This window comes from Desmodus rotundus, chromosome 12 (assembly GCF_022682495.2).
Source record: "Desmodus rotundus isolate HL8 chromosome 12, HLdesRot8A.1, whole genome shotgun sequence".
Classification (NCBI taxonomy): Eukaryota; Metazoa; Chordata; class Mammalia; order Chiroptera; family Phyllostomidae; genus Desmodus; species Desmodus rotundus.
In genome coordinates, this window is record NC_071398.1 from 66,036,809 (window position 1) to 66,276,169 (window position 239,361).

The following is a 239,361-nucleotide window of genomic DNA, read 5'->3' on the forward strand; positions in this document are numbered from 1 at the left end:
CCTGCTTATTGAGGTGTTTCTTTCTGAGACAAGGGATAGAGGGTCTTAGGAGAGGCAGACCACATGGCGGGTAAGAGGTTCAGGCACTGACTCCCCTGCCTGCCAGCTCTATGACCTTGGGCCAGTTACTCACGCTCTTTTAACACAGCTTCCTTATCTGTGAAATGGGGATTATACTGGTATCCGCTTTATAGGTTTTATACGATGGTTAAATGTGATAAAACACGTAAAGAATTTTATATGGTACCTGCAACTAGGTAAGCAATCAAAAATCACTAGCTATTACCATTACTGGTTCAGCTGGGGCCTTGAAAACCTTGTAAGGTGGTTTCAAGGAATAAATGATATAAATGCCAATCATTTAGCATCTTGTCTGCCACATAGTAGGTATGCAACAGAAGTTATCATTGTTATTACCATTAAGGCCATGTAGGTGGGCTGGGGAAAAATGATAGCTCTGATGTGGAGGAGGATTTCATTCATTCATTCATGCAACAAACATGTACTGAGTGTTTGTGCTGTGCTGGTCACTGGGCCAAATGTGAAGAACGCAGAGCAATGAACAAGGCCAACGGGTGCTGACCTCATGGAGCAAACGTTCTAGTAAGGCTTTTAGAGGAGGCCTCTTGTTCTGTCCAGGAAACACAATAGGTGCCCACCGTGCCTACCAAATGTCAGACCCCTGCCTTCCCCGTCACTAACCAGTCCTGCAGATTTCCTGTCTTCTGCCTTTTCTTAAAACACTGTCACTGCCACCACCGTATCTTTTTATCTCTTTGTAAAAGGATGCCTTCTTCTAGTCTTTTTTTAAAAAAGATTTTATTTATTTATTTTTAGAGAGAGGGGAAGGGAAGGAGGGAGGGAGAGAAACATCATTGTGTGGTTGCCTCTCGAGCGCCCCCTACTGGGCATGTGGCCCGCAACCCAGGCATGTGCAGCCTGGCGCTCAATCCACTGAGCCACACCAGCCAGGGCCCTTTTTCTATTCTTGATAAATGATAATCACTGTCATTTTTCTACATAGGTGTGTGTTACATGTACAAATTGTATTAAATGTATAAATTCTTTTGGCATTTTATATATTTTTAAGATGGTAAATTTTATGTTATGTAAATTTTGTCACCATTAAAAATCATCACGCAGAATCTCAGGCCCCACCCCAACACACTGCATTTCAGCATCAGCACTTTAACAAGGTGCCAGGTGATTTGTTTAAATTTTGAGAAACCCCATATGTTGATATATACTCTTAAGATATGAATTCCCATCATTCGTCACTATTCCTAATTGAGACATATATTTTATTTTTCTCCCTCTTTATCTTTTTTCCTCTTGGAATCCTTCATTTGTAGGAAGAAGGGCGAAATCACAGTGGCAGCTGGCAGGCTCCGAGGACAGTATGATGCCATGGCAACCACTTCCATCAGTAACTTAATTTCATCTCTGCTTTTCCATCTTTCTCTCCTTAATCCTGACGTTGGGAATTTCTAAAAAATTACATTTTATTGATTACGCTATTACAATTGTCCTGGTTTTCCCCCCATAGCCCCCCTCCACCGAGCACCCCCACTCCCTCAGGCAATCCACCCTCAATTGTTCATGTCCACCGGTCCTTTGTGTCAGTTCTTTGGCTCCTCCATTTCCTATGCTGGACTTTATATCCCATGGCTATTTGTAACTACCTATTTGTACTTCTGAATCCCCTCACCTCTTCACCCATTTCCCCACATCCCCTCCCATCTGGCAGCCATCAAAATGCTCTCTGTACCCATGAGACTGTCTCTGTTCTTGTTTGCTTAGGGTTTTTTTTTTAGATTCAATTTTTGATGTATTTGTAATTTTTGGCATTTTATTGTTCATAGTTTTGATTTTCTTTTTTTAAAATAAGTCCCTTTAACATTTCATATAAAATGGTTTGGTGATGATAAACTCCTTTCATTTTTTTTCTTGTCTGGGAAACTCTTTATCTGCCCTTCCATTCTAAATGATAGCTTCACTGGGTAGAGCAGTCTTGGCTGTAGGTCCCTGCTTTTCATGACTTTGAATATTTCCTGTTAATCCCTTCTAGCCTGCAAAGTTTCTTTTGAGAAATCAGCTGACAGTCTTATGGGACCTCCTTTGTAGGTAACTTCTTTTCTCTTGCTGGTTTTAAGATTCTCTCTTTATCTTAACCTTTGGCAATTTAATTATGATGTGTCTTGGAGTGGGCCTCTTTGCATCCATCTTGTTTGGGCTTCTCTGTGCTTTCTGGACTTGCACGTCTATTTCCTTCACCAAATGAGGGAAGTTTTCTTTCATCATTTTTTTTTCCCACATAGATTTCCAATTTCTTGCTCTTTCTCTTCTTCTGGCACCCCTACGATGTGAATGTTGGACCTCTTGAAGTTGTCCCACAGGCTGTTTATACTATCCTCATTTTTTTGGATTCTGTTTTCTTCTTGTTGTTCTGATTGGTTGTTTTTTGCTTCCTTATGTTCCATATTATTCATTTGATTTTCAGCTTCATTCACTCTACTATTGTTTCCCTGTAAATTGTTCTTTATTTCAATTAGTGTATCCTTCGTTTCTGACTGGGTCTTTTTTATGTTGTTGAGGTCCTCACTAAGTTTTTTGAGCATCCTTGTAACCAGTGCTTTGACCTCTGCATCTGAAAGATTGCTTATCTCCATTTCATTTAGCTTTCTGGAGTTTTCATCTGTTCTTTCATTTGGGCCATGTTTCTTTGCTTATTTTTGGCAGCCTCTCAGTGTTTGTTTCTATGTATTAGGTAGAGCTGCTTTGACTCTGTGTCTTGGTAGTGTGGCCTAATGTAGTAGGGGCCCTGTGGGGTCTAGTGGCACAGCCTCCCCTATCACCCAAGCTGGGTACTCAAGGCGTCCTTTGTGTGGGCTGAGTACACCATCCTCTTATAGTTGAGACTTGGTTGCTGTTGGCAGATCAATGGGAGAGATTTACCCAGGCCAGTCAGCTGCAAGGACTGGCTGTAACCACTTAACACCAACCTCCGCCCTCTGTGGAAGATCAGCGGTGCAGGGGCAGGGTGGTGGTGCTCCTGTGTGGTCTGTAGCTGTCCACTGGGTGCACTGACCTTGGGGTTTCCCAGGTGGTGCATGCCAAGGTGAGTCCCCACCTGTGTTCTGCCCAGGGTCACCCTACATGAGCTATAAAGCAATCTGAGATGGCCACTACTTGTATGGGCTTGGAGATTCCCAGGCACAGCTAAGCCGTGAATCTAGACTGGCTGTTGCTAGTGCCGGGCCTGGCGGTCACTGAGGCCAGCTGTTGCTTGTTTAATAGGATTTAGGAAGTTGTGAAGCAGGAGCCAAGACCAGCCATTCATATGGAAGAACAGCTTGGGTGGGTCCTCAAACTGGGTGGGGCGGAGTCTCCAAGGCAGGATCAAACAGTGTTAGCCACGTTGATGGAGTCTCAGGTATGGCACAGCTTGTCAGCTCTGTGGGGGGAGGGCTCAGCAAAGGGATAATGGCCTTTGCTCACCTTGATGCCAGACACTTCAGTTTCTCTCTGTATACTACTGGTGCCTTTCCTGCTGCTACCCCGATGCTGGAGTTCAGAGGGAGTGAGTCTGAGTGAGTTTGTGTGTGGGTTCTTTAAGAGGAACTGCTTGGGGCTCCAGAAATTTCTTCCCTTGATCAATCCTCATTGGTTTTTGCAGCCAGAAATTGTGGGGCCTTATCTTCCTGGCAATAGAACCCTGGGCTGAGGGGGGCCTGGTGTGGGGCAGGGATTCCTTGCTCCCAAGTTATCCCTCCCAAATTTTTATCCTACACACGTGGGTGAGGGACCAGCCCATTCCGTGTCTGCACCCCTCCTACCAGTCTGGATAGATGTGGTTTCTTTGATTCTGTACTTGTCAGATTTCCATTCAACTTGACTTTTGACAGTTCTGAGTGATGGTCGTTCTACATTTTGGTTGCAATTTTGAGGTGGTTGTGTGAAGAGGCAAGCCTATGCTACCATCTTGACTGGCAGTCTCTCTTTTGGTATTTTAAGGAACTATAGAAATGATCCCTGAAAGTATAGTCTTTCTTTTGGTATTTTAAAGACCTGGTAGATCACTGCTTTGTCTAGGTATTTGGTAGACTTGTCACCTTGATTAATTTCAAATCTAGGGCATATAGAACCAAGGATGTAGAAGCTCAACTTCATCAAAAATAGAAGAATCCTTTAAAAATTGATCAATAAAATCTTACAGTGCACTATGTACAGAAATCATTTCCAGGTGATCAAATGGGAAAAGCAAGTCAATAAAGCTTCTAGCAGACAATGCAGGAAACTAGCTTTACGAATTCTGCACCAGGGAAGATTTCTCAAACAAGATACCAAAGCACTTGCCATTAAAAAAAGTTTGAAAAAGGTGACTCTCTCCAAATCTGGGACATATTTTCATTAAAGTTTACCACTAAAAGAGAGAAAAGACAAGATTCAAAGTGGGAACAACATTTCACAATGAGTCTAAACAACAAGGGATATATAAGAAGACTACATAAAGAAGTCCCAGAAACCTATAAATCAAAAAGAAAACAAAAACAAACAACACAATAAAAAATGGAGAGCAATTTTGGACAGGCATCTCATGAAAAGGGAACCCAAGTAGACAACAAGCACAGAAACGTGCTCAGCCTCAGTAGTTAGCAGGGAAATGTACACGAAAATCACACCGATAAACACTCGCCAGAGAGCCAACACGAGCATTGCAAGGATATTGAATACCAAGGACTCTGATACTCCGCTGGAGGGAGTGTAAATTGGCACAATTACCCTGGAAAGCAGATTGACATCATGGAGTAAACTACAAAAAGTATATAATTTATGACCCAGCAATTCCCCTTCAAGGTAAATGTACCCATAAAACATACGCTCATGGGCACCAAGATACATATTTAAGAGTGTTCCTGGCAGGATTGAATAATAGCTGCAAACCAGAAACAGCCTCAGTGCCTGTCAAGAGTGGTGTAAGTAACAAATGATGGCATTTGCAGACTGAGACGCTGTACTGTGAGAAAGAGGCGGGAAAGGCACAGCTCCATGCAGAGAGAAGATGAAGCTCAAAGACATCATATCGAGTGAAAAGAGAGCCAAACAGAACAGTATACATTACTATATGATGTAATTTACACTAACATCTTTTAAAGGCAAAATTAAACAATTTTTAGGGCTTAAACGGTAAAGAAAAGTAAGAAAGTCAACACTATAAAAATCAAGAGTATTAACCTGTAGGGGAGGGAAGACTTATAAATCGGAAAGCGTTTTCAGGGTGTTAGTAAAGTTCTCTGTCTTTACACAGGTAGGTTACACATGGGTTTGTTTTACAAATTGTTAAATCATATCTTTATTTTAAAAACCTTTCAGTATGTTTGCTATATTCTACACACAGCACTGATTATACTGCATGCCTACTGGATAGAGATAGAAATTGATACAATGGGATAAAGAATAGCGTTCAAGTTCAAAGTCGCAGCTCTCTAAGAGGGTGCTGAAGGTCACCCGTTTAAGGATGATCACCAGAGCAAGCACTGATGCGATTTGCTGCTAAATGGGTCAAGTGGTGCCTTGCTCAACCACGGTGTACATTCCATTAGAATAACTTGTAGGAAGAGGTTGTTGTAGAGAAAACACACAGTAAACATTAAATCCACACGTTACGACTCATCAAGGCTAAACGTCTCCCAGAACCCCTGTCTCGGAGTGAACGTGCAGCTCCACAGATTTACACTTGGTAGGGCAGAAACTCACAGGATGGTTGGAGAGTGCCAGCTGTCAGAGCTTGTGCTGCTGGGACACCCTCTATTCCTAGCACGCCCCCAGTTTACTGGTCCCTGAGCACCTGACTTGCTCCTCAGCTGCAACAGATGCACCAGCAGGAGCCACAATCATTTCCGCCCTGCACCACCTTCCACACCCCGTGATGCTGCCATTTTGCATCCTCCCTGTCTTCCCCACAACTCTCTTACTTAGATTCTTTGTTACTTTCTAAAGCCAAAGCAGATTATCTCTGTTGGGAGAGACTAAGGTGTGTTCTGTTGACTTAGGAACATATCAACTACATGGCTACTTCTTCAGATGCTGTCCCGGACTCACAGGAGAGTTGAGAGGACACCTGACTGGCCAGGGCCTGATTCTCGACTTGCATTGTGTGCCCATGACCATCAGAGGTCCTGGGTCCATGACTAGGACTTCATGGGTGGGTGTACAGAAGGACTGAGCATCAGTGTTCTAGTTCTGGCTTCGGTTTCATCCTCCACCTTCTGAGCAAGAGAAAGAGAACCACAAACCACCTTCCCACTTTCTCTTTTACTCGGTTACCTCACTCTCTTTTCCATTCATTCTTCTGGGGATCGTTCCAGCAGGTGGCACCAGCTAGAGTGAGAATTCAGTGAGTCAGAGCCTGGGGGAAGCCTGGGAAAGTTTCTAACTTGCAGCACGTGCTGGGTTTCCTCCTCCCAAAGTGGAACATCTGGTATGAGGCCCGTCTAATGACTTCACACAGGCTTATCTTTCGGATTTCTCGGGCTCACTTCAACAGAGTTTGATTCAATTAAAGAAGCACTTATAAAGCACCCATTGTGTGTCCACAACAGCATGGGACACATACAGAAGAAGCATGTGTACAAGGCTGAATAATGTCCCCCAAAGATAGCAGGTCCTAATCCCTAGAACCTGTAATATTACCTTGTTTGGAAACAGCATCTTTGCAGACGGGGGTAAATAGAGGTTCTTGAAAGGAAGAGAGTATCTTGGATTAGCTGGGCGGGCCATAAGTGCAATCTCACGCATCCTTATACATGGACATCCTTATACAGGCAGGATGAGGAAACATAGACACACATACACAGAGGAGAAGGCGTGTGAAGACAGCACAGAGAGATCCAAAGGTGCTGGCTGTGAAAACGGAAGAGGTGCAGCCACAAGCCAAGGAATGCTGGAAGCCACCCAAAGCTGGAGGAGGTAAGGGACAGATTCTTCCCTAGAGCCTCCAAAGAGAGTGTAGCCCCACTAATTCCTTGATACCGGCCCAGTGGTACTGCTTTCAGACTTCTGGCTCCAGAGCTGTAGGAGAACAAACTGCTGTTGCTTTAAGTCACCCAGTTTGTAGTGACTTGTTACAGTAGCTCCAGAAAACTAATTCAATCTGTAACAGTTTGGAAACAGCCTCACTCCCTGGTAAGGGGACGAGGACAGGGTTGTGCTTCCTTATACACACACACACCCCCAAAATAAAACAAACAACACAGGGCGACAGGGTGAAATTTAGCGTTGAAGTGCATGCCGTCCAGCAGCAGCATCGTATCGTGTGAATGGCCTAGTTCAGGTAGAGTGTTTGGTGCTCATTTGACGCCTCTCACTCAGCACTTGCTTACGGGCTCGCCTCACACATGCCACCACTTGTAGTGACCAGGCCTGGCACAAGGACCAAGCAGAACCTTAAGCTCAGCAAAGACAAGAGTTGTGTTGGAGCTCTGGGCAGGAAGTCACTCTCAGAAAGATTGTTGGGGCTGGAGACCTTGCTGGGAGTGAGTAGAAAAGGAATAGAACCAACTTCTCATTTGAGAAGCCCAGCTGGACAATGTGCAGGTCCTGCGTCCAGGATCTGATTGACAGGCTGGCCTTGGAAGGAGCCAGAGCTGACATGGCAGTGGAGAGGCAAGTGGGCTCCCCAGGACTCCCCTGGAGACAGAGGGGTCCTGGGGAATGCTGACAGGCTGCAGACTCTGGGACAGTTACCATCAGAGCCCCGAGGAGAGAGATGATTTATTTCACTCCTAAGTGGTCAGTGTTATTTCCCCTCAGAAAGGAAAGACCTCATTTAATTTTGGTGGCGCTATCAATACGCGTGAGAAATGCTACACTCGGTCGTGAGAATGGATGAGCCCTCTCAGCATCATCTGACTGTGGTGGCCAGTAGGGGAACGGGAGGGGCTCTGCGGGCGGACCCTCTCCAAAGGCTACAAATGCGTATGTGCCCCCCAAACACCTCTAACTCCCCTCAAGTGTAACCATTAACACCATCATAGCCATCAGTCTCCTGGTCCTTTGATTTGAGGAGTTAGAGAGGGACCCTGGCCATTGTACCTTCTGCTCAGATGTTGGAAAAGGCAAGACTTGGATTCATAATCGAGAGTGGGCAGTGGTACCTTCAGGAAGTCCTTACCAAGCAGTCCCGGGTCAAGGTCCCTGTCAGCACAAGCTTTCCCCAGGTGACAGCTCACCCCCTGTTGCCTCTGCGGCTGCGAACAGTGTGTGTGCTCGCCAGTGAGCAGCATGTTGTGCGGCTGCCGACTGTAGCGGTGCAGCCTGATTTCACCTCCCTGTGGTTCAGAAGCTGGCGGGCCTGAGCTTCATCATAGATAGGATTTCCACGCTCCTCTGCTCCGCTGGGCGCAGGGATGCACTCGGAGTGCTGTTGTCATTACTATGCAGATTGCTTCCCTATCATTTGATTGAACACTTAGGAAGAAGAGGTTATTAATGTGCCTTCTTCCTCCATTTCTTAGTGTGGGAAACCTGGCCGCAGAGCCAGGCACCATCTGGACCCCGCGCCACTCTGCACAGAAAGTGGCAGAGGTTCCGAAATAGGTGGTAGCCACAGAGTCAGAGGAACTCTCAGAATAAGCTCGCCAAGTGGAGCTGGGTCCACTGCGGCCCCTCAAGGTCTGCATTCGTCACGTGCTGCCGCTCTGGCAGCCTTGCCTGCTCTGGCGTCCATCCAGTGCTGTAAAGGAGAGGAAGGGCTGTCTCTGCCCCATGGCTGGTGTGAGGGTGGGCACTGCAGGGGGAGCTCAGGAGTCACCCTGTGGGGCTCTTTAGAAAAGGACCTGCCTGCGGTTTGAGGCAGACCCACGAGAAACAAGATACGTGTTTCCAACGCATTGCCCATTAGTCTGTCCTCACAGCCTGCCGAGCGATTAGCATCAGCCACTACCCGCAAGTCAAGTTTGTGGAAGGCAGGGGATTTGTCAGGCCAGCTTCCCCACCGTGGCTTTAGGTCACAGTGCCCTGAAGTGGACATAGCACCGTGATTCCATTTCATTCTCTTTGCCCAATCAATATACCAAGAGAGATAGAAAAGACACTTTCTGGAGTACCAAAATAGTGAGAGATTAGAATCTAAATACACAGTAATAACAGACTGGTCAGACAAACTGGGAGTTAATCTATGTAATGGGATACCCTGTAGCCAGGAAAGACGAAGGGAGCTGGTTAACATACATATGAAATTAGTTTAAAATATATTAAATGAAAAAAAGTGCAGAAAATATGTATATTAGGACACTGTAAATTCAAAATATGTGAATATATGTATGTCTATTGGTACATGCATAAATTTTTTCTAGAATGTTCAAGAAAGTATTAAAAGTGGTTTCTTTGGGGGTAGAGGTTGTTATTTTCTTTCTCTATATATTTAATATGACATGTGTATTGCTGTTAATTTTATTTTTATAATGTTTTCCCAAAGTTTCCAAGGCCATCCCTCGGAGGGCCTTTCCAAGCCCTTCCTCCTGACTCCAGAGCGACTTTCTCTGGCTGTGCAGGTTGTACCCTGAACACAAGCACGCAGCTCGGGGGCCGGGTGGGGCTGAAGTCCAGGCTGCCGTGTGCGGGCCTAGCTGTGAACCGGACACAGGTTGCTTACACTCAGAGGCACATCTTTTTCTAATTCCCAACATGCCACCGTATGGGCTGGTGGCAGTGTCGCACCGGCCTTCCTTTTACCTGTCGCCGCTGGCAGTCCTTTATTTCCAGCACGCTTTGATTGGGCTCTCGCTCCTTAGCCTCCCCCCACCCCCACCCAACCTACCTCTTCAGACCGTCCTTCCCACCCTGGCCCCCACCCCTAGTCTAGGACCCAGTCAAACTGCAGACCCACGCACCACCACAGCCAGCCCAGGTCTGCACGCACGCGCCCGCCTGCCTGCCCGGCAGTGAAGTCAGGCGGACGTGTATGTGTCCCCGGCTTCTGCACACGTGCGTGCCAATATTTGCCAGGCGCAGTTTGCAGACAGTCAGTGCATGTTGGCACCTGTCATTTAAAGTAGCAGATGATCACAACGGAGGGCTTTGGATGGTTGTCCTTGGAATGTAATCCATAGTTAAAAGTACTGATTTTTTTCCACCACAGATTTGCTTGAATTAAGGTAACTTGTGTTCTTCATCTACTCAAAGTAGGAGACTGAAGGAAGGCAGAGCAAATCCACCAGAGACTAAAGAGCCAGAGATGAAAGATTTGCTCTGGATGGTCTGCACAGAGGGGCCGAGGTCACTGGCGTTAGGACTGTGCGTTGGTTTCTCCTGCTGTGACATGGCGACCCTTCTGCAAAACTACAAACTAATGCCAGACTGGCCTTTCTTCACAGTGTTTTCTTGTCTTTAGTAACATTAGTGTGTGTGTGTGTGTGTGTGTGTGTGTGTGGCATTAGTGAATTTCTTTTTACAAAGCATCCAGAATCCTCTCATTTTAGTAGTAACCACTTGAATCTTAAAGGCAGCCTCAACCCACTTTCTCTGGCCTCATCTTCAGAGGGAAGCATCTTTAGCCTATGAATGTCTAGCGTTGGGCACTGCCTGCCCTTTAGAAAGGCTTGCTGCATTGTTGTTGCTACAAACACAGTGGAATTTCACATTTTGACTGTTGATGTTCATGATTAGGGTACCAGGAAAATGGTGTGTGTGTGTGTGTGTGTGTGCGTTCACTCATCTTCTGTGACGGTTGGACCTGACCTAGCCGTGGGCAATTTCATCAGAGGGACATATAAGCACAGAGCAGCCCCGCTCCTCACGTGACAGAATCAGGCTCACAAATTCGTGAATGGGCCATCCATATGACCCTCTGAGAAGAGTCAAGCGGAGAGATCGGTGTTTCCTACTGCTGGAGCGTGAGAAGCAGCGTGTTTTCCTTCTGTCTCCTTTTCTCCTCACTGTCCCACACCTGGCGGTCTGCGTACAAGTGGCCCCAGAGACTTTCTCTGAGGAAGGGGCAGGAGGAAGTGCCCTAGCTCACCAGACAGGTTTGTCAGGGTAGGAACGTCTATCAATTTGAGCAGACGTGTTTTCTGTTTTTATGATACAATTTAGGAAGACAATGGCTGTCCTAGTGTAGGAGAGTCAGCGAGAGGTTTAAATTCAGTAGGGAAGGAACCAGGAGGTACACACATAGGCAAGGAATGAGAAAGGCATTTCATAATTTTGCAAGAAACTGATGCTGCCCCTCGTCCTTTACAGCGAAGATTTTGGAAAAGCACTCACGGTAGCTGGACGTGCTGACAGCGACACCAGGCAGAGGCCGCCAGAGTGGTTCTGTGATTAGCAGAGCCCAGCAGGTCCCTGGCTTACTGCCTCACCCTCCAGAGCAGGAGAGGCCGAGGCAGGTTTGGCGGGTTTGGCGCCAGGCTCTGCCTCTTCCCGACTGTGTGACCTTGGACAAGAGGCCCACTTCCTTACCTGTGAAATGGGGCTGGTGACAGTGCCTCTAGCAAGGTGACTAAGAGGATTATGACCAATAATACCCGAGAAGGGTTTGGCACAGGGCCTGGCACAGAGTAAGTGCTCGATAAAAATTTCCTTATCATTATGCTCATGTATTTGAAAACAGTACGTCCCTCTTAAGGAGGCTAATAATCCACCTTGACTGTTTTTCAACAAATGCTTTCTTCATAGACTATATGCAAGTAAATTGCAATCACGCCCAGGTGAAATGATCATGAATTCCAAATTGGTGGCGGCTTACATAAACGCACTGTCGCTGTTTCTGCTACCCGTGTTAATACTCCCCTCCACTTGTGCAGATAACTAAGAGCTGAAGGAAGTCAAAATAAAATGTGAGAGCTGTAATGCCCAAGTGGAACTTATTTAAGGAGTGATTATGGCTAGAAAATGGCCCATAAAAATAGCTCTCATCCTTACATCACCTCACTTGTTCCCAGCGGTGCTTTCAAGACTTCCTGAAAACAGGCCTGCCCCCTGCAGACCCGGGACTCTGTTCTGCCTCACACATCCCCAGCACACTGCCAGCTGAGTTCTAATTGCAGAAGCTTCATTACCAGGGATGATTGAAACTATAAAAAGAGCCCAGCTGAATTTTTCACATCGTGCTGGGTGAGCACAAGGACCGGCTCCTGTTTCTGTCCCCTCCACCCCTTAGCAATTATACAAAAAATTATACCTGCGTGGTCCGGCTTCTGCAGGAAGCTCCAAGCAGCTGATAGGTGTTACCTCCCTTCTCCTCTGCACCCCCCTCCACCGCCCATGAGGGATAGGCCTGGCCTTCCTTGACAGCTGCTGAGACAAGAGCTTCATTTCTTAATGCCCCCAACTAAGTATCTGCCCAAAGTTGCCCAAAAATGTGTGACTGCAGAGAGGGAACAGACGTTTCTTCTGGCCCCACAGGCCTTTGTGACAACCTGTTGGTAACTATGTCTGCAAAGTGGCCTGTTTCAGTTGCACCCGTGGTATTTCAGGCCATCCACAGCACCTGCTAAGTGCTCGGTCTGCGTTCATTGCCTGGAGGGAGATATCCAGAAGCAAGAGGCCACCAAGGAATTTAAAGTCAAATTGGAAGGCAAACTAGACAGGACCGCTCCTGCTTCGATAGCTAATAACTTCAAGGACCAAGGGAGTGATTTATGCAAATTTTTAATAATATGTATGCAAAACCTTTTTACCTTTTTCTATGACAGAGAGAGCGAGCGGGAGAAAGGGAACATGTATTTGCATATCTAAAAAGAGAGAGAAATGTCTGGAAGGATGTTCACCAAAATAGTTGACGGTTGCCATCTCTTGGACCCATGTAGCCAAATGATTGAGAATGTAGTCTGAAGATACAACGTAGACTTAAATCCCAATTCTGCCACTGTGTTACCTTGTCTTTGTTATATTTAGCCTCTCCAAGTTTCACTTTTCTTAAAATGGGATAGTAATTGTAGGATCTCATAGGGCTCTTAGCAGGAAAACTAGGATAATGTATGTAGAGCATTTTGCTGGGCCTGGCATTTAAATATAAGTGCTCAATAAATGTAACTGTTTGCAGCAATGAGATATGGAAAGCAGAGAGGATGGGAGGGGAAGTCTTGGTAAAGGCAGGACTTGAATTGGTCCCTGGAGAATGGTGAAGATTTGGAAAGCTAGAGGGGAGGGCTGGGATGGGCTAGGGAAGTATTCTGAGCAGAGATGGAAGCAGGAAGGAGCCTCATCTCTTCTGCAAGCTAGAGAAGGCTGTGAGTGAAGTGAGAAACGAGGCTGCGTAAGCAGGGGCCCCAAACTGGTGAGGGGTCTCAGGGGTTTTGGTTGTGGTCCAGTGGGGAAAAGAAAGCTCTGGATTGTATTTGAGTGAGAAAGAATCTCATCAGGTGAGTGTGTTAGAAAATTGCTGTGTAGATAAGTTGTTTTTTTTTTTAATGGAGCTCCAAGGAGAATAGAGGCAAGATGGTGGCTATGATTGTGTGGGTTTTCGTCTCCCTGATGCCCCAACAAAAACAGAGACAATAACTAACAGAGCAAAACCAGCCGATGAAAAGAAATCCACCAGACTAGAGGGCTATGGAGGGAGGACCGAGGACATATGACAGTCCTGAGAGCCAGAGAACTCAATTACTAACAAGTATTTCCCTCAAAAGGAGGGCATCTCACAGAGGTGTAGAAGCTGAGCGTGTCAGGGGTCTGCTCAAGCTCCGGATGGTTTATGGTGGCATCCGGCCTCCCCGCCCTGAGAGGGAGAGTCAAAGGTGAAGGAAACTTTTTAAAAGATTTAAAAAGAAAAATGCTCTGGATGGGTCATCGCCTGCCCCAACATTGTTGAGAGATGGGGAGGTAGAACCCAGGCCAGCAGGGGGTTGGTGTGCTCATATTGTGGAGTCTAGAAGCCTGTTGTGAGCAGGGCTAAATGGGTAGCCGCAAAGGCAAAGGTTAGAGTGTCTCTTCTCTCTGCTTCTTGTCAAGGGAGTAAAAACCCTAACAAAATTAAAAAAAAAAACAAAAAACAGTGCTGGGGACGGAAGAGGGGATGACTAGGCTTCTCTCTCCATGAGGGCTTTCATCCTCAAGAAGCTGGACTAGGTTTCCTTATGTGGTCACCAAAGTGTGCCCCCGTGTTTAAGTCTCTGCTTGCTTCAAATTCAAATTTACTGGTGTAACATAAGCCAAAATGAGTCACATGCTCACAGGTGCCTCCCCCACCCACCCAAGGCACTTGAGCTGAATCCATCTCTGACGTGCCATTGGTCAAAGCAAGGCTCGTGATCCAGCCCAGCGCCCGTGTGCTCAGGGACTGACTACACGTTGTGAGAGGTGTGTGCTGGGGGTGGGCGGGGGTCGCAGCCCACACAGTCCTCCTGGGACTGCTGTGTACAGATGTTGACATTCCTATGTCTGGCTTTCACTGCTTTTACCTTTTCCCATACCTTTTTCTCCCTTTATTTCTTCCTGATGCCTTGTGAGATAGTCCTCAACCTAATCTTTTGTTCGTCAATGCAAATTTGTATGTATCTATTCTGTGATCTCTTCAATTGAGTTCCTTAATTAAACTGTTATATTTTTCCTAGCAGGTACTTTTACTTGATGTTTTTAAAAATTATTTTATTCACTTCAGTTTACAGTATCCTCTGGTATCCCACACAGTATGGGTAATTGAGTTTATTACCGTTCTGTTATTATCAGTGGCATTCCTCAGCCTTCTGGGTACTTTTATCTCTGATTTTTTTCTTTTTGCCTTATAGGTGTCCATTATTTGTTTATGTGCCTTTACTGGGGAAAAGTCAAAGGTCAGCCTCTCATCTGTGTCATTCCTGCCACTTTAAAGGGACATGGGGGTCACCCCAGGGAAGGGGACCAAAATCTCGGAATCTGGGTGTGACCATCCCTGGTTGCTGCCTTCTCATAAGGCGATCTTGTTCCCATAGCCCAAGTAATTAGAAGTGTAGGTCTGGAACTTAAGAGAGAGGTTAGGGCGGAGGACGTAGACTCACCAGTTTGGGGAAGTGACCAAAGCCATGGGTATGTCTAAGGTTTCACAGACAATGAGTATAGAAGGTCAATGTCAGGCGGTCAAGTTCCGCGGGGGTCTGTGGTCCAAAGGGAGAATCCGGTTCTGCCTTTGAGAAGTGCAGGGAATGCTAGAAAAAGTGAGAGCCACGTTTCGGTGCCTGTCAGACCACATCTGTTTTCTGTGCTGTGGCTTCTTCCCTGACTGACAACCAAATGCATAAATATATGTGACACATCAGACAGACAAATCCGCTCGGTACAGATCTGCCTAAATATTTAGACACAACCCAACGGTGACAGAAATTATGGAGAAATTGGAATTCCAATCACTAAAGGTGATCCTTCAAAGAGACGGCTCTCGTTGCACCCTGGCTGTCTCGTCATTGTCTAAACTGGGGCGGATCGTATCTTCTGGAATGGGGGGAGGGCAGCTCAGCAACTGTGGAGGGTGCCCTCTCTAGTTAACTGCCTGTGTCCCTTATCCCTGACTTGTCCTTTGGGGAATCTTCTTCTCATGGCCTCCCACCGTGACAGGGCAGCCTGGGGACACGAGCAAAGGGCACGGTTTACACAGAGTTGAAAGGGTTTTCTATGTAGCATCAGAAAATCGAGTTCAAGTCCCGGCCCCACTGGTTACGCCTGTGTGACACAGCCTCCCTGAACCTGCCCTCATCTGTAAGGGAAATTGTAGATCCCCGACCCCTCGACCCCGTGGAGCACGTGAGAGTCAAGCTCACGGATGTCAGTGGTTTTCGAATTGTGTTCTTCGGGCTCCAGACTTTCACAGTGGTTCCTGGGGAGCCACAGCTACAAGGAGGAAGGAGGGTAGGAGCACCCCAGGGGCTCTGCTCCCTCCACACTGCACCGGGGAAGCTCTTTTATCTGTGTCATGTACTGAGGTTCCAAAGGACACTTTGAAACTATGTGTCTGCTGTTGAAAACCACTGATGTGTGTGAACGGGCCCTGCATAAACATCACTGAGGGACAATGGACAAATTTAGCATTTTACCGGTTTCAGGTGTGTGGCATGGTGATTTGGCATTTGTATACACTGTGAAAGAGTCGCCACAATAGGTCTAGTTCCCACCCGTCACCATACATAGTTACCAAAATTTTTGTCCTTGTGATAACAAGCAAGAATTAGTATTACCACCAAAGAATAAGTTCACTGCCCTGGGTAAATGTTGGATAGAAAAGAATATACATCTGAAATGAGCTTTTTGGATTATCTGTGCTCTGCTATTTCTGGTGTCCTCTCTTGAACTTCATTATCAGCTAATTAAGAATTCATTGTATGCGAATTTCTATGATGATAATTATAATTATAACTCGGCTCCAAGTACTGCGCTGAATTATAATCTCCTCCTGTAAGGCCACAGACCTACTTGAGGACACCCATGGACTGGGGGCTGAGCAGCCCATGACCAGTCCACTTTTTAAGCATGATTCCCCACCCTGGGCCCAGGGGAGCTGTTGGGCAGTGATGGGGCCCAGGGGAGCTGTTGGGCAGTGATGGGGCCCAGGCAGTCCCCACTGCAGAGACTCCATCAGGGGAGTGAAGAGCCCCTCAGCCCAGAGAGCCTGTGGGAGAGCTCACCTTCCTTCCCAGCTTCTGCACATGGTTTCACCATTAGACGAGGCCCTATCACCAAGGAGCATCCTGGGGCTGAGAGGCGGGACTTAGAATTCTGCTGGCAGGTCATTAACGACCTGGCTCTGGTCTTAACAGGATTCCCAGGAGCTAGGGATTTGAATGGGCTTTAGCGCTAATCTTCCAAGTAAAGGGAAATGGGTGAACAAAGGAAGCATTTCAGACCTGCTCCAGTTTTAAAAAGAGGGGGATAAATCCTATCGGGTGTAGTAACCATGGAAGCTGGAGGTAGTTAATTATCATTCATGTAGAAGAATACCATGTGTTAGCCATCATAAGTTCCTCCTTTTCAGCAATAGCACCCAAGAAATGCCAGTCAGAAATAAAGGGAACATTTAATTGAACAAAGCTCTTGAATTCTTAATTATCTTTGCCTCTCACAATCGCAGGCCTTTCAATCAGCATCTCTCCAGGCAGCGGCTTCTGGAGTCAACTGGCTTTTTCTGAAGTCTGCTTCCACCTTCTCTGTGACACACAGCCACCTGTCTCTCTTCAAACATTGTTTTCTCTAATGCCACCTGGCCACCCACCCAGGACATTGGGAGGAACACATTGCTGATTTTTTTTCACTTCGACTCAATCAGAGAAAAGGAAGGATTGGAATGGTGTTTCTTAAAGTCATGGTTAAGGCCTAGGTGACCTCTGTCATGGCAGGAAATGAGAAAAGTTTAGGGGTCCCTAAATGGAAAGCAGCAAGATCTTATGTAGGGGCTAAAGGAAAATGCCAGAACCCTTTATTTGTTCCAAGCAGAAGGAGCACAGAGCCCGTTGGCTCCAAGAGCCGTGGGGTCCAGGCTCCCATCAATTTACATCACAGACGTTTGGATGGAGGACACCATAAGCTAAAGGGTAGGGCCAAAGAACGTGGTTCATACTGTCGGCCCTCATTTTGGGAACTTTCAGAACCTCACCAGGAGCTCCTCATTGCTCCCACAGAGAGCTTAAGAACATAAGAATTGCCACGTGACCCCCAAACATGATCTGCCAAGCCCAGAAGTTGCGTTATCATGAAAATTCTGGAGCTTTGTTATGGGAGGGCATGCTGCCCCCCTACCCAAATGTTCTTAGCATCTGGAAGGAATACCTCTAACAGCAAAGTCTCCATAATTCAGGAGAGCACGTGAGCGGTATGGCTTTTATTGCTCTCCTGCTTTTCGTGACTCTGACATTCACAGGACAAAGACCAAACTCCTCGAGTGACTTTGAGGTCCTCTGTGGCCTGGTTCCACCAGCTTCTCCGGTCTCTTCATTGGCCACATTGATTCTAACATTAAAATCTATGCCTGCTATGCTCTCTTGCCACTCTCCAACCTGCCATGCTGTTTCACACCTTGGTACAGAGGGCTCCCTGGACCGTGATGCCTCTGCCGCCCACTCTGGACTGCCCTGGTGAAGACATCACTCTCCTTTATGTCCCAGCTCAGGACAGCACCTTCCCTGTGGAGCCTGCTCTGAGCCTCGCAGGCTTAGAAGCTCCGCACCCAGGGCAGTGCCCTGTAAACAGGTCCTGTAGAGCAGTGGTCCCCAACATTTTTGGCACCACTAACCGGTTCCGTGGAAGAGGGGGATGGGGGAGGTGGGTGGGGAAGTAACAGGAGGTGGAGCTCAGGCGAGCTTCACTTGAGGCCCAGTTCCTAATAGGCTGCAGACCATCACCAATCCAGGCCCGGGAGTTGAGGACCCTGCTTTAGAGCAATGAGGACTTAATATCAGAGTGGGCTTTGTAAGGGTGTGTGTGTAACCTCACCAGACTCAGCTTTCTCTGGACAGGGATCATGTCTCTTTGACCTCTTTATCCCTCAGGCTTAGCACACTGTGTTGCCCACAGGAGGGGCTCGATAAGAACTTGAATAACATCAATGAATTAACTGAATGAAATTTTTAAACACTTATTGAATGAAAGAAATGAATAAGTGAAATTTCAAAAAAGGTATCTGACTCAAGCTACACTAATAAAAGAATCTTGAATCATTGCTAGAATGTTAAGATTTCTGTTGTAAACATAAAAGGAACAGGAAAAGTAATTATAGAATAAACTTGATATGTAAAATTTGAATTTAAAACAGAAGGTAATGTTACTCATTTCAGTTTTCCAAAAGTACACACAGAACTGAGATACATTATATTTATATAATATTTCATAGTTTCCAAAGCATACTTATATACTCTATTTCATTTGAACTCAGCAGCAGCCCAGTAGGGTAAGGTAGAGGAGATATTTATTATTCCCATTATTCAGGTGAGGCAACTAAGGGTCATGGAGGTTAAAGAGCCACACCCAAAGTCACACAGAGGCAGAGGTGGACCATAACCCCAGCATCCTAAGGGTAAGTTCAGCATTCTTTCCGCTCCACCAAGTGACCTCCGGTAGGAGGTTTTGATTATTCCACTGACAGTGAGAAGCTACTCAACACTGCGATGTCCTAGTTTAACACTCTGCACAGACTTCCCAACTCCCTTTCTGACAATAGGCAACAGGCTCCCAGGCAGCTCCAGACCCAGGCATCTCAGTAGGGTTCCAGGCTCCCTAAGGCCTAAGGCAGGTAAACTTCAGAGTCAAACCTCCACTCCCTCAATCTTCCTGCCAACAGCTGACACTCTGATGGACGTGGCTGCTCCATTGTCTCAAGCTTCAGATTTGTTTTTCTGAAGACGGCAGCCAGAGCTGGTAGGTAGGGCAAGGACGAGGCAAGGGTGGGAGCAGAGAGTAAAGGAGGGAAGGAGGAAGAAGCAGACAAACGTCAAATCTAGTCCTGCCTACTTTTCCTTCTAGATAGCCAGTTGTTCCAGCACCATTTGTGGGAAACACTTCTCTTTCCCCATTGGATTGTCTTAGTGCCTTTGCGGAAAACCAGTTGCCTGCATGTGTAAACGGTCTACTCTTGAGCACTCTATTCAGTTTCGTGGAGTTATTATCTCTCCTAACACCATGCTGCCTTGATTGTGGAGCATCACAGGAAGTCTTGAAGCCAATTTAAGTCTTCCAACCCTGTTCTTTTTCAGCATTTCTTTGCGCAGTCTAGGTTCTTTGCACATAAATGTGAGATTCACCTTGAGAATTTCTACAAAAATCCTGGTGGGATTATGATTAGAATTGCTTTGAATCTATAGGTCGACGTGAGGAGAATTTACATCTTAAGAATATTGAGCCTTCCAATTTATAAACGAAGTTTATCTATCCATTTATTTAGGTCTTTTACATCTTCTGTCAGGAATGTTTTCCAGCGTCGAGGTCTTGCACATATTCTGTTAAATTTACCCCTGAGTATTGCATGTTTTGCGTTACTGAAAATGGAGTTAAAATTTCAAAACTTAATTTTATTTTCTAATTCTATTTACTAATAGCAAATGGAGTTGGCAAGTACTGAGCTTCAGAGTCCTCCTTTGCAAAGACCCTTTGCAAGACCTTTGGAGGCTCCCTAGCAGTTTTGTAATCATGATTTTATATTGTTTTTCTTGAACTGGGTTCCCTGAATTGTAAAAAACTCAGACCACACAAACTTTAGACCCGCCCATCTGGTAGCAATGTTTTTGATCTCTCTTAGAGCCTCAGTCTTCTTATTTGGAAACTTGGGATCCTGATACCTACCTCCTAGGATTATGTTTTTACTGTGATAAAATATACATGACAAAATTGACCATTTTCATCACTTTAAAGTGCACGATCCAGTGTGCTATTAGCACACAGTATTGTGTGACCCTCACCTCTGCCTAGTCCCAGGACTGCATTACTCCAAAAGGAGACTCTGCACCCAGTGAGCAATTACTCCTTCTTCTCCCCTCCCCCAGCCTCTGACAACCGCGAATCGGCTTTCTGTCTCGGCGGATTGGCCTGGTCTGGATACTTTACATAAATAGAATCCTGCAATCAATGGCCTTTTGTGCCTGTCTGGCTTCTTTCACTTGGCGCAATGCTTTCAAGAGTCACCCGTGTTGTGGCAGGTGCCCGTACTTCTTTCTCCTCACGGCTGAGTGAAATTACATTGTAATACACCACATTTTGCTTACCTGCTCATCTGTTAGTGTACCTTTGGGTTGTTTCCACATTTAGCTATTGCAGAGAGCGTTGCTATGAACGTCAACGTACAAGTTCTTGTTTCAACACCTTTTTTCAGGTCTTTTGGTCATGTACCTGGGATTAGAATGGCTGGGTTAGGTGGTAATTCCAAGTTTAACATACTGAGGAAATGCCTAACTGTTTTCTCTCTTCAGGTTATTTTCAGGATCAAATGAGCTGACACGTATAAAGGTTTTAATATAGCGCCCGGCACAAAAGACATAATACATCACTGCTAAAAGGTAAAATTTAAATTACTTACAAGGTACTGGCAATAGAGAACATCTATCATAAAATGTGTCATATATTGAAGGGAACAATTAGTCTCCACTCCTCATTGTTTTGTGTGGAGGGACCACCCTTAGAATAACATTCCGAGACCCTTTCCTTCCCACTTCCAGGAAAAGAGGAGTGACTTTCTACCTGAAATACCTGACTGGGTGTGCTTCTGTCAGCCCCTGTCACTCTTCCCTGGAGATCTGCATGCCTGCAGGCAGTGCACACTCAGTCTCCTCTCCTCTGCCCTGGTCAGGCCCCTAGTCAGTGGCCGGAGGCCGCTCAGCCCTGACTCAGACTGCCAGAGCAGGATGGCGGGTAAATGGTATCCGGGCCAGGCTGCCAGCAAGCACACTTGCCCATGGATCGAAACCACCTTCCCCAAACACCTTCCTCACAAGTACCAACGGTTGTATTTTTGCTTTACATCTGTCTGACCTCTGTGTGCCTTACGTAATTGGTTCTGTCCTTGGGAAGGACAAGGATATGATATACTGCTCACCCCCCATTCTCTGCCCCCTACAAAACCCTGAACAGATCCAGAAAATGTAAGAGGCCTGCTTTTAATCCCCAAGTTCTTCTACATCAACTATAGGTACGTTAAGTTGAAATCAAATATCATGAGTGACTATTTGTGTTTTTTAGAGAGTTTTTTTATTCTTTGCTCTTGGAAAACTTGGAATTAAAATAGAAAGGCTTTGGACTGTTCTGTGGTATTGTTATAGTAACCCTTGATACAGAAAACGCTTTGTAGCAATTCTCCATCGTGGAGAGAATTCATTGCAGCGTTGCCATGTTCTTCATTGCTGTTGTCGTTGACACTATTACAGATGTCCCCATATTCTTAAATTGCCATCCTAGAGGTGGCATTTGTTTTCATTTTTGTACTTAACAGAGCATGGCACCACATGCATGCTTCCCTCTCCTGGGATGCGGGTAGAATTGATAAGTAGGGAATGTTTCTTTTTAGTTTAATTCAATAAGCATTTATTGAGCATTTCCTATGTGCCAGGCACTCTGCCAGGCATTTTGAAGGAGACCGAGATGAGTAGCCTTCAGTTTCTTATAAAGGAACTTTTAGTTTGGTGGCAAATGAAGGAAGATATTACATAAGCACATATACAGCAAAATTTAGCTGATCTGGTTTCAAATGGGTTTCAGCCATTTGGTTTAGATAATTAAAATCTAATACATCTCACCAGAGGAAATTGGATTCAGAGTTTTTATTTCATTACTATTCCCATGTTGGTTATCCTCCCTTCTGTCAGGCTAAATTCCTCTTTCCCTGTGGAAAACAGCATGTCTCCTATAGTTGCCAACATATCATGGCCCATTCGATAAATAGTTTATTTTATCATTATGGACCAATCCTTTAAGTAACTTCCTTGTTTAGGGTCCCCCCCCCCCCCCACCTACTCCACTACTTCTTAAGCACATAGCAGGAAACATCAGGCTAAAGAATGAGCAAACTAATGAGTAAATAGAATCCTAGACTGAGACTCAGAAAACCTGAATTTTAGTTTTATCAGTAATTAGGGGTGTCTAAACTTTTGGTGTCTCTGGGCCACACTGGAAGAAGAGTCGTCTTGGATAGCACATTAAACACACAAACACTAATGAAAACTGATGAGCAAAAAAGAAATTTTGAGTAAATTTATGATTTTGTGTTGGGCCACATTCATAGCCATCCTGGGCCACATGTAGCCCACAGGCCACAGGTTGGACAACCCCCAAAGCCACTTTCCAGGGTTCCAGACCACACTATTTCACATGACAGGTAGGTAGATTCAGAGGGTTAGAAAACAATGACATCTGAGCATCTCTGTCCACCCAAACCTAGGTACAAACGTATGCTGAAGGACAGATATAGGTACACTCAAGGCCCAAATGACGGGCAGCTGTCACTAAATGATTTAGGATGGGACTTGGAAGTCAGTGTTCAGCTCTTTCCCCTATTAGCTGTGTGACCTTGAGCAAGTCACTTAACCTCTCTGGGCCTTAGTTTCAAATGTTCCATGGAGATACTAGTAGTTCCAACCTAGTAGGTACTATGAGGTCGGGGAGTACGTGTTTCAGTCAAGGGGTCTCAGGATGTCAGTTTGCATGGTAAAGCATTTTATAAACTTCAAAGGAAGCCACCACCATAAATACTAGGGATTTTTATCTGGCCTTTCAAGTTTATTTAGTGTTTTTCATAAATAGAGTGATATGGCCTGAACACTTTCTTTTTCTCCCCATCCAACTGGCTTTAAAACTAATTGAGAATCTCAGTCAGTGGAGAGATTTCAAAGCTTCTCTGTCTCCTCTCTGTGGGCTGACTTCCTAGCTAATTCTCTCCCTCTGGATAGCTGTAAAAGCAAGAACTACTGCCAGGACATCTCTTATCAAAATATTTTAGCACTTCCGCATCTGGTCCTGGCCATAAAATAGACGTGAAGAAACACTTATGTAAAGCTTTCAGAGCTGTGAAGGGAAAAGAGAGCTCTTATTTTATTGGCTCCCATTCATATATCTCCAGGACAGGAAGGGAAAAAAAAAAAAAAAACACTAAAAGATTTAAACCAAAAAGGCATTCCAGTGAAAGAAACTTCAAGATATGACATGAGTAATAGCAACTAAGGTAAACAAGAGAGGAAAAAGAAGTGGATGTTGTAGAGTGAATTATCTCTCCCCTGGGCTCTGTTTAGCCCTGTGTACCAAGTACACTAATGAGCCGAGCCAGTGGGAGAGCGCAATGATCCGTATGCTAACAGATCAGCTTTCCACGCAGTCCTCCCCACCCTTGCCCAACTGCTGCGCTGGCGGCCCACATCCTCACCAGCTGGTCTCCCCAGCCCCAAGCCCCTTCCTACCATTTTTTTTCTGTGCCCCACTTCTTTCTGTCCCAGCCCTCATGGTCAAATAGAAAGTGGGTAAGAAAGACAGCATTCGTTTAATATGTATTGGGCATTTACCAGGTTTCGGCAACTGAGCTAGGATCTGGGTGGGCAGATAGGACAAAAGCCCTGCCCTGGAGGAGTGCTGGGAAAGGTGGGCTGTAGAACGCACTTGGGGGATGCCCTGGGTTCACAGATGAGGGGGAGCCACTCCCTCTGAGGGCCACGGGAAAGACAAAAGCTTTAACTTGGCATTTCTTATATCCATGATATCTATTGATTCATATTGACTTCATGATATCCCTTAGGAGGCAGGTATTATTTTTAACACTTCATAGATTAGGAAACCAGGGCTCAACGTAATTAAGTAAATGACTCAAGGTCACATGTGACTGAATCTAAATCTGACTGCAGAGCCTCTATTTTTTCCAGTAACCTTGTGTTGTTGGCATTGGACAGGAAGATACGGCTGGTGAGACTCAGAGGAAAGGAGAAAGGGTCATAGGTTGGAAACCCTAGGTGGATTGTGAGTGGTACGTGGCAGAGAGACAGCCGTCGAGTGGCAGTGAGAGAAACGGGGAGGAGTGAGGAGAGAGATTGTATGGAGAAAGAGAGAGGGAAGAAATGGTGTGCTGAAGGCTGCCCTTACTAACTCCCAGATTTGGGAATTTTCTAGCTGGTTGTCAGACCGTTGGTAGCTCAACCTGCCATGGTGAAAGAATTTATAGAACAGAAATTGCTAAACGGTACAGACCAGCAACCCCCCTGCCCTCCCCGCCCAAAAGCCAGGTCACCAGCACACCACTGGAGGGGAGGCGTGGGAGAGTGTGGGTGGTCAGTGAAGCATTTACAAATAAGAAATTTCTCTGTGGTGGTTGTTGGGGGGGTGGGGTCTGACGTCTCAGCGGTGCACACCCCATCCATTCCCATCCCTCTATTTCTAGTGGTAAAGGGGAGTTGTGCGTGTGTCAGCATTAACTGACTTGTCTTTTCCCTCTTTTTCACATGCTGTCACAGTCAGACTTCTCTGGATTCCGGATGGGGAGTGACAGAAACCAAACTCAAACTCCCTTGAGCAAAAAGGGGCGTTTGTCTGATCAGGCACTCCAACCAGGAAGTTGTAGGAAGGAGTTGGCCTCAGGGATCCCTGAGAGTCAGAAAGTGCTGTCAGTTGCCAGCTCCAGATCTCTTTTCCCTCTTTATTTTTCAACTTGATTCTACAGGTTTGCTTATTCTTTGCAATTGCACAGCGGGTTTCTATGCAGAGGAGGTGGGAGTGGGCAAACCTACAGTGGGAAAGGGCGGAAATGGCCACAGATATTGTCAAGCTGTATCTTCGCGGCACCTCCAGAAGAAAGAGACAGCTTCTCCTTTCCGGTGTCCAACTCTGTCCCAGGGAACAACTGTGAGAGTTCTGGCTTTAGTCCTATGCCCATGTCTCGGCCAATCATTGTGGTCAGAAGAATGGGATATTCTGCCTTCCTAAATCTAGGTGATGAGCATACCCCTGGGCCAGGGAGAGCAAGGTTCTGTTTGGTTGACATATGTGGTTTGGAGTAGGACAAGTGGGTACCAGAAGAAATGGGAAAGGCAAGGTAAGTAAACCAAACCAAAAGATGCCCCTGTATCTGCAAATCTCATTTTCAGAAGCATTAACATCCTGGATCTTTAGATTATTTAAATGAGGCACTTAAGCTACCTGGGACAAGGACACAGTCATTTGACTTCAGGATTATTTCCCTACCACGTTGATTTTTCACTGCACTTAGAATAAAATCCAAAATCCTTGTAAGGCCCTATGAGATCTGGCCCCCTGCCTACATCTAATTCTCTAGTTTCTTTCTCTATCACTCCCTGGCTACCCAGTCTTCCCTTCATTCACTCCACTCCACTCACACTGGCTTCCTTTCTGTGTCTAGAGGAGGTCAAGTTCATTCCCATCTTCTGGCTCTCCAATTGCTGTTCTCTTCTGCCAGAAATGTTCACCCCTGGGTATTCCCATGGCTGACTCCTTCCCATAACTCACCTCATACATCACCTTTCAGAAGGACTCCCCTTAGCTACAACAAACTAGCTTTTCTCCCAGCTCCAAACAACTTCTATCTCATCATCAGCGTATTTCACTTGCATCTACCATCATCTCGTATTTGCTTTTTCCTTGACAATTTTTAAAAATTGTTACTATCCTGGCTGACCCTACAATGGACACATGGGTTAATTTCCCTTTTTCTCCTTTGCAGAAAGCAATGCACGCAAGTATCAATGCCCCCCTGCACAGGGCATTTTAATTTGGAAGTTTAAAAAAGTTTTGTAAGGACTTAACACAGTGCCACGCATGTTGTACGTAAGTGCTCGATAGTGCGTCTTAAATGAATGGGTGAATTTCTGAAAGTCCTCTCAAGTGTTCTCAGCTCATTTTTAACCTCTCTCCGCACGGCCACCCATCTCCCTTCCCCAACAGACACTGACCTGCTCTGGGCAAAGGACATTCACTCACATTCACCTTTTTATTCATTTATTTTTTTATTCCCATCCCCCTCCACCCCTCCTCTTTGGCAAACCATCAGCTTGTTCTCTATATCTATAGGTCTGTTTCCCTTTTGTTTGTTTATTCATTTCTTTTGTATCTGTAGATTCTGCTTGTAAGTGAAATAATACAGTATTTGTCTTTCTCTGTCCGACTGATTTCACTTAGCATAATGCCCTGTAGGTCCATGCGTGTTTTGCAAATGGCAAGATTTTCTTCTTTTTTATTGCTCAATAATAGTGCACTATCAACGATATGATATCACATCTTTTTTATCCATTCATCTGTTGACGGACGTCTGGGCTGCTCCCGTATCTTGGCTGTTACTAGTAATGCTGCAGTAAACACAGGGTGCATGTATCTTTTTGAAGTAGTGTTTTTGTTTTGTTTGACTAAACACCAGAAGTGGACTTGCTGAATTGTAGAGCAGCTCTACCTTTAATTTTTTGAGGAATCTTCATACTGTTTTTCACAGTGGCTGCACTAATTCACAGTCCCATCAATAGTGTGTGAAGTTTCTTTTCTATATTCCTTTCTTCAAGATTGTTGAATTTGTTGACATATATTTGTCACAGTATTCTTTAATGATTCCTTGTATTTCTGTGGCGTTTCATTATATCTTCTCTTTCATTTATGATTTTATTTTTGGGAGCTTTCTCTTTTTTTCTTGATGAGTCTGGCTAGTGTTTTAGCAATTTTGTTTGTCTTTTCAGAGAACCAGCTCTTAGTTTTATTGATCTTTCCAATTGATTTTTACATTTATATTTTGTTTTTCTTCTCTGATCTTACCTATTTCCTTCCTTCTGTTTACTTTGGGTTTTGTTTGTTCTTCTTTTTCTAGTTCCTTTAGGTGTAGAGTTAGATGGTTTATTTGGGATTTTTCTTGTTTCTTGAAGTAAGCCTGTCAAGCTGTCAACTTTCCTTCTTAGAATTCCATTTGCTGCATCCCTCAAATTTTGAAAAGTTGTATTTTCGTATTTATTTGTTTTAAGATGGTTTTTGATTTCTTGCTTGTTTTCCTCTTTGATCCATTGGTTGTTTGGTAATGGCTGTTTAGTTTCAGTGTATTTGTATTTTTTTTCAGTTTTCTTCCTGTGGATCTCAGGTTTTACGCCACTGTGGTCGGAAAAGATGCTGTATGTGATTTCAATCTTCTTACTTTACTGAGGCTTGTTTTGTGGCCTAATATGTGATCTCTCCTGGAGAATGTTCCATGTGCGCTTTAAAAAAAAAAGTGCATTTTGCAGTTTTGGGATGAAATGTCCTATAAATGTCTACTAAGTTGATCTGGTCTGATGTGACATTTAAGACCATTATTTCCTTATTAATTTTTTGCTGGATGATCTGTGCATTCATAGGAGTGGGATATTAAACTCCCCTACTGTTACTGTATTACTGTGGACTGCTCCCTTTGTTGGGTGTGCAGATATTTGCAATTGTTAGTTACATCCTCATCTTCAACTGACCCCTTTGTAATTATGCAATGTCCTCCTTTGTCTTTTTTTTTTTTTTACATTTTTTCATTTTAAAGTCTATTTTGACTGATGTGAGAATTGCTTCCCCACCTTTTTCCCTCTATCTGTATGGAATATCTTTTTTCTTCCACTCACTTTCAGTCTGTATGTGTCTTCCAATTTGAAGTGAGTCCCTCACAAGCAGTGTATAGATGGATCATGGTTTTAGTCTATTCTGCCACTCGGTGCCTTTTGATTGGAACTTTTAGTCCATTTACATGGAAAGACACTATGGAAAAGTTTGTGCTTCTTGCCGTTTTTGTTCATTGATTCTTGGCTGTTTTTATTGTTCTCTGTTCATTTCTTCTTGTCTTGATCTCTTTGCCTGTGGTTTGCTGTTTTTATTTAGTGCTTTAAGTTCCTTTCTCTTTGATTTTTGTATCTTTTGTAGGTTTTTGGTTTGTGATTACTGTGAGGTTTATATATCTCATTCTACGTCTATAGCAGTCTATTTTAAGCTAATCAGCCTTTGAGGTTAAATATATTCTACAAGGACTATATTTTTACTCTCCCCTCAATGCTTTATGTTATCGATGCCATATTTTAGATCTTTTTGTGTTGTACTTCTCCTAACTACTTATTGTAGTTTGAGTTGAGTTTGATACTTTTTTCTTTTGGCTTTCATAGGGGCCTTTTACGTGTCTGATTAGCTGTATTTATTAGATATTTGCCTTTACCTGTCAGAGTTTTTCTTTCTCATGTTTTCTTGTTTCTGGTTATGGGATTTCCTTTTCTGCTTAAAAAAAAAGACTTTAACATTTCTTGTAAAGCTAGTTTAATAGTGATGAATTCCTTTAGTTTTTGTTTGTCCAGGAAGCTCTTTCTCCTGCAATTTTGAATGGTAAACTTGCTGGGTAAATTATTCCAGGTTGTAGATTCCTTCCTTTCAGCACTTTAAAGATGTCCTGCCACTCCCTCTGGCCCATAAAGTTGCTGATAAGAGATCAGCTGATAGGCTTATGGGGGGGGTTTTGTGTGCAATTCATTGTTTTCCTCCTGCTTTCTTCAAAATTATCTCTTTAACTTGTGCCACTTTAATTACAATATGTCTTGGTGTGGGTTTCTTTGGGTTCATCTTGTCTGAATCCCTCTGTGCCTTCTGGACCTGGGTATCTGTTTCCTTTCCCAGGTCAGGAAAGTTTTCAGCCATTATTTCTTTAAATAAAGTTTCTGTCCCTTTCTCTCTTTCTTCTCCTTCCGGGATCTCTATAATGTGAATGTTCGAATACTTGCTGTTATTCCACAAGTACCTTAAGCTATCCTCATTTTTTAAAATTCTTTTTCCTTTTGCTGTTCTGATTGGTTCATTTCCACTAGTCTGTCTTCAGGTCACTGATTCATCCTTTTGTCTTAGCTAATCTGTTGTTGATTCCTTCTAATGTATTTCCATTTCAGTTAATGTATTTTTCTGGTCTGCTTGGTTCTTTATTATACTTTCTCTTTGTTAAAGTTCTCCCTAAGTTCCTCTATTACTCTCAAAAGTTTGGTGAGCATTCTTATGACCGTTTCTTTGAATTCTTTATAAGGCAAATTATTTATCTCTATTTCTTTAGGATTTTTTTCCTGGGAATTTTTCTTGTTCCTTCATTAGGGAGGTGTTTTTCTGTATTTTTATTTTGTTTGACTTTCTATGTTCGTTTACATGAATTAGACAAAATAGCTCTCTCTCCTAGTCTTGACAAAGCAGTCGTATGTAGGAGAGGCTCCGTGCAGCCTGTGTGCTGAGTGGCTTTTGTCAGCCAGTAGGAGTCGAGCAGTTGCCTAAGATACCCGGTGCATGGCCTCCCCACTTGGAATTGCTCCAGGTAGGGAGGCCAGGTGTGTGTCCTGTTGATCCTGTTTGCTCTCCTTGTTGAGAGCCAGGCTCAGGTGATGAATCTGGGAATGCACTGCCAAGACCTTACAGGTAAGCTGGAGTGTCTGAACAGAGCTCCCACCCACCATATGGAGGTGGAGGGGGATGTAAACAGTGTTGCTCACTGGCCCTACAGACCCCTGAGAATTCCCATTGCCCCCCGAGAGCTCCTGTGGCTCCTGGATTTCTCTATACAGTCTTTCTCTTGTTTGTTGTATAAAAAGTGGACTTGCATGGAAGCAACCTCTGAGTCAGCTTTATGTGCCAGGTAGTTTGGGGAAGCTAGTTGGAGCCAGGCAGGTGCTTGTGGCACCTGGGGCACTGGCTTGGCTGGAGTGACTCTGGCAGGGCAGTCAGGTGCAGGTGGTGACAGCCTGTTGTTCCTGCTCCCTTTGTTCAGAGACAAAAGGCTCAGGCAATGTGGCTGTGAATGCACTGCTGTGATCTTGCAGGTAGGCCACAGCACCGGAACAGAGCTCCTCCTGCCCTATTGAAATGGAGGGGGACGTAAACAATGGCAATCGCTGGCTTCTCTGGCCCAGAGTGTTCCCACAGCTCCCAGAGGGCTCCCTGGCTTCCCAGCCTTCTCTACTTAGTCTCTTTTTCTTTTTTGTTGTTCAGACACGGTTCGTTCAGCCCTCGGTAGTCTGGCAGGAGTAACTGCTCTCTATATACATGTATGTTTGAGTTTGCTCAAAGACAGGACAAGTTCAGCATCCTCCTATACCACCGTCATCTTGGACCTCCCAACGATTTGTTTTCTTGTTCACTGGCTGTGTCTTTGTACTAGAGTATGAGCGTGATCAAAGCTGGAACCATGTCTCTCACTCACTGCTGTGTTCCCCTGCCCGGCACAGTGCTCGTAATAAATACTACTAAATAAATGCCTGCGGAATGAGAAAATGCACACAATTGAATTTATTGTCCTACTCTAATCAGCAGAATAAACTTGGGGCAAAAGAGGAGGTTTGGGCTTCATGTGATGTTAACTTAATTCGTTGGTGCAATCCATCTGTCTTCTGTCCTCATTTCTGCTCCACTTAAACCGCTCAAAGGTAAATAACGTTCACTTTCTGGCCAAATCTAATAATGTCTCCTTGATTCACTTTATCTTGACCTTTCTGCTGCCTTTGGCTCTAGCACCCAACTACTCACTTGATTTTTCTCTTTCTAATTTCAAGTTCCACAGCTCTGTTACCTTTCTTCCCCTTTCTGCCTCTTCTTCCCTTCTCTTCTTTGCCAGCTCAAAGTTTTCCCATCAATCCTGATGTCCATCAAATCTCAGTTTGTTTTGTTTGCATATTTATGATCGTGTGAACATAGCTCAGCCAAAAAGAAACTTCTAGAAGCCATAAGATTTATGGAAACCAAAGCTAATTAACCAACCAGGAGTACAAGTCAGAATTCACCAGTGTTATTGGCATAGCTTATAAAGATTTTTTTCCAGGTACTTTAACATCTAACTAATTTATATACTGACTACAATAGAGGTTGGAGTATTTCTAAGGAAGTATCAATCTATTCACAAAATCTGATGTCAGAGAAATGACTTTAACACAAAGAAAAAGTCAGAGACAAGGGCAAGTACTTGTGTCTAAAGTTCTTTATCAGAGTTCTTTATTCATAGTAAGAAAGCACTTATGAGAAAGCCAGTGTTCAATAAAAGGAGAAGAAATAAATATACCTTCAAAAATCATGACTGTTGCCTTGGCCAGTGTGGGTCAGTTGGTTGGAGTGTCGTCCTGTGAGCCAAAAGCTTGCAGGTTCAATTCCCAGTCTGGGCACATGCCTGGGCTGTGGATTTGGTCCCCAGTCAGGGTGCGGAGGGAGATTGATGTTTCGCTCTCACGGTGATGTGTCTCGCACCCTCTCTCCCCCTCTCTTCCCATCTCTCTAAAATCAATAAGCATGTCCTTGCTGAGGGTAGAAAAATGAAAATAAAAATAATTATTCTTTAAAATAATTATGCTATATTATTGAGTGGATAATGAAGGACAAAAAATTTAAATATATAAATATCATATGTATAATATATATATATACACACACACACACACAGAACAACCTAGGGTAGGTTTACTTATGAATGATTGTCAGTTATGTTATTAGATGTTTTCATACTTTAAAAATATTTTCTAAACCATCTACAATGAGTACAATTTTATGATACCATTAATTTTTAAAAGAACATATACTTTGCTTTACTGTAAATACCTTATATACATTTTTGCATATATGATATATTTCACAATGTCATTTTTTGAAAACATGACTTTGGATTATTTGCAAAGACAGTTTTTTTGTAGCTTTTAAAAAGACAAAGTACGTATAAAGTTCTGCATAAAGGGGGTCAGGGGGTTGCCGGTGCCGACACAAACAGAGTGGAATAACTAGACGTGCAGTACGGTGTATCAGAGGCCCAGGGTGTAGGAGGCAGTGGCGGGGTGAACTATGGAGTCAGCTTTTTCCGTTTCTGCCAGTGAAGTTTGGCCTCGTTTAATTAAAGAAGGAGATGGTTTGTTGATAGTGGTTTCCTGACTTTTACAGGCAAGCCTCCCAATGGAAAAACAACTGAAATCAGACGTGATAGGATGAATATTTAATAGACAAGAAGGGCTAGTATGTCAAAAATGGGATACTGATTCATAATTTGAAATACGTAATTTAATTTATTAGCAGTAATCAGTAAATCTTTATATGCACTAATGGAATAAAGTACAAATTACATAGCCAGCACAATTCGGAGCATATCAGCTTTAAGGATAATGTAAAACAATAAAGAAAAACAGCTAAGTTAATTGACTATTTCCAGTTTTATTAATTGGAGGACTATATGGCCATCACTTAAATTAGAAAGAACTGTATTTTGTGGATGGTACATTGAGCCAGACCAGATATCTTTTTGGGTAACATAAATTTCCATCCTATTACGATATTATTTTTATTGTTGAGACCTCTAATATTAAAAGCCCAAACAGCACGAAACCCGTCTGGGCCTTCATCTCCTCACCTGTACGATAACCGTGTTGGAAGGCTGGCTCTACTGCCTCGGTTTCCGGCAGTGGGGCTGCAGGGTTTCACAAACGCTTTATCCCGGGTCGCGGAAGCTGATGTTGACGTGAGTGTGTGATTACCGTCCATATCCTTGGAGTTCAATTTGTCTTAATCAAACGGCCTTAGTCATCGTGTTGATAAGTTTTATAGCATGCAAATATTATACATTTGATCTCATAAAATAAATGTACTCGGATGTTTTACTCATTGGGTAGAGCTCCATTTAAGATCTTGTTGGGGGAGGGTGGACGCGATTTGACTGCTTAAACAACACAAGAAAGAGTTTGAGAACTGATGAGCTGAAGGAGCTTCCAGGTTGTGCTCGGGCTCAGACTGTGAGGTCACGGACGAGCAGCACTCCCAAGCTTCTCAGTCCCGGAACGATTAGCTCCGGGCCTGGCCCTAACCTAGCTCACCACCTTGAACTAATGCGCTCAAAGGACCAAGATCCGGTCCCCACACTACTTTTCACTCTTGAGAATTCGCTTGAAGGAGCTAATGGTCCCTTTGCACTTTTCAAACTGTCACACAAGGGAAGAAGTTCATGCTAAATTAATAAATTTTAAAAAACAGGCTCCAAAGAAATAGGAACACTTCCCACTTTATGAAAATTATAGCTGGGTCTAGACAGAGTAATGCTAGACATAGATAATATTACTTTTGCAGATCTTACTATGCGCCATCGCTCTTTGACAGAATTTGTATATATTAGCTCACATTTTGTCCCAATCACTCTATGAGGTAGATGTTATTATTATTATCTACATTTTACAGATGAGGAAGCTGATGCACAGCAATTAATTTCATAATTTACCCGAGGTTATACAAATGCATAGAAAGAAATTTCTGGCAGTATCTGTTTCAAAAGCTTTTGTTCTCAAAGACTATGGGGTGATGTTTGTTCTTTTGCCTTGTGTAATTTCTAAAAAAAAGATTTTTTTAAAACTTGGGTAACACAGGGAAAGGAGACACTTGTCAGAGTCTCCATGCTCATTTTTCCTGAAGACGGTCCCATTTGGAGTCTGAGTGGTGGAGACCCCAGGATTAGAGACCCTGCCCCGTTCTGGAATGGGGCAATGACCTACTAGGGTTCAGAGATGATTTTGTTGTGTAATGTGGGACAGTAGCAACTCAGCTGGAGGGAAGAAATGGTTACAATCAAATGTCCTTGGAAAGAACCCTCGCCCTCACAGGGTGCCTCCCTTCTACTAAGGGTGAATCTGCAACCTGTCCTACCAGGCTGTCAGCGCCCTGCCCCAGATAAGCCAGGATTGCAGAAATCACTCACCTGGCTCCACTGGAACCAAAGGTCTGGCACCAGCTCATGCCGGTATTGTGTTGAACTGTTTATTTTTGACTTGTGTTACTTCTCTGTTTTAAGTCTCTCTGTTTAATTATCCCAGTGAGACTGTAAACTCCTGGATGGCTTTGACACTCTGGGAAGTACTTTCTTACATTTCCCAGGGTGCACTAAGCACAGAAAGTGTTTGATGACGGGCAGCTGAATAGAATGGAGTCAAGTCTGTATGTAAAGGTAGACTTCAGCAATTTGGAGTACGTACTTTCTGTTTTAGACCAATGGGCAGCACATGGATGATTAAATCCATCTTGTCAAGGTGGTGTCCCACTGAAAAGGTCATTTAGATATATGTTCTAAAAAAATGACATCCAATGGCCCAGTTGGACTGCCTGGGTTATGCTAGGTCATATACTACAGTGAGAACCCACTCTACAAAGGTGGACCCCGCTGATGCACGCTAAAGAAACCAAGAACAGAGCGGTCTTCCCCTTCCCTTCCCTTCCCTTTCCTTCCTCTTTCCTTCTGCTTTCTGAACACTTCAGCCCTAAAGCCATTACATGGGTCAGAGCAAGGTACACCTCTACTCAGGAGGCAGGCTGGCACGGAGCGGGGCGTCGGAGCCCAAGTGGGAGGGGATGGCGATGGCCCTGTTCAGGGAAAGGGGCAGTGGCAATGCCAGGAGCGGGCTCCATGCAGGGGGGTTGGTCGAATAAATAAATGTGTTAAAAACAATGAGATCCAAGTTTCTCACTGTTGTATAAGAGAGTTAGAAACAAGGAAAGGGGGACGTGAGAATGAACGCTGTGATGTTAGGTTGCTATTGGAGGTACCAGTGTAAGCGTACAGGCATACATATGTGTGTGTGTATTTATGTTTGTGTACATCTATGTCTACATAGATATGTACATATATGCATGTGTGTGTACTTACACACACACATATTCCTTCCCTAAATATTTCTCTGACTTTCTAATATTTTCAATTCCACGTTTACCTCATCTGGCATTTACTTTTGTGTTCAGCATGAGAAGAGACACCACATTTTTTTTGGCCAAATAGCCAGCCAATTACCCCAACACTATTCATTGAATAATTTATCTCTCCCCATTGATCTGAGATGCTTCCATTTCCATATATTATGTTGACTGCGAACATCTTAGAAAAGCAACCTTGATTGTCTGACGGTCTCATTAATGACGGGGAAATGCTGACATATCTCTGCTGCTTCTCCTCTGACATCTTGCTGGGCATCGGTGGCCTATTTCCCACTATGTCCCATAGAGCGTCCTTAAGCTCAGCTCCTCCCAAACGGAACTGACCCTGTGTGTCCTCAGGTACTCCTGACCTCAGGGAGCATCAGCCCCAGCCTAACAGCCCTGCAACAGACTCACCTGTGCCCGCCCTCACTGTGAAGTCCCTCCTTCCCCTCCCTTTCCTCTGCCACTCCAGTCCAGACTGCCGTGACTTCTCCCCTGAGCTGTTACAACAGCTTTTTAACGCTCTCGCCTTCTAATTCATCCTTCGTGCTGATTTCTGAATAATGCATATACATAATAAATAATACATGATATTAATAATGATCTGAGCCTGTCCCTTTGACTGCAGTTCAAAAACTCTCCAGTTTGTGCAATGTCTTAAACACCGTAGCAGAACACTCAAGGCCACTGTGAGTGACCTTGCCGCTGCTCTTTTCCTACCTGTCCTCTTCCTCATACTCAGCTCCAGGCCTGCAATATGCCAAATACTCCCCAATTTTGTACTTTTTTTGTTTTTGTCCAGCCTGGAAAAATCTATCCTTTATTTTAAGAACATATATTCTTTTGAGGTTCAGCTTTAACACAGCCCCCTTCCATGAAATGTTTCCCTAATCCTCCAGTTAGGATGCATTGCTTCCCATTTGTCTCCAAAGCACTTTGTGCTTGTCTACATGTTTCATTGCGCCTTGTGTGTACGTGCGATACACCTGAGCTTTCAGGTCTGGATCTGACCCCTGAAGGCAGGACCACGTCTTGGTTGCTGCTGACCTCTGCCTGTGGCTAGCAGCTTTAGCCCACTTACTTTAGCAGCTCACTAAGTGCCTTCCTTCCTTCCTTCCCTCCTTCTTTCCTTCCTTCCTTCCTTCCTTCCTTTCTCCCTTCCTTTCCTTCCTCCCTCCCTTCCTTCCGTACTGATCTAATAAGCGGCAACTGTACACTGGGCACTATTCTAACACTGGGGACATTGTGATGAACAAGAGTGGTTTCTTGTCCTCATGGAGCTTGGATTCCTTGAGGAGTCTTATTTTATCTCATTGAGACTCTATGACATAGAGGCCATTCCTTTCTCCCTTTAAGTTATCCCTCAAGGGCAGCCATATATTTGATAAGTGGTGGCCCTGGAAATCAGATGCGTGTGATACCAGCAACACTGTGCCTTGAAGAAATAGTTGTGAAACTGAAAAGGAGAGAGAAAAACAATTACATGTCACTATTTAAAAAGCCATGCCCCACTTTGCCGTCTCTGTCTGCTCAGGAACTAATCAGAGTAACCGAGTCTTACATCCAAGTTGAATTTTTACTCTGGGGGCCCACGTTGCTTTATTATGGAAAATTGAACAGAAAGAAACTCACATTTATCAAGGTAGACAGATCTACATACTTTACTTTTTCAAATCTTCATAAGAAGACTGGGAGGAAAAAATTCAATGAAAATAAAGTAATAAAAAAATTAAAAAAATATGCAAAAAAAAAAAAGACCACTGGAAGGTAGATACTGTTGACTTTGTTTCTATAGGGGGAGAAACGGACTAGGGGGTGTTGTTTGAACGGCTGTCCGTGATCACATAGCTATTTCTCACATTATGTTTTAAATAGAACTTTTATCAACACATGTGTTGGACTTACATAAATTAAATTATATTAAAATGTACCTGTGGAAGTTGCTATTGAAAGGACTCCTATAAAAGGTAGATTACTTAATAAATGGTAATTGGATTTACCGATTCGCTATTGTACAGGAAAAAGACAAGTAAACTGGATTTAGATTTCACTTCTTATGCCAAAATAAGTTCCAGGTGCATCGAAGATTTGCATATAAAACATGAAATCACAGACATCCTTGAAGAATACATGCATGTATATTTTTATAATCTTAGAATGGGCAAGACTTAAAAAAATATATTTTTACCAGACAGGGACTGAGCCCAGAGCGGGTCTGCCTCGGGCTGGCCAGTAGTGTGTGGGTTGTCTTTTTTTTTTTTTTAAAGATTTTATTTAGTTTTAGAGAGAGTGAAAGGGAGGGAGAAAGAGGGGGAGAGAAACTTCGTTGTGTGAGACAAACATCGATTTTTGCCTCTCACATGCCCCCAAATGAGGACCTAGTCTGCAACTCAGGCATGTGCCCTGACTAGGAATTGAACCAGTGACATTTTGGTTCACAGGCTGGCACTCAGTCCACTGAGCCACACCATTCAGGGCAGTGTGTGGGTTCTTGACTTCATTCAGGAGTGGCTTCACAACCCAAGTGCAGGCAATTTTGAAAATATATTTACTAAATCTGGGGGCAGCGAAACAAAGGAAGGGCTTAAGGTAAAAGAAGTATCAGGAGACAGCCTAGGTGGGGCTGCTATGGCTCAGGGGAAACAGAGGTCATAGTGACAGAAGGGAGCCACGGCGGGGCTGCTCTTAGTTCACTGGAAAGTCAGAGACGAAGGGGGACTGGAGCCCTGGCTGGCATGGCTCAGTTGGTTGGGGTGCCATTCTGCGCATGGAAGGTTGTGGGATCGATTCCTAGTCAAGGCACCTTCCTGGGTTGCAGGTTCGGCCCCAGTGACCTCATGTGCCAGAGACAACCAATCAATATTTCTGTCTCACATCGATGTCTCTATCCCTCTATCTCTCCCTCCCTTCCCCCATCTCTAAAATCAATGAGCATGTCCTTGGGTGAGGAAAAAAATAAAAAATAAAAAGAGGACCTTGGAGACAGATTCAAGGAGGATGAGCTGCCTCTGCCCTCTGCTCCCTTGGTTGTCAGTCTCGTGGGAACCCTTGGAGTTTAGGAGAGAGGGAGCTGAGATACAAGGTGAGAGCTCACCACGGGTCCTTTGTCTCGAGGCTTTTTATCTTTCTTCGGCTGGTGAGGATCCTAGGGGAGGTCTCAGGGGAGGGCCTTAACAGAATATTCATTAGCTTTCCAGGTGTGTCCTTCAATATGTTGACTCATCAAACTGTGTGTATAGAGGGGTCAGGGTTCTTTTCTGGTTAGTTTTATTTTTAAAGAACATTATTGAAGAGGGACCAGGACCGAGGCTAGTCTCTCCCACGGCATCCTGGAATGTGTAAACCATTTGCTCCTAAGTGTCCTTGGTTAGCAAAAATAAAGCCTTGTGATTCATTAGCTGGCTGTAAATTGCTCGAATTGTTTGGCCTGGTTTAATTATTTTGTCTCAGCTTCCCTTATTCTACTTGTCAAGGAATTTCCCTAGCTTCTTACTATCCTGCTTCAATGTAACACAAAATCCAGAAGTCATAAAGGAAAAGATTGGTAAATTTGATTACATAAAATTTAGAAGTTTAGATGGCAAACTTCAATCTCTTAAAAATAAGATAGCCCTGACTGGTGTGGCTCAAGTGGGCTGAGAACCAGCCTGAGAACTGAAAGGTTGCTGGTTTGATTCCCAGTCAGGGCACATGCCTGGGTTATGGGCCAGGTCCCCAGTTTGGGGTGTGAGAGAGGCAACCGATCATTCTCTCTCACATTGATCTTTCTCTCCCTCTTTTTCTCCCTCCCTTCCCCCTCTCTAAAAAAATAAAAAATAAAGTATAAAAAAATAAAAATGGTAGACTTCACCAAATGACTGCCCTGGGGTTTGGAGTCGAATCCCTGCATGTAATGTGGGACCGCACGGCCTGCCTGCGGATTTTGCTGGACCACTGCGTGGTAGTAGACAGCCAATCAAAACCAGGATTAGGGCCTGTAAACTATATCCCGGACTATTTGTTTTCTCCGAGTCTCAAATTACAACTACAGTTGACCCTTGAACAGCATAGGTCTGAACTGCACGGGTCAATTGAAAAAGTCTGAATTACACTCAACTATAATTCACAAATCACTAGTTGGAGACCTTCCTGTAGGGAAGTATATGGCATGCTTTTTGAAGTTTCAGAATGGAAGGAATCGATGTGGAACTGAAATATGTGGTCTGTTTGACAGTCAGGGCTGATTTGATGGATCCGGGCGACCAGATCCCCAGAATCCCTGTTACTCCTTGAAGCTGGGTCTCAGACATAGAAGAATAAAGAAGAGCAAGCGTGAAGGCCCTGACCCATGTGGCTTAGTTGGTCAGGCATCCTTCTGCAACGCAAAAGGTCACTGGTTCAATTCCCAGTCAGGGCACTGCCTGGGTTGCAGGTTTGGTCCCCAGTTGGGGCACATGTGAGAGGCAACCAAGTGATGTTTCTTTCCCTCTCTTTCTCCTTCCCTTCCCCTCTCTCTAATAATAAATTCATAAAATCTAAAAAAATAAAAGAGTGAAAAGGCAGGTGAAATCTATTTGATTCCTGTTGGAACTGGATTTTCTGTGCAAGGTACTACTCTGCTATCTTTAAAAGAAATTTAGCCCTGACTGGTGTGGCTTAGTCGTCCCATAAAAGTTACGGGTTCAATTCCCAGTCAGGGCACATGCCTAGGTTACAGGTTCATCCCCAGTCCGGGTGTGTGCAACCCCTGGTCGGTCCAGACGTGTACGATCCCCGGTCCCAGCATAGGTCCCGGGTCTGGGTGCACAAATGCAACCAATCAATGTTTCTCTCACAATGATGTTCCTCTCCCTCCTCTTTCTCTAAAACAAACAAACAAACAATGAAAACAAACAAACAACAAACAGCTCAGTGCCGTGGGTATGAGCTCTAGGGTTCTTGTAAGAGAAAGAAATTTAGTTAAAGAGAAGCTGTGACTGATTTTATGTGACTTCCCTTAGAAAAATTATGAGATGTACTAATTTAGGAAACATGAGGAGCTGGGTTTGTGTTACATTTAAATTTGCTGAGTGCATACCTTCTATGTAGCTGTTTGTTGGACATGACCAACCTGAGCTTCTTGGGGATGAGTAACAGACTTTTTTTTCCTGTGTAGCTGTGTTTTTATTTTCCACAGTCATTTCAGTTATTTTCTAATGACTTTTTGAAAAATGCTGAAGCTTCACAATAGGAAGACAGGCATTTAGGAAGGTGACTGACCCTCCCAGGCTAGTCATTCTGCTTTGTAATGGAACCTCAGTGTTGCGGGCCAGGGGGTGGGGGTGTTTGTACAACAATTGAAGGAACAGCACAATCAAAGAGAATAGCCCTTCAGGGCCCACACAGCTTTGCTGTGACCCCGGAACGGTGGCTGAGGAAATCTCCTTCCTGGTTCAGAAAAGATTACTGGGCTGCCACAGAGCGTCCAGGGGCCCTGAGAGTGAGACAGGTGACAAGGAGGCGACAGTGCGATCAGGGTGGGGGAGACAGTCCCGAGGTGGGCAGTTCCGCAGAGCCAGCTTCATGAGCAACTGGGGAGTGTGTGCACTAACACGCGCAGGCGGTCGTGGCAACAGTTAAAGAGCGAACCCAGGGAAGGCTGGACTCCGTGGCCCATTGGTCAGTCAGGAGGGAGGGGCGAGGGCAGGGAGTGCGCTCAGAGACACTGCAGTTTGGGTATAAATGCCCGTGAGGCCTTCCTTGCAGGCTAGTGAAGTCTGAATGTGGTTACTTTTAGGGTTCCTTCCAAGATTTTTGTGAATCCTAGTCATACTCGTATGTAGCAAGGACTACTATTCCCAGAGCTAGAGTCAGTGGAATTTGGAAATGGCAGTGGCATTAGAGGAGGCCTAAAGCATTTACAAATGGGTGTGGATCCTCGTGTGTGGGTGAGTGCCAGCGAACAGTGAAGAGCCTGAAGTTAGAAATGCCCGATAGGCTTCTTTAAAGACCTGGAAAGGGATAATGTGTTTGGCAGGTTTTTCTGAAAGGAAGACAAAGCAAATGTCACCTCACTGGAACTTAATTACTTTGCATCCCCTGGCGAAATAAATGTCTGGAAAGGAGTTTTTCATCCCTGCCCCACCCCCTCAAACACTGAGTTTCTGTAGAGACTGAAGCCTCTTCCCAGATCAAGACAGGCAATGGCAGGCAGGACGGCGACCCGGGGTTCACACCCCCACAGGCCGCCTGCCGCGAGCACGCAAGCTCACGTTCTGGGACAGGGCGGTGGAAACCATGGGGGCTGGAGGCAAAAGCTGCTGTGTTCTCAAGAATAGGACCATAGCACTGGGGAAAACACACTGAAACTCGGGCTGAGGAAAACTGCTTTGACGCTGCAGAAATAGCAGGTACTGGAAGTAACGTAATAACAGCACCGCACACAACGATGACAGCAGCTCGCGTTTACTGATTGCTTGCTGGGAGTTGGGCGCCATGCAAAGCACTTGACAAACATCGTCTCATTTAGGAAGTTGAAGCAGATGAAGGGAGAGCCTTAGAGGCTTCGCATTGGAGGTCATCTATGCCCGACATCATGGGGTACTTCAGTGAGGGCAGCTAACTGAGGACTCTTGAGCAGGTATTTCGGAGTGTTATCAACCATAGCACATACAAGCAAGATTGCTAAATCATCAGCGGGCTGAAAAATAAATCAAGAAGCTTACTTATTAGAACTGCAGCCCCTAGGATGGTAGAGAAGAAAATATAGGTCAGGCTCGCTGAGAACAGGCTGCCTTCAGCAGAACACTTCAATTAAAACTCCAGCTGCCAGTCTAAGAACAGGCTCCTAATTCCTTCCAGCTGCTTAGACTGGGGCCAGGGCCCTGGAGTCACTCAAACCTCGGGGACAGCCACTGAACTGCTAGGGAGGCAAGGGCCTCACCTCCGATCCTGGGCTTCTGAGAAGACCTACAGGTGGCCTCTTTCCAGTCCCAAGGCTGTCTTCCAAGAAACAGCGTGCCGAGCAGTGCCCAGAAAACTGTGAAACAAAACTGCCCTTTAATGGGTTATCAAGGCTGCATGCAAAAAGATGGTGATGAGGAAGAAAATCCTTGCTTAGTATTCCCAAGGCACATCACAGAGAGTCAGGCATGGCCGAGTGGCTCAAGACATAAATTGGCTCTGTCCCTCACAAGAGCGGTCACGAGGCACGTGGAGATTTGAGAATCGGAGTGGCGCAGGGCAGTGGGTTACATGCAATTATTATTCCCAATCTCTCCATGACCTACCCCTGACCCACCGCCTCCTTTTACAAGGGCAGAGAGGCTTATGTTGTTTTAGCATAAAGACTTTACCCCTCCCCACTGTGGAACAGCAAGTGCAAGGCTGGAGTTTTTCTGAAGGAAAGGAAGAGGTGGAGGTGGATGGCCATGGCTGTGTGCTTGAACCAGAAAGGCAGGAACGCAGAGAAGCTGCATGGGTAAGAACCTGCTCTCGTTTATTCGAAGTGCTTGGTTCTTCATACAGTGGGTGGCAGGCTGGGACAGAGATCTGGAATTTTCCCACAGCCTCACCTTGTGCAGACTGAAGCCTAGAAGATAGATGTGGGAAGGAGCCAAAGGCTTCTTACTCCTGAGGAGGTTCCACCTGGATCTCCAAGAATAAACTGAACAATCTTAGAGAGTGCCAGGTGAAAAGAGAGGCTGAGGAGAACGTAATTCCTTAGGACCAAATTTCCCCTTTCCTGTGCATGGGACTGAGTAGTTTTCGGGGAGAACACCACAGAAGAGAGCTGCACGACCCTTTTCCCTTTAGGGGAAGTTTGCAAAGATCGCCTTGCTTGGGATTCATGAGATGACCTTGAAGAAGGCCTAAGTAATAAATGTCAAAATCTTGGGGTCCCATAGCTTATATGCTTCCTCATGGTGGAGGCAGGGAAAACGGGTTTAGCAGAAGGTGCAGGTTTTAGCTCTCTGAATAGATTGGTTACACCGGACCGCTGTCCACAATGCGTGCCCCACGCAGCCTGCCGGAACTTTCAGGACTTTCAGTGTCTGTCTGAGGTATCTGTGGAGAGCATTGTCGAAACACTGTGACAGAAAGGAAGAAAATGAGCCCGTGAAATAATCTGTGAAGTTTCGGAGGAATTTGGAAGCAGAATGACTTGTGTGTAGGCTTAGATGATATGAACAAATACCCTTTCCGAACTAACATATGATGTTATAAAGCAGTAAGAGAATAACCAAGGGAGGGGGGCTGTGCAGAGCCCTTGGGAGAATCTCGACTTCAGCCGCTCTGTCTCACAGAGAGGGACAAGTTGGGAGGGGTACCCACTCACCTCCCCTCCTCCTCCAAGTGTGCCAGCGCGCTGGGCGCCTTTTCCCAAGTTCAGGTGTCTAGTGGGCCCACTGCAAACTGTCCTTGCAGCCTGGGTGCCAGCGCAGAGTTCCAACTGTGTCGGCCAGAATGGTGGCAGGGCAGGCATTTAGAAAGTTTTTCCTCTCTTTGACCAAGTGTCAAGCTCAAAGCAGAGATGAGAAACTGTAACCACAGGAGGCATTGTGCTTCCAGAAAAATCTCAGGGAAAAGTATTGCAAGCAACAGTGTAGCTGTTGGATCCGGCCTCAAAGGAAAGGGTGGAAAGATTCGACCGGTTGGCATGGAAGTTGGAGATAAAGTGTTTCTCCTAGAATGTGGAGACACCAAAGTAGTTCTAGATGACAAGGATTCTGTCATATTTAGAGATGGGGACATTCTTGGGGAGTATGTAGACTGAAGTAAATCTCTATTGAAATGGCATCACGTGAAACTGCCCATTCCGCTGAAGTTCTGAAATCTTTCCTTATGTAAATAATTTCCATGCCTTTTTTATAACAAACTAATGATATCCGCCCCCCCCCCCCCCAAAAAGGAAAGAGACAAAAAGAGAAACAAGGAAAAGAAAATAACAAAGTTTGATGCTGTGAATCTAGGCTGGCATTTCCCTGACTTGTGTCACTGCCATTCCATCACCTTTGACATTTGGGCCCTTTCTTTGGGCGTAATGTTGTTCTTTACACTGATATGCACTTTGTACTTACACACACCCTTTGAAAGAAGAAAACTTTGTGCCACAACTCTAAAAATAAAAACCGTATTACTTGGCATTAACAGGAGGTAACAATAAAAACAAGTATTTGTGTAATAAAACCCAAAATAATGTTGTAAAACACTAGCTAGATACTATTACATGCCAAAGTCTTTCAGCCTGAGGCCAGCTCTCTCTTTTAAAAAAGGGGTTACAAGGGACAGACCTGAGAGGGAACTGGGAAGGGGACGGCTCTCGCTGCGTGACTCAGTGCCGTCTACAGTCAGGGTCTCGGCACCCGTGACAATAACCACCTCCACGGACTCTCCAGGCGCGGTTTGTACACTGTAGACTTTGGGGAAGCACAGTTTCTGACCCTCCTAAGGTGATGCCAACCCCATCCACCCTGCATGGAGTAGAAATGAGATGGGGAAAGGAGACATTCAAAAACATCTAAAAGGCAGACTGGAAAGATTATGGCTCAGAAACAAAGCAGGAGCAGAACATAAAAGGAGCTGAGAGGATGAGCGGATGTCTGAATGTGAACGAAGAGCACTAACAAAAGGCAGGAGCAAAGCTCTTTAAAGACTGAAGTGGCTACGAAGTGATGTCACTGCCAATGAGGATCGGCATGAGTGGAAATGTGGGAAGTTATCCAAATAAGCATGTGGGCAAACTGCAGGCCATGGCAACTGTTACGCAGAGAGGGGAAATGGAGGAGAGAGGTGGCCAAGAGAAGGCCGGCAGACACCTCTGGTGGCCCACTGCTAGGTCCTTGCGTGATCGAACCAGTTGGCTGAAGTCAACGGGACCTGTTGCTGAGTCAGGTATTTCAGCTACTTTAACACAGGCTCACTCTTCCTCCTTCTCCCTCCTTCCCCACCCACCCACCCAGGAGAAAACGGGAATTTGTCCAGCTGAGTTTTACTTCTCAGACAGCTGTTTTGCATATAGGATGTGAATTGCCCATCACTTAATTTGTTTTTCTAGAGGGAAATAGAAGGTGATTTATGTAGGTTCAGTGGCCAGTGAGAGTGATAAAATTCCCAACCGAAAGCATTGGTATTCAGTACCGTTAGCTGTTCTGCTATCTAATCTAGTTTATAGCAAAGCAAAGAGGGGTCACTTGGGGCTCCTATTGTTACCATTTATACCCCCAAAAATGATTGCTAATGATGGGGTCAGGGGAAATAACTAGCTCAAGGTAAAAGCTATGTGTGGGTCATGTCAGAAGCTACACATATGTTATCAAACATAAAACTGTGTTTTGTTGCTTTAAAAGTTGCACCATCTGCGTTATAACAGTGACTCAACACAATAAACATAAACACGTAATGTTATCCTTCATTGATACATAACATACAAATATGTAAATATATACGGGTCCGGCAGAAGTGACGCTTGCTTGCGTGTGGGTGGTAGGGTGATAATATGGGTGTAATAATTTATAGTTTTAATTTGAACATTTCCCCTAAAATGTCATATGGTGTGCTTGAGTGTGCTATTGTTATGTCACAGAATTATATGCTTATGATTTTATAATAAAAGATTTCGTTATTTGTGCAAGACCCTGTATATTTAAGCTTCAAAACTGTGTTTCTCAAAGTACTGTTTCAAATGTGATTTGTCTGAATTTTCAAAGACCCTTCCAATTTTGGCTTGTCTTCACATTGACAGAATGAAGCAGAATGATAAACTTCCCAGATTTTAATGTAAGGTTTGAAAAAATAATATATAGATTACACTTACATAGTGCATTGCAGTCTATGGAGTATTTCTGATACATAACTTATCCCACCAAACTTCAACATGACCCTGTGAAGCAGGTAAAGTTTACAGAGGAGCTAAGTAACTCAGCGAGATTAAATGACTTACCCAAGCCCGCACAACCAGGAAATGAAGCTGGTATCTTTAGGGAGCATGGGTGTCTTCAGGGGAGGAGAGGCTGGCTGTCTCCTTGGAGACCTCACAGTTGGCCTTACTCCATTGAGTCGCCAGGTTGTAAGATCTGTCCTTAGCTTGTAAATGTCCTAAATTTTGCTCTCAAAGTCAACTGAAGCACCCTAACCAAACCCATAAGGGACCAAAGCCTACACCAGAGGCTGGCTTCTTCCCAGTGAGACATATCACTACCACGTGGATCAGATAGAATGCAGTTGCTGGCACACCACCGCGCTCTCCTCTGAGGGCAGAATTACACGGGATGACAAGCTACAGTCGCCGTGAGAGGAGGGCATGAGGAGGCAGATGCTGTTATCATCATCTGGCCCATCCCAGAAAGGAGGAAGTTTAGACACTAGTCAACCTGCCGAAAGTCGCACAATGAGTATGGGAGACGGCCTTCAAAACCAGGTCTCTCTGCTTCCAAGGCTCTTGGCCCTTCTGGGAGGAAATGAGCGGTGATTTTATGGGATGGTGCTGAGGACGAGGGAGGGGGAAGAGGGAGGAGAGGAGAGGACAAGGAGGAACGAGGAAGGAGAGGTGAGGGAGGAAGGAGAAGGAGAAGTGGAGAAGTAGGACTAAGAGAAGGAAGAGAGAGAGGGAGGGGATCAATCTGGAAAGAAAGGGATAGGGGAGGGGAAGAGACAGAGAGGAAGGGGGGCAGGATGTAGCCTCTAATGGAAACAAATCTCCACACTTTCTAGGGTTCTTCACTCAAATGTGAGCAAAGGGCAGGGTGGGGTGGGGGCAGCACCAATCCACCCCGTCTGTGCTGCCCTGGGGGCAAGGCTATTTATTCTTCTGGGGGAGGAGGTGGGGTGAGGGGAGGGGAGACCCAGGCAGGCACTGCAGCCCAGCTAGTGCCTGTGTGCTGACCTTCTTCCCACTTGTGATGGGCTAATCTACCATGTGGGGATTTGTACAGCAACCTGTACAAATTAGGAAGCAAATTCTAGCCCATGCCACTCTGAAGTGACTATCCTGTATCACCAGACCACTAACTTGGGGTCCTGGCCCCACTGTTTCTTCTCTAACTTAAACATAGCGTCAGTTAAACTGAGCCTCAATTTCCCCACCTGCAAAATGGAACTAAAACTACTTGCTCTACTTCCCTTAAAATAGCTACTATTTTTGAAGCATTTACCAGGTGCCTGCACTAAGCGCAGCACTCTTTCTATAGGCACCGTTGTTTTTCTTGTTAATTTTTATTTACTTATATATTTGTAGAGAGAGGGGAAGGGAGGGAGAAAGAGAGGGAGAGAAACATCGATGTGCAAGAGATGCATTGATCAGTTGCCCCCAACTGGGGACCTGGCCCTCAACCCAGGCATGTGCCCTGACTGGGAATCGAACCAGTGACCTTTCAATTTGAAGGCCAGCCCTCAACCCACTGAGCCACCCCAGCCAGGGTGACACCATTGTTTTTAATACTTATAACAATCTTGTGATTCACAAAATAAATTATGATTATACTTATTTTATAAATGATTAAAATGAGGCTCAGCAGGACTGAGCATCTTGCCCAAGGTGACGGTCCACTTGGTCCTTTTGTTATTAAAAATCTCAAAGATTTAAAAAGTTTAAAAAACTGCCTTTTTAAAAAAGTTTTTTTGACTCAAAGAGTAACTTCTCTTTTTTTAAATTCTAGCCCTGGGACCAGTGGAGGCTCCCGAGGAGGAAACCATCTGTTTGATCTCATTTCTAGGCAGCGCCTCCTGAGAGGGCGTTCTCGCACTGGAGCCGGAAGTCCGCTGCTCTGAATTAGCGCAGCAAGGGGGGGGGGGGGGGCGGGGAGAGAACTTCTCCATGTAGGTCAGGGCGCCAGGCTGGAAGGAGCCGGTCTGTGCACGGATGCAAAGCCCCGTCAAGGGCCAGGTTGAGGGCCGTGGAGCCCCAGCCCCTGATGCTGGAGCACCGGCGGCATCAGCGAACGTACTTACAACAGCAGAGTGCTTCATACAGCGCTGAAGACATGTCAGTGCTTTCCCACGAAATGGCACGCTCTGCAGAGGTGCCTTTCCCGGTGGAGAGGCCTGCCAGACAGGCAGTGATGCAGGACTCGGACTGCAAGTTTTCAAAAAAACTTCTCGAAATTCTTTTTGTAAGAGTGACGTAAATACCTCGTTACTGACATATAATTCGATGAGCAGTAGTAGGGGGCCCTAATCCCCTCTCCTTTTCTAATTTTATAGCTTCCACGTGATGTTTTAGAGGTTTAAAGGTATCTCAGTTTAGGACCCTGTAGATTTTAATTACCGAAGCAGCTACATCAGTTATTACCAAACGCAGAGTGACCTTATTTTGTCACTGAAACAAAACTCGAAGCTCAGGCCCTGCGGCAGGCAGTTAATAGGTCCTTCCATAAAGATTTATGTATACTTTGTGGACAGGGAGGAATTTCAAATAGGGTAAGTCGAACTGTGAACTCACTTATCTTTAATCACTTTAGGCCAGTTAGGAGTTACTTCAGTTAGAGGCTACATCCTGACTAAATGGGGTTGGTGTTTATGAAGGTTCCAAAAAATGCGTCCCTTAAACAATTCTGAGAATAGTAAATACAGCAACTAATTTTAATCTTCCTGCAGGGGAAACAAACACAAGCACCAAGTTTTCTTTTGTTTCGGCACGAAGGTAGCTCCCCGGTGGGACCCGAGAAGCAGGCAGCGTTTCGTAATTGCCTGTATGCACCTGACATATGGAAATACTACACCAAAAATGAAAGCAAAAATCTGGGACAGAAATAGCTGCGTGTTGGAGGGAGGGGGGATGTGTGTAGGAGAGGGTGTGGGTCCCTCTTCTCTTGCCTCTTAGATTTAGTGACAGTATCAACCCAGCTTCTAGCCCACTTTGCTGCTGTGAAATTCTTGAGAAAAAAAAAATCTGCAATTAAAATTCTCAATCTCTACATCCCTAGTCCACACCCACTATCCTCCTCCCTCAAAAAAATCTGTTGCCGTGCCTTCCTTACGATTCTTTCTGGTGGGGGTTTTCTCTCTGGAATAACAGCAATGCCAGGAAAAGGTCTTGACCACAGCTCGCTGCATCCGGGACCACCGTGAGGCCGGCGGGGGGCCCACAGGCTCAGACCCCAGCCGAGGGCCGTGGAGGCAACTGCTTTGAGAAGCAGCTTCTCCGGCCATCGCTAACTTCATGCAGAAACATGAAAATGGGAAACGCAATGATATTTTATTCCATTTGCTGCTCCTCGTTCTAGAAAATAGAACCAAGGCAACATATGATTAGAACGAAACAAGGTTATTCTTAGCAAATAAACATTCCGCATGCAGAATCAGTACAAAATGTGGTTTGGAGAGTATTCCGAAAAAAACACTCAGTGGCCACTCTTCATCTTCCTATCAGTGAGGGCGGGCTGGGGTGGCGGGGTGTGGGTTAAAAAGGATTGCCGTTTAGAGAATAGGCCTCATTATTCTTGTTTTTGAGAATAGCCTTCAAATGCACGTAAGCTTCCCAAGTAAGTTTGTCATCACAGAGAGAAGTGTCCTTTCAGCATGCCTTGGATGAGATGGGAGCAAATGTGGCTGTGAGGCGGTACTGAGACATCTAAATGAAGGCTACTAGGGTTTTCTGCAATACAGGGTGTCCTTCGCCGGCAATATGAAGCCCAGAGCACCTTAGCTCTTAGGGAGGGAGATCAGGAGGGGCGGGCCTCAAAGTGAGGAAGACCCCAGGCACAATGGAATAGGAGCGACAATGTGCCACCACATGTGACTCATTTGTCTTGGCCCTGACACAGTGAATACACGTCTCTAATCACCTGCCTTATTCCCGGCTCTCTTTTCCCCCAAAGCTCTGCTGTCGGTTAATAGTCTCTTGCATCTGTCTAGCGGCTGTGTCCCCTCAGTGGGGGAGCTCGCTGGGGCTGGCAGGCCTAGAGGAGCAGAGAGGAGGCCCCTGGCGTGCTCCTGCCATTAAGTCAGATGGTTCTCTTCACTGTGGGAGAGGCAAGGGCCAGGCTCCCTACAGTTCAGACGTCCTGTGAACGAACACTACCACCCAGCTTCACCGCACTAAGCCAGATGCTGCTTAGCTCAGGGCCTGGAAGAGCTCAGCCTCAGAGGACCAGACTTCAGAATGAGACGGAAGTCAGGGCGGGCAACAGGCCCGCCCAGCCAGTGGGAGGGAGGCCGTCTGGCATCTTAGGAGGCAGCTCAGTGCCGTGGGTATGAGTCCAGGCTGTGGGGTCAGACAGTCTGGGTCCTACCAACCAATCAGACACATTTCTAAATCTCTACAGTTTCAAAGGCGGCATTGAGTTTCCTATTTTCAAAAATGGAAAAACCCTGTTCTGATCATTGCAAGAGATAATGTGCAAACTGCCTGGCATGCGGCAAGCACTCAACAAATGTTAGATTTTACCACCCAAACCAAAGCAGATTCACAATGTATGTAAGTCACACCGTTATGCTGTATACCTTCAACTTACACAGCGATGTATATCAATTTATCTCAATAAAACTGAAAACATTGAATAAAATGAATACGACACTAATAACAATACAGTAATTATTTTAAAAAGAGTGAACAGACACAGATCTTTCCAGTGGCATCTGACGTGCGACTGATGATCCTGTCCCACCGGGTTCTCCGATGGGCAAGTCGCGGGGCGCGAACTGGGCCTTTCACTTCAGTCCCACAGATGTTGATTTTGTGTGGGGCTGGTCTCCGTGCAGAGGAGCTGGCGTGAACGTAGGCTGAGCTCTCAGTTGGCCATTTTCCCTTTCTGCTCTACCTGGTCTCTACATGCCATCTAATGAATATTAATGAAGCAGTATTAATGAATGTCTACCTGAGAGAATTGCAGAGTGGTAACCTCTGACCTTTCATCCTGTCTTCCCTGTTTGCTGGGGTTTCGAGAGTGAAAATTACGCCTGTAACATCAATTTTTATTAAATAAGGGAAGAGATGAAATTATGAAAATGAAAGGCTTGGGTGCAGTTGGCTGTGGTGCTTTTTGAAAAATGTGCGTTAACTATTAACATTAACTTTGTTCCGGGCACCGCGCCAGCTGCTTTCCTTGTGCTCTGCCCTTCAGTCATTGCAAGACCCGCGTGGAAGTCGTTTTCACTCTGCTTTCCTGAGGATCAGAGAAGTCAAGTGACCTGCTCCGGGTTACACAGCTGCAGTGGTATAGTCCTAACCCATCGAGAGCTGCATCTAACTACCCATTCGCTCCTTACATATTTTTGGAGTGCCTGCTATGTGTTAGCCACTGTTCTAGGTGCGGGGGACGTAATGGGGAGCCAGAGAGGCCCAGTCTTGGTCCTCACGGCCTCCTGAGGACAGCGGACAAATAAAGAGGTGATTGTCATTTGCTACAACACAGAGCATGTGGGGTGGTAAAGGCATTCCAGGCAGGACAAACGGCCTCTGCCAAGGCCCAGGGGCCAAACGAAAGAGGCGCTTCGGGGGAACTGCGAGGAATCTGCTGAGGTGTTCAGTGTCATATAAACAAAGGCACAGGCTGTGGGCTCTCAGGGAAGGGGCCGCCGTCTCTGCTCGAGGAGAGGCAGGCTGGCTTTGAGCTTATCTGACAGACTGTGCTGTCTGACTCTGTGATGTTTCCCAAAGCAGTAATACGGTCTCCGAGGATGACCATTTCTCTGACCATCACTGTCCGAAAGATCGGGACACAGGGTTTCTCCAGGGTTGTTCTGGGCTCCTGCGCCTCTGCAGGGGTGGGGGCGGCCCTGACCAGGTCACAGCACCTCAGAGTCACCAGAGAAGTCACCAACAAAGGACACAGCATGCGCACGCAGGCCCCGTGCAAGGACCCCCTGTCTCAGAGGGGCAAAACATCGCTCCTCATAACATCACTTGACCTTGACCACCTAAGATCACGGTGTGCCAGGCTGTGTTCTCGCGACGCACAGGCACCAACTCATTAAGTCTTCATTGCAACCTTCTGAGGCGGAGCAATTACTCCTAATGCTTCAGATGGGAAACTGAGGCGCAGAGAGCTGAAATAAGTAAGACACCCATGCTTTCACACAAATAGGTGCCAGAACCAGTATTTAAGCCCAGGGCAGCATGTCAGAAGTATATTCAAATTGCTGAAGGTTCATGAAATCATCTATGTAAATGATGAGAGATGAGCCATAGTTCCATTCTCTGGCAGTACATGAATTAAAACCATTTATGGGCAATCTCGTGGATAAATCTACCACCTCCCACACTCACCCCAGTGCTTTTGACTCACCACCTCTACACCTTCGCCAAACAACCAGATGTTGTCAGCCTTGTTGCTTTTAGTGGAGCAGCGAGCAATGGCATCATGCGCACACCTCGGCTCCACGGAAGTGGAGTCACGCCTGTAGGTGGGTGTTTTTTCCGAACTCTGGCTCCTCCTCAGATTGTCCCAGAGAGGCTCAGCCAAGGGAGGTGGCAGGGACATGGTGGCAGTCTTTTGTTCCGGGAGAAGCACCTTAGGGTTCAGGACATGACCTCGTCCTACTCCAGGAGAGTCTGATTTAGTGGCTCCGGGAAGGGGCTGGGCTATGCAGATTAAAAAAAACAAAACTCCATGGGTCACTATGATACGCTGCTGAAACTAACTGAGAGCCGCCGGAACTGGTCAGTCAGAGAGGGTCATTAATATGTCTGGTTAAGAATGGCTGACATCAGTGACGATGATGATGATGAATGAAGTAATGCTTCCAGGAATCCTTGGGATTTTAATGCTCCCAGACTGGCTATTTCACTAGAAACAAACAGAGTTCCCTGCCTTTGCTGTGCCACAGTCTTGTCCAAAGACCCATCTCTTTTATGGAAAGCTACCACCTGGGACCTCTGTCTTCCTTTCTCATCATCAATGTGCAGCTCTGTGTCCCTTCGTCCGTCTTCCCTCCAGGGTTCACTCAGGTTGCTCCCCGGTGTTCCTCTTCCTGTGTTCGTGCAGTGGTTAGTTTGCGTGCTTACCTTGAGGTCCGAGGTCACTCCCCAGCTCTGCTTTTATCTGTACAGAAATCTCTGCTTCTCTTGTTACATTAGCCTGAGTGGACCTGATACTCAGGAGATGCTGTGACTGGCATTTTGCTCAAGGCCCATCAGAGTCACTGGTAGAGAAGGAAAGAAGTCCAGTTTAGATGCAGAGACCAGCTCTGCTCATTTTCCCCAACATTGTAAAAATAATATAGTCAACGTCTTGTGGGACACTTTTCTGAAAAATAACACAGCACTAAAGACCTTTCCAGGTTCCTTGTTCTTACATTATCATAATGATTAACACTGTTACTGTGGAGGTGATACAATTAACTTCTTTCCTGATGGATGCTGATTCTATCTCCAAATTGTGATGAATCTTTCTGTGCAGTGCGTATAAATCTTGAGCATTGTTCACATCTGCTGGTGTATCGGTTCCTTTCCTTCCTCCCTCCCTCCCTCCTTCTCTCCCTCCCTCCCTTCCTTCCTTCCTTTATATTTTCAAAAAGTGCAAAGATTTGAAGCAAAAAGTTACCACCAAACACAAAAAACCCTCAAGTTTAATATATATGTGGTTCAACTGGAAATATAAGGAACTATAATTTTATTGCCATGGCTTAATTTTACTCACGCTGTTTAAAACTAACAAATTATAATTTGGAAAAATATCAGAAAAGCAAAGTGCATCGGCTCTCTCGTCTTACATTATAGGGAGGAAGCCCCCTGCAACATCTCGATGGCACGGCCTGTGATTTGAGCATCTCTCCATTGACGCAGCCAGGTCTGTAGAGTATGGTGGCACCTGGATCAAGCATTAGGTGGAGTGACACAGCAGCTGGCCCGAAAGGAGAAGCCCACTCACTATTTTGCTTGCTTCTTTGAAGGCAAAGGGCTGCCATCAAAGAAGCAAGATGGTCTGAAGTGAAATTATACAATAATGGCCTGTTATAAACAACGGCCTCAAGGGGTGAAATTTAATGCAATATTAACTCTCAAATAAGTGTTAACTTTAAAAATCAGACAGAAAAAAATGGCTTTGTCTTCTCAAAACACAGCCTTGCCATCATTTAAGAGGCAATGCTAGAGTCGCACATCTCATTGTGATTCTTTTCCTGTGGGGAAACTTTCGGTCTGCAGACCCCCAGTCGGATTCCCTCTGAGGTTCCCAGTGGTTTCTCGGCTGTCAGGCCTGCTCTGGGTTCCAGGCTCGAACTCTCCTGGATGGGACAGAATGTGAGGCTGAAATTGCACAGCACGTCTGAACTTTAAAACTCAATCTCATCTGTGTTTTGGGATGGCTACAAAATAAATACGAAAACTAAGAATTCATAATTGGAAATCTGTAAGCCCTTTCCAACTTTTTCATGCTTGAAGCTACTAAATAAAGTGCTTTTGGAAAAATAGCTCCTTAATTTTCAGCACTTATAAGGGACCTCAGTTTGGCTGTACAATATATATATACACTGTCCCCGACTTCAGTCAATGCAAAAATCATTGTTTGTTGAAGGATAAACACATATTGGAAATTCAAACAATAGTTTAAGGTAATTAATCACAAGCAGGAAAAGAAAAGAAGTTATGTGCTAAGAAGTCCATGACCCTGTAAGTATTCACAGGCCATCATATTTGATCTACTTGTTCTTCATATGAGCTGTGCCCTAAGGAAAGCCGTGGCTACTGTATTGCTTCAGTAGGTAGGCTTATCGGCGTGTTTGAAAATGCATTATGTGTAGGAAAGTATAAAAATATGCCATAAAATATCAATAATCTTAAAGGACTCTTATTATTATTATTTTAAAGATTTTATTTTATTTTTTAAAGAGGGGAAGGGAGAGAGAGAAAGAGGGAGAGACACATCAATGTGTGATTGCCTCTCATGCGCCCGCTACTGGGGACCTGGCCTGCAACCCAGGCATGTGCCCTGACTGGGAATCAAACCGGCGACCCTTTGGTTCACAGGCTGGCGCTCAATCCACTGACCCACACCAGCCAGGGCAGGACTATTATTATTAAGTGGAAATGATTATTTACAATAGACAGATATTCTGGGGGTATTCTTAAAGTATAATATTCCCCCAGATTATTGAAACATCCCTTAAGCACCAAAAGTTTAAAATAGAATGTTTTAAAAAGATTTTATTATTTATTTTTAGAGAGAGAGGAAAGGAGGGAGAGAGGGAGAGAAACATGATGTGTGAGAGAAACAGCAATCGGTTGCCTCTCTCATGCCCCCAACTAGGGACCTGGCCTATGAACCAGGCATGTGCTCTGACTGGGAATCGAACTGGCGACCTTTCAGTCTATAGGCCAGTGCTCAATCCACTGAGCCACACTGGCCAGGGGTAAAATAGAATTTTTGAGTTTTCATTTTGTTGAACTTTGGGTAGACATCTTTTCAAATTGATTTATATTGTATATTGAATATAATTTAACTTTTTAATGAACCAGCTTGAATGTCAAAATGGAGGGGCTAAGAGAGAAATTAAATCAGAAACAAGGAAACAATATCATCTTTTTCCCCTAAGCCCGGCTCTTCCCCTTCATCACCATGCATCGAGTTTTCTAGGGCAGGAATATGGATACTATCTTCAATCCTCTCCCCTGCCACCCAATCAACGTTTCTATCTGAATGGCTCTTGAAATGCCTACTCTTCTTCTTCACCAGTGATATAGTTCAAGTCATTCGTATCTCTTGGCTAGACGGTAGAAAGAGTTTTTTAAACTGGTGTCCTGCCTTTGTGTAGTCTGACCACCCTGAAGTCCATTCTCCATTTTATAGCCAGAGTGATCCTTCTAAAAATGCACGTCTGATCTGATCATTACTCTGCTTGAAACCCTTTAACGGCTTCCTATTGCTCTCGGAATAAAACCCAACTCCTTAACGTGGCCTCCTTAGAGGCCCTTCATGATCTGATCTCTGTTAGCTCTGGTTTTTGTCTGCTTGATCTAGCTGTGTCTGATGGATTGTTAAATTCTCCCACTCGGATGGTGGGCTCGTCAATTTCTCTTTGTAATTCCGGTGGTTTTGCTTTCTCTAATGGAAAGCAATGTTATTAGGAACATTTAACTTCTCAGTAATGACCCTCTTAATTTCTACTAATAAACTTGTTTAAAAGACTTTTTTTGTTTGATAACAATGCTTCATCAGTTTTCTTTCTGATAATATTTTGATATTTTTTAATCTCTTGATGTCTACTATTTCCGTGGTTCAGTTGTGTGTCTTGTGCTAGCGTTATATAACTGAATATTATTTTATACCAACCTGATAATGTTTTATAAATAAATAATTTAAATCTGTTCAGTTTTGTGTTTGCTGGTATATTTGGACTTAATTCTGCTATTCTCTTGTGTGTGTCTTGTGTTTGACATGCTTTTGTTTTTTTTTTCTCCTTTTCTGCCTTCTATTGAATCATCAGTTTTTTATATCAAATCTTCCTAACTGTTGGCCACATTTTTCTCGCTTCAGTTTAGAAGCTCTAGATCAGCTTTTTATTAATGTAAAATTTCTTATAAAGTATTTAAACAAAGTCATTTTGCTTTAACTACCCATTATGCCTTTCCTTTCTTATTTTTTAGCTCCAAAATAGTTATTCTTAATTCTGCCATCATATTTTATTAATTTCTCCCCTCATCAGTATCTCTTGTATCCCATGCTTTCCCTCTGGGCTTGTTTTATTAGGGGAAGTACATTCTTCAGTAGTTCCCTTGGTGCTCGACTGTGAGTATTAAACTCTCCTAGTCTTTTATGATTGAAGTGTCTTTGTTTTGCCCTCTCCCTTAAATGACTGGTTTATCTGGAAATCAGATTCTTGGTTGAGAGTGTTCTTTCAATGCTTCCAAGATACTTAATTGTGTTGTTCCTGTTGTTGCTTTTTAGCCCTCTAGTCATAGTCCTGTTGCAGATAATCAGTGTTTTCCCCTTTGGTAACTTGAGATTTTATCTTTTTCCTCATTGCCCCATGGTTTCGCTATAATGTGACAAAAACCTCAGTTTACTCTTATTTATCTTGCTCATTACACACTGTCCTGATGCTTTGATTAGAAAACCTTCCTCATTTCTTCCTGTTTTAAAAGTGTCGCTTTTCCACTCTTCCCTTCAGTTTCCAGTTTTTCCTCCTGGAACTCCTGTGGGACATATGTTGGTGCCACTCAATGGAACCCCATGAATCTGAACTTTTTCCACATTTTTAAATCTCTTTATTCTTCTCTACTGTGTTCTGGGTGAATTCTTCAGTATATCTCTTTAATTCATTACTTTTTCTCTTCAACTTTGGTCAGCTCCCTAGTTAACTCCAGCTATTGACTTTTTCATTCCAATGATCATTTCTTATTTTTGAGATTTCTATTAGTTTTTTCATATTTATCTGTTCTCAGTTCAGCTTGTATCTGTTCCTTAATTTCCTGTCCTTTTAAAATGAGTGCTATGCCTTCATTTGTAACTTTGAGAATGTAAAAATATTTAAAAAATCTTTGTTAGCCCTGACTGGTGTGGCTCAGTTGGTTGAGTGTCATGCCGCAGAGTAAAAGGTTGCTGGTTCAATTCCCCGTGAGGGCACATACCTGGGTTGCAGGCCACACCCCCTGTTTTGGGGCATGTGTGTCAGAGGCAACCAATCAATGTTTCTCTGCCTTTTCCCTTCCCTTCCCCTATCTCTAAAAATAAATAACATCTTTTTTTAAAAAAAGATCTTTCTCAAAGATTCCAGTTAATTTTATCCAGAGTAAATTCATGTTCTGATTGTTCATTCTGTTGGTCCTCTTAGTATTAGATATTTCTATGTGTTTGGAACTTGGTGGTCACGCTCATATTGAATGAGAAGTTTTTATTTATTTTTTTCTATTTTGGTTGGTTTAGTGTTGTTCCTTTCCTCTTGCCCTCTCTGTGCTCAACCCTCCACGTTCAGAGATTTTTGCCTCCCCCTGCCTCCCTGGACCTCTGTTCTGGAATAGGATGTAATGTTGGCATTTTGATGCTCCTACCCCACAGCGATGTGAGGATGTTGCAGAACCAATCACATGGCCAGCTGCTTGGCTTGGTTCCTGACTCCAAGGCTGTGTCTTTGTCCTTCCGCTTCCCCAGGCAGTGGGTTGGCAACTGTTTATTTGCAGCCTCCTTTCATGAGCTCCTGACTTTAAGACCTAAGCGTGGCTCCTGTCCTCCAACTTGTTGGGAGAGCACCTTTATTTCCCGTCCCACTGCAGGAGACAAAATTCTTGGCTTTCAAAATAGACCCACTGGAGTCCTGCGGCTTCAGACTTGCCAAGCACTGTTTCAGTTCCATTTCTGATCTATAAAAAGGTTTGTTTTTGAGCCTGGCTATGTCTTTTTGGTTTTCTCTTTCTACATTTTAGCTATCACTATTATTTGTGTGCAGTAAAGGGAGTGGATCAAAACACGACCTTACTGGACCAACTCGAGCAGACATCTTTTGGTGTTTACCTCTCCAGCTTTATCTCTCGCCATCCCTTTGTCTACAATCAATGTTCTAACGATAGTTAAATTCTTCAGAAGACCAGTAAGTTCCATGTCCTTCCCCCCCTTCCTGCAAAAAGTTTGGATGAAGTAAGACAAAGAGGAGAGTCAAGATTTTAAAAATATCAGCTTTATTATAGATAAATTAATAAAGAACAAAGTTCCAGATGTGTAATCCAGTAGAGCTTGCTAACACTCTGCAACTCTCAACCATCGTAGAATGGAGCTTCAGAAGAGCCGACCGAAGCGGGAGGCTTTGGCCGCGGAGCAGACATGTTTACCCAAGATCATTATCTGCACCGGTCTGGGGAGGAAAGGGAACAAGAAAATGCATTCTCAGTAATTGGGGGGCTTTTTATTTTTAATACTATTGTAATTTTTTATGTGCCTCAATGGCTAAAAAAGTTGGCAATGGTGACAGTTTGGGGGGTTCTTTTTAATAGATTAGCTCCACCCAGTCAAAAACTATGAGCCAATTAATGTAATGATACTTACCAATCAAGTAACTCACTTCTGAATGTGAGGCATTTATTTACATAGTCATACGGTATGGGAGCCAGAAGTCATATTCTAATGGAATACCCTCCCAACACGCCCCCCACCCCTTCCCCGTGGAAAAATCGGGCCAGGGGAAAGGACGTCCCCTGCACACATGCCATGCTCTTTCCCCTTCATCCAAGTCTCTGTACAGGTTCTTCCCACCTCTTTCTCTGCCAACTCCTTACCCTGGTGGCTGTCATAAATATAATAGTTATTACTTACTGACTCACAGCTTCGGGGAAGCACTATCACATACGTTACCTCACCCAAGTCTCCTATCAACCCTATGAGGTCTGGGTTTTCATTCTAATCTGAGGAAACTCGGACACTGAGCATCAGGAAGGTTTCCAGTGTTGCCACCATCACACAGGTAAATGGCAGAGGTAGGATTAGGCCCAGGGTTCTCTAGTTTCAGAGCTTGTATTCTCTTCAGTGTATCTAGCTGCCTCCCATATTTTATTCATCTTTGGACAAGCTCAATAATATGTAATGAATGAATATGTAAATCCGTGGAACATATTCTCAAGCTCACTGCCTTGAGTGGATTAAAAATAACTTTCGTGTGAGGATGTATAAAGAATGCTGAACCTCCTTTGGCATCAGATTGCGCTTTATAAAGGTGGACACGAGTGTCCAGTTTTGAAGTTGTGTGTAAGGGCTGCCTCCTCCGTCACCTCTGCCCAGCCCTTTCAATTTTAGGTCTTCTCCTCCGGGCCGCCCAGGATGACAGTCGCTCTCTCTTTGTTCTCCCCACTTTGGTCCCTGGCCCAAGCCTGCAGGCCACCTTAAAGATGGCTTCCTCCGGTCTCTGGTCCTTTCCACTCCTACAACCACTGATGCTGCACATTCACATGCCACTGGCAGTCACAGCACCTGTGTGCGAAGACACGCTGAGTATTAGCCAGGCCTCTTTGTGCAGCGAACCACAGAAACTAATTTGCCAAAAAAGAGATTTATAGGTTCGTGCAAATGAGAAGTTCACAGGATGAAGTAGCCTTAAATATGGCTGGATTCAGAACAGAAATAGATTTACTGTGAGCCCAGTGGAGCCACCTTCTAGGGTCCTCATTGCTTGGCTGTTTTAGGCACCAGGAGAGGCCCTAGTAATATATCGACATAGTCTCCACAGTCGTGTGTTTTTCTAAAAGTTGTAAACTTCACTTCCCCAATCCAAGAGTGTTGGGGGATTAGGGCCGGGAAAGCTGTATACAGGAAGAGTAAAGCAGGGCAGGGTTCTGAATAAGTGGCAGGAAAAAGCAGCTCTGGGTGCCCACGGCTGTTCTGCTCCCTAGGCTGGAGCACGACCCTTCTCTCCTCCCGACGAATTAAAGACTCAGCTCAGGTGGCACTTGATCTAGGAACCTTCCCTGACGCACTCGCAACCTTCCTCCCCTCACTCCCTGCTCTTGCAGTGTTTCCAGGAGCCCCTGGGGCTTTACTGTAGCAGTAAGTGCTCTTCTCCCTGCCTGTGTCCCCACACCCCAGCGTGAGCTCCCTGAAACCGAAATGACTTGGTGTCCCAATCTCTAGCACCTAGTAGAGGGTCTGTCACACAGTAGTCCTTCAACAAAGAACTTTTATAAGCAAATAAGCAAAGAGCCTCAGACACTTTGGCTCAGAGAGACAGCTGAAGCTTTTTGGGCCTTGCTAACTTTCATGGAGCTCAACTGAGTGTTTAATAACATTGAACTTCAGCTTACTCCTGACCTCTGAGGGAAAAAGCGTCATAGAACAGTGATTTTCGAACTTTTTTTATAATCTCATGGCACACATCAACTTATTACTAAAATTCTTCATCACACCAAAAAATATATATTTTGTCTGAGAAAAAAATAGGTATGATTTTGATTCATTCACACTGGACGACTATCAGTGTTGGCCGTTGTCATTTTTTTAATTTGACAATGTAAGGGAAAAACGGTCAGTTCCCCTGACTAAATCGCCAGGGAGTGCATGCTTTAAGAATTCCTGCAGCGCACCGGTCGAACATTGCTGCACAGAGGAACGAAGAGTAGAAGGAGCTGGGCTAACACCTGGTCGTTTTTGTCCCTGTGTATTTTTTATATTCCTACATTTCTCTATCCATGGTCACGTCTGGTAATTTCTTCTCTAACATCTTTCTTGGATACTTTAGAAACTAGTTTAAAGTAAAAAGGAACAGGTTATATAAGTAAATAAAAAGCCTATTTTTGTATACCAATTGTATTTTTCCACCCTCTAGCATACGACTCCAGTTTCATTAACAGAGCTAGAAGTGTGTGTGTAATGGGTGTCAAAATGGTTTCAGTAATGGAAAAGTAAACATATGATTGAACAAACACAAGTAACTTTTATGTTGCAATACATAAATGGACCTCGGGAATGGTCCTATAAATCTGAAATATGGAAGGGTCAATTTTGTTGTCAGGAATTTAAGTTTTAATTTCCTAAAATATTATTTAATTTATATAGATTCATAAAAGGGAAATCACCACTTCGTGGCCACTTTGAAATCTTGTCTACACCTTTGATCAAAGCATAACTACTCCTGGAAGACAACATGTTTTCTTTAGACCCTCCAGAATGAGACCTTTCCCTGTTGCATATACAGGGTCAAGCACAAATAACGTCCCTTTTTGTTAAAAAATCATAAGCGTGTAATTCTGTAACATAGGTGAAATGTTCGAATTGAAACTATAAGTTATTACACCTGTATTACTACCCCACCAACCACAGTTGAGCAGGCGTTCCTCCTGCGGGCCCCTGTGTATCGATTTCTGTCGTGTAGACGCTGCTTCCTGTGGCTGACCCTCGGGTAGGCCCATTCGTGTGTTCAGCTTGGTAAAACTGAGCCCACCTATTTGAAATCTGACCCAAACTTTCTCAAGTATCAGTTTCTTTAAAATTACTTATTTAGTTATAAAAACAACATAAACAGAACCCATGGGAAAAATCATATGCAATCATCTTAACATAATAGTTACAATATTTTTTCAAATATTCCCTTCTGATCTTTTTATATGCACATTTTTATATACTTGTAAATCATAATTTATGAATAAGTTTGCAACTTCCTTAAAAAACACTACTGATTCTTTTAAAACATTTGAGACAGACTGAGTCTCTAGAAGACAACACCCCCTCCCCATTCTTTTTGATGCTGGTGTAGGATTATAGTAAAGTAACTGAGAGCATCACCAATGGCCTTATACTGTAGACTGCATTTGGACATCTTGCAGTAACCCCAAATTTAAAAAATGATGTTTTTACTCTCCTGAAGGGAAAATGAAATTTGCAAAACAGGCGAGGACGAGGAAGTGGAAGGGGCACATATACACCCTCTCCCGGCTAATAGGCTGAGCCAGGTGATAGCAGCTTTCACGTATCTCTGTGGTTAAGTGTTAACCTAGATAATATTTACTTTTCAAGACTCATATAACTTGCTGTTTCATTCAGAGGTCAATATTTATTTTCCAAAGTGTTTTCCTTTCAGAGAGGCTCAGCATTAGAAACCTACTGATAAAATTGACAGTTTATAAAGACACATTGGGAAGGCAGGGAGTGATTACCTGCACTCTCCACAGGTGCCAAGAGAAGTCTCACTTTGGATTGGGCACTCCACCGCCCGCCGAGTGCTGGCTCTGAACATTTGTGTGTCTTTGATTTGGTAAAGCAGGGCCCATGACAAGGACTTCTTTTGTCACATGTTAGGTCGTTAGATATGCAGAGCTTCTGGAAATAGTGCAGACTGGAATGTACTTTGGATTGGGCCGATCAACATGAGGATATTTTGCTTGTTTTTAACCTATGGCTGACCAACACCCCCTCCCCCTCCTCCCTGCCACTTAAGGACCCTCTCTCCAATTCTCCATTATCAGTAACTATATGTAGAGGGGATGACAATTTATGGTAATATCAAAACAAAACACGATCTGGAAGAAAAAAAATATATTACATAGAAAATTTTTTCCCACTAAATCGCAACATGGTTCTCAATACTATGGATAACAAAATCCGCCCAGACTACTTTTAAGCCTGATTTCAAACAATACTGTTGTGTTTTCGGGTTTCAGCTCCTCCTCATGAATACTTAATCTCTCTTTCATGGGAGGGGTGGTGGTGAGGGGTGTGAAGATGACAGGAAGACGTCTTCCAGACACAGCACCGGTGAAGGCTGCTGTCAGATGCCCCAAAAAGGAAATCTAATGAAAAGGGCAAGGTTGCCATTTTGTTTTTATTTATTTAAAAAATGTTATTTAGTTATTGATTTGAGAGAGAGAGGAAGGGGGGAGGGAGAGGGAGAGAGATATCAGATTTATTGTTCCACTTATTTACGCATTCATTAGGTACATGTGCCCTGACAGGGGATGGAACCTGCAACCTTGGCGGTGGGGACCCCGCTCCAACCCACCGAGCAACCCGGCCACGGCACCATTTTATTTTTAACCCAGAGCCTGGCTCGTGGTTGGGGCTAAATATTGATGGCTCGAGAGCTTCTGGTGCCCAACTATGTGCACATGGGCTGCGCGGAAGAAGTCTGAGACCTTGCCGTTGGGCCCTAAGGAACAATGGTCTATAATTAAGACAAGACTTCCACACAGCAAGATTAAAGGTAAACCTTAGCTGTCAGAACCCTTAATTCCAGTTACCCTTAATTGCAGGGGAAGCTCCGCCACCCGAGCCTCCACCCTCCAGCCCAAAGGCCGGGTCCATCCCCCCCCAGCTGGCGAGGGCAGAGCGCCTGGCACGGGCGAAGTTACCAGCGTCGCGCAGACGGGCGGCCGTCTCTCCCCGGAGAGCCCAGACGGCGGCGGCCAGGCGCTTCCGGGGGCGCGCGGGCGCTGGAGCTCACAGCGGCGCGAGGCCGGAGCGCGGCCCGGCGGGCGGGGGAGGGGCGGCAGCGGCGGCGGGGCCGGGAGCGTGCGCGCGCACCTCGCACTTCACCGCCCGGGGACGCCCACTCGCGAGTCCCGGCCGGCAGGCCAGCCCGCGCCCTGGCGCCCCCTCCCCCCGCCCGCAGGCTCCCTCTCCGGCGTGCGCCTAACGGGTGTCGGGGCCCGGCCGGGCGGCGCTGGTGCGGGCCTGAGGCTGCAGGGGCGAGGACCAGGTCGCAGCCCCGCACGGCGCGGCCGCACCGCCTCTCCCGCCGCTGCCGTCAGAGCGATCCGCCGCGAGGGGCCGGGGGCGGCTAGGAGGAGGGCCTGACGGCGGTCGGCGGCCCGGCCGACCTCTGCCCGCGGAGGCGCGGCTGCTCCCGCGCGCCCGGGGCCGCCTCCTCCCCGGAGCTGAGCGAGGAATGAGCAGGCGCCGGCCCCGGGCTTTAGGACCGAGGGGCCGCGGCTCGGCTGCTCCCCACGCTGCGGAGCCGCAGGGGCTCGGTCACCGCGACCGGGCGCGGCGCGGGCAGCGGCGGCCTCGCTCCGGGGGAAGGCACCGGGGTTAACTTCGCCGGCAGCGGGAGGAGGAGGAGGAGCCGGCGGGGGCGGCCCCGCGCTCCCTCCCCCTCGCACGCCGGGGCTTCTCAGTGGCCGCCGGAGGAGGAAGTTCCGCTCCCTGACAGAGCCGTGCGGTAGCAACGGCGGCAGCGGCGGCAGCGGCCGGGAGGGCGCTGGTACTCGGGACGCGGACGCCCTTCGCGCCCGCCGTCCACTAGGCAGCGTCGGAGCTCCGGCCGGAGCCGCGAGCCGGGGGGCCGCGTCGGGGACCTTCTGTCACTTCGCCCCGCGCCGCTGCTCGGGCTTCCTGGGGAGGTGGGAGACCGCCCTCCCTGTTGGCCGACTTCCGAGGAGACCCTGATTTTTCCATCACTGCGGGCGAGCGGTTGTGGAATCGAAGCAGCAGAGGAGGCGAAGTGGACCTTCTGCAACTCCTCGGATCTGGTCAGGCCCCCCGCGGGGGCGGGAGACCACGCTGGAGCATCCACTGGGGTGCAGGAATGGAAGAACCCACCTTGCATCTTCTCTGCGGTGTTGCTCGCCTGATCCACCCTTAGGAATGAGAAGGACACTTTTAAGAACCCCGATGAGGTCCTGAAAGCCAAATGGCAAAGAAGATACGACAGGACATAAACTAGTGATCGTTTGGGGGGCCACACGCGTTTCTGAATGTAATTGGACGAGCATGGGAGAGGTACCCTATTAAAAAGCACAACAGTCCTTTACAAGGAGAAAAATTGAATTTCCCCATTTTTGCCAAGATTTTGAAGACTGTTCAATGTATTGTACATTTGATGTAAGATGACAACTTTATAAAATATTCTGTGCTAGAGCGTAAACGATGACTACCCCAGCCCTGCTGCCCCTGTCTGGACGAAGGATACCACCCCTGAACTTGGGGCCGCCTTCCTTCCCACATCACAGAGCTACCCTGAGACTTTCTGAGAAGTTTATCCTCCTCCTTATTTTAAGTGCCTTCATCACCCTGTGTTTTGGGGCATTCTTCTTCCTTCCAGACTCTTCAAAACACAAACGCTTTGATCTGGGTTTGGAAGATGTGTTAATTCCTCATGTAGATGCCAACAAAGGGGCTAAAAACCCTGGAGCCTTCCTGATTCATGGACCCGATGAACATAGACACAGGTTTGTTTATTTCAGAAGTTCTGGTATTAACATTTGGCAGAGCAAGGTATGGTTTATTGCATCAGATAACCTCTTTTGTCCTCCCACCCCCACCCCGCACCCCCTGCAGTAAAATGTAATTTTCCGAGTCCTGAGACTTATTTCAAAACTGGTTGAGTAGAACCATAGACTGAAAGGGCCCCTAGAGCCCCATCTAAAGTCCAGCTCCTTCGTTTTATATAGGAGAAACATTTGTGTCCGGAGGTAACCTAAAAAAAAAGTGACATATGTGGTGCCTTCGTTTATTGAGAATGTGTTGCATTCAGTCGTTGTGCCGCCCAGTGAAATAGGTGTATTGAGTCCTGACAGCTTCTATGGGTCGGTCAAGTACCTATTTAATTTAGAAGATTATCTGGTAAAGGGTTCACATTCTTTCAAATCACCAAATCTGAAGTGCGCTAGCTCTAGGGAGAGTTTGGCCAAATTTGGATAAACTGGGAGCTCTAGTTACAGTATTTTAAAATCGTTTGTGTCATTTGTATCAAAAGAAGTTTGGGAAAGTAGTTTAGTTTTCTCAAACCTGCACTTTTTAAAAAATCTGCTAAATCTTTCCCCTCTTTTCTCTGTTTCTTAAAATAATTTTGAGTATGTGGTGAAAGTCATATGCTTGAATTCTTTTCAACTGACATTAGTTTTAACTTCTTATCAAGCAGGAGGTTTTGGAGAAAGCTTAGGTTCAAATGTGAGCCTAGGTTAAATCCTTGGGGAAACGCACTGTTGTAGCGAGAGCTTGTTTTTTCCTTTTTCCTCAATCTTGTTAATTTATTATTTCCTTGCCAGTTCTTTTACTTTTGGCTAAACCTTATGGAATAGTTCTAACATTGTCTCATGCCATTCTTTTGTAACTAAATTATTTTGGAATTTTTGCCATCATTTCCAACTCCTATACTCTTTTGTATTTGTTTCTTTTATTTTGCCTTCTGCTCTTTGCGACGTCAAGAAAAATCTGATGTGGTTTGTGAAATATGTTGCTGAAAATTAACACTGAAAGTACGTGTTTTCCTTGAAAATCTTATTTCCCGTGGTATTTGTATAAACTATGATAAGTAGTTGAAAAAAAATTTTTTGAGCTCTTTGATGGCCGTGCATTAACATTATTTAACTCTGTCTGCCCAATGTTAAGCAGTTTCCCTTATATTTTAAGTGTGGTCTAAAGGTTAAAAATATATATGGTTTATATATATTTAATCTTCTAGTTTAAAAAGTCACATAGAAAAATTCTCAGTTAAGTGGAAATAAGATTTAAAATTTGAATGAAAATCAGATATTTTTAAAATATCACATTTTTAAAATGCACATTTTTAAAAGCCTACTCAAATCTCTTAAATAAGAGTTCTGAAATTTATATAGCCTGTGCGTTGCTATCCAGAACTATTGGGTTCCTGAGTTTGCAGTGAGAGATTGATTATTGAATTCGGATAGCAAGGGGTAGTAGTAAGTGAGCCAAATCCTGAGTTTTGGGTAGTGAGAGTCTGAGTAGCAAGTGATACATATGAGAATTTATTCAAATCTCTCTGGTTCCTGAGTTCTGGAAAGCAAGAATTCAAGTAGAGTTCAGGTAGGGAGGGACCTCTGTGCATACATTTCTGGGCTTTATCAGTTAGTTTTTATATTTGCTTAGTATGTTATCAGTTGTTGCTTAGCCATATCTGAAAACACAGGCTATAGTGATAAGAATTCTTGTAATTGGAGCAATGAAGTACATTTCAAATTATAGATCATTCAAGCAGTAAGTTCAAACGTAAGACACAAAACATCAAATCAGTTAAACACCAATTTATTTAAAAATTATTCAGAAAATAGCATTTTAACAGAATTAGTTGGTATTAAGATCATACCTAATTTGGGTGTGGGTCAAAAAAAACTTTCTTAATTTGGAAAATATAAACTGATAATTTAATTTTGCATGTATGGAGAAAGGTGCAGGATAGAGGGATGAGGGTAAGTTAAATCATGGCCATTATTTTTAAAAAATATTTTATTTATTTATTTTTAGAGAGAGGAAGGGAGAGAGAAAAGGAGAGAGAGACAATGATATGTGAGAGAAACATTAATCGGTTGCCTCTCTCACGCCCCCAACCAAGGAGCTGGCCCACAACTCAGGGATGTGCCCCTACTGGTATTGAACCGGGGACCCTTTGGTTCACAGGCCGGCACTCAGTCACTGAGCCACACCAGCCAGGACCCATTATTTCTTATTCATGGTATTTAAGGGATACTTTTTGAATTGGCTTTTCTTTATTAATGAATTAGTTTATTATATTAGTTAAGTGCTTAAGCTCTGGAGTTAGGCTACATGGATTCACACCCTTCTTTGTTACTGATTAGAATTGTGCTCTTGAGCAAATTTTTAAACTTTATACCTAAGTTGCTTCCTTTGGATGACAGTGGCATCCATTGATACTTTACAGATTGTTATACTGAATGAGATCGTTCATGCAAACTTCTTAACATAGTTCCTAGCATTTAGTAAATGCCCAATAAATACTAGCTATTATTATTATCAATGATTATAGTTTTAATTGAATATTTTAATTCTGAGTCTTCTTACCTTTAAATACTGTATGTTTCTGAAAAGTTGGGTACAGATTAATATTTTAAAAGCACGTTAGAACCTTATTGTCTAAAGGAACATTTTATAACCAAACTAGTTAGCCACAAGTGTGTATTGTATGTCTACAGTGGTCAGACCCTGCTTTTATGGACCATCTGGGGGGTGTTGTGCAATAAATGAATACATTTACTTTTGAGGTGTGATGAGTGTGTTAGGGAGTTGTTCTCGGTGCTATCAGAGCACACATGGTGTGATTTAGCCCGCGGAGGCCCCAGTGTGGGGTGGAGGCCCCAGTGTGGGGGTGGAGTCCCCAGTGTGGGGTGGAGTCCCCAGTGTGGGGGTGGAGTCCCCGGGGGTGGCATTGGAATAGGGAAGACCCCCTTGAGGAAGCACTGGCTCCAACACCGGGAGCAAGTAGGAGATCTCTGAGTAAAGTAGAGATGTGGGGAAAAGGTCAAAGCAGAGGACAATGATGTGTGTGAGCCTTTAGGTAAAAAACTTGGCATCATTGGGGACTTGAGAAATACTCAGTATGGCTGATGTAGAGATGGCAGTGGGGGGGCTAGGTGAAGAGATTAGAAGGGAGATCAGATTCGGCCTCCTCATTGTTTGAAAAGTTTGAGTTAGCTGCCAGCATTCACATATCAGGAGATTGCATGTAAAAGTCTGGACTTCTGATTTCTCCTGTAAAACTAGAGGTAATGGTGACACCCACGTTTGTGTTTTCAGAGGGCAGCACTCGGCTGAATCTGGGTAGCAGCTACTGTCTCTGGAGGGACATGTGCTCCTCACTTTATGCCATTCAATTAAATTGCCAGAGAAGTAAGTCTAATAAATCAATATATTTTTAAAAGATTTTATTTATTTATTTTTAGGGAGAGGGGAAGGGAGGGAGAAAGAGTGCAAGAAGCCTGGATCAGTTGCCTCTCTCCAATGCCCCTGACCCTGGGCCCAACCAGCAACCCAGGCATGTGCCCTGACCAGGAATCCATGGGCAACCTTTCACTTTGCGGGATTGATGCCCAACCAACCGAGCCACGTTGGTCAGGGCTAGTGAATCGGTATTTACCCTGCGTGTTGTTGAGTTTGGAATCTCTAGGCAGTATCCTGGAGAGTTTGTAAAGTGTGTCTGTGGAAGTCATTGAAGGGTTTTCATTAAAACAAGGGAATGACTTAATTATTGAGAAATTAAAAGAAATGAATTACTTGGGTTGCAGTATAATCACGGATTGGAGAGGAGCAGGAGATGTAGTGAAATCAGTTAGGTGGTTCTAGGTCACAGGATATTACTGGCTTAGACCACAAGGAAGGAGAAAAATTAATGGAGGAAAGTGCTCGATTCAAGAGCTGTTCCACTGTTGTTTCACAGAATTGGTGGTTGATTGACTCTGGGGACTATGGTAGAAGGAGTCCAGGATAACTCCCAGTTTCTGGGTGTCATGGCTGTGGGTTACTAAGAAATACATAATATTTAATTCTATTTAGATTTATGTAATGGTGATTGCTAGGGGGAGGGGGTGTAAGGGGACTAAATGGTAATGGAAAAAATACACTAAAGATTAATGCAATTGATGTTAAATGAATTTAAGATAAAGTATTTTCATCAGAAAACCTGTATGTTACCTTCTATTTAGTGGTTCATAAATCATTCAGCTCATACCTTCCAGATGATAATCATGAAGTGTGTAGTTTGGTGTTGATGATAGTCATTTTTAGCATCTGTAATTATAAAGTAACCAAAACAAGTTGTGATGCACATGAATGTTGTTAAAAATATATACTGATACACATGAATTATTGTGTTCATAATTTCTTTATAATATGGACCTCATTAAAATTTTACTTACTGATTTCTTTCATTTTTAGAAACTAACACTTGTTTTAAGTAATGGCATTAATATAAATGGGCTTTGTGGTTTTGTTTTGTTTTTTAAATACTTATTTGAATTGTCAGCAAGTTTCATCCACCAGTCAGGATGTTGTTAGTGTGAATTGAATACTTGAGGGTTGGGCGTATGTTAATTTCTGATTATTTACTCAAACAGAAAGAACATAGGTTTAGGAGTTATTTACTCAAACAGAAAGAAGATAGGCTTAGGAGTTAGAACATTGCCCAAAGTTGCCCCTTGCTTCTAGTAAGTATCTGTGTGCCATTGAACTAGACAATCACTCTGAACCTGTGTTGGCCAATATGGTAGTCACTAGTGATATGTGACTATTAAAATTGAAATGTGGCTAGTTCAAACTGCAGCATGCTTTAGTGGGAGTTACTCAAGTTTTTCTTGTCATGATTTGTATTTTTTGCTTGATTCAGTCTTGCTTTTCCTTGCAAAATTAGAGATTTAAAACCTCACTGTTATGATTTAAATTTTCTTTCTTTTCTTATTTCATACCTCTTCCGTTCTTTTTTCACCTATTCTGTTCTTATACTTAGGGCTTTCTGCTCCTGTTTTGGGGAGGTTACATAATTTTATCCTGTAAGTCTGCTGAACTTTTCCTTGTTGTATATTTCCCCTCATTGGCTTATGGCTATTTTTTCTAGTTCTCTTTACTCAGATGTGACTAAGGTAGGTCTGTTTATACTTGATATTTATCAACAGTCTGTGATATAGATGCTTTTGTTGCATTTTTTTGTCTACTTATATATTGAGTGAATACCGTTTTCAACTGTGTACTTGGTCAGTTGATCTATGCAGCTCCCAGTCTGTGTTTTCTGTTCTACTATGATGGTGCAGTCTTTTGTCCTCTCAGTTGTTTTGGTGATGGAGTAGGTTTTATGTCATTCCCGAATTCAGAGTACAATTAATTGGCAGCGTGGGCAGCTACTGAGACTTTGTGTCTTGTCCCTTACCACCCAGAATGCGGTTTTTCGTTCCCATGCACTTCGTTTCCCCTGTGCTCCAGGAGCTGCTCTCACAAAAGCCTAGCTGGTTAGACAGTGAGTCAGGAACTGGGAAGAGTCTGTGGGGAAAGGCAGGTTGAACAGTGCTCTGCCTGCATGGAGCTCTCTGTCTTGTTTTCTCATCGCTAGAGACCCTTGGTCTCTGAGATAAGTTACCATTGGGGTAGGGTAGTAGTTTGGGGGCATTTTTTGTTTGGTGAGGTAAGGCTTGGTGTTCTGTATATTCTAGGTATGGTTACAAGTTAGGTAAACAGTTATTTCAGACTCTGACATGATGGCTCTTACTTCTTTGATAGTCTGAGTTTTTTATTATTTTCATCATCTTTCCAGAGTGTTAATAGTTATTTGGAAGAGGCTGTATTTTGGGGCTGCTCACCAGATGATGTTTTGTATACTCTCCTTTAATACCTACTTCTGATCCTAAGCAAAGTGACAATGGCTTTGCTTCTTTTTTTAGTTTAGCATTGTAAAATCACTGGTCATCAGAATGTTTTCCATTCTTCTCAGAAACGGATGAAGCATTAGTATGGTATGATCAAAATGCAGGGTGCCGAGGTAGAAGTCCTGATTTTTATGTCGATCAGTAAGTGCTGGAAGTTCTAGGAAATGACATACTACACAATGCCCCACAAGTTGAATGTTAATAGAGGAACAGTATTTATTGGATGAAGTAAAATGTTTTAAGGAAATAAAATTTATTCAAGCATTAATTTATTTGCCTTAAAAGCTCTATTAGCCTTTGCAGAATTTCTCTGGGATCCTATAAGAAGTGTTCTAGGGCGATGAAATGTTTATTTACTCTTATTTATTAATATTTCTTTTGGACTTTTCTTATTAAAGGATCAAACACACAATCTCAGAATATTCCTTCCAAACTATTAACATAGACTTATATTAATTACGTAAGTTCCTATAACATGTAGTTTAAAATTAGATGTTGTTTTTATAATTATTTATTGTAAAACCATGCTTGAAATTACTTTGAACGATATGCACTTAATTTTATTTCCTAATAGTATTCTTTGATCTACATTATTCTTGTTAATGTTAATTTATCTATTAACAGCTGAGATTGCCCAAATTCACATATATTCTTTTACCTCTCCTGCCTCTAGGTAGCCTTTTCCTGTGTACTTTTATCTTTCTCAAGTATTGTCTATGATTACAGCTTTATGGTCATTTGCATATTTACCTGTTTCTCCCAATAGAACATGAGCTCCTTGAGGACAAATGACTCTCTTATTTATTTTATATCTCCAATGCTTGAAATGTCCTTAGTAAAAGTGAATACCTATTGAATAAATGATGTCCATGGCGTGGTGACAATTTCCACGAGAGAAGGTATAAGCAGAATGAAGGAAGAATTGAGAGAAGAGTGCTAGAGTAGGAGGGATGATGTCTGAAAGTGAGAAGGATACAGTTTTAATAAAGGCCCTTTATAACAAATAATTTTAAAAATTAGGGAATAATTTGTTTTGACCCTAACTAGAGCATACTTATTCCTATAAATGTATCTAAGGTATTTTGCATACCCTCACATTGAGTTTCTCTGTGTTTAGGAAAAAAGGAAGGAAACAAAGAGCATGTGACGAGTGTTTTTCACATACTTAACCGTTAGTCTTCACATTAGATCAGAAAGTTTGGTATTACTAATCTCATTTTTACAATACGGGTACCTAAAACGTAGACCATACTAAAGTTGGAAAGTTGGCACCACAGAAGCCAAACATCTTATCCCCTAGTGCGTGGTAAACATTAATGTAATCAACTGGGTAAACGTTATGTGTGCAATTATTTGAAAATTATCAAAATGTTTGGGCTGACTCTACATATTTATTGGCTAGGACAATCATTTTGCTACTTTCATTTTCCATAATGTCATAATTCAGTCATAAAAGTTTATCTTGATTGCCATTGATTTTTTTACTGGAACTTTTTTCTTTTAGAACATGGCTGTCATGAAGAATGTGCTGGAGATTTATTTGAAGATTGGGTTTTAGAATTTATGATAAAGAAATCTCTTCAAAGGGCATTCATTCCAGTGATCTACCTTGGAATTTTATGTAGTCCAGAAGGAAAGCACCATTGTATGTTTAAAAGTACATTGGGCTCAGTGTTAAGAAATAGAGGCTCTAGTTTCAGCATTGTCCTTACTTGTTGGAGTCCATTTAGATAGGCTGTTAACCTCCCTGTGCCTTATTTATAAATCGAGGAAATTGAATGAATCTTGAAAGATTCCTTCTAGCTTATACATATGAACTGCGAGTAATTTTATGAAATTGGGAACTGAAGAATGCACAGTAATTTAGTTCAAGACATCACAAATACTGTGAAAATAAAATGTATTCTAAATAGAATTAGCAGTGACTTTTTAAAAAAAATCCCCATGCAAGGATGTGTTAATTGATTTTGAAGAGAGAGGGAGAAGAGAAGGGAGAGGGGGAGGAAAGGGAGGGAAGGAAGGAAAGAGGGAGAAGAGAAGGGAGGGGGGAGGAAAGGGAGGGAAGGGAGGAGAAAGGGAGGAAGGGAGAAAAGGGAGGGAAGGAAGAAGAGAGGGAGGAAGGGCAGGAGGGGCAGGAGGGGCAGGAGGGGTGGAAAGAGAAAGAGAAACACTGATCAGTTGGTTGCCTTCCCAGTAGGTGCCCCCACTGGGATCAAACCCACAGCCTAGTATGTGTCCTGACTGGGAATTGAACCTGTAACCTTTTGGTTATAGGCTGACACCAACCGAGCCACCCAGCCAGGGTTATTTTTATATATAAAAATTAAGATTTAAAAAATAATTTTATGAATGACTATAATTTATTTATATATTAGAGTAAACCCTTCCCCTCCTTGTCCATGGTTTTGCCATTTGTGGTTTTAGTTACTTGTGGACAACCATAGTCAAAAATATTAAATGGGAAACTTCAGAAATAAACAATTCATAAGTTTTAAATTGTTCTTTGTTCTGAGTGGTGTGATGAAATCCCACGCCATCCCACTCTGTCCCTTCTGGAAGTGACTCATGCTTTTGTCCAGCGTGTCCATGCTGTATGCACACTACCTGTACGTTAGTCACTAAGCCCTCACAGCTACTGGATTGTCCCGGTGTTGCGATGTTTGTGTTTAAATCACCCTTATTTCACATAATAATGGCCCCAGAGCGAAAGAGTGTGATGCTGACAACTCAGTTAGGCCAGATTGAAGCCACGCATGCTTTCTCTAAGTGAAAAGGTGTGTGTGTATAGGAAAAATCGTAACATATGTAGAGTTTGGTACCCTCCGCAGTTTCAGGCATCCACTGGGGGTCTTGGAATATGTCTCCTGTGGATAAGGGGAGACTACTGTATATGGTTATTTATATAATGAAATCTGTACCAACTTAAAAGTAAATGAATGAAATGCCGTCCTGTACATTTGTTTTTCATAAGTTTAAAAGTAAAATTTGTTGAACATTTTATATACTAGACTGAAGGTAATAGGTGTATTTTCAAAAGTATTTGCAAGTGTCATTTTTGTGCACTGTTAACAGTTATATCTCTCCACTTATATAAGACTTTAGGATAGAGTTTGTGGAAAATAAGAGTCCTTTAGTAATTCAGGCCTCAGACCTTGTGAAATTTTATTTCATTTAAGACTGTAATTTCCTAACCTTAATATTGAGAAATGCCTTTCAAAATGTCTCTTCTGTTTTCCATATCTTAACAAGCACTTTAGGGACAAGTTATATAGTTTTTAAAAAAGGGTATGAAGTAATCTGGAGACTATAAAGACCAATTTGTATTGTTTTCTTTTTATATTTTTGACATTTACATATTTATAAAATCAACCTCTGTTACTTACGCAGATATCTTGACAGCTCCTTAGTGATAACTGCTGTTACCATTTAAAAAATGTTGGTCACCTTTATTCGGCAAATTTTTTGAGTAGGTATTATATACTAAGCATTATAGTAGTATTGGGAATTATTGTAGAATAGTATAGATGATTAATTTTGACTCAGACACTACTGAAAATTTAAATCTTAGGTTCAAATCTTACCATTTTAAAGCATATATTATCCTTGGAGTCAGATTCTAGGGGTTCTTAAAGATATTTTTTCATCTGGGTGAGACTCTGGTGCATGCATTTAGGTTATTGGCATGTTTTGAGAGTTCAGATAAATTACTACTTTATCTTTCATCCTTTTTGGTTTTTTCTCTGTAGGCATTTATGTCATTGACTTATGCATTTCTGGCAAATGGACTAGGTTATCTGGATGTAAAGTGCAGTGCTCCTGCAGCTTTTTTCAGTAAGGAACTAGACCCTAGCATCTGAAAAAATATGCTAATCATTGCGTTAAATTGAGATCTGGCGTAATTGTGTATATTTGTGTCTCTAAAACGATTTCTGTATAACTATATGGTTATGTTTGGTTAGTTTATAAGGTTATATGTGCATACGTGACTCTTTCAATTGCTTGGCAGTAAGGTGGCATCTGATATGAAATTTATATCTCTTTGGTGTGTATCTGTTGTATGTATAATAGTGTGAATTATTTTTCTGTCAATCTGTGATGTCATTATAAAACATTTCCGTTCTTCAGGACCTAGATTTTTCCCTGTACTTAAAAAGATTGGTAATACTGAGGGTGTGGAGAGCACTGAGCAGCAGGTTCATCTTGTGCTAATACTGTCCGTGTGAGTCTAAATTAGTAAGAGTTTTTGTGAAGAACAATTTAGTAGTATCAGCTAATTGGAAGTATATATTCTTTGATCCAGCAATTCTTCTAAAAACTTATTCTTGGTAAATCTTCACATCAGTGCACAAAGTGATGTTCAAGAATGTCCCCTGAAGCCAAAACATGACATACCATAAATGATCCAAGTGTCTGTCAACAGGGGATTAGTTAAATAAATGACAGCATATCACTATATTATTCTTTTTTAACCCCTCTACGGATTTGTCTGGTTATTCTCAAAAGCATCATACTATGTAGTTTCATAGTGTTTTAGTAGTATGTTTTGATATCTGGGATATATTCTTTTTATCATTCTTACTTTTTAAGAAGTTATAAGCATATATAAAAGTCTTAACAGATAATATTAATGTCACTGTACCCATATTTCAAATCTTAACATTTTAGCTGAGTATTATCCTTCTTGAGGTAAGCCTCTGACCTTGACATTATCTGTCTCAGTACATGGTTTTATACTTCTACAACATATACATTGATACAGATTATATATTAATAAATGTAAATATATACTTTGCATGTTCTTAAACATATATCATTCTGCAAGTTTTTCTTTTTGCTCAACACTTTAAAAATGATTTATGTATGTTGATAAATTGGGCTTTGGTTCAGTTATTTTATCCACTTAGATATGATTAAACCAAATTATTTATACATCCTATTGATAGATTTTTTGGTTAATTCCATATTTTTGCTGCAAAAACATTCTTGCACATGTGTTCTTGGCCACCTGTGTTTTTCCTCCAAGGTAAAAGCTTAGTAATAGAACTACTAAGTTGTAAAGTATGTGTGTTATGGACTCTAAGTTTTGTTGCGTAATTAGCCTGTACAGTAGTTGTATGAATTTACACTCACACCGGCATCTTTGTGAAGCACGGTATTGTGTATTTAAAAAATCTTTACCAGTGTGATGCCAGTTTTAGTTTTTATTTCTCTCATTACTAGTGAGGTGGAATATTTTTAAAAACATATTTATTGGTTGTTTGGGTTTCCTAGTCTTTGAGTTACTCACTTTTTTTTTTTTTTTTTGCCAATTTTTCTTATGGAGTGTTCTCCTTTCTCTTACTCATTTGTTGCAATTATTTATACATCCTGATGAATTCTTAGGTAGATGCATTACATGTATCTTCTTGTAATGGATGTTTTATTTTTATACTTTGTTTATGGTGTCTTCAGTTTTACAGAAGTATTAAACTTTAATGTAATTGAAATTGTCAGTATTTTCCTTTATGGTATTGGTTTTTGGATTTTGCTTTTCTACCCTGGAGTTATAGTCTCCTTATATAGTCTCCTTATATTCAGTTTTGGTAGTTTTGAAGTTTTGTTTTTCACATCTAGGGATTTAATCAGCTTGGTTTTGAGTTTTGTCTATGATGAGTTTAGGATTGAGTTTTTATTTTTCCATATGGGTGTCCAGTTGTCCCCATGCTACTCATCGAAGAGTCTGTCCTTTCCCATTACTTTGTAATGCTGCTTCTGCTGTATAACAATTTTTCTTATTTTCATGGGTTTGGTTCTGGCTTCTTTGAGGCCTTTTGTATATTTCTGTTAGGCTTTGCTTAGCATGCTGTTTTAACAAGTGTAGTGGTAAGTACAGCTCTAGGTAATGCTGTGGACTGAATGTTTATGTCCTAGTGTGTGGAAATCCTGGTCCCCAATGTCATGATATTAAGATGTGGGGCCTTCGGGAGGTAATATTTCTACAATTAGGAATGGGATTAATGCGCTTATAAAAAGACATGAGAGAATTTGCTCTCTCTTTACTCTTCCCTCCACGTGAGAAGTTGAGTGTGCAACTCGGGAGAGGGTTCTCACCAGAACCTAACCATACTGGCACGGTGATCTCAGATATCCAGCCTCCAAAACTGTGGGAGATAAATTTTTATTGTTTATAAGCCACTCAGTCTGTATGATACTTTGTTAGAGCAGTACAAAGGGACTAAGACAGGTAGAATGGGTTCTTCTGCTTTGTTTTTAATATTGTGTTTGTCCTTCTTGATTCTAAGCTCTTCCATAAGTATTTTTTAAAATTGAGGTAAACTTTGTCTAACATAATATTAACCATTTTAAAGTGAGCAGTTCAGTGGCATTTAATACAATGTTGTGCAACCACCACATCTATCAAATAGTTGCATAACATCTTCATATCCCACAAGGAAACTCCATGCCCATTAAGCAGTACCACTCCCTGTTCCCTGCCAGCCCCTGGCAAACCACCAGCCTGCTTTTGGTGTCTAAGGATTTACATTTTCTGGTAAATATTATTAACTCCGTGGTAAATATTTCACATAAAGGGAATCGTGCTATGTAAGGCCTTTTGCCTGTGGCTCTTTCACTCAGCATAATGTTTTTGAGACTCATATGTACATCATTCTTTTTTATGGCTGAATAATATTGTTTGCATGTACACAATTTGTTCATGCATTCATCTGGTGATGGATATTTGGGTTGTTCCCATTTTTTGGCTATTGTTAACAGTGTAGCCTGAGCATGTGTGTGAATGTTTTTGTTTGAATACCTGTTATCAGTTCTCTTAGATAGCTAAATCATTTTGCATTTTTCATCAGCAGTGTCTAAAGGTTCCACTTTCTCTACATCCTTGCCAACAGTTTAAAAAAAATTATATCCATTCTAGTGTATGTGAAGTGTAGTATCTTATGATTTTGATTTGCATTTCCCTAATGACTAATGATGTTGAAATTTTTTCATGTGCTTATTGGCCATTTGTGTATCTGTTTTGGATAAATGGCCATCCAAGTCGTTTGTCCAATTTTTAAAATTGGGTGGTTGTATTTTTGTTGTTGAGTTGTAGTTCTTTATATCTTCTGAATACTACACCCTTATCAGATACACGGTTTGCAAATATTCTCTCCTTTTCTGTAGGTTATATTTCACTTTTTTGATAATGCCCTTTTATACAAAATGTTTACTTTTGATGAAGCCCAATTTATTTTCTTTTGTTGCTTATGCTTTTGATGTCATATTTAAGAATACATTGCCAAACCAAGATCATGAAGATTTACTCCTGTTTTTTTAAAGGCTTTTATGATTTTAACTTTATATTTACGTTGTAGAGCCATTTTGAGTTTTTGTGTATGGTGTGAGAAAGGAGTCTTAACTCCATTATTTTGTATGTGAGTCTCTGGCTGTCGCAGCACCATTTGTTGAGGAGACTATGTTTTCCCCATCGAATAATATTGACGTCTTTGTTGAAAATTTATTGACTGTACATGTATGAGTTTATTTCTGGATTCTTAGTTCTGTTTCATTCATTTGTATATGTTTATCTTTATGTCAGTACACATTGTTTTGATTACTGTAGCTTTGTAGCAAGTTTAGAAATTGGTAAGTGTGAGTTCTCCAACGTTGTTTTTCTTTTTCATTACTGTTTGGACTATCTGAGGCCACTTGCTACATCTTAGGAATTTGAGGATCAGCTTTTCAATTTATGCAAAAACAGCTGTTTAAGTTTTGATAGGGATGGCATTGAATCTGTAAATTACTTTAGGTAGTATTGTCATCTTAACAATAAGAAGTCATACAATCCATGACCACATGATCTTTCCATTATGTAAGCCTTCTGCAATTTATTTCAAAAATGTTTGTAGTTTTTAGTGTACAAGTGTTTCACTTCCTTGGTTAAAGTTATTCTTAGGAATTGTTTTCTTTTTTTTATTTTTCATTTTTTATTTATAGAAACACACATGATTTTTGCATGTTGATCTTGTGACCTCAACTTTACTGAATTCATTTATTCTAGTAGTCATTTTTGTGGATTGTTTGGGATTTTCTGTATATTTAGGATGATGTCATCTGTAGAGATACTTTCACTTTTCTCTTTTCAATTTGGATGCCTTTTATTTCTTTTTCATGCCTAATTACACTGGCTAGAACTCAACAGTGCAATGTTGAATAGCAGTGCTAAAAGTGGCATCTTTGCCTTATTCTTTTGTTTTGTAATACTCACCTGGGGATATGTGTACTGATTTTAGAGAGAAGGGGGCAAGAAAGAGAGAGAGAGAGAGAGAGAGAGAGACAGACAGACAGACAGACAGACAGACACTAATGTGCGAGAGAAACATTGATTGGTTGCTTCCTCAATGTGCCCTGACTGGGGATCGAATCTGCAGTCTAGGTATGTGCCCTGACTGGAATATGAACCCACACCTTTTGGGGCACAGGACAACGCTCCAACCAACTGAGCTACCCATTCAGGGCTGCCTTATTCTTGACCTTAGGGGGAATATTTTCAGTCTTTCACCTTTGAATATGATGTTAGCTCTGGGTTTTTCATAAATGCTCTTTATTATATTGAGGAAATTCCTTTCTATTCATAGTTTGCTGAAGTATGTTTATCATGAAAGGGTGTTGGATTTTGTCAAATGCTTTTTCTGCATTGGATGAAATGTTATGTATTTTATTCCCTTTGTTTTTTTAATGTGTATTACATCAATTGATTTTCTTACGTTGAACCACCTTGTGTATGGTGTATAATCATTTTAATAAAGCTATTGGAATCATTTTACTAGTATTTTGAGAATTTTTGCAGCTATATTTGTAAAGGATATTAATCTGTAGTTTTATTTTCTTGTGATGTTTGAGTCTGACTTTGATATGAGGGCAATATTGGCCTCTTAGAATGAGTTAAGAAATGTTATCTCCTCTTCTGTATTTTGGAAGCATTTGAGTAGGATTGGTGTTAATCCTTTAAATGTGGTAGAATTTATCTGGGAAACCATCAGGTCCTGGACTTTTCTTTTTTGGGAGGCTATTGATTCTTTATTTAAGTTCCTTACCTGTTACAGGTCTTTTCAGATTTCTATTTCTTCTTGATTCAGTTTTCATAGTTTGTTTCTAGGAATGTGTTGAATTTATCTAGGTTATCTAATGTGTTGTTATACAGTTACTCACAGTATAGTATTCACTTTTAATCTTTTTTTATTTCTGTAATGTCAGTGGTAATGTCCTCATTCTTATTTCTATTTTAGTTATCTGCATCATCTGTTACGTTTTTCATCATTTATCTAAAGGTTTGTCAAATTTGTTGGATTTTTTTTCAAAAATCTAATTTTTGGTTGTGTTGATTTTTCTCTATTGTTTTCTCAATTTTGTTTATCTCTAGTCTACTACTAGCCTTGGGGCTTTTTTCTCTTCTTTTTCTGGTTCCTTAAGGTTCAAAGTTACTTTAATTTGAGATCTTTTTAAAAGGTAGGCAATTGCTGCTATGAATTTGCCTCTGAGTGGTGCTTTTGTTGTATCCCATAACTTTTGATATATTGTATTTTTGTTCTTAATAGTCTTGTATTTTCTAATTTGCCATGTGATTTCTTTTTTTAAAATATATTTTATGGATTATGCTATTACAGTTGTCCCAATTTTTCCCCCTTTATCCCTCTCCACCCAGTACCTCACATTCCCTCTGGCAATTCCCCCACTTAGTTGATGTCCATGGCTCATGCATATATCATGCATATAAGTTCTTCGGCTACTCCATTTCTTACACTCTTCTGAACTTCCCCCTGTCTATTCTGTACCTACCAATTTGTACTTCTTACTCTCTGCACCTTTTTCCCCATCCTCCCCCTTCTCTCACCCAACTGATAACCCTCCAAATGATCTCCATATCTATGATTCTTTTTCGGTTGTGCTTGTTTGCTTAGTTTGTTTTTTAGAATCAATTGTTGATAGTTGTGAATTTATTGCCATTTTAATGTTCATAGTTTTGGTCTTCTTCTTTTTCTTAAATAAATCCCTTTAACATTTCATATAATAATGTCTTGGTAATGATGAACTCCTTTAGCTTTACCTTATCTGGGAAGCACTTTATCTGCCCTTCAATTCTAAATGATAGCTTTGCTGGGTAGAGTAATCTTAAAATTATAAGTCCTTGCTTTTCATCACTTTGAATACTTCCTGCCAGCCTCTTCTTGCTGCTAAGGTTTCTTTTGAGAAATCAGCTGATAGTTTACGGGAACTCCTTTGTAGGTAACTATCTGCTTTTCTCTTGCTACTTTTAAGATTCTCTTTATCTTTAACCTTTGGCATTTTAATTATTATGTGTCTTGGTGTGGTTCTCTTTGAGTCTGCTTTGTTTGGGACTCTCTGTGCCTCCTGAACTTGTTATTTCCTTCACAAAATTAGGAACGTTTTCTTTCATTATTTTTTCAAATAAGTTTTCAATTTCTTGCTCTTCCTCTTCCCCTTATGGTACCCCTATGACTCAGATGTTATGTTTGAAGTTGTTTCAGAGGCTTCTTCACCTATTCTTGTTTTTTTGGATTCTTTTTTCTTCTTGCTGTTCTTCTGATTGAATGTTTTTTTCTTCTTTATGTTCCAAATCATTGATTTGATTCTCAGCTTTATCCACTCCCCTGTTGTTTCTCTGTAAATTTTTCTTATCTCACTTAGTGTAATCTGCTGTCTGGGTCTTCTTTTATGCAGCTGAAGTACCCAATCAGTTCCCTCAGCATCCTAATTACCAATGTTTTGAACTGTGCATCTAAAGGTTGCTTGACTCCATTTCATTTAGTTCTTTTCTTGGAGTTTTGTTCTGTTCTTTAATTTGGTCCATATTTCTTTGTCTCCTCATTTTGGCAGCCTCCCTGTGTTTGTTTCTATGTATTAGTTAGAACTGCTTTGTCTCCCTGTCTTAGTAGCATGGCCTATTGTAAGAAAAGTGCACTGGTAAGTTGGATGGGGCAGAGCTTTAGGTCATCACCAGGGTGGGGCAACTTATGTGAACAAGGGTGATGGAGTCTCTGATGTGGTGTCACTGCTCTGTGGCTCTGTGTGGGGGAGGACTCAGAAAGGGGACAGTGCTGTGTTAGAGGAAGCTGTTCCCCAGCACTTACCCTTGCCAGACACTTCATTTTCTCCCTGTGTGCCACTGGTGCCCTTCCAGCTGCTGCCCTGGTGCTGGGGCCCAGATAGAGTGAGTCTGTGTAAATCCTAAGTCTGTTGCAGGCCCTTTAAGTGGAGACATGTGAGAACCCTGCAGTTTCTTCTGCTGCCCCAACCTCCACTGGGTTTTACAGCCAGAAGTTGTGGGGATTTATCTTCCTGGCAGTGGAACTCTGGGCTGGGAGGTCTGGTGTGGGGCTGGGATCCCTCGATCCACAGGTTTCCCTTGCTCCAGAGGTGTCCCTTCTCATTTTTATCTACCACACATGGGTGTGGGACCACCTGTTCTGCATCTCTGTGTCTCTGCCCCTCCCACCTGTCTGGATGAATGTGACTTCTTTAATTCCTTGGATGTTGGACTTCCATATAGCTCAACTGTCTGACAGTTCTGGGAGATAGTTGTTTTATAATTTAGTTGTAATTTTTGCTGTGGTTGTGTGAGGAGGTGAACTGTGTTTACCTATGCCTCCATCTTGACAGGAAGTATACCATGTGATTTCTTTTTTGATCTCTTGGTGCTTAAATGAATGTGTAGTTTAATACACACATATTTTTGAATTTTTATTTTTCTTTTGTTATTTTAAATTTTTTATTTATTTTATTTTCAGAGAGAGGGGAAAGGAGAGGAACATCAATGTGAGAGAGAAACATGGATCGGTTGTCTCCTTTACACACCCATATCGGTGACCTGCATCCCAGGCAAATGCTTTGACCTAGAATCTGTACAGCGACCTGTGGCTTTGCAGAATGATGCCCTACCAACTTAACCACACTGGTCAGGGCTCAGTTACTGATTTTTACCTTTATTTCATTGTGGTCAGTGAAGGTATTTTGTATGACTAATCTTTTTATATTCATTGAGGATTATTTTGTGACCTAACATGCTTTCTATTTTAGAGAATGTTCCATATGCACTTGAGAAGAATGTGGGTTCTGTTGTTGGGTAGAGTGCTCTGTATGTTTGTTAGGTTCCGTGGGTTTATAGTGTTGTTCTCCATACTGGTCTTTTGTCTAGACATTCTAGCCATTATTGAAGGGGGGGTATAGAAGTCTCCAACTACCATTGTGAAACTGTGTTTTGTCTTTCAGTCCTCTCAATGCTTGCTTACATATTTTGGGTTTTTTTGTTTGGCATATATATATTTATAATTGTTATTTCTTCTTGACAAATGGACTTTTCTAACTGCTTTAGAATTACGTTATCAAGATCCCATCCTTCTGCTTTCTAGACTCCTCTTAGTACTCCGTATTGGTTGAGCCTAATAGGAAACCAGCTACAAGAAAGACATGGAGGTAATTTGGAGAGTCTGAGCCCCACTGTCATGAAGTAGAGTATCTAAGAGTGGATTTGGAGTTGAGAATTTTGGTCTATTCAGTGGTGCTGTATGGCTTTCTTGTTTCTAGCGTATAGACTTTAATTAGGTCTAGATGAGCAGTGGGTAGGGCAGTCTCTGAGGGGCCTCTTTGTGGAATTGGAGTTGAATAGCTAACAGCTCACCTCAGGCAAAATGGATGTCTGTTGGGATGGGCCTTTTCTCTGGAGAGCCTTTAAGTGGTAGGTGATGGCTTCGAACTGGGTGGATGATAAGGAGGATCTCTTCCCAGGACGGACTGAGACAGGCCCTCTTAGCAGTTCTCAGCTTAGGCCTGTGCATAGCCTTACAGGAAAACTGTCTAGATAGGTTAGTGCCTTGGGAGGTCCCAGGTCCCTTTCTGGATTTCTGAAAGCACCTTCTTTATGAATAATAGTAAATAGTAATTATGGGCTGGTTGACTGCCTTTCTGTATTCCATCTTGTTCTCATTTATGCCATAGTCAGAATAACTTGGAGTTTTAAGCATGTAGGTGAGCCTTATTTTTCAGTGGTGTTTGTGGGTCTGAATTTTTCATTCTACATTAGCTGAACTGCCTTATTAAGAATTGAGAGGGAGTGAGTCAAGGCAAGTGCTTAGGTCATAGTCCTAGAATACCTCTTCCATTTGCGCTGAAAAGACTTGGAGAGGAATCTTGGATACAAGTGTTAGAAACCAACTATAATGCATGTAAAATAGCTATTTTTTGGAAGGATATTGGTTGGCTTTCAAAATTGATACTAGGTCTGTGGAACTAGGTTTAGAAGACAGGCATTTAAGAAAGACAGGTATGCAGAACCATACTGAGGGTTAAGAAGTAGTTAAAGCACCATTGCCAGTGCTGCTGGTCGCTGAGAGCTGGTTGTGACTGTGCTACCTCTGCCTCTGCTTTCTCAGTGATTTCTAAAGTTCAGTTTCTGTTTCTTTATGTCACTTATTCCAGATCTGTAGTTTCAGGCAGAGCATCCGATTGCCTAAGTGTTGGTCATAGGGCCTTGCCTTGCTGTTTTACAGTAGAAAGATAAAGTACCTAGAGCCATTTGGCTTCTATTGAAGGAGGAGGGATTCTGCTACCAATATGCTGGTGAATTTCTGAATTTGGATGGAGGATTACATATTAACATCTTAAGAAATATAAACTGAAAAGAACCCTAAGTTTTATTACAGTGACTTATATATAGTTAGGGATAAAGTTCTTACTTGTGCTGTGCTACTTAGAAATGTAGATATAAACAGTCTTCCTAGACTCTACCCTTCTAGAACTTTCTGTGCAGTGGTTTAAAATGGGCCAGTACTGTTCTCCTTGTAGAGAGGTCTTGAAAACATGGGGCATTTTTCCTTTGTTACAGTGAGGAGAAGAGTGACACCATTGGCATTTGGTAGGTGAGGGCCAGGAATGCTAACCAGTCCACCACAGTGCCCTGGTGTCCTGCACAACAGAGAAGTGAATTGTCCTGCCTAAAATGCCCAGAGTGTATCTGAGAAACACTAGGTTATAAGGATCATTTAAATGAAGGGCTAGAAATTATTACTGGCCTCCATCTTTCACTGTCTGCACTGTGTACCTTGGGCATTATTTCTCACTTTCTTGTTTTGCTTCTGGTCTCTTTCCTTAGTTCAAGAGACTTGGTTCCTTTTCAAGCCTTCTGCTCCAATTTAAAATCTGTCTCCAGGACCATTTATAAAAATTAACTCAAGTGGATCTTGTTTGGGCTGCCGTAACAAAACACCATAGACTGATGGCCTAAATCTCATAGTTTTAGAGGCTGGAAAGTCCAAGATCAGGGTCTAGCAGGGTCAGTTTCTGGTGAAGGCTCTCTTCCTGGCTTGTCCTGGCTTGTAGGTAGCTGCCGTCTTGCTGCATCCTTACGTGGCCTTTCATTTGTGCTTGGGGCCGGTCAGGAGGAGGGGGTGGGGTGGGGTGAGGGGAGAGTTATATAAAGAGAAGGATATATTTCTGTTTTTCTTTTCTTTTTAGTAGTTTAGCTTTTCTTTCTTTATTTTTTTAATCCTCACCCAAGGACATGCTTTTTGATTTTGGAGAGAGGAGAGGGGAAGGAGAGAGAGAGAGGGAGAGAAACATCAATAGATTGCCTCTTGTACATGCCAGGCCTGGGACTGAACCCAGGCCCATGCCCTGTTCGGGAATTGAGCCCACGACCTTTTGGTTTATGGGAGGTTGCTCCAGCCAGCTGAGCCACACTGGCAAGGGCTCTCCTGTCTTCTTATAAAACCACTAATCCCATCATGAGGGCCTCACCCTTATGACCTAATCTAACACTGGCTACTTTCCAAAAGCCTCATCTTCAAATACCATTATGTTTGGGGTTAACGTTTCAACATACGAATTTTTAGGGATACAAATATTCAGCCTCAGGGATAGTGTCTTAGGGAGAAACCAAACAAACCTAGGCAGCCACAGAAACAAATTATCAGTATTAGAAATTTGGATCCAGAGTACTTAGTAACCTGGTAAAGGCTGACCATACGTATTTTGTTGTAACAGTTGAGAAAATGCAGTTGGATGATGTTGAATAGGAAGAGTATATAAAATAAGAACAGAAGTGAGGATGGAATACAATATTTTGGGGGTGCACTGATAATAGAGCCAATGGTCAGCAACTTGTAAAGGCAGGCGTAAGGAAGAGGGACTTTCAAAGGAAGGATAAACTCAGGTATCAGGTTTTAACTGTGGTGGATATAAGACTGGTGTGAGGTTGAGGAAAGTGGAAACAGCAGGTGTAGTATTCAAGGGAGGAAGGGAACACCAATGAGGTAGAGGTAGAGGCAGTTTTTAAGGAAGTTTTTATCTATTTATGTATTTTGTAATAAATGGATGAGACTTTGTGTTTGCAGGTGAAGAGTACAGGTCTACTAGACAAGGAGAGGGTGAATAGAAAGGGAAAAAATACTTGTATCTTTGCCTGAATCTTTGCCAAACAAGATTTCAGTGTAATTTTTTGAATCCATATGTAATGGGGGATTGTATTTGTCCTTCACAATGTTTCCAAACATGATTTATTTAAATACACTAATTGGAGAAGGAAATCTATCACTTGGTTAGTATATTTCTGGCAAATCAACCCTCAGATACTAATGAGAGCCCTCGGGAAAGAGAACATCGAGGATGGAGTGTGGCTCACTTATGATTAGGTCATTTATCAGCATAAAAATCCCAAAATAATAGTGACTTACACAGGGTAGAAGTTCATTTCTGATCACATGAATTCTGTGGGAGCAGTTTCAATAAGGCTGAGAAATAGATTTTTTATTTAGCAGGATCATGTGCTTACCTAAAAATTGAGGGCTCTAGGACTAAGAAAGAAGGGAGAAAAGATATTGAGAGATAGGTGTTAGTATTTAAACAGTAAAAGACAAACTCTTAAATGACATTTATCCCTTATGTGAAAGGCATAGTGTTTAAGAAGTCCAAATGCATATGTTTGTAACTAGGTTCTCTACTTACTAGCTCTGTGACCCTAAACAACTTACTTAATTTTTCTCTTTGTGCCTTACTGTTTTATAATGAGGCGAGAACAGTGTTTAATAGAGGGTACTTCATAAATTGGTGTGAGAATTTAATAAGATAATCTATGTAACTCACTAAGCTAGTGCCTCATACATCTCAGCCACAACAGTGATTAGTTTTGTTGTTATTTGTCTAAGTTTTTCAAGGACTAAGGGGGTTTGCAAGGTGCCTCTGGTGACTGTTGAGTTAGATGTTTACCCTTGGAGTAGCCATCATTGTTGGCTGGTTCGGAAAATAGTACCTACCACGCCTGCATTCATTCACGTGCGTTGGGGTGGAGGTTGAGAGAAGATTGAACTCTTACAAAGTAGGTCCGGGGAGAAAACCCAGTGTCCACTACGGTGGTGGTTTCCAAACATTTGTGTACACCAGCATCATCAGGGGAGCTCTTAGCAATGTAGATTTATGGGTGTCACACAGACCTGCTGAATTGGAATGTGTGTTTTTAACAAGGACTCAAGAGAATTTTAAGTAGTCATACCCGCATCACTTGGGAACGATCGTGCTAGAAGCTCTATGGTATTTCCAAAATGCAAAAGTTTTGGAAGAGCATGATGTACTATTATAATAATGAAAAATTTCCCATCCTCTTATTTTTCTGCTTATCTCTTTCCTTGACACTATTTATATTTTTGTTCATCTTGATACTTAGTTATTAATTCCATTTTTGATTTTCTTTCTCCCACCTAGTTTTTCACTGGTGTGTCTCCCTTCCTTCCTTTCTCCCTCCTTGCCTGACTCCTTTTTTTTTCCTCTTTTTTTTTTTTTTAACGTGTCTACTGATAAGTTACAGATTGCTGTTTTCTCTATTTTCATTGGCCCTGAAATTGTAACTTTCTTTCTAGGTTCCCTCTTCCTCCATTGTGTAAAGTGTTAGCTTGTTAGCTCTTTGTTGTCACAGGGCTTATACCAAGTTATATTTCTTGTTCTTCAGGCAGATAGACTTGAGCCTCGCACAGGTCATTCCTACCTTTGAACGGCAGGAGCAGGAAACAGCTATCAGGGTTTGGTGGAGGAAACTTTTAAGTTTTACGTTTAAAGCTTGAAGTTCTTAGGGGTCATTCAAACCAGTCTTTTTCCCCCCTTTTCTTACAGGGAAGAAGAGGAACATTTGAGAAACAAAATTCGAGCTGATCATGAGAAGGCCTTGGAAGAAGCAAAAGAAAAATTAAAAAAGTCGAGAGAGGAAATCCGAGCAGAAATTCAGACAGAGAAAAATAAGGTAGTCCAAGAAATGAAGACAAAAGAGAAAAAGCCACTGCCACCAGTCCCTATACCAAACCTTTTAGGAATAAGTGGTGGAGACCCCGAAGATACTGACATAAAAAAGAAAAGGGAAAAAATTAAAGAGGTAATGATAAGCTGCTATTTAAAATACAGAGTGGTGTGGATACATATTCGACTGGAGAGACAGACACACGTACCATCTGTGTTGTCATGCTTTGGCCTTGTTTGTTGTGGGCCATAGTTGCAGTTCACTTCCTCAGTTGGCAGTAAGGGCTAGATCTCTCTCTTTCTTAATATGGGTTATAATTATTGAACACTTAAAATTTTGACATCATGTTTGGATGGTTACATCACTCTGTGTTCAGAGATCTTTTGATATTCAGCATTTTATAAATAATGTACAATAGATTTATAAATAATTTATCACTGAATAAGACATTTTTTAAGTGTTAAGAAGTTATAAAGGACTCTGCTAGATGCTATGCATATCTCCTCAGAAACATGCTTCTGAAGAGTTAGCATTAAATCTGCCACCTTTTAAGGAACATGTCATGAAAGCCCATAATTATACAGCAGATTAAGAACACCTATTTTTTCCAAAGCATCGCGGTGGATTGAGGAATGGGGAGGGATTGATCTGAGAGTTCTTTGTATTTGTTTACTCACAGAAGTCTTTCAGTCTGTTACTTTAGGAGTGACTTGGAGATAAAGAGACTACTGGGGCAGGGGTGGGAATCTGGTGACTATTTCAGGTGAACTTTGTTAATTAGAACTGCAGCTAATTCCAGGTGGAGTTGGCAGTTGTACTACCTCTGTAGAAGAAGATTCTGTCTGGGTGTAATAGTATCAATAATATTTCAAAGGCATTTTTTGACATAAGATAATACATTTAATTCAAACAGTCATATTTATATGGACATATTCTAGTGATGAATATGAAAGATTTAGTAGGTACTTTAAGCTTGGCCTTATGAATTATTACAAGACCTTGACCTTGATGGAATCAAAATAGAACTTTACTCTGATTTTACCTCACCCCTGGCATCTTGTTTTATGCACAGACTGCTTAAGGCACTTTCTTTGGACAGTGTTGGGGAGACATTGATTGTTTTGGGTTTTTTTCAGATTCCTGACCTGCCTTTTTTTTAGATGTCATTAGAATTTATTGAAATACTTTGTCATGTACATAAATTTAGGTAGATAACTGTGTGCTTAGGGAACCCTGAGACCACCCAAAGGTCATTGAGACCACTCAATGATTTGCGAGAAGTACTCACAGGAAGGACTCAGCAAAGCTGTTGTATTCGTGGTTTTAGTTTATTACAGCAAAATTAAGATTAGTAATAGGAAAGGCGCATAGGAGAGAGACCAGGAGAGACCAGGTGCAGGCCTCTAGTTGTCCTCTCCAAGTGGAGGGTCATGGGCAGTGCTGGGTTCTGCCAGCAGTGATGTGTGGCAGTGTGCATGAAGTGTTGCCTGTCAGGGAAGTTCCCCTGAGCCTTGGTGTCCAGGGTTTTTATTGGAGGCTCCTTATGTATGCTTGGCTGAGCTTAGTTCTGCAACTCCTCCAGAGTTAGGCTGATGATACCTTTACCGTAAGTCCCATTGTTAGCATAAACTGACACAGCGCAAGGCTTCAGATAGACAAAGATGCTCATAACATGCAGGATTATAAAGGGTTAGAGGTTATTTTTCAGGAGCCCAGTATAGCCCAACCTTTCTTTGGTATCTGCAGGGTTTGGACAACCTAGATCTGCTGAATTAATCCTTCAGAGCATGCCATATTATCCAGTCCTCTTACAAATCAGCATAATGACCCCTGTGTAGGTTCCTGTTAAACCTTATGGTACTGATTTAGCAAGCACAGGAAGTTGAAACCTAAGGGGAATGAGCTAACTAGAGGAAAGGTGATGTGAACTGCAGAATACCTGAAAGTGTCAAGAATTAGACACCATTTACTTAAGGCTGTATTAAAAAAATAGAGCTGGAAAAGGATTATTTGAAAGTTTTAAAAGGAGCTCTTAACCCCTAGATCCCTAATTCTGTAGCCTGTGCATCCCAGCCACTGCCCTCCGTTTCCCAACAGAAGACAAAAAGTTAACCTTTTGGAAGGATAAATTAGAGAATATCTAGATTTTGGGAACACCAAGTATGGCTGAGTGAAAGCACAGAGATCATTCTAAAAAATGAAGAGAGTGGTGGGGGTGCAGGGATTAGATAAAGAATACATTCTGAATGTTGAGATGTTCTCCTGCCCACGTCTCAGAAATCTGGAAGCCAGGTTTATATTCAACATGGTGGAGAATGGAGGACTTCTCTCTGGGGAGACTGGTCCAAGAGAAAGGACCTACACTGTTCCTCAAGCACCCCTGGGTTTCCCCTGATCTCTCTAAGATGAGGCTCAGGCAGCTGTAATCGTTTGCTCATTCACTGACAGCCTTTGTCTCCTAAGTGCCTCACTCATATGTGGAGAGCAAACCAAATGCCACCAGACATTTAAGGAAAGTTTCTCACATGAGAGAACAAAACAGATGGAACAAAGGAATTCAGAGGATACAGAAATGATACAGGGAACAGAAAAAAATATTAAAAAATTAACAGCGTTGGAGTGACAGAAAAAATGAATTCATGAAATGAGAGCAGTAAGTTATAAAAAGGAACATTTATAAAGTAACAAAGAGCTTTTGGAAATTAAAAATATGATAGAATTTAAAAATTCAAAATAAGAGTTTGAAGATAAAATTGAGCAAATCTCTCAGGACAAAAAAATGGAGCAAATAAAAAAGATTATAAGATCATTCTAGAACATCTGACAAGCGATTAGATAGATATGGTTGGAAGAGAGCAGGGATAATAGAGGGAAAGAAGTCAAAGAGACAATTCAAGAAAATTAGCCAATCTAAAGTGAGTGAGTTGCCAGATTGAAAGCACCTGTCAGGCATCCATCACAATGAGCAAAAAAAAAAAAAGACTTGAAATTTTAGAAAAGTAGCATAAAAAAGATCATAAAAGTTTACGGGGGGTGGGAAAGGTTCCACTAAAAAGATTGGGATTGTACATAATGGCTCATCAGATTCCTCAACAATACTATTGGAAACTAGAAAGAATTATGTCTAATCAAATTATGAATCAGATCTGCCGGTAAAGATATTTTTAGACATTTTCTCAGATTGCTACTGTAAAATATGCTTCAGCACAAAAATAGGAAGAGAAGGGATTTTGGAAACAGGGTATCTGTCGCCATAGAGAATAAAGAAGGGCATTCCTAGGATTGCGACTAAGGGAATCAGCAGCTGATGGCTGTGCTTCATGTGAGGAGAACAGAAGTCCAGAGTAGAGTAGGATAGAGAGCTTCAGGAAGGATATATTATAGGATAAAACAGAGCTGATAGTTTGTCTGATTTGGAAGTAAATTCATAATTGCTACATTACAAACTAAGGAAATAAACAAAAACCCCACTAAACCCTCAGACCAGTAGCTAGTAGCAGGGAAAACAAAGGTTGAACAAAGTAACGTAACAATTATAAGAAAAACGTGTTAACTATATTGGGAGTATGTGAGTCAGGGAAATACACGTATGTGGGGAAGTATATGCAGAGGTGAGTTGATAGAGGCATGAGAGAGCTAAGTTATCTTAACTATAGGAGAACATAGTAAATACCTGAAACTTTAAGGAATAGCATTATAACCTATATTTAGAAATATAGTGGTAAATAGAAAAAAACAGGTAAAAGTTTAAGTAATTGTCTCAGGAGAGGGGAAATTACAAGTGGGAAAGATATGATAGATTTATTAGATTAAAAAAGTTAACTTTATTGAAACAATTTACATACAACAAAATGTACCTGTTTTAAGAGTACTGCTTGATGGGTTTTGACATCTATGTAACAGCAATTACAGTCAAGATGTGACTATGTCCATAATCTAAAAATGGTTTTCTTGTGCCCCTCTCTGGTCAGTTCCCCTGGTTCCTTGGTCCCAGGCAACCACAGATCTGCTTTTAGACTTTATAGACTAGATTTATCTTTTCTAGAGTTTCAAATGGAATAGAGTAATAAAGCGTGTGACATTTTGTTGCTAGGCTTTTGCTCAGCATAATGCTTTTGAGATTTGTCTGTGTAGATGCACATACAGTTAACTTAGTAGTATTCTGTTTTATGGCTGTACCATGATTTGGTCTATTCATTTGCCTGTTGAACATCTGCTGGACATTTGCTCCAGTTTTTGGCTGTTAGGAATAAAGTTGCTATGAACATTTGTGTTCAAGTCTTTGGGCCCATGTTTTAGTTTCAGTTTTGACATTTCAGTCTGTGATCTATTGTGAGTCAGTTTTTTTAATTGTGAGAAGTAAAGGTCTTGCTTTATTTTTTTCTTACATAGGGCTTCCTAGTTGTTCAGTTGTTGAAAGAATTGTCTATTCCTGATTGAATTATCTTGGCAGTTTAGTACAGAATCAATTGACAAAATCAGTATGTGTTGAGTCTGTTTCTGGACTCATACCTATTCCGTTAATCTCCATGATTATCCTTAATGCCAGTATGACACTGTGTTGATTACTTTAACTTAAAGTAAGTTTTTAAATTAGGTAAGTCCTCCAATTTTGTTCTTTGTATAAATTGTTTTGGCCATTCTAGGTCCTTTACCTTTCTAGAATTAACTTTTCTACGAAAATAAACAGTTGCTGGATTTTGATGGAGATTTAACTGAATCTGTAGATGAATTTGGAAAAATTATCATCTGAAGAGTAGTCTTCCATTTCATGAGCATGTTACATCTTTCCCCTTTTGTAGGTTTTCTTTCATTTCAGTGGTATTTTGTCGTTCCCAGTATATAGTTCTTGCACATATTCTGTTATATTTTTCCTAAGTATGTCATCTTTCTCGGTGCTATTATAAATGAATTGTTTTAAAATTTTCATTTCTGTTTATTGCTAGCATATGGAAAAATATATGATTTTAGTTTATTAAACTTATATCCTGTTATTTTACTGAAGTCACTTACTAGTTCTAGTGACTTTTTTTTAGATTGCTTAGAATTTTTCTCGTACAGAATCATGCTCTCTGTGACCATAAATTTTTACCTTTTTCCTTTTTGATTTTTATGCCTTTAATTATTTTTCTTCTCTTATTGCACTCTCTAAGACTTCTAGTACACTGTTGAAAAGAAGTGATGAGAATGGACATACTTAATTTGTTCTCAATTGTAGGGGTTAAGCATTTAGTCTTATACCATTAAATGTGTAGTTAGAAGTAGATTTTTGAAGGGACTCTTTATTAGGTTGAGGATGTTAATTTGTAGTTCACTGACAGTTTTTATCATGAGTTGGGTGTTGAATTTTTGTCATGCTTTGTCTATATCTATAAAGATTATTGGACAATGTTTTTTCTTTTATTCTGTTAACACGATGAATTATATTGATTGGTTTTTTGAATGTTATATTAGTCTTGAATTCCTGGATTAAACTGCATTTGGTCATTGTAGCCTTCTTATCTACTGCTAATTTTTGTTCAGCAGTTTTGCATTTGTGTTTTTATTGGTTTTTAGTTTCCTTGTAATGTGTGTGCTTGGTTTTGGTATCTGAGTAAGGCTGGCTGCAAAAAAACAAATTGAAAAGTGTTTTAATGTGTATTGTTAAATGAATAGATTTTGCTACACTACAGTCTACTATTAAATAATTCAACTGATATATAATTAAATACTCTGCTATTGTGTTGCTTAGACTCCTTGGGTTATAAGAAACTCAGTACAAACCGACTGATATAAAAGTATTTATTAGCGTAATGGCTCTGAGGGCTTCAAGCTTGGCTGAATCCAAGTCTGTAGATGGTATTGTCAATAATATGTATCCTTCTCTTTCTTTATTATTTAGTTTCTTCATATTGGGAGAGAGTTACCCCCATCAATTCCAAGATTATATATTACTTAGACCTTCAGGTTGCAAAATGAGAAAGTCCCTCCGTCTCCTACTGCCTATATATGTAAAAGGATTTGATTGTCCCTACATGAATCACATGTATACAATCACTTTGTCCTGGGGTTGGCAAACTACAACCTGTGGGCCAAATTCTTACTTTAAAAAAAAATTATTACTCTTTTTGTAATCCTCACCTGAGGACATATTTATTGACTTTTTAGAGAGGGGGAAAGGGGGTGGGGAAGAGAGAGAAAAGAAAGAGAGAGAGAGAGAGAGAGAGAGAGAGAATAGAAGAAAGAGAGAGAGAGGGAGAGAGAGAGAGAAAAGAAAGAAAGAAAGAAACATCAGTGTGAGAAAAACATTCACTAGTTCACTCCCTTATGTGCCCCGACTGGGGATCAAACCCGCAACTTTTTGCTGTACGGGACGACACTCCAACCAACTGAGCAATCTGGCCAGGGCTCTGCCTTTAATTTTTAAAAATAAAGTTTAATTGGAATGGACATGACCATTTGTTTATGTATTGTCTAGGGCTGCTTTTAGGCTACAATAGCAGAATTAAGTAGTCGGTAAAGAAACTATCGACTACAAAGCCTAAAATATTTAAAGAAGGAGTTTGCTGATCTTTGGTCTGAGGTTAAGAGGTTCTCTAGCCAGGCTATGTTACTTGGTTATGCAGTCAGGGCATCTTGATTGACAGTTCAATCATAATCACAGGGGGGGGAAGGGGAACAGTTACCCAAAAGATAGGCAGTTCCTAAAAGAAAAGCATGCCAAACAGACACTTTCCTTCTTAATAAAAAGAACTTGTCTGTTACACTCAGTTTGTTTTCTTGTGTTGTGTAGACCCTGAGAATAAACATAATATGTGTTTCACACCGGTACAAATGTTAATAGGATAACATATTAATTAATATAGGAGATACAGGAGAACGTGTAAGGATTTTCTAAGATAATCTCTAAATTACACGGGATACAGAGATAACAGTGTGAATAATGTAACTGGGTGGATTATAATTTTTCTTTCCTCAGATGATGAAACATGCCTGGGATAATTATAGAATATATGGATGGGGACACAATGAACTCAGACCTATTGCAAAGAAAGGCCATTCCACTAATATATTTGGTAAGTTTACTTCTTATTCTATTTCCATTTTCTACATCCATTTTAAAAACAAGATTAATTTTTAAATTCTTTCTAAAACCTGAGTATTTCTATGGAATGGAATTATTATTTGAAGCAACATGTATTTTTTTCTCAAATTTTAGTCAAGATTGGTTATGGTTGCTTTGGAATACACAGATATGTGGGAGATTTTCAGTTTACATACAGACGCTTTTAGTCATTTGTCTGAGTATTTTGAACCTTTTTCTGCATTTTTAAAAAATCCTCACCCCAAGGATATGTTTATTGATTCTAGAGAGAGAGACAGACAGACAGACTGACAGACATAGACATCGATTGGTTGCCTCCCACACGCTCCAAATGGAGATCAAACCTGCAGCCTAGGTATGCGCCCTTTCTGGGAACCCACCCCGCAGCCTTTTGGAGTACTGATGATGCTCCAACAAACTGAGCCGCCTGGCCAGGGCTGCATTTTTTTTTTTTTTAATACTGAGAAATTAGGTACCGATTTGTAATTCTTTTTCTTCAACACAGTACCAGTTTTAATACTCACACATTATAGAGCTCTGGAGGGAAGGAAAGGGAATTCTGGCAGTGCTGTGCACATGCATAACTTGGAGATGTTGCAGGTTTGGTTCCAGACCGGCCATCACAATAAAGGGAATACTGCAATAAGGCAAGACACATGAACTTTCTGGTTTCCCAGTGCATGTAAAAGTTAAGTATACACTATTCTGTAGTCTTTTAAGTGTGCAATAGCATGTCTGAAAAACAATGTAATACCTTAATTAAAAAATACTTTATTGCTAAAGTTACTAATCATCATCTGAGCCTTCCGCGAGCCCTAATCATTTTGCTGCTGGAGGGTCTGGCCTCCATGTGGATGGCTGCAGACTAATCAGGGTGAGGGTTGCTGAAGGCTGGAGTGCCTGTGGCAGTTTCTCACAGAGACAACAGTGAAGTTTGCTTCATCAGTTGACCAATGATTTTTCTGTGGAATACAATGCTGTTTGATAGAATTTACCCAGTGGGCAACTTCTTTCAGAATTAGGGTTGGTCCTTCAAACCCTGCTGCTGCTTTCTTAACTAAGTTTATGTATTATTCTCAATCCATTGTTATCATTTCAACAGTCTTGACAGCATATTCATCAGGGATAGATTCCATCCCAGGAAACCACTTTTTTTGGTCTTTTAGAAGGAAGCAACTCCTTACCTGTTCAAGTTCTATCATGAGATTATAGCCATTCAGTCACATCTTCAGGCTCTACCTCTAACTCTAGTGCTCTTGCCACTTCCAACACATCTGTACTTACTTCCTCCACTGAAATCCTGAACACCTTAAAGTCGTCTATGAGGGTTGGAGTCAACTTCTTTCAAACTCCTGTTAATGTTGATATGTTGACCGCTGCTTCTGAATCACGAATGTTCTTAAAGGCATCTAGAATGGTGAATCCTTTTCAGAAGTTTTCAATTTACTTTGTCCAGATCCATCAGAGGAATCATTATCTATGGCAGCTATAGGTTTATGAAGTGTATTTCTTAAAACAATAAGAATTGGAAGTCTAAATTACTCCTGCAGGTTCAGTGTTGTATTAGCAGGCATGAAAAGAACATTAATCTCATAGTACGTTTCCATTAAAGCTCTTGGGTGACCAGGTGCATATTCAACGAGCAATATTTTGAAAGGAATCTTTTTACTTGAGCAGTAGGTCTGAAATATTAAAATATTCAATAAACAATGCTGTCAGCAGATGTGCTGTCATCAAGCTTTGTTTTTTCACTTACAGGGTGCAGGCAGAGCAGAGTTAGCATAATTCTTAAGGGCCCTGGGATTTTCAGAATGAGAAGTGAGCATTGGCTTCAACTTAAAGTCACCAGCTGCATTAGCCCCTACTAAGAGAGTCAGCCTGTCCTTTGAAGCTTTGAAGTCAGGCACTGACTTCTCTCTAGCTGTGAAAGCCCTAGATGGCATTTTCCAATATAAGGCTGTTTTGTCTACACAGCAAATCTGTTGTTTAGTGTAGCCACCTTCATTGATTATCTCAGCTAGGTCTTCTGGCGGATAACTCACTGCAGCCTCTTCATCGGCTATTGCTGTGTCACCTGGCATTTTTATTTTGTGATATGGTGTCTTTCCTTAATCCTCATGAACCAACCTCTGTTAGCTTCAGACTTTTCTTCTTCGGCCTCCTCACCCCTCAGTCTTCACAGAATTGGAGAGAGTTAGGGTCTTCCTCAGGATTAGGCTTTGGCTAAAGGCAATGTCGTGGCTGGTTTGGTCTTCTATTCTAGACCACTAAAGCTTTCTCCATGTCAGCAGTGCGGCTGTTTCACTTTCTTACCATTCATGTGGTCACTGGAGTAGCACTTTGAATTTCTTTCAGGAACTCTTCCTTTGCAGTCACAGCATGGCTAACTGGTCCAGGAGGCCTAGCTTTCGGCCTACCTTGGTTTTTGACATGCCTTCCTCACCAAGCTTTATCATTTCTAGCTTTTGATTTAAGGTGAGATGTGTGACTTGTCACTTAAGTAGTTAGAGGCTGTTACAGGGTTATTAATTAGCCTCATTTTAATTTGTTGCATCTCAGAGAATAGGGAGGCCTGAGGAGAGAGAGAGAGATGGGAGAACAACTGGTTGACGGAACAGTCAAAATATACACAATATTAATTTTTTCATCCTATGTGAGCACCCCCGCATTACAGTAGTAACATCTGAGACCACTGATCACAGATCACTTTCACAATAATGAAAAGGTTTAGAATATTGTGAGAATTACAGGAATCTGACACAGAGACACGAAGTGAGCCAGTGCTGTGGGGAAAATGGCACTGAGGCTTGCTCGAAGTCAGGTGGCCACCAGCCTTCCACGTGAGAAGAGCACAGTATCTGTGAGGCACAGTGGCCCGAAGCACAGTAGGATGAGGTATGCCTGTGTATAAAAAACTAACCTGCCCAAGGTGACTGACTTACTGGGTAGATTGAGTGGGTTGCGTTACACATTTCACAGTCACAAAGGAAAAATTAACAATGTGAATGTGGATGGAGGTCTGGGGAAGGGCTGTGTTCTACTTGAGTTCTCTCTAACTTTCTACCTCTAGAGTTCAGTCCACTTGTTAAAGTTCTGTTTAAAAAAGTTAACTTACTTAACTGACATCTTTTACTCAACCCAATGATAGGTTTTGAGAATTATCAAGCTGTTTTTATAGTCTTCACTTCTTTCCACTATTTTAAATCCTTCTTGTTGCAATGGTTATCTTTTAAGTATTAATAGATTAAGTATGGATGGGATGACAAGGCACATAAACTAGTCATATGTAACGTAATCGTGTCTACTAATTGTAATTTACCAGCACAGTAAATCAAATAGTAGCATTTTTCTTTATGAAACTATGGAAGAATTTTTTAAATGCTATGTTTTTCTTTTAATTTGTTTTTGCTCGGGTATTTTCTATAAAAAAGAAAATTACTAAAAAAATAATTTTTCCTGGGTTTGAAAGATGTTGGGATGGAGGAATAATGGGAATTTTTTTAAAATTTAAAGTATTATTTTAAAATTTAAATTATAATGAGATGCCAGAGATCTCATTATATGACATTTAACGTAGCAGAGATCACACTGAAAGAAAATATATTTCCTCAGCAGAGGTCATAGATGGAAAAGTTCCCACTGCTTTGGGAATACCACGGCGTCAGACATTAGTACAGTAAAATCCATTATATGTAATGGTTAATTAAAATTAGATCCTTTCTTCAAGTAAATATCCCTTTATATTAAACTCAGTGATAAACAGTGAGCCCTTGCGAATGATTGGAATATAAAAGTGTACTGAATACAAGAGTTGGATATTAATTTTCTACTTTTTAAAAATGTATCAATTTTAGAGAGAGAGGAAGGGGGTGCGGGGACAGTGGAGAGGTGGGGGGGCATCGATTTGTTGTTCCATGTATTTATGCATTCATCGGTTGCCTGACGGGGGGCCGAACCCACAACCTTGGCATATTGGGATGACACTCTAACCAACTAAAGCTACCTGACTAGGGTTTCTGCTTGTTTTTTTAAAAACTTATTTCTCAGAACACTTAATGTATTAACATTTATCAAATAGATACTGGTCCTAGGCAAGGTAGTAGGTAAATAACATACATTATTTCATTTAATCATTGTAATAACTGTGTAAGGAAAGATTGTTTGCTGAATTTAAGTTCAGAAGATAAATGAGCTTTCATGTAACTTAAAAAGTCCATTCTTAGAGTTCAGTACAGATCTTTTAGTGAGCAAAAGGGATGTTTCTTTCTTAACTGAATGTAATTTTGTTAACATCCTAATGGAGAAGTTTTCACTTAATGTTTTTTCTTTTAAAAATAATGGAATTTTTAAAAAATGAAGGGCAGTTTTAATTTTTGGTAATCTTGTCAGACTTCTTCAAATGTAAGCTTTGTAGATCGCTGCTTGGTTAGGTTGGTAAATGATGAGGGGGGTGGCAGGTTCGGATTATTGTCAGGTGGGTTCTTGCTAGTTGGTCATTAGGAGCACTTATGTTGATTTACTGGATACACTAAGAGTTATTTGTGAGATCCTAAAAGTTAAGAACGTTCGAGTTGGAAAGAGAGACTTTACAAAACGAGCCCTTTCATTCTGGGTTAGCTGGGTACAGAAGCACGGTTTCCCCAGTGGTCCTTCATTTCAGAGGGATCGTTATGTACATGAAGAGTAATTAAGTACATATTCCAATAAAAAGTTGTTACCTTCTTTTACCAATCTGACATGAGGTCAGTTATTTGGTTTAGACTATGGATCTGGTCTGTGAATAAGACTGTTTTTCCTTCAGAACAGTAGTCACATACACATTAATAATAAAAACACCGGCAGTGTTTATGTAGTTCATACCGTTGTAGACTGTGTTGTCTTTCACAGATTCACACGCCGAAGCTCTAGCCCCCAATGTGTCTTTGAAGAGAGAGCCTTTAGGAAGTAATTAAGGTTCAGTGAGACAGTAAGTGTGGGGCCTCTTAAATGAAGAAGAAGAGACAGCAGAGCTCTCCCCCTGGGCACACGCTCCGAGGAGAGGCCACGAGAGGACGTAGTGAGAAGGTGGACGGCTTGCCGAGAAGAAAGCCTTCACCGAAACCTGGAGCTTTGCTCGTAGATTTCTAGTCTCCAGAACTGCGAGGAGATAAATTTTCATTGCTTAAGCCTCCTAGTCTATGATATTTTGTTATGGCAGCGTAGTAAGCATACTGCATTCCAAGGACTTATTTTAGAGATTTATGTGAGCTGAACTTAATTAGTACGAAGAGCAGTTTTATCAGACAGGTACTATTATTGTCCCCATTTTACAGATGAGAAAGCCAAAGCACAGTTAGGGTCAACGAACTTTCTCAAGGTCACACAGTTAGGAAATAATGGAGCAGGATTTGAATCCACACATTCTAGTGCCAAGATCCATGCCTGTAACCACTATTATATACTGTTTCAGGAATTCTTCAAGATAGAAAAAGTTGCTGTCAGCACACAGGAAAACTCCATAGTGAGAAGAAAATTATAGTGAAATGGTAGAGAAGGTGAAAAGGCAGTCTGTAGCATTTTCAGTTGTGAAAATTAGGTGCTTATATCTTCTATTATTATTTTTAAGTTGGATGCAATTATTTTTAGATCTGCAATTAATTTATTAAAGGATTAATAAATGAAATTTAAGACTTGTTTCTTATCCACTCTGTTCCTTTTCATCTCATATTCTTGCTAGTGAGTATGATTTGGGAGTTATTTTTTAAATCTGTTCTTTTATCTTTGTTTAAATAGAAGTCTGAAAGGGGGTAGTAGTTCTGAGTGTCTCATTTGAGATTCCATATTCAGTGTGCCTTTACAAAATTGGAATCATAGAGTTGGAAGGAACTTTAAAAGTCTAGCCTCTCTATTAATATAGGAATATACAGGCGAGTATTGAACCTTTACTTGCTATGTTCCCGATTATACAGAAAACAACTTAATCCATTTAATGAAGTCCTTGAGTAGATCGGATTCCAGCTAAGCTTTTTTCTTTATTTCTTTTCTCTGTTTTCTTTTTCCTCTGTATGGTGACATGTTTAGGCTGGCTTCTTAGCAGGATAGTTGCAGCAGCTCAAAGCTTCATATTTTCTACCACAGCTATAGAAAAGAGCACACTCTAGAGAAAAGAGCACTTGGCATTCTTAGAAACTTCATTGAAAGACTCATTGTTTCTTGTTGTCGCTAATTGAGTTTTGTGCCTGTCATTGAACCGCATGCCATACCCCAGAAAGATGGGATGTATTTGGTTGGTTTTGCCCAGTTAGGGCTCACCCCTGAAGCCTGTGCGTGGGGAGAGGGAAACGTTGCTGGACATAAGTTGGCACTGACACTAGTTTTCCAGCAGTGACTAGAGTCTGTATACGCTACCTGCCCGTGAGTCACTTAGTAGCTATTTTGGTTATCAGATCGGCAGTGCTTGTATTCGAGTAACCCTTATTTTACTTAATAGTGACCCCAAAGCCATTCACATAACTTTTATGACAGCATATTATAGTTCTGTTTCATTATTAGTTATTATTGTTAATCTCTTACTCTGCCTAATTTATAAATTAAACTTTATCATAGTTATGTATGTGTAGGAAAAACATAGTATATATATGGTTCAGTACTCTCCACAGTTTCAGGCTTTCACTGGGGGTCTTGGACTGTATCCCCTGTGGATAAGGGGGGGCTTCTGTACTCAGTATTGTAATGTCAGTTCCCTCAAAATTCAGATTCAGATTAAATCAATCCCAATAAAAATGACTTTAATGTATAAATGATAGACCAACTCTTGAACAAAGCATGTGAAATGGCACATTGTATAAAAAAACAAAGTTGAAGGACTTACACGACCTGAGTTTAAGATTTACTGTAAAGCTGCAGTAACGAGGACAGTATGATTTTAGCATAAGGACAGACACAGTGGAAGTGAATAGAAATAGTACTGCACACGCGTGATTAATTGATTTTCAACAGTCGTGCTGAGGTAATTCAGTGGGTAAAGGATAGTCTTTCCAATAGATTGTGCTGGATTCACTACACAATTGTGTAGTAAAATAATGAACCTTGGCTCTTCAACATCGTGCACAAAAATTAACTTGAGCCCCGACTGGTGTGGCTCAGTGGATTGAGTGCCGGCCTGCGAACCAAAAGGTCTCCAGTCGATTCCCAGTCAGGGCACATGCCTGGGTTGTGGGCCAGGTCCCAAGTTGGGGGTGAGAGGCAGCCAGTCAATGTATCTCTCACACATCGATGTTTCTTTCCCTTTCTTTCTCCTTCCCTTCCTCTCTCTTTAAAAATAAATATAATCTTTAAAAAATGCTTTAAAAAATGAACTTGAAATGGATCGTAGATCTAAACATAAGAGCTAAAAGTATAGAAGTTTCAATGGAAAGTGCTTGAGAAAATCTTTGTGACCTTGAGGTAAGCAAAGAGTTGAGAATACAAAAGCATAAACCATAAAAGAAAAAATTGATAAATTAGACTTTATGACAATTAAACATTTCTGCTTTCTAAAAGACAAAGAAAATGAAAAGGCAAGCCATAAGACTTGGAGATATATGTGATACATGTATATATGGATGTATTCAGAATATATAAATAATTCATATAGTCAGTAAAGCAAATTAGTCATAGGGAAATTAAAATTCAAGCTACATTTCAACATCCTACACACCCATCAAAATGACTAAAGTTAAAAGACAGACAATATCAAATGTTGACAAGGATGCTGGAGCAACTAGAGCTCATACACGGCTGCCAGAAGTATGAGGTGGTATACTCTGGAGATCAGGTAGTAGTTTAAGTTTTCTTACTATGTTAGATTGTTGCATCAGTGATATGCAGAATCATAAATTGAGTTTTAAGTTCTTATGTTCCATGAAAGTTTATGTAGGAGTTATCATACTTAAAATTAAAGTAGAATTTATTTTATGAAACTTACAGTGGTAGCCTTTGAGAACTGAATTGTTTCTTGGTCTTTTTTGTTAGGAATTTCTGTTTTTTCTTTCATAAGTCCGACTATTATATATTCATATATTAGAAAATCATCAGTTCCACTCATTTTTTTTCAAATTTATTGGGCCAATATGACTAAAGTTGGCTTTTTATAGTTTTCTTAATGTCCTCTGTATCTGTTTGTTGATGCATTCTCATTTCTTTTTTTGTGCTTTTTGTGTTTCTGTGACTACTTTTAAAAAATTGGTTAGTGGTAGATTCATTGGATAGGTATTTTCATAGAACTAATCTTGAATTTATTATTTAGACAGTTTTCTTCATTTCTAATTCATTAATTTCTGCCTTTAGCATTTCTGATTTCTCTGCTTTGTTCAAGTTTATCATTTTTTTTTTCTTCTTAGTAGAATGTTGTAAATTCAATTATTTTCATTTGTTCTTCTTAGGTAGTATAAAATTTTCAAGTTACGAGTTTTCCTCTTCAAATTGCTGTAATTGATTTCTTTGTTCTCATAATAAATTTTATTAATGTCTTATATATTCTGCAGTGGCATGTTTTATGTCTCCTTTGACCCAAGGATAGTTTTAGCCCTTTTTTTTTTCCAGTTGAAATCTTGGGTTGTCTACGTGAACAGTCCTAGTGATAGCCGGTATCTCAACTTTGTCTGTCTCTGCCTTGGGCTTTTAGCTGATGGCACAAACCTATAAACTTTGCAATAAGAACAAAAGATGGTACTCTTAAGGATTTATAATAAGCATGGTAAATATTTTGGACAAAATACCAAAGTAGAAAAATGTATATTTACATGATTATTCAAGAGATAGGGATATATGGATGATTTTTTTTATCTTCCTCTTTTTTACTTATTTATTTATTTATTGTTCAATTATATATGGGTGATTAAATGGCTTTAATAAAGTTTTCGTTATCTGAATAACAGCTGAGGACAAGGACAGTAAAAGGAGAGTATGTCTGTAATAACCCAGAATGGACATTCTACTTAATATCAACATGAAGAGAACTGAGTTGGGAGATGACCAAGGACTTTATCAGAGTGTGGTAGAGTATTTGTCTTGTTAGTGGGAAGATACACTTCTTGATAAGTTGAAGAAATTGTTAGGAGCACACAGACAAGAAAATGTGATGTAAGTGAAAGACAACTATTTATAAGAACATATTTGTATAGCTTTTTTACTAGATCAAAACATTAATGTTTTTTCAAATGCAAGCCTATCATATTTTTTGATACTTTATGATATTTATGATATTTTTTGAGATACTCAGATATACTTTAATTTATTAAATTTTTTTTTGTTCTCTTACACTTGTATAGCTTTAAAACTTCAAATGAGAAAACACTATTTACCTGGTAGGGAAAAAAATAGAAGGAAAAAGGAAACAGTAGTAACTTAAGTACTGTCAAATGCTGACTCCTAAAATATCACCAAGGTAACTTGTTGATAAGACAAAACTATGTCTTTGGTTAATGCTTACTTTGGGAAGGTAGACCACTACCTCACCAGAGCAGTAACCCACGAGATGGGGAAGGAAAAGGTTGCGGTGTTTATTGAGATTTAAAATCTGGTTGAAGATGGACCTTTCAATCGGAGGATGCTTGCTTACGATCCGTTAAGGATCATGACACAATAATTTAGCATTCGGAAACAGAATTTGGAGGCAGAGTTCAGAGTTTTGGGATGTAAGCCGTCATTTGATACTTTCTTTTGATGCGTTCGTGAATCTTTCAGGAAGCTTCTGGAATGAACAGTAAAATTATTTTGCAGCTTTTATCATTCTGAGCAAGAGACTCCTGAAACAGTAAACTCTTGATGAAGACAGTATAACGATAAAGTCATTTTAATGTAGATAGTAAGCTGTGTGAACGATTTTCATTCTCAGAAGATAGAAATAATAATTCCATTCCTGAGGTTGGGGAGGACCCATCTGCTCCCCATTGTTTATCTTTTTACTGTGCTGCTAGGCTTGTTCACTAATATTTTATTCAGAAGTTGTGCACTTACATTCATTAGTAAGATGGGCCTATTTTCTTGTCTTGTGTTTACGTACGTATCTAGTTTTGGTATTTGCTAGCTTTTTGTTATCCTCACCTGAGGGCTTTTTTTTTTTCACTGCTTGGAGAGAGAGAGGAAGTGGGAGAAAGAGAAACATCGATGTGAGAGAGAAACATCAATTGGTTGCCTCTTATTCACGCCCCAGCCAGGGATTGAACCTGCAGCCTGGTTATGTGCCCTAACTGGGAATCAAACCCGTGGTCTTTCTGTCTACAGAACGATGCTCCAACCAACTGAGCCACACTGGCGGGGCAGCTAGCTTTTTTGAATTAGTTCCTCCCTTGTGGAAACATTTCCTTCAGATCAGGATTGTTTCTTTCTTGAAGATGGGTAGATCTGATTATTTTGATTTTCTCTACTCACATTTTATTTTATGGTTTCCTTTTTCACTATGATCAACCTGCTTTTTGGTTGCTAAGGATTATTTCTGTTCCACGGTTATCTAGCCTTGTTGTGCTTGTGTTGTTATTTTTAAGTACGTATTTTGCCTTTTCTACAAATGTGTACCAGAAGAGCATTGTTGTCTTACGTCTTAGCTTATCATCTTGAACTACCCTCCCCATTTCTTGAATTAATCCTCCTCTTTTTAAAAAAATCTCATTTAGTTAAGTAGATAGATCTTACATTGTGACCAGGAAGAAAAGGACAATTATAATTTTAGTTTTGCTTTATCCTATTAGTTGTCACTGTGCCATCTTTAAGAAAATATATTAAACAATGTATATTATCTGTTTTTATGGAAAAGTGAACCATGTTGGATATTCTTTTTGCTCCTTATATTCCTATTATGATTTGCTTTTTATATATAAAATATTATAATAGATCTTATGTGAAGGGCATCATTTTGATGACAGTTTTTCCTCTCCAAACACAGGAAGTTCACAAATGGGTGCTACCATAGTAGATGCTTTGGATACCCTTTATATCATGGGACTCCATGATGAATTCCGCGATGGGCAAAAGTGGATTGAAGACAACCTTGATTTCAGTGTGGTGAGTATACGGTTGATAACCTCTCTGGTTGACTATGAAAGGACAGTGTCTAACCATAATAGTTTTGAGCACTATGCTAGCAGTTTAAGGATATTCTAAGTCCTCCTTTTTCTTTGGGGATTATCAGTTATTTAACTTTTGCATAAAATACACGCTCTCACCATCTTCCTTCTACTTTTCTTGCCCTTATTTGAGGCAGTGTGTTAGGGCAGTGGTTCGGGGGAGAACACAGTGGACTAGAAACATGAGGAAAGCATAAGCTGTAAATAATAAATGTTTTGTTATTATTTTAAAGACTTAATATTTGGTAAAGCTTTGGTGAACCTTCCTGAGTAGTCCTAGGCCTAGCTTAGTATTTCGTCACAGGTGTCAAATGCTACTGCTTAGGTTTGCAGCCCAGCACAGCTACATTCTAGCGGTGTGACTTTGGAAAGTTTCTCATTCTTTCTAAACCTATCATAAAATTTTACTACCCCAGTGCAATATTGTGAGGATTATTTGAGATAATCTGGTACATGTAAAGTGGTCATTAAATGGTAGCAATCATTTTCATTATTAGCAGTCTTCATCTGAAGATGTGTGGACTGTTGAGTGTCTCATTACCGTCTCTCACGATACTTGTGCTCACTGACCCTCCGCCTGCAGTCAGAGGTCACTCCTTTTCTGTGTTTTTTCTCTGGCAGAGTCTGCATTGTTTCCGTTGTGCTTTAAATCCGTAATTATTTCTTCTCTGTTGTTTTTCCTGATGCTAACTAGACAAAACTGATAGCTCTCTTTTATATTGTTCAAGCATTTTGGACATAGAACAATTTTTATTATCGGGTAGGTTTAGGTTTGGCTGAGTGGCAGAAAACCCAATATAAAATAGCTTAAACAAGATAGATGTTTATTTCTCTTTCATTCAAATTAAGCACAGAGATACGCTGTTTAGAGCTGATTTGGACAGCTCCTTGATCACCAAGGTCCTAGGGTTCTTTGTCTTGCTGCCCTGTCAACTTCAGTGTATAGCTCCAAACTCCTGGGGCAGCTGGTTCCTCCAGATAAGGGGGGGAAACCTTCCAATTGCCGAAAAAAGGAAGGGATAGAGAAATATATGCGACTGTTCTTTAAGGACTCTTCCAGAGAGTTGATCACCTACTTTTGGTTGTGTACCGTTGAGTAGCTCTTACTCATGTGGCCCAGCCTGCCTGTAAAGAGAGGCTGAGAAATGTAGTCTTTTTTTTTCCTGTTTGGCTATGTAGTCCTTGTTAGGTTGTACTTTTTATATCTTGTTTAAGAAAACCCTACTCCAGGGTCATGAAGATATATTACTCTATTTAATTATAAATATTTAATATTTGCTTTTGCATTTAGGTCTTTAATTTATGTGGATTTGATTTTTATGTAGGTCTAGATAGGCCCTATAATTGACCCTAGTACTGTTTATTTCTCCAGTATTTATACATGCCACATTAGTCATGTTAATGTGTTATTCCCTGTTGGCTTTTTTCTTTATCCCTACGTCATTATTAAACTGTCTTAACTACAATATTTTTGTGAGAAGCTTGATATCTATATTTGAATCTTGATGTATGGTTTTGTTTCTCTGGGAAATTATCTTAATTCTCTGTTCTTTGGTATTTTGAGCTCTGGAATACTGTTGAATGATTTTGATGAAGATTGCATTCAATTTAAAGATTGATTTGAAGAGAATTGACATCTGTGCAATTTCAAATACTCCTGTTCAATAATGTGGCAGGTGTATCATGCCTAATAATTTGCTGGCATATCATTTTTATCAATTGGTTCTATCATGAACCAGAATTATACCATTTATTTTAATTAGAGGACTTACTTTTTGAAATTGTTAACCAAATAACGGGGAACCGAAAAAACAGAAAGAGACATTGTGGTATCACAAGAGGTAGTCACTACAGTAAACAGCTACCACCCCTGAGACTTTGAGAACAATGTGAAGGGATTGGGATAATTAAAATTTAGTTAGTTAAAAATCTGTTTCTGGTTCCATAGGAGTTCTTAGAAGGGCTCTCTCAGGGCTGGTCTCTAACTTCTGAGGGGAGGTTATCCCAGTGCTCTGTATTGCCAAGGGCCGCGCAGTGAGGCTGCTTTGGAGATTGTGTGCATGTGGCAGGGAACCTGGAACCAACTGCCACTCCCAGGGTGAAGACACTGTCAGAAACTAGAGGTAAAGTGGACGGAATAAGTCTCTTCTCTTTCTTCTAGCCTTGTATGATCTTAGTAAACCTCCTGTTGGCACAGCCTGTAGGACAGCCAGCCGGCAAGTGAGAGCTGCATTTGCAGAGTTCCAGTTCCAGTATTAAGAAAGTAGAGAACAGATAATGGATTGAACCGAGAAAAGATAGCTTACTAGTTAGCACCGTCCGTCCTTTACCATCCCTTTACTTTTAACCTCGTGTATTGTACGTTTAGCTGTACATTATACGTATAGCGGTTTTTTGATTGTTACTTTTATCTAGTCTTGGACACTTTTAACTGTTAAATTTGAAATAATTACATTTATTATATCATATTTGGAGTTGGAGCTTCCATCTTTGTTTGGCTACCTATATTATTATACTTTTCATTTGCTTTTACTTTCTGCCTTTATTTTGGATTAAATTACTTCATGTTTCTTTCCCTTCTACTAGTTTGACATTTATACTTTTCATTTTCATTAATTTGGGGGTTGCTCTAAAATTTTATATGTATTCTTATCAAAGTTTAAAGATTTTTTAAATTTATTGATTTTAGAGAGAGAGAGGAAAGAAGAGAGAGAGAAACATGAATTTGTTTTCCACTTATGTATGCAGTCATTGGTTGCTTCTTGTATATGCTCTGACCCGAGATCGAGCCCACGACCTTAGCACCTCGGGACAATGCTCTCCAACTGAACTGCCTGGCTAGGGCCTCAAAGTTTAAAATCAGTCAGACTGGCTGTCCTCTTTCTGAAGAACATGAGGAACTCAGATTGCTTTAACTTAGCTCATCTCCCTCTTGTCTTATGTGCAATTCTTATCTAGTTAGTCCCAGCTTGTGTTTAAAACTTCCAAATAAAGTAATGAATAAATACATATATTTATTGAATGCTTCCCCTGTAAAAGGCATTGTTCTAGATTTTGTGAAAAAAGTAATGAACAAAACAAGAGTCTTGCCCTGACTGTGTGGCTCAGTGGGTTAAGTGCCAGCCTGTGAACCAAAAGGTCGCCAGTTTGATTCCCAGTCAGGGCACACGCCTGGGTTGTGAGCCAGGCCCCTGGTGGGTGTGTGCCAAGAAGCAACTGATCAATGTTTCTCTCTTAAATTGATGTTTCTGTCCCTCTTTGCCTCCCCCTTCTCTCTAAAAATAAATAAAATCTTTAAGAAACCCAGGTTTATCTCTTTCTTTATCTTCTAGTTTTGGGAGAAAAACACTTGTTAACCTAAAAATAAAAAGCTAAAGTGAGAGGCAACAAGCATTTATTTGGGATCAAAAAGAATTGCTGTCTGGGGGCATAGATTTAGGCAGAAACCTAAGTTATGTTCCAATTAGGAGGGAAGGCAAGGGGTTTTTATGAGACAGGAAAGGAGAATAATTATGTGATTAGAAGCAAGGAACTTCTATTGGTGCTAGTAAGCTGGTTATTCTGTAGCTATACACATGGTAGTACTAATTCTAAAGAATGTTCTTAGTTTTTAGTCTGTGTGGTCAGGATTTCTGCTAGCTTAAAAACAGCTGTTTGGAATATAATGTTGGTTTGCCCAGTTCATAGGTTATTTTTGTCCAGTTTAAATGTGTATTCCAAAGGTTTGAGGAGTAAGGCGTAGCAAGTAATGTCTCTAGGATGGTGGCTCTGTCTGTTTTGAAATGGCTCCATATATAACATTTCTCACACAGTGAACAAAGATTCCAGGTTATAGATATTATCGTATATCAGTTGGTGATAAGTGTTGTGGAGAACAATAAAGAGTAAGTAAGACTGGAGTACGTAGTGCTGGGGATTGCTGTTTTACAGGGGATGGTGATTGAAGGATGCTGTTAGGGTGACGTTTCTGAGAGGAGACCCAAGGGAAACCATGTGCATATAAGGCTCTTTCCTAACAGATATTATAGCTGGGTATGGAATTAGAGATTGATGATTATTTTCTCTTAAACTTCTAAAGATACACTTCCATTGTCTTTCAGTTTCTGTTAGGCTGTTGAAAAGTACCTAATTTTTCAAAGATAATGTCTTTTTCCCGCTGTTTTAATATTTTATTTTTTGCTCTGGTGTAGTGTAATTCCATTACTGTGTGTCTGTTATTTTTTTAAAGATTCATTGTATCAGGCGGAGGATTTATGTTTTCATCAATCTTGGAAGGTTCTCAATCATTACTCCTTTAAATAATGCCCTTCTCCCATTCTCTCCCTACTCTCCGTCTAGAACTTCTCTTTTCTTCTGTCTCTCTTGTGAGGGAAGGTATGAATTTTACAAGTAAAGGATTATACAGTAATTAGACAATAACTCTTAATTAGGGAAGTAATGCAGTGTCAAGGATATTTGTGATGAGGGATTATTTTACTATTTTATATTGTGTTGTCAGAAAGATCCTCAGTGTAAAGATTGGCACAGGAGATTGGCAATTCTGGAACAGCAAGTAGACCCATTTGGTAATAAAAAATTGAGTCAAAGGAATATTGGTGGGAGATGGCACCAGAGAGGCTGTGGGGAATCTGATTATGTTGGGTGTTATCAGTCAATTTACTCTGAGTGTAGCCGGAAGTCATTGTAAGGATTTGCACAGAGTAGTAACCTAATCCGATTTAAGATTTAAAATACTCACTCAGCTCTAGGATACTGTATAAATAGAGTGTAAGCAGAAGGGTAAGGATGAAATCAAGGAAACTGGCTAGAAGATTATGAAGGTGATAGAGGACCTCCCTCCCTCTTCCCGTCCTCTCTGTATTTGTGAATGTCTATCACTATGTACTGTGTATTGGGAATATGTGGAGTAATATAAAGCACTTTGCTTTTGAGGATGCGATGTGATGACAGTTATGTTATTAAAAGTACATTGTGTTGTGAAAATTCTATACTAGAGAAATATATTCGTGTTATCAAATGTGTTCTGTCCATGAATGTTGGAAGGACTTCAAGGTAATATAGAATTCCTTTTAATTTTTATTAAAAAATTAATGATAAATGTTATCTATATATTGGTCAGTTGTGTATATTCTTTGAATTCTTTGGTCATGGTCTTTGCCACTTCTACTTTTTCTGTATATTAGAATTTTTTGCAACATTGTCTATTTTATAACTAAATACAAACAGACTCTATGTAGTAAGGCTATTAACACTGCTGTGTTTATACCAGATTTCCTGTTTGCTTTTTAATTTTATTCATAATTTTTTTTTCTCATGGGTAATTTGCATTTGGGGAAATTCAAGTCTTTCTATCATCATTTGTTATCAATGCTGTTGATTTTAGCTTACAAAGAACCTCTTTCTCAAGGAAGTCTACATACTGTTATATTATTCAAATTAATTTCTTTTTTAAAAAAAGATTTTATTTATTTATTTTTAGAGAGGGGAAGGGAGAGAGAAATAGAGGGAGAGAAACATCAATGTGTGGTTGCCCCTTGCGTGCACCCTACCAGGGACCTGGCCTGCAACCCAGGCACGTTCCCTGACTGGGAATCAAACCAGTGACCCTTTGCCTCACAGTCCGGCGCTCAATCCACTGAGCCACACCAGCCAGGGCCAAGTTAATTTCTTACCTAGGAAATATTTTCTCAACATTATTAATTGAACAATGCATCATCCTATCATTTTTTTCTTGGTGCATCTTTTAACATTTATTGTTATTATATATTAGGAAAAATATTTACAGTTCATGAGGAGAGATAGAAGTGAAAATGGATGTTACGCTGTAGTGATTAGAACAAGGAGAGGACCAGTAGAGAGGGCTAATTCTAGAATCCAGCAAGTAGACACTTTCAGGAGGAGAGAAAGTAGTCAACAGTATCAAGTATCTTTTTTTTTTAAAACTGACTTTTCACTTTTTTTATTGTTTTTTTTTTATTGTTATTGTACAGTTGTATCAAATATCTTGATAGTTTCACAATAATATGTAAGGGACATGAAAATGGCCCATCCTTTTTGGCAATTAGGAAGCAGCAGGGACAGTAAGGGAGGAGTGCGATGCATTAACAAATGGGAGGGGAGATTACAGTCAGTTGCATGAGAAATGAAGATGTAAAAAGTGGAAGAACATTTTCCACAGGATGTTTGCAGGAAATATATGAAGTATTGAAAACATTCCAAAAACTATAAAGTTTCAAATGTATGTGAATATTTTCAATATGTTTTCACAGAATTCAGAGGTGTCTGTGTTTGAAGTCAACATTCGATTTATTGGAGGCCTACTTGCAGCGTATTACCTTTCAGGAGAGGAGGTGAGCAAAATCAAGCAACACATTGTTTCTTTTGGGGAAGGGCTTGTGAGTGGAATTTAATAAAACGAAAGATTCCCCCAGCAGCGTATCGCTTTCTTAATTGTGGAATACTGAACTAATGTTAAGGCTTGCTGAAAGAACTGGAGGCTATCAGGACTGTTCCTTGGGAATTAGTCAGTTTTTCATTTTGAGAATCTCAGTAATACATAAATCCATCGCAGGTCTTAGCTTCACATACACCACGTCTCTTTGCAGGAGTGATCCTTCTCCAGGATGTTGCCACTGCAGTTAATTACATGGTTGGAACAAAGGGGGGAAATTAATAAGACTGTAATTAAGGAATGAATCAGGAAGATTGAATGCGGATACTCCTAAGACCAAAAATTAATTATTAAAACTGTCTGTTTGGAAATTGAATACAGGTTTATTTTATTTTTTTTGCTATATATTAAAAAAACAAAATACAGCTCTGAATTCTCCTTTCTGGAAGTCTTGGTGTAACACACACAGACAAGATATTTCTATTTTGTTTTCTGAGAAACTACTTTGCCCATGTATTAATTGGTTTGTTGGCCTAAATAATTGTAAGAGCTCCTTGTAAATTCAATAAAATTCATCTTTTGTTATATGTGGTATAAAGATGGATTTCATGTTATCTTTAGTCTTTATTTTTTGTGTTTAACCTTAAGTCGTCTCTTTTAGGACTTTTTTTTAACCTTTATGGCTTCTAGATTTTGTTTATTAGAAAGCCTTCCTCATGTCTGTTATTACAAAATAAAGATTCCCATTTTCCTTCTGGATTTTTATGATTTTATATGCTTATATATAAATATTTTATCTATGTTGTGTTCTTGTGTAAAGATTGAGGTAATTCTATACTACAATTTTTTTAGAAGTAGTATGTTTGAAGATGCTGGTAGTTAATATAAATATTATATACCACATCTATTTAATTTGTAATTTTACTGTCAGACTTTATTATGTAACTTCATTATCCCTGCAACCTGTCTTTCTATAGCCAGAACACTTGAGTTCACGTTTAATAAAATTTAAAAAGTCAGCTGTACTCTGGCCAACAGGTTTTTAAACTTCAATATGTATCAGAATCACATAGGGCATTTTTAAAAAATGAAGATTCCAAGCTCTGCTCTCAGGGCTGTGATTCAGGTCATTTAATGTGGAGACCATCACTTATGTCTTTTATCAAGACTTCTTGTTAAGGGTGGTTTTGGAAATGGTGCTTCTGTACTTTGGGAAACTTTGACCTTAGCATATTCGAATAAAATCATTGTAAATTAAGTGATAGTATTTTTAAGGTTAGGTTTATTGAGATATTACTTGTTACATAGAGTAAAATGCACCCATGTTAGTGTGTTCTTCTATGAGTTTTTTTTTATTTTATTCAGTTACAATTGTCTGCATTTTCTCCGCATCCCTCCACCCCACCCCAGCCAATCCCACCTCCCTCCCCCACCTCTACCCTCCCCCTTGATTTTGTCCTTGTGTCCCTTATAGTAGCTCCTATAGAGCCCTCTCCCCACTGTCCCCTCCCCACTCCCCTCTGGCTATTGTTACATTGTTCTTAATTTCAATGTCTCTGGTTATATTTTGTTTGCTTTTTTCTCTTGTTGATTATGTTCCACTTAAAGGTGAGATCATATGGTATTTGTCCCTCACCGCCTGGCTTATTTCACTTAGCATAATGAGTTTTGATAGTGAATACAGTCCAATCACCACCAGCACAATCAAGATACAGGAGAATTCTTCCCAGAAAATTCCCTTTTACTGTTCATAGTCACCCCACCCCCTGCTGCCTGCCTACTAGTTACTTAGCTGCCTCAGTTATCAGCTTGACTGTCATGGTGTCACAGTGTTTGTGTCCAGGCGACCCTCGTTTCAATGATGGTCGCGAAGCACAAGAGCAGTGGTGCTGGCACTTGGGGTGTGCCGAAGAGAAGCCGGAAAGTGCTTCCTCTAAGTGGTTGCAAATTCTCTCAGTTTCTGTTAATCCAAAAGTCTGTAAATTCTTTTCTTTGGAAAGATACTTCCTCTGTATGTAATGTTACATCCCCTAGCCCCCCACCCCCTTTGCTGCTGTGGCTCCCTCTCAGATTATCTGTTCATATATTGTTTTGTATGAAGAGTTCGAGTGGTTTTACTTTTCTTATTTTTGGAGGGACAGTAGGATTTATTTATCTTAGTTGAGGTTCTCTGAACTTCTTAGATGTATGGTTTGATATTTTTTGGAAAAATTCTCAGTCATTATTTTTTAAAATATTTTCTTCTGCCTCCTTTGTCTCCTGATATTACACATAATTATTCTGTTTGAAACTGTCTCATAGAATTGGTCCAAAGGTTGTGGGTTATTGTTAAGCTGAAATTGTCTCATATCTCTTGAATTTGCTGTTCTTTTTAATCCCACTCACTGCTTTTTTATTCCTTGTGTTTCAGTTTGGCTAATTTTTATAGCCCTATCTTTAAGTTCACTGACTGTTACTCCCAGCTCTATTCAATCTACATTTGAGCCTGTTGAAGGCATTTGGCATCGCTGTTACTTTGATTTTTAAAAAATTAGTTGTAGTATTTCATTTGACTTTTACAGTTTCTGTTTCTCTGTTATAATTTCTCATTGTCTTTATTCATGTTTTCCACCTTATCCACTGTCTTTTAACATAAGTCATAGTCATTTTAAATTCTGTTTCAACCTCAGAGTCTGGTAGGTTGCTTGCTTTGTCTCTAGAAAGTGGATTGTTTTTTTCTTGTTTTCTTAGGTATTTCATAGTTTTTGATTGAATGCCAGATACTGTGTATGGGGCAGTACATAAAGACTGCGGTTAATGGTGTTTTGTGCCTGGATGGGCATGCCTGTGCTGTCTGGAGTTGAACCAGGTGTGGGTTTCTTACTGCTGAGATTACCTGCAGTATACCACTAGGTTTAAATTCCTCTGTCAGTGCCTTGTAATTAGAGCGGGCCTGGTTTGCAGACAGGTTTTTCTCAATGTTCTTGCTCTACCACAGGTATGCCTGTGCCTCAGAGGGGGGTCTCTCTCTATACGTAGCTTGCCCTTACCCCAGCTGTCACTCCATGCTGCCTGTCCTTTATGTCCATGCTCTTTTCTGTCTTACTGATCTGTATCAACATCAGCATATCTGTGTCTGTCTGTCTAGCCGGGAGTTCACACCAAACACAGTAAAGTTCATTCTAGTTTTCGTCCTTTTTATATTTCTACTTTTCTGACAGTAAGAAACCTGCCTTCTCATATCCCTTATTTATCTATTTATTGGCTTAGTGTTGCTGTACAAAACCACTTTCCTGACCTTGCCAGGCTGCTGCTTTGTTAGTGCACCTTCTTCACGTGGACCCCTCTGGGGCTTCACTCCCCTTGCCTGGTTGGTCTTACTTTCTTCCTTTTGGTCCCAGCGCCTCCCCAGGACATTGCTACCCACTCCAGTCACACCTTCTGGGCTTCGACCCTTGACTTCAGGAGATTCTGGAGTGAATATTAAGCAATGAAGGGAGGAAGAAAATGGAACTATTTTGATGCCTTCAATTTTAGATTTTTGCAGATGTCCTTGGGAAGGGAGAGCATTTTTCTTCTTACTTTTATGCTTATCTAATTATGTAGAAGTACTAACTATTTTGTATGTAATTGGCATACCTGATTAATTTTCCTACCAAAAGGCATATCATTCCAAATTAATCATGAACAGCTCATGAAAGGGTAGTGTCAGCCGTGGCTGTTTCACACTGAGCTCCCTACATGAAGGTTGAAGGAAAATGTTGACGTTTTGGTTGCTCTTGTCATAGGAAAACAGTAAATGCTGAAAAATGTTACCAGTATTGCTATTTCTGCCATTTTTATGCTTCCGACTTCAAGAAGAAACATTCTGAGGTAGAGGAAAGTATTGATACACATGCTTTGGAGTTAGATGTTTGAGTTCCTACTCTGCCCCTCTTTCATAATGATATTTGGTAAGGCATTTACCTCCTATAAGGTAAATGCATCTATGAAAATGTGAGAGCGTTCACTTGAGAGTTGGGAGGTCAAGTTACATGTCAGTGCCCAACATAACACCTGACTCAGTATTGCTTTATTTTTCTTCCTCCTCCAGCTTTTTCCTATGTGGTGACTATTCTTTGTTTCTAATGGGTGGGGTATCCTTTAATTTATTTTAAATAGGTATATTAATTTGTTAGGATAGGATCTACTCAAAAATAAAGAGAACGTGTTTTACTTTTGTGACTTTCTCATACAATAGAATATTACTGACTGTTTTACTTTTCTCCTTGATCATTGTACATTGAGAGCTCGAATCTATATGTTCTAGGAAACCAGTGAGTCCCTGAGGTCTGCTAAAAAGAAATAAAACATAAAAAAATAAATTGAATATGACATTATTGTAGTACCTTCAGAAAACAAATTCCTATGTCTCTCATAAGCCAGAAAAAAAATTGCCTATAATTTATAACATGGCAAAGAGCCCCTCCTATAGAACATTGTACATGTGTTCTGTGTTCTGGTGCAGGGCACCAAGTGGGGGTTATACGTCATCCTAACAGAGTGTTCCTCCTCTTCTCTTGCCTTATTAATATCATAAATGTGAAACTTTATCACTGTATTTCCTTAGAACAAGGCTATTCGTATTAAATATTCACAAGTTTAAAAGTCTTGATGATTTATTATGTTTACTTGCTGCTAGCCTCAGACACGCGGCGCATCTTTTACAGGATTGTCTCCTCTCATTTTTTAATGGGTATCAAAGTGGCATCCCTTCCTGAGGAAGATGATAACCATTTATGTGGATAACTTCATCTGAAATCTGTCAGAAAGAGTAGAGAAATGGTTACATGGAGTTTAATACGTATTTCACAGATAATAAAAACAAAATAAAAGATATAATACCGTCAAAATCTTTCTTTACCAAAACACAAATGATACTGTATTGCCTATAGGGTAAGATCATTTCTGAATAAGTTCATGGGTATTTTCTAAGACAAAGAGAATATCCCTTTTTCACCTAAAGTACTTTAAGAAAATTTCTGAAGTTAAAAAAAAAGGAATGTAAAATATTAATTTTTTCTGGTTTAAATATTAGTCATTATTATCCTACAGCACTATTTCTTATTTTTGGAAAAACCTGAATTTGCTCCAAAAATTGTTACTATTTTTTTTCTTTTTAAAAGATTTTTATTTATTTATGTATGTATGTATTTATTTATTTAATGTATATATTTATGTATTTATTTTAGAAAGGGAGAAAGAGAGGGAGAGAAACAACAATGTGTGGTTGCCTCTTGCACGCCCCTAACTGGGGACATGGCTTGCATTCCAGGCATGTGCCCCAGACTGGGGATCAAACCGGCGACTCTTTGGTTCACAGGCCGGCGCTCAGTAGTACACTGAGACATACCAGCCAGGGCCAAAAATTGCTACAGTTTTCATTGAAAATTCAACATCTTCATTTTCTACGGAAGTGCTGGTAATTGCACAGTACATTCCACTATTCTTTGCTGACTCAGATAACATTTTAAAATAGACTCTCCAACATTTTCCTCTTAAAAGTGAGAGTTCATCTACATGTTTGTATGCATTCATACATGTTCAAAGTCACAATACTAATAACAGTTCATAGTTGATGATTATGGTTATGATTACTGGCTTGACAAATCAGAAGACAGTTTGGAGTCACCTGCCACAGGAGCTAGAAATTTAGGGATGAAATACGGAAGGAGTGAACCAGACAGGAGAAACCCCAAATGCTGCATGTAGGAGACTATGTATTTAGACCACATTGTTCCCTTTATTTTTATACCATAATTTTCTGCCTGAAATAAGCTCTTATCCTTCTACTTGATGCCTGGTAAAGAACTTCAAGGCCCAACTCAAGGCCCAGTTTACTCTATTTATTTTAAACCACTCTATTGAGGTTAACTTGCATATAATAAAATGCACCCACTTTAAATGTATGGTAATTAAATGTGTAGGTCGAATTGTAACAAATATATGATAATTTGTTGGAGGGAATACAGATGGTAACAATTTTTGGAAAATAATTTGGCAGTGTCAAGTAAACATTTAAAATTTAAAATTTTCTTTGACCCAGTGATCCACTTTTAGGAATATATTCTCTAAAGGTAACATTATGGATACATAAGGTATACTTAGAAGGATATTTCATTGCAGTGGTGTTTGTAGTAGCCAGAATTTGAAAAGATCTGAATATTCATCTAGGGGAGAATGGTTGAATAAATTAATACATCTCTTACTATAGAATGCTGTACAACTATGAACATACTGTAAGTTTAATAAATGACAAGGTCTGTCTAGAAAAAGTCCAGACATTGTTAATGTAACGAGAACAGTGTGCATGACATTGATACAACCTGGCAGCCAAGGAGCGTGGACTGGAATGCACATGCATGAACAATGATGACCTCACTGTACTAGTCAGTGGGGGTGGTAGATGCCATTGAGTGAGCATGTGTACTGTGTAGTTGCAGCATTCAAAATGACTGAGTGAGTAGAGCAACAAAGCTGTATCAAACTTTGTGTTAAGCTTGAACGTTCCTCTGCGGAAACTATTCGGATGATTCAGAAGGCCACCGCTCCGGGCAACTGGTGGTAGGCAGCTTCATTGTGACAACGCTCCTGCTCATACTTCACGTCTCATGCAGAGTTCTTTTGGCAAAACATCAAATCACCCAAGTGGCTTAGTCCCTCTACAGCCCAGATTGGAGTCCTGCGACTTCTGGTTTTTCCCCAAATTAAAATCACCTTTGAAAGGGAAGAGACTTCAGACAGTCAGATGAGATTCAAGAAAATAGGATGGGACAGCTGATGGTGATTGGGAGAACTGTGTGAGGTCCCAAGGTGCCTACTCTGAAGGGACCTGAGGCATCATTGTCCTACATACAATGTTTCTTGTATCTTCTCCAATAATGTCTCTATTTTTCATGTTACATGGCTGGATACCTTCTGGACAGACCTCATATTTTAACGAGGAAAAATAGGCTTGCTCTGCAGGGGTGTGTGTTTTCTGTTCACCAGTTAGCCAATGTATTATTTTGGGTAAGAGATGTGGCAGCTTGGGCTAAGATGGTTTGTAGAGGTGAGAGACATAAATGATTTCAAGTGATTTGGGAGTTATATTAAAAAGGATTGGTGATATTTTGGAGGGAGGATGAAGCAAAAGGAAGAGTTTGTTCTGTCTCCAGATTTCTGGGTTTTGGTACTAGACTGACGGTCTGAAATTTATTAGATATTGAACGCTTTAATAATTGGGAGAAGAAGATCGTCAGTTCATTTTATGTATTTTGAGTGTGAGGGGTTTTGTTACATTTACTTGGAAACAGATAGTAGACAGATGCAGTAGATCTGGTGCTTAGTGGAGAAGTCTTGACTCGAGATATAAATTTGGGAGTCATTTGCTGTGTAGATGGTAATTGGAAACAAGCACATGTGAAATTGCTCGTGGAGGCAATTTAGGGGATAGGGAGAGAAACAACGTTAAAGGTCAGATAGGAGGAGGATGAGTCAGTGAGGAAGTCAGGGAGATTATAGGATTACTGAACACAATGGAAGAAAGTATTTTAAGGAGGAATAGCTCACTAATGTCTGAAAATGCTTTTTGCTCAAATGTGTGGCTAATTCTTTGCAAAATCCATTTCACTGAAATGATGGGGCTGAAGCCATGTTGAGATGGGTTGAGGAATGAATGGGAAGAGAGGAAATGGATACAGAAAAGTATACAATTTTGTAAAAGTTGGAAAGGTACTTGTGTTATTATGTTAGCAGGAAGAGATTGAATAAAAATCCAACTACTTAATTGTATGTATGTACAGAAAAAAAGAGGATGTAAATATATCAAAATATTAGTTGTATTTGGTTCAGAATGTAGGAACTGTGTGGTTTAAACATTTTTTCCATTTACATTTTTTATTTTCCTGGTTTTAAAAATAAGCATATATTTAATAATAGATAATAACAAAAATATGGGTTACTTATTTATCATCCAGGGTCCAGTTAGGTGACAGAAACCATGACAGTTATTTAAACAATTTAAAACAATTATTAACTAGATATAAAATTAACTTGGTAATTACTAGATTAAAAAGAATACCTGGAGGGTATTATGCCAAGTGAAATAAGTCAGAGAAAGACAAATACCATATGATTTCACTTACATGTGGAACTTAAAAAAAACCCAAACAAACAAAACAAATCAGAAACAGACTCATAGATACAGAAAACAAACCGATGATTGCCAGAGGAGAGGGAGGATAAGGGATGCGTGGAAAAGGTAAAAGGGAATAAGAGGCGCAAACTTCCAAGTGTAACATAAGTTAGTTATGGAATAAAACACACAACTCGGGGAGTCTAGTCCATAATACTGTAATAACTTGACGGTAGCAACTGGACCTCTCACGGTGATTACATTGTCAGGTGTATACAGTGTAGAGCCACTGTGTTGTAACCTGGAACAAATGTAATACTGTATATCAACTGTACTGCAATTTTTAAAAAGAATAATGTATATCCTTGGCTGGTGTGGCTCAGTTGGTTGGAGTGTCTCTCTCACATGGATGTTTCTCTCCCTTCCTCCCTCTCTAAAAGCAATGGAAAAATGTCCTTGGGTGAGGATTAGAAAAAGAAAAAAAAGCATAAGGTATCATGGAGGTGGCTCCAACAGGAAGCAGCCAAGGCCGAGAGACTATGGAGAAAGGTTTCATTACTGAATCTTAGAAACTTTTAAGAGGATGGGCTGAAACAGACCTGTAGTGACAGTGTGCTAGCAGGTTGGTGCTCCTGCTGCTGTCCTTGGAGTGAGGGTTGAGGATGATGAAGCTGGTTCTGCAAGTGTTGGAAAAACTGCAAAGTGAATTCAGCTGCTGCTACAGAAAGGAAGTGATGCTGCTGCTGATGCGAAGGGTTAGGAAAGCAATCAACCATAGTGCTTGAGTGTCCGCACACTTTGCCGGGAGTAACAATAATACAAGGCCCTGGGTGCTCCTTACCCGGGTCATCAGGGTTGTGCTTGCAAAGATGAGTTGCCAGAGTGGAAGAGTTGATTACTTAAAAAAGAATGACACCTAACAGCAGAGTTCTCGGTAGCAATAGATGCTAGAAGACACTGGAATACTATCTTTAACCTGCTGCGGTAAAATAACTGCCTTGCCATTTAGGAGGGAGGATATAAACCCTGACTGGTGTGGCTCAGTGGGTTGGGTGTCATCCTGCAAACCAAAACGTTGCCAGTTTGATTCCTGGTCAGAGCACACGCCTGGTTTGTGGGCTCGGTCCCTGGTTGTGGGTGTGCGGGAGGCAACCAATCAATGTTTCTCTCTCACATCGATATTTCTCTCCTTCTCCTTCCTCCCTCATTTCTCCTCTCTCTAAAAATAAATAAAATCTTTTAAAAAAGAGAGGGAGGATATAAGATACAGGATAAAGCAGTATGCAACAAATTAATGAAATATTTTGAGGAATTTAAATATTAACTATAAAAATTAAGATTAAATAATGCGAGGTATAGGAATACATCTATGCCTATATGTCTGTATCTAGACATAAATGTATTCCTATACCTTGCATTATTTATTCTTAACATGTCTATGTCTGTTTCGGCCCGCAGGGGTGTTTGCATGTCATAGGTGTTCGGTGATTGCGACACCATGGACTCGAGCATAGGTAGTTTGGATCCACACAAGAATACAAGGCCCTGACTGCTCCTTACCCAGGTCATCAGGGTTATGCTTGCAAAGATGAGTTGATGTTAAATAGGCTCGCTTTAATTATAAACCACTGCTGCATTTTCTTTTCTTATTCTATTTTTTTAATCTTTGGTTTTATCCTGAAAACCCTATGATGAGACAGTCCAAAATGACACATGAGATAATGACGAAAGATAACACTCCCATGTCAGAAAGCAGTCAAACAATTTTACTGGGAAAGAGCAGAAACTAGTCTAGTGCTAATGATGCAACTGGGCCAAAGTGAAGGGTGTCTAGTGGCTGCTGTGCACACAGGTAAAAGGAAAGTACGATGCTTGCACAACATGCCCAATCAGAACGCGGAACGTAAGAAGCATGAACCAAGGTAAACTGGAAACCATGATGTAAGAAAAGGGAAATCTAAACATTGCAGTGCTTGGTGTTAGTGAACTAAAATGGGCTGGAAGGGGACAGTCCAGTCAGGCAACTACAAAGTGTTCTATTCTGGAAATGACAAACACAAAGAGGAAATAGAGTGGCTTTGATACTGACAGAAAAGGTAGCACGGGTCAGTCAGACTTCTAGGAAGCCTATTTGCATAGCCATCATTCAAGTCTATGCTCCAACTACAGATGCTGAAGAAGAGGAAACAGGAAGCTTTTATACAAGTATCCAAGAAAATACTGATCACATACCAAAACAAGACATGCTGTTAATTTTTGGAGACTGGAACACAAAATTAGGAAATATAGCAAAATCAAATGTCATCAGAAAATGTGGGCTAGGGGTCAGATATGAAGAAGGAGATTGACACGTGGATTTCTGTGAAGCCAGCAACTTGTTTATCACAGACACATGCTTCAAATAGCCAAACTCTGCACGTGAACATCACTAGGTGGCCAGTACAGAGATCGAATAGACTGTGTAATTGGAAGCAGGAGATGGAGAAACTGCATTTTCTCTGCCAAAACAAGACAAGGAACAGATTGTGGTACTAACTATGAACTGTTAACATCAAACATTAGAGTAAAACTGAAGATCATTAAAAGAATCGTAGTGCCAAAATACAGTGTAAATAACATTCCTGATGGATTTAAAGCCCACATAAAAAATATATTTGCACTGTTAAACTTGATTGAGAACAAGAAGAACTGTGGACTAAAACTAGAAATATTATTAGGAAAGTATGAGAAAAGACAATGCCAGATGACAGAAGAAGCACTAAAAATTGTTAGAGACAGGCAAGAGGCAAAAGCTAAAGGGGACAAAAGCAGCGTTAGAATCCTGAATGCAGTTTTTCAATGACGATCAGGTAGAGATAAAGAGAACTATTACAAATTGTCAGTGTAAGAAGATAGAAGACAACAACAAAAAAAGGAAAATGAGATCTCTACCACAAAATTGAAGAAATAAAAGGGAAATTCAAAACTCGATTAGGAATTAATCTGACCAGGATACAATAAAGGGAAGGTGGAAACAGTACAGTGAAAATCTATTTAGAAGAGACAAAAGAATGACAGATACTTTTGAAGAAGGTTTCTATGAGAAAGAGCGAGTGAAAGCTGCCCCGAAAGTACTGGGAGGAAATACATCGCCATGGGTAGGTGAGGTAACCACGGAATTCTTTCAAGCCATGGAGACCAAGTCTGTCAAAACTCTAAAAAGAATATGTCAACTATTATGAGAAAACAGTGGCCTACCGACTGGAAATGCTCCACATACGTTCCGATCTTCAAAAAAGGAGATGCCAAGGAGTGCAGAAACTATGCGACCATTGCTCTCATTTCTAAGGAAATTGATGCTCGTGGTGGCGCAACATAGGCATCTACCTTATGTGGAACACGAAATGCTGGATGTTCAAGCTGGGTTCAGAAAAAGAAGTGGCACTTGAGATCTAACGTGAGCATTTGTTGGATACTGGAGTACCCCATAGAATTTCAGAAGGAGGTTAGTCAGTGTTTCATAGAATACAGTAAAGCCTTTGACTAAGTTGATGGTGAAAAGTGATGGGTTGCTCTGAAAGAAATGGGCGTGTCTCAGCACTTGATTGTCCTGATGTGTAACTTGTTCTGTGGGCAGGAAGCCACTGTCAGGACAGAATATGAAAAGGCAGAATGGTTTCATTAAGGCATAGATGTCAAAAAAGAGTGCATTTTATTTCCCTATTCGTTTAATCTGTACACAGAACGTATCTTATGAAAAACTGGGCTAGACTTAGAGGAAGGAAGAGTGAAAATTAATGGAAGAAATATCAGTAACTTAACATATGTAGATGCCACCATTTTATTGCCAGAAAGCAGGAATGATTTGAAATGTCTTTGGATAAAGTGAAAGAAGAAAGTGCCAAAGTAGGATTGCGTTTGAACAACAAGAAGACAAAAAGTTATGATTACAGAAGAGATGCATAACTTTAACTTAGATGATAAAGACATTGAAATTGTAGTTTGGCTTTCCTTGGTTCAGTCATCAGTTCAGATGGGTACTCTAGTCAGTCCATCAAGAGAAGGCTGAGACTTAAAAAGGCAGCAGTGTAAGAGTTAGGAAAAGTTACCAAGACCTAAGATGTGTCATTAGAGACCATGGTAAAGATCATCCACACTCTTGTATTCTTAATTACTATGTGTGGATGGAAAAGTTGGACAGCGAAGAAGGCTGGTAGGGAACAAGTTAACTCACAGTCAAACCTTGGTTCTCACAGTTGAGTTCTCAACTAAGTCGTTCATGGAAAAAATGTCTTGGTTGTTGAACAAAACTTAGATTCTTGACCCAACAACCCTTTTATGCTGATGCATTATTTCTAATGGGAAAAAATGGTCCAGTTTTCAAACAAATCACTCCTCAAACAGCTTTCCAGAGTAAATGAAGTTTGAGAACTGAAGTTCCATTGCATATGAAACACGGTGTTGGAGGAGAGCTCTGCAGATAACCTGGATCACCAGAAAGAGGAATGAGGAGGCTCTAGACAAGCCTGAAACATCACTGGAGGCAAAAATGACAAACGAAAGCTTACTTTGGGCACATCATGAAATGGCATGTAATGCACCAAATCTGTGTCTATATCTAGATACTGATATTTAGATGTCTGTATCCATATATAATACACTTGACTCAAACAACACGGTGTAAACTTTGTGGGTCCACCATATAAGTGTTGTTCAAGGGTCAGCTGTATAGTGAAATAGTCATGTAGGAACATGGACTCTAGAGCTGGACTACCTGGGTTTAAAATTAGGCTTACCACTTACTAGTGGTATGACTTTGGGCAAGTTCAGTTACCTGTTTTATACTGTTTGCTATTCTGTAAAATGGGAGTAACAGTCGTATATCTCATTGGGTTGTTGTGAGGATTAAATGGGTTAATATATCTGTTTGACATTATTGTCATAGTCATCCCAACATTTTTGTAGAATATCTTAAAAAGTGCCTAAAACCTTTGTGTATGAACATGGATATCTCAGGGAGGTGGGGGTTGGTGTGGAAGAGAGAGAAGATGATTTATACAACAGTGAATAAAACAAAAAGATTTCTGCCCATTTACTGTAGGGGTAACGGGCAATAAACAAGATAGATATGTGGCAGAGTATGTGTCTACACACCTATATGTACACATACATACACTGACAACAGTAAGTGCTAAGGAGAAAGATAAAGCATGGAAGGAGATAAACGGTTTTTAATTTCAAATACAATTGTTAGAGGAGTGTGTGCAAAGGTAAAATTTATGTGAAGATCTAAAGGAGATGAGAGAGCCATGTGGATCTCTCTCAGTAAGAGCGTTTAGTTCAAAGGAACAGCACATGAAAAGACAGTGAAGCAAAAACATAACTGGAATTGTCAGAGATCTACAGAAGAGATTAGTTAGTGGGGCAGAAGTAGGTTGCTGGAGGGGAGCCGAGGGGAGGAAGTGAGACTGTAGAAGTCCATCACTTATAAAGATTTATATCCTTTTAAAGGACTGTGATTTTTACTCTGAATGAGATGGGGTGTCATTTTAGCATTCTAAACTTGACTTCTATTTAACATTCTCACTCTGACTGCTAGGTTGAAAATAGGTGTAAGAATCTTACCTTAGTACAGTAATTTAAATAATCCAATAAAGAGAACAAAAGCACACGTGGATTCTAATATTACTTTGCTTTTCTAGAATCTACCATGGTTCTCGTTATCTACTGTCTTGCTTTGTTTTATTGCTTATATTTTGAAGCTCTTTGTAATCTTGCCACATCGTTTCTGTTTAGTCCCATTTCTTCCAGTTCTTTCAGACCTAGGAATAATTGTTTCTGTTCTAATTCTTCTGAACCTAGGACAAGTTTGAGCATAATTCCATCACCTATAATTTGTTCTAGTAAAAATAACTGGGAGATTTTACATAATGGACATAGAACACCCAAAAGGTTTTGTTCTGTAAATGAATGAAATGTTTTAGAATTCTTCATTTAAATACTGTTGAGTCTCTTAAACATGCAAATAATTGATTTATTTTCATCATCTTATCGATCAAGTATCCTAGTTGCAGAAAAGAGAATCTGTTTTACCCAGCTATTTACTAAAGGGTAATGACTAGGTAACAGAATCTTTGGGAGTGACATGAAGTTAGGTATTTTTGTTACATAGCTTGGAACCAGGAAGCCAGGAAAAATATCCAAGCATGCCTTACAGCTGATCAAGCAGCATCTCCACTGCCTTCATTGCCCACAAGGTATCTGTGAAGGACCAGTTACTAGAACTTCTTTATTAGAGCTGCCACAGAAGAAACAGACACCTTCACCGCCGTACTTGAAAGACCACTGCCTCAGATCTTTTACCTCTTCCTTCCAAATGTTGCATTCTTATGTATACGTGGCTCTTTGTCTAGAACCTTAGCTGGAGTGGAGTCTGGAAACTGTTGTGTATACTGTTCTGTCTTCTGCAGTATACGAAGGTGTGCCTAAAAGATTTGAGAGATTTTATTATTTCTGAATATCTACCATTATAATAAAAGAAATGAAATAAAAATGACAGTGGGTTATCCTTTTTCATTGGATGGCAACATACATTTCAGTAACTTTCATGTTAAAAATTACAGGGAGACAGCCACTCAAATTCTGGTAGGAATATAAATTAGTAAAACATGTGGAGGACAAATTGGCATTAACTGTCCAGATTACAAATGAGTTTACCCATTGATCTTACATAGTCACATAGTTTGGAAATAGAGGACTGACTAATACATTATAGTAATACAGTAAATCCACAAAAGGGGAAATTCTGCAGCCACTGAAGAGAAGGAGATGGTAGACCTTTGTGGACTGATTTGGAAAGATCTCCAGGGTACATTAAGTGAAAGAAACAATTTCAGAATACAGTGTACATATATGATATTATGTGTATAAGAGAGAGAGAGAAACAATGGCTCTCTGTGTGTATAAGCCGTAACAGAATTTGTTTCTGGGAGAGCCAGAAAATGAGAAATTGATGTGACACCGCTGGGACTCATGCATACCATGTAACTGATTTAACTTTATCTGCCCTTCCTTTCTACACGATAGCTTTGCTGGATAGAGTGATCTTGGATGTAGGTCCTTGTCTTTCATGACTTGGAATACTTCTTTCTAGCCCCTTCTTGCCTGTAAAGTTTCTTTTGAGAAACCAGCTGATAGTCTTATGGGCACACCTTTGTAGGTAACTCTGTCATTTCCTCTTGCAGCTTTTAAGATTCTCTCCTTATCTTTAATCTTGGGTGATTTAATTATTGTGTCTGGGTGTGTTCCTCCTTGGGTCCAACTACTTTGGGACTGTCTTAGCTTCCTAGACTTCCCGGAAATCTGTTTCCTTTGCCAGATTGGGGAAGTTCTCCTTCATTATTTTTTCAAATAAGTTTTCCATTTCTTGCTCTTCCTCTTCTTCTTCTGGCACCCCTATGATTCAGATGTTGGAATGTTTAAAGTTGTCCCTGAGGTTCTAAGCCTTTCCTCGTTTTTTTGAATTCTTATTCCTCTATTCTGTTCCAGTTGAATGTTTATTTCTTCTTTCTGTTCCAAATCATTGATTTGAGTCCCAGTTTTCTTCCCTTCACTGTTGGTTCCCTGTAGATTTTGCTTTATTTCACTTCGCATAACCTTCACTTCTTCCTCTATTTTGCATCAGTACTCAGTCGTTTCTGTGAGCATTGTGATTACCAGTATTTTGAACTCTGCATCTGGTAGGTTGGCTCTCCTTGTCTGCTTAATTCTTTTTCTGGAGTTTTGGTCTGTTCTTTCATTTAGGCCATACTTCTTTGTCTTGGCAGCACACCTGTTATGTTGTAAGGAGCAGAGGCTTTGGTATTCACCAGGGCAAGGCAACCCTCTTCACTGCATTGTGGCGCTGTCTGTGGGGGAGGGAACAGTGACGTTTTCCGTCACTTCCCCTGCTACCCACTAATGAATTGTGCCTTTCTGGTGCTTGTTCCCCGGGTGGGTGGGTTTGTGTGTATTCTAGGACCCCATGGGTCCCTCCAATGGACTCTGCTCTGAGAGTGGAGATTCTCCCACCACCACATCCCCCACAGGTTTTTACTGCCTGCGGTTTGAGGCTTTATTTCTCTGCACTGGAACCCTGGGTTGCACAGTCTGTCTCCCTCTCCAGTTCTTCCTGGTTTATTTGCAAGCAAATGCGGGACTGCCCCGTCTGCCAGCTGCTGCCTTGCCACATGTTCTCTCCGCCCCAGCTGCCCGTGCCCGCCCCTCCTATAGTCAGGACAAATATTTCTTCTTTAACCCCTTGGTTGTTGGACTTCCATACAGTTTGATTTTCTGGCAGTTCTGGTTGTTTGTTGTTTTCTTTTTAATTGGTTGTTGTCCTCCTTTTGGTTGTGCAAGGAAGCAAAGCATATCTTACCTGTGCCTCCATCTTGGCCGGAAGTCTTAAAAACTGTTTTGAGCAGTGGAAAAAATGTTAATACGTATTGCATCAAATGGAGAGTACTTTGAAGGTGACTGAAGTTTGAACATGTAAGAATAAATACGCAGTTTTTTATAAATAAATTGTGTTTTTTTGGTACTCTCTGGTATTCATGAGTAAGTTAAGATAAGCATACTATATAAGGAAATTTTTCTTAATGATAGTAGGGTGTTGCTTTTTGGTGGGCTATGTGCTGTAACTGATATTAATAACACAGGTAGTTGGAAATTAGAAAATATATCTTTGATTACTTCTGGAAGTGAAATGGGAATCCTTTCTATTTAAAAAGAGTTTATGTTTTTTAAGACATTTTACCATTTTGAACATTAATTTTACATGTAAAAAAAGATATGATACAAAATGTGATTAACAGATACATGACATGAGTATTAGTTCTTAAATAAGAACTTGGTCCCTTTTTCCTCATGGTAAACAGAAGCAATACTGTTTTTAATATAGTGTAATGTGTCTTTACTAACATATAAATGTTAATGCAAAGAGAACAGAATTTGCATTCGCTTTTGTGAACTAATGCGATGAATATGAGAAAATTGTTAAAACTTTTATCTTAAATTATTATATTTTTCATTGGGATTTTTGTGTTAAAGTAGGGATTCAAGAAAATGGTAAATTGTTAATATAGGGAACTGTCTAATTAAAAGTTCTGATAATACGTTTTGTCTTATTTAAGGAGACTTGCAAAGCATCTTAACATAATATTTCTTTGACTGCCTGCACATATTGCTCCCTCATGTTTTCTACCCCCAATAATATTGGTATGCTTTCTTTAATATAATCTTAGTTTAGAACTTTGATCTGTTCCAGACCCTCAATTACTTCCTTATTTGAAGAATCTAATAATATTTTATGAAAAACAGTGAAAAGATGGAACCTTAAATAACCGATCAATTTGAAGTCAGTTTGAGAGGGGATAGGCTTGAGGCAAAAAGGAGAACATGCCACTTTCCCTAATAAGATGTTGTGATCCAATCTCGGTTTGGAGACTGGAAGTCAATAGTCTCCAAAGTAGGGTACACAAGCCTATGTATTTTGAAATGCTAAGAATATTAGAAATTTTACAATGTGTATCTTGCTAACTGTACATGATTTTAAGTTTGGAAACACTGATATTTAGGTATTTGATTGTTTCATGTCCACCCCCCAAAAAGTATCAATTGGATCCAAGGGGTGAAACATTTATAATTCTGAAATTAAACTTGGAATGTGAACTCAAATGTTTTATTTCCCTTCAATAATTTGGATAAACCTTGATGGAAAATGTTGAGACGTAAACGTGCTTATAGTACTTCAAGGGCATTTATCCAAATTGGGTTGCATCTCTTTTGTTTTAATGTTTGTACTAAGCTAGTATTCCAGGGATGGACATTTCATAGCCTAATGTTTTCTCTTAGAGCTCTTGCCATCTGAAAATACAGATACTATCAACACCAAAACTATGTCCTTCACTTTCAGTTAATTGTAATTTCAGCCCATTATACATTGGGTAGCTTTCCTCAGTATCCAGTTTACATTTTCTAATTATCATATGCCTCATGGTACCAAGAGATGCCATTTTTTGCCTTCTTCCATGTATCCAGTATATCGTGGTATGCATCATATGAGAGACCAGCAAATGATGATGGCTCTAATTTATGAATTGATGACTAATTTATGAATATTTATGTTTTTTATTTCAGATATTCAAGCTTAAAGCCGTCCAGTTGGCTGAGAAACTCCTTCCTGCCTTTAACACACCTACCGGGATTCCATGGGCAATGGTGAATCTGAAAAGGTAAATTCTGTTTTTATGTGGTATTCCTCTTTTAGAATTCTATGTTAACTTATCTATTAGGGTTTTTATTTAATTTACTCATTAGCTATTTTTTAGTGGTTGCTATAGGAATCACACTCTACATAATTGATTTTTCAGTTGACACAATCAATATTTTAACACTTCATGTAACAGACAGAAACATTTCAACCACACCTGTTCATTTACACTATCCCTCCCATCCTTATTCTGCTAAGTTGTCAGGTGAATTACATCTAATACACTATCAATCTCAGAATACATTGTTAAAATATTAAACAGACCTATTTAGTTTATAAAATTGAGGAGAATAATAGTCTAATATTTACCCACATGTTTACTGAATAATAGCCTCAGATTTACGAGGCAGTATATCCAGTGTTCTTCATTTCTCTTTGAAGATCTGAGTTTTAAGGTGGTATTACTTCACTTCAGCCTGAAGAATTTTATTTAGCATTTCTTGTGCCAATCTGTAGGGTTGAATTCCTGTTGTGGGGTTTTTTTGTTGTTGTTGGTTTGTTTGTTTGATGAAGTCTTTACTTTGCATTCATTCTTAAAGGATATTTTCACTATGTGTAAAATGTTTGGTTTCTCATCTGGTTTTCATTGTTTCTGGTAAGTCAGAACTTGAATGATCATTATCATATTTTATTCTTTCTGTATCCTGCTTAGCCTTTGCTGATGAGCTCATTGAATCTGAATATGTCTTTCACTAAGTACAATGGTAAAATTTTGGTTATTATTTCTTCAAATGTCTTTTCTGCCCCATTTTTTTACTTCCTTTTTCAATTCCAATTCCTTGTATTTTAGATGTTTTATTACTGTCCCACAGGACCCTGAAGATCTTGTTTTTTTTCTAATCTTTTCTCCCTGTGTTCAGTAATTGAAGGACTTCCTTTGATCGTGCTCGCCGACTCTTTCCTAGGTTGCTCTAATCTGCTTGTAAGCCTAGTCATGAATTTTTTTAGATTTTTGATTGGCTGCTCCTTTCATTCCCATTCTCTGCTGAGATTTTCTATTTTTCCTTTCACTGTGAACGCATTTCCCTGCATTTCATCCAGCATAGTTAGAATACCTGTTCTAAAATCTTCTCATTCCTAACGTCTAGGTCATCTTGGAGTTGGTTTCAGTGGACTGTCTTTCACTGAGTTGGGGTAACAGTTAGAATGTATCCTAGACATTCTGAAAGTTTTGTCGTGGAGACTCTGGAATCTCATATTTTTCTAAGGGGTGTGTGCATGTGTGTGTGTTATTAAGTAGTTATTGAAACTTAGTTGGATTCAAACTTTAAACTCTCTAGGATTCCTCCTCCTTCATTTTCCACCAGCTCTAATTTCTGAAGATCACTGGCTTCCAATTCTTCAAGACAGAAAGACTGCAAGTTTTCTGTCAGATGTTAGCTCTTTTGCCTAGTATGGACTTTGTCTTTGGACTAAAAGCTATTAAAAAATGGAAAACGTATCCCATGCTTGCCTATTTTTCGAAGTTCCCATTATTCTCAGGATTGCCTGCCTTTGTCCATTCTTCAGTGACTTTAGGTCTTTTGCTATTTTGTACTTTATCCAAAGTTTATAGGTTTTTTTCCCCATGGAGAAATAGTTCAGTCACTAGAAGATACTAGAAGATCATAATGCAAGCATAAATCAGAAAAATTTTGTTAGATTTATTCACAGTGTCTTGATTTTTAAAAATGCTCTGATAAATGGTACTTAAAATTTTTAATTTTCCACTTCTGGAACATAGAATACAGATGTTTTTGTAAACTTAGTTTGAGTTCAGTCTTGCTGAATTTGTGTTTTCTTGATAATATCAATAATTTATCTGAAGTCTATTCCCCCTCCCCCCTTACTGTACTGGCTACAATATTGAATAGAAATGGTGGTCATAGACACTCTTGTTTTAGTAGAAAGTGAGTTTTTTACCAGTAAGTATGATGTTAGCTATAGATTGTTTTGTAGATAATTATTATTAGTTTAAGGCATTAAACTAATAATATTCTAATAATAATATTCTAAAATATTCTAATAACATTCTAAATAATATTATTAGAATATTCTAAAAATATTCTAATAATATTCTAAAACTTATTCTAATATTTTAAACGTTTTTAAATTATGTATTTTTGAAACTTTTTCAAGCAATTTTTCTATAGTTCATTTCTCAATCTTTTCATTACAGTCATTTACATTGATTTATTTTCCAATGGGAAACCATTATTGCATTCAAGGAATAAACCCAATTTAATCATGATGTAGTATTCCTTTTATATATTGCTGAATATTTTTGCTAATATTTTGTTTTGGGTCTTTGCATTTTTTGTGTGTGTGATATTGGTCTGTACTTTTTCTCTTGATATTCTTGTCTAGTTTTGATATCAAGGTTGTGCTTCTCTTATAAAACATGTTGGGTAGTGTTCTTTCTTCTCTTCTCTGGAAGAGTTTGGATCAGAATTATTTTTTTATCCTTATGCTTGATAGAAGCTTCTAGTAAAGCCACTTGGGTCTGTAATTTTGAGAAAGTTTTAATACTATTGATTTTATGTCTTTTATCACTTAAATAAATTACATTAGATAACTTGTTTTCTATTTATTTTAAATAAATTTTAATAAGTTATACTTTCCTAGGACTTTGGTCGTCTAGCATACCATAGTAATTATATGCTTGTATTTGTTTACCGTCTGTATTATATGTTACATATTTTCATTTTTATACTAATACACAGTCAGTAAAGAATGACATTCAGTTTTTTCTGCATACCCCTAAGTAAGATACTGTAGATATTTTCAGGGAATAATACACACTTTTCATTTTCAAAGGACCAGCCAAGTCGGCATGATACTCAGGGGAGTGACACGTGGCAGACACCCAACTAATCTGTCACAGAGGACGTCAGTGTGCGGTCAGCACACACGAGATCATCAGAGAAAAGGAAGTTTACTTTCATTTTAGAAGATTAGGGAGTTTCCAGGAGCATTTTAACTTGTTTTTGTAAAGGAGTGAGCAATATTAACAGGTGATAGATGGTGTAGGGCATCTTAAGTGGAGGAAATAATTAAACCAAAAAGAGATGTGGAAATGGGAAGATACAGGTAAGAAACTGACTTTTAGAGAAATGGCTGGTGATGAAATATGGAGGACCAGTATATGTGAACCTCCAAATGCTTCAGCTAGTCCTCTGAGTAAGGAGATTTATGAAAGGGCAAAAGTGCCATTTTTGTGAAGAGCCTTAACCTTTATGCTTGCCTTGGAGTTACTGAGATATATTTCAGTATCAGGAGATTAAAGGAAGATCTGAAGAGGGCATTTGAAATTGTTTTCTCTGAAAAAGTAACAAGGCATGTATAGGGCATAAATGAAGAGGGTCCTGGTCATCACTGATACCCCCTAATTTGGCGAGTTAATTCATGGAACAAACTGGGAGCACTTTTCTGGAAGTCCTTTGCCCTTCTGAAGGCAGCAACATTCTCAACAGCAATGATGTTTAACCCCTTCACTAGATTCAGTCCTCTTGCTTTGTACATCCGTCCCACAGAACCACGCCTGTGTTGTTCACCACCATATTCTAAACACTTAACGTGCAGCTGTATGCAAGTAACTGATCCCAGATAACAGTCTGTTAAGTAGTGATTCTGACATAGTTGGCAAAAGCGCTAGGAACGAAGCTTAACTGAATATGCAGAATAGAAGCTGAGCGGACCAGGAAACCATACATGAAAGGCTTTATTAAAAACAGCAGAAGAAACCACACCAAGATGACATTACCCAGCCAACAGCATAAGCATCCTCCACGTAACCCTCTAACTGCTCTATCACTGAATTTCTCCAGCTTGACCACTGAAGGAAGTTCTGTTATTCAGGGTTCAGTGAAGGATTCTGGGAGGATATTATCTACTATGATTTTAGATAAGTACTTAGTTTGGATCCATCTCTTCAAGAAGGAGTAAATAGATAAAAATTAGGACCTTAAGAGGATTTTACATCTTAAAATTTGGATAACTCAATCAGAGAGGCAGAGGAAGCTCCTTTTTATGTAGCTAGATATTTAATTGGAAAAAACACGTACATGCACTGGGTGAACGTACATGTATTGAAATGGCATATACTCATTATAAAGTAAGCTTCTGATTCCAAACCCCTCGTCTTTCAGGAATACCACTGTTAAAAATTCCTTGACAATCCTATTAATATGTGCATAAATGCCCTTGTGTGTATATAGTATTTACTGGTCATTTTCATTTAACAGTGGGGCTTTATTAAACAAAAGATTTAATGAAATGTTAGAGTCAGCACATTAAAATCAAGAACAAGACAGTATTTAACATTTTTCTGTAGGTTTTAGCAAGTAAAACCAAATAGGAAAAAGGAATAAAGTAAAGATAATGAACTAGAAACAAAGTTATAAATAATTATGGATCATATGATTGCTTGCTTGGGAAAAAAAAAGATGATCAACTAAAAAACTGAGAATTTGGCCAACTATTTTATTAGGCCAAATTAAAAAAATTTTTTTTATTTTTCTGAGTTGGTCAAATTGGACAGTTAAATATTAAAACATCCCTTTGAACACCAGGCATTTTGGATCAAAACCACAGAAAGCTCATATCTTAGTATCAGTAAAGGCGGCTATAGACCTATCTTAGCAAAACCCAGAAACAATCCTTGAAAGAACCTAGCTACCGACAAGTTATTTAACTGTCGAAAGGAAATTGAAAATGCTTTAAAGGAAGTAAAAAATTCAAATATTCAGTAATATTTTCATACTGTCCAGAATCCAATAAAAAATTACTATTTATGCAAAAAAGCAGGAGAATGTAACCCATAATTAAGAGAAAAAACTGAACTGTCAATAGAATCATGTACAGAAATAACTAAGATGATGGAGATAGCAAGAAAGGACTTTAAAATGTCTGTTATAAGTGCTCAGGGACTTAAAGGGAAATGTAAACCTAATGAGAAGAGAGATTTTTAAAAGGATCAAATGGAACTTCTAGTGCTGAGAAGTATAGGAAATGGATTCACTTGGCAAGCTTACCAGCAGATTTGACACTGCAGCAGAAAAGATCAGTGAGCTTGAAGACGTGGCGGCAGAAACCACCCAAACTGAAGCACAGAGAGAAAAATGAAAGCAATGTTGCCAGTGACCTGTGGGACAACACCAAATGTCTAACAAACATATAATGGAGTGGTTTTGGGGGCGGCAGGAGTGGCAGAAAAACTATTTGAAAGAGTGATGGCCAAAAATTTCCTAAATTTGGCAAACAACTATAAACCCACAGATCCCAGACACTGGATGTAATCCAAACAAGATAAACAGAGAGAGAAACACAATGAAGGGCTGAAAGTCAATGAAAAAGGAAAGAATCTGAAAAGCTGCCTGAATAATAAAGACATTATGCGCAGGGAACAAGGTTAGCACTACTGCTTGCTGTGTGTCTGCAGCAGTGCGAGTCGGCAGACAATGGAGTGCGTCTTGTAAGTGCTGAAAGGAAAAAAGCCATTCTCAAGTTCTGTAACCACTGAAACGATTTTTCAAAGCTGAAGGTGACATTGACATTTTTAGACAAAGAGCTTAGAGAATTTATTGTGAGCACGCCTCTATTACCAGAAATGTTAAACTTTTTAATAACACTGATGGAAAGGCGGATCTGCATGAAGAAATGAAGAGCAGCTGAAAGAGTAAATATGTGAGTGAATATAAAAGGTGAAGTTGAAAATCAGAGCATTTACATGAAATTACGATCTGATTGGTTTTTGGCAGCTTGTCACCTTTTTATAGTTGGAGCTTTTGTGTTCTCATCAGTATTATATTTTGTTCTTAGGCATTTTTTTTTCTGAGTTGTTAGACTGTATATAGGTTATAATTTAACATTTTAGATTGTTCCTGTGAAGCTGTGTATAAGATATGTGAAAAACTTTGTTTAAAAGTTAGTATTCTGAGAAGTGTTTCAATGCACTGTGAACGACCTTCGTTTGGGACTTTGGGCCAGAGAGAGTTTGTAGGGAAGAGGGAGCTGTGGGACTTCCTGGGGACTTCGTGTTTTTATACTTGGCCACACTGTCATCCCTTCGCCATGCTGCTGCCCAGTCGTTTTTCTGAATGGTGTGCTTCCTTCCTGAAATCTTACGTTACATTTCTTAAAATCCTTCCTGACTTTTTATCACACTTAGAATAAAAATTTCTCTGTGACCTTCCAGAATTCTTACATAATTTGGATTACGCTCTCTGACGTTCATCTCCCCTCCCTGAGCTCTAGCCACCCCGGCCACCTTCTTTTTCCTCAGGGTCCTCGCGTTTGCGGTTTCTCTGCTGGGAACTCTCTCCTTCCAGATCCAGGCATCACTTGCTCCTTCTCACATCATTCAGGTCTCAGTTCAAACTGTGTCTTTTCAGAAACACTTTCTGTGAACATTATGCACAAAGAGCCTGTCTTCTAACTCACCTTCACTAGTACCCACTCTTCTACTCCTCTATTTAATTTTCTTTATAGCAATTACCACTATTTAAAATACTCCTATTTATTATGGGAGCAGGAATGCTGTATGTCAGGATCACTCACTACTATATCTACCGGAGCATAGTAGGCACTTACTGTTTGGAAATGAATGACTGTCCTATGTAGTTACTTACTAATACATACTCATATTTCATCCCTGATTCTCACTTCTGGCGTCAAAAAAAATATGCTAGTGGTACCATATTTTCAAAAACAGTGTAAAAAGTGCACCAAATGATTAAAAAACTTGAAGCAAGGTAGGGATACCTTGATATCTATTTTAATGTTTTCTCAACACATAAATAAAATATAACATACTGAATTGGCAGTGTGCAGGTGAATATAAAATGAGAGAAAGACTTATATTTTTACTTTGTCCTCAAAGTAAAAAAGGCCCTGGAGAATGGTTTAGAGTTCTAGTAGGAATAACTCTGCTACTTGAATAGTTAATTAATCTAGAATTCCAGTTCCAATCATGGAGTAGCTTATTGTCAGGCTAACCCTACCACCAAAAGCAATTATAAAGGCTTGACAAAATGGTTTGGGGACACTGGAGAGCAACTAACTCAGGTAGGATTTCCTAAGAGAAAGCCATCTCCATATAAACATTGACTTTTTTTTTAACCCCAGAGGCATTTTCCAAGTCATGCTACAGAGTGCTGGAGGCCAAGCCTCACCTGGTGGTTGACTGGGGCCACGAGGCTGTGGTCGGGTCTTGGACCTGCCAAAATGACTGAAACATGAGGCACAAAATCTCAAGACAGGGAGGGTTGTAGAGGAAAAGCCCAAGATTTTATGCATAACATTCCCCCAAATTGTTGGTTGATTCTGTGATTGCATGTGCAAGCGGAAAGACTCAAGGAAATCCCTCAGAAAACAGCATTTGGGGGCTAAAGGACAAAGCAGAAAAGTTAAATCACAGGTTCTGGGGAGACAGAGGTTAGGGTTTAAGGCTGCCAAAGAGGTGGTCCTTTGGTAAGTGCCCCAGGCTTTCAGCTGAGTCTCAGAGGGCCACTCGCTAGAAGTAAAGCTGAGATACCCTTTAAAAAGCCTACAACCAAGGTAGTCTGCCTGTACTCAACCTGCGTTTCAGAGAAAAGGTAACCTTCCTAGAAAGAAGATAATGTCCAAAGCCTGGACACTTTTTCATTTATATTGTCTGGCTTTCAGTAAAAAATTAAAAGCAGGCTAAAAAAAGGGTGGGAAGGTATAGCAATATCTATAACCAAAAAGGGCAGGAAGGTATAGATGTAGCAATGCACCTGCACGAAAGAAACGTACATCAGATTACCTACTGTAGAAGTTTTCATAATAGCAAAATGTTAGAAATATGCTAACAGAGCACCAGTAGGGGTTGATTAAATTATATCTATATAATGGCGTAGTTTTCATATCGGCACTGTTTGCATTTGGGGCTGGACAGTCTTTACTGTGTGATATCCTGACCATGAGAGGGCATGTGAGGTCTTGGGCCCCAGAACAAGACACGCAGACTGTGCCTTCCAGGTTTCAGACAGCTCAGGATGCTCTCGCACATTTTCATAGGCCTCTGGGATGGGGCATCCCAACCGAAAGTCATTATCGTCACGTGCAGCTGTAAAAAAATGAGAGTTGTTTATAAACTAATATGGAAAACCACTGAGATGCATCTTAAGAGTAAAATACAAGGTACAGACCAGTAAGTATACTTTGCTATGTTTTGTTTAAGATAGGAGGAAAATAAGAATATATATTTGGATTGTTTATGCATAAAAATTCTGTACTAACACATACGTTAATGTGATTATCAATGGGGCTTGGTGTGAGGAGAGATGAGATTTTCTAGGGAGATATATATTTACTATATACTTTTTTATGTTGTTTTAGTTTTTTAAATATGTGGAGGTAGTACCTATTCAAAAAATTTAAATAATAAACTTTTAGATATAAATAGGTATTGTGTTAGATATAATAATTCCTAAGAGATTTATTTAAAGTTTATGTATTCATTTAGAAAATGTTTTGGTCTTTTTCCAATTCTGTCCCCTTTTCCCTTTGTTTTCACTCAGTGGAGTCGGGCGGAACTGGGGCTGGGCATCTGCAGGTAGCAGCATTCTCGCTGAATTTGGGACACTGCACATGGAGTTTGTCCACCTCAGTTACTTGACAGGGGACCCGGTTTACTACAAAAAGGTTAGTTTTCTTGCCTTCTTTTATTTGTTATTAAAGAATCCTTTAAGCCCTGGCTGGTGTGGCTCAGTGGATTGAGCACCAGCCTGTGAACCAAAGGGTTGCCAGTTCGATTCCCAGTCAGGGCACATGCCTGGGTTGCAGGCCAGGTTCCCAGTAGGGGGCACATGAGAAGCAACCACACATTGATGATTCTCTCCCTCTCTCCTTTAAGATTTACCAAAAGCCTGACTGATGCTTAGGAAATGATGGCCTTGCCCTGAGCGATGTAGCTCAGTTGGTCAGGCATCATTCCAGAAAGCACAGAGTTGCCAGTTACATTTCTGGTCAGGGCACATGCCTGGGTTGCAGGTTCAGTCCCTAGTCGGGGCATGTACTAGGGGCAACCAATCGATGTTTCTCTCTCACATCGATGTTTCTCTCCCTTCCCAAACTCTCTTTAAAAATAAATAAAATCTTTAAAAAAAAAAAAAGGAAAACAATTGCTTTTCCAGAAATATGTTTATTAGGACTCTGGGTTTTTTTTTTCTTTTTAAATTATCTAAAGAAATGTCCTTTCTATTTAGGACATATTTAAAATATTTACTGTTATTTGAAAAGTTTTAACCACTAGTAGGCTTTAAAAAAAAATTGATCGCCATCTCTATTCAGCATTGTGCTGAAATTTCTAGCCAGTATAGTAGGGCAACAAAAACAAAATGAACAAAAGTTCAAGAATTGAATTGACTTGAAAAGGAAGAAAGAGCCCTGGCTGGTGTGGCTCAGTGGATTTATTGCTGGCCTGTGAACCAAAGGTGTCTGGTTCAATTCCCAATCTAGGGCACAGGCCAGGTCTCCAGTGGGGGGCGGGTGTGAGAGACAACCACACACTAATGTTTCTCTCCTTCTCTTCTTCCCTCCCTTCCCTTCTCTAAAAATAAATAAATAGAATCTTAAAAAAAAAGAAAGAAAAAAGTAATCACAAATTACATGACTACCTAAAATATTAAGATAATCTACATTTAAATTATTACAAATAAGAGCTTAATATATTTTTTGACTATAGATATTAAAAATCAGTAGCATTTCTCTGCATTGGCTACACCAGGCAAGAAAGTATCACTTTACAAAAACATATACTATGTGGTAGGAGCAAAAATGTAAGTTTCTACAGATAAATCTACCAAAAGATAAACAAACTTCAAGACTATTGAATACTATTGAAGAGGACCTTAATGGAGAGATATGTCATATTCCTGTATAGTTAAACAAGATAAGAATTTCAGTTATCTCCAAGTTGATTTTTAGCATCAGTTCATTGCCACTCAAAACTTTTTGCTTTTTATTTTTATTGTTGCTTAATTTAAAATAATTATCATATGTCATCATAAAAATGAGACATTTTAAAAATAGGAGCTATTCTTGACCACCACACACACAGAAATGGCAGAGGGAGGTAGTGAAGGTTCTGAGTGAGGAAAGAACACAAAGTTAGTTTAATATAAGCCCTGATGACATTTAGTTTTGTTAATTGCATTATTTATTTTGTTTAGGTCATGCACATTCGGAAACTACTTCAGAAAATGGAACGTCCAAATGGTCTTTATCCAAATTATTTGAACCCAAGAACAGGTCGCTGGGGTCAGTGTAAGTATTTCTAGTACAGCTGATGCCTTGTTAAAAGATTATTTGTGTGAAATTTTTCCTTGATGTAATGAAAAGTACATTACATGTAGCGTCAGAAGCCCCCAGTTAGGGTCTAACCCTGTGTTTTACTAGTACAGTTATCTTTGGCAAGTTCCCAATCTCTTGTAGCTTCAGTTTTCTACTTGTAAAATGGAAACGTTAACAGCCTATCTCATAAGAGTATTTTATTTCTTGTATGTGTAAGTACTTTGTTAAAATGTACTGGAGCACTTGCCAAGGGTTGTACCTGAAGCCCCGGTTTGTAAAGCATATCTTCATGTAAATAAGGGACAGGTATTTACTGAAGGAATGTGAGAAACTTTTAAAGGAGTATCGTAAATGATTAGGAACAGGGGCTGTGCCTCCTGAACAAGCTGCGTCCGGTCGTTCGTCTGGAAGGAAGGCATCAGTGTCTGTTGTTTGCTAGGCTCTGTGCCAGGTTCTTGGATGCAACTGGGGATGGGGAGAAATATGTAGGACTTAGTCTGAATTCAGGCAGCTCCCAGGCTAGCAGGGTAGGCAGGCAGATACGCTTAGAGGTAGTTGGAATATGATGTGGTAAATGTTGTAGCTGAGGAATGTTCCAGCTCTTATGTCTGACTGTGGTGGAAGTGATTCCATGTCTGAGGAGAGAGCATTTTGTCGGGTGAGGGGGTGATTTTCTTATTACGGCTTTAGAATTGCTCTTTGAAGGAATTAACTGTTTAAAAATAGTAAGTATTTATATGGAACTTACAGAATTTTAATAAGTTATGGGTTTATCAGTAGTATTCTCTCTTAAAAGTCTGGAGAACTAAACAAGTAATGTTGTGACTTTGCCTCCAGTGTACCATGCTTGCATTATTTTTGAGACTGATAATAAAACGAGGTAGTAAAAAAGAGGTAGAAGTAATCACCTAATTTGATGTGTGGGGATCACTGTTGGATCTCCCGGTGAGCAATTATGCAGGCACAGGCTCCCAAGAGCAGGAAAGCATTTGCCACGGAATTGTCTTTTGGGCTCCCCTCAAGGAAATCGTCCTCTACTTTATGAAAGGAGAACAGATTGATCAATACAAGTATATCTTTCAAGGATCTGGGAATAAACCTCAGTCTTTTGGCTCCTCATATATACTTCTCTTTTCCTTTCCCAAAATTCTTTACATGTAATTCATTTTCTATGTCTAATTCCTAGACCGAGTAAAATGATACTTTATTTAAAAAAACAAAACCCTGAGAGCAGCATTTCTAAAATATAAAAATGTACTTTTCTTATTTGAGGTAAGGATGACTGGTTTGGATGTCTACTTAGTAATTAGGGTGAATTTTTTCCCCCCTTAAGTGTTTTATTAAGATTTGGGAATATTCTAACATTGGGGGTGGGGTGGGAATTATGTTCATTTTCTTCCTGTGCCAGTGTATGTTTCATATGGTATAACTATTTAACTGTAAAATGAAATCATAGAAGTACTAAAAACAGTGGTTAGTTATAATCAGGAAAGCCTTTCCTAAACATGGCACATAAAGCAGAGATCATAAAGAAGGGGTCAGAGTTTACTATATTTAAATGTTAATCCCCTGCAATTTATAACAACTGTCAAGTAACGAGCCAAGCAAATGTATTTGAACGTATTTGGAAAACAAAGTTTTTATATCCTCTATATATCAAGAACTTTTTAAGAACATAAGGAAAAGATGATCAACCCCAGTAGAAAAGTAGATGGGGAAGAGTTCACAAATGCCCAGTGGACACATGCTCACATTTAACTTTGGAAGTGGTGTTACTGGTGTTAGTGGGACCTGGAGCCAACGTAGTGTGGCAACACTGTTTGTCTGTACTACAGTGGAATTTATAAAGACTGCCACCTTTGTACCACGTTTGTGCCATCTCCACAGACCAGAGAGCTTTGTGGCTCTCTTTTCCCACTTCACCAGCTCCCTCATCAAATCAATGCAGCTTTTAAACAGAACGCCCTATTCTTTTTTTCCCTCAATATCACTGGCAATGTTTTTAAACTTACTATTTTTAATTAAAATTTTATTTTTGGGTTACAGTTTACATTCAATATTACTTTGTATTGTTTTGTATTTGTGTTATTTTGCATTTAGGAGTATAGTAGGGTGGTTAGACGGTCATACACTTTACAAAGTGTTCCCCCCAATATATCCAGCACCCACCTGGCACCATACATATTTTTACCGTATTATTGACTATAATTCTCTGTTCCGTACTTTGCATCCCCATCACTACTCTTACCACCAGCAGTTCGTACTTCTTAATCCCTTTAGCTTTTTCACCCAGTCCTCCAGCACTCCTCCTCTCTGGCGACCTCCAGTCTGTTTTCTGTATTTATGTATCCTTCAATTTTGTTTGCTCGTTTATTTTGTTCTTTAGATCCCACGTATAAGTGAAATCATATGGTATTTGTTTTTCACTGACTGACTAATTTCACTGAGCATTATACCCTCTAGGTCCGTCCATGCTGTTGCAAATGGTAAGATTTCATTGTTTCTATGACGGAGTAGTGTTCCATCGTGTGAATATGCTACAGAGTAGTGTTCCATCGTGTGAATATGCTACAGAGTAGTGTTCCATCGTGTGAATATGCTACAGAGTAGTGTTCCATCGTGTGAATATGCTACAGAGTAGTGTTCCATCGTGTGAATATGCTACAGAGTAGTGTTCCATCGTGTGAATATGCAATACTTTCCTACCCACTCAGCTATTGATGGGCGCTTGGATTGTTTCCACATCTTGGCTATTGTAAATAACACCACAGTGGACTTAGGGGTGCATATATTCTTTCGAATTAGTGTTTTGGGTTTTAGAAGACACTATTCTTTACATATGAAGTTGTTAAAGGAAACACACATGTCCTTGTATGCAGTGGTTCAAAAAGTGTGGAAATTTGTACGCCTTTGAACCAGCAACTCATTTCTAGGCATTTATTCCAAAGACATTTGCAGAGCTACAAATATAAAAAGTTTATTTACAGTACCTTCAGTGTTTTTTATAATAGGGATATTTTGGAAACATTCTAAAGCAGTACTGTTTAGTAGAACTTTTTTTTTTAAGAGAGAAGGGAGGGAGAGAAATACATGTGAGAGAGAAACATCAATCAGCTGCCTCTCATCTGCATCCCCACCGGGGACTAAACCTGCAGCTTAGGCATGTGCCCTGACTGGGAATCGAACTGTGACCTTTCATTTCACAGGATGACGCTCCAACCGAGTGAGCCACACTGGCCAGGACAGTAGAACCTTTTATGACTAGGAAAAATGTTCTGTATAGGTGCTAATACAGTACTCACTAGCTACGTATGGTTATTGAGCACTGAAAATGTTGCTAGTAGAGTTGTGGAACTGATTTTAAATTTTATTTACTTTTAATTAATTTAAATTTACACAGCTACTATGACTATTGCCGACTGCACTTGACGGTGCAATTTTAAAACATCCTACTAAACATATTTGGTTAAATAAATTAGAGTACCTGCAGATGTGATATATTGAATTGGCCAAAAAGTTAATTAAAATAAAAGATGTTCGTTTTCACTAATAATTTTATTGATTTGGATATTTTGAGTATGTTGGCTATCTCCTGTGTGGTATAACATTGATTGTTCTCAGTTAATGTCTCAATTTGAGCGCTAGCAACTTCAACTGGTCTATCAGACCGTGAAACATTGTCCAGCAAGAAATCTTAGCACAAAACTTCAAAAACCACCTCTGACATGTTTGATCAGTCACAGCACCTTCTCTATACGCTGCATAAATCCTTTTTTGTGTTTCAGTTGCATTTTTACCTTTCTTGAAATAATAAAGCACAATATGCCAAAAATGTCGCTTATTTTCTTCCATCTTCAATATTAAAATGGCTGCACAAAAATTCACCAATTTTGATGTTTTTTTAATGCACGTTGCTATGACAGCTGTCACCACACAATCTAACAAATTGTTTTGAACTTAAAGACAGGTAAACACTGCTAGAGCCATTTTACAGAATAAAAACAAACTTTTTGGCCAACCCAGTACTATGCAGTCATTAAAAGTTACGTTGTACAATACTTAACATAGATTAATATGACATATCTAGAAAGATATTTAGAGAGAGAAAGTAAACATTACAAGACTAGAAACCAAAGTGTTGTCTGTGTTTTTTCCTGAATGTTTTTTTTTGTTTACCTTCAATAACCTAAGTTTGATAATGAACATCTGTTACTTTTGAAATAATATAAAAAACATTTTTAAATAAAAAAGAGGATGCCTTCTTCTACCCCCAAATCTTAGAATACTGAATAATATGTCACTGAGAATCGTCAACCCTTGAAATAACCAACGGTATAGCATTGATAGCACTTTACTTATTAAAAATATAACACTTCTTTTTTAGCAAGTGGTTATGTAAAAAATGGAAAGCCACATATAAAGGTATGGACTTGGGCCCTTATACCATATGCAAAGATTAACTTAAAATGTATCAGAGACCCTCAATTTAAGGTCCAAAACTATAAACCTTTTGAAAGAAAACAGGGACAAATCTTCAGGACCTTGGATATGTCAATGGTTTATTCAAAAGCAGAAGCAACAGTAGAATTGGATTTCATGAAAATAAAAAAATTTGTACATAAAGGACTCAGGAGAGTGAAAGTCAACCCACAGAATGAGAGAAAATACTTGCAAATCTAATAAGGGCTTAGTATCAGTACATATAAGAACTTTTACAACTCAACAACAGAAAGACAGGTACCCAATTTAAAAAATGGGCAAAGGACTTGACACATTTTTTCAAAGAAGATACACAAATGGAAAAACACATGAAAAAGATGCTGAACATCATTAGTCGTCAGGTAAATGCAAATCAGAAGCACAATGAGATGCCACTTCACACTTACTAGCATGGCTGTATTCAAAAAGACAGAAAATAAGTGTTGGCAAGGATGCGGAGGATTTGGAAACAACTTCATTGATGGTGGGAATATAAAATGTTGCCACAGTGAAAACAGTTTGATGCTCACTCCAGAAGTTAAACATTGAACTCTAATTGACTCGGCAGTTCAGCTCCTGGGTATGTACCCAAAAGAGTTGAAAAAGGACTCAAACAGATCCTTGTGTGCTGATGTTCACAGGAACATTATTTACAATAGCCAAAAGGTAGAAAGAACCAAAGTGTCCAACAGATGCATAGATAAACAAAACCGGTGTATCCACGTAATGGGACATTATTCAGCCATAAAAAGGAATGAAGTCCTAATATGTGCTACAACATAGATGAACCTTGAAAACATGATGATAAATGGAAAAAGCCAGTCACAAAAAGGACAAATAATGTGCGATTCTACTTATATGAAATATCTGTAGTCAAATTCATGGAGACACAAAGTGGGTTAGGGGGTTGGTTACCTGGGGCTTGTGTGAAGGGAGTGGAGAGTTACTGCTGTTTTAATAGGGACAGAGTTCCCATCCGAGGTGATGAACAGTTTGGGAATAGTGGTGATGGTTGTACAACATTTGTGTAGTAATTAGCATCAGTCACTAAATGGTACACTTAAAAATGGTTAAAATGGCCACTTAACATGTTACACAATATATAGTGCGTCACAATAAAGGATTGCAATAAAAATAACCCTTTCACTCTTCCTTGTTTTTCCCCACAAAATAAATTGAAATTACTTCTTCAGAATACATTGACCCTCAGCAGTATTAACTTGAGAGTGCCATATGGAGAGCTACTCAGTGGCTGTGTGGGCCAGTGGTCTTTCAGATCCCAGGGGAGTCGCCCTGACATCCTTTAGCAGCTGCAGCCCTGACTAAGTTGTCCAGTTTGTTCCTTTTAATGTTTTTGTATATTTTATATCAGCTTCTGAAAAGTACATCAAATTCCGTTATTATCTTTGAGCAGTGTACATCTGTCATATCCATAAATAGTCTGCAGAACAAACAGCGAATGGAACTGAAGTTTAACGATTCAGCTCTGGCTAGCTGTATTGTAATTAGAGTAATGGGGATGCTTGTGACATGCACACAGCAATCACAGAGAACAATCACTGGTAATTGCCTTCAGGAAGAGTTCTTGGCAACAGATACGAAAGAGTATAGTAAGAAACCTAGATTTAAAGGCACTTCATTAGGATTTTTCTTTTTTTTTTTACTTAATTTTTTTTTACTTGTTTCCTAAGTACATTGCTTAGCCTATGCCATTTAATGACCGAAATGAGGAAAATATAGGGAATTGGTCATTAGTGATTTATTAAATTTTAACTACTAAATTAAAAATTGTGGAAAAAACAAGAATAGTTATAATATTTGTAGCTTCCTCACTTAATAATTTAGGTAAGTTATTTAACTTCTCTATGCCTTTGTTTCTTCATCTGTTGTAATTGTACTCATGTAATAGGATGATCATTTGGGTCACATTTTTGAGATAATATATTTGAAAATGTCCCATAAACTTTAACACATGATACAAATATTTTTATTCTAGAATTTTCTATAAAACACTTCAATACATAGCTTCTGTTAGAAACCTTCGTGACGTGCTGACATAGATTATATGAATCATTGCTATTTAGTAGTACTTTATAATGTGTTACCAGTTTCTGAATATCAAAAGGACATTGGAACGGCGTGGGTCGTTGGATTTGACACCTGGCAGGCATGGTTCGTTCAGTGGTTTCAGTCAGAAGTCAGACTACTGGCTGATAAATTCTGTAGTTATCCTGGATCTCAGGCTTCTGCTGTGTATTCATTTATTAAGCATAGACTCTTCCACTGGAGCGACAGCCTAGAGGAACTGGAGAGAACCTGTCAGCAGGACTGTGGTGCCTCCTGTAACCTAAGTGACGTACAACTAAATCTGTAAACTCTGGTAATAACCCACAGATCGAAAAAAACCTTTCTAAACCAGGATGGAAAAGACTTGCCTTTCCCTGCTTTTCCCCCTATTTTACCTCCTTTGATTCTGTTATATTTTTAAATCTTGTTTTCTTTCCTTAAATCTACAACGTATCAAGATATATGTGTATGAGGCCAAAGTACAAAATTTTAAAAAGCCCATATATGGGCTTTTTAAACATATGTGTGTATGTTATATGTGTACATATAACATATATGTTATAAAAACATATATGTGTATGTTATTTTAATGACTGTTACATAAGAGTGCTATGCTCCCGGGTACCATTCGTGTCCTTTAATCGCTCCATGCATTCTCTCTGAGGAAGCTCCCACGGCTCAGACCCATTTTATGTACGGATAGCTCCCTGATGCATACCCTCAGTCTAGAAGTCTCTCTGGATTTCTCATATCTGATTGCCTGTTTATCATATTCATTTAGATATCCATCTGGGACCACAAATTTAATATGCCCACAATTCAAACTCCTTTGGGAGTCTGGTCTTCATTTCTTCTTCCCTTAGGTTAATTAGGCCTTCAGCTCTCTCCCACACTTCAGTATCACCTCTTACCGATTCATCCTTCACAATGCCCTTCACAGGATGTCATCATCTTACCCCACTTTAAAATTTATTTGATGTGTTGGGACTGAGAAGTAACTATTAAATTGTACAGCATCATTTGGTTTGGCTTTGTGGTGTGAGCTAAAGCCACAATGTAGGGGATTAAGGAGCAAGCAGATGATGAGAAGGAAGTAGCTGTAAGTCAAAGTCTTTTGAGAGAGAGGAAAGGAATGGAACTGGGTATTCTTACAAAGCACATTTCTATATAGTCGCCTGAGTAGTCTGAAATACTGAAGCTGGAGAGCGAGCTGTGAGATGGTTAAAAAGCTGTAGGTGCAAAGATGTGTTTACAGAAGACTATAAAACTCCAAAAGGAAAAGCTTACTATCAAGATTTTTGTGTGTTTTTCTGATAATCTACATTATTGAGGTATTAAAAGTCTTTTTAAAAAAACTATCTTTTCAATGGGTAGTTCATGTAAACAATTTAATGTATTACAATTAGGAGCATCTTAGTATAGGGGGAATTAAGAAAGTGTTTAAAATTTATACATGGAAATTTTATTAAAATTTGAAATAGTACTTCAGATATTTAATGCATTTATTCTGTAGATGTTTTTTGTTGAACTTGTTTAGGTATTGTGCTAGGTATTACTACTTACAATTATATTTTTCATAAACTGAGAGCGACTGTGAAAATGAAGTCATTTTTTAAAAACATGGTCCAATTTATTAAGAAGAGAAAAATAATCTTAATAACAAGTTATTGTAATTGTGAAACTTGAAAATGGAAGTTCAGCCATTCACTTAATAATTGCTTATTGAGCACATATTGCTATAAGTAAGAATTGTGTAGGTCTGTAAAAAGCTTAAGGCAGGGGTATTTCTTCCCTACTATAATTTTTATTTTGTTTTCAAGTATGGCTATGCCTTTTAAATAATTACTGCATCTTTTATCTTTGGTATGTATTTCAGGGATGGAATAAGATTTTGCATGAAGTTAAAAGATCATCTTGATAAGATTAATTAATAAAACTATTAACACTATTTTAAAAAAGGTTTTTTATGTACAACCAAAAATCATTTTGAATAACACAGTGGTTACAAGTGTGAAAGTTCAACACCAGAAAGAAGTACTGGAGTAAACCAAGATTTCCTGTGCTCCCACATGCTTGGTTTTTATTCGTGGTCGTGTAATGGGAGCAGATTAGGAGACAGGGAGTGAGAAGATAAACATATATAACAACTAATTACAGAGCTATCCAGAAAGAAGTGAACTTAAGAAAGGTGTATGAGGACTTCTGCCTCATGGTAGAAGATTGAACTGTAACTTCACCACTGTGGTCTGCCGTCAGCCTTCCTGAGACTGCAGTGAAATGAAAGTACAGAAATGGAGAAAGGAATACACCCATAATAGTAAAGAGATTTGGAGCCAAGTGGGAGATCATAATGGACAAGACATTTCAACAGATTTTCAGAACATACTGTGGCTGGGAGTGAGTGAATAGATCTGAGAATGCCATAACCTAGAATACACCACAAGGGGACTGCAGAGAAGGTAACTGACGTAATTCCAGAGAGAGTTGGGTGCACACACAGTAGGTACAAGTAATTGAATACATGAGTGAGACACAAGAGAGCTGGGTTCAGGGTCGTTGTAGGGAGCATGGGCTTTGCTTGAAGTTCTTTTCCACCACCTTATCTTGGCATTTACTAGGAGGCAGTATTATGCAGCTCTTCTTTTAAAAAATTGAATGATTTCCTTGAAGAACAGTAATACTTTTTCATATGGATGTTGGTACCCCAAAATAATGCCTCTTTTTATTCTAAACTTCAAGCAGATCCGCAGTTTCACAAAACACACCTTGTTCCTGACTCTAAAGCAAAGCCTGCCAGTTAGCCCACCTTTCCTCAACTTAGCCTGCACAGAAAGCATCCAGTCAGCATTCCCACTCGAGAGAGAGACCTAGTGGTAGTTAGGTCTGCTCAGCGAGGAAGCCCACACTAGCTGCCCAGAACTTCAGTGATACACAGCTATGTGTAACAGCATGGTTGACCCTCACAGTGTTGAGGTATAGAAGCCGAACACAAGAGAATCAATGATACCATTTATTAAATATACCGATAGGCAAAGCAACAATAGTGTGTGGGAGACAATAGTGTAGGGTATTAGATGTTAACCATATAAAAATCAAAGTGATTACCCAAAAAGTCAAGATACTGGTTACCTTTAGGAGGCAGGAATTGTGACTGAGAAAGGGTACGTGAAAGACTTTTAGGGTACTGGCATTATTCTGAGCAGAGAATATACAAATATTCTCTGTAATGAGCATAACACTTATGTATTATATATTTTTCTGTATGAATATTAAATATCACAGCAAAAACATTTAAATTCAGAAAGGGGATCCCAGAGGAAATTGAGGCAGTTTTATAAATAAACATTTTTAATCCTCTCTTTCATTCTAAGAATTCTAAAAAGATAGTATGTTCCTAAAATAGGAATAGGATACTATGAAAAAGAAGCAATTGGAGAACAGAAAAGAGCCCAGAGATTAGAAGTATGATTGCTGACATTAAAGCTTCAGTGAAAGGACTAAAAGGTAGAATTGATTTTTTAAACAGCTCCAGAATATAGAGAAAGATGACTAAGAGACTAAATTTGAGAGAACAGAATAATAGAGTCAGTCCAAGAGGTAAAATTTCCAACTAGTCTGAGAGAACTAGTACGAGTTTCGGAAGAGAGAACCGAGTAAGTGCAGTGGAGAAAATAAGCAGTGATGTAAGAACATTTCCCCAGAGCTGAAGGATACTAACTTTTACTTTGAAAAGTGCTCAGCACAGTGAATGTAGAAAAAAAAATAAATAACCAATGCCAAAATGAAGGTTTAACTCAGAAAGGCCAGTTGAGTGTGAGGAAGGGAGATTGAGAACATTGAGCCTATAAAATAATATCAGATTTCTCACCAATGGTATACTTGGTGTTATGATGTAGGAGAGCACCTTTAAGAAGCTGGGAGAGGGATGATTTCCAACCTTGAATATGATACCTATATAAAATAAAAGTGAGAGGGGAGCATAATAAAGACATTTTCAGATAGCATGGGTACATTCCACATACTCTTTCTTGGAAAATTATATAAGAATAAGAATCAGCAAAACAGGTGTAAACCAAGGCATAGGCCTCAGAAAATAATGGGTCTAACTCAGGAAAGCAAGAAAAGCGTCAAAGCTTGTGCATTGTCCTTAGGAAATAAGATTGGGAAGAAGGCCTCTAGGGGAATGAGGAGGACGGGGGTGACTCAGTATAAGTCTAAGTAACATGATTGAGAGGCTAGGAAACAATAAGAATGATTTAATTAAAAAAAAAAAAAAAGGTGGAAGACAATAGGAAGGCAACTAAAAAATCCAGGGAAAGAACTAAAAGCTATGCAAGAAAGTCATGGTTAAGATAGGAGGACAACGAAAATACAGCAGGATTTTAAACAATTGATGAAGTCTGAGAAAGACCAGGCAGCTGGTCAGATAGTGATAGCATCGTTCCCTGATTGAGTCAAGACTTTTTGCCATAACCACAAAACTGCGGTAGCGGTAACGATGGGGGTATTTGGGCGTAGTTGTTTCGGTACCGCTGTTTTAAAATGGTTGCTCTCTAAATATAAAACCACTGCCCTTTTTTCATTACTAAGTACTGTGCCCAGTAGGCACCCCTAATCGTTACTCTTTCCCACATGCCTGCTGAGTATGAGGGACTTTCCCCGCCTATTCCATACTGTTTTAATATTTTATAAGCATGTTATCTTTTATGACTTTTTATAATTATAAAATGTTTAAGTCTTAGAATTAGTTTAGCATCTAAATGTAATTTATCCTCTAAACCCATCATCCTATATTACCATCATTATAAAATTCTTAAATGTAAGTATGGTGAGTATTGAACACTGTTAGAAATCTAATTGTGGTTTTTGTGTGTGTGTGCAGTTTGAGGCTTAGAATGAGGGATCACGTTGTAACTCTGTCTCCTCTTCCTCTAAGTGCGTTGTCTGATACCCAATCACTTAATGTTAGAAGATGCAGGAAGTCAAAATAAGCAGAGGTACCCTCCTTCTGAATAGGTAGTTGGAAAACAGTGGAGAAAATTGTTAAGCTAACAAATCACAATCAAAAGTAAATTGACATTTTATATGATGACCATTTATATAAGTTTATATATGAACTTGGCAAAACTAATCTATGGTGATAGAGGTCATAAAAATGGTTATTTTGGGGAAGTTAGGTATTGATTGTTGAGGGCCAAATATGGAAAACTTTTGGGATGCTGGAAATGCTATATATATTTTTTATCTTGTTTTGGGGGCATATACACATGTAAAAATTCATCTAAACGTGTATGGTTAATTCATCTAAATGTATATGTCAATGTTTGTGGTTAAAGAAAAAACGTTAAGAAATAAGAGCATTTGAGATGCAGGTTGGTTGAAGTACAAGTGAATTAGTAGCGGCAGACGTACTGCCTAAAGTGAGTGAGGGCACTTTCCCCCCATTGATTGCGTTTATAACAAAAGATAACTTAATTATATACCTTACATGTATTCTGATAAAAGGTAAGTATACAAAACAAAAATGCAAGGGCTCCTTTCTTAGAGGTAATTACTGTTGACAGTTGTCTTTCAAACCATTTCTGTGTGTACAATTGCGTTATTTAAACATACAAATTTTGAGTGGTATCAAACTGTGTTGTTCTGAAACTTGCTTTTTTCTACCCACTCAACAACATTTAATAAATATCCTCCAATATCAGGTTACAAATCCACCTGATTCTCTTTAATGATTTCATGGTCCGCTAGAGTATGTTTATACATCATTTATTTGGCCACTTCCCTAGACATACAAGGTATCTTGTTGTTTACTAATGCAAATAGTGCTGTGATACATTTAGATCTGTTTGTATATTTATGCAAGTATTATTATAGGATAATTGAAGAACTAGAAAACCTGGGTTAAATTTTGATAGCTACTCCAAATTTCACTCTGATTCCAGCAACTATGGACCATAACCTTGTCAACATTGTTATCAATCTTTTTTATTTAGGGATTTAAAAATAAAGTTAACATATTTATTTTATTTTTTTAAAGGCATGGAAATATGCAATTTTTAAAATTTAAACCATTTTTTATTTTTCAGTTACAATCAACATACTAGTTTCAGGTGTACACCTTAATGATTAGATATTATACAGCCCACTAAATGATCATCTGATGTTATCAATCTTTTAAAATGTTTACCGATTGGCCCTGACCAGTGTGGCTCAGTTGGTTGGGTGTTGTTGGTTGGGGTTGACTCCCAGCGGGACACGTGCTTAGGTTTTGAGTTTGGTCCCTGGTCGGGACATGCTCGAAAGGCAACTAATCGATGTTTCTTACATCGATGTTACTCTCCCTCTCTCCCTCCCATTCCTGTTTCTAAAAGCAGTGGGGAAAAAATGTCCTTGGGTGAGGATAAAAAAAAAATGCTTATCCACTAAATAGGCAAAAATGGAATATCATTGTTTTAATTTGTTTTTCTCAGATCATTAGTGTAGTTGAGCTTCCTTTCTTAGGTTAATTATCAATTTGTATTTCTCTTCCTGTTAATTGTGTGTGCCCTGTGTTAGTTTTTCTTAGTTTTCAGAGTTCTTTGTGTAGGACACAAACCGTTATTTCTATTGTGCATGTTGCAGGTATCTTCTGCCAGCCTTTTTCTTGTCTTACAGATTCATTTATGGAAGCTTGTATCTGTCATGGGACACGATAACCCTTTTTCTTTATGGCGCCTTCATTTTGTGTTTTGTTTACGAAGTTAATCTGTTTAGGAAGAACAGACATTTTCTTATATTTTCTTCTGGTATACTTAAGTTTTGTGCTTGCTTTTAAATCGTTAATCTACCACAAATTAATTTTTGTAAGCTAAAGATATAAATATTAATAGGCATTTTCCCCCAGAACACATAGACTGTTGTTCCCATAAACCACCGAATAGTCCATTCCTTCCTCACTAATTTGTAAGACCAGTGATTGAAGGGTTATCAGATATGTGACATTTTTCTCTTCATGCGGGGATGATGTGAGTTTTGAAATAAAGTTCGAGGATGTAGGGCAGGGTTTATAGAAAGTCAAGGATAAAAGTGTTGCCTTGGGAGTTAATGTTGTTAGATTGGGCACGATTAAAAGTGTAGATGGTATCCCGTCTATAAGAATATACCTAGGACTAACAAGAATGTACTAAGAGCTGTATAAATAGTAGTCAAGAGTTTTAATTCAACAACTTACTATATTACGGAAGTAATAGTACAAAGGAATTCTTGGGCTTTTTTTTAATTTGTAGATTTATTTTACCACACAGAAATCACTATTTATTATTCTATAGAAAAATTTAGCTCTTTTTGGTTAACATCAGATTTAAGTATATCTCGTATTTAATCTTACAGTTTATATAATTAAAGCCATTAGTATATGAAAGGTAATTATTTTTGATTCTGGAAACATTTGGATGTGTGACAATATGCAAACTAGTGACTGAAAAAGAAGACTACCAAATATGTGAAATATTGAACCATATCCAGCAGAAAAAGATTTCTAGAAAATTGGGTACACGTGTAGAAGAGAGTGCTTATGGTATGCTCATACTGGACTGAATTTGAAGTATGTTGGAACTAGGGCTGTCAGTGTAATTTTTCACTTTAACCTGTATTGTTGTCATTATAATTGAAACACATTGCTTACTTCTGTCTTCTCTTTTCTCCACCTCCCTCCTTCTCTTTTTTTGTTACAGATCACACATCAGTTGGCGGGCTGGGAGACAGTTTTTATGAATACTTACTGAAAGCATGGTTGATGTCAGATAAAACAGACCACGAGGCGAGAAAAATGTATGATGATGCTATTGAGGTAATATGGTCAAGAGCATTTACCTGTTTAACATATCGAATATCCAGTGTATTTGATAGTGACAGATGAACACCTTATATGCATTTTATTATATGCATTTGTTGTAGAGTTTCTTAGTATTTTAATGTAAAAGTCATATTAAGTTTTCCTCTATTGTGGCACTTTAAAGAAATTGTTGAAGAAGGAATATAGTGTAGCGTATTTATGTATGAAAATTTATTTTAATTAATTTTAGTTATTGTCTACAGAGACAGAAAAACTTCTGACTTTACATGCATTTCCATGAACATTTTTTCTTTCAAATGACTCATTGAACCTGCATATTGAGAGCCTTTGGGTAAATAATAAGGGCAAAACACGTATATAGTACTTTCCAAGTGCCAGGCACTGTTCCCACCCCTTTTACATAGGTGAAGTACTTTAATCTTCCCTACCCTTTACACATGAGGACCTTGAGGCACCGAGAGCTTAAGTAACCTTATGAAGCTCGCAGAGCTAGGAAGTGATGGAGCCTGGAGCTGAACAGTCTGGCTCTAGAGCCGGCACTCTGAACCGCCGTACCGTGTCCGTATGACCTCCTGCCACAGTGTTCGGAGGCTCTGAAACGGGGGCACGTTTCTTTCTCAGAAACACTTACATGTGCTATTTCCAAGCAGAAACTGTGAAGGAGAAAAGTATGTTAAACATTTAATAAGTTACTTGCTTTCTGATTATTAAAAACATATCTTTTTAATGATTTTAATTGCTTTTGTAAAGTCATATATTTTGTATATACTACAAAGTATATACCATTCTGACTGTAGTCATTGACCAGTATTGAGTTACAGTTGTTGTTTGTCTTTAATTAAACCAAGGATCTTATTACCTGTTTTATATCTTTATCTTTTAGGCAACCAATTTTGTATAGTTGTTTACAAAAATGTACAGGAATTGAACTAATAATATGTGGCATGTAGTGCTTGGCCCATTGAGGCATTAGAGAAATATTTCTTGAGCGACTGTGTTAACTAAGAAATTGAACTATATTAATGTGTATTAAGAAATCTCCATTTTGGTATGTGACTTCCAAAATTCTTTATGAAGTGTTACATTTTGAAAAATTGAAAAGTTTTATTCTGTTATTAAACTTGAAGCCTAGAAACTTTTATGATCTAAGGAAAGTCTTTATCCAGGAAACTGTAATATTCTTAAAATCATAGTGTTGAATAGAGCCCTTAGTCATTCCCCCTAGACTGTGGATGGGTTCCTTGAAGGCGGACTAATTGTTTATCAGTGTCTCAGCACCTTGTACAATACCTGAAACAGGTGATTCAATAAGTATTTGATAAATGAACAAATATATTTAACACTTTTAATATATTTGTTAATATTATAAATATAGTTTAAATATATTTTTATTTTAATTATATTTATATTTAAATATAAAATAATACTTTAATATTTTAAAATATATATTTAATATTCTACATCTTAGCTCCTTTTTACAATTATGCACAGTTATAGGTTTTATATTCTGATCAAGTTGATATTTAGTCATTAATTTTAAAATAATTAAGAAAAATATATACCTTTTTAAAGCTTCCTTCGGATTGAGTAAGGAAGTGATAAAAATATTTGTGAAGACTTAATAGAAGGGAAATAATATTACTCAACTGCAGTTCAACAGTTTGGCATTTTATATAAGTTGAACTCTCAGACATTGGCCATTTTTTAGAGAGAAAAGAGAGCCGTACAAGAAATTTTCAGGGTTTATAAGTGAATTACTGGGGGGAAAGCCCCATCTTTACCTACTTTTTACTTTAATCCTAGTAGATCCATGTGGATATGTTTGATATTTTTTAACTGTAACACAGTAAGATTTATGTTGTAATGAACAAAAATAACAAAATGACAAAAATATCACGCAATGGTGTAGGATCCAGCTAGGCTCTCAGTCTGTAGGCATTTATCGAGTGCTTCCATGTGGAGAGCACGCTAACGCTGGAGGCCGTGAGGTCCACAGAGATGGGGAACGTTGCCCTGTGTGCAGAACACCAATCCTTCCTGCGCGCTGCAGAGCACTGGGCTTAAAAGGAAAAACAACAGTGAACACTTACAATCCAGTGGTTCCTTAGTTTGCTTATTAACCTCTTCTTATTTCCCTAACAGTTAAAATATCATTATTTACCATTTATTTATAAAATGGCATTAATTAAACATTTATTGAGTTCATATTACACTTATAGGCCTTATGGCATAAAAAATGATGGCACAGGCATAGTCCTTGTAGTTCTGTAAAACATTATTATAAAGAATATAAAATAAACTTTTCCAAAGCTGGATGTTACTGAGCTTGTCAGACAACAACCCATCGTAAAAGCGTGGGTTAGTTCTATTTCCTCTTTATTGGCAGTGAAAGTATAGTTTCTAATCATAGAATTTCCATGAAAGAGAACTGAATTCATGTAGTTTCTTAAACTTTTTTGTGGATCTATCTCTAGAGGTAGAGAATACATAGACCCTCTCAGCAAAGTGTGAGAACATAGTCCAAAGTAATAAAGCTCTTAAAAATCTCATTTTTAAAGTTAAATGTAAATGTAATGTAAATTAAATGTAAAATTGAATGTTGGATTCTACTTTGTGTAATATTGAAGTTTAAAATAGAATACTTTTCTTGCCATCCTCATGTCTTTTGAGTAAAATTGATTGCAGGAGGGTAGACTGTGTTTTTCACGTGCCCTGTCTTAAACCCAGCACAGCATCCAGAGGCCTCAGTTGCGAAGTAAGGGACTGAGGAGTTCAGTTTGACCTTTCGGCTAGTTTCATAAGCTTTATAACATACAAGATATCTTACCTAATGGTGCCTTTTTAAAGTACTTTGAGAGAAGGTATAGTTACATGAAAAGAGGAGAAGCCATTTGACTAATCAAAGTTAAAATTTTCTGATTAGCTTAGGTATTCTGTCTGTTCGGTTTTTGTTGTATGGCATAGAAAATCAATCAAATCGTCAGTCTTTGGGTTCTAACTTGTCATCAAGATCTCAATTGACTGATCATTATGAATTTTTTTAGCTCAAGAAGAAAAGTAATCTTTAAGCTAGTTTCCCCTTGTCCACCTTTTTTTGTTATAGTAGTGATTTGTTCAAATTTATGCAATTTGATTAGTCATTCAAAACTTAGTTATTGTAAAGTAAGCCTTCCAATTTGGGAAAGTTACTGCTTTGTGGAATATCATACTACCAAGGTTTTATTATCAGAAAGATGCAGTAAGTTTGAACACTTAACGTTTTGCTTCTGAAGTTTTGAATATCTACTCTTTCTTGTAGGCTATAGAAAAACATCTTATTAAGAAGTCCCGTGGAGGCCTTACCTTTATTGGAGAATGGAAGAATGGGCACCTGGAAAAGAAGATGGGGCATTTGGCCTGCTTTGCAGGGGGGATGTTTGCACTTGGAGCAGACGGTTCCAGGGACAAAGCTGGTCATTACTTAGAGCTAGGGGCGGAAATTGCACGTACATGTCATGAGTCATATGACAGAACTGGTAAGCATATTAATAATGCTAATCACTTAGCCCCAAATAACCTGCTAATTAGAAATATGTTTGGGAATCAGAAGGAAAATATATAAGCATTTTTGTTTCAAAATAGTTTCCTCTAATACAGTAAATTATTTTCTTAACTTGAATTTTAATTCTGGAAATGTGTTCCTGCATCATTTTCTTTTTATTATTCCTGAATTCTGCTACTGTTTTGTCAATAAAGGTTTTGAAGAACTTAAAAACAAAGGTAGGGCATTTGAGGATACATGGGATAACAGTATTTATTTTAATACAGTAAGAATCCATTTAGCCATTCATTTCAGTTTTTACAAACCAGTTCCTTAAAAGGCCACAAAACAGATTTAGGCTACATGCCTTGCCTATCCTCTTGTGAAAATAAGAAAATATTAGTAGTAATATTGAATGTATAATTGGTGTCTAGGTAACTAGTAGTATCTAGATAACTACTAGTTACTAGTAGTTTTTCTCTTAGTCATTTCACCAATAATTTTTGAGTTGTTAGTGCCTTTTTTTTTTTTTTAAGATTTTGTTTATTTAGAGGGGAAAGTAGGGAAAAAGAGAGGAAGAGAAACATCAATGTATGAAAGAAACATAAGTTGTTTGCCTCTCGCACATGACCCATATAGGAACCAAGCCCACAATACAGGCATGTGCCCCGACCAGGAATTGAACCAGCAACCTTTGGCTTTGTGGACAGTGCTCAACCAACTGAGCCACGGCTGGCCAGGGCTATTGGTGCCTTTAATTAGAAAGATCCTGTGGCATTGTGCTAGGCAAATATGTAATATTTCTGGGCTTCAGTGACCTTACTGGGAAAATGAGATGATTCTCAGTGGTGACAATAATTGGTTCTTGGGGGTGAAGAATATATTTTTGTGTATAAAGCATAGATACACATACAGTTATAGGTATGTATTATTAAAATCTTATGGAGAGAGAAGGCAATTAGGATTTTTAAAAGCCTGAAAATAGGGTTGAGAAAAACTTAACTAGACCATCCAAGATTTTCTGTGACTTTAAAAGTATATGTTTCTGTGTGAAATAATGGAGAATAAGTTGCCTGAAAGACTAAAAACCAGTGATTTCTCTTTGTGATTTCAGGAGTTGAATTGTTGCTTATATTAAATAACTGAACTTCTGTTTCAGGGTTAATTTATCATTAGGCACCATGACACAAATACGATTGGCATAAAATTTATTCTGATTCAAAATCTGTCAAGTTCTTTTTATATAATAAGGAATTGAACTTGTGAAATTTACCCTTCGATTCCCCAGTAACTAAATCAGTGATTCCATTTCTTAACAAAATATAACGAAGTCAAAAGGACATTGAAGCAGATCTTATTTTAGGGTAGTTTAAGTGTTGGTGTGTAATACATGTAAAATCAGTGATCTGAGTTACAAATACAAGCTAAATTATGTTATTATGTTGGTGATACAGAGTATTAAGTGTATACTTAAAGATAGAGCTCAAATTAGTTTCAACATTGAGAACCAGAACAGATTTTTAGTGTTTGTGTTAGGACCCATAATAGGACTTATGGCTATGCAGATTTTGGTCACCCGTCAAATAATAGGTGTAAAATAGTAAGAGTGCATAATACAGCAGACATATTAAAAATATGATACACCATAGTTATTGTAATTAATCGTTCACCCCATTAAACATGGAGCACCTATTAAATGCCAAGCATTTGCTGGATGCTGATAGGTTAAAGTGTGAACAAGATGTATTTCTGCCTTTGAAAAATTCGTAGAATGCCAGAGTTATGGAAGAATTCTCTATATTTCTCATTTTCACATTTCATAAGGACATTGCTGAGGCTGATATGAAACACTGAATACAGAAAGAACATGTGCACTAGGATTCAAAATCCCCTTGTCCCACTACCTATTATCTGTGAGCCTTAGGCAAATCATTTGAGCTTCCTAAGCCTCAGTTGCTCATCTGCAAACAATTGGAATAATAGTACCTACCCTGACTTGTTCATAATGTGAATACTGGTGAATTTTTTAAACGTGCCGTCTGTGGTTGGTGCTGCCATGCCTGGTCTGACGGTCATCCTCACGTTGCAAGGGAGCTGCCAAAGCTTGCTGTTCGATCGTGTGCTGTAGTCCACGTCTGCCACTGTTTGTGCTCATCTTTAATCTCAACTGAGATGCTTCAGTTAGAAAGCATGGTCCTAGTTTTGCTTATTTCCTGCCAGGTCGTTACATCTTCTGCTGTGTTTTTCTTATAGCTGTGCTATAATTTTTGGCCACTTCATTTAAAAATAACCATCTACTTCTTACCAGTTATTCCAGCTAAATTCATGGGACAATTGTTGCCCTTGGGTTTCACTTTCATTTGTTGTTGGTTAGAGTTAACATTAACTCAAAATTTGGTAATCTTCATATTTTCCACCTTATTTATGAACATGGCCTGCTGCTTAATATTTAGCTGCGTTTGTGGAGAACACTGCTGAGTCTGTTCATGAAACTGACAGTAATTCAGTGGTGGTTTCATACTGTTACAGCTCCAGGGGGAGTTAGCTTGGTTTGTTGTTTCAGTTTATTCTGAGGTATAATGCAAAACTGGTGCCAAGACTTCCAAAATAGAGTTCTTTCTTTTTCTGGGTTTCTGGATTAAAATTTTCTAAGCATCATTAAAATAGTGACTATCATATAGTTTAGTTTATTTCATATTGAAATTGGGCAAAGCCTTTTCCTTAGACCTTGTGCTACCACATTCGGCGGTAGGGGAATTTAATCTGTTCAGGGGCATATAATGTATCCAGGGGCCAAAAGATCCATTGAACATGGAATACTGAATGTATATTAAGAGTTTCCAGCCCTGGCCAGTGTGGCTCAGTTGGTTGGAGCTTTGTCCCAAAGCTAGAAGGTTGTGAGTTCAATTTCTGAGTCAGGGCGCATAACCTAGGTTGTGGGTTTGATCCCCAGTCTGGGTGCATATGAGAGGCAACCAATCGATGCTTCTCTCTGTCATCATTGTTTCTCTGTCTCCCTTCCTCTCTCTCTGAAAAAAATGTCCTTGGGTAAGGATAAAAAATAAGTTAAAGGAGTTCCCACAACTGTTTTTTCCTTAGAGGGAAGGGTATAGGAAAATAGTTTAAGTTCTTCCCTTCATATTAGCCCATTCAAACTGTGGTCAGATCGCCTGTCCCAGAATATTCCTTGTGCTTTTTTCTAGTGTTGAATTTCTTTTGTTGACTGGAGTATACTTATTTTTCTGTCTGTATGGGTCCTACGTATCTTGGAGTTCTCATATGAATTGCATTCCCCGTGACTTTACAAACTAATCTGTGCCTTCTTTAAACTTTCATTATCTTACTACTGACCTTTACCACATTTTATATTTTACTTAAATTTTGTTATTTGTTCATGTCTCTACCTATATTGTCGGGGAGCTTTAACGCAGCCCCCCCGGTTCCGCCACGGATGAAGAAAAAGACTACCAAGTCATGATCTGCTTGGGGAGGAAAGGTGGCCCATCTCTCAAAGGAGAAGGGCCCGGAGCCTTTCCCTCCATGGGCTTTTATTAGGTTCATTCGCACAGCAGTACGGATAAAGCTCATCAATCATTGTCAGCCAGTAAGGGTTAAACAATACATGATTTACAGAGAACTTTGAGGGCTTATTCTGAATTATAGCCAATTAGTTAGAGGGCCATAAAACTTGAGGTGCCAGACTCATCTCAGGTCTGGACCCTTATCTTTTAAGCTGAGGGTACAAATGAAGTAGGTTTCACAGGAATGTGTGTATTTTTTCTTAGGCCCGATTCCCCAGGGAATCCGCCCCTCCCAGCACGGGACTGCACTGCCCTCTGTTATTGCTTCAGGCTTAAGTCAGGCAAGGGAAGTAAGGCAGCCAAGAGATTAGGAGACTTCTTGCAGATAGAATGAGGACTCAGGCTATTTCAAAGCTGAGGGGTGAGGGTCCATCACCCCCTTTTTCCACAGCCCCCCGAGTCCTTCCCTGCGAGCTTATTCCTGGTGACCAGAGCCTGTCTTAGGTTGATCCTTCCTTGAGGAATCTTACCGGTCATTGGCTAACTGGTCAAGCTCAGGGCCAAGCAGGGTGAAGTGGGCAGAGGTGGCACACCTGCCAGGGAGATAAGCTTTGTCTCCTTAGTGGCTTATGGTCCCAACTCTGACTCAGCCTTAACCATGGGGGGTTACAGCTTCTGAAACCAGGCAGGGCGGGTCCCAACACTATATCGTATGATTTTTGCATCCTCTGGAGTTCTTTTTATCCAGCCACTAAAGTATTTATGGTTTTGCTTTAATTTTTAATTGTTGGATTAGTTATTTTCCTTTTAGAAATGAAATATCAAATGTAAGTGGAAAATTTAAGACAGGAAATAGAAACTAAATGAAATTATTTTTTACATTTCTTAAACAAAAGAGCACCTAAGAATAGTGCCTTCAGAAACGTGAGGCCAATGGTGTGGCCAAAATAATGGGTGTGATAGCTTACAGAGTTTTACTCACCAGCCCCCACAGGACAAATGTGCTCTGTTTCCGGCATGCTTTACTTGTGAAGTTACGAATGGCCAATGCATAAAACACAATTTTCAGTGAGAAGTTTAAAATATTAGTTCCATGCTGTCAACTTCTGCTTTAGTTCAGATGATATTATCATTGTAATTACAGAAGTTACCTAATTTAAAGTTAGTCTTAAGATTAACATTTGAAATTTCCATGTGATCGCTTCGTAGCACACTTAGTCTAAGGAAAGCATGTAGGAAATCCAGACAAAATAACTTACCTTACCTTTTTTAATTGGATTACCATCATATCAGTATTTATGATTGACTTTTATCATCATTTTAAAAGCGTTTATTAAATGCCAAATAATATTTGATTGTCAGACCTTTCCGCAGCTGGATAGAAGTTTCCTTATGAAATATTGATAATTTGTTGGTTATTCCTAGTTTGAAGTACCATTGAGGAACTGGTCAGTACTTTTTATACACACATGAAGTTTTGCATAAAATTTCAGAGGCTTCTTGGACACAAATCTGTTTCCCTCTTCCAAAGCCTGCAGTAGAGTTTGCGACCCTCAGGTTAAAACCCCCCGCTTGAGTTCTGTTTTAGCTCTCTAAGACTTAGCAGAAGACACACTGGTTATTAACTCTTCTGGATCACGTGTTTTGCTTTTCATCGAACTGTTTACTGTCTCCACAATGTTTTTGTTTTGTATTTTGCGGGGAAAGAATGGTAAGAAAGGCCTTATTTTCACCTCCTTTAATTGTGATTATTTGGAGCTTATGGCGTCACCGCTATAATGCTGAAATTTGGCCACAGCAACACATGTCAAGCTAACAACTTGGCCATGATCTCGTTTTTGGCCCACCAGCATTATAGTTCTTCCACCACCTTTTCATTTCTAAGAAAATATGAAAATGCATAGCATTGTCATGAGAGAGGTGAGAAACCTTGAAACTATTTGCCCCAGAGCAGCCTAGGTAAAAAGAAAGACAGGCGGTCGCTGAGAGTGGTAAGGTGTGTGACTTCAGCATCCCAGTGAGAGACGGCTTTATCGCCCAGGGTTAGGGTGCTGGGTGTGATTAGAAAGAAGTTCTTAAAAAACTTTTCTTGCAGCTCTGTATTCCAGCCTGAATGGAAATCATATCATTTAAGGAACAGTATGTAATGTGGAAACATATGTGTATAGCTATGTTTTATTCAAACTGGAGAGAAGTTTTCTAACAAAATGTTGACAATTTGTTGGTTATTCCTAACTTCAGGAGTAAATGGGCAAGGCCCTGGTGAAATTTCTTAAAGATTGGCAATTTCAACTCTACCTTGCATATTTTGAGGCTATAGGAGAAGAGAGTTTATTTTTAAAACTGATTTGAGTTTTTAAATATATTATTTTTTTATATACTATATAACATGCTTCAAAAAAAAAGGTTTATACTCTGCAACTAAATCTAATTCAAAGTCTAAGCTCTGAGCTCTAAAATGTTATCACTGGGGAAAAAAAAAAAACCAAAACCTGAGCTCTAAAATGTTTTCCAGTGTGTATGTTACACTAAAAGGACTTTAAAATTGTCTTGACTTTTAAAAAAATAATTCTGCACAGGACAGTTGTCTGTCTCATTTTATTTTGGAGCAAAACAGAGTATGTAATGTACTTCTGTCTTACCTTTGCATTTGTTTCCAAAGGACTACGAGACTTGTCGGTACAGTTAGATGTAGCAGTATGTTAATAATGTACATTATTTGTGAGAGAGATTTTATGTCAGAGTAATAGGAATATTTATGTCTATCATAAGAAAGCCAAATGTGGATTTTTAAAAATCACTGATTTTGCAAAACAGCAACAGTAAAAATAAAACAGACAACAAAAATAACTTCATCCCCATTCCTTCAGGGAGAAAGAAGCTCTGGCATACAAACCTAAGCGGTTTATTGTGCTCACTTATGTCTTTTGTCATGTTACAGCATTAAAGCTAGGTCCCGAGTCCTTCAAGTTTGACGGTGCAGTAGAGGCAGTGGCGGTCCGGCAGGCTGAGAAGTATTACATCCTCCGTCCAGAAGTCATCGAAACCTATTGGTACCTGTGGCGATTCACTCATGATCCCAGATACAGGCAGTGGGGCTGGGAAGCAGCTCTGGTAAATAAACCAGTTTTTCATTTCCTGGGCAAGTCCTTCTCCAGTGCCGTGTCTCCTCCTCCGTGTCCCCTCCTCATGTGCAGTAACGGTGGGGCTACCTCCACTCATTGATGGAGGACTCTTTTAACCAATTTACGTTTCTTAAGCAGCAAAAGTAAACCTTAGACTCCAGTTTAGTTCTCTATTAGAAGTATTTTCCTACTAGTTTTCACACCTTCTTATTAGTAACTATAAAGAATCATTTAAAAGGCAGTTTTCCCCCTATCATTATAGACTTTCTATACTTCCCTATTATTGCTCAAACTAAAAAAAAAAAAAAAAATTTGTAAAATTGCCCAGATTCACAGCCTGGGTAGGTTACCTATTCATTTCAGCCTGTGTTCCAAGTAACTCCTTAGTGTATCACCATGAGAAGGATCAGTGAATTGTTACATATATATATGTATATATGGATGTGGCTATGAAATGAGGAATGTTTAATGGGTAGTAAGTAAAGAAAACAAGTGGTTTACTCTTTACCATACTTGGCTTTGAGAGAACGCATGGCTCTCAGTACCCGGGGAGAAAGAAAATCAGTAGTCTTTTTGTGAAAGTGTAGCTTATTCCTGAGTGTGAGGGAGTGTTTTATTCACTGAGATACACTAATTATGATAAATAGTAGTAATAATGATAAATATTCATATTTAAATTATTTAACTTAAGCCTCTAGTATAGATAGAATGAGGTAATTCTAGGTGAGAGAAGTGATGTCAGTAAATTGCTCAGACAAGAACATACAAGGTATGTTCTAGGTCAGACTGTAGACCAGTTTATGTAAAAAGAAAGTTTCACAGCAGCAACCAGAGAGAGGAGTTTGAAGTCATTGTGTTGATGGCCTTATGTGCCAGATCAAGGGATGTAGACCTTACTCAGTGATTGAGGACCAGCACACACACACACACACACGTCTCTCAGTTACTGTGTAGGTGTTTCTCCTGGATATGGAAAGTCCTGACCCATCTAAAAAGCCCATCAGATCTTTCTCCTCACCACCTCCTCCTACCCACCAACCCTCTCTGACTTTAATAATCCGCTGTAGGGCTACTAAAGACTTCTCAAAGGGGGAGGAACTACTAAAGGCTTTTTAGTGGGGGGTAACAAAACAAAAGGACCTGGGTGTAATCTGCACATGGGTGGGTTTGGAGACCCCTGCAGTGATCTGGGCATGCTGTAATAAAGACTGGAACTGAGGTGAGGACTCTTACACGTCGTTTGTCACTCAGACCTGGATAGTCCTTATGGAGTTTAACGATGGTAAGAAAATAGTGATGGAAGGTGGTTGCATGAACAGGAGCCGAGCCAGCATTGCACATACTGCTTTTCCACCTGGGTCCAGAATCGGCAACATAGCTGCCAGGGAAACTGCGTGCTGCTGTTGAGGAGATAGCCCAGCTGTTGCCACAGTGGCTCGGGAGCAGGACACACACGCTTCTGGTGGCAGCGGCTTATGTAATGCTGTTTTCAAACATTACACTCTGTAGGGGCAATAGGTAGGTAAAGAAATCCTGCAGTGAATCGACTTGACTGTCCCTAATATTTAATGGTTCTTTTTCAGAGGAATAAGGGAGATGGATGTGGATCGGGGGGGAGGGGTGGTGGTAGAAACTTCCTTTCTTTGAGAAATACTAGGATAGTTTCTCCTGGTCCTAAGGTCCTTTTTTCCTGTGCCCCTTCTTAATGTATGGCCCGACTCTTGTCCATCGAAAAGAGGTTTGACACACTCAAACTTTAACCAACATCTGTCCAAATTTGGGTTAACAGGAGTTTGAATTTTGCTTTTAATAGCTCATATGGACACACACAAACTCACTAGTGTAAAGAACAGAACTGAAATAGTTAGGCTTTAAATTCAAGTTTTCACAAGAGTGTGTGATGAGAAAGGGGGTAGAGGTGGAGACAAAGGAGGAGGATTCATATCTTAAATAGAATCTGCTTGCCTGCCCAACCCCTGGCCTCCCCTGTTGGGTGCAAAGAAAGAAGAGGGAAGATGGGCTGAGACAGAATAGTGGTATCACAGGTCTTCTGTAGCTTTAGCTATTCCATGTACATACATGAACTTCCAGACACATGAGTATATTATGCATGAAAATTAGTCTTCAAGAAGTGACTCTAAGTGGCTTAAAGGTTAGTCATGCCTCTCTGCTCCTACCTCAGTATTCTTCAACTGCTCTGAAAGTTCTGTGTGGGTAAAGACACAGACTCATTGTGCAAAACACGGTGTTTAAAAACTCTTAATATTTAAAATATGTTTAAAATATTTAGATAGAGAAAGGTACCAAACCCTTTGGTAAGAAGACTTGATAACCCAGCTCTAATCAAAATAGAACTATATTAAAAAGAACAGTTTGATTAAGAAAACACTTTTGTTGTTAGTTTGCTTTTCATTAGAGAGGAGGAAGACCAGAAGAGTAAGAATAGTAGCGCGAACAGTGACCACACTTCCATTCCGCAGCATCGCGGGGTCAGGCAGAGAAAGAAGTCCACTTGGGCTTTCAACTGTTCATGAAAGGCTACGTCCGGAATGTATTACACCTGCACAAGCAGGACTTTTGGTTGCTTTGGATTAAAAACAAGGTTTTGAATAGATTTCATTTGATTCAGTATGTTTTATTTAGACATGTTCAAAGATGCAAAAAGGGGTATAAATTAAGAATTTGTACTCCCGGTCAGTAGTTAATAATGTGGAGCAAATTACTCGGCCTCAGTTTTCCCATCCAAAAAGTAAAGCTAACACAATCTCATAGGGTTGTTGGAAATTTAAATGGTAATGCATTAAAGCGATTAGAAGAGCCTTCAGCACAGTTAATACTTCATAATTGTTAGCCCTTAATATTGTAATTATTGTAGCAGGTGTGTGGGTGGGCACTTCCTGCCAGCTGGTGGCACCTATGATGCCTAACTCATAGAATTATGATAATACAATCTCTGGCATACTGTATGTTTACAGCAAATAGTATCTCATTGCTGTTACTATGCGGAGCTCCTAAGTAGTGCTTGCTTTTAGCATGTTTGCATTATTGTTTATCTTTGGAAGTCATAAAATTGCATTAAAAATTTTTAATTTAAATTGACCTCCCTCAAATTGTCAGAATTCATGAGACTTTATTGTGCCATACAGGTCTCATATCCAGTGTGAATAGCCTAAATTTGACTCCTAAGTTAGAAAAATGTAAGATGTCTTAAAAAGATTAAGAGTTTTGAAGAGGGAGAAATTCCACAGGAAATAGAATACCTTAGTCAATTTTTCCAGAGGGAACTATTTCCATTTGATAATAAATTTTGTTCTTAAACTGTGAAATTCTAATAGAGAGCTCTGTGAACTTTTGACTGTTGTCTCTTAACTTGACCATAAAACTTGAAATTTGTGGAATTGATTCTTTGGTCTGATCTCTTTCACAGGCTATTGAGAAGTATTGCCGAGTCAGCGGAGGGTTTTCCGGGGTGAAGGATGTTTATTCCTCTACTCCTGCACATGACGACGTACAGCAGAGCTTCTTTCTTGCTGAAACATTAAAGTAAGTAGAAGCCTTTTTAAAAATGTTGTATTGTAGGCTGGTTTTGCTGTATAATTACTACATGATGAATTAATACTAATATATTACATTGGATTTTAGTACAAATATCTTTTTATTTAATTGGGTCTTAGATTTTTAGCTGCATCTCAAGAAGAATGACTTAGGCTATGAGGTAGATACTTTGTCACATAAGAGTTTAATACCTTTATTTTGTCCTTAGTTCTTTAGTGTGCATTAGAATCATCTGGAAGACTTTTTAAAACACAGATAACTGAGCCATCCCTGTAGTTTCTGATTCAGTAGCTCTAGGGCGGAACCTAGGAATTTGCATTTCTGACAAGCTCCCGGGCGATGTGGGTGATGCTGGTCCAGGAACCACACGTGAACTCCCTGCTCTAGCTAATGCAGTCTGTTGGGAGTAGTCATGGTGTTTTCATGGCACTAGAGGACATGTGACCATAGCCACCCATCCTTTCAGTGGAGCTTCCCGCAAGGATACACACAGAGGGAATGATGGAAAAGAGAAAGACAGCTGAATCATTGGGCTTGTACTCAAACCTCTGGCACAGCTCCCTGTGTGCTGGCTGGAAGGTGGTGGAGGCCTTGAATATGTCTCCTTCCTAACGACTACAAAGTAAATATTTCTTGACATTTTGTCATAAGCTTCATATTTCTATTTCCTGTTTATCTATACCTGAATGCCTCATAAACTGTCAGTTTGTTCAGAAAAATTTTATTTTTTTAGTCATTGTTCAGGTTACTTGAGGATAAATCAGTAGACAAAGTACAAAAATCTGTACTTTCCTGAAGTTTACATGCTAGTATACTTCTAGCTTACATTTTGGTATATAACGATTGAAACGGTCTCAAACTAAGTTTCTTATCCTAGTGGTCATTTTAATTCAGTTTTTCTTTTATTATACCTAGTACTCTGACTTTCCTATCTTTTCAGTTTGTGTATTATAATTTACTTTTTCTCCTTCTAATATATCACTGTCTTTATGATTCTTACTATGTTTCTTTCCATATCTGCAATTGACCCTAAGTCACACTCTCATCTGCTGAGATGGTTTAGAACATCTGCTTGGTCGTCCGTTCCCAGCCTCTGACAGGCATTTCTGTTGTGGTTTATCCTGCGTGATTAGGCTGCGGGTATGCCATGGTTGGAAGAGACTGGGCTGACAGGTAAAACCATAGGAGCTTTAGTTACGCACTTGCTACAGCCTAGCTCACCAAACCTGTCAAAATAAAATTTCTTGGCTTTCAATGATCACATCCATAAACTGTAGAATTTGACTCAAATTATCTAAGAACTCTTTTATTTTTTTAAGACCAGAAAAATGATAAGGATAAAATAAATGAGTATGTCTATATCTTTCACCTTGATTTACCTATTGTTAATTTTTGCCACATTCCCCCACCCCTGTATATTTGTATGTATACACACACACACAGTTTTTACTATTTATTTGTTTAAAATATCTTTGCTCTATAATTTGAGTTATAAGATTTCTGATACTTATACAAGCATTTTCAAGAAAAGGGCATAATTCTATGTAATCACAGAGTTATCACACTTGGGAAACTTAACATTCATATAATACTATTGTTTAATATGTAGTCCACTTTCAAATTTCTTAATTGTACTAATAATGTACTTTAAAACTGTTTTTTTAACCCCCAGAGGATCTTTGGTGCATTTGGTTGCCATGTCCCTTGTCTTCTTTAAAAACCTAGAACAAAGTTTCCTTGCTTTTATGACATTGTCATAGTATTTAGGCTACTTGCGCTGAAGAGTGTCCCTCAGTCATATATTTGTGATTGTCTCCTTCTGATCAGATGGAGTTTAAAGACTTTTGACGCAAACACTATCTAAATGGTGGATTCTCATTGCACTCTTTGAAGAGGCCCATGATAACAGTTTAGCACCTAGTTGGTGATTTTACGTTTGGTCATAAAGTTAGATTTGATTTTAAGGTCATGTAAAGGATCTTTTTTATAATTAATAAGTGATCTGTGGAGTGATAACTTTGAGACTGTGACTGTCCTTTCTCCAACAGTCTCTCACCCAGGCTCATTAGCATCCTACCTGAATCACCTGAATCAGATACCCCAATAGTAGCAATAAAGTGCTCATTTTGAGGCCCCTTTTAGCCTTAAAAAGGAATTACTGTGATTTTCCAAATTTATATACCATTTTCTTCATATCACTTTCCTCCTGCTCAAAAGCTACAATGATTCATTCCTTTCTAGCTTCATTTCTCATTTCTTACAGATTCTATCCTTAAATCAAGCTAATCTATATTCAAATATTCATGTATTTAAACATACATGAAATTTGTTCCTCTGCATGTCATTGTCTATTTCATATTTTAAAGGGTAAAGGCAGGAATACCTTTACCCTTTCTGGCAGTTAACGCCCCTCTCATTTTAAATTTACTTCAGATCTCACCTTTTGCAGATCGGCTTTCATAATTCATTTTTGAATGCCTCATCAATGCGGAACTGGAGCACTTCAGCACATGGGATAGGGCTGCAAATGCGGCGTATTGCCGGCTTTCCCCTTCCAGTAGGTACATGGAGTAGTCCCAGTTGACCTCGATTATTTTCCCTGCCGAGTTCAGGAAGGATCCTTCTCGACCAGTGCTCTAAATAACCAGTTATATATATGTATATAAAATACTTTCAGAAAAACATACTTTCAGAAAAACATATATGTGAGTACATTTGGATTCATAAAAGTAGAAAGGGTCAAACCAGAGGAATCAAGCAGATAATTATAGTGAAACCTAGGCTAAGAAAATTGTAACAGTTGAGTGCTGTGTTCAGCACTGAGCTTCCTGGCAGCTAAAGCAAAAAGGGAGCATCCCTTTTTATCTTCTTGAATTGAGAGAACATGTTACTTTGACGTGTGAAACAAAAACTTTCCCTCCTGCTAATTATAAGATGACTTAATTTGCTAGTTCATTATTTTAAAAAATATTGAACTATTAGGTGAACCATATGAAATTGCCTTTTTGAAAGTCAAAACCTGCTGAATACTGATGATTTTGTATGGTTCAACCTAATACATAATGATAAATATCTTCAAACATTGATGTTATAGAAGATGCAAAAACACTCCTAATATACTTACTCTTTATAAAAATTGATGACATAATATAAAAATGCAATTGAATCCAGACATTTCTGTGAAGACTAATGTAGTTGTAGGTTTATATTTTTCTTATTTTTAAGATAGAGCTTAAAACTCTGTAGAGGAATGAAGATTAGGCTGACTCCACAGAATTTTCTCAAATATCAGTTAATTCAAATGGGCTTTTGTCAGAAGCTGAGTAACTGTTAATTGAAGTTGTATATTCTATCACGTAGTTGAAATGCATTGTGAATTCATTAAAGAGTAACAATCCACGTGGTTTAGCTTCCTGAGAAAGATGAAAGGACATGAGCAGGATGCTTTCTTCTTGCTCTAGCTTCCTATTAGTTACATGATAAAAATAATATGTGGGTGTGGCAAAATGGCTTTAGTAGTGTGGAACAGAAAAAACGAAAAGTTTCTCTGTACCCCACATCCAGCCTCACTTCCCAGAGATAACTGTTATTAAACAGTTCTTGATAGATCTTTTTAGAAATTCCTGGGTACATGCCACCATACAAAAACATATATTTATAAGGTATATATCCTTTTAATAGCCTTTATTTTTTCCCCCACAGATATTTTTTGGTATGCCTACAGTTCTGAAATTGAATTTTTCATCTTACTTTAGAAGACATTTCCATATGGACACACGAGTCCACTGAGGAGTAACAAACCATAATGTGTTGAATCAGTGGTGCCTAGTTGTTAGGTGTCTGAGTTGGTCAAGGTCTTTGCCGTGCTGAGAGTGTTGCAGTGAATGCCCTTGTACGTGTGTCTCACTTCCTGTGTGAGCGCAAATATTGGTTTGATTCCTAGAAGTAAAATGGCTGGGTCAAAGGGCATGCACATTTGAATTATGATAACTTTAATTAAACAGAAGAAGCCTAGAAAGCCTAACTCTTCTCAGAATTTCTCATAGATAGAAAGCTCTTGAAGTTCAGGGGGGAAAGTGTGTTTCACCAAGTTACCATATTTTGCTGTGTATAATACGCTCCTGTGTCTAATGTGCACCCATGTGTTAGTGCTGTGCATGTATAATGTGCATCCTTATTTTCCCCTCAAAAATTTGGGCAAAAAAGTATACATTGTACATGGCAAAATACGGTAACCAATGAGAAATGTTGGAGTTGAGGGTATTCTGAGAGGTAAAGAAACATTTAAATAGTACTTGATAGCTAAAGGGAGGTTTGAATGAGCAGGCTTTTTTAAAAAGTCCATCTTCAGTTATTCTGAATTGTAAGTGATGAAGAATAAACTCAGACAAGAGAATAAATCACTTAAAAAAATTTTTTATATAGGTTAAGAACACTGCAAGTCAAACAACCAGAGGTTCTTAGGAAGTTAATGGGGATAAGAATTTCAACATTTGCTCACCTTTTTAAATTATTATTTCCTGGATCCTTAATTCCACCTTTTTGTTCATTATATAGATTTGAGCTCTTTTTTTAATCTACTGAGTAAATGGTAATTAGAACTCAGAGATGATGCAATGTAATAGATGAGATAATTCATCAAATAAATACTTAAGTGCCTCATATATGCCGTTGCTGCTTTAGGGATACATCCTGATATCAAGGAACTTAAAATCACATTCACACTCTAACTTGTAATTGCTGTATTCTTTGCGTATCTGCCTGTGAAAACATGCCCTGTCTGTGATTGTGTGTGTATCATCTGTACGCTCCATTTTTCTTTCCTCTTGTCTTTTATTTTTCTTTATATCACTCTAACCACCTGACATATATGTGTGTGTGTGTATACATATATATATGTGTGTGTTTGCCGTTCTCTGTCAGTAGAATGTAAGCTTCAAAACTATAGCGACTTTTCCTTCTAACTCCTCTTGTGTCCCTGGCACCCAGCACACAGTACAAGAGGGGTTCAATAAATGTGCATTGAATTTTTGGGTACCTCTTTAGTCTGTGTTAAGTAAGAAAAAAGTTGGCTATTTGTATCTGTACTCTGATCGGTTTTAAGTAGTAGGTTTTTTGTTTTTTGTTTTTGGCTAGAGATAAATGATAAAGATTTATTTAAGGGTCTTAGGGTTTGCAAACAGAAACACAGCTAGGCAAAATCCCAGAAATGTTCCGAAGAAGAGAAGTTAAGAGTTCTTATAATAACAACTGAGTTTTTGAAGCAATTTGTGCCATGTTCTTAGCCCTAGGATTGGTTCAGGATGGTTATCAGTAAGATGTCAGGGGTCTGGATAGGTGAACATTCTTTTCTTCGTCCTTCAGGGGGTAGTCAGATGGTCTTTTGGAGGTTTTGTCTATATCCAGGCATTGCTGCAGAGCTGGAAAGTTCAAAAGTTTAAGTTCCTAGGCTTGTTAAAACAAGAATAGAATAGTCTCCTCATACCTCAACGTACTTTAGTAATTTAACAGTTTGACTTTAGTGACTCCAATTTATATATTCATTCGATACCTCACATTATGTAAGTGTAAGGTGTACAATATGCTGATAAGGGATATATTTATGTACTGCCATGGTTACCCCTGGAGTGTTAGCTAACGTCACTTAATTACAATTTCTTTTTTGTTGTGAGAACATTTAAGATCTACTCTTAGCAACTTTCAGGAACATAATACACATTGTTAGCCATAATCACAATGTTGTGCATTAGATCTCCTGAACTTCCTTAGCTCCTAACTGGAAGTTGGTACCTTTGACCAACATCTTTCTAAACCCCTTACCCCACGCCCCAGCTCATGGAAATCACCATTCTATTCTGTTTATACGTAAGTTCGGTCGTTTAAGATTCTGCGGATGGATAGTGTGCAGTGTTTGTCTGTCTGTCTGATTTATTTCACTTAATGGCCTTAAGGCCCATCCATGTTTTCCCAAATGGCAAGATTTCTTTCTTTTTTATGACTGACTAGTAAGTCATTGTGTGTGTGTATCCCATTTTCTTTATGCATTCACCTGTTGATGGACAGACACTGAGGTTGTTTCCATAGCTTGGCTGTTGTGAATAATGCTGCCAAGAACATGGGGGTGCAGATACCTGATACCTTGTTTTCATTTCCTTTGGATATAAACCCCGAAGTGGAATTGCTGGATCATATGGAATTCTATTTTCAATTTGTTTTAATTTTATTTATTTATTTTTAGAGAGGGGGAAGGGAGGGAGAAAGAGAGGAAGAGAAACACCAATGTGTGGTTGCCTCTCACACTCCCCCTACTGGAGACCTGGCCTGCAACCCAGGCATGTGCCCTGACTGGGAATCCAACCAGCGACCCTTTGGTTCTCCAGCTAGTGCTCAATCCACTGAGCCACACCAGCCAGGGCTATTTTTAATTTTTTGAGAAACCTTCATACTGTTTTTTATAGCAGCTGTACCAGTTTATATTCCTACCAACAGTGCACAGGGGTTCCCTTTTCTCCCCATCTTCTGCAGTACTTTTGTCTCTTAGCTTTTTGATAACAGCCATTCCGATAGGTGTAAGGCGACATCTCATTGTGGTTTTGATTTGCATTTCCCTGAAGGTTAGTGATGTTGAGCATCTTTGCATGTACCTGTTGCCATCTGTATATCTTCTTTGGAAACTTGTTTATTCAGTTCCTCTGATCATTTTTTAAAATGGTTAGTTTTTGTTGTTACCGAGTTTTATGAGTTCTTGTTATATTTTGGATATAACCTCTTACGAGATACATGATTTGCAAATATTTTCTTCTACAGGTTGCCTTTTTGTTCTTCTTACTGTTTCTTTGACTGTACCCAAGCTTTTAGTTTGACATAGTCTCATTTATTTTTGCCTTGTTGCTTGTGTGTTTGATGTTAAATCCAAAATATTGTTGTCAAGACACATGTTAAGGAGCTTTTCTGCTGTGTTTTTTTCTATAAGTTTTTATAGTTCTAGGTTTTTAAGTAGCAGCTTTTAATTTCTGTTTTTAAAAATTTTCTTAATTGAATTTTAAGGCATTCCGTGATCCTCTTATATAAAATTTCAAATTGCTCCCTTGTTCCTTATCATTTCACCTTACTTCACCTTTTTGCCTACACCAATTTCCTAGCATGCCCCATCATTTCCTTAGGTGTCCCCAGGTAGAATGTAAACTCCATGAGGGCACTGATTTGTACATGTTTTAATGGCTGTTGTTTCCCGGGGTGTATGGTGAGGCCATGCATTCACATTTCTGTATTAAATATTTGTTAAATAAAGGAGTGAATCATTTGATTCCAAGAGAGACAGCTGAAAACAGTGATTTTATAAGATTTTTGCCAAAAAAGGGAGAGGAGAAAAGAATAGATCTATTTCATTTCCTGGTTGGGGCTCAGGGCTTAAACTCAGAATTCAGTTAGTGCTGGGAAATAACTAATAATGAATGGGTCAAGGAATTTATAAAGCAAGCAAGAAAGGCCCAAGGCAAGATGGGGAGAGTTAGGGCATGATGGCAGTGCATCTGTTTTCAGTGGAGTCAAAGGTTCAGATGCCTGTGTGAGAGGGAAAGCAGAAACGGTACACACTATTGTTAGCAGTTACACAGAGCGGGTACACCTTGCGCAGTGGTTCTCAAAACTTGAGCCTGCATCAGAATCACCTGGAAAGCCTCGTAAAACAGATTGCTGGGCTCCATCACCAAAGTTTCTGACCAGTAGGCCTGGACCGGGGTCTGAGAATCTGTATTTGAAACAAGTTCCCAGGTGACGCTGATAATCTGGAGGGTCACACTGTGAGAACCACCGATACTGGTGACTTAGTAGTGAGCAGTTAGAGCTGAAAGAGTAGCTAGTACAAGGACTAGCTAGTACGCCGTGAGGTCAGGTGGGCAGATGGTTGTTCAGCTATTTTATGTGGTCCAATCCCCTCAGATGGTGTGCTGAGGGCCAGAACCATGGTCTGCACGTTTTTAAATCCCTCTCAGTACCTGTCACAGATCACAATGCCATCCAAATAGCAGACTGTAGGGAACACACACACACACAGTGAATTTCACTTGCACTACTTATATAAGTATTTTTCCAATTTCAGAACTGTATTTAGAAATACTTTTGCCAGGTTTTTCCTACAGTAGAGGCAGCTACAACCCAAATTATTCTTATGTAGCAATAACAAATAATGTTATTCTTCCCCATCCTTTGCCATTAATCTTCATTTTTCACCTTTAGACGTCAACTTTATTGAATTATTGTAAGTGTACAGCTTACTGCGTTTTGTCAAATACATAAGCCTGGGTAACTGCCAGCCTAGTTAATGTTTCCATCCTGGTCTTGCTGTGCATTCCACCCTACCCACAAACACATAGCTTTCTGTAACTATAGCTTGCCTCTTCTGGAGTTTCATATAGTTGGAATCATGCAGTATGCTGAAGTAATTGAATTTCTATATGCATATACAAAAATCAAAATGGATCATAGATCTACATTGAAAACCTAAAAGAAAACACACAACAACTTTTAGTAGAAAACATAGAAGAAAATTGGGGACCTCATGGTGGGAAAAGGTTTTTCAGGCATTCCACCAAAGGCATAGTCCATAAAAGAATGAATTGATCAATTGGTCTAAAATGTAAAACCATCTGCTCTTTGAAAGATGTTTGTAAAAGCATGAAAGAAAATGAAATGAAATGATGAAAAGTGGCTGGAATATATGCAGACAATTAGATAACATGCAACCCAAGTTAAAACCAGGAGGAAGAGTTGAAGTGTCCCACTGAAGATGGTAAGGATGACAAACGAGCTCAGCGTCATTGGCACAAATGAGAACTACAGTGAGATACCACTCCACACCGGTTAGGACGTCAGAGTAGGCCCACACCTGAGAGATGTCTGCTTTTCCTTTCTGACTTTGGGCTTCTTGTGAAGATGTAAGGCATGGAGCGTCTTGTAATTTTGAGGAAAAAGTCAGAATATTACAAAGATCCTGATTACTGGAGGAAAATTTTATAAAAAATCCTTTTGTTTTTTAATTTTTTGACAGGGAGGAGTGGGGTGCTCTCTTCCTTGATGTTTACATTTCAAACACATAGCACCCTGGCCTTTAAGGAAAAAATTGCTGGATTATAAAACTGACAAGAGGTTGATTTTTCTTTTAAAAAGATTTACATACATATCAAAGGGATAATGACAAGTGTTCCCAAGGCACCAGGAAAATTTTAGTATTTTTTTCACTAACCTTTGCAAAACTGGGAGCTCTGCCCATGGTTTACTGCTGACTTGACCAACCTTTGTCACCGTCTACCTCTGGGCTGCTGTATGAGATAACCCAACTGTGTGTGTAGTTTGGGTATCCTGTCCCTTGGAAGCAAAATCGCCCTGACTTATTTGACCCCTGAAGGCAGCGGGGAGTGAATTCCCCTGCGCAGTGCTCCCTTACATCTCAGGAGAAAGCCTAACCCTGCACAGCACGCACCAGAAGTGTGCCACCTTCAGGTTGTCTTCGAGAACTAACTGCGGGCGTGTTCCCGTTGGCGTCCACGGCAGGCCCATGCTGCTCTCAGCGTTTTTCTTCCCCGCCGCTCCAGCAAGTTTCAGGTTTGACGAAAGTTGTGGAGAAGGACACAGAGAGGACAGATAACCTTTTGGAGAGATTAAAAATTGTATGTTTTAATGCATCATCTTTTAGAATATCATTTCCACTGATTATCTTTAACTTAATTTGATTTCTAACCAGTCAGTTCCAAAGACATTATTTAAACAGTAGAAGTATAAATAAATGGGAGTTTAAATCAATTATTTTTCAAACAATCTTTTGTGTTTTTTTAATGAGGCCCTTGTAGTCCTTACTGCAGGGCTTTTTGTAGTTGTAACATCATCTGCCGACCCACCCGCCATTGCCTTTGGTCGTTGAGAAAAAGAATAAACGAGTCATCAAGGCCCGCTGGACAAATGAGCGTAAAGGACTGAGTAAGAATTCATTCACTTGGTTGATTCTGTCAGCCTTACCTTTTCTCTGGAGACACTTTAATGTTTCTCCTCAGGTTTGGTGGCTTCTTTCTGAGAAGTTCCCTGTTCAGTTACTGTGCCGATGATTTCCGGCACCACCGACTCCTCTGGGTGTGTTTTCTTTACGTAAGAGGAAGAGAAAAGAGATGTATGTGAACGGCATTTAAAAATAGCTCTAAAAGGTACCCAAGGCATCCAGCGAAACTGAAGTACTTAATAGCACCTTTTTATATACCTACAGGCTTCAGTTAGTATCATTTGTAATGTATTATCTCTAACCTTGAACTATAGTTTAAAAAAATACTTTATTAGAAGTAAAAAAATATCTAGTAGTCTGATAGCTAATTTAGATCGTAGACTTTTCTCAACTTTCACAGCAAAGATTGTGCTTCTCTAATTGTTCTATTTTTAAACTCTAGGTTTAAATTTAAATTAGTAATAGTATACCATGTCCTTGACATCCTCTTCTGAATTTATAATCCAAAGTTAAAAAGAGCCGTGTAGCTATATTCTATATTACTTTAATTTTAAACATTGACTTTGTAATACATTTTTAAGTGTGCGCTGTATATCATTTAAGCCTAGAGGGAGCCCCTGCTCTCCAGCATTGTTTGACGCTGCCAGAAGGGGTCAGTCTTGCTCTAAACCCCTGCGACCAAGCAGCGGTGCTTAATCCGGAGGCACGGAGAGGTAGGGGTGGAAGTTGTATTGCTTTCCGGGGGCTGCCAAAGCAAATTACCAGCTCTTGGTGGCTCGACAGAAAGTTATTCTCTCACAGTTCTGGAGGCCTGAGGTCTGAAATCAGTTTCCTCTAAAGGTGCCCCCTGGCTCGTGGCAGCATAATTTCACTCTTCTCCTCTGTCTTCACCTGGCCTTCTTCCCTGTGTGTGTCTGGGTCCAAACCTCCCCTCCTTTGTCTCGTAAAGACACAAGGGCTTGGACTCAGGGCCCACTGTAAATCCGGAATGATTTCACTTCAAGATCCTGGAGACCCTGTTTCCAAATAAGATCACTGTGGGGTCTCTAGGTAGAAATGAAGGTGGGGGTGCACTTTGCAACCCTCTACAGTAGTATTTAATTAAGATCCTTTAAAAAAATAGCATTTTTTGTTATCTAAAATTTTTCACATTTGTTATCTTACTGATTTTTTTTAACACCTATGTTTACATGAAGTACTTCCATAGCATCTCCCATGGAAAGGAGTCATTCTCCAAGAAACTCCTGTATTTTCTCTATTCTTTCCCACATTCTTCTTCCGAGAAGTGACGGTCCGTTAGCCCACAGTTAACCGAGAGACAGGACGAGACATGGAATTGCACAGAACATAGCTTTCCTGGACATGTTTGTGCCCAGAACACTAAGAGCTGGTGCTTCTGGTCTCCATGTAGGAAGCAGACCCAACCAAGTCTGACTTGTCAGTTCTCACGTCCTTGCCTACGACCAGGTGAATGAGTCAGTTGAGCGGGGTCTCAGGTCTGGGGTCTAGGAGAGAGACTGAGAGCCCTGCCACTCTCCCTTCCAGTGTTAAAAGTAACTGTGCAGTTACTTTTTTATGCTCACTGTCCTGACCTGCGCCTCCAGAACTCAGATCGAGATCTGCCCACAACGGCAGCTCACACCGTTGTGTGTGTTCAGTCTCTCGTTTTTGATCTCTGTGTAACCACTCTGGCCTGCATTTCCCCTGGGGCGGGTGGGTCAGGAGTCCTTGCCTTTCAGTTATAAACAGTGCTATTCCAATGAAGAGAAATTAACAGTTATTAAACCTCCTGTAAGTCCATGTTTCTGAAACCTTTGTTTAATGCTTTCCAGTACCTGCAAAGCTACTAATGTGTTAGGAATGTATAGTTAGTTCCTGATGGGTCCAAATAATGTGCTTTACTTCTTTCCTTCAGTGTTTATTTACAAATGTCAGGTAATTAATTTCTAGTTATACTACATAAGCTGCCAAAACATATGACTGATACACTGTTTTTAAAAGAATGTCTGAAAAATTATGAGGTTGTTTGTCTTATGCCACTTTACAGCTGGTTCTATGTGCCTCAAACCGGTATGTGGAACTTGTTTTTTACTCTCTTGTTTCAGAGGCCTGGAGCAGCTCACTGGGTTTGCTTTGGCTGCTCTGGGACTCACTGTTGCCGTGTTCTAGATCGTCTGAGTGGCCGGAGGCCGTGCTTTGTGCTTTCTATCAAAGCTGCTCAAAGGGGTTATTGGTGTCCTCTGCCACTGTAACTGGGTCACTTGATCTTCTTGTTGAACTCTCACTGAAGCTCATTTTTCTTCCTTTTATTTTCAGGTATTTGTATCTGCTGTTCTCCGGGGATGACCTTTTACCTTTAGACCACTGGGTGTTTAATACAGAGGCTCACCCTCTGCCCGTGTTGCATTTAGCCAACACCACACTTTCAGGAAACCCTGCTGTTCGATGAAAGCAGCTGCAGAAAGACCATTCTCACCTGTGTTTTGTTTACATGGACCGCTGTAGAAGTTAATCCGAGAGGGGACTTCTGAACACCCGAACCTCTTACGTCAGCTTGACAGGGTGACGCACGACTCATTCCCCACAGACTTGTCCACTTGTAGATATCTCAGCTTTGAAATGATTCCACTTTATACCTGACCAAAACATCTCCCGGTTTGTGCAGGGCAGAGACCTCATGGGCTTCGGTTCTTACTGAGATGGCGGCGTGAGCAACGATTCCAGTTCGGACGGGACTGTGTTAGAGTCCTGCGGTCTGGAGGCCGGGCTCCCTGAGAAGCAGCCGAGAGTGTGGAGCGTCACAGCAGGAGTTAGAGAGGGCCTTTGACACCAGTTTATATTCTCCTCCCAAAGGGGAGCAGCTTTCAAATCAAATATGTACCCATTGTTTAGCCCCTTTTTCTCCATTTTTGATAATGGAGTGAACTAAAGTAAGTAAGAGCAAAAGGACAGTGTAACTGCATCAGCAGCAAGAAGACTTGGAAAAGAAACAGAAGTACCTACCCTGTCTGAATTTTCAAGTTCCCCATTGGATGACCAGACTGGCAACCATTTCAAGTCCCAATCTCTTCCATTGAAATTTCTCAGTTAAATTCAGTTTTCTCTGGGGGCACAATCTGACAAAGAATCCTCTTCGAATCTGTCTCCATGCGGAATCATCGACACTAGTTGTCATGGCCACTGCTTAGGAGCCTGGGCTCGGGGCTAGTGCGTGTCGTTCAGTCTGGTGTTGGCAGCACGACCGAAAGTGGGGGATGCGCTAGTTTCTGTCTTGAAACCTGTTCTGAGAGAGTGTTGGTTTTTGTTGGTAGGAGATTATTTTTCCAAACCAGCAAATCTACCAAGTAAATTTTAACCATTTTAACCTCATTATAACCTTAGTAGAATCCCTCAACTTACAAGTTTATTTACATGGCTGGGCACAATCCACTGTCAGCTCTGAGTTTACCATGGTGAGCCACATTACTTTCACGTCTTACTGAGTCGAAAACAAAACACCTAGAGTGGAACTTCCTAAAATAGTCTCATCTGAAATGGGGACATAGGTCCTTTATTATCTCATCAGATGAGTGAGCTTTTCAAAAATATTTTTATGTAAAAATTAAATTTAACTTTTATTTTCTCCAAGAATATTTATAGAAATCCAAAGAGTTAATCAAAATAGCTGCAAAATAATTTTTGTGATAAAAGTGTGGTGCAGTTAATCATATTACAATGAATTTGGGGGATATAGTAGCTGAAGGATTTCCTCACACCATCAACAGATTTTGCAGTAATAGTTCTTTTTAAATAAATTAATGTTTCTTTATATTTGGGGGGAAGAATTTAAATTTTATCAAGAACTGTATTGTAAGATAAATATCTAATGCTTATAAATTTTCTGTCCTTTGAATTTATGTCACAGTATAATACACTTTTTTTTTTATATTTAATACAAACAGCTTCCACTGACAGTAAAAGTTGGGAGGAGTGTAATTAGTCCACTATCTACTCTGAATCTGAAGATTTCGTGAAACAGTGTCTGCAAGAAGCACACCTTGGCATTCTGCAGGCATATTTCCTTATTTTGATGGCTTTTCTTTTTGACCTTTCATGAGCATGTAGATTAAATTGGAAAAAGATTTATAAATTAATATAACTAAATATTTTCTAAGGGTGATCATCTTACCCCACAAATAGTCAAAAATCCTCACAGTCAGCAAATGATCAATAATGATCACCACCCGAGGTTTTTTGGTGTACATAGGAAACAAGGGTGTGGAGCCAGTTGCATTACTTGAGTCTTAAAGAGAGCTCAATTTTAGCACATATTTTGAAATTGTAATATCTTTGACTACTTGAAAATTGAAATTTTAAATGAGAAGGGCAGGTGACTATAACTTCAGAAGAGAAAGGGGGAAAAAGTACTTAATTCTCAAAAAAAAAGTGAAAACCTTGAGTTGGCGAGGACCCAGGCAGCTGTGTAGATGGCAGTGGACCCGCCCTTACTTCATTTAGAAGAATTCAGAGTAAAGGGCCCTTCTCGGTTCCCCAGGAACTTCTCAAGGAGTAAGACAGAACCCTCACTCCTAAGTGCTCTGTTGTACTTCTCCAGTGACTGGAGCTTAGCAGAAGGCAGACACGTGGACCAGCCTGGCCAGTTCTGGAACAAGCACAGAATTTGAGGGGGACAGTGGGAGGGTCTTCCTCAGCACCCCCCTACTTTTCTTGTGAGGATGAGAAGACCACAGCTTCAAATAATGCTTCCATTTTTTTCCTTCTGAATACCAAAGGCAATTAAATTAAAGTCAGCTACAAATGACTTGCCAGGGTCATGTTTTATTTTTGTTACGAATTTTTAAAATTATTTCCTTCAAGATCAACTCTTACGCCATATTCTGCTTAGTTTCCAAGAGTACTCTTTGCTTTGTCCTGTTCTTGATAGTCCTTTGCATTTTGTAGACTTATTACTCAGGTTAAATAACTTATTACATGCATAAAACCTTCTGCAAAGGGCCTAGAAATGCTCCTTTCCAGGTGTCTCCTCAGAGTAGACTCCTTACTTTGTGCCCTTGGCACAAATATGCAAAGTAGATAGATCAGTTGGTATATAAAAGAAAAAATAGAGGTGGTTGAATACCCGTCTAACTTCTACATTGAGTTATTTTACAATTTTAGAATCCCACCTTTTCGTTCAAACCAGTATAAAGTTGTTAAGACCCAGAGAATGTGGCCCTAACCAGAAAGCAGTCTTGGTGCAGAAAAACAAGTCCCCTGTCAGAGGGTGCGGTGCGTGCTTTCCGGTGGGTGTGTGCTGTGGCGTGTCTCTCTGACGCCAGCTTGTCCCTGTCTTCGAGGAGATGTTTATGTATAACTGAGTATGGAAGGAATGTATTCCTTTTGTGGAATATTGACCCTGCTTTTCTGTGGTGTCATCTAGGGCTTCACCGGGTAGATTTTAACCTTGCAGTTTGAAATTTTGATCATCTCATCTCCACTCTCCATTGCCAAAGCCTTTGTCAAAACTACAAGTGTGTCGATAAGAGATTGTGCATGCCGTTCTCATTATGCAACTTCTCCTGAAGCCTGGATTTCCCAGAATGAATGCAGGAGTGAGTGAAAGAATGAGTGAGCAGCACGCAGCGTCCACCCTGCGCCAGGCATTGCGCCGGGCACTGTTGGGCATCAGAGCATTCGTGGTTCTGCTGGCATTTTCTGTATGAGAGTAATTCATACCATTTTAAATGGTTTCCAGTATGAGTCATGTTTCAAAACTCTTAATTTTATAGTTCACTGAAATTAAAGAGCAAAAGAAATTGTTTATAATATATTTTAAACAGTGTGTTGCTGCATAATCCCAACAGCTATAATTGTAGTTAATAACTAAACTTCCAGAAAATGTCAAAGAAATACTTGATTTCTGATGCAACGTGGGCTAAAATACTTAGAAATAAATGCAAACATTCTTATTTTGCTATATTTAATTGCATAAGTAAAAATGTTTTCTAGAAATGCTGGTTATTTTATATTCAGAATTTTTTGTCACATAATTCATGGGTAAAACTTGGAGTTGTGTATTGGTTTTGTTCTGTGTCCTAGTAGTGGTTCCATGATGTTAATATAAAGAAAAATATACTAAAATATTTCTAAGCTCCACATAATAGTTCCCAGTAATAGTCCTTTGACTAGTTATTTTTCTTTAGGTTTTCTTACCTTAAATTGGCTAGCTCATGTCTTACCCATTCTTTCCATACATGTATACATAAAGACAGTTTTACACAGGGAGGTTTTCACACCATGGGTTTGTTCACTGACAAAGGCCGGTTAACTGGTTTTGGCTGCACAGCTTCTGAGCAGAATATTGGAGTAGCCAAATAGATCTTGAGATATTTGAATGGACTTACTGTGGTTGAAGAACATTGGTGGTGATGATTTTGTTACTTTAACTCATTCAGATCATGGTGGAGGCGTTCTTTTTGTTCTGTAATAGCTCAGCAAGCTTTTCTCTGAAGGCCCGGATAAGCGTTTTAGGCTTTGTGGGCCACCCTGTCTCCACCGCTCCACTACTCAGCTCCGCAGTGGAGACATGAGAGCAGATGCAGGCGGTAGTAAATGAAGCTCCAGTAAAACTTTACTTACAAAAACATGGAGGGCTGGGTTTTGCCCCTGGGTCACAGCTGTTAACCTTGATCCCAAAGTTTAATTTGTGTAAGACTATAATCTTTGATCTGCACTTTTTCTCTGTATTTGAGTTATGCAGTTCATTTAAAGCAAAACAACGTGTGTTTATGTATGAGTGTGTGTATTTGTGTAACCTGAAGCTATATATTTTGTTGTCTTGAAAAGAGAGAGACTCCTGGAGTCTGTCCAGCTTTCAGTATGGTGTCACTATCACGGAAGAGGCATATTTTTTGTTCTTCGGGTGTGCAATCAGCCAGTTTCCTTGCCTTGTCATTCAGTGCCACAGTTCCAGAGTCCCCACGTAAAACGAAGTGTTTCTGTGGTGTCAGAAGCGCAATTCTGTCTAAGTTCTGCCTGCTTGTTGACCTTCGGACCAGGACTCTGGGTTGCTGGGACTGCAGAATTCCTCCACTTGAGTGCCCTTAGGACCCTCTGTTAGGAATACGATGGGATTTCCGACCTTTGTGCTGCAGAAACCAACCTCTCGAAAAGTTTCAAGCAGCAGAAAATGGGTTTTGTGCCATTTGGCAGCCACTCTTACTTTTGTGGGCTGCAGAAGGTGCTGCCCCAGTTACCTCCAGAACTGCCCACATCTGAGGAATGCAGAGAAAGACCTCTCCACAAGGACAGTTCCCCCTCCTCTTCCCTTGCGTAACTCGCCCGAAACCCTTCACACGTCACTAGCATTGTTCCAGAATGTCAGTATGCATCATACTGACATTACAATCTCATTCTCAACCCGACACTTCCACTGTTTAACAAGTAGTCCACTTTAAACTTCATTCGAGCTCAGCAGAACTCATGAAATGACTCAACCCCATGTTACCAGTAGTGCAACAGGCCAGTCATCCTTAGAGATGATAGATGTTTAAAGTTCATCAAATATTTCACCGTTTTTGGAAATTCTAGAGGAGGGGAAGCTTGTATTCTGAGTGACAGGGAGTACACGTAACAAGCTGCCTTTCTAAGTCCAACGTGCTATGCAGATCACTACAGCCCGGCGTGCAAGTGAGCGTGCAAACTCCCGAACCCACACGCACTTGTCCTGTGGAGGGTTTAAACAATCGCAGACGTCTTACAGCTATTCAGCATTACAGAATTCCCTGCAGGTTGCATACCAGAAACTCCCTGGAGATAAGCTTAGCTCTCCTGGGGAAAATTGTTTTTTAGAAAATTTAGACATTAGATTTTGTTGGATTAATTAAATAACTTATCCCCAGTTTTAATGACTGGATTTGGAAGTTGAAATGCCATTGCTCAGTAAAACTGGTCTCAAATTCACCAGATTACAGTTTTCTTAAACCAGAAGTGGGGTAACTGTAACCTCTTAAATCGGTACCCACTGGCCGCTCCTGAACTGGTTTCCAGTCATGTCCTCCATATGTAATTTTTATAAAGCAAAGGTGATATTGTATATTAAAGGTCAAATAAAGATGTTCTTTAAGTGAAAAGTCTTCCTGTACCCTTCGTCTGTACCCGCCGATGGCAACACAGTCCAGGCTTCCTGTTTACACAACAGGTTTGTCTGTTTCAGTGCCTGACCGTCTTTAGTCTCCCACACTCAGAGAGTACTTCCTCTGGTTCAGCTAGTTGGCACATTCCTTGATGTTACAGAAATACGAAGAGCGGGCTTAAGGGTAATTTTTATTTCATCTGATTTAAAGAAAATGATAGTGTTACTGTCCCTGTTGTCTCTAAGACCCAGTCTACTCCAACCTCAGAGATGATCAAGCTTTAAAATACCGGAATCGCTGGATCTCATTCACATTAAAATCTGACTGTGCTTAAGTGATTCTTGGACAAAAATAGGCCTGAGAGGCCTGTGAAATAGAAGCCCACAGTGGCTTAATCTATGGCACTGCAAATGCAGAGGGTACTGTAAGCTGTGTGTGCACGGAGCATCAAGCACGGCAATGAGGGGTAAAACCTGGAATACCAGCCAGTTCGTTCTCGAGGCCTCATTCTTCCTGGTACAGTGGATTTCAACTTCATCAGAATTTCAAATGAGGAAATTTACGTGTGTCAATTCATTGTGGATTTACCTTTTCAGAAGCAACTAAAAAGGACCAGCTAAAAGAATAAGGATCTCTGAATGACGATAGTTTGATAAAACCCGGGCCTCTCTCTGCCAGGTACTGACATTTTCATCATTTTTTCGTTGAGTTACAAAAGACCGCCCTCAACATGCAGATGACATTCGCACTAAGAGTATGGGTTCCTCTGGGGAATGAGAGTGGGCAGGGATTGCTGAGGGCTGAGGGGTGGGACCATAGGGAGAGGTCGGTCACATGTAATGTAACGCAGGGGACGGCAGTTAACTCTTGGTATTCTTGAAAGTTGCTGAGAGAGAGGAGGTCTGTTCTTAGCACACACACAAAAGTAGCTGAGGTGATGGGTGTGTTAACTAACCATTTTGTGGTAATCTTCACACAATGTGTACTTACGTCAAATCATACATACCTTAAATTTATTCCATGTTTGCCAATTACATCTCAGCAAAACTTAAAAGTGTGGGTTCAGATGGCGAGAAGCTGCATGCACCTTGTTGGTTAACCTCGCCCAGATGTCTTTTAAAATATTTTTGTAATAAAATGTAACAAAACGCTATTTTAACTATTTTCAGTGTACAGTCAGTGGCATTAATACGTACATCGGCAATGCTGTGCCACCATTACCACTATTTCCAAAACATTTTCATCCCTCCGGACAATCCCTACAACCATGAAGCAATAATGCCACATTCTCTTATTCCCCCAAGAGAAATCTCCATTTTTTAACCCAAGAAAATTTTAATCTTTTTGCCTGTAAAAAGGATTTGGGGGAGACTTAAATGAGAAAAATCCATGTACCCTGGCCTGAAATAAACTCACAATTTTAGTTATATTTTAAATTATTTTTGTTAGCAGTGGATTGGGGGAATCATCCCTTTAGGAATAGAAAATTTGAGAGGGAGACGCCATCGGAGCAGGGACGTCAAGAGCAAAGAAAACCATTTAGTTCTACCCCACCTTGTACGTAAGGAAATTGAAGCCAAAGGAGGTCAGTGGGGCTTAGATGACCTCAAAGAAGGTTTTCCAATTTTATCATCTGTGATTCTATGAAATAGAACTCATGCGGTTTTGTTGTTAAAAAAAAAAATTAATGACGTGTAAATGTATTCATGTTAACCAAGCAGCTCAAAAACTAGACAGAAGTCCCTTCTTGTTAAAACACATATGCAGCAAAAATATATATACTGAAAATAAGCAGTTATCATTGGTAAGGATATAAGACAATATTTGCTTGTTGAACTTTATAAAAAATTAACAGCATTATCGAGGTACCAGTCACAAACTAAGACCTTCCACTGCAAGTGGGAATTTCCGTGACGTTGAGTGAGCTGTTGGGCAACCCTCGCCCACACACGCCCACTTGCAGTCCAAGGCCATCCCTATCCCAGCCCCTGGCGACCACTGATCTGCTTGGGATCTTCACAAATTTGCCGTTTGTGGACATTTCATATAAATGGCATCAGACATACCTGGTCTTTTGCATCTGGCTTCTTTAACCTAGCATAATGTCTTGAAGCTTCACGCTGTAGCAAGTTTCAACAGTTTGTTCCTTTTTATTGCTAAAAACATTTCATTGTCTGGATATACCATATTTTGTTTATCCATTCGCCAGTGAGAGATGATTGGATCGTTTCCACTTTGGGGCTGTTCTCAGTAATGCTGTCAAGAACGTTTGCATACAAGCCTGTGCGTAGACGTGTGTGTTCACTTCTCTTGGGTGGGTACTTAGGAGTGGAATTGCTGGGTCATGTGATAAAAGTTATGTATGCCTTTTTAAGAAATTACTATCCTGTTGGTGGCAGAGGCGAGAACAGCACCAGGCATTTAGACTGGTGGGGTCAGCAACCTCGGTGCCTGAGATCTGGCCTGGAAGGAATTCAGAGCCAAGACTCCCACTGTAAGAGACTTGTTTATTTAGAAAGTCGCAGAGGTAGAAGAAGGGAGCTGCACAAGGAATAGGCTCAGGAGACAAGATACAGAGGCAAAAGAAGGGCCCTTGGAGCTCAGGAGAGCGGAAGGTAACCAGGGGGTAGGAGAGGGAGGGGAAAGTCACAGGTATGCTCCTGGGAGGGAGAGAGTGCTGGGCCCATGGTCCTATTTTTTTTAAAGATGTTATTTATTTATTTTGAGAGAGAGGGGAAGGGAGGGAGAAAGAGAGGGAGAGAAGCATCAGTGTGTGGTTGCCTCTTACACACCCTCAACTGGGGACCTGGCCCGTAACCCAGGCAGGTTCCCTGACTCGGAATTGAACTGGTGGTCCCTTGGTTCGCAGGCTGGCACTCAATCCACTGAGCCACACCAGCCAGGGCCAAAGGCATCTAAGGGTAGAGAGATTAGGGGAGAACCCAGGCAAGGATCTTAACAGACTATTCAGCTTTACTGTTGTGTCCTTTCAGGGGGTGGTCTCTTCTGATTGGTCATTGCCAGAACAGGGGTTCATTAGTCGTTGCAGCTTGGTGCTAGTGTCACCTGCCAGGTTTTGTTGCTTTTCTGGGCCTGGAGCTGAAACACAGCTGAGGCCTAGATGTTATCTCCAGGGAGGAAAGGTCAGGATTTCCAAACTGCCGACCAGCCATATGCTCCGGAGCAAAGGTTACCCTGGGGGGGCAAGGTCCTTGTTTTCCCAGGTTTGTTGCTAGACGCCCAGGGCTTTTGTCCCTGGTAACCTTCTGTACCTGGCCTAACTTCCGTACTCTGCTCATGTCTGACCACCCACTACGCTGTAGGTATTTACATTCCCATCAGCAATAGACAAAGGTGGGAGTACCAGTTTCTCCACGTCCCCATCGGCACTTGTTGCTGTCTGCCCTTGTCACAGCCATTCCAGTGGTGGGGAAGTTACTTTATCCCGGGCCCTCAGGTGTGTCTTCTGCCTGCGTTGAGGGCCTCATGTTCAGCTAGGTCCTCCCTGAATGTGGCCTCTGCCTTGCTCTTCCGTGCAGCCTTCCAAACCACCAGGGCTCTGTGGCAAGGTACACTTCATCTGACTCTGTCCATGAGTCTGCCTCCCTGTTAAATTTCTGGCTGCTCTGCCAATCTGTTGTTGCTTGTCCCAGCTGGAACCACCGCCTTAGGCTAGCTGCAGTGACTCTTCCCATTTGTTTGCCCCTGAGATCGCCTCTGTGCCTAACAAGCCAGGGGAGTGGAGTGCTCCTGCTGCACTGCAAAGGAGGCCGTCCTGCCTGGCTGGTCCAGCTGGGGGCGCTGGGGGGAGTGGCCCCAGGCTAACACGCGGTTCCTGCCCCTAGGGTCAGCGATTTTTCTTGAGTAAATGCTTCTTGATTGGTGTGCCTTTGCTCAATTTCTAGGAATTTTGTCCACTTTATTCCTTTTGGGGGAAAGGATTTGTTCCTCTTTCTGTCATTGGGCATTCCAGGAATAAATAGGGGATGGATGGATATTTTAAGTGGTATTTTTTTATAAATCCCTCTACAAATGTTATCCTTCTGAAAACTTTACTCTTTCCACCTGGAAGGTCTTTGTCCGCTTCTGTTAAAATCCTATTTGTCTTTGTGTTCTCACACTCTGAAACTTACAGAACTTTCTCTGACTTCTCTAGCTTCAAGTGATTTCCTCCACATTCGTATGTATTTCATTCCTGTTCTGTACACACAATTGATCACGTTGTGCCACGTGCACTTGCAGACACGCCTTTACTGTCTCTCCTGGGTGGTCAGCCGCGCAAGGACGTACACAGTAGTATCCTGGTCGTCTTCTCATTCCACTCAACGTCTTAACTATCTGCTGAATAAGCACCCAGTTCTCAGACCCGTGTACTCTCCACCGACCAGGCTGCCCCATTTAAGGGTGACTGTAGTCCATTTCTTTTGATTTGGAGTTTCCTGTTTCCAAGCCATAGACACTAAGAAAGGTTTAGACATTAGAAAAGTAACATGGCGTGTATCGTGTGTCTTCTGCAACTGTGCGAAAGAGCGCTGTTGGCACACACAGTGTCAGGAGGGTCTAGTGGGCGAGGCAGGGGTCTCTGGAGAAGCGGGGTCTCTGAAACTGCGGCCCTTAATCTCCCCCTGACTGATTCTGAGGCCTCGGGCAAGTTATCAAGTTTTTATGGACCTCAGTCTATTTTCTTTTAAAGATTTTATTTATTTTTAGAGAGGGGGAAGGGAGGGAGAAAGAGAGGGAGAGAAACCTCAGTGTGTGGTTGCCTCTCATACGCCCCCTACTGGGGACCTGGCCTGCAACCTAGGCATGTGCCCTGACTAGGAATTGAACCAGCAACCCTTTGGTTCACAGGCTGGCACTCAATCCACTGAGCCACACCAGCCAGGGCTGGACCTTAGTATATTTTCTATAAAATGAGGGACCTTAACTAAAAAATTCAAATGTGATTCATGAGAAAGTTAATATGGTTTTTACATTCCACACACACTTATTGAACTTTTATCTACTGTCTCCAAAAGGTCTAATAAGCTTTAAGGACCCAGAAATAAAAATAAAATCTCCATCCACAAACAGGGACTGGCCTGCTTAATATTGTGACGTGTGGTCTAATAGAGGAATGCATTTCATAGTACAGGGGTGCAGCAGGAGGGGCTTCTGATTAAGCTTAGGGTCGGTTTGGAAGGGGAGAGGATAATCAAGAAAGATTCTGACTGACCCTCAGGGAAAGTACTGACATTTGAACTGAGTTTTAAGAGAAGTAGTGTTTGAAGATAAAGGGAGAAAGGAGCGATTTGATAAGGCAAAGATACTTGAAGAAGTAGTGGGAATGAGATCCAAAGCACAGGTAGGAGGAGCAGCCTTGAACTTGAGAAGGGACATCCATTTCTCTGAGGCCCGCAAAACAGTCCTCTCCTGCAGTCCTTTTCAGGCCCCGAGCCTGCCTTGTCCGTGCCCAGGGGCACCCTCAAGACCCCCGCAGTGGCTCTCCCTTCTGCAAGTCTAGGGTCGGTCATCCACCAATGCCAAAGAGCCCACAAGATACAAAAGCTGAATGTGATTTTGGAAGAGGATAAAGGGACTCCCCTGGAAATATCTTTCAAAAATAATCATTTCAAAACGTTGTGACTCCCAGAAAGAATTAGCATGGACACAGTGCTTTGGCACCAGAGGGCGCTAATCAATCAGTGAATCAATCTCTCTGTCTCTCTCTCTCTCTCTCTCTCTCTCTCTCTCTCTCTCTCTCTCTCATTTTAGAGATGCAGTGAAACCTCTGACATTGACCAACAGAGGGCGCCACCGTCTTGGCTGCCCAGGTAAACCTATGACTAAGGACTTGCTGGGACCTAGGGCAGCCTCAGCTCAGGATTCCGCTGGCCGGGGGCTCTTGCCTCATTGAAACCAAGTCAGTGATGAAATGTTTGCCAAACAGAGACAAATATTGACCCCCAAAGACTTCCTTTTTTCCAAATATGACCTCTCTTCCTTTAAAAAGAGCTGTGAACCAATAGGTAAAAGTTATTAGATGAAAAATATATTAGAAGCTAGGCCTAGAAGAATTCTTATTTGAACTCAACAAATAATTTTAGCTTATATAGGCCAATAGATATGTTGCAGCAAAGTAGACTTAATGACATTTTATAATCAAATTGTAATTAGCTCTTTTTTAATTTTAATTTTTTCTTTTGAGTGTATTGGGATGACACTGGTTCACAAAGTTACATAGGTTTTCAGGCGCATAGTTCTAAGCACACCACCCGTGTGCTGTACTGTGTGTTCCCCACCCCCAGTCAAGCCTCCTTCCAGCACCTCTCACGGTTATTCTTACTTGCACAACACTGCGTAAGCCCTGTTGGAATTATTTTTTCTTGAAACATCGATCGAACATGTATGTGGCAAGAATCCTGGGGGACACTGGAGATACAGAGCCGACTACGATACTTAACCTGGGTGTCTTCTGGGCTAGAAGAGGGTAACCTGGGAAGCCGGGAGTTGTGTTTTCCAGTAGAGGTGTGTGCCAGATGCTCGGGGCCTCGGAGAGAGCGACTGCTGGTGGGGCGAAGGCGGGAGGGAGTGACGGCACCCTAAGTACCAACCATGAGCCCGCTCGTACGCCTCCCCTCCCATGAAGCAAGGACAAGGTTTGGGGGTGAACTGTACCTTTGGCAGTAGGCAGGCTATGCTGGTGAAGAGCGAGTGTAGAGGAAGCCAAACCACCCCAGTACAAGATTTCGGAGAGGAAGCACTTGCCTGAAGCCTGAGGAATGACGGGTATGCTGGATGCGGCAGGAATCGGCTGTAACAAACAAAGCAAGGACATTCTAGGAAAAGGGAACATCATCATATCTTAGATTCGGGAGGGATGCAGTTAGGAATTTGTTCTTCAACATATTTGCAATTCCTATTAGACATCTAAGAGGACATGAAGCATAAACAGTTGGCCAAGCAAACCTGGAGTTCAGGGGCCTGGGCTGCAGATAGAAATTTGGCCGATCGTCAGCATGTTTCCATGTAGGTCACTCAGTAGAGAGAGAGGCTGCCCCCAGGCACGCCAGCACCTAGGGGTCTGCGGGGTGAGAAGCTAGTGAGGTGGGGGGAACCCGCACTCTGTGAGGAAAGTAGGGGCTTTTTGTTTTTGTTTTTACTTACTTTATTTTTATTTTTATTCAGTTATGATTGTCTGCATTTTCTCCCCATCCCTCCACCCCATCCCAGCCAATCCCACCTCCCTCCCCCACCTCTACCCTCCCCCTTGATTTTGTCCTTGTGTCCTTTATAGTAGCTCCTATAGACCCCTCTCCCCACTGTCCCCTCCCCACTCCCCTCTGGCTATTGTTACATTGTTCTTAATTTCAATGTCTCTGGTTATATTTTGTTTGCTTTTTTCTCTTGTTGATTATGTTCCAGTTAAAGGTGAGAGCATATGGTATTTGTCCCTCACCGCCTGGCTTATTTCACTTAGCATAATGTTCTCCAGTTCCATCCATGCTGTTGCAAAGGGTATAAGCTCCTTCCTTCTCTCTGCTGCGTAGAATTCCATTGTGTAAATGTACCATAGTTTTTTGATTCACTCATTTGCTGATGGGCACTTAGGTTGCTTCCAGTACTTGGCTATTGTAAATTGTGCTGCTATGAACATTGGGGTGCATAGGTTCTTTTGCAAAAAAATGAAACTTGATCACCAACTTACACCATACACAAAAATAAATTGAAGGTGGGTAAAAGACTTACATATAAGTCATAACACCATAAAAGTCCTAGAGGAAAACATTGGCAGGAAGATCTCAGACATTCCACGCAGCAACATCCTCACAGACACGTCCCCTAAAGCAAGGGACATAAAGGAAAGAATAAACAAATGGAACCTCATCAAAATAAAAAGCTTCTGCATGGCTAAAGAAAACAGCATTAAAATGAAAAGAGAACCAACAGTATGGGAAAACATATTTGCCAATGATACCTCAGAAAGGGCCTGATCTCCAAAATATATAAAGGAAAGTGGTTTAAGAAGGCTGAGTGAAACCCTGTCACTGGGGATCCAGGGAAGTGAGTGCTGAGCCCTGGGCAGGGGATGCTGCAATGTGGAGACCGTCTGTGACCTTGGCGGAAACAGTTCTGTGGGATGTGGGGACAGAGGCCAGCCCAGGGTGGGGACAGAGGCCAGCGCAGGGTGGTGCGAGCAACAGGAGGGGAAAACAGTGAGGACAGGGTTGGCGATGCATTAAAGGGGTTTTGCTGTTTTGCTGCAGGGGAAGGGGGACATAAAATATGGCCTCGAGAAACGATTTTCTTTTAGCAGGAGATACCGCAGCATGCCCATATTCTGATGGGGTGATGCGGTAGAGAGGGAAGCTTGGCTGTCGGAGGAGGAAGGAGTGCTTCGGGAGCCAGGCTGCCGGAGGGCCGTGGGCAGGGGTCCAGGGCACAGAGAGGCCCTGGCCTCCCATTCACTTCAGCAGGAGGGAAGACAGAGCGCTGGGGAAGAGGGGCAGGTGAGAGCCGGGGAGGTAGGCCACGGGGCAGTTCGGATTTTCCAGTGGGATAAGAAGTGAGCCTGTTAGATAAGACCGGGAATGGGGAAGGCGGCCCTGGCAGGTAAGGACAAAGAGGAGATGAGATCGGGACACGGAACAGTGCCACAGCACAGCAGGAGCAAAGCCCTGGGGCGCTACCCCAGGTTTATCTCTGTCCACCTGAGCTAGTCACGTTACCTGCGGCCTTTCTCTCCACCCTTGCATGGAGGACAATTTAAAAAGCCAAATTAGATTTTTTTTAAAAAGAAAAATATTTTTTTAAGGCATCTAACGACTGCAAGCTAGTGAAGAATTGATCAGACCAAAATCTGGGAGGAGCAAACCCAAAGAAGTCAGCCCGGCCAGCCCTAATGGCCGCCTTTGGCCTGGGGGCACAGGTGACAAGGAAGCAGATCTGGGACACTGAGTTCCTCACCTGTGCCCGAGTGGAGCTTCAAATAGGTCCACTGGGTTCCCCGTCCTCTGATGTCCAAGCATTAAGGAGACACTGCTGGGTGCCCCGTGAAGCACCGTGGGGAGGAGGCTAAGACCCGACCTTGGTCCCGCGACCCACAAGGCTCCGGGCAGTTCAAGCCCAAGGGTCAAAGCACAGGTGACCTGGGCACCTGGAGGTGGATCCCTCGTCCCTCTCACCCACCTCAGGGAGCGGAGAGCAGTGTGGCCAAAGGAGAGGCCACAGATGGGCAGCGCACCTCGGAGGCCTGTCCTCACAGGCAAGCCCGGCCTCAGCTCAGCGCCCACGCCCTCCATGCTCCCCGGCTCTGCTCGGTGGGCCGGCCTCTTGCCCTGCCACTCCTGGCCTCACACCTCGCCCTCCACCAGCCCCACAATGGGCAGCTCCATCTGCTGGCGGAATCGGTAACCTGCAGGAGCCAGAAGGACAGAGACCGTGCTGACATGGCTGAGCGTACAGGACGGAGGGGCGCCGGGCAGCAGCTCTGCACGCATGGCAGGCTGTGCAGGCAGGCCGGGGCAGGCGCTTCTCTCTGTGACCACTGAGAGGTGTCACGTGGGGCTGATGACCGGGCTGGCCCCAACCCAACCCTCCCTGCTAGAGTGGTCCCCGGTCCCCCACCACAGCCGAGCTCAGCTGTTGGGGGCCAGCAGGAGCACCCCACCCCGCCCCCCGTGAGGCCAAGGGTAACCAATCAGCCCCTGCTCTGCACGCAGGGCCCAGAGCAGCCCCACCTGCCTTTCCTCGGCCTGACTGGCAGGGTCACAGAGGTGCAGCCTGGTGTGGCTTTGGACCAGTGAGGAGCAGGAAGCAGCTCTGGCTCCTTAAGCAAGAAGGACTTACGAGAAAGACATACGGGGTTTAGACCGCCTGCAGAATAAGTAGGAACCAGGGCTTCAGGAAGCCCCGTCACAGAAACCTCTGGGCAGGAGGCCACTGCCAGGCACAGCCTCCACTGTGGGGCCATCAGGCCTGGTCTTAGTGGGCTCTTGCATGGCAGGTTTGGAGTTTATGTTTTGGGGTGAGCAGTGAGGAGAGGTTCAGTTGCTTACGCTAGCTGGCAGGGTGAGGGAGCCTGGTGCTCAGTGAGACTCTGGTATTGTAGTGATGGGTCCCCTAAGACTTGGCAGTCCGTCTAGGTGCTGGCAATCAGCAGCAGCCGGAAAGACAGATATCCCCATAAAGTCAAACTCTCGGTGCAGATCCCAGGTCTGGTGCATAGTCACTGTGTGACGTGAGCCACGAATCTAACGTCTCTGAGTCTCAATTTTCTCATCCGAGAAATGGGCTAATAGCGCGCCTCTCCCAGGGTGGCTATTTGGATTAATCGGCTCGCCCCACATGGCATCCTTAGGGCAGACCTGCTGAGGCCCAGACCGTCCTTGCTTCCTGAACTGTCCTGCTGGACGGGAGCCCAGGCTGAGGGTCGGGGCTTTACTCACAGCCCGGCCAGGGGACTGCAGCCTCGCTCACCTCCTCCCTGCCCATTGCGGCTCTTACAGGTGGAGGTGGTTGCTGTGCATCGTGTGGAGACTGCAAATCCTCTGCAACTCGGGTGCTTATCTTTCAGCTTAGCAAAAGTACCCTTGTATTCCCCGCCCTTCTAGAACACCAGGCACGGTGCTCATCACACTACAGACAACCTCTCTGGTGACCCTCGTAACGAAGTGCGAGGCAAGTCCTATGATGGCTCTCTGCCGGGCTGCAGCCTACGGGGGGCCGTGCCATCCCTGGTGCGTCCCCGCAGCACTGGGGAACGAGCAGAGGCCTAGACCTCTGGACACCTCCCAGGCTCAACACGGCGCCAACGTGACACGATCGTGAGCTGTTCCCTCTGGCCACTCAGGGCCCAGCACTCTTCAGGCCCGATGCCAGGAAGCGGCAGCCCTGTTTGTGGAGGAGAGAAGGAAGCAGCTCGCTCAACACCTGGCTCAGGCAGGGATGGCGCATTTCATTTACCCCTTTGAGGAAACGTTTCCAAGAAACACAAAAAGAAGCATTCGGAGGACTGGGTATTTTTCCACTTGGCAAGCATCTTGGTTTATAGGGCACATGGTACTCCTCGCCGACTGTAGTCCTTTCCTCCTTCCTCCACCCGTGCTCTCTGTCCACCCAGCTCAGGCCCAGGGCCCAGGTCAGCTGTGCACACTCAGCTCATGGGCCTTGTCGCTTGGTGGGGAGGCCCAAGGTCTCCTGGAGAGGTGCCACCCAGCTGCCAGCTGGAGCCTGCAGCTTGTAGTCAGGGGCCAGCAGAGTTTTTCAAAAGCAAGAGCAGGGAGGCAGGGCCCACCCTGGTAGAATTCTCCAGGAGCCAGTGGATGTCAGAGGCCTCAGCTGACATGCTTCCTGCAACGTCGGGAGAGTAGAGGGTGCACAGGGCAAAGCCACCAGCACTTTAGCCACAGAATGGAGCTTCTGTGGTTTTCAGCAGCTTAGGCTGATAAACCACCACCATCTTCTTAAAAGAAGCTAGAATTTTTTTTTTAATCTAGCTTGAAGGGGTCCTAGAGACTGTCCTTGGGAGACAATTTGCAGATTAAGAGAAAAGAAAAAAGAGGGAAGAGGTTTCTTAAAAAAGGAATGTATTCATGCAACATTTGTTTATTTGCAAAGCACATTCTATAGTCCTTAGTGCTGGGTTAATGGAAAGTTTACAAAGATTCATTTTGTCTGGTCCCTACCCTCAGGGGCCTATCAGGAAAGTCATCCCAGAAAGGGCTTCACTCCTTCCAGTCTTTTTGTCCATAATTTTAAATCCGGGGTGCTTTGGTGGAAGTGACTCAGCTAACAATTAGGCTAAAGACATGGTTTTTGCATATATAAACATTATTCCATTTAGTCCTCATAACAAATTCATGAAATTGATGCTATTAATAGTCTCCATTTTACAGATGGGGAAAATGATTTTTAATTAGAGTTAGTGTAGCCAGTATGGGTTTGGTTCAACCCAACAAGCGCTGCGTGAGCACCTGCCGTACGGCAGCTACTGGGCCAGGCATGGGGGGCACAAGGTGGATGAGGTCTAGTCCCTGTTCTCCCGATCGCAGTGCAAACACACCCAACACACAGGGTGGAATAAATGTCATGAAAAGGCAGGACATGCTGTGGGCAGAGAGGGCTCGGTCGCATGGCCGGAATGCTTTCTGAAGAAGGTGGCAGTAGAAAGTTACAACAACCCTCCCCAGCTCCGCACCCCCTCCTGTCGGTCCTCCTGTTCCCGTTTGGCTCCGCCAGCCACACCAGTTTACTCACATGTTTAGTCGTCCATTCAGACACGCACCAAATATTATTGCCCTCCTAGGTGTCCTAGATGCTGTTCCAGGCATGGGGATGCGGGACGAGTAACACAGATACAGTCCCGATTTGCACACATTCTGGTGGGTGGGGACGGATGGCAGATGCCACCCAACGAATAAATAAGTAAATGCCAGTGATGGTGGAAATCAACATAACACAGGGCAAAGGGGACAGACATTGACGCGGATGGGGAAGGCAGTGTGTTTCGTTCCCAACATGTGTTAGAGAAGGCTCCCCAGAGGCGGAGACACCTGAGTGGAGACCTGAGCCTGGCGGCAGAGTGGGCCTGAGCACTTTGGGGGGAAGAGTTTCCCAGGCAGAGGGAACGGCAGGCGCAAAGGCGCTGCTGAGGTGGAAACGTGTGGCCAGAGGGCGGGAGCGCCGTGAATGAGCAGAAGAATGGTGCGGGACTGGGATGGAGAGACCAGCAGGCCAGGTCAGCAGGGGCCAACGTGAGGAGTTTGGGTTGAACTCTGAGGGTGACAGAGGCCACTGGAGGAGTGGATGATCCGAGAGGTATTTTTAGAGGTGATTGTGGCCATGTGGTTGAGAACACACTTTAAAAGTTCCAGACAGAAAGCAAGGACAATTTGTAAGAGATTTTTAAGTTGAGAAATGAAAAAATAGAGCTGACCTTTCTGATGAAGGGAAATACCAAGAGGGGTCGGGCTGTGGGCGGGGGACGGCAGGGGCTCGAGCTCAGACGTTAAGTTTGGCACGCTCATTAGCTGTCTGAGCGGAGACTCTGAGCAGGCAGCTGGAATCCTTGGGCCTGAACCTCAGGGAGGAGTCGAAAACACCCCCGCCGCCCCGAAAGCAAATGAGCGGAGGCCTTGCTAGCGGAGTGCTTTAAGATGCGGTTTGCAGGACATTGGTACGACTTCCTTTGCAGGAAAACCTCAGGAGAAGGGTGAGGGTAGAAGCCAAACTGTGGGTGTGAAGACGGTGAGTACAGACTATTCTTTCAATAGAACCAACGTTTGGCTTTGTTACCGCTTTATCTATTTCTTTAGTTTCTATTTCATTAATTTCCACCCTTATCTACTTCTTTCCACTGTCTTTGGGTTTTCTGTTCTTTTTTTAAACTCGTAGGGTGGAGTATTCCCTAATTAATTTTTAGCCTTCCTTCTTTTCTGATGGAGGTGTTTCAGGCATAATAGTTTCCAAACGTCGCATACACGGCATTCCACAAGTTTTGATATGTGGCGACTTCACCCTCATTTAGTTCTGAGTATTTAAAAATTTTCCTCAGGAATTGCTCCTTGACCCTGCCTGCCGCCTTTATTGCAGACAAGGATGCAATTGCAAAAGTAAGTTGACTGCAGAAAACCAACGACAATGACAGATTCAAATAACAAACAAATGGAAATTCTGGGAATGAAAAATGCGGCCACTGGGATGAAAACCACATTCAGTGGATAAAACAGAAGATTGGACACCCCCCAAAGAGAATCTATTTAGAATGCAGCAAAGAAATAGAAGAATGTGGACAAAATGGAAGAGTTGGACCTCAAAGAAAGAATGAGAAGGCGCGCCTGTCTGATGGGAGTTCGGGAAAGAGAACGTGGAGAGAGTGGGGAAGAGGCGATGCTAAGGGCATTCCAGAAATGAAGAAGAACACGGGTGAGCCCACGGGGTCCAGAAAGGATGACCTGTCCTGAGGAGATACAAACAAACTCACGTCTGCACATCATGGTCCTAAAATGGCAAGACATCAAGGACAGAGAGCAGACCCTGAAAGCAGCCAGACAGTAAAGACAGACGAGCTGAAAAGGGTGGTTAGAGTGACAGCTAACTTCTCGACAGTGGACGCCGGAAGATGGGCCTGAAGGGTCGAGCGGGAAGAGCTGTCAGCGTAGATTTGTGGACTCAGCAAAAGCGCGGTTCATGACTAAGAGCGAAATATGTAGAGGAAGCAAAGTTGAGATCATGTACCACCAAGGTTTATTTCTAGAGAATAAACCTCAAGGCAGAAAATGATGCCAACAGTATGGTGTGAGAGGCAAGAAAAGATGGTAAGCAAGTGAACGGTAACTATATCAGTAAACTCAAAACTGCCTTTTGCTGAGCGAGAAGATACTCTGACCAGCACCTCGAGTTCAGAGGGAGGGAAATGGAGCTCCGGGCTAGGGGAGGATGGGAGGTGGAGTTCAACCGGGAGACTGCAGGTTAAGTGTGTATGGCGGACTTGGAAGGTAACCAGGAAGAGACTGGAAAGAGCTCGCAAACATTTCAAATGTACGGAGAGGGAAAAAAATAAACGCAGGAAACAGTTTGACCAATTGTTTTAGAAGGCAAGAATGAGGAATGTCAGAAGCGGCCAGGTTAGAGTAAGGCGGTGGCCTGCTACTGACGGGAGGCCAGCCCAGTGGGTAAGGGCCTGGGAGAGTCACACTGAAGAGTCTAACGTGACAGGCGCGGGTCAGGCGCCCCGGCTCATAACGTGGAGTGTGGGCTGCAGACAGCCGGGACGGGAGGCGTTGGCCATGACCACAGTCCAGGGCAGCAGTGATGAGGGTCTGAGCTGCGGCTGCAGCAGGGACGGGCACGGCGGGCTGGGAGATGAAAAAGACAGCTCAGTTATCCTGCGATGAAGCCCAGTGGCTAAGTTGTAAAGTCAACAGGGCAGCCTCGGGCCTCTGACCTCAAACAGGGGCTTCTGATCTCTGGTTTTGTTCCAAAACCAGGCCCGGATCCTGGCTCAGCCTCAAGGCCTCCCTGCAAGAGCTGTTGCCACACCGTCTGCACTCTAGGTACTTCCCGGCCTTCTACTTCTGCCCCGAAAACCTGTCTCTGCAATTGCCATCTGAAGCTCTCGTCCTTGGGAAACTAGACAACACTGGGTCCGGGAGAGAGAAACGCAGGCAGTATCTTAAAACCACCCAGTCTGATGGCGGCGCTAAGGACGGAAGCCGGTTGTCTGGTGTGGGGCCGGCTGCTCTTTCTGCTGTCAGGTGCGAGCTTGTTTTGGTTTAAGAGTGGAATAGAAACCGGCCGACTCAAGCCTGTGTTTCCACCCGCCCCCGCCCACCAGTCTCCCTTCTTCATGTAAAGAGGTTTGTTTTTTGCCAACAAATAAGGAAGATCTTGAAATAAATGTAAAACCTTGCATTTAGATTTTAACAGTAGATTTCTCCAGCTCAAGTGTCAGAAGGCAGTTCTGGAGAAAAAGACTAACATTCTCACAACAGTAGGCCCTGAAAGAGAAAATAGAGAAGGACACCATCTGAGGATTTCTGTATTTAAGAGAATTTCCCCCAACTAAAAACATGAATGTATTCGGTGGAAGGACTCTGAGCAACCGCCACAGAGAATGAAAATAGACTTCACGTCTGGACCTGCAACATCTCTGAACTCTGTGGGTAAAGAAAACAATCCAAGCCCTGGCTGGTGTGGCTCAGTGGATTGAGCGCTGGCCTGCGAAGCAAAGGGTCTCTGATTTGATTCCCAGTCACGGCACACGCCTGGGTTGCGGGCCAGGTCCCCAGTAGGGAGTGGGGTGCGAGAGGCAACCACACACTGATATTTCTCTCCCTCTCTTACTCCCTCCTTTCTCTTCCTCTCTTTCAAAATAAGTAAATAAAATCTTAATTTTTAAAAAAGTCCGGGAAAGCTCCTAAAGAGAGCGGGGGTGGGGGGCTAAAGGTCATATAAAGGTCGTATTAAAAAGGAGCTGGAGTCAGAATGGATTTGGATTTCTCAACAGTAACCCTGGAAGCTAGAACATATGGACCGCTGCTTTCAGTTTTCTGTGGGAAAATGACTTGCAACCTAGAATCCTACATTCCGTCAAACTGGCAGGCACGGGGCTAAACTAAAGATCTTTTCAGACCAGCACGGACTCAAAAATGTGCCGCCTGACTGATGAGTGACTGAGAATCGCCAGGCTGACCCCCGTGTTTGGCAGAGGCCCCAAGTCACCGGCACTAAATGGCATGTGACTAAGTCAGAAATTTTAGTTTTAAAGTTGACTACTGAACATGTTTTTTATTATCAAAATTTTATGGGTTGATTTTAAAGTTCGGCGTTGGAGGGTAGCAGCGATATCGGGCAGCACTCAAAGCTCCGTGCCCACTGCACAAATGTCAGCTCATCTCCCACTGAGGTGGGGGGGTGCTATTTTCAGTGTCTCCTTGCCCGTTCGGGAGCCCCGGGGGTGCTCCCCAGGAAGTAATCTTTTCTTTTCTCTAACATAACCACGGTAATACTTATTTTGTTTTCAACTCCTACTTAGAGATTTGGTTGCTGGTGAAGATGCTATTTAATTGGAGCCTTCCCACAAATTAAAGTTTTGTGCCGTCAGAATATTTTCATTAGGAAGCTCTGGACTTTTGTTCTCACACAAATGTGTGTTTTTTGAAACCTTGGATAAATAGGTGTGGACGTAAAGTAACACGACGGGATTTCAAAATAACAAAATCTGTACATTTCCATCCATATCGAAGATCTTATCGCGTTCCCACCAGTTTCAGCATTTTCCCTACAGAAGAAGGAAAGGAGGATCTTTTTAGCTGGCATAACACAAGAAAGGCCGCCCTGTCAAGGTTCAGCATTTTGGTCACTAAACTATGAATCAACTTCTCTGCCACCAACCTGTGGGTGTTAGCAAATCCCACCAACTCGGTATTAAGTCACATACACTGTCAACTCATTTCCTTTTAAAAAAAGATCAAATCATCTTATAAAATGTGGTGGCTGCTGTTTCATCTTGTCTGACGCTCTTGCGTACATAGATGACAAAACAGTCCGAAGCCCTGTGGTTTCTCTTTGGCTGAAGAAGAACGATAAAGGAAACGACCCACTGCTTTGCTTCAGCCTGTAATTCTGTCCAAATACACTGTTATAATTTCACTCTGAACATACAACTTAAGGATAGACAAAAATGTTGGCTTGCGATTCCTAAGTCACTTATTTTCCTCACTTTGGTTTTCCTGTCTATGAATGTTTTCTACCAGTTTCACCACTGATTGATGAGACCCTATTTACAGCGTTCTTTCCCCCCCACACAACAACACCATGACTAAAACCAGGAGGAAAAGAATCTTACAGTCTCAACAGTTTCACAAATGATCCTGATATTGGAGTTGTTAGACCTGAATCTAAAAATAATTAAGGCCATGGACTTGGGATCCGGAGCAGAATGGAGGTGGTGAATAATAGCTCTTCAAGTCTGCGATTAAAAATGGCCTCCAGGAAAACTACATTGCAGAAAATGGGAAAGAAACAGAATGGAAAGCATAAAAAAATTGAAGAGGCAGAGCCTGACGAATTTGTGGTGGGAAAAGTGTCGGGCCGACGTGTAGTGAACGGGAAGGTGGAGTATCTCCAGAAGGGGAAGGGACTCAGATGCGGCCAGTGCTTGGGAACCTGAAGAAAATTTAGATTGCCCGGAGTTAACTGAGGCATTTCTACGCTCTCCAAAAGCTGGTAAAGAAAAAGATGGTCCAAAAAGGACGTCTTTATCTGACAGTGCATCCGATGACGGCAAATGAAAGACGAGAGGAGACGCTACTGATGACCCAAGAGGCTTTGCCTGCGGTCTGGATCCTGAGCAGGCAGCCGGTGCCACACACGACAGCGGGGAGGCGAAGTTTCCCTGAAAAGGAAAGGTTCAGACAGGGCAGATTCGTGCTGGCAAAAGAGCAAATCTGCAGTGTCCTCGGATTGTAACGGCTTTTTGTGAAGAGAAACTAACTTGGCATTCTTGTCCAGAAGACGAAGCCCAACAATTGTTTGTGTTGCACGCTCTCTCTCTCTCTCTCTCTCTCTCTATATATATATATATATACACACACACACACACACACATAATTGATGCAAACGTTTAAGAACAGATGGCAAGATGGAGAATTTCATCAGAGAATTGAAACCTACGAAGGAGTCAAATGGAAACTACGGGACTGAAAAAAACAAAGTAACTGAAATTAAGCATTACGTAGATGGCTTGATCTGCATGCAGATTACACACAGCAGAGGAGAAACCCCAGGACCAGGAGCCCAGGTTAATAGAAAACCTCTGTCCTGAAGTGGAGTGAGAGAGAGAGAGAGAGAGAGAGAGAGAGAGAGAGAGAGAGAGAGAGAGGAAAATGCAGGGAGAGCATGAGACACACGGGAGACAGTGACAGGTCTCGTGCGAACGTGGTCTGTGTCTCCGGAGCAGAGAAGAGAGAACGGGGCAGGGCCGGTGTTTTAGGGACTACTAACCAAGGGAGAAGGAAATGTGTGTTCCCCTCATGTGTCCCTGAAATCTTTCTTTTTTATACATTATTTGTATCCTGATTATATCTGGATTGAAGAGGATTTATCGCGGATGATGCTGTGCGTGGCTGTGAAGTTCTTTCCTTCTTACGAAACGCTGGGGGACAAAGTGCATCCTCGCAGGCCATGGCAAATCTCCTGGAAATACCTCTGGCCTAATGGAATTAAACACAAAAAGCGAAACATAGTTCTCCAAGTGTATTTTGTTAGTGTTTTGAATGTTAGTACATCAAACCATTCTATAATGATTCAAATTATGTTGTAGTTTAACCTCTATTATTCTATTTCATAGTATTTAGATTTTCATTAACATTTTTAGTTTAAAAAGTTCTTCCTTTAGTTATCTAACTAACCACTCCATCTTACCCCTCATATCAACTGGTAATCTATTTCCTCCTATGTATTCAACTATTCCAATTTTTTTCTTAATTGTTTTTGTACATGAAATAACTCAGTCATTATGGTACCACTTCACTTCTGAAGTATTAGACATTTACATTCAACATATTTATGGAATTAAAACATATAAAGTGCATAAGGACATTCTCACTCCCAAATGCACCTAAAATGATGACTTACACTTGAAGGTCGATATTCTAATGTTATTAACAATAATCTGAATGGCACGGCATCCATTTTACTGATGTTTTTGCCTAATTATATATGACAGGGATTCTCAAGGTCACACGATTACTGATGGTCGCACACTCACGGATGCCAGAAATCACGCTGAAGTACGTGTTTGGCTCTCTGGCCTTCCCAAGGCTGAGGCTTAATACCAAGGCCGAACGGGTACCCAGCCTGTGCATACCTTGCCCCATTTCTTAGGTGGTCTTTACCAAAATGAATGTGTAAACTAGGACAGAAGAGAAGGTGAGATTCAGGCAGCAGGAGTTCCAGCTCAATGGGGGGAGGAAGAAGCCCCTGATGGCGAAAGGAGATTGGGGGCCGGAGCTGTGCAGCAGGAGTAGCTAGCAGCCCGTCCAGCGGGTCAGGAGGACCTGGAAACAGAGCTCCAGGAAGGTGAAGGTGATAGGAGACCTGATGTGCCCGAGGCATTGAGGGGGTTTAGATGGACAGATGAGAGCTGAGGTTACATTAGTGACCGTGTGTGCAGAACTGTATCGGACACAAACTCTACGGAACAAACGCTTCCTTCTGTTCCTGCAGCAGGCCCCCCAGCAAGCCCCCCAGCAGGCCACAGAGGTCGCGTGCTCTCCTACCCAGCGTGGGAACGCTCTGCCACAGAGTGTGGGGTCTGGTCTCCCACGTGGGCAGCCCGCGAAGAGACCAGGTAATGCAGCCTGGAAATGCAAGGGGACAAATGCACATGGAGCAAATGCCACCAGACGAGAGGCCAGAGACAGGAATGAGGCAGACAGATGAATTCTCTTTCCCTTTTCTCTTCCATGGAGGGCGCTGAGACATGGTTTAACCTTGCAGCTCACCTGGGGAAATCGCAGGTGCAAATGAACAGTGACAAGCAACCTGCTGTTGGCTCTCAGTGGCTGTCACAGCACGGAGCACGGAGACACACTGCTTTGCACTGCTTCCCACCTTTTCTTGCCTCCCTTCCTTTTTCCGCATCCTCACAAACTTGGCTTCTCCCAAATAGAATTTGAGCAGTTTAATCTGTATTTCGGACTCTGCTTTTTGGAGGAGCTGGGCTAAGATTAGAACTAAACAAATAAGCAAGAAATTTAAAAACTAAAAGTAGGGAAGAAAATAAAAATAACAGTGTAGTACATACCATTCAGTCACAAGCTCTAAATACTAACGATCCAACGAGAAGGGAGGGCTAGCTGCACTGGAAAGATGACGTCGGTATGGGAAGGAGTGGTGGAGAGAGACCTGACTTCCCATCTTCTGTAGTAAAAAGTCAACTGGACTGAAAAGCTGAAAATTAAACAAATTAAAAGAAACAACTAATAGAGTTGAAACACAGCTGCCCTCCTGGGAAAGGGAAATAGTGAACTGAAGACAATCCTCGTTTGCAAGCCTGGCTGGATTAATGGACTCTTCCACCATTTACAGTCATCCCTTCACGTTCAAAAGGTACATTTGAAAATACATTTCAAGTGCTAGTTATGGGAAAGGGCAAGAATGTGGTTTTATTGTCATTCACGCTAAGATCAAATTAGGGTAAATGCATGTTTGACTTTTCAAGAAATGTCCGGGCTTCTGTAGTAATTGTACCACCTTCTGTTTCCTCCAGCATGTGAGACTTTTGCCCACGATGCCTCTGCAAAGGAGGGGCCGTCTTGTCAGAGCTTCACGCGATCCGCCATGGGTGCAGGGGCCTGGGGGCCCTGTGTCCACCTGCAGCGGTGCTGGCGAGCCCCGGCTGGCACTGTACAAGTCAGACGCAGTCTGCACCCCTCCCCTTCACGGCCACTCTGAACGTCAGACACGAGGCTTCCACCCGCCCCAGGGGGGCAGACTCTGCCCGTACCCTGCAGGAATCAAGCTGCTTGCCAGCTCTGGCAGCCACGCCGCAGCAGAAGCCAAGGCAGGGGACAGAGTCACTTGAAATCTCTCACTACAGCGGGAGCTTCTCATGTGCCAGCAAAGAAGCCTCGTGTTTTCTCCAGGCTGTGCTGCCCAGGCGGGTGCCCGGGAGGGTGTTCTGCAGCGGACAGATGCGCGGTGGGGAGGGAAAGGCATCGGGCCCGCAGGAAGCCCCCACAGAACAAGAGAATGAACGCTTGCTCGTGAGGCGCCCACGAAGCGCCAGCTGCCCCGCTGGGTACTTGATGAGCACTGTCGCTACACCCCGAGGCTCGTGAGCCGTGTGCTGTCTTGGAGATGAGAACCTGACATTCGGAGAGGGTAAGTGACTAGGCGAAGGGCTCACAGCACCGAGTGGGAAATCAGGACCCACCGCCTTCAGGGCCCTGTGTGTCGCACGGGCAGCTGCTGCAGGGGGTCCCGGGGAAGGGCCATGGGGTCTGCTCGCTCTCAGATCACTGCCTGGGCTGGGGGTGCCTCGGGCCAACAGCGAAGCCTGGAGGGCTTCATCATCATCATCATCATCATCGCCGTCATCACTGTCGTCACCGCTGTCACTGTGTCTGGGCTGCAGTGCACCAGCTGACCACACCCTTGCACATCCCTCTTCTCTGTGAGCTACGACACCCTGACAAATAGGTGTCACGATTCTGACCATTTTCCAGATGTGCAAAATGAAACTCAGAGAAGGCCTTCCTTCCAGAAACTTCCTCCCGGGTGAGCGGTCAGGGTAGCCCCTCTGAGGGGTGGCAGGGCAGAGCAGAGCAGGCTCCCCACCTGGGCTGTGAGGGGCCCTGCCAGAGAGCTGTGTGTGAGTCCAGGTGAGGGTGGAAGATGCCAGGCTCAGCAGGTCGCCAAGCGTTTGAACTCTGCCTCAGAACAGCAAATATTGATTCAAGAAGCTGCCCAAAGGAGCTGACATTTTTATAGTCAACAAATCCAACCAAGCCCCTCCCACTCCCCTGAGTCAAAGGCCCTTTCCCTCCCCAGCTGCCATGGCCCATTTCTGTCACCTGGGCCTGGGAAGAGGAGGAAGCGCGGGTGGGAAGTGTCCACAGGGGCTTGGCTGCTATCATCACTTTACCTTTAGAGAGAAGGGGGAGGCCCCTGCCGCAGGGGTAGGACTGCAGGGACCCAGCCCGCTGGCCTGAACCTGGCATGGAACCCCAAAGACAACAGACACACCCCCATACCGCTTCCTCCTGGGGTGGCTCTTCACCTGTTCAGCGTGGCTTGGTGGCCCTCATTTAAGGAAGCAGGAACCCGAAGCCCGAAGAGGAAAATGGCTCTCCAAGGTAAACAGCAGGGGAACGGGGGTCCTCCCCCTTCTGCTGTTTCAAGCCAGAGTGTCGGGGCGGGGCTCGTGATGCTGGCCACGAGAGGCAGTCACCAGGCAGACAACTGTCCCTGTGCTCTTGGCTCTGCCAGTGTGACCCGAAGTCCGCCATCCACGCGCCTGCCTTCATCCTTCACTCAAGCACTCCCTCCGCCTGGGATCCCTCCCTCCCATAACCTCCCAGAACAAGGCTCACAATTCCTGGCCTTGCTCACCGGTCACCTCCTCAGGAAATCTTCCCGATCCTTCTGCGCCCTGCCCCCAACACGGGTGGCAGCACTCACCACCCCTTGCTCAGAGCTCCTTGCTTCCTGCCTCGTGGCAGGGAGGCTGCTGCGGCTGGGCGGGGGGAGGTGGTTCCGTGGTCCTCCTCTCCAGTCCCTCCAGACCGACAGCCCCAGGAAGAGCAGGAGCTGTGCCGGGTCCATTCCTGTCACCCCAAAGAGCCTGGAACCGGGCCTGGTGTTGCTCAGACACTCGGTCAGTGTCTATGGAGTTGCACTAGAACAATCCAAGATGTGACTCGCATTCAGCTGCATCAGGACCGGGGAGGAAGCTGCCCACGCCCACCGCAGGAGGGAGGCTTATTCCCGTGTTGCCCACTCAGCCTCTCCTCATCCACCCACTCATCACCTAGGGGTTGACCTTCTGTTGTGGGTCAGGCCCTGTCTGGTGCTGGGAAGGCAAAGGCAGGGAGCATGCACTCTGCATTGTCTGGAGCTTCTGGAGCACTCCAGGGTCCGTGGCCTGGGGACCCAACAGGCTTTTCGTCTCCCGCACTGGTCTGCGGGTGGGGCTCTGTCCGCTGAGGTTCCAGGGCTTCGTGGGGCACAGGGCGGCCCTTGTCATGACTGGCCCCCGGATGCCCTGCAGGGTACACAGTGGCGGGCATCACTGCTGCACGGAACCTGGGCGCTGCCCGGAGGATCCCTTCCCGACCCTGCGGTGGGGGGGTGCATGGAGCTAGCTCAGGGTGCAAGCTGGGTACACAGTGCGTATTTTGTCACCTACATGAGGCCCTCAGACTCTCGTCCTGAGTGGGTGGTTCTGTGCCCCGAGGCCATCCAGGGACCAGGAGTGGGGCAGCTCTGCTACTCTCCATAGGAGGCCTCTGTGCCTGGGTGTGTCCGAGGCCGCTGTCCCCTCTGTCACCAGGTCTCTGACAACAGGAAGGGAAGGCCAGCAGCCAGCAGCTTGTCTTTAGGAAGATGATCCAGGGGCCTTTTTGCTCTCATCTGTCAGAGTAAACTTTGTCACAAGGCCACCCCTACCACAAAGGCCTCTGGGAAATGTGGTTTCCAGTGGGGCAGATGTAAGCATGGATACTGGGAATGGTGAGTAGCCTTGGACTTACTCCCACTCGGAGGAGTGCCTGGTTGTCCCCGACAGGCCCTGGCTGCTCAGGGGCCATCCCCCTGCCAGCTGGATCTGGGGACATGACCTCCCCCTCGCCATCCACCTTCCAGCGTGAAGCGACCTTGGGTGTCCTTTTCCTCATCTGCAGGAGGGGCTCAGACCGTGGATCGCTGAGGTCCCCCAGCACTGACATTTGACATCTGTGGTTACAGGCAAGTCTTTTAACCTCTCCGGGTATCGATGTCCTCATCTAGAAGATAGAGATGCAGATAGTTCTTACCTCAGAGAGCTGTTGTGAAATCATGTGGGGCTCTGCCTGACATAAGAAATACCAAGTGCTCGCTCTAATCAAAGCAATCTGAGTTCTGTTTGCCAGTGCCTTAGAAAGAATCTGATGTGCTCGTTCATGCTAAGGCCTAACACAGGGCCGAGTATTTGGCACAAGCCCCCCCGGAACAGGTAGCAGACATCACTAATCAATCAAAACGCTCTCCACTTGAGCCAGGAGACAGCCTTCCGGCCTCAATGCAGCCCCAGCAGTCAATCCAAGGGGGCACCGCCTCCTCTAGGAAGCCTCCCTGCTTCAACCCAGGTTGCGTTCCCAAGTCACCTGCACACACTCCGGTCATGGCTTTTGTTACGCTCGCCTGTAATTCCCTTCCTACTTGTCCTTGCTCCAGCTGGCCAGAGTGCCTTCAGGCCATGGGTGACAGCATTGGTCTCCCTGTGCCTGGAACGTTGTGTATATTTGGAGGAAAATTCTAGACCCCGGGGCTGGCAAGTGGGATGACGTTTAGGGATGGGCAGTGGGCTGTGGGACCTCCTCACAGAAGACTGAATTCCCTGCCTCTGGCAGTGGCTGCAGGAGCTGTGGGGTGGGTCTCCCAGACAGATTCCCGCTGCGGGGCAGGTGGGCTGGACCCTTCCCGTGATCTGGGCCAGCAGGCACCTGTGGGGACCAAACCAGGCCAGCCAACATGGAGCCTCTGAGAGTGCTCCGTGGGAGCTGCCTTCCCAGGGCCCAAGGGTGTCGCCTGCACCTCAGGCCCCAGGCTGCAGGGCGACTTCCCACTGAGTCAGACACCTGCTTCTACTCCAGCAGACTGACCTCAGCATCACCTTGGCGACAGTGGAGAAGGGGAGGTGGCGGGGGAGCTGCCACCTGCCTGGTTACCCCAGAGAGGTGCTTGCTGCTGGGGCTCAGGCAGGCGGGGGTGGGGTAGTGGCACCACTGGCCTCGAGCTGCGTGGAGTGCTCGTAGATGAGGTGCTTGAGCCCCGAGTCTCAGAGTCTTGCCTCAGGGCTACACAGTGTCCTCTGAATTTTTGACTGTAAGGTATGGTCACCAGACATGGGTCTGATGAGGAAGCAGCGTGTGATTCGAGGGAACTGGAAGGCCCGTGTGCTCGTCCATCCTCTGGCCCGTCACAGGCCCTGCACTGCCGGGATGAGGAGGAAGCCAGGAGGGCCGCCTCACTAAGAACACCTCTTGGCTGACCAACCTATGACTGCAGCCACTTTATAGATAAGGGCTCTGAGACTCAGAAAGGTTCAGTGACTGCTAAAGGTCACATAGCTGGGAAGCCAGGTGCAGGGCTTGTCTCTCCGTCCTCTGGGCTTCTGCAGTGCGGGCTGGTTCCCCTGACTGGCCGACGTCATTGCGCTGCCGCAGACCCAGATCTGATGGCCCGGGTCACTGAGGACTGGTAACGACTAATTATTAAATATTTTAAGCTTTCTGTCCCTGAGCTCAGGTGCTGGGGTTGAAGACAGCAGCAGGCCGTGGACCCTGATGCCTGGGACCTCAGCACTGGCCCTACGGCCCTCAGTGACTGATTGGTGGCGGCCCCGGTGGCACCCTCGGGCGAATACCAGCAACGATGACGGTGTCCACACAGGCCTGTTAGATGGGGAGAGAACGTACTGGCCTGCGCATGCCGGCTTTCCCTTCGCCCCGCGTCCTCCACGCCGGCCCCGCCCTCTCGGGTTCAGCCAGGGCCGTCCTTTGCTCCTGGAAGGAGCAGGACACGAAGGAGACAAAATGGTTCTGCAGTTTTGATCTCCACCAGAGGCCCTTTCAGAGGCAAGCACTGTGAAAGTCAGTGCTTCTGGTTTATAAAATCAAGGAGTACTAAGAGGAAAAATGGTGGTTGTTTTTAAATGTAAATGGGCTCACACTCAGCGAGTGTTTTGAGAGCCTGTTTTGTGTCGCAGGTGCCACTGTGGGAAGTGAGGCTGTTGTTTCCATAAACACAGTGGGAGAGGAGGCCTGATACTGGGTTAGTCAGATACCAGGTTAGTCAGCCTCCGGGGGCATCGGGCTCACCTGGCCTTGTGGGCTGGAGGTGGGGGGTTAAGTTGGGGTGGGGTGTGGGGGAGGTTGAGGTGGAGTCCAGTGGGGCCTCCTGGACCAGGGTCCTCCGGGACAAGGGGGTTGGGGGGTTGGTGCGGGGGGCACGCCCAGCTCTGCCCGGGCACTGTCCTGGAGTGGGTGTCCACAGCGTCTGCACCAGGGAGCCGCTGAGTCCACGCTGCCCAAGGGGGCTCGGGGCCTCTGACCTGTGTGGCCAGGTCTCATCTTTAATGGCCCAAGCCGCTGTGGGAAACTGATCCCTCAGAGCCCCCATTTTCTCATCCTGTGACACGGGGTGAGGAGTCCACTTTGCCTGGAGCGTCCTCTGTCCTCCTCCGGACTGAGGTCCCCCGGGACACAGGACTGGAAGAGGAAGTCCTGGGTCAAAGGGCAGCGCTTGTAAGACTGACTGGTGCTGTGTGTGGCCAAGTGGTTTTCCAGGGAGACGGGACCACATGATACCCACCCCCCCCCCGGCCCCCCAGCAGTGGGCAGAAGCCCTCCCTCTGCTGGGGCCCCTTCCACGTGGAGACTCAGCGCTTTGGGTGGTTCCCAGTTCCGTGAGTAAACAAGGCCCCCACCGCAGGGACTACACATGGTTCGCTGGCCCAGGCGTGGGGGCTGGGGCACGTGGTGCGCCCCTAGCCCCCCAGGCCGTGTGACCTTGGGCCTGCTCCTTGGCCTCAGGTCCTTCATCTGCAGGATGGGGATACATCGTGGAATTGTTGTGATGTGGAGCACAGTGAGGGCTTAATAAATGTACCATTTCCGCTTCTTTGGCTAATGGTGAACTGAACTTTCATATTTCTTGTCTCTCTTCTCCGACCAATAACATGATTTTTGCCCACTCTACCCTGGACTACAGAGCCTTTTCTAACTGGTGTTCTAATAACTCTTTTTCTGTTCATTATATTGACATTGAGTCCTCTTAATATTTAATACTAGTTACATATTAGAATCCCCTGCGAGCTTCTAAAACTCCAACCCGTCTTGTGGCTGAGGCCTGGGCTTGAGAATTCTTTGCACTCCTCAGACGCAGCAGGGTTCATTTCCGGTGGTCTATTTTAATATCATCATTGGTTTGCTGATTTTGTTTGGATGTTGCTGAGGTTCCGAAGGTTAAATGTCCGTGTGCGCAGCCATGCCCATGTTTCCTGTGCGAGTTCTTCAGTAGCCGTCCCGTTTAAGAAGTTCTGGCCATGCAGAACGGCGCAGGGTTTCCTGCCACAGCTTCTCCTCTTACTTAACGTCCTGCCCCCTCACTGGGTTGGCAGGTTGCTGAACCCGCTGGGCTTCTGTTTCTCCAAAATGAGGAAGTTGGGCTAAATCAAACTTTCCCAAAGCCTTCCAACATGTTTTGTGGAAAAATGGTTTCCTGGCCAAATAAGTTTGAAGAATGCAGGTTATATCAAGAGTTCTGAGAGACTCTGCAGTGAAGCAAGGTGAGCCCGCAGCCCCTCCCCCCAGGTGCAGGCCCTAGAAAATGAGACGCCGGCGTCTGCGCAGAACATGTACGGGAGCGCTGATAGCACCTTCGTCCGTAATAGTCTGGAGGTGGATGCAATCCAAACATCCGTGAACTGACAGATGGATAAACAAAACAGCCTCCTGAGAGAATGCTATTCAGTCGTTACCAGGAGTGAACTGTTGCGTCACGCTCAGCTTAAACAAACCTTGTAGACACTATGCTAAATGAAAGGGGCGGGTCACCAAAGACCACACAGTATAATTCCATTTGTATGGACTGTCTGAATTAGACAAGTCCACAGAAGCGGAGAGCAGATTAGCGGTTGCCTGGGCAGAGGGAGGTGGGGGAAGTGGGGAGGGACCGCTGACGGGGGCTGGGGGGGTCGGGGGGGCCAGGGTCCCCTTCTGGGGTGATCAGAACAGTCTGACATGAGATTGCGCTGATGGTGTTATAACCTGTGAACAGCCACGGAACTGAGTAGTTTAAAGGGGTGAATGTTATAGTTTGTGAACCATATTTCATAATGTGGTTTTTATTTACTTTTTGTGTGAATTAAAAAAATTTTTAAGTGTATTTATTGATTATGCTATTCCAGTTGTCCCATTTTTTTCTCCCCTTCATTCCTCTCTGCCCTATACACCCTCCCACTTGCATCCCCTGCCCCACCCCGCCCTTAGTTCGTGTCCATGGGTCGTACGTATAAGTTCTTTGGCTTCTCCATTTTCCACACTATTCTTAACCTCCCCTGTCTATTTTGTGCCTACCATTTATGCTTCTTATTCCCTGTACCTTTTCTCCCATTCCCCTGTCCACATCCCCACTGGTAACCCTCCTTGTGATCTCCATTTCTGTGATTCGGTTCCTGTTCTAGTTGTTTGCTTAGTTTGTTTTTGTTATTGTTTTTAGGTTCATTTGTTGACAGTTGTGAGTTTGTTGTCATTTTACTGTTCATAGTTTTGATCTTTTTCTTAGATAAGTCCCTTTAACATTTCATATAATAAGGGCTTGGTGATGATGAACTCCTTTAACTTGACCTTATCTGGAAAGAATTTTATCTGCCTTTCCATTCTAAGTAAAGCTGTTTTTTAAAAAAATGGTTGGGATTTTGGACGAACTTTCCAACTTTGTCTTTGCCTAACCCCACCACCTTGAGATTATATATATTTAACTATTGCCAAGCCTCAGTTTCCTCACCTGGAAAACACGGCCCAGAGCACCAGTTTGTGCGGTGGAAAGGATGCGTCCTCATTTGCTCCTTGCAGCCTCTCCAGGAACAGGCTAAACAGCAGAAATGAAATCTGAGCTCCTAGAAATCTGAGCTCCTACAAGGGCAGCTTGGTTCACGTAGCTGCGCAGCGGTGGTGTCTGGGTTTGAACCCGTTTCTGTCAGGCTGGGAGCGGTGAATAATGTCGGCCCGGGCCCCTGGGTTGCTGAGAGGTCTGCAGCAAGAGCGAACAAGTGTGTGCTCTGGGAGCCGGCAGGTGCCGTGTGAACGTGGAGGGTCCTGCTAGCCAGTGACGGCGGTAGAGCAGTGGTCGGGGGAGTCACACTGGTACCTGTTTCCCCTGAGGGTTCCTCTGAGGCTGAGGTAGCATTTTTGTTTCAGCCTGTGGCCCCTGACCAGCAACCTCATTGCTCTGAGCTTTGTGATCCTCTTGGTAAAATGGAAAGCTAACCCTTCCCTCATAGGAGCTGGTGGCGCTAGTAGAAACAGCTGCCGCTTTACTGAGTGTGAATTAGGTGGCCTGCACCCCACCAGACACAGCGCTTCCGTAAGGCTCACGGGATGCTAGGACTTACGTGGGGTCACCCTGTTTCACAGCAAGCCCAGGGAGCCACACCAGCCAGCTGATTTATAGCCTGATTTTTTCCATTTGATGTTGATCCCATCGTTCAATAGTCGCTGAAGAGATTATAGAAGCTGTGTAATATTCTGCCACGGGCATGCACCATTGCCCTAGCGGTTGACATTGTTCCTCCTCTGCCTTAAAGTACAAACAACGCAAAGATGGACAGACTGACTCGTTTTGCACATTTTATTTCCTTGAGGTGGATTTCTGGAAGTGGAGTTACCAGGTGAGGGGTATAAACTCATCTACTGCTCTCCCTGTGTGTTGCCAGGTGGCTTTCCAGAAAAGAGAGGCAGAGCCTTCCACACCCTGGACAGCGAGGGCCGGACCGGGGGAGGTGGACCGGAACCAGCTTGGGCTCAGTCCTCTTCTCATCCACTAGGATGGTCCCCTGAAAACTGGCTTGACTCGGCCTCACAGTTGTTAACACTTAGGTTAATGAGTAACTGGAGATTCTGAATCCCACAGGTCTGTGAAGTCCCCAGGGCGCCTTCCCCGGGACCCTAATCATCACAGCAGACCATCAATCCAGAGGGTGTGACTGGCGCTGTTGACTCTCTGACTTCTGACTTCATCAGAATCTTTGGGCCGGGGCCTCAGGTGTCATCCTGGTAAGGAATAGGGACTTGTCGTTATCAAACCAGCCAATCATAATAGTTCCTCACCTTTACCGGGTATTTACTCAATACATTATGTGTATTAATTAATCCAATTCTGGGATGAGGTAGGCTTTCTTATTGTACAGTGGGATGAGGAAGCGAAAGCACAGAAAGGCTGATAACCCGGCTAAGGTCACGCAATAAGCAGGGGACGGAGTCGGGTTTGATTTGATGCTAGTCACTATGACTCCACTGGCCGTCCCTCGCCCACGACCATACTTGTCTTCCGTCTGGTAGGTGGACAACAGGTACTCTTGGTCAACCAGCCTGGGGCTGATAGGAGGGTGCTGAGGCGTGAGAACCTGGGGCTGGTTTTCAGGAAGCTCTTGGGAGAACAGCACTCACGGAAGATGCAGCCACATGTGAGGCAATCTAGTGGGGTGCTGGTGTCCGTCAGGGGAGTCGAGGTGGACAAAACAGATGCAAAGTGGGTTGTATTCACTCTGTGCTCCGTGAAGGCAACACTTCCTTGTACCTCTTCCCTGTGCTACCGAGAGTGACCAGGACTAAGAATTGACCTGGCCACCAAAATCCCTTGGGTCCTGCCCCACCCCGCCCATTCCTCTCCTCCTCCCCCCAGCAGGGCTGTGTGGAGGGCAGCATGACCACGTGGGTGGGTTGTGCTCATTTCCTGTTTGCTGCCTCAGCCCTGGGGCCGGGACCGGGGAGCTCAGGGAGACCCTGAGCGAGGGAGTGCCTGGTGGGTGCATGGAGGGGTCCGTGGGTGGAGGCTCAGTGAAGGTCTTCTCGCAGTTTCTTCCCCGAGTTCCCGCAGACTGCAGGCTCGTGAGAGCTGGGCCTGTGGCTGTGTCCTCTGCTCTGTCCCCAGGGCCTCTCTTGCGTGACATGTGCTAGGGAGTTGACAAATGGTCAGTGGAGGCAGGAGTGGTAAGATGGTCGAGCACGGTCCAAGGATTCAGTTGTCTGCACCTAGGAAAAAGGCAGAGAGCCTGAGGGAGGGAAAGGCAGCTGTGGGAGAGAATAGCAGTGAAAGAAGTGAAGTGGAATGCTGAGTGTGGGGACTGGGTGACAGGGAAACCCAGGGCCCACCCTCTGGGAGGACAGCCAGAGGACCCACAGGCTGAGGAGGAGTGTGAGGAAGTACAAGGTGTGGGCTGGTGATGGAGCAGAGATTGGAGAGGGGACTGGACCTGCGGGCAAGTGCCCGTTCCAGGGTAGGGCAGAGCCCCCGGAGGGATTGTTGGAACTTGGACTGTGGGCTCACCCCCACAGTTCTGAGCAGTAGGTCTGGGGTAGGGCCCGAGAACCTACATTTCTACCCAGTTCTACTGAGCTGCACAGCTTTGAGCTCAGCCTTCCCGCCCACCTTGGGGCGTCCTGTCCCTTCATCCCAGGCGGAGCCAGGGCCTGGGAGCATCAAAACCAAGGAGGCTGCCTCGAGTCAGGGGGCCGCTGTGGCCTGAGGCTGCCCTGTGGCCTCTGATGCACATGCCAGGCACATCTGTGTTCCTCAGAAGCGGGGTCCCTGTGTGAGCACTCAGCAGGCACGCGGTGTCCAGGCAGCAGGGAGCAGACCCCTGGGGAGGTGTGCCCCACCAGGCTGGCTTGCTGGACACAGGTGGGCTTCTCCTCCCTGTCTCATGTTGCCTGCGGACCCCTGCACACGCAGCGGCCGGTCTGGGTTGGGGGTGGCCGGGCTGGGAGGCATTAGGACCTGAGACTCCTTCCCTAAGCAAGTTCCCGGGAGGAGCTGGACAGATGTACAGTCACCTGCTCCGTGGTGTGAACCAAGCAAATGAGGTCCCTGAAAGGGAGCCCCTGGGCCACTGAGACACCGGTAGGCACCTCCCCCTCCCCCCAAAGTGTGAAGACCTAGGGAACTGGGGGCTGAGGCTGTGGGCCTGTAGCTGGGTTCAAGTTCAGCCTCTGCAGTTTAGGAATGAGTGGACTCAGGCAAATTACTAACCTCTCTGAAACTAGGACGCTATATCTGTAAAATCAAGTCACTCGAAGTTTCCAGGCCAGTAGGGTGGGTGTGGGGCCAAAAGAGGGTGCCCTTGGTGCCCCATGGGTCCTGTCTCAGGGCCAGGGAAGTCCCTGCATAGGTGGATGTTCCCAGGCGGCAGGTCTGCGCTGAGGCCACTGCTCCTGGGAATGACCAGGCCACCAGGCCACACACCTAGCGCGGAGCAGCAGGAGGTGGGGCGGCTTTGATCTGTCCTATTTCCCTTCAGGGGAGGGCCTGACTCATCTCTGCTCCCGGGGCTCTGGGTCCTCAGGGACCAGCCGCCCTTAGGACTGGGGGGAAGGGTCAGGGATTCCATTAGGCCTGTGGTTCTCACCCTCGCGCCTGCATCAGGATGCCCGCAGGACTTGTTAAAACCCACCGCTGCGCCCGCCCCGAGTTTCTGATTCAGTAGGTGTGGGGCCTGGGACTCTGCACTGCTGACCAGTTCCGGGTGATTCACAGTTTGAGATCCGCTGATCCTATTAGGCCCATCTCTGCCAGGTCGCTCCCCCAGTTCCACCTCACAGGGTGCTGAGACCTGGCACAGGTCAAACCTGCTGTCCCCCGCATGGGGCCCTGGTGGCCTTCGTGTGGCTCAGTGTGCGGGCCCTAGTGCCTGCTGCCCCGTCATGGTCTGTCCCATGGGCCCCTTCTCCTCCGTTCCTCCCGAAACCACCTCAGCTTCCTTAGCTCTCTGCTCCAGAATGGGGCCCAGACCTGGACCGAGCTACCCGAGTTCCTTGCCTTTCGTTTAGGACACAGCTCTGTCCCTTCCTGGGCCCCTGCAGAGCCTCCTTCCTGGGCCCTGCCCACCACGTTCACCCCAGGATCACGTCCCTCCCCACAGGGCCCTTTTCACAGGGGCCCCCGTGCCCACCCCCACCTCCCTGGCCTGTGGCTTTATCTTGCTCCACTCTGTGTTTGACTAGATCCCTTATCCAGAACTTTCCTCCAGTGCCACAAAGGGGGCAGTGGGGGGAAGGCTGGGGCTCAGGAATGTGTCGGTCCTGGTGGGAAAGGCTCCTGTCTTGTGGATCCAGCTGCAAAGTACCTATGAAGCAATTATTTACCGAAGGACAAGGCAATAAAGGAGTTCAATAAATATTTGTTGAATAGGGGCACACAAACACTACTTTCTGTGGTGCACACTTGCGAACTCCTCTTACGGAAAAGAAAAGCACTGCGACTCTGAGAGCCCTGCAGGTGTGCGCGCAAAGGCCTGAGCTCTCCCCGCAGCGTGGGAAACGGGAGCCCCCAGGCAGGGAACGTCTCTGGCCCAGTGATCTCCAGTGACTTCTGTGGCAGCTGGTGCCCCAGGCTGATTAGTGCTGCAAACCCAACAAGGGACTTGGGATGCCCTGGTCCCCGTGCATGGGGGACTTCTCTGAGCCCAGAGTGGGGAGAGGGCTGCCTCAGGCCCCGAGGACCGTGTCCCCAAGCTTGTCCTGGGACTGAGTCTGCTCGACACCTGCCTGGGAACCTAGGGGAGGGTGCAGGTGGGGTGAGAATGAGGGCAGTTTTATCCGATCACAGAGCCCTCTCAGCCCAGAGGTGCCAACACTGGTGCCCAGCAGGACCGGAGAAAGCCACCCCCTCCCTTGACCCCCAAAGGGAGGCTGGGGCCTTGGGGGTCATTGCTGAGGGTCACAAACAGCCTGATGACCTGAGGTCAGAGATTTCCACAAACACACACACACTCAACACACACACATGTACACGCACACGCACACACGCTAGGGTTGTACGGGTGGCAGACCCTTCAGCTGGCCGCCACTGGAAACGAAGTCCTGGCCATTCCTCCTGGGGACTCGTGAGGCAGAGGAAGACTCTGGTGGCAAGATGGGTGGGCAAGAGTTTGGAGAGACATCTGCAGACAAAGCTGGAAGAGCAGAGTCCCAGAGGCTGGACTCTAGGGTGCCAGGTGGGAGGCTGTGGTGGCTGAGGCTGAGTCTGGGGCAGTAGGTCAGAGAGGACTCAGAGTGTGGGCAGCCAGTTGTGCCGGGTCCAGGAGGCCAGGGTGGCAGGCAGTGCCCTGGCAGATCGGAGTGCTGCCCACCTGCTGGTGCTGCCCATGGCAGGAGGGGACGGAAGGAGTCAGGTCTGGGGCCAGGGTCGCCGGTGAGAGTCCTAGCTTGAGAGCGACATTACCAGGCCCTGTTCCCCTTGGAGACCCATGGGATAGGGGTCGTGCCTGGCTCAGGTCCTCCTGGGCTGCGTCTCTGGCTGCTCCCAGCCTGTGAGGACCAACCTCCCAGCTCAGGCCACACTCTGTATTCTCCTTCTTCATGCTGCTGGCCTTTCAGACCGTCATCTGTCATGATGCCCTTCTCATTGCAGGAACTAGTGGGTGGCTTCTAAGCCCCTCTGGATGTTTCCTTCCAACTCAACCTTCCTGACGGAGGGCACATCCCAGTACCTTCCTGGGACTGTGTGATGTTTAGGACTTTGTCTAGATGTTTATCTTCGGTGTCCAGCTCCACAGAGGGCTCCGGCTGGGATTTTGGACTTGCTTTGCCGGGGGCCCTGAAGGGTTAGTCAAAAGATATTGTCGATCTCCATTTCAGCAAATGTTAGCTGAACCTCCACTCAGTGCCAAGCTCTGTGACAGGAGCTGGGGATAGGAGGTGGATAAGACACACGAACACTCCCTGCCCTGAGCAGAGCAAGGAAAGATGGCGTATGAGCCAGTAAACCACAACACAGAGACAGACAGCGAGGCAGAGTCACGGTGGGACACCACCACACAAGGGTGTGCTTGACTATGGGAGGGAGTGTTCAGGCAAAGCCTTCTGGAGGAGGTGACACTTGAGCTGGGTTCTGAAGGATTCATAGGAGTTCGCTCATGGTACATAGCTGGGAAAGTTGCCAGGCATTCCAGCAGGAGGAATCGCTTCTGCAGGGCCTGGCAGGACCGAAGGTACGTGGTGGAAACAGAACTGAGATCATTACTAAGGTCCTGCTGGGTTGCTGGGGTGACCAAGAGTGACTCTGGGGAGCAGGGTGCTCATCTTGGAGGACAGTGTGGGCAATGCTTCACTGACTGCTCCATAGCACCTGCTTCACTGAGCACCTGCTGCGCTCCAGACTACGTGTGACGGGCACTTCCTAGCACTCTGCACATGCCATCATTTCCCCCACTACCTTCTCCTGTCTCCTCAAATTCCCCTGCCTCTGAGTCTGCCCCTTCTCCGATGGTCTGGTCCTGGACACAAGGCACCGTGGGACTCTCCCAGCCACCCTGCAGGGGCTGGAGCTGCTCCAGCGGCTCTTGGAGGGCAGGGAGCCCAGGAGGCAGTCGGTGCCCAGGGGACTGCTGGAGATCGGTCTGTGGGTAGCGAGAGCCCAGCTCTGAAACTAGGCATAGGGAGGGAAGGGCAATCGCCCCCCACCCCCATCACTGATCACCAAGTGGGGCTCAGAGGTGGGCTCCACCTCCAGGGAGCCTCAGGTACCACCAGGGCAGCTGGTGAGGACCAGGCATGAGAACCAGCTGAGAAGATGGAGCCAAGCCCAGCGGTGGGGCCAAGGCTCCCGTGAAGGATGCTGCCCTGGGGCAGTGGCGTGGGGGCTCTGAGGGTGGGCCTATTGCCAGACGCTCTCCCTCTGCTGTAGCTGGCTGAGGCTTTCTAAGGCTGGAGCGACAGGTGGGAGGGAAGACCAGCTCAATCCCCTGGGGAATGGTGTTTCGCACTGTGGGTTGCTTACCTTGCACAGGGGTGAAGTCTTGGCAGGTGTGACCAGCTTCGTGCTTCACATTGACACCTCACATTCATCTGGGCTTTCCCTCTGACAGGCACGCTGATGCGTTCGGAAAACGTTGCCTCGTTTAACTCCGTACCTATTCTGCATGGGAGGTGCTCTTAGCATCCCTGCTTAGCGATGAGAAACCAGCTCAGGGCTGTTACCCCACCTGGCCAAGACCACGAACCTGCAGCGAGGAGCTGTGCTTGGACCACCACACGGTGCCGCCCTGTCCCCAGAGGGCGAAACTGAGGAAATAGCTGTGTCTGCCCTGCCGCCCCCTGTCCCCACGGGCAGGCAGCGTTTGCTGGTGGGGAATGGGTGGGCGTGGTCACTGTCACGGTGGGAGAACAGGCTGCCCTGAGCGAACCCGTGCCTCTCCGCCCTCTCCCCTCTCCCCTTGCCTGGCTAGGCAGAGGCTGGGCAGCTGTGCACTGGGTTGACCCTCCCAGGGCTGAGTCAGAGAGATTTCCTTGGGATTAAGGATCCTCTGAGGCCCACGGTACCTGGTTGTGGTTGAGGCAGTTGGCTTGTGCAGCCAGGCATTAACCTGAGTGCAATACTTGATATTTCCAGTCATTCCAGCTGGAATTAAACTTAAATCAAGCCCAAAAAGCACAGCCAGGAGAATGTGAGCAACTTGCCAAAAAATCCAGGCACCCAGCCTGCTCAGATGCTTGTCTCACTTCTCAGGAAACGTGGGCCATTCACACCCTGTGCCGGGAAAGCGGGAACGGGAGAGAGCTGAGCACCTGCTGCGCTCCCAGGCACCCTCCCCGCCCTGGGCCCCACCTGGCTGGCGTGTCCCTCGTCAACCGCCCTGTGGTCAGACAACAGGCATGTTGCCAGGTGGCTCAGGGAGGCAGCCAGGGGTCAGAAGCCCTGGGGTTTAACCCGGGCTCCACTGCTATCACAAGTGCCTTCACCCAGGGTCACATGGTTATAGTCGGTTGCTTAGTGGCTAGGGACACAGGCACTGGAGCCAGGGAACCCGCTAACCTGTGACCCTTGGGCCTCAGCTTTCTCATTTGGAAAAAATGAGACAATAGTCGCCTCGTTGGGTGATTTGAGTATGAAGTCAGTTAATACGTGTGAAGAGCTATGTCTGGTAAGCACCGTGTATTAGCTATTGCTATTCTCTTGGCCTCAGTTTCCTCCCTTGCAAGATGAGGTTGGGGGTGGCATTGGACCACCGAGGGTCTTCTTCAAGCAATGTTCTCCAGCCATGGGCCAGGTCCCGCCCCCAGAACAGCACGTACTTCCAGGGGAGGACCTGGCTGGACACAGTGCGTGACACGCTGCACAGGCCACACATCACCCAGTGGCTGTGTGCGCAGGGAGTGTGGTGTGTGTGTGTGTGTGTGTATACAAACATGTGTGTGCACATGCATGCTGGTGTCTATGTGTACATGGGCCGGTGCATGTGTGCACATGCATCGTGTCTCTCTGTGTGTACATGCGCGTTTTATGTACACACAAGTGTATCTGTGTCCGTGTACATGTGCACACACATGTGTGGTGTGCTTGTACATGTGTGCACATGCATACAACTATGTGTGTGAGTGTGTGAACCTTGTGAGCGGGTGTGCAGGTGGACAGTGCAGAGAGGCAGCCTGTTGGTTCTCGGCTGAAGTGCCGACGGGAAGGCACTGTGGCAGGAGCCTGTCTGAGCGGCAGTGGGCGGAACCCCAAGCCCAGGAGGAGGGCTGAGCGGTGAGCTGGAAAGGGAAGGAGCGGGACAGAAGCAGGTGGTGGTGGACATCCAGAGGGACCTAGAGTGGAGGGACTAAAGAACGGCAGCAGAGCCGGTTCCTCCATGGTGGATTCCACACTCCAGGCTCTCTGGGGCTTTCACGTCACCGACACGGCAGGTGAAGCTCAGAGGAGCCTTCCTGGAGCCGTTGGTGGCCGAGCTAGGCCTCAAGAGTGTCTGTTCGCCCCCCAGGGCTGGTCCTCTGTACCACTCCGGGCTACCCCTGGGGGAAAGGCAGACAGACAGGGGGCAGGCACAGGCACCAGGCCAGTGCTGTGCACGCCGCAGGTGCAGGAGGCTCCCTGCCCAGGTGACAGGTGCTGTCGGGAGGGCACCGGCTCCACTGTGAGGAGTGGTCGTGGCTCCAAGTGCTGGGTGACAGTGTCCGAGGCCCGGAAGAGAATCCGGGACCCCCAGAAACCAGGGCAGCCAGAGGACTCCAGGAGAGTGGGGAGGTGGTCAGGAAACAGCCTCTACCCAGACCCCAGGGTGTTTACATTATCATTCTGGGCACCAGTGAATCTCTGGGCCACGCATGTCCCCTTTCTGAGCCTCCATTTGCTCATGTGCCAAGTGGGGCTGCAGCCACCAACCCTGTCCTCATAAAAAGAAGCGGTGTAGCATGGAGGTTGAGAGGACAGTGATTAGCATCTCAGAAGCGAATCTCAGCTTTGACCCTCAGCAGCTGTGTGACTCGGCAAGCCGCCTAACCTCTTGGCCTCAGTTTTCTTCAGTGTGAAATGAGGATGACAGTGGTCTCGAGCTCTAGGGTCGCTGTGAGTATTAACTCAGATAATCCCTATGAAACACTGGGGACAGCCCAGGCCTGAGAAAGGGGCCAGCAGGTTAGTGTCGCTATTATTTTTCACAAGGCTGTCAGGACAACGACTTGCACAGAGGAGACGGGGGAGCTGCAGGAAGATGTGTGGGAACGGGGCAGGTCGTATAATTGTTTGCACTTACTCATGCCCTTCTTCCCTTTGGGAGTAATGTACATTTCACCCCATTGACTTTGGACTTGACCATGTGACACAGAATGTGAAGAGGTGATGATGATGTCCTCAAGGTCTCAGCAGAGCTTAAAATGCATTGAGAGAGTTTCCAGCATCACACTTGCTGCTTCCGTCTGTCAGAAGAAGGGGTTGACCCGGCCGGGGCAGCTCCCGTAGCCTGGGCCCGGGAATGAGAAGTCAAGGGGGCAGAGCCACAGGGGCCAGTTGACAGTCACCTGTATGTGATGTGAGTGAGAAAGAAATATTTGTTGTTGGGAGCTACTGAGATTTGGGGTTGCTTGTTACCATATCCAAAATGACCCCCACAGGCGGTATTAAGAGGAAAGGTCTCCAAGGAGGTGCCCTGGGACCTACTAGAGAAGAGAGGAGACAGGTCTTGGAAGCTGATGTGAAGGAGGCGATAGAAGCAGATGAAACACATAAACACACAGGTGTGCACACGCACACACACGTGGAACCCTGGGGAACTCCCGGCAAGGCCTGCCCTTTTTTTCTTCGAGACATTAGCCGGCCATTGGAGCTAGCCAGCTTTCCCGAGGGGTCTCCTCACCACACCCTACCCCAGGGGCTCCTCCTGTGCTCCTCCTGGCCTTGATTCCTGGGCCGTTCTCATTGAGCATGCCCAGAGGCCCTTTGTATTGGCCTCCGTTTTGTTTGCTTGCGCTTGTGCCATCCTGCTGCGGGCAAGACGGAGGCCTGCCAACGCCAGCCCTGCCGCAACCGCGGGAGACATTTCCTGGCCTCCGGTTGGGATGCGGTTCCCTCCCCGTGGGTCGTCCTTCCGAGGCCAGGTCTGTGCACTGGGGGGGGGGGGCAAACAGTTTGTTGCTGTCTCTAGCCGGCCCTGCAGAGGTTTTTCTCCGAGGGGACCAAAGGTGGGCACGCTGAGGTCCCTACCGTGTCTCCTGCCCTCCAGCCCCAGCAGGGCTCACCGAGGGCTCAGAAGGTCTGGTGGACTCTGCCATCTTGATTTTGGGAAGAGGGGCTGCTCGAAGAGGCTGACCTCACTGGTCTGGGAAAGTTTTCCACTTGGAGTGCTTTCCATCCAGGAGGCAAAGCAAACATCTGGTCGCACAGTTCCCTTGGCCCCTGCCAGCCACCCCACTCGGGGATTCCAGGCAAATTCCATCATTGCTCCATTTCCTTTCCACCCCATCGAGCTGAGTGTTGGCTGCCTGTGTCTTCCCTCCCGTCCAGGGAGCCATTCTCAGCCTCTCCCCCGAGTCTGCTCCTGGCCCTGACGGGAATTTTCCTGTGGCTTTCTGTGGCCTCCAGTCCTGTAATTTACCCCCCCCCCCCCAATGCTTGCAGGCTCTCCCTGCACTGAAGACTTTCCGAGTAATTATCACAAAGGCCTTGGAGAAGCCGCATTGGTAGCCCAGCAGCCCCCAGCCCCCACAGGGCTCACGGCAGCTTTGTCCTTGTGTTTGGTGACTCGGGTGCAAGGACCAGGAATGAGGCTCAGGCTGCCTCAGCAGGACTCCTGGGGAGCTGCCTCCCTTCAGCGCATCGGTCGGTGGCCCCTTTGACGGTGCATCATGTTCTCCCTGCCTGCTTCTGGGTCTCCATCCTCCTGGCCCCTTGGCTCCTCAGCCGCTGCTCCTGTGGCTGCTGCCCCAGCCTCTCCTCTCTTCTCCATCCTATTCGCTTCTGCTTGCTCACAACGTCCGGTGCTTCGTGGCTTCTGCTTACTGCCATCCTTCATGTGGTCTCTCTGCGCCACTGCTGATGGGAGCTGCCCCTGTGTGGCTGCTCTGGAAACTCCCCGAGAGGACACGGTTGGGGCCTTTCTGGCATCTGGTCCTGGCTGGACAGAGCTCTGTGCCAGGCCACCTTGCCGGTCTCAAGTGTCCTCGTGACATCATCGATGGTCTTGGAGCCAGGTGCTGAGCCCCAGACCAGTTGGTTGTATGTGGTGAGCTGTGTGGTGACGGGAGCTGAAGCATGGCCACCGGCAGCTGCAGACCTGCGGGGGCTGCTCTGGTTGGAGTGTGGGTTGGGAGCAGTGGGCACGCAGGGACTCCGGCCACGGAAGGGCACCAAGAGTGCTCTTGTCTGTCCTGTTTATGACTGGCCCAGCTGTCTCCTGCTGCTGCTCAGCACTCCCCACACCTCTGAGTGGGCTGCTCCTCACAGACGTGCCCATCACCCCGTCCCTGTCCAGAGTCCCCCACCCAGCGCCATCTGCCTGCTACTCAAGTGCCCGCTCAACCACTCCAGCTCCTTCCTGAAGTTTCCTTCACTCGCCCTCCCCTTCTGGGGGCCTGTTTTTCTTGCTGTAAGGGTTGATCTTTGCACGTGACTTGTCTGGCACTCTCTTCCACGTGTCATTGCCACACTGCTCCTCAGGGGCACTGTGGGGTGTCAGCCCTCAGCACCGTGGCACCCACTAACAGGCCTACTTTCACCCTGCAGTCCTTCCTCTGTGGGCACTGAATGAGGAGACAGGCCCCCTGTCTGGTGGAGGCATCAGACAGGAACCAGAAATGATTCAACACCCACAGTGGTGTTTGTGAGATTGGGGCATTTCACTCCTTTGCTTAAAACTTTCTAGTGCTTTCTATTTGTACCACAAGTCACATGAAGCCCTCTGTGTGGTCTGCTGGTGCCTGTGTGACCCGGTCCCTGCTGACCTTGTCAGCTCCTCTCAGGCCACATTCCCCAGCTCACCCTGCACACCACTGACCTTTTCAGTTCCTCAGAGACTCCACACTGTGTCTTCTCAGCTGGCTTACAGGCTCCATCGGCAGGGCCTGGCTTTCAGACCCTCGCAGTGCCTGAGGGGGTGCTCCACACGCTGAAGCGAGCAAGCTGTGCAGGGGTGTGAATGGAGGGCGAAACCCAGAGGCAGTGGCATGGCCAGACTGAAGGGGGAAGTGATGGGAGGCAGGCTGAGGGGCTCTGGTCAGGCTGAGAAGCTGGCTGCCAGGCTAGGAGTCTAGGCTTGGCGCTGTGAGCTGCAGCCAGGGGCTGGGATGTCCTGCTTGGGGAAGACCATGAATGATTCAGGAGGACGCCTTTGGCAGCACCCCCCGCAGGAGGGATGGAAGCACGAGAAACCTGGAAGCCAGGAGACAGGTTGGGAGCCTTTGGAGACAGTCAAGCGCTGGCTGAGGGGGCTTGCGGTCTGGGCAGGGCCACGAGAATGGCTGGGTGCGAAGGCCTGGGGAGTTGGGGGCGGCAGAACAGGCTGACTGAGTGGAGGTGGAACCAAGCCTGGGAAGATGGGGTCTCAGGGTCTCACGTGGGTGCCACACCCTGATTTCTAGGAAGGCCGGGGAATGGCAGGGCCTGGAACGGGGGGCGGGTAATCAGACCAGGAGCAGTCACGGGCGGTGTTGGCGTGGCACCGTGGTAGTGAGGTGTGGGCTTTGCCCCAAGTCCCACCGCCCGGGTTCTCTTCCCATCTCTGTTACCCACTAGCTTGCTTGGCTAATCACTTAGTCTCTCTGCACCTCAGTTTCCTAATCTGTCCTTGAGGATAATAATGTCTGAGTGGGATTCCCTGAGATGATGCAGGCAGAGGGCACCCCACAATGTCCAACATGTCTCCAGTCCAGGGTTAAACATCAGAGATAAAATAATGATAATGCTGATCATACAGACTGGGTACCTCGAATGGAGGGGACCCATGCTTGACCAGGCAGGCCCGGGACCTCCGTTGGAGAGTGGGACTTCCTGGCCTGTGTCTGGGATCTCAGGAAGGTCCCGAGCCCCTCGGTGGAGGCTCTGGCACCTCTCTGGCCAGCCTGGCTGAGAGGCCGGAATGGACAAGCCTGCTGGTGCTGAATTCGACGCGGCTGTGAGGAGCTGGGGCAGGCGACAGAGGGGACAGTGGAGGGCCCTGCTGCCAGGCCTGTGCTCCCAGGCAGTGTCTCCCCACTCCCTGCTCCCCAGGACTGCTTCTGACAAGACAGGAGATGGAGCAGCTCTCAAGGCCCCGCCCTCGGCACCACAGCAGGTTTGGCTGCAGGTTCCAGTGGCCTTGGTTGCTCCCCGCCTGCCTAGGGACCACAGCGGCAGTGCCGACCTGTGGGAGACATGTTTTTCAGGCTCTCCTATCTGAGAAGCCGCTCTCACGCTTCTGCAGAGCATCTCGGCCCCGCCCTGGGCTGCTGCATCTGCGGGATGCCGGCACCTGCACCTGGAGAGGGACGCGGCAGCTCTGACTCAGTCGGAGTCGAGCAAGCCTGGCCTTGCTGCCACTGAGCAGTGGGCTCTCGAACGTTCCAGAACTTCTCTGCGCTTCCTTTTGCCCACCTACAAACACGGAGATAATGCTCGTCAAGTCCTTAGCTTGAAAGTTGGGTAATGCTAGGTAACTGTTAAAATTCCTGAAAAAGCTCTCACGTACCAGGCCACATGTTGCCCTCACAAGAAAGCTGGGGTACCAACAAGGCGGTTGTTATGATCCGTGTTTTACAGGGGGACGAGGCGATGCAGCTGGCTGAGTGGCACCTCAGCCCAGGCCTTTCTACCTCGAAGCTGGGGCTCTATGCTGGGGTCCCGAAGAACCCCCCTGGCTGTTTATGATTCTAATTTGGAAGCTGTGAGGTGAGTTCAGGAAGTGATCTTTTTAACAGTCTCCCCAGAGGGCAGGCTGAGGAGCCTGTAGGAAGCAGGACCAGGGGCAGAGTCTCTGGGCCACAGCTGTTGAACTCCAGCCCCATGGAGAAAAGGAGCGAGTCAGGCTGCCCGGCACAGGCAGTGGGAGCTCATTACGGGAGAGGCTGGCTCCTCTGCACACCGAAGCAGTAGCTCCAAGAAAGGGAGTGGAGAGGGAGTGTGCCCAAGCTGCCCAGGAGGTGTCTGGAGGACCCCCCCTGCCCTCAGAAGTCATAGAGAAATGCTGCTCTTCCAAAGTGGCCCTACTCAAGCCCTTTCTGGCTCACCAGCCCCGTGGCTCTGGCAAATCCTTTAGTCTCTCTGCCTCCATTTTCCTGAATGACATTAAAAAATCCTACCTCCAGGAAACAGCCCTTGGTATACAGTGAGCGCTTAATCATGGTGAGCAACTGCTCTGACTGTGGTTACCTTTAATTCAGGAGGCCTCTCCTCCTTCTCAGCCCCTTTCTCTGCAGCTCCGGGCCAGCTCCAGCGGGGAAGGCAGGCTCAGGGACGCTGGTAGAAATGAGACAAACCCAGTGGAGGTCCAGTCAGCTTTGCTCCAAAGTTCTGTTACCCCTGTCCCCCTTGGAGCCTTCCCTCTCAGCAGGGTGGCCAGGGGCCCACAGAACGCTGGCCAGATGAAGGGACAGCCATGCAGAGACCCACCCTCTGGGTGACTGCCAGGTGCCACCTTGGAAATGACAGCCACTCAGGAGCTAACTTTGCTGTCCCAGATACGCACCACGGGCACACGGCTGTGCTGTCCCCTCGCACAATGCCAGGGAAGTGGGGACTCTGTCAGCGTGGTGACAGAAGGCACGGTTGGGCCAAACGAGTGGGCGCCCAGAGGCGCTGTCCACTCTTCCTCTCGTTGTCTTGGCGTCAGGAAGACTCAGCGAATGTTCTCGGCGCTGGAAACTATGTCCTCATCTTGGGCTCTCTCCATGACCACCAGCTCCACTCCGCTTGGACGGCTGCCCCGAGGAATTTGTTCAGCAAAACAAATAGAAATGTATTTTATATTGGATCACTGGCAGCGAGGATGGGCTCTGACTGCTCTCGGGCTTGTAGACTAGAACCGAGACCCAGCGTCGTTCTACGGAAATGCGCGGGCCAGTTCCCACACCAGACATACAGACCACAGGTGGGAGGGCACGGGGCCGAGGGACAGTGGCCTGCTGCATGGTGGGCACCCTGAAGCTCAGAAGTGATTTGCCCAAAGTCACACAGCAAGCTCGGGAGAGCCACGCCTGGACCCAGGTGTCTGAGCCCTCCCCGCCCAGGTCCCCAGCTGGTTTGTGTGGGATGGACCTTATCCTTGGGTGTTTGCCAGGGCTGGAAGCTTAATGAGGTAGAACGTGATTTACCCTGAATTCTAATTAGTAGAAAGGCCACGTTTGGGGATTCTCAGATACAATGCTAATCATTATTCCTGAGAAGGACAACAGAGCTTTATAAGATTTTGAAGTAACTTTCTAATCCTTAAAGATTAAATTATGTCTAGCGGAGTGTGGGCATTGCCAGATGCTTTGTGTAAAGTAGCCGTCCTCTAATATTGGTGTGTATGGAGCCAGCCAACCAGCGGGTTGTAGCACCTGCAGCGAGCCCGGATACCTGGCCACACCGAGAGTTCCCGTTCTCCCATGGCTGGGCGCCGCTGCTCGGAATACCACTTGCTAAGCCAGAACTCTAAGACTTAAGAGTGCTCACAAGGCGTCTACACGGCTCTGCTGACGGTGTCCTCTCTGGGGTGGGGCTGGGGGTGGGGATGGAACAGGCCCACCGAGCACAGGGTGCTTCGGGCAGAGGCCTTGGCCAGTTGACAGAGGAAGGAGGAGGAGGAGTGCATGGCTGGGGCAGGGGCATGTTGGGGTCAACTTGTGTATCCATGCAGATTCCGAATGGAAGGGCCTAAGCTAGCGTTCTTTGAGGGCTTTGGAGTTAATGTTCCTTCCTGCAAAAATGCCCCTTGATGGGCCCAGGTCTGCGAGGGGACGTTCTGTCACACTCTGTCACCTGTGCATCGAGAGCAGCACTTCCTATCCTTTATTCTTCCTAATGGCCTGATGAGGCTGATCTTATTGTTCCCATTTCTCAGGAGAGGAAACTGAGGCACAGGGAGATTAAAGAGGTTGCAAAGGCCACACAGACAGCAAGTCGCAGAGCTGGGCTGTAAATCCAGGCCAGCCTGACACCAAAACCTTCCCCTTAAACCAAGGTGTCTTTAGGTGTGGCCTTTGCTCATCCAGGTCAGAACTTCCAGGGGTGCTTGTCACAATCAAAGAGCCCTGGCTCTGTCTCCTGAGCTCTGGGATAGGGGCTTCAGGTTTGGGGCATGGGGATGGGCCTTTCTAACAAGTACCTCGGGTGGTCCCACAGTTTTCAAGGTCCATGGACAGTACCCTCAGCGAGGGAACAAGCGTACTGCCCACAGATGGGAAGCCGTCTCTTGGCACTTCAGGTCAAGACCCTAGAGCAGGGCTTCCTCCCAGGGGCTCAGCTGTTTCCCTCTGAGAGACACACCTCTTCCCCAGGTCACAGACCCCAGGATTGCAGGTCCCAGTGACAAGCTCGTCCTTGTCCTCATATGGCAGCCTTGTCCCCAGTGTGGGCCCTGGGTGCTGATTCAGGACGAGGACCAGAGCATCTCTGGCATGCAGTTATGTTGGGTCACCCGCTGACTGCTGTGACTTTCAGTGACCCATGTCCCAGCCCCCCGCCAGCAAGAATGAGGGAGCAGCGTCCCCTCACCCAGGTGGTCGTGACCAACACCGCTCAGAGATAGGTTTCTAAGCCCTGTAGCAGGAGACCTGCACCCCAGAGGCGGTGACTCTGCAGGCATCCCGCCCTCTGCTTGAGCTCATCTGCATGGACTGGGGCCAGCGTGGCCACAGAACCCCTGGGGAGCCTGCAAGCACCAGGCCTGTCATTATTTTAGGCTTTTTCACACAAGACAAGCCCTTGGGAGACAGGCTGTGAGGTCTCCTAGGCTCTCTAATAGCACACTCCTTGCTCTTGCTTTGGGATGGCACCAGCTCGAGAGGAAGGGGCCCTGGGCCCAGGACGGGTCTGCCTGAAACAAGTCCGTGAGGAAGGAGGGAGGAAGGCGCCGAGCCTATTACAGCTGTGTCATCGCACGGCCGCGGGCCCGGCTGTGAGGCCTTCGGCTGGTGGCCCCCTCTGCTGTCCTGTCCCCTGAGCACCTGTGCTGTGTCATCCCAACCTAGACGCCACCCGAGAGCGAGCACCTGCTCCCAGAGAGTCGCTGGTGCCAACCCTCCCCCCTGGGAGTTGGGGTTTCGGGTAGCAAAGCAGTTGTGGATTTGTGGGTGGAGATGCTGGAATAGACATGAATGATCAGAAATCATTAACATGGTGCTGGGAGGACAATGAGAAAAGTGAGCCCCTAGGTCTGCCACGATCTCTTAGTTTCCAGACGAGGTCCCGGGCTGTCCGAGACCCCTGTCTCCTCACTTCCCCCGCGACTCCTGAGGAATCTCTTCCTCTAAGCCCCGTGACGGCTGATTACGCTGCAGCCTCAGGTGGGGCCCTTTCCAGCTCTGTTCCTCATCACAGTGCGGCTGGTGGCCCCAGAAAGAGGAAGGAAACCAATACCGACAGGGCACCATGATGTGACAGGCGCTTTCAGACGTCACATGGGTAATTTTATGTAATCCTCACGGTTCCTCTGAGAGACAGGAGGGTGGTGCCTCCTTATGGATGAGTCACCTGAGGCCCCAGAGAACCACACAGTACCCCACACTCACACGCATGGTCTTTGCGTGGCCGGCCCTCCTCTTGATGTCCCACGTGCGTGAGGCTCAGCATGGACTGGCCCCGTGGGTCTCCGCCACAATTGCTACACCGAAAATGAAAACACGAAACAGAACAAACACTGTTGTCCTCCCAGAGAGCCCCGGAGGCCACCAGACATGTAGCGCCCTGATGTTTCCGGGGGAAGGGCCACCTGGCACGGAGCTCCACTGAGCTCCGCTCGGGACCCCTTCCCCCAACAAGAATACCTCAGAGTGCAGGGACCCACTCTGTGCCAAGGGCAGCACGCCAGCCCAGGAGGGACCCCGGAGTTCCTCTGGAGCACCCCCTCCTTTGCCAGGGGAGGAGGCTGAGTCCCCAGGAGGGGATGTCTCTTGGGTTGTCTCTAGCTGACGTTTTTTGGAAACTTCCTGTCTGCCGTACACACACGGTACACGAATTAGCTCACTGAATCCTCACAACATTCAGAGGAGAGAGGTCTTCCCTTTTTAAAAAAGACTATTGGAGCTTATTTATTTTTTATAATTATATTGTTCACAGACAACATTATGTCAGTTCCAGGCATGCAACAAGGTGACCACCTTACGAAGCGATCACCCCGTGAATCTAGCCCCCAGACAGGTTCCCTCTTACCACCATCTCACTGTCCCCACATAGTGGACCTGAGGCTTAGCAAGGTCAACAGTTCTCCCAGAGGGGAAGGCAGAGCTGGGACTCGGACCCAGCGCATCTGACCTGGGAGCCTGCCATGCAGCCACTGTGCGGGTCATGCCCCTCGCCCGGTCACCTTGGTTCTGCCGCGGAGACCCGGACCCTCAGGCCGCGCGTGATGCTGCCCTTCTGGGCCTCCCCTCTCCGGCACTGCAATCGCTGAAGCTGAAGTTTCTGATGCTTGGTCACTGCACAATAAAACAGCCAAGGGGGGGTTTTATGTGGGAAAAATATCAAACTCGTATGGACGGTGTCTCCGTGTGAGGTGCAGCAGGGGACTTTGGGACAACGAGGGCGTCATTTGGAAGGTTGGCTTGGGTGAAGGTGACGTGCTTCAGTGCAGATGTGACGCTTTTCACTTGGTCAACCTGACAGTCCTTTCTCCATCTGACAGTGGTTGAGTTGGGGAGAAAAGTTAATAGTATAAATAATTAATAATATAAATACCTATATAGCTCTTAGAATAGCACCAGTATTTAAACATTACCTACTCTTAGTAATTATCAATTACTGTTGGCCTTAAAGTTGAGCTTTTATGAATAACTCACCATTATTCATGCAGACCCTCTGCCTTCCTCATGGGCTCGCCCCGCCGCCCGGTTTCGGGATATCGCCGCTGTGACCCAGCCCCACGAGGCTGCGAGCCCTGGAGGCCCATCCTGTCTGCCTCTCCTGGGCGCCCAGCGTGGCGTTGCGTGTTTGGAGGAGGCCACGTGAACGCGTGCAGAGGTCAGAGCTAGCAGCCAGGGCTCCTAACTCACTGCGTGGAAGGCAACACTGGGAAATAACACTTCACTCATTGGCTGTCGTCAAGGAAGCAATGAGGACAGAACACTGCATTTTCTCGAGCTGGAATTCTAGAAATTCAAAACCAGTTGCTGCATTCACAAACGCACATAGAAGAGTGAGCTGGACCATCCCCATTCCCCCATCCAGACCCTCTCCACCCGTCTAACCCCTGTGTCTCAGGGAAGCTGACTTTCAGAAACTGCTCCAACCTACCTTCCGGTTGTGCTGGCTAGCCTCTGGTCAGCCACCTCGGGGCACAGGCAGGGACCCGAGGTCACAGGGACAAGCAGGCAGGTGTTTTCCTCTGGCTCCCTCCCTGCTGGGAGCAGTTCGCTGCTGTCCAACCAGAGGCTGCAGCTGCTGTGAGGCAGCCGCCTCACCTTCCCCGGGCTCTGGTGCCCTCCCTCTCCTCATCCCTCCAGGCCTAGCACGGGAACAGCTTCTGCTTGTTGTCCATTCCTTGGGGCTGCCCCGTCCCTTGTGAAGGCCTCCCTTAACCTCGCTCACAGCTGGGTGAATGGTCCCTCTCGAGCTCTCCTCCCTTAGCCTGTGTGAGTGTGCTGTCTGGCTCCTCTGGGCCCCTGGTGGAAGCGGGAACAGAACACGTGTGCGTGTGTGAACACGTGCTGGCCCACAGTGCGGAAGGATGAACACAGGAGCGCTGTGGGATTAGTGATGGTTTAGTTCTTCCTTCCGCTTCTCTGATTTTTATGCGATGCGTCATGGATGATTTATGTTTGAAAACTGCATGAGAAATGAGGGCTCACAGACTTGGGAAGTCCATTCGTTTCTATCTATAGGGGTCAGGCTCAGGGGAGACGAGAAGCCCTGGGAGCCAGATGCTTCAGGGGCAGAGCTGGGCCCCGATCCACTGCGGTGGAAGGAAACTAAAGACACTGGCCGTTCCCTGCTAGATCAGGTGTCGTGAGGATTAATGAGATAAACACGTCTGCAGCTTGGAATTCTTAACATGATTAAAAAGAAAATAAGAGACCCATTATCATCCCTTGGCTTTGGAAAGGCCCTATAACCTTGGCTGCCCCTATTCATGCTGCCGTCCCGTGTTCCAGCCACACCAGGTGCCGGGCAGAGGACGGGCCGTCTTCCACAGCACTGAGGGTGCCTCAGCCTGGTGGTCCTCACGCGTCGGCAGGCACGGAATCAATGAGGATGTGCTGAATGCAGATTCCAGAGCATCTACCCCAGAGGGCCATGATGGGGCCCTGGAATCTGCTTTTTCCAGAGGCTCGCACAGAAGAGGGATGGAGGTGCCTTGGTCACGGAGTTTTGGTGCAACCCAGCCTCCTTTGGACTCTCATCCCTGAGACTCCAGGAGCCGAGGAAGGGAGATGAGGGGGAGGGGGGCGGAGGAGAGCTGGTGGCTGAGAGACGCATCAGAATAGGCCTGAACCAACCTGGTCATCACCAGGATGAAACCCAGGGGCGGGACTTTGACCCCGCCTGGGCGATCAGTGCTCCGGAAACCGCGGGGACCCGCTGGAGCCTTTGACTGATGGTGTGTTCTTTTCCATTTCTTCTCTGATTACATTGATCCTGTACTTTTGCTGATGTTGTGACAGTCTAATTATAGACTTCTCGCTGCTGAGCAAACAGTCGTTCCCTCTCAGTATATCCGCCTGTTACACAAGCGCCAGCGCTGGGACATTGTCATCACAAGCAGCCAGCCGCAAGATGTGCTGGCTGCACAGCCGCGCACCCTCCGCCTCCTTCACGTCACTGCTGGGCTTGTAGGTGGCTGAGGTGGGCAGGCCAGGGCCCTTTTTTGTTTTTTAAACAGATGGGAAACTGAGGCTCAGCACAGTGGCTGATAGAACGGAGCCTGAAATGAAACCGGAGGTGCGGGGTTGAGGGAATGGTGACGCTATTCAAGGCCTCTTTCTTTTTCTTTCTTTCTTTCACCAAACATCCACTTAGTGCCTATTCTAAGAAATTTGGAGGAAAAATGTCACCAAGTGACAAGAGCAGAAAGTATTGGCAGGGTGGGGCCAGTTGGACAGTCTCCATCCTCAAAGCTTCTCGAGTATCATCCCCTTATGCCAAGGATGCAGGTTGGATCCCCGGTCAGGGCACATACAAGAAGCAACCAATGGATGCATCAATAAGTAGAACAACAAATCAATGTTTCCCTCTTTTTCTCTCTCAAATTAATAAATAAAGTTTTTTTTTTAAAAAAGCACCCATTTGCTGGTCCTCCAGTTTATAAGCCTCAGAAACTTATCTGCCTCTGTGACCCAGAGGCAGACGGATCAGAGGATGCTGATGCGATTCAAGCAATACTCTCGGGATGGATGTGAAGGCTGAAGGAGAACATATGTGTTCTAGCCAGCCAGATCTGAACCTGTGTGGCTGCTTGGAGAATCCCCTGTCTTAGGAGGTACAGCCCCCTTCCCCGAGTGAAAGCTGAAAGTATCAGGTAATCTGTTTCTGAGCCACCTTTGGGCCTCGGGCTTGGGCACACGATCGGGGCTCTGCTGATCAGACGCCCCCCACCCAGGTGTTGGATCAGAAGCTGATGGTGGGAATGAGCAGAGACACAAAGACTCGATTATCAATGCGTGGTGGCGGCTGAGTTCTCCAGCCAACCTGCAGGTTTTGTGGGCTCCCCAATATCTTTAAAGAAGTTCCATTTTGTTCAAATCATCTAGAGTCGTCTTTGATT

General features: G+C 42.9%; 1 protein-coding gene across 1 annotated transcript; it reads left to right on the forward strand.

Annotated features, from left to right (window-relative positions):
- The first annotated feature begins 64,274 nt into the window (after positions 1–64,274).
- Positions 64,275–188,249, forward strand: MAN1A2 (mannosidase alpha class 1A member 2). Its single transcript, XM_024570613.4, has 13 exons — positions 64,275–65,560; positions 88,649–88,904; positions 95,728–95,824; positions 106,757–106,875; positions 113,207–113,287; positions 131,618–131,712; positions 140,273–140,396; positions 141,926–142,019; positions 156,305–156,420; positions 159,725–159,941; positions 166,409–166,581; positions 170,020–170,135; positions 182,455–188,249. Exons 1-13 carry the CDS (start codon positions 65,259–65,261, stop codon positions 182,585–182,587), a joined length of 1,923 nt encoding a protein of 640 aa, XP_024426381.1. The 5' UTR covers positions 64,275–65,258; the 3' UTR covers positions 182,588–188,249.
- The last annotated feature ends 51,112 nt before the right edge of the window (positions 188,250–239,361 follow it).

Coding starts and splice junctions, on each gene's coding strand:
- MAN1A2 (XM_024570613.4), top strand. CDS start 65,259: ATGACTACCCCAGCCCTGCTGCCCCTGTCTGGACGAAGGATACCACCC. Junction 65,561..88,648: donor CCCGATGAACATAGACACAG/GTTTGTTTATTT, acceptor CTTTTCTTACAG/GGAAGAAGAGGAACATTTGA. Junction 159,942..166,408: donor TGAGTCATATGACAGAACTG/GTAAGCATATTA, acceptor GTCATGTTACAG/CATTAAAGCTAGGTCCCGAG.